We start from the raw sequence: 273,404 nt of genomic DNA, 5'->3' as shown, positions 1-273,404 counted from the left end.
GATAAAAATAGAGTTGAAATGTAAAACAAAGAACTATGAACATCAAAATGTTCCAATATCTAATATATCATCATTCCTATCATATACATACTGGGAGCAAAGCGAAGACATCAGAGCAAAAGAAATGGAAAAGTGTGAAGGAAACAAGAAAGTCTAAATGAAGTGTTCATTTCAATATCGAACCGTTTCACAATTATCCCAGTTTCACTAAAATAGATCATTACAAGCAAGTAGCATTTTCCAGAGGGAAGCTGGTTAGTTTTAAAAAAAGAAAAAAATATTATCAGCTCTTGCTATAAACAATACTTGTCTCTGTGCCCAGATATTTTGCCTTTGGGAGCAAAACAGGTTTTCTCCCCCCATCTGCTGTTCTTGGAGAGATTTTACAGTATTCCTTCTTGGTGCATCCCCACAGTTCCAGTGAAGAACTTGGTGCAGTCTGAGGCTACGGATAGATTGTGATAAATTTTATAGAGAGGAAAAAAGATGACAAATCTGGTTCTAGAAAGTTAACTTTCAGGTCAACTGCTGACAGGTTCCATACTACTGCCGGATTACTGCTTTAATTAAGGTACTGCCTAGGAACATCAGACAGAAGTTAGGAGTCTATTTCTGAACACAACATAGAGATAAATAACACAAATTTCACCACTTCTAATAAGAGAACAAAAAAATGCTAGCCAAATCCTGTGCCCAGCTCAGATAGTTTCATCATGGGAGCTTGTGGTCCAGGAGTTGGTTCTGAGGCAGTGGAGACACCAAACAGAATAGGACAGGGGCAGGCAAGAAAACAGGCAACAAAAAAGTGAATGAAATCTAACAGGAAACCAGCGTTTTGAGGACAAAGCTCCTTATTTGCTCATCCTCTGTTTTCTAAAAGCTGTGATAATGGTCCCAGCAGTACTGTTTGCCATAAGGCCTTTTCATTATTTCTATCTGGTTTTATTTGAGGCGAGTCACTCAAGAGTTAGATAATGGAAAGTAATATCCAAGGTTATGAAAAAACCACAATAGAGTTCAAATTTTAAACAGACTTGCAAGTGAGTCTTTCCCTTACCTCTTCACTAGAGGAGAAAGGTGGAAACTTGTAGTATTGTATGCTGCTGATAAATACTTACTGATGTAATAAGACCTGCACTAAATAAACTCTCAAGTCAACTGCATTTAAGAAGTTGACCAGAATTTTCTGCTGTTCTGTTGAAGGGTCTTCTAACTCACTTCTGCCGTTTATTCGATATGAGATCCTACAGATCTACAGACATTATATAGTCTTCTGTAATTACTGTTAACCACTGCTTCTTCACTATTCATCATTTTTTCATAATCTGGTAGGTTGCTTGTCCTCATTTTAAACAATCAACTCATCCCAGGAGTCAGAATCTGTATAAACGTCAAGTCAATACTTAATTCTGTTAAGGTTGAAATTGAAAACCTTATCTCATAAACCAAACTACATTTTGCAGCCCGGGCTCTGAGTCAAAGTCAGGTGACGTGAGGGAAAGCTCAGAGAATCGGAAGAAATTCCTGGAACATTTTGTAAGTGAGTGACAATAAATTGCGTGTCCCACCAAATTCCACCTCAGGTAGGACCCTGCCACCCTATGCCAGAGTGTACTCTCAAAAGCTTACCATTTCCAGTAAAGATTATTGTATTTTAGTAGGGACTTAAGGAATATTCTGCATCCATTAGTCGCCTGCTCAGTGCGGAAAGGCTTAATGAATTGCTTGAGATAACCAGAATAGTATATTATCACTCACTTATTGGAAAAGTACCAGGCAGATTATCAAATTGTATTTTTTTTATATTTTTTTTTAATTAATAACTAAGGAGACACTGCTTTTAGCTGCAGGAAATTTCAGTAATCATTAAATACACAGAGATCACAAGCCATAGAGAAAAAGAAACATATAAAGGAACCTTCAGACAACAGTAGGTCCTGAATCTACAAAGATTTTCAATTTCAAAGCTTCAAGAGGACAGTATTTTCATGATTTGACAGGAAGAGAAGGGTGGAGGCTTGTGCTGCTGCTCAGATGTTTGCTGGGAACTCAGTCTTCCAGCATGGTGACTTTTTTCTTGATGGTTTAGAAAGATGTACGATTGAATTTACAGCTAAATTAGCTCCATAATATTAGTAAATGAGACTGCATAGCTCTATATTTATAGCCTTCTTGGAAATGTGAGGTTCATCTGCCCTTGCCGAGACAGATAGCAATGAACAGATTAAGAACTCCAAGCCAAATGTTTTCCAGAAAAAATAATTCTGTCTTTTTTTTAGGTTCATATTATTTTACTTATTTTAGGTATAATCAAGTGGAGGCACTAAAACCATGGGATTTTGAGCTGCTGAGTACCCTGCATTTTCTGTGAAATATATGCTTAAATAAGCCATGTAGGATGCATCCTTGGACCTTACCTGTTTAGCCTCCGGGAAGTAAGGAACATCTTATGACTTCTCACGACCCCCTAGGACTGCTTTACAGGCACTAGTAAGGAAAATGCAAACAAAACAAACGCTGAGCTGGGAAACATAATAATTTCTCATTTGAAGAGCTCCTACAGCAGAGCAAGGGCAACCTTTAGAAGCATCACCACTAGATGTGGGCATTCACCTCTCTGCAAAGAGTCCTCTCTTCTTGTGACTTCTGTGACTGGCCACGTAACTTCTAACTCAGGTCATCGATATCTGGGCAAAGATCACAGTTTTGAAAAGTTGCTTATTTTAAACCAAAAGCTAAAACATTAAGACAGATTCATAAACTTATAAAAACCATAAAACACTTTTCTCAGATACAGGTCTTCAGGTTTTAGCATAGACTTCAATAACTGAATTCCTTAGTCTTGTGGTATGACCAGAATGACTTTGGCAATATCTCCCATCCTGAGAAACTGGGCATGAATTTTTACTCCCTCAAACATAAAAAATAAAATCTCAGCTATTGACTAAAACCAAAACCAACTCCTCCCTCATTTTTTACCCGTCACTTACTCAGAGAAATAGGGTGGGGTTAAAGTGTTCTCACAGTAAGGCAAGAGAGATGCAGAGCTAAACAGAAAGGGGACAAACATGATTATTTTTATCCTCCATGCTGGCAATCACATCCTCGTTGCCCACTATCCTGCCTCCAACCCCACATCCCAGACCCTAAAGCACTGCAGAGAACATCTCCAGCTCAGATCAGCATGTGCTGGGGAGACTACAAGCACTCCTCTACATCAGAGCATCATTAGATTATTTTCAGGTTGAAAATGGTTGAAAACACCATTGCCTCTTCTGAGCAGTGAAATTCAGAAGGAATTTTCTTCCTCTAAGTAGGACACTTTAAGAGGATTTGTAAGACCCACTTAGGAAAATGAGGAAGGGTCTCACCGTTCCCCTTTTTCATCTTGCTATCCGGCAAATGAAATACAAATTATCCCTAATCTGTAGCTTTCAGTTTACACCTGGTTTTTTTGATGTGCTTCTCACTGTGGAAAAGTCCAGGGTGCCACCATGCTATGGTTGGTGAGAAGGTCAGACACAGAGCTCTTGCAAACCCGTGCTGCTGTTCTGCCCGCTGCAAACCAGCTGTCAAGCTCAGAGTCATTGAGGGTTAAAGCACGCTCCGGGACACAGGCTTGGCTAACTGCTGTTATCCAAACAAGTTGGCAGCAACTCCCTTTTCCACTGAAAAGAAAGGCTCTTGTGTTAGGTTTGATAACTTCACCTTTCATTTAATAAGTCTCCTCAGTATGAAATGAACTGAAATGAGAATCCTGCATTACAGACTTAAAGCCATCAGCTTTTTCACCTGTTTCAGTGTTTTTTAAATGATACAACAGAGTACTTGGGAAGTACTGGGGTGGAGTACGTTAGGCCTTAGGCAGCACCTAAGAAAGATGGGTTTCTAAGTCAGGCTTTCAGCTTGGTTTGCTTCCTGCTTTGGAGCTGCCATGTTCACTGTTTCTGTTTTGTTTAGCCTTTGCTAAACAAAGTGTGTCCTCGAACAGTGAATTCCTCCACACAGAGGTTGTCTCCTGCTCTGTATATAGGAACTCAGCAAGATAAACATCCATCCAGGTCCTACTGAAATACAAGTAATCAGTTAGTTTGATTGTAGCTGGGGATATACCTCACTAAAACAATGGGATATAAACACTGACCTTTGTCTAAAACGCCTCCAAGAAACGAGTAAATCCCTCTTTGAGAACCAATATTTGAAACAATCTCCAAAATATCACACACAAACACAAGCAGAAACACAAGCCTAGCTAGAAATCTGAGCGTGGCAGGAGATACCTGTCCGAGTCCTGCCTTGGGTAGGGTGGTGTGTCCCTAGGCACTCACACACACCCCTAATGCAAGAGATGGGCACAGAGCAAAGAGGGAGGGAAGCTCACCCCGAACAAGCACAGCAGTGTAATCGTGAAAAACCACCCCGGTGAGCAAAGGAGGGTGTTGGCTGTAAGAGCACGGAGTGACAGTCTCTGCTCCAGTGGTGGTTCTGTGCTCAAGGAGGGACAACTGCCTTCTCAAATAAACAAGGTCTGCTCCTAGCAGTACTTCCCTCTCTCACCAGTTTCTCTTAAGTGAGACAATCAACAAGATCCTGATTTTTTTGGCTAGATATGCACATCGAAGAAGTATCAATATTAACAATGCTTACTAATGTAGCAGAAGAAGAAATGTCAGGACAAATAAGCCAGGAAAGATATATATATGCTGTGTTTGTCGCTGAGTAACAGCAAAAAGCAGGTGTCACGAATCCCAAAACCTCACTATTTGGAAAGTTTTTCTCCCCTGATTTTCCGCTCATTCAGACGAGATCAGTCAAAAAGAAACAATACTGATTCTCTGAATCTATGAACACCAAAAGCTGTCCACGGGCACAAAGGAACAAAGAGCCATGGGTTCTTGCAGCAATCCAGACCCGCAGAGACACCGTGTGATTCTGCTTCCTTTTTTCTCCGAGCAGAACGAAAACCAGACTCACATCCTGAAAGGAAGAGTCACCAAAGGGCATGCTAGGTGACCTAACAGACCTTTTGCATCTCTAACGTCTGATTCAGCACAAAGAATGCAGACCTGTGAATCACGACACTGAGCTGAACAAGCAGTGACACAGCTGGAGCCAAAAGATCTCCAAACATTTCCACTCTACCCGATGCCTTATAATAAGCATATAATGAACAGAAAAATATGTGTTCGAGACAGAAACACAAACCAGAAGGCAGTGTGTCAGCCTGGTTCCTCCAGTAGCATGTTTTCCTACAGAGGTAGCAGTCTTTGGGCTAAAGACTGTGTGGGCAGAGGATGGAAAAGAATCCCAAAGCCGGTACCTCACAGGTAGGCGGAGGATCTGATTCACGTTGCAATCATTTGTAATAGCCTGCAGCCATAAGGCCAAATACTTTCATCTCCTTAGATCTCATAAGCTAAGCTGGATCAATATTTGCAGTGGAAGGTCTCCAAGCAGCACCAGCACAAGCAGGAAGCAATGTTGATGAGAGCTGGGCTCCTGCCCCAACCCAGTGCTGAGCCAGAACCGCAGGACGAGGTTTGGAAGGAGTTACTCCGGCAGCACTACCACTTCTTACGCAGGGCTGTAAAGAGCAACCCTGGCGATGTGTGGTCAATAAAAGCACCAGGCCACTTTCTCTCTCTCAATAGGGCTTCCCAAAACCCTGGACTAAGTCCAGCCTATGCAATTGCATCCTAACCCCTTGCAGCAGCTGCAGCTGCAGCCAACACGGATTATCCCTGCTAGCAAAGCCGCGCGGGTCTCTGGGCTCTCTATGTGCCAATCTAATGCAGTCCAGAACCACGGCAATCCACAGTTCTAATTAACTTTACAAATTTAGCAGGCTAAGGCTGCTAAACTTGGTCTGAAATCTCAGACTGATTTCAGTAAAACCTAAGGATATGCTTAAGGAATGCGTTGGTTTTCTTGAGCCATTGTCTCCAGCTGAAAATAAAGTGCGATAGATAATGCTAAGTTTGAAATGAGGATCTTTGCATATGCTTCAGCCCATTTTGTCTACTTTGGGAATGGCCAAAGAATTCAAGACTGAAAAAATAAGTACAAGCAAAATACAGTTGTCTCCTTGTTACTGAAACAAACACTAAGTCATATATTATCATTGTCATAAAAAAGGCTTCATTGGGACAAAAAGACTCAATGCCACAGCCTGCAGCAAAGATACCATTAATAAAATAAATCACATCATTCACAACTACAAGTGCCTCACTTTAAAGGCAAAAAAAAGGGAGAATAGTACTGTGTGTACTTGGATGAAACAGTACAATCTGTATCAGTGTACTGCACACGTCAACACTGCTCATACAATGAATAAAGAGGAAATGCAACACGGCCGAATAACTTTATTAATCTTCTCCATGATGACCTTCTGCTAAACTCATACAACCAAAGGTCTACATGCTATGTAACCTATCAGATTGCTCTCCCATGAATAAATGAAATTCCACAGGAAAAAAAATGAGAATGAAAGCTCAATTATTGGTATCTTTTAGGGCTAGTGGGCAAATATTTCAATAAAATCTAAGATAACTTGGGGCCAAATAGGAGGACACTGAAGTTTTTCAGCATAAGAAGCAAGCTGATACTCCTTCTATTAAGATTAATTTCAGCCAAATTTCACATACTACTTGAGACACTTTTTTCCTTCATGCACATCAGCAGGATGGAGCAAGTAGCCACACAGAGAGTAAAACTGAATACAACGATGGAGCACCCAGCTAACTAGCAAGGGCATCAATACTGACCTGTCAATCAGCCCATCTGTAACTCTAAATCAGCCCGAATGATGCTACTTGCCTGGAGAAACACAGAAAAGCAACTAATAGTCGTATAAAAGCAGAAAGAAAAGCCGCGTGGATATGAGGAGGTGATGGAGATGCAGAACACAGTATGTAGGAAAGCTACATTAGCTCTGCTGTGAACTTGCTTTTCTCAAGGACTCTATGGTTACGCTTCTCAAACGAGAAACCAACAGGCCAAAACCTTCATCCTGCTAAGGAAATTTGGTGCCAATATAGAGTAAAACACAGTTTTAAATGAAACAGAGGTTCTAGCACAGATTGCTCAGTGTGTGAGGAGACCTTTTGGTGTCAGCCAGGCAGCAGAGTTAAGGGCACACATGATGCACCTACAGACACACGTGTGCGACTCCCACCTGCTCCTCACATGACCCCTTCATCCTAGCACAGACCCTTCGCAGGAGTGTTTAGAATCCCCACTCTAGAGTAAAGGAGCAGCCAGGGGCATCTTTATGGAGCAGAAAAAACCCACCAACCCTCGTACCCTCTCCAACATAGGATAAATGTGGTTTAGCTGCATTGGCTCCAGATGAATTAGGAAAATAAGGAATAATTAAAACTGGCTTTAAATCAGTAAAGCAAAGCACTATGATTACATGAAGACATACAGACAACAGATCTGCGACAAAAAGGCCTGATTCTAAGTCCAAATGGAAAGCTACTTCAAATAGCATTCTTCACAGCAGCATTCCCTTTTACAGCACAGAAGCAATGTGTGGCTGTGTCCAAGCAGAAAGCCCAGAAGCAGAGTAAGAACCAACGAGTTTTTATGTCAACAGAAAGGTATACTTTGTTCTCCTCTCCTTGCTTCTTCTTTGCACAAATACATTATGCAGTGCCCAAAAAAAAAGAGAAGGAAATGAAAAGAAAATGGATCAGTTGAAGCCTCCAGGAAAGATAACCTTCAAAGGAAATTTAGCGGAAAATTGAAGAAAATAGAAACTGAGATTTCTCTTGTACCTCATGGCTACAGAAATAGATAAGTAGGGGAAAAGGCTGCAAGCAGCATTGCTCCTTTTTGTGACAAGAGAGAAAGCCCCAGATACATTCAATCAATTCCAAAGGGAGTGAGATAATGAGAAATTAGAAATACTCATGAATAGGTTTGAAGTTTACTGCTTCTGGACACACATCATTGACAAGAACATGCAATTCCAACACAGATGAGAGAGAGTGAATCAAATGATCCATACATGACACAATTAAAAGCTCACAGAAACACCCAAGCAAACTTTTAGAAGTTACCAATGCTATCAAACCTCCATTAGGCTTCCAGAAACTTTTCCCTATGATTACAGATATATCTATGAATAAGTAAAAAAACTACTACTTCATCTACAACCCAACACTCCTGAGATTGTGGCATCCAAGTATCGCCACACTAACGACCGAAAATTAGCACTTCCTTACATCAACTTGTTGCTGGTTTCATGGAGGAGGGAGAATCTGGAAAAGCAAAAAAACATAGGAAAACCCTGAGACAGAAACATTTAACGTTAATATCTCTGTTTGAAATTAACAGCAATTCCAAGAGACAGGGGTTGTTTTATTTTGGATGGGTTTGGGGTTTGAGTTATTTTGTTTGTTTAGAGGGTTTTCTTAGCAGAATACAGGCTGATCGTGGGGCAAGCAGAGGGCTTGGGGCAAGAACTCTGGTGTTCCCTTGGCTATACCATCTTGATTCAGTGTCAGGGAGGAAGATCAGCATTTTTTTTTACAGTTTCTGAGCTTAATTAACTTGCCTGTTATGGTGTTATGTCCCTGAAGTGGAGGAAGTCTGCTGGAGGGTGAAGAAGGCAAAGAAACATGAGATTGCCTTCTTTAAAATGAGGGAGGAGGAGGAGGGATTAGCAGAGCCCAGAACACAGGCACTGATGGTTTCTGCAAATATCCTGCCCCCACCCCCTGCCTGAGACCAAACCGTCCCACCGCTGGGCATCCTCTGGTACTCATGGAATTAAAGTTGATCCCAACAGCAGGAATTTTATCAAAGGGTAGCCATGGAAACAAGGCACTCCTACAAAAAAAAAAAAAAAGAAAAGGCTTTTCTGCAATATCAAGGGACTTGCTGGTTACACCTCATTTTCTCTCACGTGTTTCCACTGTAGACAACAAAACATGAAAAAACTGCAGTTTTAAGACAACATTTGCAAATGACCTGAATCCTTCAAAACAGTCTCATCACAATAAGGCACCCAGTTGGAGAAGTAGTGGACACTCTTCCAGTTGTCCAGCTTCCTTCCACGGACGCCAGCCTGTGATCAGCGTTGGCAGCAGTCTTGCAAAACAAATAAATCTTTAAACAATAAGCTGCAGATTAAAAGCCTGAGAGACTCCCCTGTGACCCACACAGAAATAAGAGCATTACAGAGAGGGCTGGAGACCGGTGGTGCAGAAAGTTAAGCCACTGAAGACATGAGTTCATATTTGATGCATGGGTAGAGGTGAAACGGGCTTATGGCCCTCAGATACATCAGGGATTTGTTCTTACTGCAGCACTCATGCCATAGCCATTTCCTGATGATTGGAGTCTAAGGACTGGAATAATGGATGAGCTGGAGCAGAAGCAGCTGAGGTTCAACAGCAGTGCTGCGTAGAAACCTGTACTTGGTACCTGCTTTGTCTGTTGTCAAAAGTACCATGAAGTACCTGTCATCTTTGGGTGTAAACGCCAACTACACTAGTGAGATTAGTGTAATACTAAACCTAGAGTGGATCATTTCTGCCGCTGACCGGTGAAAGACGTGTACTTCTTGCTCAGAATCAGACAGTGTCTGCATCTGCTGGTAACCATCCCTGTCAAGGCTGCAGCCGTATGCTCCCAGGGACATCTGGAGGTATACAAGCAGCACACGGACATGTGCTGTAACGGACAGCATGTATGTAAAATAAGGTGTGCTGCCCCTGACTTTGCAAAATGAGAAAGGGGAAAACATGGCCAGTCCATCTCCAGCTGTCGCTGATGGGAAACCAATTCCACACCAGCATGATCAGAAAAGTAGCTATTCCAAAGAATAGAGGAGTCAGTTGTCGTCTTTACGAAGCTGCTGCTTCTACTGACAGCACGGACAGCAAAAAAGAGAAACACAAGTAGTTTTGGCAGCAGCCAAGCCTACGCCATGACCTCGCCCAGTTCAAAGCACGGGAGAGGGAAAAACCAGAGCCAGAGGCCTCCAGCAGCAGTGCTCCCCGTCTCTTTCACAGGCACAGGCAGTCCCATCGCACACAGCGCGGTCCTCAAGGGAACTGACCATTGCGCTCACTGACTCCAGAGCCCAGGACCTCAGGTGTGTTTGCCTGGTGGAATAAGAATGATTTCATTTAAAATGTACTAATATCTCAAATGCAACTGGCTATGAAAAAGGAACACTGCCGCAGGACTCCGACCTTCTATGAGGCATTAGAAAAGTAAAACCAGGTCCCTTTCTATGAAAAACAAAGCAGAAAATAAAGCCAACAATGTGGGTGCGTAAATGGATTTCCCCCTATAGCTGACACTGAATCTAAATTAAGCTAAATTGCTTTCATAATTTGCAACCTCTGGTTTCTCCATAATTACCATGTTGTGAAATGAGCGGGAAGAGCTAGTATATGCCCACAGGGAAGAATTTCATTTAGTGACCCTATAATGATCCAGGATGAAGAAGATGCAATAAAGGAACCCACAGTATTTGTTAATTAATACGATCAGTAAGAAAGGAGGAAGCTGGAGTTAATGGATGTACATAGGATTTAGATGTAGAAGCTGCAGGCAGAAGTAGCCAACAGTTCGCTGCCAGCAATGGTCTTAGCCATAAAACACTTCATTAGAGACAATCATCTTCTGAAAAATCCCCAAACTCTTCCTATCTGGAGAATGCTGGACAAAAAAAAAAAAAAAAAAAATTTAAAATAGTTTGCCTTTAAAATACGATGTGAAGAGATGTTATTAGCTGCTACACATGAAACATTCTGCTAAAAACTAATCTTAACCTCATCTGATTTTAAAGTTGCTGCTTCCATCTGTTTTTCCCTTGCACTGCTGAACTGCCTTTCTGTTGACCATCAAAATGAAAACAATCTCTCAGTGATACTCTGCTCTCCTTTTTTCATCTGCTATTACGCTGGGCCTGTTAAGTGTTTATTAAAAAGAAGTATAAGCAAACCACTAAGAGAGTTGACCATAGAAAATTACGGAGTTACAGAAAGTTAAAAGGAATTTCTTTTCCTACACACAATCTTCCCTTGTTTCTTTCTCACAATCCTTTGCTCCTTGGAGAATGAGAATATACGTAACACTAGGTAAAGCACAGGTAAAAATCATTTGACACTGATTTATGGTATCACTCAGATAACCCAGTCATAACTGATGGCACCGCGTGTCATGGTCCGAACATGCCTGGCACATGTTACATACATACCATCCCTGTCTCCATAGAACTTATCTAACAATGTAGATAAGAATCAAAACACAATTTTACGGTGGGAAGAGCTCATCTAGTTAACACAGTGTTCCGGCTAATGCACAGTTTGAGGGGTACCTTTTGGGAAAGGCAAGTTCCCCTTTGCTGACATAGTTTGCACTAATTAAATTGCAGTCGCACATTTGTGCCTGTGACTGATCTGTACCAAGAAAGATTTTGATTTGTGTTCGTGCTTGGACATGCAGATACAGAAGAAGAGAATAAGCTCTAGCCTGCTCCAGCATCAGTAAAGAATGCAATATTCCACACATGCGACCTCTAGCCTGCCTACTTAACACTCCTACCTTACAGGATTAAATATACACTTGCTTCTAGGGAATAATTACATCTGTTATCAAAACTTGACGGTGCGCTCTAACTGCTTGCTAAAACTTAAGAGAAGGATGAGCACCATCGGTGCCATTTTCTCCCAAGTCCATTGCTGAGCAACTACAGGAGAAACCCTTCTTCTTCCCTCAGAGACTACACATCCAGCAGTGTTCTGACCTGCTAGAAGAGACTAATTATTCAGAAAATAGCATTCTAAAGAATTTTCTAAAAATCCTTATTTTTAGAACATTCTTATTAGAAAATTTGAATTCTTTATTAAAAGTAATCTTCAGTCGTAACAAACAGTATTATAAGCAGCAAACAGCTGGATAAGTAGCATTTTCATTGTGCATTAAAATTCTTCACTGATAATTGAAGAGGGTAAGACTTCCTCTAGAAAAGTTTAAAGCATGTCTTTCTTATATTCAGAGCTACTGACAGAAGTTAATAAATATCTCAGAGACTCATTTCATCTCTCAGCAGTCTGCTAGATGAAGAATTGTAAAGCCATTTATTTTGCAAAATCCCATTAGTTTTTGATAAACTCTTTCAGACGAATGGTAATTTTGAATGATTCACCTGAAGAAAATAACGCACCCACACTTTCAGAATACCATTGGGGTGAGGTCAGGCAGAGAATGAGTCTGCCAGTGTAAGTGACTGCATTTATCTCCTGTCAGTCCTCCACTTTGGGCACAAGAAGTACCTCCGTAAGATTACTGGCTTGATAGAGATCAAGAAAATGGATTTATTTTTAATTTTCAGGAAGTTTTCAAGGAATTTAGAACAATAGATCCCTTTAAAAAGCTTCAGATGCTCTGAGAGTGCATGAGCCTTTGTGTGCGTGGGGAAGTCCACTGTCCTGTGGGTTTTACTGGTGTAGGAGAATCACCCTTCTCTCAGTTATATATTGCTACATTATGTACAGTTGTAAACATTTGTGGAAGTAAACATACAGTATGTGAGTTTCAAAATACAACTCAGTCCTTGGCAGAGACCCTTAATTCCCTTTGTGTGAGGGCTGCAATGGCTTTATCTAGAAGCAGGCTTTCCAGACTAAATCAATACCTTCCTGAAACACGCTCCTGAAACAAATCAAATGCATTCAAATAAAATTCAACCCTGCATTAACACCTCTTTAGCAAACTTGCAAGTGGTACCAAAGGTTGGTTCTAAGGATATCAGCTAAGGCCCTGGCACCAAGACAGCCAGTAATAACTGCTGTTACAACCATGGGTAGCACCTGACCTGCAGATATTATACTGAATGCGTTAAAGGGAAAACCATTTACGACCCTCCCATTGCCCTCAGATCCATTCCTCCTTGTCCTTCTCTTGCATGGAGCAACAGCCCAGCCCCAGCCAGCCCTAGCCTCTCATGCTCCAGGTTTCAAGATTCCATCTTACTTAAGTCTCTAAGAAGTTCTAAGCTAGCTCCGACTGGGACACCAACAAGCTTTCTTGCCACTTCAAGACCAACTGCTAGCCAACGTTAAACTTCCTTGTCTGCCTTATCCATGATCTGATGTACCAGTCCCAAAACTAGCACTGAAGAAGCTTAAATTAACACTTAGTTACTCCACAGCTGACATTTCAGTGTAGCTGGGCATAAGGCTGTGTTTCCCGGGATCCAAACTGCAGGGCAGAGATGATCATCAGTCAGTCATTCTCAAGCTCAGATCCTGTTTTCATCCCATAACTCAAACTCTGCATGGAAAGAGCTAACAGGAGACCTATTTCATAGATTCATAGATTCATAGATTTCTAGGTTGGAAAAGACCTTAGAGATCATCGAGTCCAACCATCCCTAATCCCCATTAAACCATATCCTCAAGTAGATCATCCACCCTATTCTTAAACACATCCAGGGATGGGGACTCAACCACCTCCCTGGGCAGCCTATTCCAGTGGCTGACAACCCTTTCAGAGAAGAAATACTTCCTAACATCCAACCTGAATCTCCCCTGACTAAGCTTATGCCCATTTCCTCTTGTTCTATCACCCGTCACTAATGTAAAGAGCCCTTCCCCTACCTCCCCACCATCTTTTCTCAAGTATTTATAGGCCGTAATCAGGTCTCCCCTCAGCCTCCTCTTCTCCAGGCTAAACAGCCCCAACTCCCTCAGCCGCTCCTCATAAGTTTTATTTTCCAGCCCCTTGACCAGTTTGGTCGCCCTTCTTTGGACTCGCTCCAGGAGCTCAATATCTCTCTTAAAGCGAGGGGCCCAAAACTGGACACAATATTCCAGGTGCGGCCTCACCAGTGCCGAGTACAGGGGCAGGATCACTTCCCTGCTCCTGCTGGTCACACTATTCTTGATACACGCCAGTATCCCATTGGCCTTTTTGGCCACCTGGGCACACTGCTGGCTCATATCAAGCCGGTAGTCAACCAACACCCCCAGGTCCTTCTCCGCCAGGCAGCTCTCCAGCCACTCTTCCCCGAGCCTATAGCGATGCTTGGGGTTTTTATACCCCAAGTGAAGGACTCTGCACGTGGCCTTATTAAAGCTCATGCCATTGGCCTCAGCCCAACGATCCAGTCTGTTCAAATCCCTCTGAAGGGCCTCCCTACCCTCGAGCAGATCGACACAGCCTCCCAGCTTGGTGTCGTCCGCAAATTTACTGAGGGTACATTCAATCCCCTCGTCCAGGTCATTGATAAAGATGTTAAACAGAACTGGATCCAGCACTGAGCCCTGGGGAACCCCACTGGTGACCGGCCTCCAGCCGGATTTAGCCCCATTTACCACCACTCTTTGGGCCCGGCCATCCAGCCAGTTTTTAACCCAAAGGAGGGTGTGCCTATCCAGGCCAGCAGTTACCAGTTTCTCAACCAGAACACTATGAGAAACTGTATCAAAGGCTTTACTGAGGTCAAGGAAAACTACATCCACAGCCCTTCCCTCGTCAACCAGGCGGGTCACCCTGTCATAGAAGGTGATCAGGTTTGATTGGCAAGACCTGCCTTTCATAAACCCATGTTGACTGGGCCTGATCACCCGGTTACCCTGTATGTGCTCGTTAATAGCACTCAAGATAACCTGTTCCATGACTTTGCCTGTCACCGAGGTCAGACTGACAGGCCTGTAGTTCCCCGGATCCTCCTTCCGCCCTTTTTTGTAAATGGGGGTAACATCCGCCAGCCTCCAGTCCAGCGGAACTTCCCCAGTGAGCCAAGACTGCCCAAAGATAATGGACAGGGGTTTGACAATGACATCCGCCAGCTCTCTCAGGACTCTCGGGTGGATACCATCAGGCCCCATAGACTTGTGGGCATCCAGCCGAAGGAGCAGATCCTTGACCCGTTCCTCTTGGATCACAGGAGCTTCGATTTGCTCTCCCTCCCCGCACTCAGACACCAAAGGCCAGCTCACCTGGGAACTGCTGACCTTATTATTAAAGACTGAGGCAAAGAAGGCATTAAGGACCTCAGCCTTGTCTTCATCCCTAGTGACTAACGTACCCCCTGAGTCCAGTAGGGGCTGGAGGTGATCTTTAGCCCTCCTTTTGTTATTAATATATTTATAGAAAGACTTTTTGTTGTCCCTTACGGAGCTGGCTAGTCTAAGTTCCAATTGGGCTTTTGCCTCCCTGATTATCTCCCTACATGCCCTAACTTCCTCCCTGTATTGATTCCTGGATGCCTGCCCATTCTTCCAAGACTTGTAGACATCCCTTTTTCTTTTGAGATGTTCCCAAATCTCCTTTGTCATCCAAGCTGGTTTTCTACCCCGGCGGCTCGACTTCCGGCACACAGGGACAGCTCGCTCCTGTGCCTCCAGAATTTCCTTTTTGAATAGTAACCATCCCTCCTGCGCCCCCTTACCCTTGAGAGCTGTCTCCCATTGGACTTTGTTAACCAGACTTCTAAACAGCCCAAAGTCAGCTCTCCCAAGGTCCAGCTTGGCTGTTTTAGTGTTCCCCCTCCTAACTTCCCCTAGAATTGAGAATTCTATTATCTCGTGGTCACTATGCCCCAGGCGTCCTCCAACCTTCACATCTCCCACAAGACCTTCTCTGTTTCACAATTTCTCTAAGTAGCTGCTTAAATTTCTGAAAGCTGAGGTTTAGTGGAACTTCAAAGAGACAGGTATCTTTTGCCCAGTCATAAGCACTGGAATTAATTTCAGCAACAGGAACATAACATATATACAAGCGGGCAAACACAAATGCATTGGATTGCCATTGGGCAATCTACGCGATTCAGCTGGATTTTGAAATGCTTCCATGGATCTCATCTATGTCAATGGCAGCAATTCAACATACTTTTCAGATGACTCAACTTTATATGATAGTCTGTAATATTAGAGCTATATCACATTCAAGACTGTCATCAAAAAACATGAAGAGACAAGTGATTGTAATACCTGCATCACTTACATCACCCAGGAAAACTTTTGTTACACGATACAGACCCACTCCACAACGTAACTGTTACCACCATCATTCACACTCTCTGTATAGCAGTGTTTTAGGGCAGAAGACTTTGTGAACGAACACTACAAGGAGCGTAGCATATAGCGTCACTTCTTTAGATGCCATTGCATTTCCAAGCTCCCAATTAATTAAATGCAGTTTCAGGTTACTTCAGAATCTATTGTGTCCTGCAAAAGCCACACCTGGAATCCAAATAACTGCGGTGATCAGCCACAACATAGCCGAGGCTAGCAAAGAACATATTCCCTCGCTTTGGTAAGATTTCGGCACTTCAGTAGAGGAGGACAGTGCCACTAAAGGAGTCGTGAACAATTCAGGGATACTAACCTGTTTTACAAAGGTAAGTATCACAGAAAATTGAATAAATTAACTTCCCTCAAAAGCTTATTACAATCCAATCAAGCAGGATCAGCTAAACCTTTCAAAGAGGCATTTAAGGGCTCTTTGGAGGAACACGCAACTCCACTGCTCTTCCCTTTTTCAGTGAATACAAATCCCTTCTGTCTTTCCTTGGGAGAAGTATACGTCAATTTGCAGATTCTCCTTAAGATCGCAAGATCTGGTCCTAGACTTCTCTGAGTCAGCTTGGTGTTCTGCAACCTCAAACAACTGAAGCTTGATGCAGTATACTGAAGCATAGAATCGTAGAATCATAGAGTGGTTTGGGTTGGAAGGGACCTTTAAAGGTTCATCTAGTTCCAAACCCTCTGCAGAGAGTAGGGACATCCTCAACAAGAGCAGGTTGCTCAGAACCCCATCCAACTTGACCTTGAATGTTTCCAGGAGTGGGGCATCTACGACCTCTCTGGGCAACCTGTTCCAGTGTTTCACCACCCTCATTGTAAAATCTTTCTTCCTTACATCTAGTCTGAATCTACCCTCTTTCAGTTTAAAACCATTATCCCCTGTCCTATCACTACACCCTATTAAAGTACAAGAAAGACATAGACATGTTGGAGCAGGTCCAGAGGAAGGCCATGAAAATGATCAGATGGATCAAGTGGAAGTGTTCAAGGCCAGGTTGCATGAAGCTTTGAGCAACCTGGTGTAGTGGAGGGTGTCTCTGCCCATGGCGGGGGGTTGGAACTAGATGATCTTTGAGGTCCCTTCCAACCCTAACCATTCTATGATTCCCTTGTCCACTGGTGTAGTCACTCTACTGAAGAAGGTTACTAGGTTGATCAGGCAAGACTTGCCCTTGGTGAAGCCATGCTGGCTGTCTTGAATCACCTCCCTGTCCTCCATGTGCCATAGCTTCTAAGAGGATCTGTTCCATGGTCTTCCCAGGCACAGAGGTGAGGCTGACAGGTATCTTTCACTAGATCAGATTGCTCAAAGCCCCAGTCAACCTGGCTTTGAACACTTCCAGGAATGGGGCAGCCATAACTTCTCTGGGCAACCTGCTCCAGTGTCTCACCACCCTCATGACCAGAGGCAGTTCCCTCAGCATGCCCTTGTGTGCCATATGCCCCAATCTTTCACCATCTCAAAGGCCCTGGGCTGGGCCCATGCCCCACACATCAGGGTCTTTCCTAGACTGAGGAGACCAGGAGGGGACAGAGGAGTCCAGATGCAGTCACGGAAGTATCAAACAAGAGAGGAGGAATGCCTTTTTAATGTTATTTCCTTGTTCTTTGTTTTGGCTTTTTGTAAATAGGGGGAGGAGATGAAGGATAGGAAAGAAGGGCTCACACCACTGGGGCAATCAACACAATAATTGTTCATGCCAGGAGATGGAATAGGTGAGCCCGCAGGACGGCCAGGTATGGAGGCTGGGCCTCTCAGCTAACGGCAGAGGTGGTGGCTGGGCCGGCCACTCCTGCGTTTCCAGGCACTCCTGCCATGCTGCTGCCATGGCATCATGGAACAGAGTGCAGGTATGGTGTAGTGGTCTCAGGGGAGCCATGCTGGAGATGGACCTGCTTCCATCAGTTCTTCTTTATCTGACCTTGATCATGGAGGTGGGGTGGACCCATCTCCATAGGCTCTGCATCATCAGCTGCATGGTACATGTGGCGGATGGTGCCTCCTGTCTGACACCGCGTCCTTTTCCTCTGTGGCTCCTGCAGCCATGTATCTTCTCTCCTCCACACACAAAGATGGGCAGCCACTCACTTTGCTCTCAGACCTCCTGCTTCCAGGCATCCTTGGAACCCAAGAGCCTCAAAGCTCAGCAAATTGTGGGCCAGCTGCCAGAGTCCCTGTATTCATAAAGCCCAGAACGAACAGCAGTCAGGTGGCTTATGACACCAGGAGGCCACTGTGATGGGGATGTATGGGCCAAATATGGCTGTTCTGGGAGTTGGGCCTGAAAGGTGGCCTCATGTGGGAGAAGGAGGAGGGTTGGGGGACTGAGGATCCCTTTCCTGGTGATTGCTCCCCTGTGCCTTTCTGCTGTCCCTTGGGCACAGAGACTGCCCTCCACCTCCCCTCGTATGCCTGGGCTCACCTGGATGAGATGGTGGCAACGGTGTTGCAGGATGGTCGGGGGTCCCTCGAAGGAATCGAGGTAGGCACTTGATACAGCCTTCTAGAAGTGCATTTGGTCTTCTGCCTCCAGGGATGTACACATGATTTAACATAAACAGTCCTACTAGAAAAGGAGCTTCCAAAACAACTGCCTAGTAGATGATAGCAGGACTATTGCATTTGCCCTCCAAAAGCAGCGGTGCCTGTATCTATTAAAGACAAGACATACCAGAAAACACAGCCTAGAAAATACACTTTCACTGTAACAAACAAGGTGTTCCAGAAGTCTTTTCACTAAAGGCTGCATAGGAGCAGGAGAACAAGCCTGCCAACTCCAGCTTTCAATTATTTATCAATTCCCTTTCCTTGGCTTATGGAAAAGGTCATCTGAAATACACGAGGCTGTCCCTCTTGCAGAGTGGTCCTGCTACTGCTGAACAACACTTCAGGTATCCAACTGTTTATTAGCTTTTGCGCATACCAAAAACTAGTCTGGCTTTGCTGAGTGCTTACTGTCTTCATATTAGACCATGGCGAAGTGTAAATCATAGGATAGAGCTGGCAAAGTCTTTGTTCTTCTGACAGCTAGACACTTACCAGCGCTCCTTTGTAAGACATGCACAGTCATGCAGTTCCCAGTTCTGCCTTGTTGCACTGAGAGTTTCCTCAGAAACCTCACTCAGCTCAGTTACCTGCCCGTTTATTGACTAAGAAGAAAGGGGGAACCGTTGACTAAGTTTTCAGGAGCTGAACAGCAGCCAAGCTTTTCTACAGAACTTTTCACCAACAGATCTCAGAACATTTCACAAAGATGGCAGCATATGTCCACTTCACAGCTATGAAACGGAGGCCCTGCGGTGATTTCCTGGACGTAAAAGAAAAATTGTGAAAATCTGTTTCATTCTCAAGACCTATTCCCATGTGCCATCCATTAAATACTGCTGTAAAAATCAGTTAAAAGCTTTACAAAACATGCTTGCCCCAATTACAAACCCCAATAATTTCCAAGAAAACTAGCAATACAAAAATACACTGGTAAAAAAAAAAGTAGAGGTTAAACAAGATTTGCAGCTTCATTATTCATGTGCTTTAAAATATATAACTTGGGAAGCAGGGACTACTTTATGCTTTCAGAAACACAAGTATACATTTGTTAGGGCTTGTCTCTTCATGCTCTACAGTAACATATGAGGAATTAGTTGGAACGCACACAATTCCTGATTTTTCACTTAATTAACAGATGCATTCCATAGTCTCACATGATCCGTATTTTCCATAAATAATAAGCTTAACTGATTAACTGATAAATGTCTTCATCTGCTTTTAGCATCTGCATGCTGTGAGAACAGGTTTCTTTGGCATTCCATACCTCTCTCAAAGTGACAGTGTTTCTACGGCAACGTTCACATTTATTAAGGCTGGATATAGTGTCACTGCTGAACTTGGGCGCCTGAAGTGTAAGTGAGAACAGGCGTAGGAAAAAAACACCTGTTCTTACTTATGGAATAGGCATACAAACCCTGGAATAATTACATCTCTTGTTAAAGATGCATTAACGTGATTTAAATCATTAACATGATTTAACATATAAGCACTAAAGTATTGACAGGTCAAACATCTTCAGGTTTCAATAGCTTCTTTTCTTCCACATTTACAAAAGAAAGTTTGATATGGCATTAAAAATAAAATTAAAAATCGCATATAGGAATTCCAGGCAATTCCTGCTAATCTGAGTAAAAGGTGAACCTGTTTTCCATGATGGAAACATTTATATTACATAGGTAAACTGTAAGAAACAGAATTTCAGTTTTGTCAATCACCTTGTTGGTCTCTGTAGGTCAGAAAGTCAGGAGAGATATAGCCACTTGTATCACGGGACAGTACAGTATGGCACAGAGAGCCAGCTACCATACTTAGGGTAAAATAGCTCTTTCAGGACGACCTCTACCAAATCTACGTCAGATGAAGCAAGAAAGAAGCAGAATGCTTCAACAATGGGTGCTTTACTGGAAGGTAGATGCTATCTGAGTAGGTAAACACCTGTCTGAATGCAACCTAGAAAACTGGATTTATAGAAATAGGGGGTTTAGGAGCAAGTGCAGTCAGCGGGACTCTCCCTGGACACGTGTAGGAACTTACAGACAGTATGAATCAGCCACCAGTATGTCTTTTGCTGCATGTGCCAGCAGTTACAGATTCAAGTGACCTTTTCTTCATCTCCACCTAGCTGAAACATGGATAAAGGGTAAGCTACAGGATCTTTGAGAATGACCACATTTCAAAGAACCATTGCTACTGTAGAATAAGAATTCACTTTCTCCTTAGGAAAATAATACACGTCAATATGGATCTAATTGCAAGGAGCCAGTGAATACCATCACTTTCTACATGGTGACAACTTCAGCTGTACTAACGCAATCAACTCGGACATTTGCCTTCCAGACTGGTACCAGAGCTGAGCACACAATAAAGTTCAAAGTTGCAGTTTTCAGATTTTAGAATATTGTAAACAAGCAGATGTTGCTTAAAACCTAACAGATCAAGCCTGGAGCATAACTCCCATCTGGTACCAAGAATTGTACATTTGGTTTTTGTGACAAGGTGTCTTAGCATGTAGAGCAGCCTCCTACTGACAGGCACAGAACAGCCTGAAAGATCTTAGAGCATCGGATAATCCCTAGAGTAGGCAGCTATTTCTCTGCCAACAGCCACTGAATGAGGTAGGACTGACATAGATAAATTAACAGTTGAAGCGAAGCTCAGACACCAACTTGGAGATCAGCTATGATTTGGTCTGACCTGTTGCCATTCTGGTACCTCCTGTCCATGCTTAGTCTCAACTACAAATGAAGCTGGCAGCAGGTCCTGGTCCCAGGTGCACATCACACGCACATACAGACCTACTTGCTGGATGGCCTCACAGCCAAATGAGGCACCGAGACAGTGCTCTGGTTCACAATTTCAGACTGGGTCCCACCAGGAGGAAAACTACTTTAAGTTCAAGTGCATATTGCAAGACTACAGCTATAGATGCAGAAGAGATTCACACCTAAAACCATGCACTACATTATTAAAGCAGATGAACCCGGTAGGTTTTCATTGTGACCACAGGTCCCACACTCCTCTGTTTTACAGGTAGAAAAGAGAGCACCCTGCAACAAGCTGGGACACCTCTGAAGTGAAAATGCCACCCCCCAGAGTTTGCAGGGGCTTAGGCATGCCTGCACCATTCATTCACTATTCTTGGCCTCAAAAAATAATTTACTGCTAAATGGTATATGCTTCAGCACACGAATAACCCTTTCATGTGTTTCAGCAGGCATAGCTCAAAGAGCAAACTGGCCCACTAGCACCACTGAATTCAAATCAATATTGGAAAGAATGACAGAATTTCATTTGAAAAACAAAACCAGCAATGCCTATGCAACACATCATGTTAGTTTTGGACAGTATATGAGATCTACAGTTGTCAGTAACATAAATATTTAAAACTAAGGAAGGAAAAAAGGGAAGGTCATGGTGAATCCCATCTACCATGAAGTTTCTACACATCAATAAAATATTTAGTTATTCTCATATAACATATAGCTTTAAGGACAACTCAGCAGAAATAATTCTTTATTCTTGTGTCAGAATATGAGTGACAAAGTTATTCTAAAAGATCAGATTAAAAACTCATTGCTGCGTTTTGAAATTCAAATGATCATTTCTGTAAAAGAAAATGTTTTCTTAACCTTTCTAAATATGGAAGTTAGATGGCATTTCCAAACTTTGGAAATAATTAAAATTAGAAGCATGATAAAATTCTTAAACTTCTTTATGGTATTGTAAGACCTTAGAAAAAGAAAAGACCATATTTTTAATGAAAAGATGCTACTGTGACCACCTGTTGTAAAAGACTAGACCTTTGATCAGATATTACAGGGAAAACATGAAACATCAAACCTGAAAAACACTGTGAATAAGATGTAGGAACAGTGAGACCCACTGGCCCTCTGCTCTTGTGTTTGGGCCAGAATAACAATAGGCATACTTTGCTCTGCTTCCTCTAAATGAAATTCCAGTGAAAGAAAGAGCAAGAGAGAGAACTGTAAGCCACAGAAACTGCAGATTTTATACCTATGTAAAATAACTGGTTTTGACGACATCCAAATTCACAGAACTCAACTATAGAATGTCTACAATCTGTAGCTATAAGAATTATGTTTATCTTTCAAAACAAAAGAAATCATATTTTTGGTAGCAAGTCCATTCTATTCTTAGCAATTGTTGATCATTCTGATGAAATATACTGCACTGATGCAATCACAAAGTGATACACAGTTTGGAAAAGGTCAAAATCACAAGCCACAGAATACACAAAACAATCAGGAGAAATATCTAGTGAAATAAGATGGATATTTATGGCTTTGCTCCAACCAAAAATTGCCTAGATTACTATTACAAATGTACAGGAGGTGAAGTCAGTTAGTATTTCCTGTATTTCACCTATATCCCTCTTTTTTTGTGATCTGATCTAGGTGGTCCTGCTGAGGCAGGGGGATTGGACTAGATGATCCTTTGAGGTCCCTTCCAATCCCTAACACTCTGTGATTCTGTGATTTTAATTAACTCATTATCATGTTTTTCAAAGAGGAGATCCTCCCTAGGCTAGCTGTATACAGCCAAAACTATCTCATTACGCTTTAGAAAAGTAAAATCTCCAGAGAAAAGTCGAACAGATGGACTGTATTAGTAATGTGAGCTGTCAGCATCACTGTGCACTAGTTACACATAGCTAGGCAACCTGAAAATATTCACAAAACAACTGAAAGCGACCCTGAGACCAGGCCAAAACTACCCTTTATGGCTTCTACGACAAAACCTGCAGCACATCCTTTACTTTCTTCTTCTTAACGCTTTTCAAAAAAAATGGTCAAAGTTTCTTATCAGTTGTGAGACAGCACCCCCTGGTGTAGCAACACATGAGAACTTTATAAACTTTACCTTAATCTGTGACAGGGTGCAGGTAAGCGATAGATATTACTATGTGGATTACCCAAGATGTGGATTAACTGGCTGAGTTTTTCCTCAACACTCCAGCTGCAGCTCTGTGCCAAAAAGCGCATGATACAGAGCAAACGTAGCCCTCACACTTCTGAGAGTTGTGTAAGGTGGTCTCTACAGAAACCACTTACAAATCTTTTTAAAGCTCAACACCCAAATGATGTTCCCCTATGGCCTGATTTATTTTTCTTTTACATTACCTACCTACATGTTTTCTTGGGATGACCCCTTCCTCTTCCAGATAACTAAGAGTTGTCTATATCATCACTGTCATCAGTTAAACATTCCTGTTTCTCATGTATCATCTAAGTAGGACAGAACTATAAATCCTCATTGGGCCCAGAATAAAGAAATCTGGCCCTGGCTTGCAGTAGCTCTATGTTAGAAGCAGGGGCGTAGGAGAAACCAACATCCTGCTATGCCAGCATTGCATGAAAACTTTTACTGGAAAAGCACCAAGTTTTCCTGCTCCATTTACACCTACCGGGAATTTATTCCCATTCTTATTCAAGCTTCCAAAATCAGAGATGTGGTATAACACTACCTTATCGAAGCATAATGTACACAACACATACTTACTGCTGCTCAGAAAATAGGTTAGTAACCTCCTTGTACAAAGTTTTGAATAATACAGCATAGCCACAGCTACACACTAGCTTTTACCTAAGTTTTGCTGCAATGAAAAAGCTGTAAGTGGATCCTAAGGTAAGATAGTCTGTCTAAGATACTCCTTTGTATATGCAGAACAATGGTCTAGTATCTAGGAGGTGTTTTGCATCCCATTAATGTTGATCAAACACTTCAATATCAATTACTTAAGAGTTCCCATTTTCCTTAGACCAGCAAATCTTAAAGTGATCAATGGTGCATTTGTGGTCCTCAGGTCTCCTATTTGCTCACAATCACTAATCCTCATGGAAACTACAATGATAATACATCAATTTTCCTCCTATTTCCTTTCCCTGTAAGCAGTTGTGGTAGTTGTGACAAGTACAGTTTCTTTAAGCAGTGACCAGGGAACTGACCACATGAGCTTGCCCAGGAGTGGCTAAACACCAGTGGATCACCACTCTCAAACAACTCTTGAGAATCCTGTCTGTGTACATAGGCAGACACAGAAAATCTCACAGTCAGTCTCTCATTAGGGCACAAAAACTATTTTAGAGAGTGCTCTGAACCAAAATCAGTCTATTATCTGAACTGAGCAAAAGCTCAGCCAAAACACAACAGGATATACATAAAAGAATAGAATTTAATCTCTGAAGTATAGACATGAAACATGCATTTAACTGTTTTGTGTTCAGGCTACTGAAAAAGTGCACGCCATCAATGAAAACTTCTGTACAAGACCAATTCTGCAGGAGAGCTGCTGAAAAGCATGACAGGTGGAAAACGAATCCTGAAGTCATGACAGCTTCTGACAAACAGGTGTTTTCACATCCTTGCATAAAGTTCTGATAGCAAAAGGTATCCTAAACAAAGTTAAACCATGTGCCTCTCCCAGCTGACTAAGAGTCACATGAAACGGACATCTGCACATGCCAGGATGTTTTTCTGTTCCTCAATGAGCATGGCAGATTGTGACTGAAACAGGGCTTGGATAACAGATACTGGAAGTCATTCTCCTTCTCTAAAAACATCCTTTCCTTGGCTGTGGTCAGCAAGCCCATCTCATTCACACCAGTCAGTATACATGCAGCTATGACTCAATCTCTGTTAGTGCCTGGATAATCACAAAGTCTTTGCAGAGATGAAACCATTCACTGGAGTCCTCAGACTTTTCTTTTCTCTTGATTTGGCTTAAAGTTGTTGGAGAATAAAATGCCCCCCACGCACCATAGAATTTCACGAAGGGCACATACAACATATTCCTGTATTTTTCTCCCATCATCCCTCTCAAATCATGAAGTACTAAGCAATTAAGACCACATTCAGGTTATCTCTACCATATCCTTGTGAATCTGGCATAACTTCACAGAAGGCAACAGAGCTGCTGTTGAGATCATGTAGAGACATAATTTCATTATCAAGGCAGACCTGCATATCCAGAGCTTCAGCTCCTACTGGTATCACGTGATGCACAAGTTGGAGTTTTCATTAAAAAGCAAAACGATGGCAGAAACAAAAAGAGATTTCAAAACATGCAAACCCAACAGGTCACTCAGCAAAACCATGTTGCGCTATCTTACTGATTTACTGTCTCTAACATGTATCGGAGTACAAGAGCTGCATACTGCCCACTACAGCAGGTAAAGGTTTTAAAAATCCCATCATCGTAATAGTTAGTGTCAACAATATCTACTGTTTATACCCGAAACATAAACTGTGACCTGTATGTTTCACGACCATATTTGATGCTCACAGAAGTCCACAAGGTAACCAGAGCCTTTGGAAGCTACGTTCAAGTTTTTTTTTTTTTTCTCTGCTCAAACTCATGAAAACAACCTTGCTTATCTAAGATCCTTTCCTTTTTCTTATTGTAATACGCATGAGGTGTGTGTCTATAAGAAAATAGTAAAATAGACACACCATAGCTTCAGAAGTCACATATTTTGAGTCTAGAGTATTTAATAAAAGATACAGCCTTGGCAGGTGTACAGGCTTGTCTGTAAGAGAGGCGTGCACACTAGGGCACAGCAACTTTGGTACTGTTAGATACAGCATGGCTTTGATGGCTAATGGCTTAAAACATAACCACTGCCAGCAGAGTTCTATTGATTTTATGATTTTTATGTATTAAAAATTCAGAACTGTACAGCTGCATCAGTGCAAAGTTTTAGCTGTTGAGAGATTTGCCCTAATTTTCACTGTGGACAAACTATTTCTTCCAGCATCAAAGCTTAAGAACAGGATTGGAAGGAAAAGTGAACTTAATGCTTATAAGAACAGACCAAAGCTAGCTGGCAAAAAGTAGTATTAGGAGGAACAGGTAATTAAATATTTAAATGAATGTCAATTTTTAGCTCAGTTTTTGCATTGTACTTCTAGGGCTACTTCTTTAGCCAGATAAAATACAGCAGTCTAGACTCATTTCAGAATTTACATGTGTGCTTTTTCCTGTGCTTATTCAGAGTGGAAAATAGGTATTTTCACCACTGAGGCCTTAAACGTTTTGGGAATCAGGTACTCAGGATACTCAGTCAGTTCTCTTCTGTCCTACTGCAGCAGGACACAACTGTTCAACTTCACCAGCAGGACTTTCTGCCAACTGGAAGAGTACTGTTGGCTCTGGGGACTCTTCTGTAGAATTTATTGCTTGCAACAATTTATCAAATTCAGAATTAATGCTTAACAGATTCAGCTAAAAGTATTTTCAATCTAATGGTTACACGTTTTAATCTACTGCTAATTTTCATAACATTTAGTAGCCAAATGCTGTTTAACTTGCTTCTGCATCCTGACCTGACCTTCACTCACAATTCTTCCCTTTCTGCAATTCCTCAACATAGTTCAATTCACTGCAAGATCATAATCAGTCTGAATCCTTCGTTCCTGAGCTTACACACGTGGCCAATGGCTGCATTCACTGAAAACACTGCTTACGCTGCTACAGCTTCAACATAGCACTTGGCTGTCTTTTCTGTATTAACTAAAAAATAAGAACATGGCAAGCAATATTATGTTATTCGCAATAACGCTGTTCGGAAAGCAGTTCAGAAACAAAGCTGAAGGTTCTACTACTTGCTGGAAAAAGCTGAATTTCTACAGTCTATTTTCTGATATTACAAGCTTGTCTGTGCCAAGTGATTACATTACTAAATCAACCATTTAGAACATACAGCCTTTGATTTAGCTGTCAAATATATATATTCTCCTACGTGTACCAGAGTATTTTAAGAATCACGATCACGCATTCACACAATTCAAGCCTACTCATTATTGTAAACACTTCAGCTATTATGCACTCCCACTTTCTTAAGAGTATCAAAATACCCCTGCCAGATATTCAATACTGATCAAATAATACAGAGTTTATAATTTACAGACAAAACAGTACTGGCGTAATTTGTTTATTGTACTGTGAGCATCAGTATATATTAGAGACAAAGAAAACAACTTCCAGGGCAAAGAAAAAAGCCTGAAGATTTAAAATTTTCCTCAGTATCAAGTCATGGAGAACCTATAAATTATCTGCTGGAATGCTTTCAGCTCAAAAGCTTGGCTTCTACAATTACAGAACACTGAAGAATATAAGATGTTCTGGATCCCAAAAGCCACATACCTACGGTTAATTGTAAAAGACCTGAAAATACATTAGGTAAAATTTATAAACTTGTTTTCTTCTGAGACAGATTGATCTTATCTCCAAGACTCAGGGCCATTCCCTGTAAGAAAAACAAAGAAGATATTAATGACACAGATACTTAAAAATAACTTTATCTATATTAAAATGGAACTTCCATATACAGAAATCTATGAAGTGGCATAGAAATTAAAATATTTCTAACCATTGATTTATTTACATACATTATAGTGCACACCTTCTTAACACTAGATAAAGGCTAGATCCACATACGTTAATGAAATAATGAAACTCAAATTTGAGCTAGCAACTGCAGAAAAATAAAAAAAAAAGCCTTTTCACCATCCACCAGTTAAAAGTCACTGAAGAAATTACAACTGTCAGTCCAATTACTGACATTCAGCTGCTGAAGGTCTCAGTGCTGATACTAGCACTCAGTGCACTAAAGCTACAGAAAATAATTTAATTACAGGATCGTATTAATATTGCATAGAAACTGAAGAAATCTCAAAAGAAACTGCACAAACAAATCCACCTAATCAACAACAGAATGATCTCAAGATGAAACTAAGCTGGCATATATAACTGAATGCAGTCTGATGTAAAAATGCCACTGTAAACATATTATAAACATTAATTTAAACCACTCTGAAATCTTCACACTGACATCAAAAATGAAACGGTTTTATGTGATGAATGTGAAAATTCTCAGGCAGTCCTTTATTGTACGCTGTTTAAAATACTTTTATTGGTACACTAGCTGTTTTGTTATTAAACAGTTACAAATTTTGTACTTCTTTTAGTCAGGAGGTAGAAGTTCTAAAATCCAAAGCAGGCTCGTAGATGTACCTTTAGAGAAGAATTCTACTGAAAGACTTTGGGCTTTATTTCCTTGTTTTTAAAAAGAACCAGTGAACAGCAGTTACATGCAGAAAATTTCCCTGTTATATAAAATCGAAATGTGTAATTCAGTAGGAAACAGATCATGGAACCTTGGGGAGCATTTGCTCTTTATTTAAAAACAAAGCAAGTATACTATCCTATTTGCAGTGCTATGGCTAAAATAAAAAAATCTTAGCCCAAAGGCCTATTTTATGATAATGCACTAGGAGAGAATACCTGGAACACTTCCATCCCTGGAAGTGTTCCAAGGCCAGGTTAGATGAGGCTTTGAGTAACGTGCTGTAGTGGAGGGTGTCCCTGCCCATGGCAGGGGGGTTAGAACTAGATGATCTTTAAGGTCCCTTCCTTAAGGTCCCTTCCAACCCAAACCATCCTATGATTCTATAACCTACAATGTGGTTTTAGGGTATTATTACACCTAATTAAAAAGCCATTCTTTCTTCAAAAAGATACTTTTTTTTAAAACTAAGGCTGAAATTTCTATATTCATCTTCCCTACAAATTATCTCGTTTATCTAATATTAGAAACCAATGTCCAAAAACTTGCAAGATTTTTTTAGAGTGCTCAGTACGTTTTCTTAAAAACGACAAGGAGGAACAGTGCTCTAAATAAAAGACACATTACCTGACTCTTTGCCCGGATTCGTATGTGACCGGTGACAGGTGCCTCTGGTCCAAGATGAATTGGCTTTTCAATGCTGACGTTTGCAAGTGCATCTTCTCCGAATATGGAACGCGCATAAAGATTGGCAGCCATAAAGCCACAATAGCCAGAAAGTGCCTACAAAAAAGCATATTTGAACATTTGAAAGGCCAAAATCCTTTAAATACATTTTAATTTATCCTATGTTTAGCTAGGCAGATATCAGTATTTAACATTCGAACTTCTTTCTTTGCATACAACATTTTTTAAAACGTGAGAATCATGCAATGGGAAACAGTGGTGGCCTTTTTCTAAAATTAATATTGAAAGACATGCAGTCTACAATATTCATCTAAACAAGGTAGGATGGCATTTTACGATGTGATTTAACGAACAGCAAAATGGTAAAGAAGCTAAACAGTACCAATAGCTACTATACCTATTCTGGCTACTATACATATTAGTTAACAGCTACCTTATATATACATCTTAAAAGTAAATAGCTATTATATATATACATTTTGCTTCACAACAAAAAGGTCGAATTGGCAAAAGAAACGTGAATTTTGACAGAGAAGAAAGGAACTTAGAGCTACCAAAAAAACCACCTGTATAAAAACATATGGTTCTATCAAATCTATACTACAGCTTAGCTATTACAAATTAAAACAGACACACTGATTTTCTAGCTGGTCAAGGAATAGCTAAAGTGATTAAGCAACACAGAATTGTGATAACATTAACTTGCTTTTGCTTATTTCAGAGCACTCATCAAAAGACTTTCAAGTATATGTACTATTTCATATTGTAAACAAGCATCTCTAATAATATTTATAACAAATGCTAAACAAATTAAACAAAGCACACAAACTAAAACAGGTGTCTAAAAGTCTCCAAGCAAACAGCTCACCTTCTCTGGAGTCAGGCATTTCATATTGGTTGACTTCAGTATGTGCTGTAAGTATTCGTTTAGATCAATGATATTGGTATTCACCGTAACCTTCAAGAAGGGGAAAAATGGCAATTACTTTAATTAGCATCTCAGACATTTCTGAAACCATCTTTTCTTCAGGGCTTTATAAGGGAGATTACAGATGCATTTCTGCTTGAGGAACACCACATTCAGTAAGCTAGCTCCGAATCACGTTATGTGGCGGCATCATACAAAGTCTTCACCTCCTTGTGCCATCCACTTGTTAAAGAGTGAGAATTCCATGCTATGACCATGGTTTCTAAAACATATTAGGTGCTGAACACATACACTCCCTACAGCAAATAGCATACTGCTTGTCTGAATATAGTTTATACATGGCCAGCAGAAGAAAAAATGGTATCTAGTCCAAAAGTTTGCTTTTAACCAATGATAAAAATTACTTCATTTTTTACTTCTAGCAACAAAGCTCCCTGGGCTGCGTTGCCTTCCTCATACTGAGTATTGTGGGTCTTGTTTAAATTGCTTTTTAACACATCTTTTAGGAATAGTATACAAACTGCAAAGGTTTCACATACCATGGATTAAAATTTATTGTTTACAAGTTCCCCTTGAGGGAACTTAAATCCACTCTCAAGCGAATACACGTAAATACACGTAGCGAACAAGGCTACAGTTTGTGTAAAATATCTCCCATTCTGTTTTACTGTTTCTCCTCTATTCTTAAATTCTGTTCCTCTGTTGCATGAGATTATCTCCCTTAAACCCTTTTTTAACAGGACTGTTACCAAGTTTGGGCACCCTCTAACATTAAGCGTACCTACCATTTGGTTGGTCTTTTGTAGCATCCATAGCCACTCTGTATGCCACAGCTGTATTGCAAAGCAATAAAGTGAAAAACGTCCCTGGCCATGGCGAGGGCTTTGGACCAAGTGATCTTTAAAAGATCTCTTACAACCCAAAACTTTCTATGATTTTTTTTAAAAAAGACAATGTCATTCAGAACTGGAGGGGCTAAGCAGTATGATTAATTCTGCAGTCTCAGCATGAACTTATGCTTGTTGCTATCTCACCTTTGAGCTGAAATACACAGCAATCACCAAGCCATTTGGACACCTTTCAGACAGGAGATAAGGCTCAATGCACATACCTCTTTTGTAAGAAAAAAATAGTTACTGCATCACTAAACTTGTGAAACAGATAACAATAAGAGAACGAGTTACTTGAGGCCAACATCTAATGCAGATGTTGAATGACGTATATATCACGGGAGATGATGTTGATGTTATGAGCTGATGTAGAAACAAGAAACGGAATTATACCTCATCAATAAAAACCCCAAATAACATACAAGAAATAAAACTAACTTTGTTTTCCCACTCAAATTCCGCCCACATCTGTCTGAACTCCGCATCTGTACAAGAAGCAGGCTGGATGTAATCCATGATGTCAATGTGAATATCACTGAGAACCACACAGTTTCTGTCGCTGGCTGCTCCAGAGACGTCATACACTGCAACATAAAACACAAACCACCTTAATGTTTAAAAAAGTGAACTGGTACTAAATAAGAGAGCTCAGTTACCACCTGCCAGTTAACAACAGTCAACACTCCCTCAATCTCATTGCTGGTATCTGTGCTCTTCAAGTGCTTTACCCTGTTGCTACAGAACTTTGAGTTAAGGGTATTGGTCTTTCAGGCAAAGCTGCCTAGCCCATTTCAAATTCAGAGTCTTGGGCTGAAGTGTCATGCTGACAATCATTCTAAAGGTAGCATGCTCTACCATGATTTTAAGTAGAAGTTACAGAAATTTTTAAAAAATCATCACAAAATATTCATACATTGTAGATAATGTAATTTCCTTTTCCAGTATGAAGTGTTTTAATTATTTTTGAGCTCACTAAGCAGTTGAGAAATGCTACACAAGAACGTAAATTTTGCACACTGAATTGTTTACTTACCAATATTACCGAAAATTATTCCATTTTCTGTTGAAGCGACTTTGACATTAGCTTTAATGTTTGCAAAATCATGTGGAGCAAGTGTCAGAGGAGATGGTTTTTCCACAAGTTTCAAGTCACCTGTGTAAAGAAATGGGGAGACGGGGATCAAGGAACATTAACAGTTCACAGCGAGTTTAGCTTTTGGAATAATTTTTTTTATTTTCTTGTCATTCAATTCTAGTGTCTACAGAGTTGCATTAAACACTACCATAAAGGTATTAGTTGATTTGGATTTTTTTTTTTTTTGGTTGTTTTTTTACAGTTTGCTACCTGTAATACAAAATAATTTACATTACATTAAAAATATCAGACAACCAGACTTTTAACAACCAGGAAATGGTTAATTCTACCTTGTGTTTTAAACACTGACAACATCATAATACCTAATCCTACAGTCAAGTGTCTCAAAACCAAAGTTCAACGTTCACTATTACACGCACTAAGCTATTTATAAACAGGACAAAGTATCACCTTCATTTTGAAGGTAATTGCTCCCAGGAAAGAGTTAGAGATATTTTTCCCTAATCCTTTAGCAAGCAATTGTAAAAGACTCCTTATTTGTATCAAACTGTGCAATTTGAGAACACAGCATGAACAGCATCAGCTTGACACACAGGAGCAATGCATCAAGTCAGTTTTTGCAGTATATCTGAAGACACCAATTGGAAAAATACGGAATTCCACTTTACTGAGCTGATAAATAGCAAATTACAACTTATTAAGTAATAGATTTGTTTTACTTATCTCCATCATTAGTCCGATCAAATGATTTACAGAAGATTAGGAGGAAGGCTATTTACATCAATTACAAGTATATAATGTGCATTGTCCTACTAAGCTGTAAACGCATTTTAACTTCTGACTGTCAAAACAGAAGATAACTAAAAGGAAACTGGGTACTGTTCTTAGATTACCTGCTCCAGCCCCTCCCCTAGAAGAAGTCAACAAAGTCTCAGTATTGTTCAAGCAAGTCTCTGGTACAGCTATTGGTACAGGGAATGGTTTCACCTCAGTAAATGCAGTATTTAAATACTTCAGGCTGAGTGCAAGAACCACCTAGGGCAGATGGCTTTCTGTCGCCTGACATGTCCTCCATATCAGTTTGGATTTTGTCCTCTTGTTCTATGGTAACGGCACAATGAGGAATATGGATATCAAAAAAATCTGTCCGTATTTCATGAAAAAGGGAGAAGGGGAAACGGAATGCTATTTTTCTAGAGAAAAAAAAGCATGAAAAAGTTCAAAATCTGACTACGATTTATATCATCAGGGAGTATTGTCAGTGCCAGTAGACACAAGTCTTCCACCTTTTGGAAGAAAGACGTATTTTTGAAGGCATTCAAAAACATCCTTTCAAAATGGTGAATAGCTGGCATACATTTGTAAGCAATCAGAAGTGTTTCAGACACTCCTCACAGTGCCACACTGCTGCCCAACAGTTGCTTTGTTTCCGCCCGTGCTCCTTACCGAGCGTGGCGAGTTCCAGCGTGCAGTTCTGCAGAGTATCGCTGGTCTGGTTGACGACCAGCACATCCAGCACAATGTCGTACTGGTTGACGTGGACATACGCTTCTGCATAGACGGGGTCCGAGAAACCTGTCAGCTGAGTAACCTGTGAAAGAAAAGAGTTTAAGGTATTTTTCTTCTCATAAACCAGTTTAAAACATGGAACCATGTCAAACACTGACAAAAAGTAAGAATAAAGTACGAGCCTCCAAATTGAGCGGGTGTGCCAAGAGCTTTTAATTTCACAGAACTAACTTACTAATAAGAAAAATAAAATTAGAAAAAAACCTCCAAACAATCACCACAACTTTTGTCTAGAAAATAGTATTTAAAGAAGTTGTGATGTTTAGGAAATCTGAAGTTCATGCATAAGTCTTCCAAAATAAACAGATTTCATCAATTTATAGATAAACACACAGTGACTGTCCATGTTATCCACACAAACAAATGTAACTGCATCCTTCCTTCACATGTCCTTTTGCTCACACACTATAATTACAATACCTTTCCAGGTGAAATGTGTCCTGAACTGAATTCACATAAGTTCCTAAAATACAGACTGCAATGCCGTTTATTCTTAAAAGGATCAGGAAAGAGAAATGCTGACTCAAAATGAGAAGGCAAATTTAAACGGTAAAAAGAATTTATCCAGACTTTTAAAGACTAAAGTCTGCTTTTTTAACCCTAACTAATGAAGGAATAAAGAGATTTCTTCTCTTTGGACCTTCTCTGCAGGTCTTGCTAGCCCGCAGCAAAAAACAGGTATAAAGAACGAAACAAGGATGCACTGCACTTGGCAACAGGATATGGCAGCCAAAGAAAGAAAGGGGTTCTTAATCACCTGTGACATCCCTGTTCTCTTCCCTGTGAACCTTAGTGGGCTCTTCAGGCAGACAAACAATCTTAATTTCTTCTCCATATCCCACCAGCTCAGCGCTCTCCAACTCTCCTCTCTTTATTCTTCCCCTCCCACGGGAAGAATGTAACAACTTTAAGCACAAGGGCTTTTTTATCTCTCTTGATCCTCACCAGGAAATACCTGGGTCTTTCCAATCAACCAGCATAGCCTGGTTCATTGTTCCAGCCTGCAATTCCTAAAGTGGATCCTGTGCATAAGCAGCAAAAAGTGTACGTGATTAAAACACTGACTTGAATATTACCTTATTAAGTTTGGATGCAAGAGGATCAGCAGCCTCTTTCCTCTGTGTGTTTCCCATTGCCGCAAGAAGGCTAAGCTGAAACTGGTCTTCTTTTGAGCTCATTTCATTTTTAGCAGTAAGCTGCATGAAGGAAATGGGATCATCTGGCTGAACTGTCACATTCCTCTTCTCAGATTCCTTCTGCAGCAAGAGAAATATTCAAGAATTCACGATGAAGTCCATTCCTCAGAGCAGAAACACAGTCAAATAATGTCTGACTTACACACAGTCAAATGGTGACATTTCTGGGACCTGCTTCGATGTGAACAGCCGTAAAAGATTGCAAGTGTTTATGGTTACACACTTAAAATAGCCCACCTTCTGGGAAAGTTTCTCCTCTTCTAGCTTGGCTGACAGCATATGAGAGAGGGACTGCCTGCATTCTTTGTTGAAAATATCATTCATGAGAGGAGAACATTCTGACAAAACTTTCAGACACAAGGAAATACGATCTACGTCGTCATCTGTAATTGGCTTCTTGGGAAGAGAGGACTTTCCCAAATGGAGAATAGTGGCCATCAGCAGCATAGCTTCAGCAATAAAGGACTGAGAAGGAGGACAAAGGAAAGAGAATGGAAGGTGGTTATTGCATTTTACACGGCTTTACAGAAACGTTTATTTCTGACTTATTTACAGAAAGGTGCACATAAATCTGTTCAGAGATTTTATTATTTGATTACTTTTTTTTTTTTAGCACTGATTATCTAGAAACTAAGCAGCATGACTCAGAGACTGTCTAGAGTGGCTGGAAAGCAGTAGGCCCTGTTCGTGTCCCAAATTATCATTATTATCCAATCATGTAACTGGCACTTCACTTTGGAGTGAACCCATTTTGCACCTGTTTAAAAGAAAAGAGGCAACAACCAGCTCTTCTTTGCCACTACAGTGAAAACACAATAGATGACTTACATTTTGTTTCTTCTTTTCCTGAACTAGTGACACATATCGTAAAGCAATCTTAGTTAAAGTTGTAGCAAGGGAAGCTGCAACAAAGAAATCACCATCAAGCAGGAATCCTCGTAATGGAGGTCTGCAAAGACAAATGATAATCAGGAAACTAGTTTTGGATGACACTTTAGCCTACTTATCTTCATACCTTAACATCCATACTGTACAAACAAAACAAGCTTGAAAGGTTTCAGAAGTGGGTTTTTTCCCCTCTAGAAGCAATTTTCCAGATATACATATATTCACAAGTCACACATTCGTTTCCACACAGAACAGGAAGTGAAGCGAAAAGCATAATGTATAATAATTTCATTGTAGCTCCGAGATGATGATGACTAGTCAAGATGAAGTAGCCCATCTGCAGTAATTAAGGAAATATAGCAATTGTTCTAGCTACCAATGAAATAAACTATTGCAAGTATTAAATAGTGCAAGATGATATTAAGAAAAAAAAAGTGTTAATCTAAAGGCAACACCTCTTTATTCAATTAAAATTGAGGAGACTTTATGTATGAATTATAAAGAATCAACTAGAATTTAGGATATCATAATTAATAATTTCCCTTTTGATATGCAATAAGCTTTGACTACAAATCCTAAGCAATTAGGCAATTTCCTATCAGATAGCATCTACTTGGGATAATACCTTAAAACAGGTAATCACCTCAACCACTAAACTCTGCATGAGAGGGAATAACACTTTAAAAAAAAACAAAACAAAACCCTAACTAAATCACTCTCGGCCTAGTATGAATCCTTAAATACCTGTCTTCTTCCTTTTTGGCAGGTCGGGAACTACTGAGAGCACTCTGTGTTGCATAGGTGCCCATCTCGGTCACCAATTTTTGGGCTGGACCCACAGAAACCTCTTCTTCAGGTTTTAGCTCACCAGCTTCTTTCTTGATTTCAGATTCCACTATTGGGATCTAGAAACAAACAGGAAACAACTGTTACAACTAATATAAAAAAGATATTTTTGTTCTGCAGAAGGTTTTAATAAAAGTTATCTGCACTGTTATGGTTTTTATAAGTAAAAGGTCAGTTAGAGTGCAACAGTTTTGAGAGAATTTGAGGAGACAGGCAGATGTTGAAATATATACAGAAGCCTCCTACTCATGCGTAAAGCTCACACTGCACAGATTGTCTGAGATGCCTCTCAGAACAACTCAGACTTTAAGCACACTTCCTTTACTAGTGGATATAATTAAATTTTATCTTAAAGCTGCCATAATTCTCTGAAATAGGGAATTTCTCATCTCTGCTCTTAACAGACATCATTTATTCTCAGCATATGTCAGCTTCAGGTAAGCTATTTTAAAAAATAATTTAAAAAAATCAATCACGAATGCAAAACCCTAACAAGTTTTTACTTTATACTTCTTGTGATATGTAAAGGTGTGTGCCCAAGTGCTTAGAACCCTGTTGTGTCTTACCTGACTTCTAAAAAATATCTTTTTCTTAGAAAACGCACTGCATAATAGTAAGTCAAACCACAAAGAGCTGGTCTAACAAAGTAAAACACACCTCTCCGAGTGATCTGCGAACTTCTGTCATTACGCTTTGTATATCTTCCTTTGTGCTGCAATATTCTCCAAGGATCCATAAAGCTCCTCGATAAATCCTAAAACAAGAACAGTAACTTAAGTCATACTTTTACGATATACTCAAACTAGCATCAAGGGAAGTGATTTATGGTCAGGTGGTAAAGGACAGCCTTGACAAATTCAAGAGGACACGACTGGCGGAAAGCAAGTTTGATCAAGAACAATCATCCTCTTCAGCCTTAATAAACCACTAAACAAGTGTATCAGATGAGATATTCTCTGCTACAAATTTGATATTCACAAACTTAAAATGCGTTATGATCATAATGAAATAACTCTACCGTACGTGAATAAAGTCAGCTGTAATTTCTCTAGTTAACTGAGACAAATTAATTTTTCCTTCATACAAAGAGAAAATGAAAAAAACAAGAACATGAATGAAGACTGGGAAAACAGTAGCAAAGCTTCAGAGTTTTTTTTTCCCCACGTAATGAGATGACAATAGAGATAGGACTCAGTTTCCTGTGTATTGGAAGACTGGCAGAGCCGTGTCTTGATAGACAGAAGTTCTCATATGACTTAACCTTTGCAGATCCATCAAAAAATCAAGTTTTAGAGCCTTGAAAGGTACTAAAGAAGCTTTGCAGATTGCAAAGCCCAGTTTATATTAGACTGGGTTTTCTAACAAATGTATAATAAGTATTTCCAGTTGCCTACAAGTGCAAATTCCTGCTGCAATAATTTCTTAGTAACTCTGTTTCAACAAACATACCACTTTAGAGTTGGCCTTCAACAACAACACTGCCCTCTAGCAAGTGGAAATACAATCATCAATGGCATCACAAAAATGAGATTTGAATTTATTTTCTTCATTCAATGCAACAAGCACCCAATATATTTTTTGTACAAGTAGGCAAGAAGGAAGCTGTACCTAGAAATCATCTACCCCCAAAATATCCCAGCTTCAGTTGTTCTTGTGTGCAGGTTGCAAGGACTTTGGTACATATTTAATGACAATATACATTCAATGCAAGTGAACCACATGGTGCTCCCGTGTCTGTTTGATACCATATTCCGGACTCACTTGACAGATTTAATAGCATGAAAGACTTCAAGCATCTTCTCAACAATAAGAGGCCTGAGGTTATCGAATCGCTGGATCGCTTCTCGCACAAACTCCAAGACATCAGCAGCTGCTGCTTCATTATTATCGCTAAGGAACTCCATCAGCTAGCACAAAAGAGCGAGGGGATGAGCACAAATAGCAGCATGGCTAAGTTTGTACAACAGTATTTTCCTTCTATATTCAGAAGAGTAAAACTCCTTATATATATCTCCCGTCAAACAAAGCTGAAGTCAAACAACCTTTAAGCATGTTCCAACCAATTAGCCACTATCATTAACTTCAAGTGGTTTTTCTAATGATACAAATTATTTCACTTTTGAGCAAAGGTACTCTTCAGCTCATGTTCTTCTGAAATATTTAAAAATACAGTCTCAGTAAGACAAGTAACTACAGCGTCAAAAGCCCTACACATTTCTTTAGGGATTAAAAATAGTATTGCTTTGTGTGAGGCCACTATTAGAAACTTCTCAGCTTCAGTTATTCTCTAGGTTTTGGGTATAGCTAGAACATATTTAATGTCAATATAATTAAACATTTGCATACCACTGGAATAACATTTGCAGCCATATCTGGAAACCGAACACTACAGGAATGCAATGTACGAACAAGCAGCTGTCTATACTTGTCTGTATCTTCGTGCTCTGTCACATTATTAGTTTTAATCACTTCCTTCTTCAGAACAATCACAAGCTGCAGAAAAGATCAAATAAAAATGAAGAAAGTCTCATATTTTTCCAAAGAATAAAAATCAGTGTAATGAAACAGAAGTAATATATATTTTACCTCCTCCACGTTTCTTGAAGAGACAAGATCCAGAGCTAGTTGAAGCGTTTTTTTGCGGACTTCTAGATCTGGGGTACTCAACACTCTGAGGATGTCCATAACTAGATCCTGAAACAATAACAAAATAACTACTTTGTTGCTTTAAATTACTTCCTTTTCATACAATTCTAATTTTCAGTCCCTTATGTTATTTTCAAAGACTCTCTGGATACATAATACATAATCTACCGACAAACAAGCAAGCTATCCTAGGCATTAGGAACTTCACAGTGTTCATTTAATACATTCTACATTTACACAAAAGTCTACCACACAAGCTGCATCATTAAGTCTTACAATCAAGACAGTATTTGCCATTGTTGATTCTTACACAGAGAATAAAAGCAGCAAGTCATAAACACGAAAGTCCATCCAATATGTTTTTACTAAAAACACACCAACAGAAGATTTAAACTTCAGAAGTACATTTTTCCACACATCACAACACTCAAAAGTTTTGCTTAGGAAAGAAAAGCCTTCAATAAGCTTGCAGGAAAAGAGACAGCTCACATACCTGTAACACTCGTTCATGGGAGGGATGCTCCTTTAATTCAATCAATCGATCCAAAACAATCAGTTTCACATTATTATCACTTTCTTTAATAATCAAATCTATGTAGCATTGAGCAGCTGCCTAAAATTAGAAGGATCGAAAACATTTTTGAAGTAACGAAGAGGAAAACCTGGCAAATTTCTGAGAGAAATTCAGGAAGAGACATCCTCTACATTACTATTAAAGCAACTACGCAGAGTTGGCACAGAAATGAACCCAAGAACAGTCTTTAAAACTTTCTGGTCTACTGTAAGCATCAATTCCACCACCATATTATAAAAATGACATGGAAAGGTTCACAATGGCATCAAATTCAAATTATTTCAAATTCAAAGAAAATCATAAAGAGATAAGTTTCCTAATGTGCTTTGGGTCAGCTCTTAAGCACACAACATGGAATGAAAACTAATTTAACACAGTTGCCAGCATTAGCCTATCTAGATACGGCTTGAATGACAGCTTCTACCTACAGTATTACTACTCAACAAAAATGACCACGCTAAAGTAAGAATGTTGGAAGTAATACTCCTCTTGATCTTTTGAAACCACTGTTTACAGTGCTTTCACTCTAAATTTAGACTCACATACGCTATTTTTGAAATTTCCATACAAGTTTCCATGCGACAGCAGTTTGCGCAGTATTCACGCTTGTCCCCTGCCAAAGTGACATGAAGCCCATTAGCTGCAGGTCTGCAAAACACAGTCTCAGCCCTTTTTTGTGATCAATTTTAACAGGTATTTTAAGACAGAGTTTCACACGTGAAGTGTTAAACACCCCATATTACTAGAGCCTTCACTCTTTCAAAGTATCAAAATACAGCATACAGTATTCAGTCCAGTCCACTAAAAGCTACTGAAATATCTGAAAACATTACTTTTATACCTTGATTGCTGTTGGTGCACTGGAGAGTGTAACTAGAGTACCTGCAGCTTCATACTTCACTGCAGGACTCGATGACTGCAGTAAGTTGTAGATGCAGCGAATAAATCGAGCTCTCTCGGATGGATTGGCATGACAGACCTAGATAAGGAGAACGATGTACAGTTGGCACTCAAAGAAAAAAGCAAACAGCAATCGTACAGCTTAACTGCTCCATTACCTTACAACGAGGAGAAAATTAAGCAAAAGGTGACCACCTTTTCTGGGGATAAGAAGTATCATTCACAGTTGTAAAAATCTAATTACAAAAGCTATTAAAAAGCTACTATTGACAATTCTATGCAATGCTACAAGGCCTTAAAATCTCAGATCAAAAGGAAGGGCACAGCCTCTACTAACTTCTGTAACAGACGCCCTGCTCATGCCCATGAGGAACAATGTGATAGTACACAGTCCACATCACAGCAAATCAAGTGAGACATATAGCTCTATACTGTGCACACTCAAGTCATTCATTGTTTCAAGAGACAAATCTTATTTAGCTCTACTAACAACGACATATTCCTGACATAGACTAAATGCCAGCTATAACGCCTTCTCCAGCAACATTCTATCGCTTTTAAAAAGTGGTCTAACATGTAAATTTTTTTAAAATATGCCATAACATTTCCCTTTTACCTTATAAATTAGTTCAACAATAACCAACTGCAGTATGTCACCAAATGTCTGGACTTGGTCAATACAGGTACTCAAATAATCCAAAGCTCGATCCTATACAAATAAAAGATAAATTATTCTAAATTATTTTGAGTTTGCTCACTCACCAATCAATTTTAAATCTAAACACATTTTAAAAATCAAAATAAAAACCAGCATGTATTCTACCATTCAGCTTGAAATTTAAAATAATTTACGAAAACATCATAAACCTGAAGAGCAAACTAATCCATTCTGTCTACAGATGGCAAAAAGAGAGACAAAACTAACAGTAATCAGGCACAAAAAGCAATTGCCTGTAGAGCAAATAATCCAAAACGCTAAACAGAAATTGCCATTTCTTTCTCATGTGACTGCAAAAGCTATAAAAGAGTAGGTAATGGAGTACTTCTCAATCTGGTTAAGCTCATTTAGCAAAACTAATTGCAGTTTTCAGCACCACCCTATGCCTTCACCAAATACAGCAATTCTCCTTGAAAATGAAGACAGCACTAAAGACCTACTTTAACTTTTTCAGTTACCAAATATTCCTCAAATAGGTTAATGCTACCATGTATTTTTTTTAAAGCATATAAATAGTTTATACTACCAACAAACTACTGGCTAGTTACCCAGCACATTGTCAACTATTTAAACCAAACCAGTTTGAGGACGAGTATCCTTACCTGGTCTGCATGAATCAGCATCATAAATGCATTTCTTTTGCAGCTTGCATCCTTCTCATTCACCAAGAAATCATGGATCAATTCAGGAGCATCAGGTATAAGATGTTCAAAGTTTCTTTTTAAAAAAAGAAATCATATTTAAAAGAATTACTGGTACAGAGTAGAACCTAACGCCTAAGGGTGTACCCTAAAAACGAGCATTTACAAAAATTCAACAAGCGTAAAACAGTGATATGTACCTTCCTCGAAACTTATTTAAAAGCTTATTTGAAACTGCAAGCAGACTCAAGGAGCTTTAAAAAATTGTTATCATGACAAGATAACAAGACATCATCCCATTAACGATTTCTGTTTAATAGTTAACAGTCAGCCATGCTGTTTAGGTAACAACTGCAATAACGTTTAGTATGCTACTGCAGTAAATGAAGAATGTCTCCCTTCAAAAAAATTTATATATGCATATTCCTGCAAGGATTTTTCCATATTTATGGTTGTAGACAACGATTACTCTCAATAACATTTAGATCATGAAGAAATGCATTTGTCCATACAAAGTAATCTGCAACGTAAGGACCTCGGTCATACTTGCTGCAGTACCTTTTGCTTTTCCAAAGACGACCATTAGATAGAGAAGAAAAAGCGAGCAAATGAACAAATAAAAAGTTCCCCAAACACCACACCAGTGACTGATAAATGGTTTTGACATCTCAAAACACTATCCAGATGACTAAAGCTAGCCTCGGTCTTCTGCACCCACGACTTCAAATGGATTCTGGCATTTACCTGTAAATCGTGTAAATGGCAAGAACCGCGTTTCTGCGCACGTAGCTGTGACGATGTTCTAGACACGCACGGATGGCTGGCATCAAAGGCTCCAACAGCTCTGCTTCCTTCAGCTTACAAAGGAAACGGAGAGTAGAGCCTCGGATAAACTCATTTGGGTGTTGAAGATCCTAAAATCAACAAGAAACATATTTGAGATGCCAGACTCTTCAGCCTAATTGTTAAGCTCAGATGAACGCACTTGCTAGCCTTCTCTCCACACTAAGCTTTCCCATGGTACAAATTCCCAACATCCACAACACCGCTTCACAGTCTTCTCATGATACACCTTAAAACGCTGCTGTCCCACAACATTTAAAAAGGCATATTTCTGTGTAGTAAAACTTACAAAGCCTGGAGCTTTTTTCTGCATTTTATGTGTTTTCTCTGATTACTAGGGCTATGAAAGCTCACTCTGCAGGCATTCCTGCACACTGAATACTAACCTCTAGTGTGTATTAGTTCATCTGCTTCCAACCCATTCCCAAGGAAGCTGAAGAACCTTATTATCTTTGTGAAGGACTGTCCCAGATACACCACAATGAAGTTATTCCAACTATAGTGCCTTTTATGACCCACGGTTTGTCCCAAGGCACTATGAAGATGGTAATTAGGTTATCCTTCATCTTTGAGGTTCACTGACTTGGAAACGAAGAGCACTAAATTTTTGTTAAGTCATAGCAGTAAAAGAACACATTAAAATTCCTCGGTAGTAGGTCAGCTGCTTTTCTACTATTATCCAGCTCAGAAGCACTAGACAAAATGGTTAGGAAGGAAATGCTGAGCACAAACCATTTTTATATTTATTAAATAACACAACATTATATACTTTCTGTAAAGATCCCACATAGGAACATCGCAGTGAAATAAACAATGGGCTACCTTTCTGTAAGCATCACATACAAGGATCATCTCTTGCAAAAGCCTGCCATCAGGAGTGGTCTTTGGCACTATCTCCCAAAAGACAAGCAGCAGTTTTTTGATGGTATGATCTTGGAGAGGCAGTACGAAACGTATAATGGTCATCAGAAGCCCAGGTAGTTTTTCACCATTCAGAATCATAATGATTACTTTCTTCAAGGCCTCCGTCTTCAATTTGACATCTCCTTTTTCTAGAGGAGAAGGAAATGAAATGAGGAAGGCTGGTACGTCACAGTTAGTTTAACAGGAATACTGACCTTCAGTGTCAGAAGATATAAATCCCCTCTGAAGGAGTGCAATACAGCGTGTCAATAAAACTCACACTCTTACTTCTACTAAAAGGATAAAGAGGAAGCAAGAGATATTTAAAGAATAAGTATGGAATTCAGCCTTAATTCTAGGATCAACATATTGGAATCAACCAAGTTCTACAAATCTCACAGCTGTTTCGATGCTTAAACAGCTTTTTATACCAGGATACTCCAATGCACTCTGACGTCACACGTCCACTAACACCGACATTCCTGCCAGCAGGATATAGGAGTGCACTGAACAAGTGATACGACAACTTGTTGCTTATCATCGCATTACTTAAATCTGCCTGAGCCCAAACACGTATTACTTCCAACAGAGAGACAGAAAAAGATTTTAAATTTTTGCACAGACTGAGAGGGGAGAAAAACCTAAAAAAACTCAACCAAAACATGTAGGATAAATATCATGAAGTTTCTCAAAACACACCAAACAGAGGAACATACACATTTCAAAAATCAAAAGAACAAAACAAACATCAAATTGACTTTTCTGAGTTTATAAAATGTAAACAATATTCTAGGAAAGGCACATTGGGAGAATGCGAGAATGATTCAGGTAAGATGGAATATCCTTCAAGTCATTGTCCATTACTTGCCTAGGTCATTTTTTAAGCTGATTTCAGAAGGTGGTTCTGAATCCATCGGAACATTGATTAACGTGTAACACACGTTCTCTGCAGCTGTCATGGTTCTTGGTCACCAAAGTTTTCTCAATGGAAGAATTATTTTGACACAAATATCAGACAACCTAAAAAACAAGCAAACAAAGCCATCCCAAAGTTAACAGATTTTATTAACAAACAACACAAAAACGTTTTCGCAACTGACTTCATGATTTGAAGAGATTGCTGGTTTTCTTGAGAAGCCATATTCAAAAGCCTTCCCAATTTTCTGTTATGCTAAAATATTCCTGTTAGTTCGAAAAAATGAAGAGCATGAAACTTCTCAAAGACAAAAAAGAAAGTATATTAAATAAATCTTTCCAATACTTAGGAACAATCAGAGGTAACTGAAGCATACAGGCACCTGAACAGCTGCAGCAGCTTTTCCCTCACCTACTCACCCCCAGACCCAGGCTACGTATTCCCACTACCTTCCCTGCAGTCCTGTGCCCCTCCAGGTGGACTGACCTCAGCTGCGAAATCAGCTGAAAAACATCACAGCCAAAAAAAGGGAAGAGTCTTTAACTTGTTTAACAAGTTGAATCATCCTGTGAAGGAAGCTTTGAAGATGAGCACGAGATCCAACACAGCAGAAACCAAAAGACAACACAGTGGAGATGGAAGCAGGACTGCCCTTTTATCTGCCAAGGATCCTCAGACCAGCTCAATTCTACTAACTGCTTCTCTAGACACTAATAAGGAAATTCAGTATTTTTATCGTAAAATGTACGAGAAAGTTACAGATCTACCAAAGCTGCTGTGTGGCTGACAGTTCAGATAACAAAATTAGCAAGTAAGATCAATCCACATTCTCATGTTTGTTTCTTGCTTATATAATAGACATGTAGGATCAAATCAAACTTTTTATTCCGTTTCTTAAGTCACAAAAAACACTAAGTTTGAGCTTCCTCAGTTAATGCTATAGTAGTACACTGACAAGCACAGCAAAGAAAAATGCAGCTTTTTAATTACATGAGCAATCTTGTATTTTCAACAGAAAATGTGTCAAAAAAAATCACAGAAAAATTACTTTCTCTGTGCTTTTATTGCTAGTAGTTTTCTCGAAGTCTTAGACTGAGTTTAAGAAACCATTAAAACAAGATGCAACTTTAAATTATGATACTACACATCACTTAAATATGGTATAAAAAGCACACACTTGTTTTATATAATTATTATTACGAACAATAGAGCCAACAGAACCCAACCAAATTATCCTCCCATCAAAGGCTGTGCTTTACATAAAAGATGAAAACACTAAACTCTCCAACTCAACGCTACGCTTTCACTGCGGATCGCTTTTCCTCTAAGTTCAATGATCTTGAGCAGGGCCATGCCTCCATGACATGAAGTTTTCAGTGACATGCCAATTTAAGAAATTATTGTCTGGGGACGCCAGCTCCTACCCCACATGACATCTGTTATCCGCGCAGACAACTTTTGAGATGCAAACCCTGTAAACTCTCCAATCTCACCTTATTTTTGAAGGACTAAGAAAAAAACTTAAAATATCCAACAGACTAACAAACCTCCATTCCCAGCCTGGTTAAAAGCGCCACCCCATAAATAGCCCTCTGAGGAAAGAGAGGGAAGGTGGAGCACAGAGTTGCAGTGTTTGAATGAAAGGCTGAGATGGTACACAAGTTGGTACCAGAAAAATGCCCTTCTCATCAAATGGGCACCTAGAGAACCTCAGGCTGAACAGTGAGCAGGCAAGTTGTGCTGACTCGGGCTGCACCCTCTTTCTATGCCAGAAAACACCACAACTAAAACAGTACGACTACTACACAAAAAAAAAATTGCAATATGATTTTTTTTTTTTTAAAAAGGCCTCTTCCTGTTATGAATTCTACATTTCTAAGGATTAACTCCTTCAAGCTTGTTGCTTACTAACATCTACAGAAAAGACTCCTGCTCATTTTCAGCAATATGACTGTTTCCTTGCCTCAGCCGCAGCTTTCTGCACACTTTTTCCATACTGCTACCTGGAACTCCTGCCTCAAAGCCCTGCAGCTAGCACCTTCACCTCCAATAAAGATCACCTTCATCTCATCACACAGACCATAAAGTAGATCTTTGCAAAAAGCAAACCCCGTATCTTTACTCATACAGTGACCTCAACTGCAGAAATTCTCTCAACAGTCACAGCCAAACAGGTCTCCGAAGCACGGAAACATGGAGTGTATTTTAGGCTCTGAAAAGTAGCAGTGAAAACAAAAAAACAACTTTCCTAAAATGCAGAGTTGGGAGACTTGGCAGTGAGAATCACTACCAAGTCTTCCTCCTTGCAAGGCACTGAGCTTCGGAACCAGTGTAATTTTAGAGAGAATCCCTACAGATACACGGGAGTAGGTGCTACTCGACTTCTTCCGCAGCAAAATTCCTGAGTATCTGTATCAGGAAATAGAAAGTCATACAGTTTATTCAACACAGGAAGACAAAAAGCCACGCCTGCTCTCCAGCTAAATCCTTGGAAAGCCGAATAAACTGGGGTGCCTTAGGAACCAAGACGCTGAGAAAGCATCATTTTACTGATGCACGACCGACACCGCACAACGTAAAACCGCTTTTTAAAAAAACTCGAGTACATTTATAGGCAGATTAGAGAGATTTCTCTCACAATTTTCCACGTGATTAGTTTTTGCCCAAAACACCTGGCATATTTAGCTGTGAGTCAACATTCACAAACACCCAGGTGCCACCGACCTCCCGCCATCCCCCGGGATCATCCAGCCCCGCGACACCAAGGCGCACAACAACGCGAGGCGGCCCTAAACCGCCCCCCCCCCGTTCCCCCCCCGCAAGGCCCGCGGTGCCCCGGGCACAGCCGCGGCCCCCGCTACCCTACGCCGGCGAGGCCGCTGCTCCCCAGGCGCAAGGCTCCGTACCCGGTGGCCGGTCGAGTCGGCCCCGATGCGGAGATGTGCCCGCGGCGATCCCGCTCCGGCGATGGCTGACGTGGAGCCGCTCCCTCCCCGGGCCACATCGATAGTACGGCGGCCCGAACGGGACACGCCTCACGCCCGCACGGCAACGCGAAAGGGGCGGGGCCGCCTCCGGCGGCCCCGCCCCTTTCGCGTTGCCGTGCGGGCGGGGAAAAGGCGCGCGCCGCGTCGCCACGCGGACGGGGCGGAGCTTCTGCCTCTGACGTTTCGGCCCCGTGGGAGGCAACGTCAGCGCTACGGCAGGAGGGTGGTCTCGGGAACCCGCGGGAGCGTTTTCCTTGAAAATAGTGAGAGGAAAACGGGGACCAAAAAAAAAAAAAAATCCGAAAAGGAGAAAAAAAAAAAAAAATAGGAGTGGGGAAAAAAAGAGGAGGGGCGAATAGAAATAGAGGGAAAAAATAGAAAAATAGGAAATAAAATAAACGGAAAACTAATAGGGGAAAACTAATGAAAAAAGGGTAGGGAAAAAAAAAGGGTGGGGGAAAAAAAAGGGCGGGGGGGGAAAGGCAGGAGGGGTAAAAAGGGCGGGGGGGGAGAAAGGGCGAGGGGGGGGGAAAGGGCGAGGGAAAAATAATAATAGAAAAATTAAAAGCAGCTTTGTCTAGCGCTTAAAACCGAATACGCGGCCCTGCCATTGTTATTTTCATAGATTTCATAGATTTCTAGGTTGGAAAAGACCTTAGAGATCATCGAGTCCAACCATCCCTAATCCCCATTAAACCATATCCTCAAGTAGATCATCCACCCTATTCTTAAACACATCCAGGGGTGGGGACTCAACCACCTCCCTGGGCAGCCTATTCCAGTGGCTGACAACCCTTTCAGAGAAGAAATACTTCCTAACATCCAACCTGAATCTCCCCTGACTAAGCTTATGCCCATTTCCCCTTGTCCTATCACCCATCACTAATGTAAAGAGCCCTTCCCCCACCTCCCCACCATCTTTTCTCAAGTATTTGTAGGCTGTAATCAGGTCTCCCCTCAGCCTCCTCTTCTCCAGGCTAAACAGCCCCAACTCCCTCAGCCGCTCCCCATAAGTTTTATTTTCCAGCCCCTTGACCAGTTTAGTTGCCCTTCTTTGGACTCGCTCCAGGAGCTCAATATCTCTCTTAAAGCGAGGGGCCCAAAACTGGACACAATATTCCAGGTGCGGCCTCACCAGTGCCGAGTACAGGGGCAGGATCACTTCCCTGCTCCTGCTGGTCACACTATTCTTGATACACGCCAGTATCCCATTGGCCTTTTTGGCCACCTGGGCACACTGCTGGCTCATATCAAGCCGGTAGTCAACCAACACCCCCAGGTCCTTCTCCGCCAGGCAGCTCTCCAGCCACTCTTCCCCGAGCCTATAGCGATGCTTGGGGTTTTTATACCCCAAGTGAAGGACTCTGCACTTGGCCTTATTAAAGCTCATGCCATTGGCCTCAGCCCAACGATCCGGTCTGTTCAAATCCCTCTGAAGGGCCTCCCTACCCTCGAGCAGATCGACACAGCCTCCCAGCTTGGTGTCGTCCGCAAATTTACTGAGGGTACATTCAATCCCCTCATCCAGGTCATTGATAAAGACGTTAAACAGAACTGGACCCAGCACTGAGCCCTGGGGAACCCCACTGGTGACCGGCCTCCAGCCGGATTTAGCCCCATTTACAAAAAACAAAATATTTTGTTTAAATATTAACAAAATATTTTGTTAATATTTTCACGAGTGAACTACTCAAATAGATTCAGCACAGTATTTAAAACCTGTTCAAAACAGCACCATGCTTTATTAATAAATACAAGATGTAAGTTTTTTCTTTTTTCTTTTATTTTAAAAGTACATCCATCCGGATATCACGCCCCTACGTGAGTTCCCCCCAAAAACTTGTTTCTTACCCTTTTCACTGTATTCACTAGTGAGAATAGTTACAATGGAATGACCTAACAAGGAAAAGGAAAAAAAAATAGCGTCGAACTCGTTTCACTTAAACTAGTGTCACAACCATTTTGCACCTAGAAAGCACCAACTCCCCGGGCTTCCCTGCCAGGCGTCCCCAAAGACGTCACTGCTGGTCTTAAATTTTGTGGCATTCAGCTTGAATCCAGACGGTCAGTAAGCCGCTCTCCGTCAGACCGTGCAGAGCAAGCCGAAGGGACGGAACTCCGGAGAGCCAGTTCGCTCAGCAGCAATGCAGGGACTCCATAGCTCAGGGGACCTGTAATGGGAATTTTATGCGCTTCCCTCATTACTTCAATTTAGGCCCTTAGTGAGCTAAAAGCCCTTCCCTACCCCATGGCTGGCGGGTGGCTCCAAAGAAATAAAATGATTCCTTTCGGTTCCCCGTGAGCTGGGGTTCACTGAAGCAGAGAGCTCAAAAAACCAAAACACAAGCTGGGTGGCAGCTCCACGCTGATTCACGTTTCTGGGAAACGCTCGTAACCAGAAACGTCTCTTCAAGTTGAGTTTGAGACATTGACAAGGCAATACGAGGAAACACGCTGCATCCTATTTGATCCACAACTACTTGATAGTTTTGTAGGCATTTTAAGGTCCTCTCAGTTCAACAGTTTCCAAGAGCACCACGTTTACATACAGTAAGTAAACGTTTGTGTTGACAAATGGTCAAATAGATGATGACACCTTGATATGACAGAAGTATCTGAACAGGTGTTTGTTCAGATTAAAAAAAACAAACCCACAGCAGATTCCAAGAAAGTGATTTATTTCCACTTGTCCTTACATGTTAAAGACAGTATGCTTTTCATTAAAAAACAGTATCATGTACTATTTAGAAAATGATTACACCTTTCTTGTCAAAGAAAATGCACCCAATTATGACCTCCTGTCTACCTTTTAAGGATAGGTGGGTTGGTTTCTTTCTTTTTTAAGAGTAATCCTCAGAATGTATCAGCAGAAAACGCATATAGGTGAGGATAAAGTTACCAGCAAATGGATAAACGTTCCTGTATAATTAGACATACATTAACACGGAGGAACTCATCCACCAACTAGTGCTCCATTGGCTCCTCTGCCTTTTCTGCAGGTTCATCAGCAGGCGGAGCAGGCTTAAAGAGAGGGGAAAAAAAAAGGTCTATTATAGGAAGACAGAAAACTACACTTCACAAATCAGCTTTATCTTGAATTGACCATCAGAGTGGTAAATACAGCTCACATCACCAAACAGCTTACAAAGCAGCGTTACCCAAATTAAGTATGGAGCAGGACAGAGCTAGTAATTAGGAGACTAAGGATGCATCTTGGGACAGGCATGAGAAGCATATGTAGCCACTTCTGTTGCAAAAACGTGACAACCAGTACTTGATTACATATGAGGAAAGATGACATTGGAAAGGTCTGTCACCAGTTCAGCATAAATTGATTTAACAGGCATCTTGGTCTCCAGCTAAGATTGTACAGTTTTCACGTATTAACTTCAGATTTTAAAATTACATTCCTAAAACTCTACTAGAATAGTAGAATTAAACGTCATAAACATAAATGTGATAGGTCATATATCATAAAATGCTGTCTTTCAACAAAGCCTATTTATTCATATCAAAACCACATACCTTTCTCTGTGGTCTCTCCTCAAGACCTTCTAGGAATGGTGCTACGTCATCATCATCATAGATAGTAAACTCCATGTCCTTGCCAACAATTCCAATGGAAACATTCTGTTAAGTAAAGTTTTGAAAGAAGTGAGACGCAGTTTTCTGCAAATAACTCGGTGGCTTCACACTTGTGAAACAGATGAAGTTCTCCTTCTGTGACAGAGAGACTCATTGTGCTGCTTGTGTCTACTTAAGTAAAAAAGGAAATATTGAAACTCCCTCTTCGGTAGATTGTACTAAAAAAGGAAAGGGAGGGAGATTTACTCCCTACAAGAGCTACCATGTTTCAAAATCTTGTAAGTAAAACCACTATTCAAAGGTTTCAATTACTTTCAATTTTTTGTTGCCTTTTTAGTAACAAACACTCGATTTTTCAAGGCGACTTATTTTAATCTTATTTTATATTTTCGTTGTTTTAAGAGTTCAAAAAAACAAGGTGGGCTAAGAATAACAACAATTAAAAATGGAAAAGGGCAGATCAGCCACAAGCAAAACAACTAATGCATATCCTTAGAATTTTCTCGTTCAACTGTTCCTCAATTCATTGTCAGAAGTTTCTGTGGATTTGATGCTGGATACTCAATCTAACTGTTTGCACACTACCTTCTGTCACCTTCCAGGTGAATTACCTGCTGTGCTTACAATGCAAAGTTGTGATTCTAGTTGCACGTAATCTATCTTACACACTGACTGAAGTTTGAAAAAGAATTAAGCAACCAGGGAAATAATGTCTTACTTAGAGAAAGTATCATTTTTGTTAAGGAAATTAGATTTGAGATCATTAAGGAAACTATAGATTTCCTTATATATACCTGCCCTGACATACTATCCCCACTCTGATACGAAAAATATCTGGTGATATGAAATAAAGATTATATTATTTACTAGTACTCAGCTTCCAAATTGCAGTGCCAGCCATACTTTGCACGAAATTTGTCACAGTAACTCCTAGTAACAGTGGCAGTAAAATTTATTGCTAAGAAAACCTAGTATATACCTTAGTGGTCAGATCCTGTTCAGCAGGAAGAGTCTCTCTCAGGGCACGCAGTCCGTGTTTAACTAGCTCATTTAAATTACCTTAAAATGAAATCAAAAGGAAATTTATAAACTATATGTTATTATCTCCTAGACACTCATTTCCCCTTCTTCTCATTCCTAGCTGACAACTAGAAAATCAGCTTGGCTAACTTGACTTCCAGAGCCCATCTCTTTTCTGGTACTGTTCAAAAAGGTGGTTATAAAAGTATACCTTGAGAAACCAGCCCTTATCTACATTTGAAGTTGAATACATCTTGTTTTGACACCTGCTTGCCTCCAGTAAAGCGATAATCAAGTGGGATTTTTTCCCCCCAAGCAGCTATTCAGTACCTTCTTCATCACCATTTCATATAAAAATAAATTTGCCATTTTAAATGCACCACCTAAATACCTGCCCTGACATATTATCCCCGCTCTGATATGAAAAGAATTGTACTTTCCCTGGGTTAAAGAGGCAGAGGACTTCTACTTTTTTTCTCTGCTCTTCTGAGCACAACTTCTCTTTTCGTTACATGTAATAAACATCTTGATGTTAAACAAGAAGATTGTAACATTTTCTCTACAATTTTTGTCTTCATGCAGATTCACACTTATGCCAAACTTGGCTCCAAAAGTTTATCTTCCTGTATTACTAACTGCAAAAAACAGAGCAGTAGCAGAAAATAAACTGCATAACTGATGAACACCATTAGACAGACAGGGTTTCATTACTCACAGTCAGTAAATTCAGTCATGTGTCTCTCCAAATAAGTTCGCGCTGACTGTGAACGAGCACCAATGGACATTGCTTTGCAGTCAAAGTAGTTTGCAGAGGGACAAGTCTGGAAGATGTGAGGTCCCATATCCTACAAAGAGAGGAGAAAACCCCACAGAACATAAAAAAATAAATGCATAAATTCATGTCAACTCTGCTGCTGGAACACCTGGTATTTTCTAAAAGTTTTGTTTCATGGTACATCGAGTAGGTTATATATATGCACATATATATATATTTTATATTGCTTATCGTATCACTGTTCTTATACAATTCCCTCAAAGCTATTGTAAAAAAACTCCAGCAATAATCTACCAAAAAAACCCCACCCACAACTACTAAATCTTTCTTGACGCGTTAATCATTAAAACACAGTTTTTGTGTGGGCAGGATAGCTGGCACCAAAAATCTTTCTTTCTTAGTTCCATAAACTGTACCGTGCCTATGTATGCTTCCTACTCCATGGCTTGCAGGATATATTTTACATGCATTCCGTCTTATCTGCACGAAAGTAAAAATCTGCCGTAGACTTTACCATGCCGTGCAAGATTTCAGGCAAGACGACAATTTCCTTCAGCCCTTCTTATGTCAAAACTTCAGGGCAGATTCTGCGTGTGCTGCATTAAGCAAACTGCTGTTGCTAAACAACAGAGACCAGTGATGATTTCCACATTCTTTTTTTAATAAAAAGTATTTAAAATAAGAGTTTGTAAAGCTTCATAATCAATACTAAAATAATTACTGTCATCGTGGGATCAACATTTTCATCCCTTAAAACGCCAACAAATCTAATTTTTTGCACTATCTCATTTTACACCTTAAAATAATTAGTTTTTCAGTTTTGCAAATGTACACCTCATAAGCACAGGTAGGACTAGCTACTAATTAACATTTTTAAAGGTGTGTTTTAGGGTAAGATAGAGAAAATCATTTCCTTATTCAGAGAATTTTGATGAGCCTGCCCCTTCCTTCTATCTTTCCCTCTGAACACCTACTTGTTGAATAAAATTGCTTTAAGCACATTTTCTTTCAGATCAATAGTAACTAGCGCAGCTGACTTACATCATAACCCGCAATGAGCAGTCCTACGCCGTACGGTCTTCTGCCGTAACGCTGCGTTGGTATCTGGGTTTCTTAAGTAAGTTAAGGAAACAATCTCAAAAAAACATGTTAATTACCCGAAACATTTCCTAAAGCCAAGCAGAGACGCACCAGAATTGTTATGTAGTCTTTGCAAACCCTTTTGCAGCAGTGATCAAAAGAAACAGATCTCGTGACTTTACTTGGAATACCAACTTGTTTTTCACCTACAGAAAATTCATCAATTAGCTTTCCCGAAATAACTGAGCGGTGCATTCAACCAAGTAATACAAACAGTTCACCTAATGCTGCACAGCCTCATTTAACTTCTTATCCCTTTGAGTTTTTCCTAGGTACCAGGTAACAGAATGGAAGGCCTCCGCTGTGTTCCATGCAGAGACAGAAGTTGCCACAGAAAAAAAACAATCTGAGCAAGCAGTTGCAATCCAGTAAACGATCATATTTTGAATAGTGCAGTCATCTCTCCTCCCCCGCTTCCACAGGCATGGGGCTGTGTAACAGAAAACCAGTGCTACGTTAAATGTTGTGTAGCACTTTATTGCTTCTCTATCAGTTCAGTGCGTATTATGGGATATTCTCTGAAGTAATACACAAGCAACACGAATAAAGAAAAATTAACTTTGAATTAACTTTTCCAATTTAATATGGCTTTCAAGCTGTGATATATGAAAATCATTTTATGAACACATATGAACAAGTAAAAAGCTACAGAAGTGTTACAAGTGTAAAAAAATACGAAAAAGGATACTGCTTCCAATTAGCGACACTAGGCGAGAAACTGGAAGAGGTCTATCAAACACGAATCTAGAATCCAGACACTCCTGACGCATGAAATTGCTAGGAGGAAAAAAGAAAAAACAGAAGGAAAAAAGAATAAAATCAAACCAATGCACAGACGAAAGTCACAGTTTTTGTCTCAATGCTAAGCACGTTTTCGTTTCAGCTCTGCTCGTCAAGAAAAAGGGTCAAAGGTATTATGTAATTTCATTTCATCATGACCTATAATTGTTATTTAGAAAGTCGACCACAGGTTTGAAAGAGTATCACAGTATTTCAGCTATACAAATGCAAAGAAGGTAGAAGTTCAGTATCCTCTCAAACTGAGGAACACTCCTCCTTCCATGTATGTTTACCTCATCCAACGACACTACGCGGCCAGCAGGTAAAAGCAATCCCCTGTGAAGCCAACGCTCGCAGCAGTGTATGTTTTTAACAACTTTCTTAAACGTGTGTACATAGAAGCAGCTGCTACAGGGAAGTGAGTGATGCAGTTTCTCAGACTGCTTGGAAACCTCATCACACTAAGCAAATCAGACAGGATTGTCTTACTAGTGACAAAACCAAAGAGTAAAATTTCAGGCCAAACAAATGAGATTTCTGCCAACTAGTTCGAAATCTGCCAGAATTTCACGCTGAGGTCTCTGGCATAGTACAACAGAGCAGTAACTCAAGACTAATCCTTAGCTGATCATAAAATTTTGTTCGCAATAGTCTACAAATGAACTTTCACTCTTTGTTGCAGAACTGTGTATGTCAACAAGTAAGATACTCACCACAAGAGTCTTGCATCAGCAGTAAGTCCAGCAATTGAGATACCAATATGGTTGTCAACGTACAGGATTTTTTTCTGATGAGCTGCCAGCTCAGACTGTGCTCTCTGTGTATAAAAGAAGAAAGCTATGTGGCAGACTGAACAGCTTGCCAAGCACTGTGGAGAAATCTGCTAACATTTATATCAAGAACTGAATATGATCATGAAACAATAATAGGAAAAAAAAAAATTATAAACTTGCAACAGAAGACAAGAAAAAACTAATTCCACTTCAGTAGGAGACTAACAGAACAAAAGAGAGAAGAGATACTCAAGCTTTGGGGAAAGAAATAATTTTACTACTTAATAACTAATGAGGGGAAAAAAAAAGAGAAACAGATCTTTTAAAGGGGAAAATTTTTTTTTTTCACTCATTTCTTTCACTGATTTGTCAATATCTGCTTTGCATAGGTACTGCAAATACTTACAGTTCTATACTGGTACTCAGGCAAAAGGAAACTGGGATTGCATTTACATTACACATAAAAGGTCAGACTGTGCAAAACTAATTTGTCAAACCAAAACTTTTCTTCTAACATTATTATAGTTAGAACTGAAAACACAGTTTTGAAGTTACCTTTAGAGCAACCAGAACAGCATGAGTTTTCGACTTCAGCCCCACAGTAGCCGAGCCTTGTTTCACTGCTTCCATGGCATATTCTATTTGATGAATTCGGCCCTACAGGACAAAACCAAAGGTAAGCATTCTAAAGTTAATCCTCTGTGTCAATTTTCAACAGAATTTGACTTTCAGAGCTTTGATTCCCCCACCTCAACAGGTTCACTGGCTGTGTAACACAGTTTAAACCTACAAGAGGCAGACCTCCTTAATTATCTTCTGCAAAGATAATCTATCTCACCATTAACCCACACAAATCTGGCCATCTCCGAGTCATTTGCTACTGCATACAAAGAAACAGGAAAACTAAAAAGAAAAGGTGAACAATCCTGACACTGTGAGAACCACAAGACTTTTGTTATTGCATTCAGTGGAATCAGTATTGGATCCAATGTGATTCAAAGATGGAATTTTCAGCCGAAGTGGGACGCTTAACTTTTAATCGAGTTTCCTGAAGAAATGAGTCTTATGCAACTGTTGTGTCTCACCATCCATTCCCTAGTAACTTCTGAACAAGTTATTAGTCAACTGCAGTAAAGTCTGAAAGAGGAGTAGAGGTCTCAAAGACAATTAAGTCTCCACAAGTTCTGCAGAGGCAGCCAGGAGCTTTGCAGGAAAATAAGACAACATCCTTTTAATGCAATCACTGAGGGCAAAGTAGCTGATTTTCTGCACTCTAGTTGGCCAGCCCATATCAAATAGTCAGCATGTGCACTGCTACTGTGCAAGTCTTGGAGCTGCTAACCGCAGCATGCAGTTGCATCCTACCAGTTGGGATGGAGTGGAATGCAGTAGCTGTTATAGTGAAGTGTACTGGGGATAATCTACAGGAAATCACCTGTTAGGCTGTTGGCAGTTTTTTTTGGTAAAAGGTTTTTGATTTGATTTGTCTAGAGAAATACAAAGTCCACTAGATGCTTAAAATAATCTAATGTTCCATTTCATCTGCTAAGTTATAAATGGAATTTCAATAACACAGGATATTTCCTGCCCAAGAGCAGTATGGAATTGCTGTGACCTGTCCAACATGTATTTATCAACTTTCATGAATGACTTGCAAGGTTGTAAAAGTATGAAACCCCTTCCAGCCTTTAATCTTGTATTTCCTTTTCTTTTTTACAACAATATTTGAAAACATCTGCCAATAAAATATGATTATTCTTTGCTCCTGTATTAACAATGCCAAGAATTATTATGATATCATATCACTGCCTCACCTACAGGAAGGCATGGAGCAGTAATTGCAGCATAGTAGCAACTTCAAATGTCTTTTTTAAAAAAGATGTCAACACTATTCATATTTTCAAGGCAATTTATGAAGAAAAAAGAATAGAAATTTGTGTTGTTGATGACTTCACGATATCTACTAAAATCCTTGAGAGAACGTTATAGTTTTAGAAGCAATTTTTAAAGTAACAGACAGATAACTAACAAATGTAAAATTACAGTTTCTGATACAGAATCTGCCAGAGAAACACAACCATTAAAAAGCATGAAAACAGTTCAAAGCCATCTACAGCTATCATGGTATTGACTAAAGAACATTCAAATACTCAAGGTTGTCTTCGTACAGGATGGAAAGTACAAAACATGTTCTGTTGTAACATTTGTTGAAAATGTATCTTTTAAACAATATTACTACACGATGAAGATTTTCAGTAGCAATGCAAACCCACAAACTAACAATATATTAACTTTACACTCATAAAATTTGCTATTTGCATTTAAAATAAATCTTTAGTTCTGCTAAATCGAGAAATGAGTCAATTTTCAAGACTCTGATTTTCCACAAGTATCCCGTCTTAAAACGTGCAGACTGAGGGAAGAGGCAATATTTAACACCTGAACCGAGACTTGCTTTTAAAATTCTAGAATACTTATTTTGAAGCCAACACAACCTGTGTAAGTTTTAGAACACACAACATATACATTTTTAATAACAGTACACAATGTGAAACTGATTCAGAAGTAATGAAATTTCACATTCAAGTGCAAACCTCAATTTCATCTTAAGTACAGAAACAGTGTGATGCCTCCCTAATATTCTACGACATGGGAAACTAGGGACACACTGCTGAAGCACACATATTGTGCTTTCAAACTGAAGCACAATGTAAACTGCAATACAAAATGATACGGCATTAAACCACTTACATACTCTGGCTCTCAACGTTATAATTCTAAGCTTTATATGCAGAATTCATTCAACAGGGCTGTTAGTGACCACTTCAATTTAAAAAATTAAGATCTGTGAATTCATACTACAAAAATCAGTGTATCTCGGATTCCATGCTTCGGATTACAGTCATTCAAACAGGGGCTTACAATGCAGCAAAAAATGTGTGCGCAAAAAGAGAAACAGGTGCTGCTGTGCCATACTTGAAGAAGTCAGCATGTTCTCACTTCAGCACTTCTCATAATTTTTGTTCTGTACAATTTGAATACAGTAAAGTTCTAAATAAAAAAAAGAAACCCACATATAAGAAAGTTCTTCTGAATTGTAAACTGAATAGTTCCTTTCCAATATTAGCTACTGAATAAAAAAGAGAATGACCTGGCAGTAGCCTAACATTTGGGAGATTTAAGCTCAGTTTCACGCTTTTTCATACCTACCTTACCAGCTTTTTATTATAGGTCTGTAAGTGGATCATAGAATGGCTTGGGTTGGAAAGGATCTTTAAAGATCATCCACTCCAGCCCCCAACGATGATCTACTCCAGTCCCCAACAATGACAGCATCTATTCGGTACCTCAGGGGTACATTCAGAAAACTGCCTGAAGGCCTGTGAGGTAACAGGGCTCACCTAAGCACCCTTCAGGCTCATACAACAGAAGCTCAGAGATGTGCTGATGGCTTTCTCAAAACCTACAGCCTACAACACAAGAAGGGAGTAGACCACAGTAAGCTTTAGGCACCTGAATACTATCTAGTTATTGTGATACCACTGCTGCAAAAGCGAAGGAAAAACAAAAAGCAAGGAAAAAGCTGGCTGGCGAACTTGTAAAGATTTTACCTGCGGGCTCCAAACTGTGACATCATTGTCATACTGGTTGCGAAACTAGAATGAAGAAAACACGAGACATGAGTATAACTAATAAGCATGCAGAAAGAGCATTCCCAAGTGAAGTTCTGGTCGTTTTCTTTACAGTATTTGTTCCCAGGCCCGAAATAGGAGGCTGTTCTCCCGTCACATTTCTTTTCACGCCCCAGACCGCGCACACACCTAACGGGCAGCACAAGCTCGAGTCGCAGCGCAGCGCGCCCGCCGCCTCGGCCCCCGACACACGGCGGGAAAACCTTACGAGCAGCAGGACGAGACCTCGGTGCCCGCGCAGGGGAGGGCCGCCGCCGGCCCCGCTCAGCGCGTTTCGGGGGCAACCGAGCGGCCATGACCCACCGCTCTGCCGCGTCACGCCGGGCCGGGCCGGGCCGAAGGGGTCGCGCCCCACCGCCACCGCTGCGCCCCGCTCCCTGTCCAGGCCCGGCCTGCTCCGCCGAGGAGAGCGCGGCCGCCCTCGCCCCCGGCAGCCCCGGGCGTCAGCAGCGAGGCCCAGGCCCAGGCTCGGCCCCGGCCCCGGCCCGCGGAGAGCCCGGCCCCGCATGGCCCGGGAACTGCTTACTCACGGGCCCCGCTTCCCCCTTCTCGCCCTCCCCTTTACTCTCCCGCTCGCTCCGCAGCCCGGACAGGGGGTGCTCTGCCCTGCCCCGTCCCGACCCGGTCCGGTCCGCCCGCCCCTCACCATCCTCCTTTCCCCGACACCGGCGCGGACTCCCGGGCAGCGAAGGGGAGACCACTCCGGCAGCGATCACTCTGGACTAGAAGCGGCCAAGCAGCACTAGTCGCACCTCGAGTCATCGATCGAGAGCGCGGCAGCTCGCCCCGCCTCGGGAACGAGCGACGCACTCCGGTCCCGCCCGGCGGCGCATGCGCGGACCGCCCCGGGCCGGCGGGGCTCGCGGGCGGGATCCATGCGCTGGGAGTCGCCTTCTCTGTGTACTGCGGGAAAAGCCCCTCCTTGTTCCTCGTGTTCACGGGATGTCAAGAGGGCACGGGCGCTAACGCGGTGGTTACAGCCGTCGTTACGGATGTGCTTTAGGTTACGTGAAAACCGCAGCTATGGATAGGAGAACGTATAGATAAATTCAATCGCAGTTACTCTTTAAAAAATGATTAAAAAGCTCCAATGTTGCCAACTTCACGAAAACTACCTCCAAAACAGCCGTGAGAATTTGTTCGCTGAACCGTGAGCCCGTGCACTGGTGCACACTCGGGAAGGTACTGCATAACCATCAGTGTTAGGTTTGTGCGGGTTTTCCTCTCGTTTTTCCCACTCCGAGGCAAAATCTATTGCTGTTGGGAAAGGAGTATCCCTGTGTGCCGCACCGATCTTGTGAACACAGCAAGCAGACGAATGGCACCTCTTGCTTCAGGAGGTGACAGCAAACTTTCAGCAAATATTCCCGTAGCCTGTGCTACAATTCCATTGTGTAATAACTTCCTGCCTGTACTGACACCGCTGGCAGAAGGTGTTAAAGCTGTATGTCAGTCCTTGCCCTTTTATCCCAAGAGTCTGGTTTACGAAGTGGCGTGCTTCCCAAAACTGCGCTTAAGTTCTCCTACGGTGTCCAGGCTGACAAATGTTACAAGCTTAAGCAGTTCAGGGTTATAAAAGAAATGAAGGCAGTTTGGTTAATATATCGTTAGTTTGTGGGTTTGCATTGCTACTGAAAATCTTCGTCGTGTAGTAGTATTGATAAAAGATACATTTTTAATGTACATTACAACAGAACGTGTTTCGTACTTTCCGTCCTGTACAAAGACAACCTTGAGTATTTGAATGTTCTTTAGTCAATACCATGATAGCTGTAGATGGCTTTGAACTGTTTTCATCCTTCTTAATGGTTGTGTTTCTCTGGCAGATTCTGTATCAGAAACTGTAATTTTACATTTGTTAGTTATCTGTCTGTTACTTTAAAAATTGCTTAGATATATTAACTTTACACTCGTAAAATTTGCTATTTGCATTTAAAATAAATCTTTAGTTTTGCTAAATTGAGAAATGAGTCAATTTTCAAGACTCTGATTTTCTGTAAGTATCCTGTCTTAAAATGTCCAGACTGAGGGAAGAGGCAATATTTAACACCTGAACTGAGACTTGCTTTTAAAATTCTAGAATACTTATTTTGAAGCCAATACAACCTGTGTAAGTTTTAGAACACACAACATATATGTTTTTAATAATAACACACAATGTGAAACTGATTCAGAGATCATGAAATTTCAAATTCAAACAACAGCCACTGTTAATCAGATGTAGCAGACTGGAAATCCTCTTATATTTCTGTTTTGGAAAACAAGGGTACAGGATGTCAGTAAAATTATATAAAGCTAAATGAGAAGCACTATTATGAATTATATTAGGAAAATAATACTATATCTTTCTTAATTACAGCTAAGATGTGATTAAATTTCTAAATGGGTCTTTTTGCTCTCAAAGGTAAATCCGTAAGTGCTTAACAAAAACGAATTGCTTACTGGAGGTCTTATTTTGGTCGATGTAAAATATTTTTATACAGTTGTAACTGAAAAGTGAGTATAAAATTACTGTAAGAGCTCCTCTGTGAGATTGCATGACTTAGGCATTAAGACAAAAGAGAATAAGTTAATACTGTATTGATATGTTTTAATTTTTTAAATAAGTATCCAGCTGCTGAAGTCGCGGTCATTAAAGTCAAACTAGTATTCTTCACCTTTTGATTATTGCAGGACCAATAACACATTTATTTTACCACTGGAGAATTTTCTTTTTTTCCCTGGAGAGGGCTACAGTGTTGTCTAGGAAAAAAGAATCTAAACAGACTGATTTAAATTATCTAACTTGTTTTGTTATTTTTAAGCTTTCTGGTTACTACAAATTCATTTGATCTGAAATAACTTCCTTTCTTCAGCATTGTTTGGTGTGCAGTGAAACAGGATATATAAACATTTTATTAAGTGAGCTGAACAGCTTTCAAGTTTCACTGAACTTTCTGCAAATATTCCCATAGTCTGTGCTGTAATTCCATTCGGTAATAACTTCCTACAGCAATAAGGGACTCCCTAAAGATACATTTACTTCACCTGCAGTAACAGAACAATAGCCAGACGTTTCCTCTCTTTTGGCAAAAGTGTGTTAGTTTCGATAGAACGCTGAACCGTGCCAAGACTCTCTATTGTTCTGTATACACACAGCAGGTAATGTTAGGAACCACGATTTTAGTGACAAAAAGGCAGGATTTGTAAAACTTCACATAGAAAATTGGTAAAAGCTGTATAAATGAAGAACTTTTGGAAGCTATATGCACTATTGTATAGGTTTATATAAGTATTTTCCTGAGTAATCTTTTTTCCTTTATTACATGGATAGAAAAATATATTCAAAACCAAACTAACCAGATGTCCAGCTATTAAACATTTATTCTAAAGCAAACTGATTCGGGTCATGTGACAGCGGGAAGGGTGGCATGGAACGGAGTTCCAGCTGCTCGCCAGCGCTTCAGGCAGCACAACTGCTACCGAATTCCCAAGGCAGCAGCACAAGAGGATGTCAGAGGCAGGAATAATCTCTAGAAAGGAGAAATGCTTACCGTGGAAGGAAGTCATTCACTTCCTTCCGAATGCTCCTGCTTGCCCTTTAGGCTGAGTATGAGCCCTCCGTAGGCAGGGCTAAAGCCAGTGAGTTTGTCATGCATTCCTGATTACATCTCAGTGTGTTGGTGTTAAAAAGCACCCGACCTGTTACCCATTGATGTATTTGAACAGAGAGTATAATATTTAAATACAAAATGAGGTAAAGGAACGGACAAGGCAAAATCACATAGCTTTTTTTCAGATAACAAAGGCATTAAATCAGAAGGGAAAAGCATTTTACATATATGTTGCCCAAATATGGCAGTCACTGAAATTAGTGAAGTTAGTGGTTTATCGGTCATCCAAAGTTGTTAGAAAATTTGAATCAAGGCCTTAAATGCGAGTTTCAGTAAATTTTAAGTAATGCGTAAGCATTATGTTGCCCTCTGCACCCCAGGAGATGTCACCCTGGTTATATTGAATGGTGGTACAGCGGCCTGCACAAAACGACCTGACAGTTTTAGACAGCTTCGTAGGAGAGAAAAATCCACATGACAAAAGGCTGCGGTGACACTGACGCAGTCAATAGACACAGCAGAAAAAACAGTGCTGAGCGACCAAGATGGTTAAACGGCTGTTTTCTCCAAGCTGTGTTATGAGACGCATCAATGAGGCGATGCGGGACACAACTTCACATTGATTTTTCCGCTGCTGTAGCTGATCCATTATTAACTCTCTGTGCTGTATCGATGCGATGCTTCTCTCTGTCCTCCCCACGCTGGTGTTGGGTGTCATTAAAAGCAGCAGGCTCAAGCAACGATCAGGCAGTAGGTACTTCCTGAGAGGTGTCACACCTGCGCTGTGAAAGCCTTTGCACCGGAACACATCGTGGGCTTTTGGTCACGCGTTGAGAGAGCAACTGGACAAATTCACGGACAAAACAACATTTCAAGCCGCCGTACAACATTGCTGATAGAATGTTGGAGCTAAGTGCAGCAGTGAAAAAATAACTAACCTAAAACATCCATATACAGTCTCAAGAGAAATTAATGATACTATTTTGTTCCGCATTATGTTTCCAGCGTAGTTCTAAACAGCATCTGACATCTGAGCAATGCCAGGCATTGCTCTGCAGAGATTAATATACAGGAACTAAAACGCAAGGCCATTACGCCTCCTCTTCTGCAGATTCGCCAGAGGAAACAACGTTCCACCAAGTCCCCTTTTGGGATACCACTCACAGTCGATTCCTTTGGCCTGTTTCTCATGCAGTACAGCTTCCTGCACTAAGTAGCTGTTTATATATAAGAATAAAAGTGTTATCAATTAATCTCCATTTTCCTCAAATAAAAAAAAAAAAAAAGATCCATTGCTTAGTACCTTGCAATTGTTGGGAGTTTGACTGTTACTACTGGGGGAAAGAAGTGGTCAATATTAGACTCAGCAGACTTGAAGGTACTATTTGTGCCAAAGAAGAAGGATGAAGTAAAGTTCACCAGCCAAGCAGAAGTCAGACTGCTCCTAAAATAGGTGGCATAAGCAAGAACGTGTGGTAACAAAAAGTGAGCTGCATTAGGCAAGTAACTCTCAAAGGTTTTATAACAATCCTATCTCTATTTAAATGAAATGTGGGACCCTGTAAGAAACTAAGGGCAGCAAAATCCTGAGACAGAAAGAATTTAATTTGTGCAGTTAGCTCCCTTTTTTGTATTGTATGGTGAATGTTGCTCAGTCTTCTAGGCCAACATGAGAGAGGGCAGATGTCTTCTGGAACAGAGTACAAGAATCTCTTAAAAATGATAATCAGAAGAATGAACTACAGAAGAAAGACCTTAAAACGGTGGTGTTCTTCCTTCCTCTATTAAAAGAAAAAAATCCCTGAAACACAAAAAAAAAGTCTTGTCTACTGTAGTCTACAAATACTGGAGGGCAAAAATGGCAATCACATTTGTTTCAGAAGACTCATCAATTTGATATGCTGTATTTAGTTGGACTACATTTACACCTAAATTAGTCTCAAGTCTAAAGTGGTCAATAATCACTTCACATGAGTGCCTCTCAAACTTCTGAAATCATTGATTTGTGTCTTTTGATTTTAATGCCACAAACCTGGATCTTAATCTCTAGAATAAAACTGGGTTTAAGTAATGGCCCAAACAGTCTTATCGCAGACTGACATACATACAAACATTTCAATTTCATGTACACGAACTGGTTTCATCAAAATAAGATTACTTAAGATTAGATTAAATTGGATATTGTTATAACACATTCAGGACTGAACATTGTGACTAAGTCTTTTTGAGAGCTGGCTTACTCTCTCAACAATGTGAACAGTCCATATTTGGATTTAATGCAGGTAATAAATTTACTTCATTAATAGAGATTTTATAAGGTGAAAAGACTACTTAATGGTAAGAATTCATGTACGACATTGGTCATATTTGATGACATTTTCAACTAGGTTAATATGGCATCAGATCATTATTACCCAGCTGGACTGAGTTGAGATAATGAACTAATTACTACTCAACTCAAGGTACCGACCCTGCCTACAAGAGGCAGGCCATTTCCTCCTGGCTGCAGAAGATGCAACAGCGTCCTTGGTGCCGCAGCCCAGGCTGGTGAGCAACAACTGGTGACCCTGATGTGATACATCTGAGACCCTGGGAAGCCCCGAGAGCCCGAGCCAAGAGAGCCGGAGCCAGAGCCGGGAGCCCGAGCGAGAGTCCTTCGGTGAAGAAGGTAAAGCCGCAAGCCCCGATGTGGTATTGGTGGGAGGGAAGCGTGCTGGAGTTGGATGAATGGGCCGGGTCTCTGCTCACCTTAAAGCCTTCGTGAAGACAAAAATAGTAAAACAAAAAGGGGGAATTATGGCATCAGATCATTCTTACCCAGCTGGACTGAGTTGAGATAATGAACTAATTACTAATCAACTCAAGGTACCGACCCTGCCTACAAGAGGCAGGCCATTTCCTCCTGGCTGCAGAATATGCAACAGCGTCCTTGGTGCCGCAGCCCAGGCTGGTGAGCAACAGGTTAAGACTGAGGGCAAAAATTTGACAGCTGCTATACACATATGTACTTGTCTTTAGAATCATTTAAAGATGATCTCAGAAGTACTCATAAAGAAAAAAATATTATTTTGTATTTAGTACTGTAAATAGGAAAAAAATAACGTCTCTATAAATGATGCCAACTTCCTTTCCTACTCTTTTGCAAGTTCTCAGCAGAGGTGCAGACATTTATTTCTCTATGATAGCCTTGCATTCATGTCGCAAAAGGCATTTTTTAGCATTTTTTTAAACTACTGACCAATTTAAAACATAGGAATATTTTGTCATGGAAAATCTTAACTACACAAATTTTTAAAGTCGCTTTCTAATTTTTTAAAATCAATAGCTTTTGTGAACTGACATCATTTGTCCCTTTCAGGACAGGCCTTCAGGGCCACTAACCTTGTTTGATCATCAAAGCTGGCTGGGAAAGACCAGGAAATGCTGAAAGCAGGCTAAAATAATCCCTGTGGAAAGAGAACTGGAGAAAAGAGTCTGGTTCTTTCTGTACAGTCCTGGAACAAACAAGGGGCACAAGTTCAACACAGTAGAGCTGTTGTAGCGTATCCTGGTCATGGAAATAGTTTTTATTTTTAAGTTCTTCTTTGAATAAACCAAAAATATATCTAGAGAGAAATTCACATGGATATTATTGCTAGTTATTTCTTAGACCTGAAATATATTTCTTTGTTCTGAGTGAGGAAGGGTTTCTGTATAATAGACATTAATCGTCTATTATACAGAAGAAATATATATTTTGAGCTGTAAATTGCTTGCCAGCCTAGGAGTTATGATTTAAACAGAGTACATGGTATTGTCCAAGTCATCAAAAGATAACTGAAGAACTATTATCATAATTTATGGGAGTATTATGAAATATATTACTGGAGTTTTATGAAAATCTGTTAAGTTTTTTATTTAAATGAAGAAGAATGGCAGTTATTATTTTAAGGTTCTGAGGATAAAAGATCAGTTCAGTGTGCCTATAGCTCCATAAACTCTTTCAAATATCCTAATTGCTACTGTTGACTCATATTGTTGGCTTTATTAGTGACTGAGTATATCTGAATCGAAACCAAAGCATCGTCAAACATTCAGCAGTGGATATGTAACATTTTGAGACTCTATGAATGATGCACAAGTTCGTGTATGAACACTGTATCAGTTATATTACTGATGAAATTTTTCAAAATTTCTACCTATGAAAGAATTTTGTATAATTGGAAGTAACAGATAGAGTGATACAGTAATAAAGCCTTTGTTATCCATGAAAGCACTAATGGATCCCATTTCCTTATGACAGACATTATTGTCATATTAAATTAATGGCTAGACAAAGTATTACCTTCTTAGTTATGCATTTATATTCCATAAATATTTTACAATGAGTACTTATATGTAGATCACACAATAAAACGTTCACAATATTTTTGCCCCACATCTATTATTGCCAAAAGTTTCTGCTTGAAAAATGGAAATACATACAGAAATAAATTTGCCAGAGCGCATTAACCTAAGTAGTTTAAAAAAAAAAAAGAGAGAGAGAGTGATTTACTATTCCTGACAAGACCTTAAGAATTTCTGTGACACTTCTTTCAAGTGGCATTTTCAAGTTCTATGGGAGCGTTAAACTTATTGTAATAGTTACTATTTAGGCAACAATTGTGGTATTTGCGAAGCACACTTTTCAAAAAGTGACTCAGCCTATTCTTAGCATGGATCCAGCTTTTGATTAGGAAAGACTACAATACAGAATTAATATGCAGGAAAAAATAGATGTTCGAGTAAGCTTTAGTCTTAAAAAGTCTTGCTGTCATCAACCAGGTTTTTTCACTCTTTGCCAAGCTCCTAATTTTGCTACATGGATTTTAACAGCTTTGCTGTCGTGCATATCCCTCTTTTGATAGTACAAATTTCATTTGGCACTGCCGTCTTTATTGCATATATACCTAAACTAACAACAATGCAAGCAGAAATCTAAGCCTGTCCTGACAAATGTGAGAGAGCTTCTGGCAGCGTAATGTGCATTGTCTGCAATTGTTCTGACAGATCACCGAGCTCAGACAGTGCATCATACGTGCTTAAATTATGAACAAATTCCATTGATGCAAGGATAATTCTAAATCCAGAGTGTTTGGTGCAACCCTTGGCTTCTAAGCCTGGTCCGTGGAAGGATTCAGTGATGGGCCTGAAGGGCTCTAAATTAATTCCAGACTGCCTCGATATAACCCTGCCTTGAAACTAGCTAGTGAGTATCTAAAAATCTCTGCAGTAGTTATTAGCATATCACTATATAGTCAACACATCTGCACATCTGGTTTTGATTTTAAGAAGTATATATCAAACAAATTTGTGACTACAGATGTCTCATTCACAACAGATTCTGTGGCACCAAAATATTTTTAAGCTCTGTTTATCACATCATTAAATGAACAGGAATAAAAATTCTTCAGACAGAAGGTATTACCAAATGGAAGCTTTCATACTTGGAATAGAGATATTAAAAAAAAAAAAGTAATAAAGAGCGTGAAACTGGAAGACTATCTTTGGATTTGTATAGACCCTTTCGACTGTGTTACAATAATTAATAAAAACAGGAAGGTATTTTCCAGGCTGGAAATTGAATACATACCTTAGGATTTTGAAAAATGACCATTGATAGAGGCTATCAATTTTTCGTTTTGCAACTTGAATTGCATTAAGGCAATACAATTACCAGAAAGCCCTGGGTAGCTCCTTGTTTAATAGTGAGCAGCGAATATGAATGGATTTGTATTTCTTTTCAATATTGTGCAAAATCACATCGGTGAAAGTTACAAAATCAGCTGTTCTCAATCAGAATGCTCCTTTTATCGAATTTTGTATTCTCACTATTAAATTTACACAATACTCAGCACACGTTATTTAGATTAGCTTCAGACAAAAATAGTCTTCTTACCACTAAAGCAAAACATTAAGTTAATTTGTTTAGGATCTTATCCAAAAACCACTCATACAATGCAATTTGAAGTATGCCCTGATACTGCTTCCATATCAATAATTACCAGTCTTCACTCAGGTATATGGCTTGCCCTTTCACAATGTAGCTTTCTACTGAAGTGATATCAATATATATTTCTAATGCAATTCACTCATTAAACATTTCTTCAGAAGGAATTTTAAAATCCAGTTTCTGAGTTACAACCTTTACATCATTATCAATATTTTTTTTTTTTCCACTGACTTCAGTATAGCCACAGTTTTACTTAGATCTTGAACAGGTAGTTGGTACTGTCAAATTTTAAACAAGAAGGCATATAAATCACAGTTTATTTCTGCTTTTATTGGGTGGGTATGTCTGTATATCTCCAAATTTCCTATTATAGCATTTACGTTATGAATTTAAAGGATTAATCTAGATACAGGTTGTCAGCCTGCAGCAACATATTTGTGAATGGGCTTCTGGGTTTTGGCCCAAATCTGATTAGCCACAAAGAAGGAAAGAAATTAAAAAATATAATGGGAATTGACAGAATAACAACTTTATTATGCACATTTGTATTTTTACAAAATGTTTTAATTATACGGTGTTGTGCAACTGTAGCATGCAAGTAAAAAGTACATCAGTACTTCATTGCTTAGGAGTGTTTTACCTCTCCTTTAAGAGACTTTTGAGCATTGGTATCAAATTGACCAACTTTCTCTGGCTTCCAGCCAGGGAAGAACTTGTTATACAATCATTTTTACAAAGTGAAGTGAATGTGAATCTCATAGTATTTTTCCCTGCTCAGGAAATGCCATTTCTGAAATTGCACTGCTGCATGTACACAGATCACCATTTTCAGGTCTTCTCTTTAAATAGTTGATAACAGTTTTAATATATATCTAGCTTTGCATGTGTTCTTCCATACTTTTTCTTTCTTAATGGATACCTATTTCCAAGATGAGTATTTTTTATGAAGGACCTGTGATGAACATTCACAAGCACTTCGAAGCTCAAGTACCACTCAAAAAATGTTCAGAAACAGAGGAAACAACTATGATATTCAGATCCTCCTTGAAAACTAGTACATAAAGGAGAAAAAAATATTAACAGACTCTTTAAGATACAATTACTATAGTACCAACAAAAACAAAGCTACCAGCCTGGAAGTGCAGTGCTGAAACAGCTGTCAAATAGATTGAGCTGATAGAGGAACTCAGAGCCATCCAGGAAAGAGCAGAATTCCAGACAACGAGGCCAAGGAAAGAAAAATTGGCTTTTCTGTGTATCACATGGCAAATTAAGTCTACTTGGCCAAATAAATTTGCCTTTTATTTGTTCTTCTATTAATTAGGATATTTGCCTGAAGGGGAAGGGAATCTCTGAGCATTGAAAAAAACAGGACTTCAATAATGAAGTTGAACAGAGAACTTCAACAGAAAAGTTGAAATTAGGTCAGATCTGCCTTATGCTCATCCTTAGCTATCAGAATGATCATCATTATCCTATTTTATCTTACAAAACAACTCCAAAGATTAAAAACCACATCCATGGTTGACACGAATGCATCTGTCTCCTTCAACAGTTGATTACAAAAGGGTCTGGAAGACATCCTCGAGTAAAAAGGATGGCATTTCCTATTCACACCCATGGGAAGAATAGGCCTTGGTTAACTACATTCTTGTAGAAAAGTCTCCAGAACATTGTCATAGACTTCCTGCTTGTGATATGGATGCTTGAAAAGACCTGTTTCCAGCTCATTCAAGAACACAGGCAGATTAGATACCTGATATACTATACTTCTGGGGAGGACAGCATACCTCCTTCCAATCTCAAGTCACCCAAGGACAACTTCTAGCCAAGACAGCAAGCATCTGTTACAAAGACCTGGAAGAATGGGTAATTAGTAGAACATTCTAATAATAATGTTGCCGAGACTCAGCCACAAAAAGTCTATACTTCTAAAAAAGGGCAAAACTTCATTAAACACCCAGTAGAACACTAAGCTATTTCCTATGGCTTCTGCTTGCTTCTGGTATGATGTTCCAGCTCACACCCCTCTGTGGTCCATAATGCTCCTTTAGAACGGATGCTAAAGAATCTCCTTTATAATTGTTTTATTCTCCCTAGAAACACAGAAGCCAAGAAAATTGCCCAAGAAATAAGGAGGAGGTGAAAGCACAGACTGCTGTCCCTGCTGCGTCAAATGAGGCTTGCAGGATTGTTCCAGATGACATATGACCCTCTATAATTGGATGGTCAAACTTCTGGCAAAAATCTTTGGGCAGTGGTCTGATAAAGGTCACCAGATGGTCAAAGATCTTGTGGATATAGTTTGAGAAGCACACAAGGTAGTTCCAAATGTGGAATTGAAATGAGGCTGAAGAGTCCAGTCTTTTATGGAGCATGAGTAGCTCAGGAGTTCTTAGAAAAGTAGCACTGGAAAGTACTTATGAAGCACTGAGGGAAGGTGAAGATCTAGACCACAGGGAGATCTTTTCCTTAAGAACATGATAATATGTCAAAAGCTTGTGTTAGGGGTCTCTGGAAAACAGGTAGTATGATGCCGCAGGTCTGACAAACTTCTCCATTGCCAAAATGGTCATAGAGCTGACCCACTACTAAGGTCTTGCTCAGGAATCAGAGGGTCCCGGGTATGGGGTTTTGTTTTTGTCTGGAGTACAGCTCTTTCCCATCCTGACTGAAACAGGGTGTTCAGAAACAATTCTCTAGTTGTCTTGATGGGATAATCAGCTATTTTGATGCTACTTCGTCCTCAAAAATCCACAAACCTAATTAACAAATACTCCTGAAGCAAGTGGTAATGATCCCAGTGGGCAAAAAGACAGTTGCCCAGGAATATGGGCTATCAAAGCAATGGGAATGATTATCTGAGATAAAGAAACAATTGCCAAATCAATGCACCTCTCAAAATCCCAAAGCAGAACCTAAACAAAGTGGAATAAAAATACCAGCAGTAGCTAAAAATCTCTTAGCTGTAAAAAAACTGAAAAAGTTTCAAAGTTGAGAGTCAGCTTTCCACATACCACAGGTACTGTATGAAATGAGGAATCATTTCGATTCCGTAGACGTTTAAGAGTAATTGAGTAGAAAGAGGATTGTGCTTATTGTCACATTGACATTACGCAGGGGGTTGATACTGGACATGCTCCTGCTGCTATCAGGAAGGTTGTCTGACCTATAGTGCCGGGTACCGATACACTCTCAGTGTGAAAAGAAACATAGAGCAAGAGAATATTGAATCCTTATGTAATTCAAACAAAGTATATTTAGCTTACTATTAATCATCAAGGAAGCTTTTTAAGAAAGCTAGCCCTTACAGAGTCCCATAGCCTGTCTATATGGAAAAAATGTAAAAGGGGGAAAAAAGGTAGGGAAGGAAGAAAACCAGAAGACATTTCTTATCAGAAGAAACAGCTTTTGACTCTTGGAACATATTGTTTGCATTTCCATGTCTAAAAAATTTATATTTGCATTTGTGAACTGTGTTGAGTGATTAAGTAATTAACAATACATGGCAAGTACCTAATTCTATTGGTTAAGGTTCACATAAGTTAAAATTTCTACAAGTCATTTTGTCACTTAACTTTCCAAGTAACTGGGAAAGCATAGCCTGACTTCACAAAGATCTTACAAGATGTCATGTCCCTTTATAAAAATAGTTTATATATATAAAATCTCTATTAAAATATAGTTACATAAACTATATAAAAAAGTTTAATAGTTTATATCCTTTATAAAATATTATATATGTTTCAGACTAACACAAACAGAAAACAAATGTACTTGTGCATACTGCTCTGGCAACTGGAATCTTGTTATCTTACATATAGTAAAAGAAACTATTATATACTTATTTCATTTATGTCCCAAGTCAATATATTTCTATATCTGTAGCTATAAAAACAAAGACTTTTAGCTAGACCTCTCAGAAGCAAGATGCTGTTTATAGATCATTATTGCCTAAAGCCTCAGTATAAAAAAATGTATATTAAAGCAGCATTCCTGCCTACCGCCTCTAAGGCTCTTTTATTTTGCTGGGTAGCGTACAGAATCGGGCCTCTCAACTCAAAATCCAAAAATTCCTTACTTATTTTAATTTACACGCCAGATTAATATATTTTACAGCAATTCAATGTTTTTCTATTCAGAAGTATGTTAATTGCACCATTAGTTTTGGTACAGACCTATTTGTGTAGGAGACTTGGCTGGGGAGGTAAAAAGGATACATCCCAGGATTTCAGTTAACACCATAACTGCCCCATGTACATTTCGACAATTTCTAAACTGTGAAGTATGCAAGTTGAGTCTGGAAAATGCTTATCTTTTTTTCCCTAATATAGCAGAAAGCATTGAAAGTTTAATGAAACATTTCCTTCAAACTAGAATGCTGTTTTCCTTCTTCCCTCAACCCCTTCAGAACTTGCATGAAAAACACATCAATTGTGCAAAGGGGATGTTAATAAATAAAAGCAAAACTAAATGTATGTGTAAAGGATAGATTCCTCACTTTCAGCATTAAAGAAAGCAAACATGCCAAGTATTGAATATTTTAAGGAATAGGGCTATTTAAGTAACTTCACAGTAAGATCAAGGCCAGAACTGAGGAACATAAAATCTTGTTTAAATCCAACTTTTAACAATACTATCTGACATCTGATGTTCACTTTTTAATATAAAAGAGCCTTGGAATTAACAGCAGCCATATGAATACATGATGTAAGCAACTTCAGTTAAAGTATGTCACGCAGCTTCTTTGGTACTTGGCTAAGCCTCTGGTACAGAGCTTTTTTGTAATTTTTATATATCAGATAATGAAAGCAGTGTGTAGTGTTTTAAATCCAAAAGGTTGCATGCATCTAGGAGACCGACATTTAGGAAACAATACCTTGCAATAAGCCTTAAAATAATTAAGTACTAAAACCCAAAGTGGCCAGGAAGCACAAACTTTTAAACCATTATCAAGCATACATTGGTACTAAGCAGTAATTATTATGAATTTTAGAGTCTTTGTAATTAGCAGCAGTCACAGAGAAACAGATTACAAATGCACAAATTTTACAAATCAGCAAGTAAACAATAATAAAGGGTATTACAGGTACACATTCACTTCATTTACTAATTGTACTTTGTTCACTATGCTTTTTTCTCTAGCAATATATTGGCATAATATTCACATTTAATAAACATTCTAATTCTAGTAAAGAAGACATTTTGAATATAGCTCGACAAATAATCAAGTAAACATAGCACTGCAGTTTGTTGTAGATCAGCACTAGCAAACACTGTATCAGTGACATTTATTATGTGATATCTATTCCTCTTGAAAAAATGATTTGAATGCTAACTAAATAAAAACCTCTGTAACTCACTTCATGGTCAATGTTATGCTAACTGTTATAAGAAAATAAGATACATGCGTTTCATGTAACTTGCAATTAAGAGAATCATAGAATGGTCTGGGTTGGAAGGGACCTTCAAGATCATCTAGTTCCAACCCCCCTGCCATGGGCAGGGACACCTTCCCCTAGATAGATTGCTCAAAGCCTCATCCAACCTGGCCTTGAACAATTCCAGGGATGGGGCATCCACAACTTCTCTGGGCAACCTGTTCCAGTGCTTCACCACCCTCACAGTAAAGAATTTCTTCCTTGGATCTAATCTAAATCTCCCCTCGTTCAGTTTAAAGCCATTATCCCTTTTCTCATCAGTACACACGCCCTTGTAAAAAGTTTCTCTCCGGGTTTCTTGTAGGTCCCCTTTAGGTACTGGAAGGCTGCTAGAAGGTCTCCCTAGAGCCTTCTCTTCTCCAGGCTGAACAGCCCCAACTCTCTCAGCCTGTCTTCATAGCAGAGGTGCTTCAGCCCTCAGATCATATTGTGTCCCTTCTCTGGACCTGTTCCAACAGCTCCATGTTAGGGGCTCCAGAGCTGACCGCACCACTGTAGGTGGGGTCTCACGAGAGCAGAGTAGAGGGGCAGAATCACCTCCCTCAACCTGCTGCCCACGCTGCTTTTGATGCAGCCCAGGATACGGTTGGTTTTCGCTTGTGCTGCCAGCGCACATTGCCGGCTCTTGCTGAGCTTCTCATCAAGCAACACCCCCAGGTCCTTTTCCTCAGGGCTGCTCTCAATCCATTCTCTGCCCAGCCTGTACTTGTGTTTGGGATTGCCCTGACCGATGTGCAGGACTTTGCACTAGGCCGTGTTGAACTTCATGAGGTTCGTACAGGCCCACCTCTCCAGCCTGTCCAGGTCCCTCTGGATGGCATCCCTTCCCTCCAGCGTGTCCAAAACACCACACAGCTTGGTGTCATCTGCAAACTTGCTGAGGGTGCATTTAATTCAAGTGATATCAGTGATACTACATTTGAGGTAACATTTTTACCAAACGTAGTTAAAATTCCATCAAGGTTGAACTAGACAGATTTTCAGGTCTCAAAAACCCTCAAGATTTTTTTCCATGCTTCCATAAACTGTTACATAATTTCAACAATCATAACAGGAATCATCATGGAATGGTATAAATGATATTGCAAATATATGATAAATAATAAACCAGTTAATGATGTAAACTTAAACACAGTAATTCACTGATACAGTGCTTGAGTTTGTTATATTAAGCATCAGTCATTGCTACCTAGTTATTACTAATTGAGCATAAGTACAAAGATACCATAATGTAAACTTCTGGGTTTTATTAATCAGCTCTAGTAAAACCTGTTGCTGTGTCCAGCTCACTCTCTTTCAAGGTCCTTCCGTCTCAGGTTATTGTTAATTCAAACACAAAAACTCCAAAGCAACGAAAGAACCCTTCTAAGTGTGTTGCTTTTGTTATTGCGGGTCAATTATTATTCTTTTGTTGCAAGAAAGATCCAGTAAGTGCACGTGGCTGATTGTTTCTGCATCATTACTTTGTACCCCAGTATGCTGGGGTACATTTAACACATTTAACACATTTTAGCTATAAATAAGCACGTAAAATTGAATCAACAGAAGTTAAATACACTTGCATTATCTAGATTCAGAATTTGTAAAATTTCCATAGCATGTTGCTAACAGTAGAGGAGAGAGGCTTTTCATGATGGACTAGTCTTTGCTGCTTGGGTAAACCCCACAGAGATCAGCAGTGTTTTCTAAAAGATCCTATTTATTCTTACTCATAAAGAATATCACCTGACAAAAATGAACATCTTGGAAATATTTAAATACATTTTTACATCCAACTGTTTTTCTTCCTCCTATTGTAACATCATGCCTAAAGGCAATAAGCAATAGTTTTGAGAACAAGAATAGCTGAGTTAAATGATCAAGCCACTTCCCTGTCACTCGACTTGTGAAGCTGCTGTCTGCTTTACCTACATTTGTTTGCCTTTGACAACTAAATACAATCCCTCCATGTATGTAAATAATCATGATGTATCGTTATACCATACAGAGGAGACAAAAGCAGCAAACTCATCAGAGTTACAAAAACATTTCAAGTCTTTAGCTGGTGTGCAGTTTCTGATGTGGTAAGGTCAGGCTCCGAGTTATCTTAAGCCCAAAGCACTCCATAGGTTCTGCTTCCAAAAAACCGTGAATAGGGAAAGGGAGCAGGAGCTTCAGCCAAGATGCTAAGAATAGGCTGATAAATCACTGCAATTGTACGCAGTATTGATTATGAATTCCAAACAGTCCTATTGCATTATATGAGGAAGAAAAATAACTTTTAGTTAAATAAGTTGACTTAAATAGGAAAAGTTTACTGAGACAAGTTATTTGAAATTGGAACACTGTGTGTCATGACTTCCTGGACAACATAGAAGGCTCAGGTTATGTATGATGAACAACTAGGTCTCAACAATTAATAAAAATAAAATTAACCTAAGAAAGGCTGGTGCCGTGTTAAGGTTTTAGAGGACAGACATAAACCACAGAAATTTATCATTTTAAAACCAGATGAATTCTGTCTCCTACCGCAATTTATTCCTGTCTGCTTTTTTACTCAGATGAATTCCTTCTGTGGTTAGAATGACAAAATACTTCCACATTAATGAGCTAATTAGCTTAATTGAATAATTTTGCTATTTTTTTAATCTCATGTTGAATCTCCAAAATAAATACTTACTAAGTCACAATTACAGGATTCTGTTACACTTCTCGTTTTTTCTGGGGGGCGAGTTACATTTACATGTTTTGTTCTGGAGATTTGCTTACATAGACTGCTAGACCATCATTATTTTGAATGCTAAAACCAAATTAATCCCCAAACATTTTAGAAATCAAGATACTGATACATAATACTTTATGATCATATTTGAATTCTTAATATTCCAGATAATAAATTTTTTTTTATTCAAGAGGTAAGATATTGTACACGTTTCGACATACTTTTCTGTCAAAGCACCATTATTCAGACATCTGCAGCCTGATACTTCAAGTCAAAAGTTTCAGTTTTACTTAATTATGAACAAAAAAATACTGAATGTTACTACTGCTTTCTTTTACTTTTACAATACTTACCATAAGAAAGCATTAAATATGATGAACTTCTGAATAACTAAGGTCTATAAGTGTTTCATACACATAACTGAATGAAATAACACAGCCAAACAAAATAGTTGAGATGATACTCAAGCATGTGCTGAAACACAGGCCAGACCCTGAAAAGGTATAACTTGGCACAGTTTCTTTACTGGGTTGTTTTATCCCTGCTAACAATATAATGCAATTTTACCAATTTAACACAATTTAAATGAATGTTAATTAACAAGGACCTGTCTTAATGATTTAGAGTCAATAAAATGGGTATCTGAAAGACATGGAAATAAGAGAAGCTGACTGCATGATTCAGCTCACTTCCCCCCCCCCCAAAAAAAAAAAAAATGACCTGACTTGGAGTGATCTTGGTCTTTTTCAGAGTATCTTTATGCATCTGATGCTTATGTGTCAAGTCAGACTTCTCTGAAAAACCAAACCAGCTCCCTAGTTAGATTTAATCTTTAGCACTATTAATGAGCAGAGTCCATAAAATGCCTCTATTTCAATTCAAGACAGAAATTTCAATTAGCAAGTTAAGGACTGAATTACCATTGAAATATTAGTATGTATTCTTAAGTTTAATGCTATTTCACCAGAGGTATAGAGTTTGTAATAAAACATGATTCAGCATAAAGTAAACTTTTTATAGAGATGCTACATAAGAAGAAAGTCACCTATTTTCTGTTTTATTATTAATCTTCAATTTTGCTTATACCACAGGATGACAAATTGTACATGGATAATAGGCTTTGAAAAAGTTAATTCTGGCAAAAATTCAACATTTGACAAATTCCTGCATTTTTATTTTAAAAAAATTAACCTATCTTGCTATTCTCCAAATAAGCTTATGTAAAAAAATCAGTACCATATATAATTACACAGTTCCCTAATATCTTAAAACCAGAGTTTTGACAGCTATTTGTTTAACTTAATGGGTTTAACAGCCCATTATGTTTATTTGTGTTAGGAAATAAGCACCCAAATTCATGGTCCGTTGGGGAAAAATGCAGCCAAAGACATCCTCATTTATTTATATGGGTAATTTCTGAACAACTTTTCAAATATTTTTTTTAATTTATACATTATATATTGCATTAAAATGTTTTTAAAAGTTATGCAATTCCACTAAAACTTTCCATAAAGATAATATGAAGTGTTAATGTTACATGAAGGAATATGCAGATTCCTGATATACATGGCCTGACTATTGAAATAACATCAGCATGAAGAGATTCTGCTTGTAAAACATTAAAAATCTTTGTCTATCGACAATTTCACCTTTAAAGTGAGAGCTAGGATATGAGCAAAATACATTTCAGCTGTACAGATGCAAGTCATGACATGCTTTCTGGAGATGCACACGTTGGTCCATTTCAGAAAAGCCCAAGTTTGTTCAGATAAGGAGGCTGATTGCTTAGATTCAAAAAATACAGTAGTAGAAGCATCTGGATACAGTACCAGAAGCCAGCATGCTGCTGTTTTCTTCAGAAAAACAGAAGTATGGACACCAGAAAAAACTTGAGAGACCAGATAAAGATTTGTGTCCTTCTTCTAAAGAGTTAGAGTTTAATTAGGTTGATACAATATTTCTGCTGCTCTCTGATTGTTCCTCAAAGTTTGTCACTGCTGGCTACAGCTTGGATAATTGCACTAATATCTTCCTTTGCCAGAAATGGGAAATCTCATCTAACAATGGCATATCACAGCACTTCTATCTCCCTAGTGCTATCACCCACACTTCTTAAACTGACAAATGCTATATCCTCTAGAGCCATCTCATCATGCAAGGAACAACTTTTTTCCACTACTCCTTTCCAGCTTTCTTTGCCGTGTGCCTGTTTTTGACAAATTAAAAGATGTAATTTGTAGCAACTCGGTCTCTGCTGCCACATGATGAAGGTCAAAATGTTGTGACTTTGAAACGGTCTGCTTTGCTTAATGTGGAATGCAACTGGATCACTCTTTCCCACCCTTAGACATGACAAATACAGTACCACCACCTTATTGCATGTATACTGACATCACGCATAGCGAACACACTTGCACAACAAGCCCCTTTTGCCTGTATTTTTTAAATTCCTTTAGTAACCACATCTCAGTATCCTTCGGTCGTTTGTTTCCGTGATGTGTGGTTGCCTATGAACCACCGCAGGTCTCTCTACGCCTTTAGCGCTGAGGACATACAAACATCTTAGCAGCTGATATCATGGCCTGCTTTTAAAGGACAGCACATTACACACAGGTAAATAAATACGAGATCATCCAAGCAGCTCTAGTTGCTAGCTGCAGCAAGTTTCTACAGTTCACCAAACAGAGCAGCCACAGTGCTTGCCACAACACAAACTTAGAAAGACAATACATAATGCTGCTCTTTCTCCAAACATCCATTCGAGTTTGGTTAAGACTTTCGATTTCTCTAAGCAAACCACACTTGTATGGATTTTCTGGAGATGTAATATTTTGTTTGTTTGTTGGGGTTTTTTTGCTAACTGATTATGGCTATGACATTTCTTTCTCTAGTCAAGCATTTGATGTAAAACTGATAACAAAGTTCAGGTACACACAGTCAGTTACTGCCTGCATCATCTTAACTGTCTTCGTATTAATTTACAAATTCATTTCTCAAACTGTAATAGTCAAAGAAAAAATAACGAGAAAACATTGTATTTAGACATCAGCATGGATATGAATGAAAGAAAAGCAGCAAATGTAGTAACTTATTAACTCAGAGCTCCAACAAAAGAAATGTCTTCTGTTCCCATCTTTTTTTTTTTCCCACATACGCTCTACACCAGTAGTCAGGTAGTAGAATGTTGTTTCCTGAACAAGGCATCAATTTACACATTCTTCAATCACACACAAGAATTTCTACACAAATTATCCCAGATTATGATTAGAAAGCCAAGCTATTTAAACCACATAGCTGGTTTAAATTTCTTTTGTTTCCAATTTCAAAGGATACTTTGTTTAAAGAGCTTGATACATCTAAGTCCATTATTAAAAATGAATCTCAAACAGAACAAATGCATCTTGGCCAAGATAAAGTTCAGTCTTCAAGAACGCTGTCAACCATATCTGAGACAAATTTGTCACAGAAACACACAAAACGGAGAATCTAGAAAGCACTGATGAGTGTCATTATTTCCTGAAATGTTACCCTGTGAAAATTTCCAAGTTAAGCATCATATTGTTAATCTCTTTCCCCATGTAAAAAGTACAAGGATTACAGTCAAGGCACGATTACATGCAGTAATAATTAGATCTAATTATTTTTACTTTGATGAATACAATATGGAAGGCTTGAAGAGAAACTATAAAGACGACTTCCTAGAATTTGATTAACTTTTCTGTGCTGATACGAGAGAAAGCACAAAATGGTTTTCTGAAGTGAAGAGCTGGGCAACTGTGTCCAAAGTTATTAAACAGATGCAAAAGTTGACCACATGGTGAGAAACTGATTGGAATCGCAGGACTAAATTCGGAAGGAATAATCAAATGTTTGGACTTGATGTGTCTGAGGAACAGGAGACAACAAAGCTACTTTGAGGTGAAACCCACAGCAATTTTGAACAGAGCTGATCCCTGTGCACACCAAGATTAGACGGCACACAATAGCCAGGGCTTTGACAAATAAAATTGGGAAGGGCAAACAGAAGGGAATGATTAAAACTTAGAAATATTCAAGTGGATGTGGTAAGATTTAGACGTGTTCTGGATCTGTGGGTCAAAGGAGAGAAACAGGCTAAAGAAGATGCCAAGATTACAGCCTTGAGTGAGGAGTCATGGTTATATTATCTGTTCTTTCTAGTTATTCTGTTTTGGAACACAGAACAGACAATAAAACCAGTAGCTTAGTGTTCTGAAATATTATAGTCTAATTTTCATATAGAAACTTACCAAATAGCAACTGAAGACATTAGTTTGTAGGTGGAGGCCATAGTATCAAGAGCCACTGTTACATAGGTGCAGGTATTCTATCATACAGTACCTTAAGAATCAACCAAAATTACTAAACTATCTATCTTCTTTTGTTAGTGAAACTGGAAGATGACAAAAAAAATTACATTACCCTGAAATTAATTTCTTCATTCCAATTTAAAAGAAACACTTCCTATTTTTCTATATTTATTTAAGGAACAGTAAATGAAAAGGTAACAGTAAATGAAACATACATTTTGTTTTAAAAATTATTCTGTCACAAGGAGAAATTTAGTTAATGCTCTTCTAATTTATGATAGATGCTGAACTACTTAAACCAAATTTTCTTTGTACTGGAATTGTTCATGATTAGATTGTAAACTCCTCAGGACAGGGGCCTGGAATATGCTAGGAAGAGTATTGTTAGGCAACAGAGATGCTACTTGAGAACAACTATACTCCCATTGCGTTTTGGAATGAATTGTGTATATATTTCTTCAGGGTGTTTTCGCACAGACATACCACTGAAGTAAAAGCTAATTAATTCACGATAAATGATCTGAAAAAAAATAAATATTAAGGACATGAAGTATCCTATTGATACTAACTTACTTAGGTAGCAAAACCAGAGCTGGCTGAGGGAATGCACATACAGCCTCACAAGCCTGAGTGCATAGACAGGTGAAATTTAACGCAGATAACCATAACGTAAACAGAGAAAAAAAAATCCTATCCTTATCTATAAAACTATCTAGTGGATGTAGATGTTAACAATCTGAAAATAGATCCTGCAATCTATATAGTTAGTGCTATGAAAACAATGTTCAATGTTTGTTCAGTGTTTAAAAGAACAACATTCAACAATGCTCAGTTTATCTGCTTTCTCACTTCCCTAACAAAGCAAAACAAATAAATGACAGGAATTGTAAGGAAAGAACTGGATAATGACATGAAAACCATTATTTTGGCTGCTCTTGTGTCTTGAATACTGTGTGTAGCTCCTGGTCTCCTCATCTCCAAAAGCATATAGTAGTGCTCAAAAAACAGACACACACAAAAAGAGATTAATAGTAACGTGAAAAAATCAAATAGGCTAAAACTCCAGCTTGGAAAATACAAGACTGAGGAAAGACATATAAAATCTTGAGTTGGAGAGAGGAGGTGACTAGAGAGCAACTGTTCATTGTTTCTACCAAAATGAGAAGAATATCAACTAAGACAGATAGGAAACTTTAAAAAAAACCCAAAACATTTCCCATGATGCATAGACAAGTTGCATTGAGCAGGGATCTCTTCCTGTAGCACACTGCAGATCCTGAAAGCCCACATGGACTTAAATGATTGGGCAAATTTGTGGAATAAAAATCTACTGAGAACTGTTAAAAATAAGACACTTCTGATTCAGAAAGTGCTAAAGCCACAGATGGTTGCATTCAAGGCATTTAGGGATCATATGATGTCCCATCTCTGTACTCTTCCTTAGGCACTTTCTTGTGTCCACTGCTACAGACATATACTCAAGTATGATGTCTGAACGAAGACCACACTATCTGGAATGCACTTATCTATAGCTGAAATCAAGGGAATCGAAAAATAAAGGATATGCATAATAGCAAGATGCATCTCAGGCTTGAAAACATTGACATATACACTTGCTTGTGGTCCAATTGCTAACATTAACATAGGAATATTAGTAAATGTAAGAATATAATCCCAAAAAAACCTTCGCATTTTCTCTTTTGAAACCTTTTTAACGCAGATTCAGTACGATCATACTGGTACTAAGTGTACCATGTCAGGATAGAATTTCTTTTTCTTTTTTTTGGGAGTGTAGGAGTATTTCTAACAGAAGAAGGTGTACAACAGTATTAAAATTCCATCAGTTTGACCTGCTTTTTGAAAAACAAATCACTACTTATTTCCATCTTCTTACGTACAGAAGTGAGTTTGTTTGTCACTGCGTGTTGTATTTTCTGTCAGTAACCACGCTGGACGATTTCTACAAATTGTCAACTTTCAGGCCCGTGTCCTGCGGCGGCACTTCCTGCTACTCCACTGCTTCCCCACAGCAGCCGCTGCTCCAGTGCCATTCCAACGTAGCAAATCACCACCAGTGGCACCGAGTCACGTCAAGAATTCCTTGTTTCAATAAGCAAGCACAGAGCGTGATCACCGACTCACCTGATCTGAGTTCTAAACCAATTTAGGTGAAGCAGCACAGTACTAAGTGGAAACTTGTTTCGAAGGACATTAAGTAATGAGGTAAAGATGCAGAGCTATAATTTCAAAAGTGCTAACCAGTTACTCTTCTAGAAACAAACAGGATGAATGAGCAAAGGCATTACTCAAATTCCCATTAGCTGCCTATTTTCACTTACAGCAGTCTAAATACTTTTAATTGCCTAGTCCGAAATGATTATTTTGATCCATTCCAAAGGAATTAGCTGTGCAGATAATGACACCTGGTCGAGCAATGCGGTCTGATCTGTTAACAAAGACTGAAAAAAAGTGTATAAAAAAGTTCTCTAGTCCACACTTACTTTTCAGTTGCTAAAAAAGAAAAGGAAAAGGAAAAGAGAGGGATGGCCCTTAAAGGAAAAACACTTGGATGCTCTGTGTGCTTTAAAGCCCGTACGAGCAACTTCTCCGCGGAATCCCGAAACAAACAAACAAAAAAAAAAGGTAAGATGAAAAAGAAAGTTAAACCAGCTCAGCGTTTCCGTCCCTAAATCGCTCCAACAGATGTCCCGTCGCGTCCCGCAGCTGCGGCGCGGTGGCGAGGGCGGTGCGCAGGGGCTCGGCCCGCTCCCCGCACGTTCCCCCGGGGGGGCGGCTGACTGTCGCGCAAGACATATATATATATATATACACACACATATATATACATAAATTTAAAACAACAAAAATCGGTGTAATACACACGGAAAGCGCGGTTCCCTGGGGCCCGAGAACCGCGGAATTTCTCCGCTGGCTGCGGCGGGAGCGGCGCCGCGGGCGACCGGGGCCGGATCCCCCCGCCTGTCCCCTCTGGGCCGGCGGCCGCCGGGAAGAAGCCGGCGGCTCGCGCCGGGCGTGGAGCGCGAGCGCGCCACGCCACGCCACGCCACGCCGCCCCCCCCCCCCGCCCTCCCCCGCCCCCGCTACCGTGCGGCCGTTAGCGCGTGGCAGTTAGCGCGCAGCCGCTCCCGGGGCGCGTGCCGCCGCAGCGGCTTCCGCGCGCGCCGTGTGCAGCGGCGCGAGGGAAGGCGGGCGGGCCGCCGGCCGGGGGCTGTTCCTCGCCGCACCCTCACCCCCGCCGGGGCTTTGCCAGCGGCCGCTGCTGCCGGTGAGCGCTGGGCGGCGGCAGCGAGTCCGCGCCGCCGGAGCCGCTCGGGGAAAGCGAGCGAGAGAGACTTTCACCTTTTCTCTCTTTTCCCGTCTTTCCCCACCATGCTGCGGACGCCGCTGCCCGCGGAGGAGAACCCGCGGCTCAGCCCGGCGCCCCTCTCCTGAGGAGATGAGAGAGGCGCGGCCGGGCCGGAGCTAGCGCGACCCGCGCCTCTCCCCTGTCTTCCCCTCTCCCGCGTCCCCGACCACCATGAGGGAAGAGAGAGAAGCCGCGGCCGCCTCCCACCACGGACCCAGCAAAGCCCCGCAGCACTGCCAGCAGCCGGACGGCGGCGGGGCGGCTGCCCCCCTGGCGCTCCCCGGCGGCGGCAGCCCGGAGAGCCTGCGGAACGGCTACGTGAAGGGCTGCGCGACCCCGCTGAGGCAAGACCCCCCGAAGAGCTTCCTCTCTCTGCTGCTGTTCCCTACCGCCGCCGCCGCCGCCTCCTCGTCCTCCTCCTCCCGGGCTCTGCTCAGCCTGGGCGCCCTGGCCGCCGTCGTGCTCTCGCTCCTGGCCTTTCCCGGTCGGGGCAGCGCCGGGGGCCAGCAGGACGGGAGCAGCTGGCGGAGCCCCCGGCCGCTGCACGCCTTGCTGTGCCTGTCCCGCTGCCTCAGCCCCCTCTTCAGCATCGCCTGTGCCTTCTTCTTCCTCACCTGCTACCTGGCTGGCGGCAGGCGCGGGGAGCGCGGCGGCGGCACGACCCGCTGGTGGCTGCTGGCGCTTCCCGTGTGCTGCTACTCGGGGGACTTCGTGGCGCTGCAGTGGCTGCTGCCCGCGGAGGGGCACGAAGAGGAGCTCCAGCCCCCGGCCGAGCCGCGAATGGTCCTAGGGAGGCTCCTGATAATGCTGGCCTCTGTAACGGCTCTGACCCTGCTGCGGAGCTCCCTCAAGTTGCGCCGGAGCCTCCTCGTCTTGGTCTTCTCCATCCTGGTGTGGCTGGTGTCTCTCACCAGCCTTCACTCGCTCCCCCCAGCCCTCAGACCACTGCTGGCCGGCTCGGTCGGAGTGGCAGGCTGCCTCCTGGCACTCTACGGCGGCGAGCACGGCATCTTCTCGGCTCAGAGCCGAGGAGCGCACCACCAGCATCATCACCACCCACGGCTCCCCAGCGTGGAGGAAAAAGTGCCTGTGATCAAACCCAGGAGGCGATCTAGCTGCGTGTCCTTAGGGGAAACTTCAGCCAGCTACTATGGCAGCTGCAAAATGTTTAGGAGACCCTCGTTGCCTTGCATTTCCAGAGAGCAGGTAGGTTTCTCCGAAACCGGAGGAAGAAACTTTCTGAGGAATGAGCGCCGCTCGCTTTTCCTAACTGCTGTCTATGTCTGTGCTGGATGTCTGCTGTCAAACGCCTGTTAGAGGAAAGGAGGAAAATGTTAGTCCCTTAGCGAGTTTCTCAGCTCGGTTCTGCAGAATCAATATAATCCTTTGTGTCTGTATAGAAGCTAAATCATAATAATGTATTTGCTATAGGGCAGAAGGCTCTCTCGCTTTTCATACGGTCTTAAATATTAAAAGGTAGCTCTTACTGATTAAAACAAAACCCCAAACCAAACATCTTCAGCTGTCAGCTGCCTTGTTATTTCGATTGTTTCTTTTCCAAAGCCCACCACCTCCTCCACTCCTGGCAGACTTTGCGAGAGAAAGAAACCGCAGCTTTCTAGCTGCTCGGCGCTTCAGGTTCTCACCGCTTTCTATCGACAAAAGGATTGCCAAGTGCTAAAGAAAAACCAGGTTTTGAGGGATATTATTCATCAGACGTTGGCACTGTTTGAGTGGCAGCTATCCTTCTGCCTTGCAGATTACGGTCTCTTGCTTCTCGCTCTCTCCCTCTCACACTCTTCCTCGCTCCACGTAAGTTAACATGAGGTTTGAGTTGATGTTGATGAGATTTAAGAAACTTCTTTTTACTGAAGAGAGAGCTGTTCAGTAGAGTCTGGAGGGACGCCCGAAACGCTCACTTTTCTTGAATGGAACTCTGTTGGTTTCTGCCTCCCGGAAAACTTTGCGATGAGTCTTGTTTTTTGTCGCGCAAACCCCCGTGGGGGTGAGGGGCGGGAGGGGGAAGATTGTTTATGTTTGGGAACTCGCACGTGAACTGCAGGAACATCGAGTTGTGTTGCCCGTGGGACTGGCCCGAGGCTGCTGCAAGTGGATTATCAGCCCGTTACAGGAGGCAGGAAAGGGGAGTGTGTTTAATAAACGGGCGAGTGAACAGTTTCTGGGAAGTGGCTGTTACTGCAGAATCTCCCATCTACACTGCAGTGGCTGAAATTCATGGATGCTAAATGGGATTTTCTAATTTTGCTTTGACATGTATTCCGTGATGCATTTCTTGTGACCTGACTGTGGAATAGGTCTGAGGAAATACGAGGTGAATCTGAAACGGCGGAGTAGTTTTCGAGCATTTCTTTCCCCGCGTTTGCACAATAGAATAATACAGCGGTAATTGTTTTTGCATAAAAGGTTAAAATGCAAGCATGCTGTGAACAGCCTTCGGAAATAACTCATTCCATAAGGTTCAAATTATGTAATGCATAGTATGAAAAACATTGAAATATTGTACTAGCAGTTAAGATATGTAGGGAATATTGTATAATAATTTACTTTCTCTCTTCCCTTCTGGATAGTAAATGTTCTCTTTTTCTGTCACATTTGTCTGCAGTACAGAAAACTCAGAAAATGCGATAACGTCTTTCATTGACTTTTCTGGATGATAGAAGATATTTGTTCTTATGCAAGTTACTAAATGCTTCCTTTGATATTCGGCTCACTTCCTGAAATCATGCGCATATTTCAAGTTAAGGCATTTATTATTCTTTAAGTAACATCATGAATGTCAGCCACAACTAAATACGTAGAATTTATTGGCAGTACTTAATCATACGTGTTCGTAATAAAACGTAAATGTTTGGTAGACTTCCAGAATTTGATATCTTTATTATCCCTAGAAGTGAAGAGAAACAACAAAGAGATCTGAAGTTCTTTATTTTCCTAGTAGTCTATTCTGCTTTGCAATAAATATTTCTGCTTTATTAAGCACAGTTTAAATGGGTTTCATAGATATATGTTCTGTGCAGTATTTTGTATGTGATTTTTATGAGGATGACACAGGTTAAATCCTCTGATCTCCTGTCTGACCTAGGGAGAGACTAGACATTGCAGAGCTGATAAACCAGCAATTTTAGGGGGGAGAAGTAAGCCTATAATGTGTGACTTTATTTGAATAAACACTATGAGGTTTTTATATTGATTCCTTGAAACAGGAGAATATATGCACTTAACGCTTTTCAGAGAGCATTTGTTATGTGAGTTTTCTTTAAAGACTGATTGCATGTTTTGCAGATCTTTATAAAATATTACAGTGATTCTTTTCCAATATTAGTATTTTAAGATAGTGAATTTAATGAGCATTGTTAGGAAGATCAGTGGAGCACAAGGAATGTGTTGCAGGTCCACTTTGACAGGAATACTTTGATGAATGAGACCTGAGTTGCTATTATGATTCTATTAGATGTATTTTGTACAATTGTTATGAACCTCTCGTATGTAGAGGTCTGTATAAACCTCTATAAGCAGGGGCACATAAGAACAAAAAAAGGCAGGTTTAGATTTTAGTTACTCTCTGAGGAAAACAGGGAATGCTAGTATTGGCCTTAAGTTTTCAGTTACTTGTTGATTTGAAATTATCCCAACTCTCTGTCTAGTTAAATACATGAGAAAATAATTACATTGAGTTGACTGTTTTTTCGTTAATAAGCTAAAGCTAACAATTTTTTTGGATGTGTGCAGGGAGAGTGTGTGCACAGGACGAGGTTTGTGCAATCAGTAATGTGTGCACATTCAAATCAAATGGAGCTGTCACAGTTTCCTGGGGCAGAAGTGGAAAGAGGCCCTGTGAGCAATCTAATTTGAGCAATCCTCATGACAAATATTTAGATTATTGCCTTCTGTACTTGAACAGGTATGGCAACTATAATACTGGAGGGTTTATAAAATTGGATTACCTTTATTCTTACCTTTCATACGAGTATCCATGCCTACTTTAGCCAGCAAAGTCTACAAATTCCTGCCGTGTGTGGCTTTTCTGCGGTACATGTGGCTAGCAATGTAGTTTGAGGTGAGGGGAAGGAGTCTTGAATAGATTATATCTTTAAATTTTTTGTGAGTATACTTAAATGCTATTATCAAAATATAAAAATACACGTAGAAGGAAGCAAAATGACTAAAATTAAGGCTAAGAATTATGCAAATGCAATGTCTTTTCTGAATTCTACTTTATTAACATTTCTCTTGCTCACAGAAATTCATCTGATTTTAGCAGTGAACAGGCTTTTTGTACTCTTACTTCAGTGTTCATCTTGGACCTAGAGAGGAATTGGTTATTAGCAGTATGGTTGCAGTATTGGTCGGTATTACATATTCTGTGTAGGTGATGTTTTGCTTGCATGTGTTAATTGGATGCTAATCTGTTAGCTGCACCTACTGCTGCTGGTGTCTAAGGGTTTATCTTTATTGACTGTTGCATCTTCAGGACTTCCCCCTGGGACCCCCCGTGAAAGCCAAATCAGAATTGGGGATCTAAAAGGTGCTGGTCAGTATTGCAGATCTTGTGGACACTCTGTGTCCTGAAAAATACTGTAGTAAAACTTTTTTGTTCTTTAACGTGATGGTGAAAATGTATATGAGCAAATAACTATGTGTAGGAGCTCATACATTGGAACTTCTCAGAGTCTAGAAAGAATATATGATTTCTAAAATTCATGTTTCCTTGAGTAAAGAATAGACCTTCCTAATTAAATATACAGGATATGTGTCCAAAAGGGTCTGCAAACAGAGCCGATGCTTTTCCTAGCTTCCTGACTAGGTTCAAACACGTAGGAAGGCTGGGGTGTTTCATGGATAAAGACTGCTTTCATCTTGCACTCTGTTAATTACGGGAAGAATTGCCTTGTGGTTAGGTTGTTGGATTGACTGCCACCTCTCCTCAGTTTCTGTTCCAAGCTATCTCATACCTTTGACGCATTACCTACCTTAGGAAGATCAGGACTCAATTTCAAGAGTTTAAAATATTTATGTAACTTGAAATTAATGCAGTTCCTTATTTGCATAGACAATTTATATCAGTGTCTGTTTCCTATTTGTGAAACAAATTATACTTTGTCCATAATTACTCAGGGTATAAACTTAATAGTGCAGAAGCTGTCTTTTAATATGTATTTTACGGTGTCAGAATTGTTAAATTCAGGTACTGTTTGCAGCCTAGAAACACGCAAGCCTTTACCTGTTGGTTGCAGCCAATAACATAGGATGTAACTCTTCTTGCTATGCATTTGACCAACTAACTCTTTAAATATTTAATTTTTCCCCTAATGGTTACAATGACTGTTGCCTTAAGCGCACCTGCATCTCAAGATTTGTTTCTGTTCTTAACAGAAACTTTGTATCTCTTGAGTTGTTATGGTTTGTCTTATGTGGAAAATGAAGGTAGAAATGCGGCTGTGCTGAGCTGTGTGAGCTATGTCTTCGGTTTCAATGGGATGCAACTGAGTGTGAGGAATATACAGAAAGAAGGATTATGTGGTGAAAGTGTGTCTTGGAAAATTGTTTTTGCAACCAGGTTTTGGATGAGTAGGATTATATTATTTCTGTCTGCTTTTCTTTAACCTTGACAAAATGTTTTGTGCTGGATGAAGTGTGAAATAAGAACACTCTTGGTAAGGGTTGCAGCCTTTTTTTTTTTTTTTTTTTTTCATATTTCATATTCTTGAAGTATCATACCAGAAAGAAAGGATGATTTGAGCTTGATCTGCCCACAGAGACCTGTAGAGAGGTCAGAGTTTGAGATGGTACCCTCTGGTAAAGTGACCACCAGAACCATACAGTGGTTCACGGACAATGACAGAGTGCTGTTAGGCAGACTGAATGCAGTTAAGAACTCTGTTTGCCAAGTTTACCTGAAGATGGTTTTTAGATATCCAAGGCTTGGTGGCAGCTCATGTTCTAGACAGAAAAAGTATGCCAAACGCAGGGAAACATGTCTGTAAGTTGTCAGTGTAGAAAAGGGTGTTTCTGCAGGTGTGGTTTCCCATAAGGAAGATGTGAAGGGAGAAAGGAAAGAGATCAAAGACAACTGCTGTGGAAATGCTGCAGAAGTTTGGAGGAAGGTGAGGGTGGTGTATTACAGGAGTGACCAGAGTGCCAGTGGGGAAAAAAGTGGAGGAGGCTGGGAGAAAAGGTTCCAAGAACCACGTGATTGAAAATAACAGGATAAATTGGATAAAATACTAATTTTCATCTTTGACTAGGAAGACATTTTAAACTTATGAAAGAAAATTGTAGAGAAGAGGAACAAAAGGTTCCCAGGAGAGTCTCTAGAATAGCAAAAGAGGGTGGCCTCTGCACTGTGATTTGTGAATAGTATATTCTGTGAGGTTAAATATGAAAGGAAAGAATATTGCAAGGAGTCGGGTATATTTTCCTGAGAAAAAGACCCATCATTTTGTTGGAATCTCACCCATTTTTCCAGGATAAAACTATGTGGAGAGAGAGCTGAATTAATAGCTTCAGATGAGAGTAAAAGGGAGTGAAACGAAACATTGAATTTCAACATGACTTTTTCAGTGGGTGAAAACAATGCTTAGCAAGATGGAACGATACAATAGAGTAAATTTTAGTGGGAAAAAAAATAATGGGACTTCTCTGCAACTCAACAGCAGGAACAAAAATTTATGGTAAAGGTGAGGGCTTGGATTGGTCGGTGCAGACTGTGTGATATATGAGTGACTGTTAGAACCATAAAAAGGATCAATAACTTTCAGGATCCAGTTGAGGTAAAAGAGTACTAGAGCCTTCCAAACAGACAGGAATCATGGATGCTACTAAATTAGAGTTCACAGGGTAACAAGTAAGCTGGCAGACGATGGTATTTGGGAAGGGGAAATGTGACAGAAATACATTGGAGAGATCTGTCCTTAAGGAAGACCAGTCAAGTGTGAATGGACTTATTGGTGAGCATGACAAAACAAAATGTTCTAGGAACTAGAGATGGCATAACAACAAATGACTGCTGAAATAAAATTATAGTTTCTGGAGCATTTTTATATTTGGAAATGGATCATATAGCTTTGGGAAAGGATGTAATTCATATAAATACAGGCAGCTGGTGACCAGGAGTAAGTTTTGATGCATTGGGCCTTCCCTATGTTTTCTCAGCTTTTATATGTAGTATATTTCTTTGAAACAAGCGCAGATTTACTGGGAGAGGAATAGAACAGAGCACGGAGAGCCAAGTAATTTTTTTTTCATCACTCTGTTTGTTTGATAGTTTGGTATTCATGAGAACCAGTGATTCTGTGCAGAACATTCATGACTACCAGTGCTAACCTCACTTTGTACAGGAGGTGTGGAAAAAGCTGACGTATTTCCAATTAAATGACTGATTGAATGGCAATCCTGACAAGTTTTGTTACTCAGTACTGAGTTACTAGCCTTAATTTTCCTTTATGCAAACTCAAATAACTTCACTAAGTTAAAGGCATATTTGCAGCAAATGGTCCATTTATATTTCATTTGATAAATAAAAGTTTGTTTTATGGAATGTTAAAATGATCTTTTTGCTATAAATGTACTATTTTTAAGCTATTCAAGATACCATAGAAAACGTACCATGTGAAGCTGTATTTGGGTGCTTTGGATTTGGTTTTGAGAGATCTTTCCTCTTTTATGAGGAATATTCCAGGATTTTGGTATGAATTAGCAATATGGGTATGTTGGTTTAGCTATATCCATGCTGGTCATAGTAACTGAGAAATATCCATGGGGTTTAATTTGGGGTGAGTACTTTCAGTGCACCCCAACCAGCCAGTGCTGCTCCCCCGCCTCAGAGGAACTGTACGCTGTTAGGTGGTGGTACAGGGAGCTTGGATCACGCCTGTCTGTTTATGTCTGTTGTCAGCACGGTTTTGTCAGAGAGGTTCATAAAGTTCATAATAAACTCTTCTGAAAGTGTGTGAAACTTCAGGTTTGCAGGGGGAAGTTTTATCGGTTTTGTTGAAATAACAGCTTAACTATGACTCCCTGCATAGGCACTATGGTATTGAAGTATCTCTTTTAACCTTCATTATTGGTCATGTTACATTTTCTTCTTGGTTAGATTAAGCCCTTTTAACAGGATAGGAGCTAAACTAAAGGCTAAAAAGGCATTCTCATGCTAGGCTCACTGTCTGCATCTTTAACATGATTTTTGTTCCAGCGTGACCTAAACTTAAAGGCCTGTATTTACATTTGGGGTCCTTTTATTTTTTTGTAGAGTCAGTTTAGTGTTACAGATTCAATCATAACTTATTTTCCAGATTTTTTTAGTGTTTGTTTGTTTTTCCCTAAGCACTGTTGTGTCATACCTGTTTATGGCTATTGCAACTGTGGCTATTGCCCAGCTGGATTGAATTGATTGAATTTATGGCTATTGCAACTGTGGCTATTGCCTGGATTGCCCAGCTGGATTGAATTGATTGAATTTCCTAATTAAGGTTTAGACCCTGCCTACAAAAGGTGGGCCATTTCCTCCTGGTTGTGGAAGATGCAACCACATCCTTGGAGCTGCAGCCTGGGCTGGTGAGCAGCAACTGGTGACCCTGATGTGATATGTCTGAGAGACCCTGAAGACCGTGACTCCCTTGCCGGAGCCAGAGTAGCCAGAGCCAGGGCCGGAGTGAGAGTCCTTCAGTAAAGAAGGTAAAGCTGCAAGCCCAAAAGAGGGAAGCGTGCTGGAGTCGGAATGAATGGACTGGGTCTCTGCTCACCGTAAAGCCTTCACCTTCCTTTAAAAACAAAAACTTGTAAAACAAAAAGGGGGAATTATGACTATTGCAACTGTGGCTATTTCCCAGATTGCCCAGCTGGATTGAATTGATTGAATTTCCTAATTAAGGTTTAGACCCTGCCTACAAAAGGTGGGCCATTTCCTCCTGGCTGTGGGAGATGCAACCACATCCTTGGAGCTGCAGCCTGGGCTGGTGAGCAACACCTGTTTGCCACTCCGGGAATATAGTTTTATTCTTTTTGTCTAGTAGATTGTCCTAAAGGAATTCTAAATTTCTGGGTACTCTAAGTTACTAATACAGTATAAGTAGTACTTTTTTTTAAAAAAAAAAAACAGGTATCAGTGAATTTTTCTAATACTTTAGGCTCATTGGAACTGTTTCTATCCTTTCACACAAACTGCTGATACACCTACTGTTTTTCAGCATTTGATGACTGATAAACACTAATCCTCAGATATCTCACTATCTTCTGTGTGAGAGATGTATGGTGGCCAAGGAAGCTTGCGGTGTGAATGCGTTACAGGAGTGGATGGCCTCTTAGCTGGGCTTGTAACTTTGGAAGGGTTAGATATGAACTGACTTTTTGTGAGCTTTCTTCCAGACAGGGATTGATCTCTGTATTTGTAGGACATTGTTAGTAGCTAATAAAATTCAATGTTGTGCATGTAGTTTAATGATGCTAATTTCAAAAAGAAAGGAATGTATTTGAGAGAAGTCTTAAGTGACTGTTGTCTTGATTAATGTCCACACCAGCCTTCATTTCATTTGGTTTGTCACCTAGACAGTGTAATGTGTAAATGCACTCACAGGGTTTTTGATACTTGCTCTTGCAATTCCATAGTATCCTACACATTCTCGTTCCCTTAGAATTATCCTCATTACATAGTACGAAATTAAATTTCAGTTAATTTAAACTGCATTTTTGTAGATACAAGCAGTTGTGGTCTTATGTGTGAGTGGTAGGGGAGGGAAATGCGTGTTGAAACCTGAAGGTGTGATTAGCAGACTGGAAAAGTTTAGATCCTGCTGTGCCTGTGAAATGCCACCTGCTCTGGCACTGCCCTGAAGGAATTGGCTCAGGCTGGAAGAAGTAAAGGCACACTGGCGTGATTTTCCTTCTGACTAGCTGGATCTGCGAGAAGCAGGCTTTATTTCGCTCAGGGAAAGATGGATGCTGGTCTGAGTTATGCTGTTTCTATCGAGACTGCGCATACGGCAGTGCACTGGAACACAGATGTACCTGCTGTGTGTTGCTGCTGATAGTCTGGGGTAAACTCACACGCATGTTAGTGCTGACAAGGGCTTGGTTCTGCCTAATACGTTAGTGTAGGATGGAGCAGTGTATTTCTTATCTTAACTGGAAAACACAAACAAGCTTGTATTGTCCACCCTGTATGTGTCCTCTTTCTGCCCTTGCTTCAGCTAACTGCATTTTTGGGGCAGCACAGTAGCCATTTGGGGATCACTGAACCATGCTTAAAAAGCAAATTTCAAATGAAACTTGAATTCAATGAGAGAATTTCAATTTACTATGCACACAGATATTCAACTAGGCATCTTCTAGTCTTTTTTTTAAATAGTAAAAAGCTGAGGAATGTTACATCTTTCCAATGATTAAAGAAATGTAGTATGACTATCTGAAGTTAAAATGAGTGATTACTGTGATGTAAATAACAGCTTTGTGCTTTTATTTACAGCCAAGCGCAGTTGAAAGTATTTTGATTACAGGTATCTGTTAACTTATTTTTATGTAGTTACAGAAAAGCATTAATTGGAATCTGTATCAGTTTTTTGCTGCTTTTTATTCACTGTAGCAGAATGTCTCCATCCCAGGGTAGTATTAAAAGTCTTAATTTTTACTTCTATTAGGAGTTTCTGGTTGAGCAAGCTTGATTAAGAAAGAAGAGTTTGGAACAACTTTTGTGTTAATGACCAGTCTTTTTTGTCATTGCTTTTAATTAATTTGTTTTTCATAACTGGAAGCCTGTTTTGTTAGAAGCCAAAGAATTTTAAAAGAAGCTGGAAAATAATAGACTTGTAAGTGATTTCCTATGATGTCAAGATGAAAATAAGAAAATGGGAGTCAATGAGCAGAAGCAGATGCTCGCTATTGCTTTTAAGGGTGACCTGTTTTCAAACCCTCTGAGACGATGACCATCGTATCAGAGATATCTGCAAAATGTTCTGAAGAAGAAAATAGTACTTCAATCTGTGTATGAAGGATAACAATTTTTTATGAAGAGTAAAAATTAAAACTAGTTAAAAGACCCTAAGCTTTAAGCAATCTTGTCAAAATAGTAAAACTTTGTGCTTATGTATGATATTTGCGTAACCCATTATTAAGGTTGTTAAGAATAAGATTTCGGGACAAATTCACTTAGAAACTGATGTTATATCTGTCAATATGAAATTGATATCTTGTTCAGGAAGGTATCTTACAACTTTGAAATACAGTTCGAATCTTTTCTAAATAATAAAGAGATGCTGTTTCAGGATTAACTGCAAAAGTTAATACAGCTTTAATAATGGACCTATAAAGGTATATGGCTAGTCTTACGTCATTTTTCTTGTATGAGACTGGTTGCTGTTAAAGTCTCGTTGCTAAAGGTTTATAAGTCTACTATACTTGCCTTAACACTTACTCTAGTAGGAAGCTCCCTCCAGTCAGCAAAGCACTTAAGCTTTCAGGTGGAAAAGAACATGCGTTTTACAGTGTTCAAGGATTGAGATTATAGTCCTTGTTTAAAAATTCACAGAGTTTAATGTGATTTATAACTTTAGCTCTCTAGTAGCAAGTGTTAACAATCTCAATTGAATACCTTCTTAAAGCTATGTTGCTTTCAGCTCTCCGGTGATGGATAGGATTGGTGTGCCTTTAGAAGGCACACCTATATTTTTAATTATTTGGGCCTTGAAAGTACAAGGAAAATAGTTTCCTGGGGGATAAATGTTCAATAGTACATCGCTTACTTGCTTGTCTTGTCTTTTTTTGGAATGTAATTTTTCTTTCTCTTTCCCTGTCCTTTTCTCTTCTTCATTTTACAATAATTTTAACACCTCTTCCTAGAACACCAGTGTGTTCTTTCTCTTTCTACATGTTACAAGATCAGTAACATAATTTCATCTGAAATTACAAGTATCTTTCAGCAAAGACTTAAAAAGGACTGAAAATATTTTACTTTTTTAGAAGCCTAGCAATCAATTTATTGTTTAAAAAAAAGTGTACAATGTTTGGTAACATAATTTATAAAATAGAATAATTAAATATTTCTTTGCATTTACAGCATAAAAATGTTTCTAGAATCCCTTACTTCAGTACTGTGTAAATGTCTGTAATTGAAAAACAGTATATAAGTACAGTTTATATTATATTATACCAGTATATAAGTTTTCAAATGCAGTCGCATTTGAAAAGATGTATGCATTTATACTTGACATACTCATGCAGACCTTATCCTTTACCTTGATATTATACTATGTTGTAAAGTTCCTTGTTTTTTTCATTTTGTTCTTTTAGTTCTGTAAGTTAGATGCAAGGTGCTTACTCACCTGCTTCATTGTCCCTAAGTGTAACTGCAAATTTATTTGTAAGATCTGAGCTCTTAACATATAGGGTTTTGTAGTTAGGAACTTATTCTTTGCTACCCAAAGAGAATCTGCAGAGGTTTCAAAGCCGAAAACAATCCTCTGTTTGTTTGTTTCCTGGGTAGAGGGGACAAAGGTTTTCAGGTTGGTTTGTTGGGGAGTTTTTGAGAAGATTAAGCCTTTAGCCATCTCGTTTGTGTTTTGCCTAACTCTTTCCTATTGTAAGCTAGTGAGGAGGGAGAAATAGGAGCAGTATTGGCTGACTAATGATAATAGGGAGTGAACTGTGCCTCCAAAAATAAATACTGAGCATCTTACTCCCTTTGCTGCTTCTCCATTCAAAATGGAGGGAAAGAATTAGAGGATTTGTATTTTTCAACGTTTCTTCCTGCAATGTTTGAGAGCTATAAGAAAGCTCTGCCTGATCTTTATAATAGTGGCTTTTGTATACAAATTTAGTTGAAGTGTTTCATTCTGATTACAGCTTGGGTTGTAACAGGGTCAGTAGGAGCAGAGGAATATTTTCTGTCCTGGTGTCTTGAGTTTTATTTGCCTCCACGGGGCAAGCAAATTTAACTGGACTTCTGCAGAACTTTTTTTTTCTTTTTAAGGAGATTTTGAGCTTTATTTCCAATTTCTGAGTAATACCTTGGCTCAGCATGTCTGTTAGATTCCCAGCTGTGTCCCAGGTCTGTCTTTTTCATCCCAGCAGCTTTGCTTCACTTTTTGAGATGTTCTGCTGTGGTACTCCTGCAGATTTCAGGAAGAGGGGTAAGCCAAGAAAAACCAGAATCAGAAAGAACAGTGAGTTCCCTGCGTCTGTCTTGTCATAAGCATCATTTGGGACGTTATCTAGCTTGATGGACAGAGCTGTATTTCTTTTCTTCTCATGTCCCAGTCAGAGCATAGCAGAAGACAGAGCTGGAGAAAAACTACATCTCGTGATGGTTGATTCTGTAGTTTGTGGATTATTAAAGGGCAGATAACAATTCTGAGTATTGCAAATTACTAAATCGTTAGTATTTGGATAGACTTCCAAGACTCATAGAGGGTAACCTTCTATGCAAAATGGTCTTGTTATATGTCAATCACATAACCAAAATGGTTAAGCCATTTGGTGCCTACGTTCATGTTTAGATGTAAGGATTTTTTTAGTGCTCCCTGACAGAACTTGTATGTGGATGTTCCTCCACTTGGTTCTAATCTAGGCATCTAAAAACTCATTTTATCAAAGATGTCCTCAGCAACCATTTTATGTTTTAGTTTTGGAGAACCTGTCTGAACCTTGAATCCCATAACCTATAGCTGTCATATGGCTCATGATTTTTTCCAGAGTTCACTGATCCATTGGAATAAAGTTGGGGTGGGAATCTTTTGTATCCCAGCATAACTTTGCAACAGTCATCTCGCTAGCCTATGCTGGTTTGCTTCCCTCCTTTCCTCCCCTACAAGGATACTTGGGTTCCTTGACATGCCTCGTGTCATCACAGCTTGTCTGCCTATTGTTGCCTCTTCATCCCTGAAACTTCTTGATCTTTCTGAAATTTCTGTAGTCACATACCAGACTAATTCCTTTTTTGTTTTTCCTGAGCTGGCTTTCCATTGAATTAAGAAAAATTTTCTATCAGTGAAGAAAACATTTATTTCTTTTTTTCTTCTGCCTTCTACTTCCTACGTGGGTACTGCAACATCAGAACGAAGAGGAATGCAGGTGTGTGGGAAGAAGCTAAGAAGTGATGCAGAGGAAAACTATACTAACAGAGTAGAAAAGCCTGCTGGCGGAAACATCTGCATTTAGAGAAAAACATCACTGAAATGCTAACAAGTAGTCAATTGCTGACTAAGCCAGACCATTGATCATATCATTGTAAACATGGTAGCCCTTTTTTGTTTCTTATTTTCTAGATAAATACTCTTCTTCGGAGTTTTAGTTCGGGCCACTTGTTTGTCGATGCCCCTGGGCTATTTGGCCTAACACTTTGTATTTTGTTTTTTGAAATATGGATAAGTTGTGATACTAGATCTGAGCAAGAAGGTCTCCCGAGAAACAGGAGAATCCATGTTGTATTTGAAGGAATAAGCCAATTACTGGAAAATTGGGAGTGTTTTAGATCTCCTTTTAGAGTGGTTCTAAGTCGTTATGAACATGGACTCCTGAGTACGCTTTTGTGAAAGAAATAGTGAGAAGTCCCTAAGGTCGCCTCCTCCCTGCACCTTCACGTTTTCAGTACCTAGTTCTCTTTGGCGGTCAGGAAGCTGCTGTGGCAGGTTGATCTGTCTGGCTGTCATCCGTCTATTTCAGAATGCTTTAGGGGATTTCCCACTTGAAATTGCACTGGTAGACCAGTCAGTGAAGGTGGGAGGCTTTTTTTCAGCAGTAAATTCCATGTGCATTTTGTCATGGTGAAGCATCGCCCAGAACTTTTAACTAAAAAATATTACTTTTATCTCACCTTTTTGCTTTCGTCGTGCCCTACGACTATTCCATAGTACAGAAAAACTGTCATGTTTTACACTGCATAAGCACCGATGTCAGCACATAAAAGCTCTGTGCTGGAAATACTTTGTTTCATGTTTATTCATGTCCTGAAATGACCAAATTCACATTTAAAAATAAACCCTAAAATTATCCGTTTGGTGTGGGTTTTTTTTGTGCAATATACTGTTAGAAAGGCAAATGTTTGCATTTTTTGATTAATGTGTTTGATTATTTTCATTTGCTCTAGAACCCGCAGTTCCCCTGAAGGATATCTCACTGATCAGATCCATGCTATCTACATTTTTTTTAGATGAAACTGTGGGTTTTTTTTGTCGTTTTCCTTAGTGCATACACTGTTTTGTGATACGTTTTTTATAACATGCTTCCTACTTATGTATAAATACATTGTTTGAAGGGAAAGTGAAGTAGTTTGATAGATCCTCTTGATGTTTGTATATAGTTTATTTTGAGTATAGTATAAAATCAGGAAACTTCTGGGTCTATAAAGTTCAAATTGGAGATAAAAGATAATTCAGTGTTTTATGTAAAATCTGCAGGTGACCTAATTTTTTTAAACTTCATTTGTGGCAGAAACTTTCAGTAGTGCAAATGCCAATTAAAAGATCTCTTACGTGATTTTTTAGTTTTAGATGATGTTTTCTTTCTCGTGTTTTCCTTCTCAATTACAGCGAAAATGCAGAGTAGGCAGCTACTGCAGAGGCATGAAAAAATTAAGGATGCCCGCAGAGAACACGGCCGTAAAAGTCAGTTTGGAGGGGCGGTCGGTGAACTGCGAAGATGTTAGTCAAGGGTTAAGCTCAGTGTGTTTCGCTGGCTGCCGAGCGAAACAGGATGCAGTGACTACATTGTCAGGCTGCTGGTGTGAGTGCAAACAGATGAGGAAATGCTGGATCAGGCACTTCAGCAACTTGGGCCGTTACCTAGGAGACTGCTTGCGTCATACTTGCCAGCAATTAGCCTACAGTTCTTTTATTTTTGATAGTGTTGCAAGCTGAGCTCGACTGTTACAAAGGAAAAGACTGGCTTCATCTCGGGCTGTTCGGCTGGGACCGCGGCCCTGGCGCTCGGGAGAGTTTGCAATCTGTTACTTCGGATAAATCGGAAAATTATTTAAACTCTCCAGCCCGCTTCTCCAAGGAACATTGTCGTTCTGCTTGATTCTGAAAATTGTTCCATCAAATTTTTGTCATCTGTAGGAAAATTATCTTCTCTAGTTAGCAAAACTACCGTGCAAGTTTCACCAGTGTTTCAGATGTTACCACCTTTTCTACCAATTATACTGACATATTCTTGTGCTTTACATATTAAAGCATGGTTTTCAAAATTAATGTTACCTGAGGTTTAGCCTCTAACGCAGGAGATTCTTTTTCTACATACTTTTTTCCTGCGTTGATTAAAATTCAGTAGCTTCCGGTGGACACCTAGCCACTCCTATAAACTAGTGAGTGTTGAAAGCAGTGTGTGTTTTATCTCGGAAAATCGTCATGTCTTCTCCATTTCACTTAAAAACTGTAAACAATTTCACAGTGACTGGTTTAATATTGATGTATGTTGTTAGGATGGATATTGCCTTATGGCTAGTCATTTTTTTTAGGGAAAAATCATTCGGTGACCAACAGGTTAAACCAAGAGTGTTTGTGGCTTTACTTTTTTTTTTTGCTGGGGGGGGCGGGGGGGGGGGAGGTGTTGTGTAGGCAAACACATGAATAAACTTAGATCTTAAACTACTGGTATTATGGTACATAGTTAAAGGCTAAACTTGTTAAAATATCAAGGTTAATACAGAATACACTTGTATTCCTGTGTTTGTGTGAAGCTTAAAAAGTTAATATATTTTAAATGTTTGAATACTGGGGTTTTCAATTTCTTTCATATAAACCCTCTGCATTTTCTTCCTTGTTAAAAGAATAACTTTGATGGATCATCAGTTAGAGCTCTTGGGAAGCGGGAAACAACAAACGAACCAAACTTCCCCACCTCCCCAGAAAAATCACCTCAAAGAAAAAACCCACCCAACAAAAAAAAAACCCAAGCAACTCTGTTTCTGCACATTTATGATAGATTAACTGGGCTGTAAGAGTCTAGCAGCTCATTTTTAGGGCATTTTTCACACTGTAAGCCAGTGTCATCTATAGTTAGCTGGTCACTAGAGTTACATTCCAAACAGTGATCACTGTCTACCTGGCCTGGGATCTTTGTATGGGATTCTCTTCAATATTATTTTGTTTTATTAAAAACCCTCAAAAACCCAAACAAAAAGATTTTGTGTGTGGGTGCAGGTGGCTAGAGCACTGGGATTCCATTCTAAAGGAAGAGCAACTGTTTTTGCTGCTGGTTCAAAATTGTCTGGCTGACGTATCCAACCCCACTAACGCATGTAGTTGCACGTGGCCGCTGCTTGCTATGTGCTTTGTTCGGTACGTATTCATTTTAGCTGAATTGCAAGTTACGAAGTTTTACCGCTGAAGTCAGTGAGTACTGGGATTTAAATCTGTTGATTAATAAACAGCTAATGTAGATTTAACCAAGTAAGATCTGGAAATCTCGATTTTGAATTGTGAATTTTGTCCTTGATCTTCTTTATCTCTTCAATTCCAGACAGTAAAGTGGAGGTTACGGTATCATCAGATCACCATTGGGTTCCATGAGTATATGTCCAGTACCTTTGTCATTTATTTAGGGCAATGCCTGCAAGTTATACAATACATCAAACATATTGAATGTTTTGGTTTATCCTTGTTTAGTATTTTAGCCCTGTAAGCTTTGTCAGTCTTCCTTCAACGAAGGAGATGGAAGTTACGTGATCACATACTTATTTATCTGCATAACTTTTTTTTTAATTATCTGAATTTAATCTTCATTCTGGCACTTGTTAGCTATTTTCAAAGTGCTTTTATGAGCTGACAGCATTCAGTTGTTGTTTCCTGAATGTCATGTTCTCAGCCAGACTGTTTGGTATACATGCACGTTTCAAAAGATTGGTCTGTAATAACGGATGGAACTGCAGCACAGGAGAACACTACTTGGCTATTTAATCTTGCAGGTGTTACAGTTAGGGACTGCATTTTTTTTTCAGCAAAGTCTTTGAAGTTTTGTACGATTCCTGGCAAAACATTTGGTATATATCTGTCGTAGTGTCCTGACTTTGTAAGTCAACTTGTCTAATACTGTATGTTCTGTAACTTTTAGAAGCAGTCAGATATGTGGGTACTATGAGAGAACAGGGATTAAGGTCTCTTCCATCTTCTTCCAATTGTGATTTTTTACTGAAGAAAGCAGATCACTAATATGTTCTTTGCAACTCTTACAGAATGAAGTATTTTGTAGAAAATTCCACTGAAAACATCAAGAAAGTGACTGACAGTCTGTTGTTTCCTTATGTATATGGCTAAAATGGCCAGCAGCAGGATCACCTTGCAGGTATAGTTTTGTCCATCAGCAATATTTTCATGATTTTCTGAGCAACACGTAGGATTTTTTCCTTTTAGTTTTCTCATCACATGGTTATGTTCCTAAATGGTCATTAGAATCACCTAAGATGAGCAGACCTTTTAAAAATATTATTATTCCCATTTTCTAATTTGAATAGCTTCCAGGTTTTTTTATTTTCAAACCATCCTTCCCAGTAATGTGTCGTGTTTTTTTTTCTGTGTAATCGTTAAGATCAGTAGAAGAAATGATGTAGACTTACTTTTGTTCACCAGCTCCTTTCTCCTGATGCTAAAATCTCCCTCTTTCCTCCGAACTGGAAGTTTCTCTACAGCTTCCCCCTAGGGCATCACAAGCTCAGCCTGCAGTAAACCTGTTACTGGGCTGCTTTGTTTTCTTTGGATTTTCAGTGGATAAAAGCTAGGAGGAATCACAGCGAGGCATGCCTTAGCCATCTCTAAATTTTCCTGGCATGTAACAAGTTTTCCTTTACTATTTCGTGGTGTTCACCATTTATTTATTGTCTGTGTCCAAGTAAGTAACTTGTTTCTAGTTTCTTCAGTGTCAGGCTTTCTCTCAGTGTGTTTGGTATCCACATAGAATTTGAGTCCTTACTTAATCAATAAAATGTAACAGTTCCCTAAAATTTTGTGGAATTTCGTTGCCTTAGATTACAGTTGCAGGTGACTTTTCTCAGTCTTCATATCCCACTACAGTTTTCCTCTGGCATAGTAATTTTATAAACATTTCCAACTTAAAACATTGTCCTCTGTGTACTGTAGCTATTTAGAGGAAACGTTCTTGCTAAAACGCTCATTGGAGGTCGAGACTTCAGAGGCTTTTAAGGTCAAGTGATATAGTGATATCAGTAACTTTTCTGTGCTGCCTTATTTTTTTTGTTTCTGTCGTTTGGTTTTGTGGGTTTTTTTATATATATATTTTGGAATGTTGAACTCTTGTATTTGTCTCTGATATCTTCTATTATTTTTTCCCCCAACTTTCCTCACTGTTCTGTCACATGTTTTTTGGTCTGGCTTTTTTTTTTTTTGCTGATAATACCAGCAGCAGAACTAAAATGCATGGTGCAAGAGCAGCTTTTGTTGGCTGGGAAGTATAATTGCAGTGCAAATGCACTATGTCCAATTTAAAATAATTTTTATATAGTCACAAAAAAGGAATTTTTTTTTTTTCCCCTTCGGATATATTCTTTCTAATCTGAACAGCTCTACTCAAATGTTCCAATTCCATGAAGGGTCTGTGGCGTGCGCACTGAAAGGAATGGTCCATCCCACCACTGTCTGCTTGTTCCTGCCCTGGCACCATCCCCCTTTGTGCTGACACAAGCATTCAAGAGACTATACAGTGAACTAAACTGGGGAACTAACCCACGTTAAAAGTAATCAGTTCTTTTTGTAGTTCCTTGCCGCATGTCTGCATGAATGCTTTTGCTGCTGTAAGAGAGGGAGTGACACAGGGATGGGAATGAGCAGCTGAGGGAGGGCAGGACTGCTCCTTTATTGTGGCAATGCCAAGTTGTGCTGATTTAAGAGAATTAATGGCACTGCAATGTAGAGAATGGATGTGTTAGAACTCCCCAGTAAATCGGTCAAAATAGCATCCCCTCACACCCAAAAGTCTCTACTTTTTCTGAATCTTGAGTGAAGTGTATATTCTGCATTTGTTCACTTGAAGTAAAAGGAAAAGAATACTTCAACATTGGATAGCTGAAATGTGGCAAACAGGTACTTAAAATGTACAGTATTAAGCAATTGCAGTCAGGTTGCACGCTTGCAACAGAGCATTATGCACAAAGTTTTCACAAAGACCTTGAAAAGAAAGGTGCAATTTAGGTATCTGAGTTCGACTTGTACAGAAAATGAGGCAGATGGTTCTTTTGAAAAACAATTTAAGGTTGTGCGGTAACAGACAGCATCATAGCGCGTTCGTATGCGAGAACAGAATGAACTGCTAAAGGACACGTGTGAATCAGATTTTTCCTAATACCTGAGTCTTTGGCACTCATTTAGAACTGTGCTTTAATGCTGTTGTGTTTATGTGAAAATTCTTCAGGATTTTCAGAGCGAAGTAAAATGAAAACATTATAAAACTATAACAAGACTGTTTTGAGTCACCTTGTGAATCTTGGACTCTCATTGGTCCATCATGCTTCCATCTATAGGAATAAATATATAATATGGTAGTGAAGAAAAGTTGCTACCTTAGAATGTAGAAGTGAAGGTCCTCTCACGCTGAGTCAGGAAGTATGACTGTCCCTCTTTGTGAAAACACCTGCAGTCCTGCTGCTCTGAGTTGTTAGCTTTACCCCTTTATGGGGGTAAAGCCCCCAACATAAGAAGGACATGGACCAGTTGGAGAGGGTCCAGAGGAGGGCCACGAAGATGATAAGAGGGCTGGAGCACCTTTCCTATGAGGACAGGCTGAAAGAGTTGGGGCTGTTCAGCCTGGAGAAGAGGAGGCTCCGGGGTGACCTTATAGCGGTCTTCCAGTACCTCAAGGGGGCCTACAGGAAAGATGGGGAGAGGCTGTTCAGGAGGGCCAGTTATGATAGGACAAGGGGTAATGGTTTTAAAATAGAGGGAGGTAGGTTCAGGTTGGATATTAGGAAAAAATTTTTTACTATGAGAGTGGTAGAACACTGGAACAGGTTGCCCAGAGAGGTGGTGGATGCTCCATCCCTGGAGACGTTCAAGGCCAGGTTGGACAAGGCCCTGAGCAACCTGATCTAGTTGGAGATATCCCTGTTCCTTGCAGGGGGGTTGGACTAGATGACCTTTGAAGGTCCCTTCCAGCCCTAACCATTCTATGATTCTAAAATATTAGATTTTGCATTGTGCAACTAATAATGGTTTCCTAATACAGGGACAGTTTCTCATCACCTATTTTTTTTTTTCTAAATAATGTTCAAGAAGACAAAGCAGAAATTTGCCCTTGATTAAGTTCACATTTTTTTTAAACCAAAACATAATCAACATTTTTGTTAATATAGATGGTTGACAAAGATTAAACTCAAACCCAGGAAAAGCGAGAGGAAAGTGAAAGGAATAATAAACTAGAGAGAAACACTTAATCACATAAAGAAGAAACAAGACTATAGAAGCATAAACTTTGTAAGTAAAGTGTTTTATTTAATCAAATTTTGATTTCGTTCAAGTTGAAACATCATGCTGAAGTAATCAGCCTGGTGTCAAGCTGAATTCACTTGGTAATTTTTTTGATTTTCCATACCAGTTATTCCTAGCCAGAAGATGGAGTTAGAACACTTTTTTTTTCTTATTATGTCAAAAGAAGGATTTAGCAATTCTTAGGGCTTTATCTATTTGCTAGTGATTGTACAAGATAATCTGTTCTAGATAATGCTGTGTGAAGTATGAAGGATGTGCAGGGTCCTCTGTCACTGGAATTCCCGGAACACAGTCTGTAAGATCCTTTGTAAGTATGGCTAGTTGGTAGAAATATACTGAAGAGCTAAAACAGTACAAAGACATTATTAGAAATATATTGTAAGAAATAGTTGAGGGGAATTATTCATTGACTGAGGCAGTTTGGAAAGCACTTTTGAAGAGCATAAGAGTGGCCCTTAGCAGTTATCCAGTACAGTGACTGCAAAAAGGTATAATGGCCCTACAACATCTCAAGAAAAGGTATACAGGGACCACCGTTTGTGATGGCTTTGAAACAGCTATATCTAATGCTGCTAACAGTACAGCTGAGATAATTTGCAGCATGCTGTGAAACCTACTCAGGAAATTGGGTGAACGTTGGTGGATATTTTGTGTTGAATTCCATTCTACCATTTATCTTTCTGATTAATTGAACACTTGGAAAAGTAGGCCACAAAGCTTAAATATTTTGCCAAAACTCCTTGTTGTGGCTGATGAACTGTCAAAAGTTGAATGTTCTGTGAAATTTAGCCAATGTTTTCTGCCAATGGTCAATGCTGACCGGGATATAAGCCTAGGCCAGACTAGGTAGTTCTGACCTTATTTCCTTGCCTTATTTTCTATGCTGTGCTATCTGGGGGCCTCCAGTCAAAAATTTATCTATCTTCTATATGAAGGGCTTTATTCTCAATGTAAATGTGCTGATTTAATTAATTCATTACCTTGGTTACAGTCCTGTATGTGTTGAGGAACGTTAAAGTTTACCCTTTTATTTTTTGGTCAGAAACATGCATCAAACGGAAGTGATTTCAGAATCTCTTAAGTGTTTGATTATACTTGTGTTCAATATAGCTTGATCCAAAATAAGATTATAGATTTTGTTGCTATGTTAAAATGCTAAAAAAGCTGTAATGCATTTGTATTTAATAGATTTCATTGTATAAAATAGAGCTTTATTCTCTCTTTTCTTGGAACACTTACAAAGCAAAGGATTCTTATTTTGTTAAAATGCTTAAAGATAGCACTTTTGGAAGATAATATTTTGTTAGAAAATTTCAACAAAATATTCAAAATATTTGAAATTTTCAATATGAAAACTAGGAATATTGAGATTATCATGAATACTGTAGTGAATCGAAGTGGATTTTTTATTTGTTGTTCATTCCATAACTTATTCTAAGTGCTTTGTGTAGCTTTATTGGTTTTATTTGCTTGAAAGATTGCTGCGTTCTGCTGTGCTGATTACTTAGTACATGTTCTCATTACTTCAAAGTTAAAGAAAAACAAAATGAAAAACAAACAAGAAAAAGCAAATCCATCTACTCCAAAATTCCAAAATTTTATAAAAAAAGAAAAGTAGAATGCCTAACATTGATAAAATGTGTATTTTTCCTACCCCATTTTCAGATCTGTGTACTTAATGACTGACTTGTTATATGCCTAAATACTGTAAAATGCCCTGTATGTTCACACTAAAATCTCAGAACTTCAAAGCAGCTATGCTACTTTTATGTTAGCAAAATTTTTGTCAATGTCAAAAATACCATCAAAAAACTTTGAAATTACATTACAGCTTTTGCTTTTGACATTTAAAACATGTTGCTTAGTATTCTGACTAGTTTAATACCCTCTATGAACTGTACAGCATGCTTTTGTTTAAGCAGTTGTAGTCATTTTCAGTAACTATTTATACACACTGAGAAACTGCATTTTCTAGTTTGCAAAGTAGTAGCTAATTTTCTGTGTCCCGAGGCAATTAATTAAAACTGTTTAAGGGTGATAGTGAGAGTTAACATTGTGTAAACATAATAGTGTAAGTCTTATGATGTTTGCAATAACAAGTTTCCACATCACTTTTTTAAGCATTAATGTGATTTTTTTTTATTGAAGAGTAAATTAATTGAACTGTTCCATTCTGCAAATTAATTAGCATTTCTTTTATAAGTAGCTTTTTCTAGTCTTAACCAATTCATTTTTGTGAACTCCAGGTTGAGTTTCCTCTAAACATCTTTCACCGTTAAAGCTTTAGTCCTGAACTTGCACTACTTCTTGAAAGTACAGTCCTTTCAAGAAGCTAAAGCATCTTTCAGCTATGCCTGTGTAAACGTATCCCCAAAGTTTACGTTGCAAGACAAAAAGTGTTTGAGAAATAATCTCCTGTCTCCTATTTCATCTTGTAGTTAAATGCTAATAAAATACACTGTCCGGTGCTGTCAAGTATCTGGACTTGGTGAGGAATTTCTGTGCCATTGCCGCAGACGTCTAATGTTTTCCTGGTCATCTCTAAAGTAGCTATTCTGACCATTTTGTGTGTACTTCTATAGGATATTTTGGGTTTTTATTTTAACCCTGTGTTAAATTATGTCTTTAACACTTTGTAAATGTATCCAGATTTATGTATGTGCATGTACACATGTATGTGTGCACACATCATAGTTTAATTCAAGTACCTTTTTGTCCTGCAATCATCCATCCCTAGTATCTTTGAATTCATTAGCCTATTTCAGTTAAATTTGACAGAGGGTAATCATCTTGAATAATAAATTTCCTGTAAATTTCATGAAAATCAAGCCAGCAAGAGAAGAGAGCCTACTAGCACCCTCATCATGAAAAAGACTGAGGAAGCCGCAAGGCAGATGAAATGAATACTCTAAATAGGGGAAAATAGGGCATTTAGAGGTTGCAACTCCAAGTTGCAAGGTAATCTAGTTGTAAGACAGAAGTTCCAAGGATTTAGAAGTTCCAAGGATTTCGCCGTTTGTGCTCCTCGCAGAGCTACTTACCCCTCTTTCTGAAAAGTGTGTTTACTGTTCTGATATTCCTTGTTGAGATGTTTTATTCAAGTGTTTTTGGGAAGGTAGTCTTCCGTGTAGTGAAATGTGACAGTGTATTTCCTGTCATGTTACAGGACTTAATTTACGGTTCTTCAGTCTGTACCAGTTACAGAAACAAGCTGTCTAGCGATGACAGCTCCAAGATAAGTGAAATGGTGTCTCATTTGTTGGCTGATTTATTTACGCTCCAAGCTTTTCTCACAGTAGACGATAACTTTTTTGTTTGCAACAGATTACTAGGTGGGAATGGCAATGGCCATTCCTTGAAGGAGGTGCTTAAACAGGTTTTGACTTAGCCTGAAGCATGCTTCCCTGCCCTTGCTGGGATGTGAAAGCGAGTTGTCTCGCTGCTATTTTGTTTTGTGTTGTACCTATTCAGAAGTAGAAGAATAGATAACAGTCTATTCTTGTGGAGCCCTGGATAGTAAAATGGACAGCAGATAAAAGGCTGTAGCAAAGAAACTTGCTTTTCGGGGAAAAGATGACCTTTCATAGAATTTATTTTCTCAGAATGACCAGAAAACCTTAAAGTTTCATTACCATTGATTCCCACTCATTTTCCTTACAGTCTTTTCTGATGCTCCAAGTTATTTTTTCCCCACTAAGAAAAGTAACTTGTGTGAGTGAAGTATGTTTCTCAATGTATCTACAAGTTCACATTTTGTTTGCAGATAAGATGGTTTGTATGTTTTTTGTTTATTATATTGTTTATGTGTATGTGTTGTCGATTTCAGCATTGAGGTGATTTTTTTTTTTAATTAACTAGCTAACATTTCTGAAGGCAAGCAATGAAGGAAAAAAGACACTTAAAACTTGTCTGTTTCCAAGACCAGTTATTAGAACAACAGCATTGATCTCCCAGTAAGTCTTACCTCTTTATGGGATGCAAAGCTGGCATTGTAGGAGCATAATTCTAACTGGAATTCTGCAAATGTGTGCTTAGTGCATTTGCGGCATTTTTGGTAACAACTGGACACTTGCTTCCTATCACAAGTTACATTTAAGAGATCCAGGTGGCTTCAGAATGTCTCTGTATGGGAGGTTTACCAGCAGTGAGCCTTGGACAACCATCTCCTGCTGGTGCTGTCCATTGAAGCACAGTTGAACTGTTTTCTAGCCCCTCAAAAATTCTCCAAGTATAGAACAGTTTGAACAGCTAGCTATTCCCTCCTGCACCTTGATCGTTTCCAGATACAGCAGCAGAAAAGTGATGCTTTGTTTCCCAAGGGTATTTGAAAACTGTCAACTCAGTTCTCAGCTGTCATGGTAGGAGGTGTGATGGGAAGTAAATTCAGAATCCTGGAAAACTTGACTTAGAGCCCATATGCAGGAATGTAAATCAGAAAGCAAGCTGAAGCAATTTCTGAACTCTAACAGAATCAATGAAGGAAGGGTTTGCTGAGTTTAATAGAGCCAATTTTTTCTTCAGATTCTCTGCTTGACTTCCAGATAAACTATTTAGACCTTTGGCTGGTGTCAGAATGTTTCAGTTTGGAATCAAATAGCTATTCTTGGCCCAAATTGCTTCTGGACATTGTCCAGAGACAATATTCTTTAGGGGTACATTGAAATCACAGAATTAGCTTTCTCCCACTCCTGGTAGCAGACCAAAAAAATATGATGAGATGAATGAAACCATGCATTATCTGCCTCAGATCAAATTGATGCTACTTGCTTCTTTTCATTGTCTTGATTTTAGATGAACTGTGTAAACTTCTTTCTATGTCCGTAAATTAGTATTTAAAAAATGAGGATTATCCTTATTTACTGTCTTTTATGTAGTTTTCCACATTGCTTATGGATGGTGAGTTTCTTTTGGTGGGGTGAAGGAGCGTGTTCCTCATTTTGATCACTTCCATTTGATACAGCGTACGTTCCAGTTAGCCTTCTCAAATTTGTAGTAATTCTTATGTTAGCTTAAAGGAACAGGCAGATGGTGTTCTCTTTCCGTGCAGTATTTTGATTGGAGATGTGTACAGCAAAAAGCTGTGATAGATGCATACAGCTTCTCGTGGCTGAGTAACTAATTGTAGTTCAGGGGTTGAGAGTGACCGTTGAGCGTGAGGTTTCATATTGGAAATATGTAAAAAGAATATGAAAATAAGCATTCTAGTTTTTGTAGTATTGACTCATATTATTCAATGTTCTTCTCTGCAGTGTCTTTTTTTTTAGCCATTCTGGTTTCAGCTTCTTCCTTCATGTTTTCTCGGAGCCAAGAGGAGGAGTATGAGCACGCAGCTACAGGCTCTCTCTGTTAGGATGTCTAACATTACAGTGCGTTCCTACTGGGCCCAGCTCTGATGAGAAAACTGCTCAATTCCCGTAGCCTGAAGCTGGACAATGCCTACTAGAGGTGCAATACATAAATCTAGCACTCAGCTTGAAATAACATTTTTTTAACTTTTGCAAACTATGCATTTTTTTTCTTCTTCTTCTTCTTCTTTAATAGATTTCTGGAAGTGTAACAAGTGGTTAGAAACTTTATACGTTGTTACAGAATAGAAGGTATCAGGCTACTCAAAATTTGGGATTTATTTGTAAATTACTCTGAACCAATAAATAAACCTGTACCTACAGTTTCCCCACACATTCTTTCTAAATTAAAATTCTGTAACTGTAAAACTTAAGTTTATTTGGGAGGCTGTCAAAAACAGCTTTGCAGCTGTATATTTTTTTTTGTTGTTTATTCTCAAGAGTCTTCAGAATAATTTTTGAATTGAGTTATTTGAAGTAGAGCACTTCTAAGTTCCCTAAATGCTAGACCTTCTAAACATTTTACTATTTGAAAATAGTCATGGGATGATTATTTCTTCTGGTACAGGTTGTTTTGTGAGATCTTTTATTTTCTTGCTGTGGGAACAACAGGGCTTTGTCCCTGTAAACAGTAACCCAATGAAGTTGTTACTGGATGTGAATTTTTGTTTACAGATTAAACAGAAGTGAAAGAAGCTCAAAGCTTGCATTCCAAAACTGATGACTTTTTTTTTGGGGGGGGGGGGGGGGGGAAGGGGGGAGTGGAAATTGTACTATATAAAATATAGAAAAATAAATCTATTGCTCTTGGTACTCACTGCAAGATATTTAAGCAGATAAACATTCTTTGAAAATCCCATGGACTTTTAGAAAAGATCTTTTGTAGTTTTTATTTATAAATTTGTATCTGTTTTCCTGAAGTTATGGTGAGCCCTGCATACTGTCATTCTTTTTCAATTGTAAACATAGTTTCGGTACTACCACTTTTGCACCAAACGCTGTTCCTAAGCGACTGCTGACGTCAGTTAGTGCAGCACAAGAAGGTTTGTGTGTTTATCTGCTGTGGGCAGACTCTTAGAAAAGACGCAAGTATGTAACTAGATTAGGCCAGAGAGATTGCTGCTTTAAATAAGCATATATACTGTTTGCAATGTCACACTTTATTTTTTCTGGATTTTATTTTGACTAGCAGTTGTATCTTCTGTTGCATATGCCACGGTATCTAGTTTGAAGGGGACGATAAGGAGGGGTATATGTTCTCTTTGTTATTGCTTTAAAGGGGTAGCCTTTTTTTCTTTTCTATAGCATAGTTAGAATGAGAATTTAAAAGGAGTATGTGTCGTAAAGTAAAGATTTCACATGCCTGATCTCAAGGTTGGAAACAGGACTATTAGAAATGAAAGCAGGCATACAATTTGCAGTTCAAGCAAAACGTATTTACTTAGACATTTTTGGCCAGAGTCTATACATTTGGAAAAACTGGAATGATACTCTTGGAATATTTTACTGCATGCCTCTATGTCAAACAGAGTTGAAGTGGAGCTGGCTTACTGACCTTTGTGAATTTTTTTTGTCCTTGATTATACTTGTGATACACCCACACTGAATAAAAACTACCTGTAGCAAAAAATCTTTGTACGAAAATCTTTTTATGAAAGTAATGGAAGTAGTAGTGGGACTGCAGTCACGGTAGGCCAAAGAGTGAAGCTAAACAGTTTATAGGAAGTAGTAGTACTGAATGGTTTAAAAGGCAGGAACTAAAATGACAAGCGTAGAATTTCTTCTTCAGTTTGAAGAATAGAAGAAGCAGCACCTTTCAGAACTGAATAAAAGCTGAGAACAATTGCTCCAAATTAACTTAAATTAGATTAAAACTAAGGAAAATGCCTGTGAGACATAGGAGGACATTAGCAAGCATAAAGGTGAAACGGTCAAGCTAAATAAGGTCCACTTTGAATGTGGCTGTTCTGGTGTTCTTACTGTTCTTGAAGTCCACATCAATCTTTTTATTTTTCTTGTACTGTTATATTGTGCTATCCACTCCAGCCTTGAAAACCTTCAAAGATGGAGACTGCACAGCCTCCCTGGGCATTCTGCTTCACCTTGTCCCACTGCTTGGCTGTCCTCATAGTGAGAAATTTTTTCCTTATATCTAATCTGAACTTCTCTTGTTTCAGCATTGTCTCTCATCTTCCCACTACACAAAACTGGGTACAGCTTGGCTTTGTTGTCTTGATGGCCTCCTGTTGGACACTAGCAGGCTGCTGTTATGTCCCTGCAAAAGTCATCACTTCTGCAGACTGGATGAGCCCAGCTCTCCCAGCCTCTCCTCACAGAGCAGATTGTCCAGTCCTGTAGTCGTCTTGGTGGTCCTCTGCTGAACTTGCTCGATTTTATTGATGTCTTTCTTGCACTGGGGAGTCCAAAACTGGATGTACTGTTCTAGGTGTGTGTATGGTCTCCTAGGAGCTGAGCAGAGGGGGCAATCGTTTCCCTTGACCTAATGGCTGTGCTCCTGTGCATGTAGACTAGAATACTGCTGGTCGCCTTTGCTGCCAAGGCACGCTGCAGGCTCATGTTCAGCCCTTTATCCTTTCTAGAAGAGCAGCTCTCAGCCTCTGTCGTTGAAGGGCACTCTTCCTTTCCAGGTGCAGGGCTTCATGTATGCTGCTGTTGAATTTCATGACTCCTGTTCGCTCATTCCTCCAGCCTGTCTAGGTCCCTCTGGATGGCAGCCCTGCCCCAGCATGTACTGTCTGGTTCCCCTAGTTTGGTGTCATGTGTAAACATGTCTTGTAAACATTCATTGTTCAGGAGAACATAGTTGGTTTTAATTCAGATTAATAAAAGTTAAGTAGCTGAAGGTGCTATTACTCATTTGCCTTTACTGCTGCTTCTTCTAGGTCTTTATTGAATTTTCATTCTCTTTAACCATATTTTCTTATTATAAGAATCTTTTCTCCAGCTTTCAATAGCAAAGATACAGTTAGGAAATGACATTTAATTCAGTAAACTGTTCTTAAACAAATGTTGAAGTTACTTGTGAGTTTCATGAGTATAAAAGCATAAAAATGACTCAGGTTAAGAGTTCATTTAGCTTAATATTCGGTCTCTAATCTCTGATCTTTGCCTAAGGTCAAGTTAAACATCTGTTCTTATCAGTTAAATATCTTTTACTTGCTTGACTTGAAGATGTCATGTTAAACAGGTTTTTGAGACCGAAAGATGGGTTAGAACTTTTTCTGTCTATCCTATGCATCTGCCTATTACTGTAATGTCTCCAGAAGCAGCACACGAAGGGAAAAATCAATAAAAACGGTAATCGTTAGGTTGCTGCTTATCATCTTCCTGTCCATTACAAGGGCTAATGTGCAATTAAATGCATTAAAGATCTTGGAGGGAAAAGAAAGTAGCCATAATCAGAGGCTGATGGAGCGATAAAGTGTGATCACATACGATACTCTTTTTCTTTCCTATACCACCTTCCTACACTCTCCCAACTTCCACCTGTTTTCAGCTCAGGGAACTTTCTGATATGGTTTAGCTATTCTATTTAGTTACAAGTGCCTCTTCATTCTCCCCTTCAAGTTCTGGGCACATCCTCCTTTGCCCAGTTTCCCCTTGAGCTTGTTTAAACTTCTTGCATCCACGACTTCCTTTGATAAGGCAGGTTATTTGCTACCTGGTAGTGAAGAACTGCCCCTTTCTGGTTTGGACCTGGCTCATCCTAGCTGTTTCTAATGGCTTTGGGTTCTTGTGCTGTAAAATATTACTCTATTAAGTTTAATTTTTTACTGACTAGTTCCTTGGGCAGAATTTGCGACAATCAGGAGTTCAGTGTAGCAATACACATGACACCTAACAGTGACAATAACAAATTTGTTTTAAAAAGCCCTGAAGGAATTGAATTTGGCAAGGGATATAAAAAGCAATAACAAAGGCTTCTATAGGTATGTAGGGGACAAAAGGAAGTCCAAGGAGAACGTAGGCCCCCTCCGGAAGAATACTGGTGCTCTGGTTACCCAGGACATAGAGAAGGCTGAGGTACTTAATGACTTTTTCGCCTCAGTTTTCACTGATAAAGCCTCTTGTCTTACTGCCCAAGCTGTGGAAAGAACTAGCAGGGACTGTGAGGATGAACCACCACCCACTGTACTTGAAGAGCAGGTTCGGGAACATCTGAGGAACTTGAAGGTGCACAAGTCCATGGGACCTGATGAGATCCATCCGCGGGTCCTGAAGGAACTGGCGGATGAGGTTGCCAAGCCACTGGCTATTGTATTTGAGAAGTCGTGGCGGTCTGGCGAGGTCCCTGATGACTGGAAGAGAGGGAACATAACCCCCAGTTTTAAAAAGGGGAACAAGGAGGACCTGGGCAACTACAGGCCGGTCAGCCTCACCTCTGTGCCTGGCAAGGTCATGGAGCAGATTCTCCTGGGAACCATGCTAAGGCACATGGAGAGCAAGGAGGTGGTGGGTGACAGCCAACATGGCTTCACCAAAGGCAGATCGTGCCTGACCAACTTGGTGGCCTTTTATGATGGGGTGACATCATCGGTGGACAAGGGTCAACCAATGGATATCATCTACCTGGACTTGTGCAAAGCTTTTGACACTGTCCTGCATGACATTCTTCTCTCTAAACTAGAGAGGCATGGGTTTGATGGATGGACCACTCGGTGGATAAGGAATTGGCTCAATGGCCGCACTCAGAGAGTAGTGGTCAACGGCTCGATGTCCAAGTGGAGACCGGTCACGAGTGGCGTCCCTCAGGGGTTCGTGTTGGGCCCGGCCCTCTTCAACATCTTTGTCGGTGACGTGGACAGTGGCATGGAGTGCACCCTCAGCAAGTTCGCCGATGACACCAAGCTGTGTGGTGCCGTCGACACGCTGGAAGGGAGGGATGCCATCCAGAGGGACCTCGACAGGCTGGAGAGGTGGGCCCGTACCAACCTCATGAAGTTCAACATGGCCAAATGCAAGGTCCTACATCTGGGTCGTGGCAATCCCAGGCACAAATACAGACTGGGCGGAGAATGGATCGAGAGCAGCCCTGAGGAGAAGGACTTGGGAGTACTGGTGGACGAGAAGCTCAATATGAGCCGGCAATGTGCTCTTGTGGCCCAGAAGGCTAACCGCGTCCTGGGCTGCATCAAGAGGAGCGTGGCCAGCAGGTCGAGAGAGGTGATTCTTCCCCTCTACTCTGCCCTCGTGAGACCTCACCTGGAGTACTGCGTCCAGTTCTGGAGCCCCCAACATAAGAAGGACATGGACCAGTTGGAGAGGGTCCAGAGGAGGGCCACGAAGATGATAAGAGGGCTGGAGCACCTTTCCTATGAGGACAGGCTGAAAGAGCTGGGGCTCTTCAGCCTGGAGAAGAGGAGGCTCCGGGGTGACCTTATAGCGGTCTTCCAGTACCTCAAGGGGGCCTACAAGAAAGATGGGGAGAGGCTATTCAGGAGGCCCAGTTGTGATAGGACAAGGAGTAATGGTTTTAAAATAGAGGGAGGTAGATTCAGATTGGATATTAGGAAAAAGCTTTTTACCATGAGAGTTGTAGAACACTGGAACAGGTTGCCCAGAGAGGTGGTGGATGCTCCATCCCCGGAGATGTTCAAGACCAGGTTGGACGAGGCCCTGAGCAACCTGATCTAGTTGGAGATATCCCTGTTCCTTGCAGGGGGGTTGGACTAGATGACCTTTGAAGGTCCCTTCCAGCCCTAACCATTCTATGATTCTATGAAAATTATTTCAAGGTGATTTTAGAGACCAGCTTGGTATGTGAAAGTTCATGACTTTGTATACTGTTAGAATGAATATATGGCAGTGATTTATAGTTCTGCTGTTTCCTGGAGGTTGATAACTGTTTGCCATTAGGAATTGTTGTTGCAGGATGATGTCACTCAAAGTTCTGCCCAACGATAACAGATGCCCATACTATTACATTAATTTCCTTTTACAGGGGAAAGTTGTTGATTCTGTGTTGTGTGAGATCAGCTGGAATTACTGCCTTTGCATACTTACAGAGAAATGGCTGCATCTTGGACATGCGTTTTGGATTTCTACAAATATTTGTTCTGCAGGTTCTGCTCTTGTTCACTGAGAGCAAACTTTGTATGTTTTGTAAATAAATGGACTATTTGAAAAATTATCCTTTTGGTGTCACTGATTTCAAAAGAGAGCGATAGCAGAGATCTCAAAATGCAGTTTTATAGACAGAGAAGGTCACTCTTTCCTTATTAGGTCATGTGTTAACAGTAAAAATAATAATGATACTAAAATGATTTTTTTAAAAAGTAACTCATTGTTTATGACTTATGATGTTATAAAAATCTGATTTCAAATTTTAAAAGCTGTTGTTCTGGGATTCTATTAAAAATACATTGAATGTCTGTAATGATTTCTCTAAAAATGAAACTGTTTAATTTGCTAAACAGTTTAAACATTTACTATAATCTCTCCTTGAATTAAGAGTAAATTATTAAAATGAAATTTTCAAGAACACCTGTGGGTTAACCATAATTATCTTAAATTGAGACAAAGCAACAGGCTTTTATTACATTGCCTAATTGCAGTACAACCTGTAACAACCATTCTTGTCTCAGGTTTCTTAGTTACCACCCTGTATGTTCTATTAGTTTGTGAAACTATAACTGAGCTCTAATGCAAAAACTTTTCTCTGTAAATTTATAATAGAGAAACTAAGAAACATTTGTCTCCAGACTTGCACGAAATACCCATACTAGTTCTTTATAACTTTTTGATAAGTTGTTTGCTGGATCATTTTTAGCAATCCGATGTTACTTTTCAAAAAGTTACATTTTCAGTGTAGTATCGTAATATATTAAAGCTGCATTAATGTACAATCTAGGCTTTTTTTCGTAGGTTTTCAATAGCATCTTAAACTGGGAACCACAATTTTAAAATTCTGAAACACTGTGTAGAGTCAAGAGAACTTTTCAGAACTCTTTTCTTTTACATAAGAAAATGAAGTTTTAATAAGGATATTGAATAAACTGGGAAGATGTGTGATGTTAGTATGAGATGCTGGAAATGGAATAATCTTTCACTAATAATTGGCTAATAGTAAGATTTCGTTGTTTTACTCATTATTTATACAAATATTATGAAAAATCTGAATTTTATCTGACTTTGATCCTGTAAATTTCTTCTTCTTACTTTTCATTTGACTTTTGCTTTTATTCCAGATATACAATTAAACTAGTATAAAGCTAATGTCTTCAGAAATATCCTGAAAGGCTATAAGAGACTTCAAAGATACAGCTTGATTATTGGTTAGCATATGTTATACAGTAATTAATGGGAAAGTTGGCTGATAAGGTGCAGTTATAAAGTTACAAATCAAATATATTTGTACATAGGTGGTGAAGATGCTTTTTGTCTCTGTAGCCCAGAATAAACACTTCTATATTCCTATACGGCTGACAAAAAAAAGGGAAAGGTTTGTAGATAAACTAGGCATGATGTCTGAAAGAATGACTTTCAACTCAAATATGGTTGTGCCTCATGTAGTCTTTGGAGGCAATTTGAACACATAGGCTTTACTTTGTTATTTTCTTTTGAGTTGTCCTTTTTTGGAGGCAACCGCATTAACATGTTATTCCTAGAGTGGATTCGTAGCGTATTTTGTGAAATACTAGTTATTCTTTCTGCTCTTGGTAGCTTTGCCTCATTGCCTTATTTCAGAAGCTGACCATTTTTTTGGCCAGCTAGTTGGTTCTCTTGCATGTTGTACAGCAGTGGACCCCAGACTACTTGTGATGGCTAATGGTTACCATCCCACTTTGGATTACAGTAGTTACAAGAGGAATTCTATCCCTGATGTAAAAACTCAACTGCTTGTTCATATTTGGAGTTCTAACCCTAGCAAAAATGAGGCTTGAAATAGAAATGATCACAGCATAGGAAATAAAATTGGTAACGACTCCTTTTGGTATATAGGTAAGACAGGAATACAGGATAGCGTTTATTATTTCAGAGGAAACATCTGCTATTGACATATTATGATTCTGTGACCTGTTGAGGTTCCTTTCAAACGTAATTATCCTAGAAGACTATGTACCTGTTGGTGTGAAATTTTGTGTAGACATAGCTTACTAGTTCAGGTACTGCTGAGGGCATGTTTGCAGTAGCACGTAATTCTTCTCAGGCTGTGAATCCTGGGAAAAGAGCAGAGCAAATATTTAAGTACTGAGTCAATGTTGAACTCCAGCCACTGTGGCTGCTGAGCTAGTACTACTGAAGTTTTGTACCTTGTAGTTCTCTAGGATTTTTTTAACATGCTCCTTGCTAGCTTCTATGAATGAACTGGAAGCATCTCAGTACCTTTGACTGCTACTTGTAACTCTTCTGTCATTGTAGAAATAGGCCATACAGCTTTATATGTCCCATCTTTTCTTGGGATTTAAACTTGCAAAAAACTAGAGAGGTCCTCATTACTTTAACCAGTACCTCAAACAGTCTGTTAGCTTAGTGTAAACTTACCAGCATGTATTAAAACCTACATTTAAAGGTGATGGGAGCAGACTAAATGTTTAATGTTCCGAAACACGCGTTCGAGATGCCTGTAATATGTTCTCGCTGTATAGCCCAGCAGTCATAGCAACTGTGTTTTCAAATCATATTATGCCTTTAAATATCATTGAAAACTGAAAAATTCTGCTAACATGATGTAAATTTTAAGTTGCATTGATGTTTAACTGAGCATTTTGGGTGAATCTTGTGAATTTTGGAGGAAAATTTTGATATGCTATAATGATATGCTGCAATGCTTTCTGGCTGCAGCATTAGTTGCCTTTGATGTCAGTAACTGATCTTTAAAAAAATTAAAACCTCTTGTTGATATTTTTAATTTAATTCTGTTGTCCTCACTGGTATGAAACTTTTGTTGATTTTGGATGCCGTTGTTTAACACTGTTGAAGTGATTGATAATAGAATAAGCTTTGAAGCATATTTGCTTAAATACAGAAGTCTCTATCTTCCTTTAAAGAAGTGTGTTTTGTATGGGAGAATTATCAGAAATTTGCATGCCTTAAACTGGGAAAAGAAGTGATACCATACGACTCTTGGCCTTCATTAATCAGCAAAGTATGTAATATATAATGAATAAACTGCATACATCATTCACGTTAGAATTTTTAAACTGTTTTACTCTGTAAGCACAGAATCTATTGAAAAATTCTCAGTTTGTGAATCATATAGAATTTTTTTGTCTTTTATAAACAGATTACAGGTAGATTGTGAACACAGACATCTTTAGTTTTACTGCTAGTACTTGAGCTAAAGAAATAATTCTGAAATCCCTCTATAGACCTGTTCCTGAAGAAAGATTCGATGCATGTTTACCCAATTAATTAATGAATCTTAGGGTGTTTGTGAGTGAAGAACCATGCAACAAAGGAACTCTGGAGTAGGAAAGGCGCTGGATCAGAGAGCGAGCTGAGATTTCAGTGCTTAAACAGGTTAGCATCTGGTAAGGCCCTGCTAGATGTCACTTGCTTCCATTAGCTTGAGGTGCTACAGTCTCATTTAAGACTTTGATTTTGAAGCTTGTTCATAGCTTCATTAACTCTTGTAAGTTGTAAGTGTTGAAGCAGCTGTTTGATGGACTGGACCACTAAGAAATCATTGCTAAACATTCTGTAACAGAAAAATATGCTTCTAAGGTCTACAAGAATTCCTCGTTTCATCAGTAGTATACTGGACTTATGATATAGGACTTCTTTAAAAAATTGAGTAGTCCCTTACACCAGGCTTTATTCAGGTTAGAAATGAATAGTGATATTATAGGTAGCAATAACACAGTAGAAAAGTTTGCAAAAACTATTTTACAAACCAGTCTGAACGAAACAAAGAACAATGTTGCTGTTTTTCACAAGTTGTCATCTATGTGTTTAATTAAGATTAGCGAAAATCTCACAAGTCTAAAGAATCCAGATAATTGTAAGTTGTTGGATATTGAGTTGTAGTTACTATTGATAGGAATTTTAACTGCTAGATGAAGAATGAGTTACATATAAGGACAGTAAAAAAAAAAATCTTGGAAGCTAGAATGAGTACCTCTTCATGAAGCTGTACTATGCAATGTCGATACCGTCAAGAGTTACTGCTGAATATTGAAGTGGTGGCTTATGTCAGTTAAAACAATAAATGAGTTGTGCAGATAATGTGAATATGTCTTCAGCTGAATATATATATATTTGAATAATGATGGGAACTCTTGCAGGCACTTCCCTATTCCTCTGCTGTCAGCTAAGAAATCGGATAACTAGCTAAGGAATTTTTTTAATGTTTCAACAAGACTTTTTCTCCTTTCAGAGATCTGGCATTTTGTGGCACCTTAAGAATTATAAAACTACGGTAACAAAATATATCTTTATGTGGATTATTTAGGTTTTGCGTGAGCGTGAGGTGCTCAGAATAAATCTTTAGATACCATCAATGTTTGTTTACAGACGTAGCCAATCAGAGAAACCAGAAAACCAAAAGCAACTATCAACTTCTTTGTCAGGAATATTTAGGATCTATTTCAAAATAGCAATCAGAGGGTGTCTCTGTAATGGTGATTGCAATGTCAGTGATCATTCAGAATTCATATTGGAGCAATGGAAACCAAATGATCCTTTACACTTGTGCTCAGAAGAAAGTGTTATAAGAGGAAAGTAAATAAAGTAGAATCCCTGCAGGTAGCGTAGGGACTATTCAAAGACATTATACTGGAAACTTGAGACAAATGCATGCCATTTATCAAAACAGATATCAAGATAAGAAGAAAAATGCCATGATTAAACAGATGGTAAAAAAGGCTCATGGGAAAAAGTAAGCATTTGTGAAAAAAAGTTCAACTTCTATCTGGAACAGACAGGTTAAATGTGATAGTCCAAGGCAGATCAAAAATAATCTCAAGAGCAGGTTTTAGAAAATATAAAAAATTATTAATATTTGTACAAATGCATTAGAATCCTGAATCCTGTCAGAATGCCTGTAGGACTGATAGACTCTGAGAAATAGAAGGAGTGTCGTACAAGATGAGGCCATAGCAGGAAAATAAAGGATTATTTTTAATAATGTTTGCTGCGGGAGAACCTGGAGAAAATTGCTGTGCTGGAAGTTTACAGGCAATGTTTCAGAGGGTTTAAGTCAAACTTAAGTGTTGTAAAAGGAATTTGTTAAAGGAAAGACAGCAAAATGTCAGGACCAGATAAGCTTCTCCAGAAGCTTGGGCGTGCATTAAGGATGAAACAACCAAATTGCTGAATGTAATGTGCAGCTTTTTACTTAAAATTGATTAGGTCCCAGCTGACTGCAAGTTGGCTGATGTCATGTCACTTTATGAAAGTTCCCAGGAGAGCTCTAAAGAACCTTTGGCCAATACTCGTGACTTTGATAGCAGGCAAGTCAAAACAGACATTGACATTACTCATTTCAGAGAAAGATGATGTTTTGGGGAAGAGTCAACACTGCTTCTGTTAGTGAGTCTTGCATCAAATAAACTTCCAAGAATTTTTTTGAAAGAAGATCCATCTGATACAGTCTGCATCTATTTCTAAAAGGCGAGATTGGAAAAAGGAAGAGAAAGAGGTCACGGGGCTAATCAAAGCTATTGGAAACTCTTCCATAGGAGGCACTCTGAGGGCTGCTGTGGAACTCCACCCAGGCAGACCCAATACAATGGGCTCTGACTGCAGCATGGAAAAAGATGGCTATAGAGAGGATATGGTAGTGGTCTGTGAAATCATGAATGGCAGAGAATGCTCTAAGAGGCTAGGGGCATCAATCAGATGTTTGAGCCTTCTTGAAATGGTGTGTATTTTAAGCTAAGAAACTTCTTTTGCTGAGATGTTGCAGATGCCAGAAGTTTTAGGAAGAGAATTCATCGAGAGCTATTAAATACAGGGCCACTTTGAGGAAGTGCTTGAGCTGCAGATTGCTGGATGCTGGGAAGGTTCAGGTGAACGGATTTTTTTTTTTTATCTGTAGGAGTCTTCTGTTGATTTGTCAAAGACAGGATACTGGGAGGTTTGTGGTCTGATCCAATGTAGCCAGTTTATATTCTTGTTTAAACCAGCAGGACAATGTTTGTTACTTCCATAATTTAAGTGGGTATTCTTGATTGCAATTGCATACAGAGGAGGAGGGAAGAAAGCACAGGTAAATGAACAGTTTTAAAGTCATAATCTTTTTTTTTAAATTTAGTCAGAGATTTTGATGTTAATAATTTTGGGTTTTTGGACTTACATAACAGTAGCCAAAAAATAACAGTAGCCAAATTCCCGATATAAACCTACTGTATTTTAACACAATTGTAAAGGATCTTTTGGCTTATCCCTAGTGATTAATAACTAACTTTTCCCTCAGAGCAAACTTGAATTCAGAAGTAGGCTACACAGTTATCTGTTACTGTAAATTTGCTACATAATTCTGTTAATACTTTTACAAAATATTATTCTGTAGATCTGAGTTCTATATATAATGTTTAATTTTGCCAAGTGTTCCCCCTCTCAATATTTAATCATGTTTTTTCTTTTATCCTCATTGGTTTGTAATCTCTGCATAACCCAAACCATGAAGAACTTCTAGGGAAAAAATGAAAGTTACCTTCTTCCAGTTAGAGTTCTCAGAAATTGATTCTGAATATTTATACTGTTTGTGCACCTTCCACTTTGTCACCTGACTTAACAGTTATTAGGAGTTTGAGGAACTGGAAGAATCTGATTTGATTTGAATGCCAAAGGCAGGGCCAGCTGGTGTATGTGACAGCAAGTATTGATACAGGAGTTGCTTTTATTTGATGTATTTTGTTAGCATGAATGCATGGAGTCCCTCTTGAGGAACTCAAATTCTAAGTACATAAAGCTCATTTTTATATAATGCTATGGTCATAAAAATGTAAAACCTGGACTGAATATAGACATATTTGAGTAGAAATTTATGTGGTTTATTTTTTAGCTCTGTACATAGATGGAGAACATGTGTTAGGTTAGATACAGGATTCTAAAGTGAAGTCAAAATTTTGTTAAGCCTGTCTAGCCAACATTGATTAGTAAACTGATTTATAAATTATAATCTAGCTTGTCTTTGCCTCCCTTTTCCAAAATGAAAACTATTAACACATAGATTGAACTTAATTTACTCTTTCTTTCCTTTTTCCTTCATTGATTGAAGACCAATGTTGTCTCCAACTCCTCCATTGTAGGACCAGACTGGAAATTGAAAAAAATGGCCTTTATGGCAAGGATCTGCATGCTGTTAATCTTTGTGAGAATCTGCTCTCAGATCAGCTATGTTGTTTAAAATTTTATTTTGCACATACTCAATACAACTTCTTTTATCTTTATAGCACAGTACCTGCAGATTCCACTATAATGTATATGATCCTATCTGAAGTGGACTTGGCCTATAGTTTCAGCTCTGAGCTTGGGTTGTGCCTCAGAACTGAACAGGAGGATGGTTTCTTCTGTGCTTTGTCTCTCCCTTGCCTCGTCTTGCCTGATTTGATTTCAGTTAGGGATAAGAACTGGATGTGGGTGTGGGGAAGAAAATAAGTTTAAATGTTTTGGTAAGCAGAAGGGAAGATGTTGAGGCTGAAGGAGAGGAGATTCAAATGGTGGTTTGAACTTGGATGAGAATGGGATAATTTTGTCTGGAGTAATGAGATGGACATGCTAGACAAGGGGATTATGATGAGAAGCTTGAGAAGTAAACATAGCTAGAGATACCTGAAGAATGAAACTGGTATAAGGAGGTAAGGGATGGGTCTGGATTAATGCTGCAAGGGATAGGGCTGTAAATCTTGTATTTGAGAGAACAAACAGAAATTTGTGCCTGCTGAGAAGCATTGTGATCAGGAGCCTGGATGATATCATCTCTCTCTGCTGCAATCAAGCACCTGAGAAAGGCTCTTAGTGCTTTCTAATATTCATCTGGATAAAAGATACTAACCTGACTTCTACCACTGCTTGCTCCAATGGGACAGATCTTCAGGTGGCTTGTCACTCCATCAGTATGATAACATATTATCGAATTTGGTAGTTTTGGTTTGCCTACTTGAGAACAATTAGGCAGTAGCAATAAAAAAGCTAAATGGGCTGTGTTTCTGAAAGAATTAAAAAAATAAATTCTGGAAATAAACATGCCTGCAATTTTGCAAGTTCTAATTATATAATTCCATACACCTGTCTCCCCCCTGCCCCTCTAATCCTGAAAGTTGTGCTGCATCGCAGTGAATAATCAGAGATTTTGTTTTGTTTTGTTTTCTCACTGTAGTTCCCAGTTCTCCATGCCCCCAAATAAGTGTAAAGCATGAGTCGAAGGTCAAAAAAAAGGCAGATATGGGCTTAGGCTTGAGGCAGTTGAAGAACTGGAACTCATTGGAAAACTGAGTTTTATTCTTTGACTCTGCCATTGAAATTTCGTGTGTAAGACCCTTGGTGAGTCACTAAAATCTAACTTTTTCCAAGTGGTTACTAATTGTATGTGTGATTTTTGATTTGTTCATTTTTAAATTTTTTTTTCTCCCTGAGACTGTGGATTTGATTTGTAGTAATGGTAACCACTCTTTGCTGTAGCCAGAGAATATCTACCTTACTTTGAATGCCTAAAATCTATGTTAGTGATGAAAAAAACTGAACATTCACTTAGACATCCACATTTAGCAAGATTATTTTTAATTAATTTTTTTAATCTGAGTTACTTGTCAGTAAAGTGCTCCAGTATTTTACAATCATTTGGTAACTAATTTTGTAGGAATCTTTGTGAATATTCGGGTGTTACCATGGTAAGCACTATACTAAAGCCAGCGGAAGTAAAAAAAAAAAAAGCTGGTTTTGAACTGCATTCAGCAAGCATGGGGCCATACACTGGACAATAAAGCTGCGACTACTGTGCTCTTTCTGTGGACCTGATGCATTGTCTTTCAAGTGTGGCAACTCACACTTGCTATATTCCTCGTTGACCCATCTGTAAATCACTTAAAACTAAGTCGTCTTACTATGTTAGTTAGCAATGGGTGTGTTTGCTTCTTTTTCTGTTTATACACACATTAGCATGGTATTTTCTAAACATAATTACTCGTCAAACTTGAGACTACGTTATGAGACTGCGAATTTCAGAAATACGTTTTCTACATTGAATTTTGAAAAATGCTTTCCGTTTGCTTGAATCAGTGGTGAAGAACTGCTTACGTGCATCACCAAAAAGGAATGTGACAGCTAATTAATTGTTCTTCTGCAATAGAACAAGTTCTGTCAGCCATGAATTGAAATTTTTGTTTATACTACATCAGCACGTGGCAGTGGTACTATGATCCTAAAACATTAACTGCAATATTTTTAATGTCTAGAGCACTGTGAGTGCTGCTTATATTCTATATAACTCTGTTACAAGTGTGTGTATATATATGCATATTACACTATACATTACTGTATAGCAGATTTTTATATATTTCAATTCAAATATTCGAGTAGAGTACTGTGATGCTTTTAAGAAAGCTGCATTTATGCTTTGCAGATTTGCCTGAAATATTACAATCCTAATAGCTCTCAATTCACTTCTGGTGTACGTGATTATGATGAAGACTTTCCTTTTCCAGCAATCATTTATCTTTTCTCCAGGTACAGGCTGGATGTGTTCAGAGAAAATAATCAGAGTAGATAATTAGAGATACGCAATAAATTTTATAGTTGATAAGACTTTTTAAAAGCTATGCCTTATTTTGTTTCAGGGATGACAGTATGACGAGAAGGGATCATTTTGTGGTTGTAATAGCTGCATGACAAAGAATCTTTGTCTGATACAGTGTTGTTATGCTGATAACCAGTCTCTTTCAATTGTCTTTCTGTCTTGGTCCATCTTTGAAATCTTTATCATAAGCTTTCATGTATCTTGGAGAAGGAGAAGGTTTTTTTAATAACATTACAGAAAACTCATTTGAAAATTAATCTGTATTCAGTTTGGAAGGTTTACGGTAAAGAACATACAAGGTCACACTAAATGCATGGAATAGAAAGAAATACTGAATTGTTTCCTTACTTAAACCGGTCTAAGTTAACCTTTTATCCCATAATCATTTAGACACATGGGTGGGTATGTCACTATGTTTTGGATAGTTTATGATCAGCTGTTCTGCAGTAATTGCCGATGGGTTTGTATTTATTTCCAGTGGAGTAACACATTCCCACTGTACTTTCTCTGAGGGGTGAAAACAGTAAGAGGCTTCGGGTGGAGTAGCTGAAAAGTAGCAGCTTGCACCACACATTTCCTAATTCGTGGATCTGAGAGGGCCTAATGGTTAGAAAAATACCTTGCTTGGCTGGGTAGATTCAACTCTACCTGAAACTGCAGCAATTGTCATTATCTTGAGTCATGCATTATCAACCTATTTCTGCCAGTTGAGAAACCAGGTAATTCATGTTTCCTGAGGCATATATATTGAAAGCTTTGGATTTATCAGATTGCTTCAAAAGATTATAATAATTTTAGGGCTTTTATTGCTTTATTCATAACTTCCAAGAGTTTACTTTGCGCTGCCTTTACCATACTACAAAAAAATTTGGGCTACCACTTGCACAGAACATGTATGAATGTTAAATGGGTTGATTTAATTTATTACAACATTAATATTAGGAATCTCAGCATTTGTCTTTGGTTTGAGTACAGGTTCGGTTAACATAATTTCTGTCCCCTTGATTTGACCTAATAGTTTCACATGCTGACCGACAGTTTTAAACTGATGATTAAACTCTCTTAAACTGTTTGGTTTTTGTTGTGTTGTTTTTTTGGTTTTTTTTACTTCAGAATATTTCACCATTTTACACTTATTCTGAAGATTTAGGTTAAAATTGCTGAAGTCCAACAAATATCTAGTTGGAGAGCTGTTGCCACTGCTGTGGCAGGCAATTTCTGTCGTTTACTCCAGTGGCATCCAAGTTTTTCTAAACTGGGGGTGAAAAACAGTTTCGCAGCCTTTCACTGCCTATATCGGTGCTGTTCAGAATGACAGATTTTATCTGCTCACCAGGTAGTGTGCTAATTTCTCAGCAGTTTAGATTCCCTTTCTCACCAGCCTGTAGCAATTTGCTTCAAGCATTTGCACGTTAATACTATTAAAAAAAAGTGCAATTTGCATCTTTTACCACCAGTAATCGTTTTCTGTACAGACTGATGATGCAGTAATGAGCTAGTTATGAGAGGACAATCCATGAATATAAATAGTCCCATTTTACAAGTATTTTGCCAAGGTCAGTGGGAGAGAGGAGGGAGGTCAGAAGTAGCTCCTTAGTCACAATCACATCTGGAGCTGAAACAAACTCTTTCTTTGTCTCTAGAAATTTGGCAGTGTTTTAGAGTTGCCAGAATTTAGATGCTAAAATCTGGGACAATGGCAGAGAACTAAACTGCATGTATAGATTAATCGTGCATGGAAAGTACAATTTATCTGCATATAACCACTTTTTCTGGATGCCCTGTAGCCTTGATTTCTGCATGTTTGGAAAAACAACTGTTACCACAGAAATACAGGAAAAGCCATACCCTATATGCTCTTCATAAGGCATTGGATTTGACCACTAGAGCGTAACATCTTAATTATACAGGACATCTGGCAGTCCTGTGAGGTTCAGTCTGCATTTTTCCATCATCACAGAAGAAATACTAATGCATCAGCAGAAGCATTCTTTGGATACAGTGATTATTGTTCAAGACAGCACTACTGGCGCTTGGTTTTGACCTCTAAATTTGTTTCTGCTTGGCAGTGGCTTTTGGTATTGTCCAAGTGCAGACTAGTGTCTTCTCAAAGAAAAAATATTTTTGTTTTCTCTTATCTGTCAATCTGTCCACTTAAGTAGTCTCTGTTGTCATAATCTTATAAAATGCAACTCACAAACTGCCTGAGTGGAGAAAAAAAACCCCACATGTCTGCAAGTTCCAAAAAGGGTGGTGCTTATGTGATTCTCTTTGTAGTTTCTCGGTTTAATACTGGGTTTTAAGGAAACTGTCTTGGGAATGTGAATTCTTCAGGGAAAGAGGACACAGATTTTTCTTAAAAAAATTGGCAACTCGTAAGGACCAGAAGTTTATATTATTGCCACAAAGAACACTACAGCCAAGAATGGCTACTCTGTAGGAAGTATTTTCCAGCCAAAATAGTCTCTTTTTATTTGCGTGTACACAGCAGTTATTTTTCTTCCATATCCAACCCGTCAAACTGACAGAGTATATAAACTTTTTCTATAATTACTGACCAATCTTGTAGTTTCACCGAACAAATATTTTATATTTGACAGTCATAATACATAATCAGTCTAGAACAATGCCATAAAGAGGAATCACTGAATATATGCTTGAGAAATGAGATCATGGGTCCTTAGCTATGAGCTGATGAATAAACCAAGCATTGTGTCCTCATGTCCCCTGAAACATTCCCACAGGTTCGAAGTACTGTTTGGATATGGGATTTACCACTTTCCAAATTCAAGATCTTTTATGTTACAGTTCAGTGTAGAACTGTGGTGCTATGTAGATTCACGAAACTTAAAAGTACTTTTAAATTACCTAATGACCATGGTGATATATGTCTGAAATGACAATTGGGGTAAAGGATTTAAATGTGTTGATTTTTTTTTTTTTTTTTTTTTGCTGCAGCAGATGAGGAATGGTCCATAATCAACCATTATCTGAGCTGGAGTGAAGGCAGCATTAGCTTCCTGTGGGCATCGTCTGTGCCTTGAAGTAGCCTTAGCGTATTCCTGAGGAGTCCAGAGAGAGCATTAAGCTACTTGAGTTATCTGATTTCTGCTGTCTCAGATAGTTTGTCAGAATGGTAGCTCGAAAATAGGATACATCCTTAGACCTTCGGAACAGTTTCAAATGATAACACTGTTTGAATTTAGTGTTCAGCAATTGCAAATAAGATTATGACCAGCATGGATGTTGCAGCAGGGTGCTAGTCTCAGTAATCAAAAGCTCTGACCATTTTGAAGCAGGAAAGCTTTTCAGGAACTTCTTTGGGTTAGGGCATTACTAGCCTGCTTCCAAAAAGATTCACTCAATGATGAGAAAGCCATAGCATGAACCATGTGGCTCAAATAACTGTAAGCCAATGAGTAATTTTTTAAAGAAACTATTTTAGACCAATGCAATGAATAGTGGAACAGGAATGGTGGAAGGAGGTATTGGGGTTTTTTTACTAAAATGAAGAAATTGATGATAGAGAAATCAGCCTGTAGGCTTTTTCTGTATATTTGCATGCCACTGGAAATATCTATTGGTTGCATGTGTTTTGTGTTTTAATTGTGAATATTTATATACTCTCTTTTTAATTTCAAAATGTAAGTCTGGTATAGAAAAGCAAACAAGGCAAAAAGCTTCTATTCAAGCAATGTGTGTGTACATGTATCAGTAGTGTGACCTCCTCAGTGGTGCGTGACTGTCCCCCCAAAAGATCATAACGAAGAAATCAATTTCTATCCTAATTCTCAAGTTACTCAACGTGTTCAGATGTGGGCATACAAACAAATTATAACTTCTCCACAAAACAACATAATGAGGAGAAAAAAAAATATTGGAATTTGCTCAAAATGGTAACAAATCTGTTTGATCTCATCTGGGACTACAGACTTCTTGTGCACCGATCGTAACAGTGCAGTTCATAGAATCAGGCAATGGTTGGGGTTGGATGGGACCTCTGGAGGTCAGCAGTTCCACCTCCCCTGCTCAAGCAGGGCCACTTAGCATCCGTGTCCCAGGACCATGTCCAGGTAGCAAATGATAGCCTGAATTGAATATAGCTTTTTGTCTGGGATGAATAATAATATGATTGCTGTGGATTTTTCTACAATAGACTACAGATTTTATTCTGCTCATTATTTCTTATGAAGATCAAACATAACATAGCTAGAAAAACTAGCAGAATTACTAAATATTTTCAGTCTTTATTTCAAGAATAATAATTTTTGTTGTTGCTCTATTTTAGGAAGATTGTGCAAATCAAAACATACAAAAGATGTAGCTAAACTTGAATATCTTTTAAAATATATTGGCTATTACATTGAAAAACTGTCAGAATTTATTCGGCTGGTTTCTATTGAAATGTGGTAGTGAGGCATACATACAGTGTGTCATTGTAGAATAAAGTTCATTTCTGACGTAATACTTTTGACCTTCCTCAGGTTGTAGCACTTTGATTTTCCTGCAAATGTCTTTGTAATTGTTTTAACTTCTTTAAACACACAAGTACTCATCAAGGCGGGAGCGGTAAAAATAGCTTGGCATTATTATAGATAAAAAATTTGAAAATAATTCTTTAGTCATTTTATATACTTAAGTTATATTGTTACATGTGAATCATGTAACTTTCTTTTCACTTTTCAAGTTAAAATTGATCCTTGCTCAAACAGACTTCATTACAGAAACTGAAATCTTGCCCTTTTTACAGATTATACAAACCACATTTATAGTGCATAAAAATGCATTTTCTTTTCTTTAGTCATTATACAAAATTATTATTTATGAGTTTAAGCTGCCCATAAAATCAGAGGAATTGTGAAGTGGAATGGAAAATTTCATAGCTGTGCCCTAGTATGGCTGACTAAAAGTGTTCATATGGCCCTTCAAGCACTTGTAGTACGTTGATGTTTGACAAATGGCTTCTTGTTTGTTAGATGGTCTAAAACCATCACTTCTCAGCTCATACTTCATGATTCTATTATTGCTGTTACTTTGTTAGGTAAATGGCAGGCCTCAATATGTGCATTTCTGTCCTGTCAGGTTCACTTGCCGTTCCTGGCAAGTGTTTAAACTACCTCTATAAGTAATGAAGTAGTAGCATGCCTATAGGAAGTTTTTCTAAAGTCAGTTATTAGTTAGGTAAATCTTGTGTCATAGAAGTTTGTAGAGTTATTCTCCATCTAAATATTTTTTGAAAGTTTTGATTGTTATTGCTTCATTACTTAAAGACGGCAAATGCATTTGTAAGTGTTGACAGTGCACCTTGTATCAAGATATATTGAGGCTTACAAAGCTAAATTTAGGATGGTACAAGTAACAAAACTGTACTATAGTTGAGGTCAGAAGATAACTATTGTCCTTCTGAATCTGAGGGGTAACTACGTGGCCTCAGCATTTCTGTGTGATATGGGACTGGAAAGATGGTGCAGTGACAGGAGAGAGACTGCAGCTCCTTTACGTTCCTTAAACGGTCCCGGGAAAGTTACCTGACACTTTATCGTGTCGTTCATGATTTTGAAATTCTAGGTTCATGCAATAGATAGATTTAAACTGCTATATTTCACTTTCTAGAAATTAGAGCAGAAAGAACAATTGCTGTAGAGGAAAAAGTATGTTTATTCAGTAAATAGTATTGGAGGTATAATATGTATTTTAGCTGAGTTTGCAAAGGAAGAAAGACTTACATGATTCTGCCTTGCAGGCAGAAAGGCAAGGAGACTGTTTGTGCTATCTGTTTTTGCCTGCACATCTGTCCTCTCTTGCCTGCCCGCTTTTGAACCTATTGCATCACTTGAAAAAAAAGATAGAGGAGTAGTTATTTTACTGATGATCCAGTTCCTATAAGTTTTGAGATTGCAGGTATGAAGAATTTAATTGTAAGCTTCTGTGTGAGCTCTACTACTTGACAGAGATTACCTGTGGGAGAAAGACCTCACAAACATTTTAAGTGCATGGCAATTTCAGTTCCAATTTAAATTTTTGGTACGTTTTTTTGACTCTTCCCTTTTGCTTTTTTACCATTTCATTAAACGAATTTTGGGGCATTCAAACTGAATTTTTAGTTTTTAACTGCCTCACTTTAATAGTGAGCTCTTTCCAAAAGATTTGCTAAAATTATGAGGAGCAGAGTTCCGTTCTGTAAATCTTTAACTACATTGCAGGTACCAGGTAATCAAGCAGGAGCTTCCCTTCTGCCTCGTTATCCTGAGGTATCTAAAGATGTGAAGTTTTTTATGGTTCTGTCTTATTCCAGCTGCCCCTTGTCTGTTCTAAGCGTGTGCTTGTTTGAGTAGCTGTATGACTGTTATGTACTTCTTTAAGTTGTTTACATTGTTGGAATTAAAATTTACCAAACAAAGTTTGATTTAAGATTTCTAATGTACTACTTTATTAGACGTAGTTATAATGAATCTTTTTTCCTTATTTTTGCTACAAGTGCAAACAAATTATTAGGCTTTATGAATAATTTTATCTGATTTGAGGGAGAGGGAGAAAGTAAGAAGGTAAAGAGATGACTGATTAAAGGCATCATCTCAGTTTTTCTAGTTTTGAAACCAAAACATAGCTTTTATACACTTATTTGGGGAAGTAATGTTGGGATAGGGCTTGTAAGAGAGGTATAGTTGTATTCTTCATTTTAGAATGCCTCCTACTGTAGTGACGGCTGCCAAGCAGTGATACTGTAATAATATTTTGGCAAACCAACTATTCCTGCTTTGTTAGGAAACAACACAGAAAACCACCACCAAAGGCGGCATCTTTACATGTTTGATAATGCTTCTGTTTTGGTTGTTCTGTTATAAATGTGGATTAGCGTGCGTTCTCTTTATAAACCTGGAGATAGTCTCCTAATAGACAGTTCTTCGAGTTAATCCGTCAAAATACAAAGTGTGAACTAATGTTTTTAGCTCTAACAGTCTGGCTTTTTCCTGGTGAAGGCCCCTGAGAGATTGAAATATGTGCAGACTTTAATTTTCGTGTGTTCTGACAATTAGTGAAAACTTGCTGTGAACAAAAGAGCATTGAAAAAAATTATTTGATTGATATAACGGTCAAAACTTACTCAGATGTGCTCAGCTTGAATCTTGCCTTCTACCTAACAAAAAAATAACCTTGGCTGCTTTTTAGTTCATGGCTGGAGAGGATTTCTTTATTACATTCTTAAATTATTAATCTTTTTAAGAACAAAACATATGAAACTCAAATGGTAATATTTGAAAGAAGAAAATAGAAATGTTTATTTTAATTCCCTCATGTAAGTAGGGTAAAATAATGGTACTTGTGTAAATAATTATTGACTCTCTTTTCCTGAATAAGTATGGTGTGCTTTTCGAATGAAAGGTAGCATTGCATGAGTCTTGGGCCTTAAGAAATTAGTTAAGATACCTTCCTGCAATTTAAATATTGTCATTTGGTTTCATGTTTTCAAAAAACCTTGCTAGCTTTAGGTGAAATTTTATTTACCACTTTGTCTTGTGTAAAACCTGGTAAGAAGGAAAGATCAAGTGGCGCTGCAGCATCCATACAGTATAGTTCAATGCCGAGAGTTCCTTCAGGCTGTCTCATACTCTCTCAGCCCTGTTCTGAGCCCCAAGATTCAAAACGCTTGCATAATTGGGTACTGTTTTGTGACTTATTAATTGCTCTCTTGGGTATATAGATGCATGTGAGCCAGATTGGCTACTTTCCCAGCTTGCATCACTGGCAGCTGTTTTGCTTGAAGCAGATGGCTTGTAAGAGAAGCACCCATAAATTAGGGCATTGCTACTTTTTTCAAACTGTTCTGTCAGAGAGAACCTGATGAGATGACGTTTCAAAGTGTTTTTGGTACACCCTGCTAAACTTCTCTGTAAGTGCCTAAATAGCACATTTTACTGTCATCTCTATTTTTTTGAAAAAGAATTTTAGGGCATTACAGACACTACAACGTAGTCATTTTCATGCTAAGAACCATTGGTGATGTTTTCTAGATGAAAGAAAGTTCTGAAAAAAAAAAAATTCATATCAGAATGAGGATAGAGCCTTAATACCCTTTATGTAATGAGAGTAAGAGCATTTTTAAAGGCAGTAGCTAGAGAGGAAAAGGAATAGTGTATGATAGGAAAACTTTAATGGTCTACTGAAGTAGGTGTTTTAGACATATTTGTGTTTAACATTTTTCTTCTGGACTTCATACTCACAGTTCTCAAGTAGAAGTTTAATAGCCAGATTTCTAGAAAACTGCTTCTAAGGGGTAGTATGAGACTTGTGCAATTTCCTTGTAGCTAACAATTCTATTATGCTTCTCCATCCGTATGTTCATTCTGTAGGTGTACACATGCTACTGCTTTGGAGACTGGAAAACTTCTTGCATGAGCAGGGTCCATGGACACCCCCCCCCCCACCCTTGCCTTTCTACATGCCTCCACACTGGCATAAACCAAAAATCTCATCCTAAAATTGCCATTTCTTAAAACTACATAGCAATTTTAAGCCAGAGCAATTTACTACTTTTGCTATCTGTTTATTCTTTTGCTCCTGTACTGCTGTACTTTGTTAAAGCAAACTAATTCTGGTCATTTCTAGTTTGTTCCTCAAAGATTCTTCGTTACTGTTGACCATGCCTGTGATCCTCCAGTGGGTTTTAAGAATCACCTTTACTGTAGAGGCTGCTTCTGAATTTCATGTCTCTGTATACATCTTTGCAATAAAGCATGCATTTGAGAAATATGATATTTGGAGTCATACTCCAGGAAATAAAGAGTTATTAGAAGAAACACCAGTAATTTCCTCCAGTGAAGTCCTAAGCTTTTATGTTGTGAAGGCAAGTTGGGAAGTTTTCTAAATCTAACTCAGGCCCAGCTAGGACATTCTATAAAGGAAGGAAAATAGGCTCTGAAAAAGAATTGGTCTCTAACTAAATTTGGCTTAGAGAAAATAGTTTTTCCTTCTTCCCTGGGGAAACAAACTTCTTAAGTTGAATGGTGTCAGAGCTTTTGTTCTGCAGTGTTGGTCCAAGCTGCCTTTGTACGTGGACTACTGTTAAGTTCGTGTTTCATTGACTTCTTGCCTTACTGTGAGGAAGTGCTTGGGAGCAGCCCTGCTCACAAACTGGCCAGAGAACCAAAATCTGTCTGCCTTTATCAGGCTGTTATTTATAAATTGCTTTATAGTTGTTAAAATATTTAAATATTTAAGTTTTGTGGTTATGTCAGGTTGATTTTCCCCCCTCAGTCCCTTCTCCCCCTTCCCCCAACGTTTTTAACTTTCTTGAAATGCCAGATTTGTTCCTTTTACTACTGAGAGGAAATGCTGAAATATGACGATGGTCTTCCTGCTCTGCCAAACTTGTTCTGTAATTCCTCTTTGTATGTGTGAAAGATGGGGTGTCTGTGCTCCCATGTAGCCCGTAGAGATGAGGTGATTTAAAGCGCTCCTAGTTAAGCTGCATATGACATAATCTAGAGCAAATATTTAAAACATTCATTCACACATACTCTCAACTAAAATTAGCTTCTGTGGAAAGACCCAGACATTGTCATAAAAAACAGGGTCTAGAGTAAGCCAGTTGGTAGCTATGGAATGGGTGCAGAAATTACTACAATCTGTTCTGTCGTATGGAAGTAAAGAATAAAAATAGTCTCTTTGGGCCTCATATTTCGTAACTTTGACTGTGTGTATCCTGTTTTATCTTCTGCTGTTAAAGCTTAACTTGGCTGCTCTTACTGCTTCAGTGTTAAAACATACTTTGGGCAATTGGTGGCATAATTGAAGCACAGGAAACACAGGCAACTGCCATCACAGACCTCCGAACTAAGAAGAGTATCCTCCCTGTTTGTATTAATCTGGAGTTAGTAATACATCTTTAATGGGCATTACCATTTCTGATTGGGACCTGCAAAACTGTCTTCACTGACCAAGAAAGCCCCCTGGAAACATTCCAAGTCATCACTCTCTGAAGGAAAGAAGGGGTTGAAATAAAGGCAAACTGTTCTGTGGTGGGCTTTTTCGTTGTAAAAATGGGAAAGCAGGAAAAAAAGAAACAGCAAAGGCTTTTGGCAATTTTTCAAGTGAGTTGGGTTTGTTTATTGGGTTGTGTTGATTTTGTTTTGTTTTTTTAAGTCTGTCTCCTCAAAATTTAAGAGAGATTTTTGGTTGATTTGTTTTTCCTGCCATCTACTTCGTACTGACTGATCGCTGGGTCAGAATCTCTGGCAATACGTACTGCAATTAACCTATGTCTTACTGATCTAATTGTCTTTTGTAAGCCAACTGACTGTCCTTGGCAGAAACAAATACAAAAAAAAGTTAGACAGTATGAACAGATAGATTGAAAAGAGAGGATTTAAAAAAAAAAAAGGAAAGGCAAAAAATAATTCCTTCTTTCCATATATTTCAGATAAGGTTCTGTCAATCTATTTTTGCATTTCTCAGTTTATGGCTACCTGAGTTTAATCTTATTCTTTTATTTGAAATGTTTGATCTGTAAAGTATCTTTATTTTCAATAGCATCCATGACATACAAACTTGCATGTCAGTGATTTTTCTTTCCGATTCCACTAGAGAACGTACTTAAACAACATAATTAGATCTTTTGCTTTATTAAAAAAAATGTGGTTATTTCTGTGTTAACTACAAATTGTTTGCTATAGTATAGTTGGACTGAGGAGAGAAATGTTCTGTATCTACTTACCACTACTTTTCAGGGAAATAAGAAACTGGTTATTTTGGTTATCCTTGCTTCAAAACATTCCCGCTTGAATATGAGAATTAAAGTAGTTTAACCTTATATTATGCTATTTGCAGTTGGGCAAAGAAAATGCTGTACTCATAGACATGAAGAAATCTAGCATGGTTCAAAAGAATAAATACCCTTCACTTGAACATTTGCTGTTCTCCACTTTCCCCATCATATGACCATCTTTATTTAAGAGGACATGAAAACTCATGTTTAAAACCTGCTCTTTCAGGTTATTTGATCCAGTACAGTGGAATGTGCTCGTATGATCACCAGCCATCACAATTGCAAAATAAGCAATTATGTAGATAGATCAGATCATGGAGCTTTGTATGACAATCTGAACAGTCTGGACAATGCTTTTAGAATATTAAATAATCCTTTTGAAAGGAAATAGCAGGTTAGGGCATGGTAATTTATAATCTCCCTAGAATATTAGTCTTTCCTTATTTCTCTTTTCTCCTCCCCTAAGCTGATGCTCATCTAGTTTCTCTCCAAGCAGTAATAGTAAAATTATTGGAGGAGAAAGAATGAGGAGAAGACTGAACTTGTTTTCATTTAGGACTGTAATTAGTAATAAACACCTTTAATTTTAAAATTTCAAATACAGCTTCTGAAAGTCACTAGCTAGTTTTAAGGAAAGTACTAATCTTCCCGAGAATTCTTAGACATCTTTTCTGAATTTGAGTTCTTTTAAGCTGTTCGATGATACAGTGTTCAGTTTAGAGGCATATGACTTTTGCCTTTTAAAGCAGGTGTAGTTAGGGTTGTGACAGTGCTTGTCATCTTCAGATTACACTTGCAATTCACTCTGATCTTCACAAAGTAGGTTCTAATTGGATGTGCTGATAAGAGATCAATCAACGTGTTTGTTTAGTGAAATATAGCTGTAAGCAAGTTCTCGGCTTTATTGGCTTACTATCTGCAGCTTGGTTCAGTTTTGTGTTTATTTTAATATTTGCTGTTGCATTCTATTACTTGGAGATCTGTGCTGCTGGAAGTGCTGCTCTTCTTATTTGTCACGATTGAACCTTCCCCATTATTTTTAGTTACCAGCCTGATAATCACATTTTGATAGTGTAAGGAGAAATAAAGTTGAGGTGCCTTAAAAGAAAATGCAAAAGTTCTATAGCTTAGTTTTTCAGTGGCTTTTCTGAGCAGTATGCAAGTTGATGTTTTAGTGTGTTTCTTGGTTTATTTTGTTGTTTGTTTGCTGATCCTCTACTATGACACATGATAATAGTCTGATGATATGTTTTAAGAAACTTTCATAATGTGATTAGATGCTTTATATACCCATCTCTATAGAGTTTGTGTATATCTATGTATAGATCTGTATATACATATGTATATAAAAATATAAAAAGTCTGAAAAAGAAATGTAATGGAGGTTTTCCAAGCTCTTTGTACCTTCTTAAAAACTTACATACAAGATGAATCATACTTAGTTATTGGTGGAGGAGTGCTAGATCATCAGTGTCAATTATTCTGCAAAATGAACAAACGGATTAAGTCCTATAACTGAGCCATAATAGAAACAAATCTGGTGGACAGTATATATATATTTTTTAATTATATTTATTTTAAAGGGAATGACTAGGTCATGTGGAACTCTCTGGAGGGAACAGGAGACTGCTGCTACCCTTGGGAGCGTATTGGGTGGGGGAGAAGAAGAGCAGCTTTGAAACTACAGGAGTGCAGGAAGAATGAGGTTTACAGAAAGGAGCTGGAGACCTGTGGTTCAAAGACAGAGATGGATGAGAGGAGAAACTCTCAGGCCTCAGAAAGAAACTTCTGAAGGATGTAAAAGCATAGTATGGTTTGCTGCAACTAGGAAAATTGCTAAGATGGATTTTTATAATTACTCATTTTACTTTAGTTGGAGATGGTATCAAACTGGTTCACCCAGCCCAGGCTTTCTATCTTTAATAATAGTCAGTTGTAGCATTTGTTTAGAAGTGTTTTTTTTCCCCCTCTGGGGTTCTCTGGCAAGTTCCGTCAAATTACAGTTTGGGCCATTCTTAGCTGGAGAATAAGTTTGGGCTGTGGTGAGTAGCCATGGATTGATCAGTCTCCGTGAACTTTTTTTAACAGCTTTGGTTACATTGAGTTTCTGTAAAAACCTGCAGCAATAACTGCAATAATTTAATTATGTAGTGTGTGAGAAATACCTCCTTTGGCTTGTTATAAGCCTACTGCCAGAAAATCTAATTACATGGCCCTCATTCATGTGCTTGGGAACAGTGCTGACTGCTCATTTCATATTTACATTCTCCGTAACGTTGGTAACTATAGAGTATTGTTATAACCCTCTGTTTTCCTCACGCTTGAGGGATCCCATTCGGTGTAACTCCTCACAGTAGGAGCTGCTCCAGATCTTTGATTTATTAGCCTCCTTTTTTTCATATCTTCTATACTTCTATATCTACATGCAGCACTCAGATTGTGGGTGTAGTGTGGATTTATGCAGTGACAGTGTTTTTTCTGTATAGTTTGATGCTCCTTTTCTAATATTTCATGTAACATCTTTGAGAATTGGGCTGATGCAAATTACTTCAAGATTTCATTCCTGATTGCTATTGATGTAATATGGGCCCAGTTTTCTATATAAATCGTTTAAATTTATTTTTGTACTCAGCATTTACTCGTTAGTTAGCACTGAATTTCAGCAATGTCTTATTGCCTATTTACTCACTATATTAAGATCTTTTGATGCTTTTTCAGAATCAGCTTTATTTCTGACTATCCTCAGGAATTTTGTGTCATCAGTGCATGTTGACACCTCAGACTTCTACTGCCTTTTCAATTAATTTTGAGTGGGTTGATTAAGATAGATTTCTAGCTTGAATCTTTAAGGAAGTCTCTATGGGCGTGGTTTTTTTTATTTTTTGTGAACTTTCTACTCTGATTCTTTACTTTCTATGTTTCAACAAATTGCTAATCCAGAGGAGAGCCATCCCTTTCTTCCCATGTAAATGTGATTTCTTCAGGACCATTGTTGGGAGACCATGTCAAAGTTTTTTGTTGCTTTTTTAAAAATCAAAGTACACTGGCTGACTGGCTAATTTTTATTGATGTGTGCAGTCTGTTTCAAAGAGTCTAGTAGGTTTCTTGGGCATGGTATCCATGTGTGAAAAGTCCTACTGACTTTTGTCAATGTTTTGTTTAAAGGGAGCATCTATTAATTCATTTTGTGGGCTTTCTTTTTTTTTCTTTCCCCTAGTTTTTTGTCTATTTCCTCTGACAAATTCCCCACATTTTTCTGGATCCCTTTAAAAGCTGGTGTTACAGCTGCTGATTTCTAGTCCTGTGGTACAATACACAACTTGTGATTGGTTATATCACATTGTACAGATTTTGCTCCTTTGAAGGTTACTGTAATAAAACCTTATCTTTCATATGTTGGATCAGGCATGGTTAAATATTTGATTATTTATTTTGGCCAGTGTATCTCCTAGTTTAGTTTGTATGTGCTTTACAAGGGTATTTGATTAATATACCCATTTTGAATGTCATAAGTTAACTGATACATCAAAAATACTCAAATAGAGAAAAAATTAAAATTCCTACATTTCAGTGTGAAGATTGTAATTAAATGCTGTAGAAGATACTTGTTATATATATTAATTTTGGATTGAAATCTATGGTTCCTCTAATAGAAAAACTATTCGTTTTTAAAGCATAAGGTATATAGCTTTCAGGTACTTTTTTTTTAAGAATAACTGTACAACTATTTGCCTTTTTCATAAAGATTATGAGGGTTTTTTTAAATGGGATAGCCAATTACAGTGGTCTATAGGTTTTGTAAAAGCTTTTCTGCTTGCCTCATTGGGACAGTATTTTTCTAGTCAGATATTGCTCGGAATCTTGGCATCCCATAATTTTTCTTTGGTTAGTGTTTATTCTAAATTCTAGGTATTTTCCCCTTTTCTACTTCAAAAAAAAAATAGTCAAAGCATATGCAAATTCTAGGAGATGCTAGTCCAGAGTTGAATTTGTTGATAAGAACATAGAAGTAGTCACCGATGAGCGTAGACCCTTTTTGTTAGGTTCATCTCACTAACAGCTATTTTGAAAACATGGGCTGAAAGAGACTTCCTAGCAAACACATTAAAGGCTATTAGAAAAAGGCTGAGAAATGAAAAAAATTAGTGGTGTTCCCTAAGGAAGAATTACTTTGCATGCATTTATAATATTTGATGGATTTATTGGGCATGCTACACTGCAACTTTATTGTAAATAATGCTTGTCCCAAATGGCGAATGATATTCTCACTGCCAGTGTTGTACTCTGTAGGCATTTGTGTAATTTTCACTATTGTGATGATTTTGCTAAAAATATCTTACAGTTTAAAAGAATATCCCAATACTTTTCTGCTTGTATAGAAAAGGCTGACAAGCTATTCTTACTATCTTACAATCACTGGAAGACACTTGACCCATCTTGACCTCCTTTCATATTAATTTCTCCATCTGAGTCATGCTACCAAAGTGAAAGAAAAAAAATATTGTTAAGTCTGGGTATTTTTAAGAACAACTTAACCTGATATATCACAAAGTTTGATTATTTTTTGGGGGGGAGGGGGTGGTGGTGGTGGTGTAGAGAGTATCAATTTCAATCATCAAAATCTTAGTAAAGCCTGTTACAGAAACAAACGTCAGTAGGTTACTTAGAATAAGGAACAAGTCAACTTCACTATTTTTCACAATTCTCTTATGTGTTAGTTTCACATTGCAAAGATTTCTGAATACAGGAATAAGAATGTTGTACATAACTGTAACTTGTGCTCTGTCAACAGGGTAGCAAAGTGGCTTAGAGAGTAAATCAAAACACTGGAGTGAAAACAGGCTTTTGGATATGATTTCTCATTGCCTTTGAGTATAGTAGGTTATCCAGTTATGTCTTCAAGCGTGGGAGAGTCCTGTGGTAGTTCAAATAGCAGAATGGAACATAATTTATGAAAAGGCTGATGAAGAAAAGAACCTGTAGTTCTGGAGATGTTGATTGTGGACAAATACTTTTTCCTTTCTGGAAGTGTACCTTTAGTTACCATGTTAGTAGTGGGTGAAATTCAGCTTACATCTACATAACGTGAATTAATTTCAGGAGGATGTGCTATTAAACGCTATAAAAACCATAGCGTTTCACAATAACTTCTGGAGTTTTAGGGCATTGGGGATTCTTTTTCCGTCTTGTAACTGAAATCTGAGCTTGTTCGTCCCTCAGTCTTTTCATAGAGAACTTTTTCACAAGATTAGTAACTGGTAACAACTACCAGAGACGTCTGACTGCATACTCTTTTCCTAGATGGATGAGTTTATCACGAGGCAAGGTGGAATGGTGTATGTGGCCTTTCCCATGCTGCTGGTGATGAGTTCTTTTTTCACTTTTCACACGCAAAATAAGCATGACATAAACAGCTACCTGTGCAAGACTTGCTGTTTGGGGGACAAAGTGGATCTCCCCAAGTAGTTTTGTTTAATCTAATAATCACATAATGTTGTAACAAGTGGGAAAGCATCATTGTTCTTTCTTTTTTAAAATAACATCACAACATTACTAGATGGAAAAAAAAATTTCTACGTTCTTTCAAATCTGCTGCTATTTGAGTTTTTCCTCAGCTTCTTACGGAGCTGACAACGAAAGTACTACTTAACATGAATACATTAGAGAAAAGTAAATTGGCACTTTCTGTAGAATGCAGCAATTTGCATTCCTTTGTTTTTCTCTGTTTCTGACAGCAATCTGTATTACATTCTTCAGAGTTTCAATATTTTTTCCCCCAAGAGATCTCATCTTGTGTTTCCTGGCACTTCAACCAGAAACTTGTCCATTAAGATTTTTTTTTTAATATTGATTTAACTTTCGCTAACACAATTGTTCTTGTAATCAGAGTCACAATTGTACTTTCTCATTTGTTTTTTAATTATTGCTTTTAATTCTTTAGCTTGAGCAACAGAGAATGTAGTTAGTTCAATCCTCATGTATAACTTCCAACCACAGCACTGCAGCAATATTTGCTTTCCTTTGTGATTTAATATCTTCTTTGGCTTCTTCACCATTTTTTTTTTTCAGTTTATGTGCCTAACTTCAGTCCCAGAAATGTTTCTTTTTGGGTCATCATCTTCCTTGATTGGATAAGTTACTGAAAGAGAACAACACTGATTTGTGTAAAGCTTGTACCTTGTGGCAATTTTAAGCTTGTACCTTGTGGCAACGTGTCATCCTTAAGATGACAATTAATGCAATCAAATAAAGAAGTGGCGGGGTGAGAATTAGAAGTTTTGTTACTCTGAAGGTGCTGTGTCTCTGAATGAACTAGCCTGGGGGATTTGAAAATACAGCTTCATAGTGTGCAAAAAAATTGTCTTGTGCCTGCAGTTAGCTGGAGAACAAATATAAGCTTTTGTAAAAACAAATCGTTCAGTGGGTGCATGAAGGTCTTGCTGATTGTTTGCTTCCTGACTGTACAAATTCGACGTTGAGAGATTCAGAATGAAAGGGAACTTTGCATAATAAAGTTTGCATAAGCGCATAAGTGTTTGGGTTGTGAAATGCCTTTGTGTATGATACTGGATCTGTCAGAATTTTACATGAGTACTGAAAAGATGATCAGAGAAATGCAAAGGTGAAAAATCTATTGACCTTTATAATACACGAAGGCATACAACATAGGGCTTCTTGAGCTGTGTTGCAGAGGCTGAAAGAATATTCACCACTTGAGAATTAGCACCACTTAAGAATATTCTTATCTTGAGGTAGTTGCTGCTGTCAGTGGCAAGATACTGGACTAGACGATCGTTTTGTCTAATTCATTTGATGTGAACCATTCTCACATTCATGTTAATTTTTGGCTGAGAGAGTTGTACAACTTAATTTTATGCTGCTTCTTTTAGAGGGGGACTTGGGGAGAGAGGAGAAATGTAAGTATTTTTAAAGAGAAATTTGTGATAAAAATCTTTGAAAAATTCAGTATCTCCTTTTCTTCAGCTCAGCACTGGGAAAAAAAAAAAAAAACCTTGTGGTCATATGAAATAGTTTCTCTTTGTTTGCTGGAAAGAAAAAGATCAGAGATTCATTCCTATATCTCTAGTGTAATATGTGGGGAAAAAAATACTTGATTGGAAAATTTAAGTCAATAGAGGGGGAAATAGGTTCATCTCTATTAAGTGTTTTTAGCTACTGCATTGACAATATACCTACATACAGTAAAATGCTCCAGCATAAGATTTATGCACATCCTTCTATTGCAGAAAGATAAAATTTAAGGTTGCTCTCTCTGTCTCTTTCTTCCAAAACGATACGTTAGCAGTGTGTCAACACAGCAGTAAAGGCTTTTACTATGTATAATTGTAAAATAATGCCAATAGGTAAATGTGAAAAGGATGTTTTGGGAGCAATTTCTAGATTTTGCTTTTGTAAAATAAACACAACTTTAAAAAATGGCGTTAGGTTTTGGATGACAATAAAAGTAGTACAGAATGCCAAAACACCGAAGCAACTGTACCATATGAGAGCAGTAACCCACCTAGCACTATTTCTTTTCTTTGATGGTGATTAGAACCACATGCTCTAAAGTAAAATGCTTATAAAGGGCAATTAAAGGATCTGCACATGACAGGCTTTTTTCCTCTGCCCTCCCTCCCCCAGTTGCCATAAATTACTGGTTGGCCTTTACTCTGACGTGCAAGTCTGACAAAACCTAGAAGGAACAGGAAATGACCTAAGTGTGGTTTTAGCTAGTTTTTTTCATTACCTACGTAAGAAGAAAAAAAACCCCTACTTTCCCTTGATAGACAAAACACCTTTTAAAACCGTTTTGAAACATTAGAAGATCTTAAAAAATATTGAAAGGAAGATTGGAGCAAACATAGCAAGCAATGAGAAAACTGAAAACTTTCTGCAGCAGACGAAGTAGAATCTGACCTGCTGATACTCCTGGTTACAAAAGCAGAAGTAGCATGTCTTTTTTTAAAACAAACAAGTGAAACACATAAAAAACAAAAACCCAACCAAACAAAACAATACTTTTCTGCCTGCAGGGAGTGATATTAACTTTAAGAATAAGCCTGCCGAAGGCTTATTTGAAACTTTAGCTAATGGTGGAGCATTTTTGCTCTGGTTTTGTATCTGTGCTGAGGACAAAGTTACTGAAAACAGCAACTAAACATGTGAAGACTCTAAAGTGACTTGTTAAAGTTTACTTAGGTGCAGGTCTTGTGGAAGATTTATATTTGCAGGAAAGATCAGAATACTCTGGAGTCTGGTGAAAACATTATGGTAACCAGACACCTGTATATTCCAGTATTGGTCTTACGTGCCCAGCTAAGTATGTTGCAGGTGCTGTTTAATGTGTAAATTAGTATTTGCTAAAGCAGTTATGTAGAAGCAAGTCTCTTTCCATTGAAGGAAGGTTTTAGACTTCTTAAAGTGAAGAGTTCAGTAGAGTCAATGGCAGAGTCTAGGATAGGGCATATGACTGTTTCCTTCAGTAAAGCTATCCAAACCTCAGAACCATGAAAGCACACTCAGTTTTTGCTCAAAGATTGTGACTCTCTGCAGACTTCACAACCTATTAGCTGTTTTACAATCTTGGATAAATAAATTGTAGAGTCAGGAAGAGATAAGTTTTAGGATTCCAAAAATATACTATTTTTTTCCTGTCCCGTTTACTTTCACGGGAAGGTTTAGTGGGTGGAGAAATATCATCATGACTCTAAATGCCTTCAGTATCATATTGAATGCTTTTCCAAGTGCTGTATTTTGCCTTGATTACAATAATCTGCTCAAGTGGATGTTGTTTTGGCCTGCAAGTTTTCACAACAGAACCTTGTCTGTGTTATCTAAATAATGCTACCTCTACTTTGACGGAGTCATTCTTTGGTTGTGTCAACTTTAGTCTTACATTGAATACAACTTAACTACTTAAAAACGTACTGTTTTTCAAAATCTACCTTTTTAACACAGAGAGGGGGAAAAAATCCTAATAAATAAATAAATAAAACAATACTTCTAGGTTGTATACTGCTGTGTTTGTCTTTGTATCATTAAATTACATGGGTTTAAAAAGCTAATTGATTGTAAGCTGTTACAAAAAGACTAATTTAGAAATAAAAGCCATGAATCTAGCATCAGTCTTGTTTGAAAGGCATGGAAAAAAAAGGATATGTAATGTAACCTTTTTAATACTTTACAATAAATTAGTTTCTCATCTGGTTGTAGAATTTTGCTTTTGAATGAGGTGATTTTTTTCACAGAGTTGATTTCTGAATCAAGTTGCTATGGTGTTGGTTTCATTGTTTAGTTAATTCTATGCTTGGTTGCTATGGAAATACTTATTTACAGAGTTAATGCCTAATGGTGTCAAGCAGATGCTACTAGCAACTAGGAATCTTTTATATTTGATCAATGAAAGACTCGGTCAGAAGTAGAAACTCGTTTTTGTACTCATTTTTTCTCTATTAAAATTTTGGAGCGTGGAATGTGAATGGGTGGCGTCAAATAGGAGAGATTTTCTTTTCTTAACAGGCATTAAAGCACATGACGAATCTTTGAATAGTATCATAATTGAAACTAAAACTTCCCAGTTATCTAGTTTAGGCAATCAAACAGCGATGTTACAAATGTTAACATTCTGTATGGCCTTAGATGGTGTGTGCATTTCAGCTTAGGCTATGGAGCCTATTTACTAGTTATATTCCAGTTTTAAAACTCATTTTCAGATTTTTAAGCTCTGAAAGTTTTTTTTTGTAGCCATGTATTAGAAATCTCTGCATAAATTTATCCTTAGTATAACTTTGCACAAACACAAGTAATTCTTAAGTAGCTAAGATGATACTATATTTTGTAAGTTGAATTATTCTGAAAATACCATTGCACACTTATCTAGCCAAATATAGTTTGAGATAAGCATTAAAGTTTTTTTAAAAAGTTGTTTAAAAATGCGTAGTGTACTTTCATACTAATGTTAGTTGTTTATAACTTGAGAAAAATGAAACCCATAGACTTTTATTGCACTTAAACCTTTAGAAGTCTAAACCACTTCTCAAACATGAGTTTACCCAGATGGAGCTGTGACACTCATACAAAGAAGATCCAAAAGAACTCCACCCTCCATGGGATCAACTAGCTTCTGAAAGACACATCTGTCACAGGCCCTGGAAACACGGCTGCACTGTGATAGGAAAGATAGCTTTTTATACAGAAAAATAATTAAAACCAAAGAAAAACCCCTGAAGCTCTGCTGGCTTTCATTGACTGTCCTCCGCCATTTCTGATCTGGTTTTAGTTTATTTCAATTATAAGCTTCTTAGAGGAGCAATTTTTTCCTTTTTCTTTGTAAACATTAGTATTGCTTTTACCTGTTGCTGTTTGAACTATCAGCTGTGTTAGGGGAGGCTGCATGTTCCTAAGGCTGACTATTACTGTTACCTTGTGTACTTTTTAAACTAATGTTTCTGATGTTGCTAACAACACCTGCTTTGCAAAAGTGCCGTCCTTCAGTTTTGGCAATTCTTGGGTTGATACTCAACAATCAGGGCCTTTGTTGCTTGCTTTCCGCCCGTGCCCCCCCCAGTGAACAGATGGATTACAAATAGCGTCTGATAAGTTGATTATAAAATTCTTGTGTTCAAATTGCATGGTAATTCCTCTGGAGTATATGGAAATACTGTTTTAATTGTTTGAGAAAATATAAACAAAGAGTAATATCTGATGCTTACTGTCGATTGTAAGTTCTCTCTGTTGATACTCCCAGGCTGTTTTGAGTGACATGTTTCAGTTTGGCCTAAACCCATCACTGGCTGATGGCAGCCAAACCGGAAAAGGTCACTTGTACTTAATGTACTTAATGGGTTTTTGTGAGCTGGCTTGTCTTCTGACTGTGTTGAAATTTATTTCATAGGCTCAATAGATTCAGTTATTGTAGTTAAATGTAATACAGTCCCCGACTGTTGAAGAACAAGACATGGTACTGTGTTATGTGTGGGTTTTTTTTGTTTTGTTTGGGTTTGGTTTGGTTTGATTTGTTTTTTATTAACTGCCCTTCAAAACCCTGATCAGGTTGACAGCCTTGTATAAAACCAGGAAAGTGTGATCATTGCTCATTGGATGAGCTGGGAAACTCTGGGGTTAGAGTTCCGATATGAGAACTTTTCCTCCAAGCCAGCTGGTAGTTTGGTACACGTGGTTATGGGGGAAAGGCTATGCATTCTCACCTTGAGAAGTTCATCTGCGATATCGGAGTGAGCCCACTGCAGTTTTATCTTCAGAGGAGCTCTCAAGATGTGTGCTTGCTGTGATGTTGGCACTGACAATGGATGCTTAAAAGCCAAAGTGTGTGAGTTGCTAAGCAGAGGTTTAAGTTGTAGCTTGAAACTTTTGTGACTCAAGTCCCTTCTAGATCAGGTGTTTTTTGTTGGAGGAGGCGAGGAAAAATGTTATGTGCGGTGGATTACAAAATCTTGGCATTACAGAGTACAGATCTTTCTGCAACAAGTCTTATGGTTGCAAAATCAAAATTTGCTGAGGCTCTGCCTAAGGCCTGTTTTAAGGTCTGTTGGTCTGTTCACATTAAGTCAAAATAAACTGTATCCTTTTTACTCCTGTTGTAAGATTAATGGAGCTCTGGGAATACTTTGTAACTTTTGTTGATGATCCACAGTAATTAATCAAAGCTTTGACTGCCAAACTCTCAACTGAAATAATGCCAAAAATGCTGCTCTTTTACTATTCCAGATTTAACTTGCAAGGCGTGGAGTAAGGCTAATTAAACTAAGTCTGGCAGGTAGTGAGAAACGAAGCACAGCTTCCGTACAGTTAGTTTCTGAAGAGAATGGTAAAGAGTAAATTCTTCTTTAAACAGAGAAGTTTTCGTAAAGAAGCAGAATTTATCAGCTGCTGACCTTTAAAACCGTCACACAAACACCCCCTGCCTTGTCTCTCGCGCCATTTCCATTCTGCAGAAGGTCCGTTAAGGAAAATGCTCCCGGTTTCTGTTCCCTTCCCAAATTGCTGTTGTGGGGAGGCCTTCTGGCGCGGAGTGCCATCTGGTGGTGTCTCGTAAGCGCCCGGGGAGAGTAATCACTCTTTCATTGTGGACCTGAGCAGTTTAGAGATGTGCCAAGTTGTATTTACTATGGAAAACTGTTCATAGTGATCTACGTGTGTTCTATTGTGCTTAGTAGAAGCCATTGCTATTTTATGCCTAAAATTTTCGTCAACTCATTTGAACTACTTCGATGTTTTGCACATGGAATGAGCCCTGAACACCTTACAGCTGATAATACAGGCTGTGGTAGCCTGCTAGCTGTGTTAGTACATGACACCTGTCTTCTCTCAGGACATACGACTTCTAATTAATGGTGACGTATACTGAATTTTAAAAAAGAATCTGTTGGCAACATACAGGAAAACTTACGTTCTATTTATTTCAAAACTTTTCAGTTTCTTTACTGTGAAACTGAGATCAGTGGAGAAGCTTAAATGACAACAGGAAATTTTCAGTCATGAATCCTATATGTGAAATTCTTCATCTAAGTAAAATTGTGTATAAAATGATGCTCTGCCATTTAAAATATCAAACCATTATTTGCATTGGAAGTAGATTTTGCATGAGCTGTGCACGTTATTTTACCTTGTGTGTGCTGGGTGAGTACGGGACATGAGATACAGCAGTAACACTTGCCATGGAGTGTTTTCTGCCTCTGCAACTTTTAATCTGTTTCTCTACTTTAGCAGGGTTAAAGCCAAAAGGAAGGTTTTGAACTTTTTTAGTCATGTAGATTGACTCCTGAAATTATAGCAGTATAGCTTATGTGAGTACATCTGTACACCACAGCTCCCAGCAGCTTAAAGGTTGAATAAAGCAGGCTGCGTCAGTAAAAGCAGTTGCAGTTAAAGGTTTGGTACAGAAGTGTTCTGGAGTTAGCAAGAGTATAGGTATTTTATTAAGATCTCATTTCCAACAAATAAATAAAATTAGCTAACATACCACATGTTTAAAAGACAAATAAAATATTAGAAGAGCTGGGGGAAGGGAAACCTTTTGTGTCCCCTAATGGAGGCTGCAAGATTGCAAGCAAGCTGACGCAGCTTCGTGGACCATGAGTATCAAAGGTTGCTAATACAACTAACAAAACTCATGTGGACATCTGATCTTTGTTGCTGGTTGCTTCACTTCAAAACTCAGTGAAGCACATTAACGCAATCTCTGTGTCCAACCTGAGGAGAACAGAATGAAACCAAAAGATATACCTATGTTTTATACAGTAAATAAATGTTGGTCTGAAAAGAGAAACCTGAGAATGAAGAAAAAAAAACAACCAACCCCCTTCCCCCTAAAAAAAAAACTCAAAAAAAAAAAACCCAACAAAAAACCAACCTGCTCAGATAGACAGCTCATTCTGATTTGTTACAGAAGAAAAACCCCATCATGTTTACAGTGATAATGCTAAAACCAAACGCATCACACAAAATGGATATGGCCAGATAGCGTTGGTAGTTATCTTAATGCTTATCACTGACACGCTAACAGTCATCTCATATGTTTAGGTTTGTTTTTTTTTTTTTTTTTAAATGATGAATGAGGAGGTGGTATCTAGATGAATCACTTAAACAAAACCCTCAAATTCTTAAATTCTTAACGCTTGGTTTAGATCTGTGTGCTTTACACAATGAGACCTTCTAATACAGCATCACTTACTACCAGTTTAAGCACATGCTTAATGATAGATCTCTTTACTTTTCATAGCAAGTGGATGTCATGACTATTAATTAACATGGTTTAATGGTATCTCTATGAAGATAACAGAAGAGAAAAAGAGCCTTTGAGTGCTGCCCTTGCCTGGGTACTGCTGACACGTCGGCCTGTGTTTCTTTATCAATGCTTTCTGCACCTTCTGCTGGACAAATGCCAGCCTGGAACATTGTGTTTCCTCCATGAAAGAGCTGTTAGTCTTAGAGGAACAAAACTAAATCTAGTTCTCACCTATAAAAATAAGCAGAAAAACTTACAGGACTACAGAATATGAACTACCAAGTTGGGTATGGGCACTTTGCTTGTGCTCTGTAGCTATGGAAAAGAGGGGAAAAAAAGGGTTGTCTTTATATTTGTTTCATTTGTGAATGCATGTTCTGCAAATCAATTCATTTATCAGGGAATAATTAGAACCTGTCACAGACTGAACACTGTTGAAACATAACCGACATCTGAATTTCATTACTTGAATGTTGTTTATATTTTTTGTCAGTGTAGAAGAAAAATTAAGTGAGTGCTGTTGACGCACTTGAAGCCGATAGCATCTTCAGATTGTGTTGCTGACGTTCTTTTGTGGGTTTGGTGGGTTTTGTGAAGTTATTCAGAACATGTAGATTTGTAACCGTATTCAAGCAAAACCTAACTCCTGCAAGAAAATGGTTTTAAAATTACGGATTTTTAACCTGAGATATTGGGGAGCTTTTTGCCCTTTTAAAAAAATACATTGTAGAAAGTACTACATTAACATAATTTATTTACAAAATTTTAACTGTTTTAATGGTTCTGGAAAGAAAAAAAAATCATAAAATATATTGGAGGTTTTAGGATAGATTTGCTTTTATAAGTTGAGGTGAATAGAAGCAGGAAAGCATTGTCACCACCTAATTTAGTGTACATGTTAAATGATTTATAAACAATCCGGAAATATCGAAATAAGGCCATATAATAATTCTATCAAGACACCTCTGTTGCATGCCATTTCTTTAAACTCTGCTTTGAGACTTTTACTATGTTAGCATTAACTGAGAAAATGTCCTAAGTTACATCTAAAAACATGAAGGGAAGAGCATTTTATTTTACATCACATAATCAAGATTTATTCCATTGTTGTTTTTCAGCATTAATATGTTACCTATTACTGTTCTCTCTTTTTTTTTGTTTTTTTTGTTTTCCTTTACAGATGATACTTTGGGATTGGGATTTGAAGCAATGGTACAAACCCTATTACCAGGTCAGTGTGTTGTGAATCTAATTAATCTTTTGTTAAATGTGATTGAGTACAGAGTTCACTGTAAACGATCAGATTTCGATTTTTATATTGATGTTTTATTTACCTAAGTTGTCCTAGTGCATTCTAGCTCCATGTAGCAGAGACTTGATATTTAGCAGTTCTGGCCAAGTTGACAGGTATCTACTTTCTGTGCTGTATATGAGAACAGTCTCAAACTTAAGATGGGAGTGGTTTGGGTTTTTTTTTAAATATCTACTGGCATGAGATTAGGGAGTGATTCCCCAGCAATGTCACCAAAATCAGGTCTACCAGGTTCTCACTTTTTTTCCTGATTGCTTGTTTTTCTCACTCTCTCTTGTATCAGTGGTGGCATCTAGTCAACTATTGCTGTTCCTGTTCAGAGATTCGTGCCAAATAAATCTAATCACTTTTTTTGACAGAATAGTTAGGATTTGTTTCAGTAGAATCAGCATAAATAAAGGTAATGAGGCTGTGGGACTTGCAACTCTATAAGGGGCTTATAACAGTTTGCCCACCAAAATTTCTGTTGATATTATTGGAGGAGATAGAATACTAAGTTTAATTTTGAGACAAAGTAAGGAAAAATTGAGATTAAAAAATTGGCACCAGATCTTTATTTTAAATAGAGAAAAAGAAACAGAAAGCTATTGTTGAATTCTGAAATATTTTTTGTGTGCCAAAACCCCACAAAAACTGGTGTCTGAATATGTCTATATGTGTGTATTTTCTTTAAAAGAAAAATACATTGCATTGATTTTTTTTTTTTTTAATTTGCGATGTATAAGATGCTTATTTAAAACTTGGAATACTGTGAAATGTTTTGACATGTTAATAGTTTGCAACATTTCCATCTATTCTAGAATGCTGGCAGTGGAAGTGGAGTTGATCTTTCAGTACTAAATGAGGCTCGAAGCATGCTAACAGACCTCCTGACTGACCCATCCCTTCCACCACAAGTGATTTCTTCCCTTCAAAGCATTAATAGTTTGATTGGTGCTTTCTCAGGCACATGCAGGCCAAAGGCTAGTCCGTTCACACCATTTCCTGGTTTCTTCCCCTGTCCTGAAATAGAGGATCCTGCCGAAAAAGGAGATCGAAAGCTGCTCAAGGTCAAATGACTTTAATTTTCATTTATACACGTGTGTTGCAATTTAAAAAAAAAAATATCAGGGAATATTCATCTGGGGAGAATGCTCCTGTATGGACAGCAGCTTCTTCATCGAGTACCTATGAATTAGGTTTAAGGTCAAAAGACAGCAGCTGTGAAAACGCGTTGAATGAAATGTATATAGGTACCAAAACACAAATTCAAGTGGTAGATGGATAGGCAGGTAAAAGCACTGGTCTGCATTCTGAATAGATGATTCCCTGAAATAAACACAGGGTTAAAAAAACTAAAAGCAAGTATGAAATAAAGATGTTATATTCTCATGATAATGCACAAACAGAGCTGTTCTTGATTCTCCCATGTTCTTGATCTAGTAATTACTGTCAGTGTGACTTTTTTCCAAGGAAATTTACTCTTGTGAACATGAAACTAGCCATCAGACAGAAGCAAATCAACTATGTAAAAGGAAAAATATTTCTTCTTCCTGTGCAGCACATCATGTTATGGGACCAGTGTGTAAATCTACTGTTGCTTCTCCGTTATCTAGGGTAAATAAGTGAGTGAAAGCAAGAATGTATTTACTATATGACGTGTTATGGAACGTGGTGGAAAAGCATTCAAATACATAAACTCAGCGGCAGTGCACCAGAACTAATAATTCTAGAGTAGCCCAGTATTGACAGCTTGAGGCTGTTTATTGTGGAGGCTGATCTGGGATGTCTCAGCCCTGTAGTTGATTCCATTTCCAGGCAGTGGGCAGTCTGGCCCAAATGGATCAACTCGTTGGCTTACTTTGAAGCCAGACAAACTACCTCAAGCCAGATTCGGCCTGTGGAATGTCTATTGGGAACCACTGTGAAGACAAATTCTTTTGGGGAAAAGCTCAGTGTCTACAGATTACTCTGGGAAAGATCCTGCAGCATCGTTGCAGTATGTCACATGGACATCTGCAGAAATCACTTGGGTGGGGAGCATAATCATTTGGCGTATATTTTTCTTAGTGGATTTTTTTAAAAAACTGCTAAGGATTGGTATACCAATGTGAAAACTATAATTTACATGAATGCATAACTTATCATTTTTGAAATTTCTATATAGCTAGTCAGAATATTTTTAATTTCATTTTTTGAAATGAAAAATATTCATTGCTGAAGACTGGTTATAAATATTATGGTAGATTGAAATATTATGTTTTTTCACAGCTGTTCTCTTTTCCTCCTTCCTAAAAGTAAAATTTGCTACTCTTCCTTTAAGTTTGGGATTTTTCCTGTATATTAATTCACTTGGTAGATAAAATATCATTCATGTCACCATCATTCAATGAATGTTTGACTTCAGTACATTAGGGGTAAGCCAGAAGATCTCTGTCGATGTATGTTACTCTAAGAAAGAAAAAGATTTCTCTTTCTTTCAGAAACCAAGTAAGTCAGCACAAAATCTAGATTATGACACACCAAAGAAAATCATAAGATAGTTCTTCAAAATGAGATCTCTCAGACTATATTGAAAGGTTCCCATTCTCTCTTTCCCTGATTTGGAATATGAAAGATCTCCTCCGTATTTCAAACAAGTTGTTTCTTTGAGGATTATGACATCTTTATTTCTCTTCCCTGACTGACTTCCAAAGTGCATCCAGTTATAATTTTTTTTTTTCTTTTGATGGGTAACTGACTGTTCTCTTTGGTAGGAAAAAAAAAAAAGAAAAAAAACACAAGGAAAAGAAAGAAACTGAAAGTGGGCTTAAGATATAGGACTAGTAGTAACTGGTTATCTCAGACTAACTCTTCACTCTCAGTTCCTTGGTATTCAGCAACTTGAAAAGCATAAACTGCCCCGTTGGTGCTATTCACTGATCAGTTTCTTTAAATTCCTAAAAAAGAAAAAGGAAATCTCAGGGCTACCCTGCAATAGAAAGACTTTTCACTTCCATCATGGCAGAATTGTCCCCAGATTTCCTAGAGTGTGACACTAGAATGCTTGCCCAGTTGGTGGATTTCTGATGTTATCAACAGTCATGGTTTTAACTGTTTTCACACATTAAGCCAGTAAAAGTTATCTAGGCAGCCACTAGAATATCCACATCCTTTGTCTCCTGGCCTTGTTATTGCTGATAACTGAAAGTCTTTTCATAATAGCTTTTATTTCTGGCACAGAAATAAAATGTTTAATCTTGTTCCCAGAGCAACTTTTCTCCTCTGTGTAGTGACAGAGAAGTTCATTGTAGCCTGAGAGCACTATCACTGCGTGATAGCACACCGAATATGCTCCTCTGGTTCCCTTTCTAGTAGGGTTGGTTAAGGACTACTGCACGTTTCTGTGGGCGATATGGTGGTCGTCTTCTGCCTGTCCGGTTCCACCTTTCTGGCTGTGACTGCAGCTTTGCAGCAAAGCCAACAGAGTCAAGGTACCTCCCATATCAAAGACTCAAATCAGTCTGATTTTTCGGAGTAAGAGACTACTTTTTTATGTCAACACTATTGTAGTTTTTTGAAATATGTAATAGCTTTGTGAGTAAAGTATGATCTTTGACCACCTGAGGAAGATTAAAATTGCAAACTCATTATTTCTGCCAGACTTTGGAAGTGGTAGTATCCAAGGGTCACTTGTCCTCACACATGACCCTGCAGACTTTACTCAATACTGCAAATATTGCTTTGGATTTTTTTTTGTTTTAAACATTTTTTCCAGGCATCCTTTTTACTTCACAAGCTCTGATTACATGCATCTGTATTATGCAGAAGAATCTTCCTCCCCTGCCCCTCGACTTCCTCCATTGAATGGCCAACTCTAGAGATGGATTAAGAAGTGGATTGTGGATTGAATGCAATCGGAGAGGAGATTTTTTTTTTTTAATTTGTTTAAAATACAATTTATAGGTGTGCAATGGTTGCAGATATGCCAGAGCTGGCTTTTGAGTTTCAGTTCAGTGACCCAATCCTTTCTATTAGGTAAATTCTACTACTTGCTGTTTAAACATGGATATACGTCTCTGGGGATATTTCAGTAAGGCAGAGCTAATAAATCCTGAGTTATTTCGCTACAGGACTGTTCGAGTGCTGTTGCCCTGCTTTGCAGAGGACTTTCTTCAAGTACCATGGTGATTCCCAGTTTTTGGGCTGCAGTGTGCCTAAACTAACAGAGCTTCCAGGCTGGGAACGGTGAGGTGCCTGAGAAACTTCCCAGGTGCTGTGAGGCTGGTATGGAATCAGAGAGGGAGCCTTGATGGACCAGAACTGACCCCGTGCATTGTGCATCACCCTTTTGACAAATTCCACATTACTCGCACTGTCAATATTTACTTCTGACTTATCAAAATCTCAGGCTATCCTGAGAGCTGGAATGCTGACACTGCAGTCATATGATTGGGATGTGTAGAAAAAGGATCCGTAATCCTACAGCAACTGACTATCTCTAGAAGATCTCCATTTTTAAAAACTCTGAAGAGTCATTGTTGAACCACATGGATTTCAGAGTACAAGTATCTTGACATATTTTAATTTGGGGAAAGAAAAAAAGAGAAATGAAAAATAATTATTCCTAGTAAGAAAAATAATTTGATTTCATCTTTTTTACGTTCTTGAGCAATAAGAGTGAATGTAAGATACCATACTTACTATTTCACTACAAAAAAATTAACAATAATTAGTCTTCACGAACAATAAATAAAATTTTAATGTCTGTTTTTAATTATATAGGTTTTAACCATGGTTAAATTACTCAACAGGGATTAAATAGCAGGAATAGCCTGCCAACACCACAGCTGAGACGAGCTTCAGGAGTTTCTGGCATTCCACCTTTAGAATCAACATCATCTAGATGGGAACGGAATAACAGCAAGAGATCTCACCAGGAATATAACACATCAAGGTAAGCATTTAACCTCTTGGAACTTGGCAATGGAAGAATTTAATGTAAAATCTTGTGAATTAAATCTTCAAATTCTGCCAGCATAAACAGGAAAATGTTTCAAGTTAATTATAGCCTATACTTTTGTCACTCTGATCTCAATTAGAAATCAGGTCATTTTGAGGTTGAATTGCATGCTCTGGCATCATACGTAAGCCTGTGTATCAGTTTTAGTAGGAAGTGGAAAAAAAAAAGTCCAACATACATGATTGCAAAACAAGCTAGTTTAACCTCTAAACTTTACTGACTTCCTCCTCTTCCTCTTTTTTACCTAAAATATGCATCGCATTCCAACTTCCACATACCCCAAAATTTGTTTTCTATTAAAAAGATGATAGAACTTTCATTCGGTAGCCACTGTTCTGTGTTTTGCAACATTTATGATTCCTACAGTCATCAAGCAAGCGGTAATGTAGATTAAGAAAGAAATCTCTTCGCTACTTGTTAGTCAATATGGTGCAAATAAAGCTTTTATTTCCAGAATTAAGATTACATTTTAAATTAAGATTAAAATAAATTTATTTTTTTATGTTGTGTGTGAGTGAAACTCACTTTGCGCAATACCTTGCAAGAAAAGTACAACAGATGTTTGAAATTATGTTGCAGCTTACATACGTTAAAACGTGTGTGATTTTTTTTTTTAATATACTTGATATCTCTAAAGACTGAGGTCATAAAGTAAGTATAATAGATGCATTTTTTTTAAAGAAAACATGTTACACTGATAACTGATAATTACTAGGTGGATGAAAGTTTATATACACACATCCAACAATTTATTTATCAATATTATTTTTAATTTCAAAGGGAACCATTTAAATAATTTGGCACTTGTCAGTGGCTTTTTCCCCTTGAATAAAATATACTCCTCAAGTTTTTACATAGTGAAACTTCATTGTGGTTTGTGTATGAAATATAATTGAAGGTACTTGTAGCAGTAGTAGTTTAAAGATTATATTTTCATGCTGATTTGGTTATCGGTGTTTGAAAGAATCTCCCCAGTTATAACCACTGGAAATAACTAGAGACCAGAGAAATCGCTTTAAACTTACAAACTGTGGGACTTCAGTTTGGGGCTCAGCACTTTTGGTGCAGACACGGTGTATGATTACAGAGGGTTTCCTTACAGCTTTGGGCTTACTGACCAAAGAACCTACTCAAGCTCACCCAATTAAGAGCAGCAATGTGGAAAACGCCCTCACTCATACTGCATCACCTTTGAATTGTCCCTTGACCCTGATGACTGCCGCTTCTAGTTAGTCATGCTCCCCTGCCCTGCTCCCACCCACCCCCATACAGCCCTAGAATATGTGTTCGGTTTTTGTGGTTTGTGTCCTGCTCTTCAGACTTCTTTCCAGCTCTTGCACTGTCTTTGTCTTCTTGCATCTTCCAGTGATTGTTATTATCAGGTTTCCTTTAACTTCTGATACATAATCATCTCAAAATCCCCCATAGGTGCTTACCTTACAGATAAGGTTAGATGAAATAGATGAATTAGCATAGCTGTTCCTGCTGCCAAAAGAGGCAGCCCTGCATTCCTAGAGCACTTTCTGCCATTGGCTCTGGCTCTTGAGTCAGCCCCTTAAATTGTCAGAAAAATAATAGCAGTAAAAAGAGTTTTTCCTGCTTTGGGGAGCTGATTCAGCCCAATAAAGGACCCAATGAATGTTAGAAGAGAAGCAAGGAGGAGCAGGCTAATAGTACAAAGGGAGAGTGAAACAGCAAACTGCTCACTAGGAGGAAAGCTTATCAAAAATCAAAAGTTTTTTTTACATACAATGACTTCTTTCAACTGAATTCTAGCAGAGTTCAGAAAGATAAGATATTACACAGTGGTACAATAAATTAATATTTTGATTAATATTTTGATTATCAACCACAACATTTGATTTAATGTTCCAGAATCTTTTTCCTTCCATTCATCCATCCAGTGTTCAAAAGCAACTCATGAGAGCTGCTGTTTTATTTGCATGCAAATTCTTGATTTGGTTTCTCGTTCAAACACTGGGTCAAGATGAACTAACCTTGCTGAATATATAGTGTTCTTATATGAAATAGTGATGTAGCATTAATACTGAAAAGTTCAGTCTATCCCAGTCATCAACCCAAACACTTTTTTAAGGTTGCCTAACACGTCAGCATCAGACTTCAGAAGAATGAACATGTGTTTTTTATTTAACTAATTTTTTTAAAAATTTGCCTTTAAAGAAATGATGGGAGATCACGTATTATTTCTGTGTTTGACTTTTGTTTGAAATCTGATTAAACAAGGTTAAATCTGTTTTGGTAGATACTGTTTTCCCATACTGAAATGAAGTAATTAGTTTTACATTTTCACTTTAAAGTACACGTATACAGTTATTTTTAATTGCGTATTGCGTTTTTCTTTACTAAAGGAAATATACGATTGGAATTTTGGAGTGCAATTTCATGCCTAGAACAGCAGATGGCATAATTCAACAATCGAGTTTAACAATGTTGCTACGGAAGTAGGATATGATTTTATGTCAAAACAGCTTTAGTTTTAAGATTATAATAAATAAAATGATTAATTAAAAATGCAAAATTGTTTTGAAAAGCAAGCTGTGACTGTGTAAGATTGTCATGGTATTTCCAAAGTAACCAATCTTTAAATATTCTTGGATCTGTTAGAAAACAACCTGCTTTGTTGAAACATTCAAGAAAAGCAAATACCATGTTAGAAAGTAAAACCTGAATACGCTTACTGTGTCATTTTAGGACTGCATAAACTTTTCTGTTGCTTTCACCCAGTACCCAGCAGTTTTTATTCCATACATTTAACAATATTGTCTAGCTGATCTTGAATTCGACTTCTTTGTAGTATTCTCTTTTTCTTGGATAGTGGTGGACATTTACCAGGGCAATCTGGCTGTTTTATAAGCATTTTATTTAATGAAAATGGAAGACAAGACGGGAAAGAAAAAAAAATCTTACTGTTTTATTTTCAGCCAAGGATCTCATTCAAATGGGTCTTTTGGTGCAAACTTGCTGACAATACCAAAACAAAGATCATCTTCTATGACATTGACTCATCATATAGGTCCCAGACGAGCAGGTAAGATTGTGCAATTTGTATAGTTTAGTGGCAGGATGCTGAGGTAGTAGTTCTACATCATGTATTACAATTGTTTTTTTCTCATGTAAATGTAGTACTAATACAACATCAGCACGTTGCATACTTTAAAAAAATATTTTATTTTTAATCTGCTTCTAAGAATACTCAAAATTACACTTAACATCATTTTTGTAGAAGCCTCAGCTATTCATCAGCTGCTATGTAGGTGCAAAATGTTATGATGTCGATGAGTATGGTTGGTACCTGCTGAAAACTGCGAAGTTCACATACATTAGTAAGGGACTTTGCTTTAGTAATTATGTTTTTCGTAAGGGAACAGTGTCACTTAGACACTCCTAAATACTTGATAGCATCTGAGATGAATATTTAAACAAATTTTGGAAGGAGTTGGAGGAGATTTTGTTCTAACACTATCAGTGTAGTAAGCTTGTAGATTCCGCAACAGCAGTGCTGAATTAATGTTTATATCAGTATTTCAGACATTATAACTGATCTGTTTACCCATATTAATTGAAAACTACTTCTGTTGACATTTCTGTCTATCCATTTTAGCATGATTTTAAAATAACAACCTGTTTAATAATTGTGCTTTATAAAAGTTTAAATATGCAGGTTGGATTGAGAGAGATGAATACACTTTCTAATTTTTTTTTTTAATTTATTTTAAAAAACCCTCAAAACTCACCAGTTTTCCCTGTATTACTTACTGATGGTTTGGTTGTTTGGCTTTGGGTTTTTTTACCTTTCACTCTTCTAACCACCAAGAAACATGCAAACACAAGCCAGATTCGCATGTAAACACATTATCGCACATTCTCAATAGTTCTGTCTTCATAAAAAGCTGGGCTGCCTTCTGTACTTTTCTGCTTTGAATCTTGTGGAAAATACAGAGCACAATGATATTCATTAAGACCTGCTGAATGTGCCCATGTAAAAAGGATGAAATTAAGTAACCAACATCAGAGTATTAATGTATTTTAGTTCTGGAAGGGAGTTTACACATTGCTTATCAGCTTTACAGATCTTTCTTTGCAGCAGTGAAGTGACAGTTGCTTTCTAAAACGTCTGTCTGCACCTAGCAATGTGGTCTTTGACAAATCTTGTCTTCTAGTGTAACAAAATGTAATTAAATACTACTCTTAGGGTGTGTGAGTCAAGTCAGTGTAGCCTGTGACACTGCTGGAAGTGTATGTATAATGTCTACATTCCTTATTTAAGGGCAGTACTGTATATTCTCTTAGTGATTTTTTAGCAGGCCCTGTGCGGTCATAAAACTTATGATGGAGTTTTTGCTTCACAGTTTGCAGCAGAATAAGTGATTAAGCTTTGGAACGTCCCCAGACTACCTCATTAGCTTGCTCATGGGCACTTCATTCTTTTTGATACAAGTATTTTTACAATGGCTATAGCTTACTGTGGGCACTTGTAGATAACTTGTCTTTTGTATATTTTCACAAGGCAAAGAAATTATGTTTTTGCTTAACATAAAATTGTACTGTAAATTCATGTTAGGCCCATGGAGTAGCTGAAGTGCAGATTTACCAGCTTGCTTTCCCAGATTTCACAGACAGAAGCCTGAAGTAAACCTTAGCTTACTGTTTGACCAGGAATGGGGAATTTAATGGACCTAAGGAAGGTGGAGTTGTTGGTTGGTTGGTTTTTATCTCTAATTACCCATGAGCAAACTTTAGATTTTTTTTTTTTCTGCCCAATGGTTTAATAGGTAGATTTGGATAGATGATCATGCCAATTAAAAAAAGTACATCACTGTCAAAAAAGGCGAGTATCCGCCCACTTCAATCTCTTGCTTCAAAAATACATTTACAACATTTTGGGTTTACTCTGTGTTTAAAACTTTCACAAGTGTATTTTTTTCATTATTGCAAAACTATGAGGTAAAAGATTTTTGTCTCAGTCAGTTATCAACACTGAATTGTTTTTGGTTTTGTTTGGTTTTTTTTTAAATTTAAAAAGGAAAGGAATATGGAAAGCTTCAGCTACTGGTTAAATTTTGCCAAAGCTAAAACCAAACCCAAACCTTTGAAAGCCGGATGTCGTAACATGTTACGTAGTTTGCCCATTCAGATGTGTAGCCCAGACTGTGCTGCATAGTTGTAGATCTCAAAACTTGGAATAGATCTAGCTACTTTATATGTGTTTAACAGTGTGACCTATACATCATGTTTTGAAAACTTGCTCGTTCTTTGCAATTTATAAAGGTTCTTGTAGTAAAATTTCAGTCTTTCTAAACAGTGTTTACAATGTTTTTATTATAATCTGAAGCCCATGTAATGTTTGTTTTGGAAGGTGCTTCTCCTGGCCTGAGTCCTGTGGGTTCACCTAGTCACGGATCTGTCTCCAGTGGGGCTTTCAGCAGCTGGTCACCTGTAGAATTTCCTGATACTGCTGATTTTCTAACAAAACCAAGCATTAATATACATAAGCCTCCAGGATACACATTTAGTTTTCCAGATTTTCAGCAGCAAGTTAAAACACCTGTAGGTTATATGTGTAGCAGGTACTGTAAATTCTGTTACATTTTTAAAAACATCATATGCATTGAAAAGAATACAAATAGAATGAAAAAATACAAAAAGACCTATACATCTGTCAGTACTGAAAAAAAGGCATATCACTTCATAATAATCTGTAACTAGATTGTCTGGGGGAGACTAAAGAAAGCGATATGTATGCCATTGGTTTGAAATGGCTCACTGAAAGGAGCAGTTATTGTAGACTAACAATATATTTCCGATTTTTAGAATAGAAGGACTTCATATGTGGGAATTTAATTCTGTATTTCTGAATATGTTCTAAATAATTAGCTCTGCTTTATTAATTCATGGAGATGAGTCCTGGGGAGGTGATGGTTGATAATTTTCTAAGAATAGATTAAATCTGTATGTGCCAAATTTAGGAGAAAATACTAAGGCTGCTTGGTGGAGGAACCTTCAAAAGCATGCCTTTTTAAGAAAAGTATTTTGCAGATATGTTTCAGTACAATACAGCAGTAGCAAAAGAAGAAAATTACTGAATGTTGTCAATATTTTTCATGTATTCTGTAAGTTGTGGACGTCAGATACTCAAGCCTGTTCCAACACCAGAACCAGAGTTTGCAGAATATAAAGAGAGAAAATCAGGTAGGATTTCAAAATAGACAAATATTTGAAATCAATTTGTGGGTGGTTCTTAAGCAAATTAAATTAAAATTTTTGTATTTCTACATGAACTTTTCCCTATAATTTAAGTAACTCATATGCATATATTTTATTTTAGTTTGTAACTTAGGTTAATCAAGATAATCTAAAATATTGTCTGCTTCAGAGTAGGATTTTTATCATAGACATCCACTCACAGCTTTATAATTCTGTACTCCATATAACAAACAAGTTTTCTGCCATCTCAACTAAACTAATCACTGAACCAATTTTTGCAAGTAAAAAGTTATGCTTCTAGCTTTTCCTGATCTTCAAATAAGCTTTGTCTAATAAATCTTGTCCTTTATGTTTTTTTTGTTAAATTTTTAAATAGTAATGTTTTAGAAACGAGCTGTTACTTATATTTCTGTGAAGAATCTGTGTGATCAGTTCAAGAATTATTAGACAGTAGTATTTTACAAACAAATTATTCATGTAGTGTTTATGTATGTATTTTTTTTAAGGTGAAATTGGAAGTGCTAGTGTTTCAAAAGAATCTTTCCATCATACAGAGAAGAAAAGAGATGAAAGGAAGGAAATGATCGATCAAACACAAAATAATCTGCTTGTAAGCATGTAATTGCAAAAAAAACCCTTGCAATAACTTTTATCGATACAGTATTTCTTTATCATTTCTAATATGCCATAAAGAGTTCTTTGCATTGCTAAGAGTTGTGATGTCGGAAGGGAAATGGTGCATTGTTGGAATTCAAATTTTCATTTAACAATTGTGTATTTCCAGCTTGCATGATTTTCACTAGGAAATGACAAGATAGAGATTTGTATTAATTTTTTGTTGATCAAAATTTATTTGTACAGATATAATGTTGATAGTATGCTCAAACACCAATTGACTAGTGTTTTCTTTTGGAAGCTTAGGAAAGATGTGGCAGTTTCAGTGAGACTTACAAATATGTGTTCATACTGTGCCCTATATTGGAAGTACAGGGAGACAAATGGTTTAAGCTATACTAACATTTTGGTTTATACATAATTTTTTTTAAAGCTTGTTCAGTTAATGAACTGTCAAAGCTCAGTAAATGTTTTGTTAGCCTATGCGTATTTTTACTTTGTTTTATTAACTTATCTTGTTTAAAAAGAAATACAAATGAAAATTTAGCACCGTCTCAGAAAGCCCTGGAATCTGCTGCCTCAAAATACGAAAAGTCAAGTCATTAACTTGTGCTATTTGTGCTATGGTACTATTGATTTATGATGTTCTCATAGCCATAGTTACAGCACCATTCAGTAAGTTCAATTATGATTTAGGATTTTCATGGCTTTTTTGCCAATACAACTGACAAATTAGTTTTCATTGTTATTTTAAAGATGATAAAGTATCTTACCCCCTCATACAGGTGGAGCAGAGTCCTGCATTAGAAACAATGTTACTAGACCATGATTCACTAATGGAGAAGATGAACAATTGGAATTTCCAAATTTTTGACCTTGTACAAGAAATGGGAGACCAGTCTGGAAGGATCCTTAGCCAGGTTTGTTGTCTTTTATTGTTTGAGGGAGGGTGTATAAAGCTATTGTTCTTATATATTTTATTTAAACCGTGAAGAAGTTTTGCAGTCTGCAAATAAATGAATGCTAACTTGAAAAGTAGAAATGTCATTTCTCATGTACCCCATCTCATTGTAAACCATAAAAAGTGATTTATCTATAGACAGCTTGCTCCAAATTTTCTGAATTTTATTCTCAATGTAAAAATAGGTTAGATGCACACTTACTACGTTTTGTAGTAATATGCCATTTTCTATGAAAAAAACTGTCTCCTACTTTCAGAATTACTACCTTGTTTGTCAACCATTTCTTTTTTCTTTATTTCAGTAAAATATTTCTGCCAGAGCTACACCTGTGGGGGAAGAGAAGTGATCTTTTAGGCAGTCTTTTGCCTCTTGATCCTACAAACAATGGGATTTTTTTTCCATGCTGCTTTCTGCATGTAGTATCCCTTTTATCTGTTTCTGACTTGTTACTAAGCTCTTCTGTGCAGTTTCATGGTGTGCTGAAGCCAATCTAATGGCAGGTGCAAAAGTATGATCTTGTTGGCTCTTCCCAGCCTCTTCCATTCATCAATGTCATCTGGAAGCTTCTGTCTCTTCCTTTCTTTATACTGGATTTACAAATCACGGAGCTATAGTATGAGCTGGATTTGCTATTTTTATTGCCAGTATGTTAGTTTCCTGCCCTGGAGTAGAAAGCATGTTACTCTTGTTCAAGGGTATTGTTAGGAACAGGCAGCTAGAGGAAAGGACACAAGTGAGAAGTGCTCAGGTGCCGTTGGAAGCGTAGGCCTGCAGCTGTACTGAAGACAAGAAAAAACAATGGGGATAATTTGTCATTAGGCACTGTCTTTTATTTCGTAATACACAGTATTCTGGATATTGTTTTAAATCTTTAGTTAGTCTTGTTGAAATGTTTTCAGGTCTCTTGTCACCTCAGGTAGTGACAGCTGTTAATGTACAGACTAGAGTGCCACAATCCACTTCTGAGCGGTGTCTTTACCGTAGTATGCCAGTACTCTGTGATCCACATTAGCTTACATTTCATTTGTGTGCAATCTAAGGGATAGCTCAAACCTGTAGGTACTTAAGTGTGCAGGTTTCTACTAAAATCTCCCAGATTTTTTCTATCAGTTCTTCCTAATGTTGTGTGTATGTCCTACTTGTCCTTCTCCTCCTCCCACCCCAGTCCTTTTGTCTGTTGTGCTGTGAGCATCTGATACATACCTTACTTAAGAGCCAATTAAAAACTATATTTTACCATCATCAGTTGTAAGGTTCTCAGATTGGGTATGTGTAAGGGGAATGGTTGGGACAAGTGGAAGCAGGGATGTTGCCTCCTTTTGCTCTCATGTTCCTTTTAGTACCTCCCACGCTTCAGAACTTATTCTTTCTCTCAAGCGTCTGAAAAGAGGTGACAAAAATGAGTAGCAGTGACTTGTTTTGGAAAGCTTTCTTAATATTTGCAGTCTTGGAGAGGTTAGGTTTTTGTAGTCACTAAGTTCTACTTGTAAACCATAATATATTTGCACAGTATATACATGTGTAGGTGTTCTGAGTACACTTTTGAAATATTTTCTCATTTACCAGCTACCTTTGTTAAGAATACCCAAGATAAGGCATAATCAATTAAAACAATAGGATTTCTTTGCCAAAGTCTCAGAAATAAATACAATGTTGTTTTCTTTATATAAATGGCTCTGCTACTATAGTTATTTGAATTTTTGAATAATAAGTAAGAACATAGATTTCTTCTTTTTAGGTCACTAATGCAATAAAACATGAGTTCTTTAACATTAGGAAAATTTTGGAGAATATCATTAAAAATAATCAGTTGTGCATAGATTTTATCAGTAAAGAAATACAAGCTTTTATTTTTCTTTCTTTGAAAAGGTGATAAAAATCCACATTTTAATCCACAAATAATTAAACATATCTCTGACAATAGCTTTCAGATAATCTTTGATGGAATTTCAGTGATTTGCCGCTCTATCTGCAACCAAAATTTTAGGAACAGGAATATTTTTAAAGTTGAAAGAGCAGAATATGCTTAGGTATATTTTTCAGTCTAAACTTAATTTTAATATGCATTTAGGTAACTTATACCTTGTTTCAAGACACTGGTTTGTTTGAAATTTTCAAAATCCCAACTCAAGAATTCATGAATTACTTCCATGCACTAGAAAATGGCTACCGAGATATTCCCTGTAAGTAAATTCCAATTACATATGTTTTCTCTTTTATATTAGTGTATCTCCTTTGTTGTGTGTATTAGTTCAATGTTTAATACAGAGGTAGACAATGTCTGAACTTAGTATGTTTTTAATTAATTTGTCAGAATTTAGAACTGATTTAATAAATTGCAGAAAAAAATTGGTGGACTTAAAAACTGAGGTAGAATGTCCTCTTAAAGGATTTGAATGAGTAGTTGAATCAAACATACTGAAGTCAATAGAAGAATATTTACTGATATAACAGAAATTTGGTTTAAGCCCATAATAGAATAATAAGAAAACAAAGAATTTTGATAGTAATTATTCATCTTACTGTTTAGGGCAACCAAATTTACTGGAAAACAAACCAAAACAAAACCTACCCCCCACATCCACCCACCTGTCCCCTGTGTGTCAGATGTTTGCACCAACCCAGATGCTTGTAGGTATCAGATTAGAAGCAATGCTAGTGGCTCACCATCACTGATTTAAAAGGCCCCTCATTCTTTTTCTGACTCTCAAGTAGGATGAAGTATGCTTAGAGGACGTTTGATGTTTATCTAACTTGTTTCTTGAAAAATGTTTGGTGATATAGCCTCTACTAACAATTTAAATTCCATTTTTCCTTTATATTTAATCAAAATCTCCCTCAAAGTTAATTGGATACATTACTGTTTTGTTGTTTCTTTTGATTGTATTTCATAAAAGATTTAATTACATTTTGATAATTTTCAGATCACAATCGTGTACATGCCACAGACGTTCTTCATGCAGTATGGTATCTGACAACACGGCCCATTCCTGGATTTCAGCAAATTCATAATGAGCATATAATGGAAAGTGATATGGGTATGTATTCACATAGGCTATCTTTTTCTTTTGCTGTAAGAATGTTTTACTGAAACTACGATAGGTAAAACAAATTACTCTGGAAGAAAATATCTAATCATTCTTATCACTCAAATATTTTTTTTGTATTCAATACAAGGCAGTAGAAATATCACAATGTTAGTACACACCATTCAGAGATATCATGCAGTAATTTTTAGAAAAATTATTAGATGAGTAGTGGTTAGTTTGTTAGCCAAGAATACAGATTCACTTAATAAATTTTCTGTGCTGAATGAAACCTCTATATACTGCTACAGTCAGCATATTTTTAGCATTTGAAATACATTAGACTAATATTTCTTAACTTTATTGGGAAATTAAATAGACTGAAGAAAAAATACCAAAGTCCAAGTATTTAATTTAATTGAACTTCTCCTTAATGGTTTTAGTGTAAAAATGAGTATTTCAGAATTCTGTATTAGATACCACATGGAGACACTCAGACACTGAAGGGACTACTGTAACAATAACTGCATAAGAGCATCCCTGAAAGAGAAATAAAGACTTCAAAGTCAAATTTTGTATGACATTAGTTCTAACGAAATTTGCTTTTGTATTGTCTGTGACTTCCTGGAATTCACTTTTAAATTTAGATGTGTAGTTTTTACTAAAATATAAATAAATATAACAATTCTAAATATACACATTTATACTAAAATGTATGTAGTTAAGAAAAATAAAACGGGGAAATCCAGCACTCTAAGAACTCTGTTTTATATGTGCAGTAAAAAAAGACAAGATGCAAGTCATGTGGCTTTTAAAGGGCTGTAATTTTACAAAGTAATTTGTGAGCTGTACAGAACATCATACATGCATAGAACACCATAAGTGTATGTTATTTCTTCCTTACTAGTTAGCCCCTCTGCTGTCACCTTTCTCTTTTTTCCAAGTTGGTCCATATCCACTGATTGCACCCTATTGCATTTTCTTTCTCTAAGTGTTACAATGGTTGGGACTGGAGACTTGACTGGAGTAAAGAAAAATTATAAAAATCGTTTTGTTTCCCTCTATAAAAAACTAAAATTAAAATAGGAAATTATAGTCTTATTGCTTTGGAAGTCTTCCGGTATAAATGTTACTTGGATTTTTAATCCTTGCTTATTCTATTAAGTCAAAAGAGCCCCTTTTTATTACGCAAAAGAAGTATTATTGCTTTTTTTTTTTAAGTAGTGACTTTGTCCATGAGAGAGGAGAATAAAACTGTGAGTCTCTTTATCATGTAAATATTTCTAACTCAGTGGGTTTAGTTCCTTTTGCAAGTGTTTCCACTGTCCCCTGAGCTCTTCCTATAGGTCTGCAAGTTCAAGAAATGGGCAAATATACTAAGGAAGATGTTAACTGAGCTTTTCTTGGCCTTATTGAGGTTGGAAAGAAACTGTAGAATGCTCTTTTAGTGTTCTCATTTTAAGAAGGGAGTGAAATTCCAGGTCTGCAGAGCAGCAGGAGGTCTTTAGCAGCATGACAGCAAGGGGAAGGCAAAGAAGTAACAGAAACCTTAACAGTAATGTGTAACCATTGGTATTCACCTGGATTTTTCAACATCTGTGGTTTGGACTCTGAGATGTACATTTTTGTTAGTTTTTCTCCTCTTCATTGCCTTCCCTGGAACTACAAGTGCATTATAGTAATTAAAAGCTGGGATTGTTATGGTTGCTTTCTAAATGGCAACTCTACTGCAGTCAAGAGACCTCGACTAGATAGCCAGTGTCCCTTGTTCCACTAGATTGCCTTCTGTGCTTGCTGAAACGTTCCTCTGAACCAGCCTTCTGCAGCACGAATGAACTGTAGCTGCAAAGAGTGACTTTTCCTCTACGTCTTCTAAGGCACTATACAGTTTCAAGGACCAAGGCAAATCTTTTCTTCCTTCCTCTCTTCTGCTATGAGGGCAGTAAGTGTGGATATATGCCCCACATGTATTGCCAAAAGCGTAAAGTCTACATTTCTTCTAAAATTGTGTGGCAAGATCAAGCTCTGACTGTGGTGAATTAAAAATGTTTCTTTTTCTTGATTATGACTGTTCACAGCTCTTTTGAAAGTCTCCTTTATTTGTGTGAATGGTAGCTATCCCTCAGCATTGTAATGTAAATCTTGTCTGACAAAATGGATCCTGAGGTATATCTGTATGTACTGCTAGGTAAAGAATAGGTTTTAGAACAGGAACATTCTGCTTTCGGGTTTTGCAACACTTCTTACAGGCTCCACAATGTCCTGTAGGATTTTGCCCTCCTTGTGTGATGTCATGAAACAGCTGAAGCTTCTTCTGTATTTGTAAGACTGCATCTATCCTTTTGGACAACTCGTGTGGCCATGACGAATTTAGAACTTACTGGCATTTCAACTTTTCTTCAAAATTGCTGGTTTATCTATAAACAATAGTATGACTTTTTAATTAAAGTATAAGCCTCTCTTTGCCAATTATTGAGCTCCACAATTACAAGAATAACTATATTAAGATTATGTTTGCAATAGTATCTGGCTGAGTCATTTAAAATGTATTTGAAAAATGAATGAAATAATGTTCTAAAATATTTTATTTTTGTAATTTTAATTTACTTAGATGAAGCCAGTGGTATTGCCCCTGTTCAAGTCAGCTACATTTCTTCAAAAAGTTGTTCTATTGCTGATGACAGTTATGGTTGTCTAGCATCAAATATTCCTGCTTTGGAATTGATGGCTTTATATGTAGCAGCTGCCATGCATGACTATGATCATCCTGGTCGTACAAATGCTTTTCTAGTGGCTACAAATGCACCTCAGGTAAGAAGTTCTTTAACCAGAAAATTATTTGTCTGTATCTGAAATAAGAATAATGAAAAGTCTTCTCTTGTATATCCCTACTGTAGCCTGTTTAAGATCGTTTGCCCAATTTAAAAACCGGGAAATTAATTTGTACTTAACTTTTTTTTTCCTGATAAATTCCGATGTAGTTCATATGTATTGGTTGTGTATGTGTGTAAAAATAATTTTCAGTTTACAAAATTGAAAATAACAACTTCAATCAATGCAAGTTAAAGTAAAAGACTACTTCATAGAGAGATGGCCCTAAGACTGTTTAAGCAGCTAATTCATGGATATCTTACATTTTGGGAGTCCTCTGAAATCACAATAGTGCCAGCAGTTGCCATAAAAACACAAGTTCCTCTAATAGCCCATTAACTGCATCACCTAATCTCTGTATTTCAAACTAGTCCTTTATGGTAAATAGCCATTACCTTTAAGGGAGGGAGAGTAAAATAAAAAGAAATCAGCAAGGCATCCTTAGTTTTATCTTCCATGTTCAACTTTGTTGTCAGAACAGGAAGAAAGCAGATGCTATGCTCTTCAGGGTCTAGAAGGCTAAGACAAAAGAGGTAAAGGAGAGTACAGCTAAACAAAATAGCAGATGGGGGAAAAAAAAGGGAAAAAGGAGGGACAGGGGAAAATTGGAAGGAACAGTACTGAAGAAAAGATGCCTAAAATGCATGGCATAATATTTTTATCTAAAGAGTGGAATATTATGTGAGGAAAAATATTTATGATGGCTATTTGGATCTCTCAATAAATCAGAGACAAGAATCTTAATAATAACAACATAACAACAATAATAATAGTAAATCAGAAACCAATACAACTAATCAGGAGATGGAGATTTTAAAAGTGAACTTTTCAGTGAGTTTTCAACAATTCCTTGTTGCAAAAAAAGTTTAGGACTTAGGCATTTGTGTATTTCTGCTGAAAACAGTGTACAAGGAAGAATAACAACAAAGGCGGCAGACATTCATCTCCAATTTTCAAAGACACCACATTCATTTTGTTAATAATCTCTTCCCTTCCTCAAAACAGATTATTTCTGCAGTTTTTCCAAATAATTTTTCAGGTCCTATTTAATATATATTAAATTAATTGTTTTCTAGGATGTTTTGTGTAAACACTTGAGTTGTGAGTAAAATCTGCTACTGTTTTAATATTTTAACTAACTCATTTGTGGTTAAATTGTATTCATCAGCATTAAAGGTAGCGCTTTGAAAACTAGTGATGGTCCACACCATTTTGCATCAACCACAGTTATTACCTGCTTTGGCGTTCTTTTCATGTTTCTTTTTGGTTTTAAACAATACTGAAATTAAGAGGAATTAAAAACATAGATCTATTTTATTTTTTTTTAATGTTAGTATGTCTGCTCCAAACATACTGCCAAGAGTGCAAAGTCTATGTTTTAAGTGGATTATGGATGTGTGCCCACGGTGTGAATGTAGATGTCACTGAGACATCATTAGGGACTTTTAAGGAAATAAAAAACTTCGCTGTTTGTGTTTGGTTTTTTTTTCCTCATCTGCCATTTTTGTTTCACTTGTAACTCTCAAAACTAGAAGGCAAAACATCATTTCCAATAGTTGTTTTGTTTTGTGTTTTTTTTCTTTAATTTAAGACTTGTTTCTGACTAGCCTTTAAGCTTCAGAGTATTTAATTATAAAATTAAATCTTTATCATTTATGACTCTCTTTTTTTCTTTTTTTTTTTGTAGGCTGTTCTCTACAATGACAGATCAGTCTTAGAAAATCACCATGCTGCTTCTGCCTGGAATCTTTTTTTATCACGACCAGAATACAACTTTTTATCAAATCTTGATCATGTAGAGTTCAAGCGTTTTCGTTTCTTAGTGATTGAAGCAATCCTTGCCACAGATCTCAAGAAGCATTTTGATTTCCTTGCAGAATTTAATGCCAAGGTTTGTTACATTTTAGTGTCTGGACTGAGCTGGTCATAATATACTGATGTTAGTGTTGTCACTCAGTAGTTGTTAGTATTAACAACTTGCATTTAAAATTTTACGTTATTTAAATTTAAGTTCCTAAAAAAATGCAAATAGAATATTTTCTTTGTACAAACCAATTGTAGATAGTTTTGTAGATTGTCTAATAAGCCTAGCAGATGTGACACAGGGACTCCACAAAGACCTCAATCATATCTCACATTTCCATCTTCTGAGAGATAATTAAAAAAAAAAGTCATTTACTATATAAGACAAAAAATGTATTAAAAAAAAAAATGCAAGTGTCTGTGTGCAAAGCCTGGAAAAAAATAACATTGATGAATAGTTTTAACTTAATTTTTTAAAATGTATGTGTTCAACCCAGGTCAATGATATGAACAGTCAAGGTATAGAATGGAGCAATGAAAATGATCGCCTACTGGCCTGTCAGATATGCATCAAACTGGCAGATATTAATGGCCCAGCAAAAGTTAGAGAGCTGCATCTGAAATGGACAGAAGGCATTATTAATGAATTTTATGAACAGGTGAGTATGGAAAGGGTAGTTTACTCTTTTTTGATGGCAGACAGATGATCAATTATTTGCATTACCAAATATATAACTAAATTAAACATCATTCCCTGTGTTAAATCTTCAGGTAAGGTATTTCCATCTTCTCTTTCTGAATATTGAACATTTATTTTTATAGGTAGCATACTAACACAGTCTTTTACTTCCTGTCAATTTTGTTAGAAGCTTGAAAACAAGCTCTCTGCGAATGTTGTCTATTTTTCAGATATTAGTTTATTTTCTTTTGGTTTGGTGTGTTGTTTTTTTTCCTTAGAATCATGCTGATAAAATAACATCTTCTACTTTGGGAAGTTAAATTCACTGGAATGTTTCCAGGCCAAATAACATGTATAGAACCCACAAGACTGGAAATGTATATTCAGCTAACTCTTAATGCAAAGACAGAAGATATTGCAAAACTTCCGAAGTTAAATATTAAAAACGCACATTAGTAACTAACAATATTAAAATGTAATAAGATTTTTACAGTGGAACTTTGATAAATAATCCTATCAAGATTAACTGGAAAAGAAGTCTGCTACCTATTTTTACATTTGCAACTTCTGTAAGTTCTTCCAAATATATTCTACGTTTCTACTGTTATTTTTCTCTAGTCAACTTTCCGAGGAGTTAACTATTTATAAGGCAACAAACAAGAATTGAAAAATACTTTTCAAATTAGGAAGATAAAAGTAAACAACAAAATCACTTGGGAGATTTAAGCAATAGCAATAATAATCTGAAGTGCTTAAACTTAACTGTTAGACCTTAGTATTCCAAGTTGCTCCTTTAGGAAAAACTTTTTCATAAAACAATCAGGTCCACAGAAAGGCTGAGATAAGTGATTATAACTCAGAGTTGTGTATAAGCAACTGTTCAATTTTTTCTTCTCCAATTTATAAAATGGAAAAAAAAAAAAAAACCAAACCAAACCACTTTATTCTGGATGTTATAGTTCATTTCATTCTACGACTTTTGGGGGAAGCTGCTTACTCTAGCTGATTACTTTCCCATTTTTTCTGTTCATCAGCAATTGAAGTGAAATCTCTGCCTACTCTGCAGCTGTCTGTAAAGGCAGAACAGGAACTCCAGTAGAACCGAGTCTCCATCCATGCACAAGGGTATCTCACAGCAAAGCTGAAGGGAGGATTATGGGCTATGCAAAGTCCGAGCCATAACATGCTTTATTTTCAACTGGCCTAATTACTCTTTCATTCACTTAGTCTATACTATTATTGCCTTTAGTGAAAAGATACAATCCATGTGACGTTTACTTGGTTGCTTAAAAGTAATCTTTAGAATAAAAAATTGCAGTTAATTTTGCAAGAAGTTCTGATGTTTTTTTCATTTCTTTTTCAGGGTGATGAAGAAGCAAGTCTTGGATTACCTATAAGCCCTTTCATGGACCGTTCTTCTCCACAGCTTGCAAAACTGCAAGAATCTTTCATCACTCACATAGTTGGCCCCCTTTGTAATTCCTATAATGCAGCTGGGTTGCTTCCAGGGCAATGGATTGATGAGGAGGATGCAGAAAGTACTGAAGATGATGATGGAGCACAGTTAGAGAGTGATGATGAAGAAATGGAAGATGATATCATTTTAAGTAAGTTTCTGTTTCAGTTGGTGCTTATGGTTGTAATTTAATAGGTTGAGATTCAAGCAATGATGGTTGAAATTGTGTAGTACAAATATTGTAGATTTTTCAATTATGTTGCTTCATAAATTTTACTCTTTTGATAAATTTTTGTTAATACCAGGAGACTTGCAATTTGAAACAGAAACTCATTGTTATCCTTTGCCATGTCACTATTCGAATATTCTCAATAAGCATCCATGGTTTTTGCTCAAATTTACATCTTTCTTACAACATGCCATTAGTTTTGTATGTGTAAACTATAATTACTTTGAATCTCAAACAAGGAAATATGCTTATAATTTTACAGAAGCTCAAAGAAAAAAAGGTAGACGAGTATTTTGCCAGCTAATACACCATCTCAGTGAAAATCACAAAATATGGAAGAAAGCGATTGAAGAGGAAGAAAAAAAAGCTGAAGGAGCTAAGTTGCTGACTGAGATCTCATCTTTACCTCAAGCAGATGAAATTCAGGTTATTGAGGAAGCTGATGAAGAAGATGAACGACAACTGGAAGACAAGACATGCTAAGAAAACTTCAGTGGTGTCCAGTATGATGATAGCCTATTTTTTTTGTCACTGTGCTGACTGTAGCCTGACACAGTTCACATAAAATTGAAAGGCCTTAATACTGTGAGAGGATTCTTTCTACTCTAGTGGAATCCCACTCCTATGCACTTTCGCCACACAGAATATGAAACTTTATTCAAAGATTGAGTATTGCATACCCTGATGCAAAGTTCTTTATGCCTTAGTTGGTATAAAATATCCTCATATAATGCTGCCTTGCTGAATACAGAACTCATTTTTTTTTTTTCCTTGAGGTACCTGCAATTTTTAAAAACATTCAGTGACTTCAGTTACCAAAGTGGCAAGAACTTTTGCTGACAAGGAAACGTGGGATGAATCCTAATATTATCAATCTCGAGTTGTTTATTTCATGTTGGTTTTGAACATGAATAAGAAAAGGTCTGTGCCTATATGAAAACTCTGTTACTGTTGCAGTGCAAGCCTGTTGTGGGGTGTCTACTTTAATGCAGTAGTGTGCTTAATGTAGTCATCTCAGAGCAACTGTTCAAGGACTGTGACATAAATGCTGAATTCTGATATTTGTGGTTTAAAAAGGAAAAAAAATCCAGGTGCATCTATTTCTGATGCTTTTTATTATTGTGCATAATCTGATGTTTTATTTTTGCAGAAAATATTCAGGTTTGCAGTGGGTGTTCATGATAATTCATTGAGTACAAGGCTATTATCATCTGTTGCCTTGCTGTTTTGTGGTAGAACATTAAAAACCTGTTCAGCTACTTAAATTATTAAGGAATTTTATTCTTTTAGTCATTATACTATATTTCCTGCCCTTACTCAGGTTCCTGTTTAAAACCAAGTCAACCACATAATAGATTTTTATCTTGCACCAATTTCCGGTGTTAAATTTTAAGGAAATAAGATCATATTTCGTTTTTGTATGTAAAACTTTAGGAGAATTAAAGAATTTTTTTTTTTAAAAAAAAGAAGACATAAGCTACTGTTTTAAAATGGGTAGTGTATTTTAATGTGCCTCACATCTTTTCTCCCGTCACAGACATAGCTTATATTGCCTTCAAGTTTGATGTACATCCTGAAATATACATATGGAAAGCAGAACGTGAAAACTTCATGTATAGTTAACAGTAAGATAAACATCACTCTACTATATTACATTTTAGATTGTTGAGTTTTTAAACAAGAAACTTAAACATTCCACATATATATATTTTTAGGAACACTACCATTGTAGGTTTAATTGAGAGGAGGGCAAGCATAGATTAGGCTACAAGTATGTAAGCAAGCCACAAATAAAGCTAGTTTTAGAAATGCTCCTTTTAGTACTAAACATTTATATGCTGTGCACTTGAATTGCATAAAAACAAATGAACACATGCATAAGTTGCTAAATGCTTCTTAGCATGTTTGTGTTTACATTTACATTAGTTGACTTGAGAAAAAGGTAACATTCCTAACATAACCTTGTGTAAATTGTATTACACCATTTTACACAAAGAAATTTTTATTCTGCTCTTTGATTGGCCAGTTTATATAACTGAACAGAATTCTTGGTTTATTTTCCACTAATAAGCTTAATAAGCTTTTTGTTGATCCATTTAGAAGACCACTGAGAAGTGCTTTTGCTATTTTATATATTCAGTGCCAAATCCCCCTTTGCTGCCATTACTATCACTGCATTTTTTTGTAACACGAGCAGTGTTAAAACCAGATATTTCTGTCATTAATAAAATGTTGCACTATTGAAGCTGGCACGTACAGATCATTCACTTGTACTTTACATTTGTTGTTCATATATTTTCCTAACAGATTATTTTAAGACTACAGAAATTATGCTTGTTTCAGTATGCTGTATTCTCAGCATTTTGTGTTTGTACATAAAAAAAAATCACTTTAATATTGTTTATTTTCATTTTTGCTTTGACTGAAAAATGGATGCAAATGAGCTTGTTCATGACAGTTTTCCATTTAGTTTCCTTTTAAAAAAATATTAAAACCTAAAATAAATAATAAGGTAAAAATAACATTTTATCTTTTAATAAAACATTGGCAGCATTTATATCTGGTGATAACATTGCCAGCAACTTTCCGATAGCAGGTTTTCCTTAAACTCCTTAGTAATACTGAAGCAATTTTTAAATTCAGAAAGAAGTAACAAACGTCATTGTTTAATAAACTATAATGCTAATATGTATTTCCAATTAGATCTTTTCAAGTTACAATAGCTTGCTTCAAAAATATGTTTAATTATGAATGTATTCAAAATCCACCTTAAAATGTCTGTTATTAATACATAATATGTGACACTGTTACTCTAAGAGCAAGGGTAAAAAAATGTACAAATGTCCTCAAAGGCTGATTCAGGGCATGTTTGCAGAAGTGGATGTAACTGTAACCGAAGGCATCTTAATCTTTCAAAAACAGAGATGGAGGGTCATGTGAATGTTGACTGAGCTGTTGTCAACAATAATATATCTCCATATAAGGCACATCACTAATTCTGGTCATAACCCACTGAAAAATTACAACCGAATTAAATCTGTGATCACACTTCAATTCACAGCTGCCAAGGGATGCTAAGGAGCACAGAAAAGCACACAAAAGAACACACTTAAAGTACTTTCTAAAGCAACGCTCGCCACTTTTTGTTTTCTTTTGGTCAAGAAGTAGGCCAAATTAGGCTACACTGAAGTTTATGCTGCTACAGTAGATATACCTTTTATGGATAATATTCTTAATTAGTCTTCATTCCCTTTCCTATCAAGAATCTCCCACCTCCTCATTGCCGCCTTTTACAATGTATGTTAGATTACTTGCTCTTATGCATACAATGCATGCAGAACTAGACTACAAGTTTCCTGTAAAGATCCAATTCCCTCCATGCTTCTGGAGACCTCTGGATGTTATGCTAATGCTAAACTAGTCAACAGGTGAGTTCTTCCTCCATGACAAAGTTAGACAATGAGTCTAAGATTCAAAATGAAAGGATTGGTGTAACACTGCTTAAGGTAAGTCCAAATTAACAAAGTTTGTGCAAGACCTGGTTTGCTCCGTGCATGGAACTGTTTCTTCTCTGTACTTCTTGCATTCAATTTTAACCACAACTAGTGGCAGGTGAATCAATAAAAGGAGTTGGCAGAATTCAAGAGCTCACTTTTAGCTCTGGTGCTTCCTCCTGGGCAGGCATAGTTGAGGCTGGGCTTCTGGTTCCTCTAAAAATATACTCAGAATTTGAGGTAATCCAGTGTGTGTGGCACTAACATTCACAGGGCAGTACTTTCGCTTTTGTCCAAAACACATTTCAGAAGGCGAGAGAGGTGCAGAATTGGAAGCATCTTGTATGCTAGTGAGTGTGAGGTCAAGAATCCCAGTTATGAGACTTGTTTTGGAGTAAAAGGATGGAATTAGCTTAAGTGATGAGAATTAGAAAGGAGAAGTAGGAATGGCATACACACATGCATAAAAGATACGTTCTTATTCAGAAAAGAGACACTGTTTATTGTTTCAAGCCAGTTCATTGTCTTCAAATGAATACGGAAATAGGATATCTTTGGTAAATCAGAATATTTGGATTGTTAGAAATGAAATTAAAATAGAAATGAAAACTAAATTTTACTTGTAATAATGATACAATTATCATAAGTTGTGATGCAAGTTTAAGAAAATTTGTTTTTCTGTGGCCAGCAAAGATTAGATGAAAGAAAATAAACGCACAAAGTTGATTCAATGAGGTAAGAAAAGCATGATCAAGGCAGTGTTTTATTTTGCCTTTTTTCCTCCAGCTTTCTTCAGAACTGTGTTTCCGGACAACTTGCTTCTTCATGTCTGTGTTAAGGCAAAGGAGGTAATGAATTGCTTTCATTTTTGCAATGAAGAATTTTCCTTTCAATATCTTCTGAAGTAAGCCTTTAACCTGCTCTAAGAATCACACTGCAGATTCTCAGCGATGAAGCTGGCAAAAGAACACAACTGTTAACTGGTTCCTATCTGATCTTAATTTAATAGGGCCATAAGCAATTAGTACTTTTGTCCTCTGCTAAATGAGAAAGAATAATGTTTTATGTTTCAGAGGAAACAGGAAAGAAAGCTTATGGACTAAGATGCTATAGGATAAATATTCCAGTGCACTTGAGTTTCTAGTTGGCAGTGACCCTCCTGGCATAGTGTACATCTCCCACATCCTAATGTGGGTGAATCCAGCTAATAGATACGTAACTCTTAACTGAGAGCAATCTGTCTCAATGGTTTCGTTGTCCATTTGTTACTCTCATTTCCCAAAGACATTTCTGGCTCAGACTTGAAATACTACTTTTGGTTAGCCTCATTTCTGTTATCTGCAATACTCTAAAACAAAAGAGAGTAAGTAGCAATTGCTTGTTTTGTTAATAATAGCATTAAGATATAGACAGTGGTTCCAGTAAAGAAGAAACTGTTTTCCTTTGGTACTGAGATTGCAACATCTATCCAGAAATTGGCTGACTTTAAATGCTATTGTTGTAATACAGTCAGGATACTGAATGATGGATGTTTAATATATTTAGCTGATGGACATTTATTTGGTTCTGTGTGACACTACAGACACCCTTTAAAAAGGGCACAACAGAATCAGAAATGTTAGACCGGAAGGTTTCTTTTGGAATCTGTACACCGTGAGTCATCTTTTGATTTCTGAACTTCAGAAGATCACAGGTGATAGCAACTGTTGTCTACGATAGGTTGTACCACATAGGCAGTGTTACTGGCAGAATGTTACAGTCTGTGAAATCTAAATAAAGAGAGTAAAACGCTTATACAGAGGAGAAACCTTGTACCTTGGTTTATCTGTGAGGTTTCAGAGAAAAAGAAACATGTAACATTAAACCAATACAGCCTTTAAATGACAGTGAGAGAGCATAGTGTTTCAAATGATTCCTACCATTCACCTTGTAATTTGTCCATGTTCTAAGTATCTTGCCAAAAAACAGGTTATGAGTCACTTCTGACTCATCTTTCCAGATCAGCAGAACCCTTTGCACCTTGAGATCAAAGACTTTTCATTTTACTTGCATATAAAACAAAGACTAATGCTTAGCTTAAAATGTAAGCATTATACCAAAATTCTGAAGGGTAAGCTTGACATTACTTACTGCACATGGGGAGCAGACTGCAGACTTTGTCACTTGTGCCAGTCAGATGTGAAAACTTGCTTCTATATGTGGTCCTTCAAATGGACTTGGTATACCCCTTTTTCTTTTATCATTCTATTCATCCTACCAGAATTTATTAATCTCTGTGGTATTGCCCATTTATCTGACTTGTGTATTAACTAAGCTTTCTCTCAGTCAGAGAAGTGAATGAAGAAGCCCTCCCATTTATCTTTGAGAATGGGTTTGTAATCATTTTCTTCTATTCATCATAAATAAGGCATTATGAAAATACTGTTTCTTATTGCAGATGTCACACCCCAGGAAACATATCTGTCCATTAGACAGATTGCAGAATTCCAGTACAGGCCAGCGAGACTGACCAGAAATATGGAAGACAATCTAGAGAGAAGGAGAAACATTAAATTAATTCAAGAGATTTTTCTGAGTCTAGAGAAAATGAGACTGAAGTGAGATATTCTAAGGTTTTAAATACTTAATAAGGCTGCTTCAAAGAGCAAAGTAATCAGAATAATGTTATCAGTGTTCATAGTGTTTAGGATAAGAAGTAACTGCTTTAGATTGCAAGAAGGAAGATTCAGGCTCAACATGGCTAACTCTACGTATCGAGAGGGTTGTGACCCACTGAAATAGATTGTCTTGGAGTATTAAGGAAGTCTTTAAAAAAAAAAAGAAAAACAGCTTTCAGAAAAACGTATTACTGGGTCAGAGGAGTGAACGGCGTAACTTACTGAGATCCTTTCTGGACCTATTTTTTAAAATACTAGGACTAGAGATGAGATCTGATATGGATCACTTTAAATACCAATAAGAAAATGTGCACTATGATAGAAAATAGTCAAATAATAACACTCAAAGAACAGGAATTCGATGTTTCAAGTGAATCTCTATTTCAGTGAATATTAAAAGCTTTTCATTTACTGAGTATTTAACTGGTAATGCATCTCCCACCAGTAACAGTCTTTTTATCTATTGAGGGAGAGATCTAGAATCCTTTTGAAAAAACAGACAAGGTTTGAAGCTCAGTCAGAGCTAAGATTCTGTCTAGTTGTCAGTTTAGGAATAAATAGAAATGCAGCAGCTAAAATGTTTAAAAAAAAATATGATTGTCTAAAGTTAGTTTGCTAAAGCTTACTGTATTTTAAGTATTTGTCAAGCTATATGGTCTTCTCTAGATCTTAAAATGTATACTTAAGATACTGGGAGGTGCTGGATGCTTTTGAAGATGATGTAATTCATATACTTACAAAGAGGATCGATTTAAGTAAGTGGGGATTTTTTAGATAAATTTTAGCCCTCAGCACTGAGTTTTATTGCAATCAACAATGAATTGTTCTTACAGTCTCTTTTCAAATATATAATCATGACATTCATTATGACATGAAGAACTTGAGTATTTTATAGACTATATGTACAACTTGTGATGAAATAAAAGTGATACTAAGATATGTTGCATTTCCCTCTATACTGTGACAGTTTAGACTGTACATTCTTAGAGAAAGAAACACTATGTCTTTATGCAACATAAAATACAATGGAACAAGATCTGAAGATGCCTTGAAGAGACTTTAAAAAGCAACTTCTGTGCTTCCAAAAAAGAGCAATTAAATTAACTTCCTAACCTGTATAGGCACAAGAAGAGTCCTAAGTACCTATGCCTTTCCTCGAAAAATTAGGCTTTTAAAATTCTGCTGTGGTACATGCACCGGCTTTATTATTTTAACTGAGCTTATTGTGCAAGTTGAAGAGAACCAAAAAGGCATTTGGACTCCTTAAACAGGGATGCCTATGGAGAAAGGAAACTGAATTACCTGAGAATAACTAGAATTCTTTAATTCTTTAATAGTGATTCCAATACCTAACTTTCATTCCTTATTGATATGAAACCCTACCTGGATTACCTATATTAGTGAAGGACCTGAACAACAGTTCAGCCATCCTTTATTCCCTCGTTTTAGTGAGGGTGTAAGAGTGCCCGTGGGACATACAGTGTGGACCCTGTTGTCCAGATGCTAGTGGTGGGACTAATGTGGTTAAGCATCCTAACAAATTGATTGTAATGTAAAAAGCTCATCTTTTTTTTAGATGTAATATTTTTTCGTGCTTCTGATAAGTCACAGTTTATACAAATTATAAAAAAATATTTCTTTTAAGATTTTCTGCACGAGTGTAGAAAAGGAAGTCAGCACTTGAAAACAGCAAGGGAATAAATAATAAGTTTATCCTGTTTTCTGGTATATTACTATAGGCTGGTACATATCACATGTAAAAATTTTAGGCAAGCAGCCATCTGCTGCAGTAATTGTAAGCTATTGGATTAGATTGCACATTCCTGATATGCTCCATTATTTTAATGGATTTAATCTATTTGGAATGTTACTTATTCAGAAGAATGTAACAAACGTAATGTCTTCTGAAGTCTGGCAGTCTTCCTAAGAAATAACCACTCTGAGTATGGGTTCTGCCTAATTCTAATCACATTGAGATAGTTGACAGCCTTCAAAAATATCTAAAGGCATAATCTAGAAATAGAAAAATCTGCTGATCCTCAAATCGTATTGTATGAAAGGACAAAATAAGCCATAATATTTCTAGAACAGAAGTTTAATTTGATCTTGATTAGACAAAGGGTTTGAATTATAAGTCCCAAAGCCAAAAAAACACCTCAGACATCTAGCAGCTATGAAAATGCATGTCTGTGCCTCCATAGACCAATTTATACTGAGAGTTTACCTTTCAAACTCTTATTGAATAGTCCACTGTACTTGGCTGTGTTATCTTGTGTTTTCATCATTCCACCTATCTCACCCAAAGATAAATTCTAATCTGGCATCTTCACTATTATGTTTTTTTTTCCTCCTGTTAATTGTTAATCCTTATATTTTCCCATTCAACACACTGTAAAATTTACATAATATTATTTTCACTCCTTTTTCAAAGTGATTTTACTATCTTATTGTATTCTCCCTGAACTTGCTACTTTCCAGGTGAGTGTGCTATCTTAATGACAGCATAATCTTCCTCATTTACTCACTAGTGCTTGTATAAATCCTTAGGCTCAATTGAAGCTAAAAAAAAAAAGGCAGATTAAGTTTATTTTCACTATTTGAACAGCCTGAATCAGAATTAGATTCAGAATCTAATTGTGTAGCAGAACAACATACTAAATCAAGAAAAGACCCACTTGCTTTGTAAGCTCAAGCTGCTTTAACACTTGAATAGCTAGCAGAGGTTCAGAGTTCAACGAGAACAGTAAATTTTATAAGCTGATGATTGAGACAGGAGAGACTACTGTAACCTTATGTAGTTTATTTATCATGCTGAAGACAGTACAAATTAGAGCCAGAGCCAGGAGAACGGTCTGATAACTGATCTTAAAATTTCTGAAACAATCTAGGAATAACTATCCTTACTGCTAGTTATATACCTGATTCTTCATCTAAAATCATTCAGAGTATTCACCTGGTTCCTAGTTTAAACATATTTCACCTTAACTTCTATTTATATTCTTGTCTACTGACTGAAGAGATCTTTTATCCACTTTTTGTTCTCTATTTAGACAGCTGTAGACTGTAATCAAGTCACTTAATCATGTGTTTGGTAAATCACGCAAATGAATTGTCTGGAATGTGTCACTGGCCAGTATGTCCTACAGTACATTTCTGTGGTGTATGTTCTGGAGACATGCTTGAGCCTCCAACTTAGCCAAAAACTTTCTAATAGTGCCACTGTATCACGATGTCTGAAATAATAAATCATTCTGAAATGGAAGCATATTAGCTGGGACATGGTCCTGCCCTGATATAATCACATACTATTTGTCAGCTCAGAAAGCAGCAGGAGTACCTTGCAGCAATCCAGAACAGAAAGCATAAACGCATTCTTAGCAATTTTTGCAGGTTTATAGGAACACTGCCAATGTTTTTAAATGCTCCTTCAGTTATAGACAACAAAACAGGACACAGTGTTCAATGAATGCTTGTGCCAGCACCAAATAAATATATAGCTTCTGTATCTTCACCCAATATTCTATCAACACAAGATTTTTTAGCTGCACAATTAGTTCATGTTTAACTAACAACCCACTACGAATCCCAAGCTCTTCTAGAATTACAGCTTTTCAGTATAGATTTCCCTCATCCTATGCCTCTTTTCTGTGTCATTCGCTCATAGACATCTGAATTTATATTTGGACGCTTTCAAAAAGGCCAGAGTCCAGAAGGGAAGACCTTCCTTCTATCGATATTGGATCTGGCCCACAGGAGGTCAGAAACATACTCTGTGAAATGAAAAGATTGTAGTGTGAATGTAGGAAATGAATGTAAATCAACTGAATTCTTTTCAGGATTACAGTTTTATAATTTCTGCAACATTATGTCCTGGTTTTAGCTGGGACAGTGTTAGCTCTTCTTTTTAGCAGCTAGAAGAGCTCTGTGTTTTGGTTTTACTCAGAGGCTCGCTCTGAGAAGAATGTTGATAGCAAGCTGATGTTTGTGGTTGGACGTGAGACTCCAAGGACTTTTCAGTGTGCCGGAGTGCAGAAGCACGGCGGGATAAGGGGGGAGCATAGCTGGGACAAGGGGGACACGATTCCCCTTGTGATTTGTGGTGGAACTTAAGATTGAGGGCCAAACTGGCCAATTAGTATTCCATATCATGCAGTGTCATGCCCAGTATAAAGGTGAGGGTCAGCCGGACAGGAGGGCTTTTGCGCTTTGGCTCTTTCGCCACTTCTGTTCTTTTGCGCTTGCTGCGCTTTTGCTCTATTGCCTTTTTTTTTTTTCTCTCTCTCCAAGTACTCCCACTCTCGGAGTACTATCTCTCTCTCTCTCTGCCCCTCTCTATTTCGGGGCCTTGCGTTCGTCCAGGATTGCAGCTTCGGGACGAGACAGGCTGCGGATAAGAGGGGGTGGTGAGCATCTACACTGTGTATTAAATCATCTGTATTAAATTGTTCTTATCTCAACCCACGGGTTTCCTGTTTCTCCTTTAATTCTCTCCCTCATTCCTGGGGGTGGGGGAGGGTGAGTGACCGGCTGTGTGGGGGGGTCTGGTTGCTGGAGTGGCCCTATGGCATCCAATCATTATTACCCAGCTGGACTGAGTTGAATATAATGAACTAATTAACTAATTAACTCAAGGTACAGACCCTGCCTACAAGAGGCAGGCCATTTCCTCCTGGCTGCGGAAGATGCAACAGTGTCCTTGGTGCTGCAGCCCAGGCTGGTGAGCAACAACTGGTAACCCTGACGTGATACATCCGTGAGACCCTGAGAAGCCCCGACTCCCTCGCTGGAGCCGAGAGCCAGAGCCGGGAGCCTGAGCGAGAGTCCTTTGGCGAAGAAGGTAAAGCCGCAAGCCCCGATGTGGTATTGGCGGGAGGGAAGCGTGCTGGAGTTGGATGAATGGACCGGGTTTCTGCTCACCTTAAAGCCTTCTTGAAAAAACCTTTGAAAACAAAAAATTGTAAAACAAAAAGGGGGAATTATGGCATCCAATCATTATTACCCAGCTGGACTGAGTTGAATATAATGAACTAATTAACTCAAGGTACAGACCCTGCCAACAAGAGGCAGGCCATTTCCTCCTGGCTGCAGAAGATGCAACAGCGTCCTTGGTGCCGCAGCCAGGCTGGTGAGCAACATGGCCCAACCCACGACACATTACTAGAAAACAGAGTGATCTCTTATTGGAAACTAACGTGCATGATGATGATGCTTAAGGAGGGATAACCAGAATGAATGCAGAAAGATCCATGACTTCACCTCAAGCTCTAGTCGAGCCTAGTTATGGGCAAGGAATGTTTGGAGAGAGATGCTGAATACCACTGTATAGAGACTATGCTAAATTGCTGCAGCATAAAGTCAGTGCACATCAGATCATCCTGTGCAGTGTTGGAATACTAGTTATCAACACTGCCTACACTGTGGATACAGAATTATTCTCCCACTTGGAGTACATGGAAGTTTCCTTTGCAAGAAAACCTGGTACAGGGCAAAGGGAGATGTGCACATCTGTTCATCAGTTTTAGATTCAGCAAATTTGTGTCAGGAGGAAGAAGAAAGGGGAATGAGTCCATAAGTTAAGGGTAAGTTGGGTTAATAAGCAGAGAAACTGCATTAGTGTGATGGCTGTTACGCAGCAGGTATCAATTGGGCTTCTTTTCCCTTGCAGTCTAATATGTGCAGTTCTGCAAGAGCCTGTACATCTCTAAAGCTAACCCCAGTATCTCACCTTGGACACTACTAGCAGCTGATCCAATATCCTACCCAGACCATTTGCCTCAACAGTCCTTCTTGAACATGATCTGCAAAGAAATGAGCTCACCTTAAGCATCTTCATGCAAAAGTGTCTAGTTTGTCCTTGGTGTGCTGAGTAACTTTGGAGGTTTGCGCCAACCAGTAACACGTTATTTTGAACGACTTGTCTATTCTCTCAACGTACACAGGAATTACATAGGGAGATATTTCTGTCCCTGTGATGACAGCTATCCTCAACAAAACACCTGAAAATTTACCAGCTATTGTCCAGCCAGCTACAGGCTAAAGATGGCATCGCCATGGATCTCCAGGGCTACTTAAGCAAGGTCCCTCAGCTAATGCCAGATCATGGTCTCACATAACTTAAATTATTCTGGGTCTACAGACAGCATATTCACTTTGCTCTCTTTAGAGATGTCTAGGGCTGCTGGGCATCACGCTTCCCTTTACCCATAATATTGTGACATATCCCCATAGCAGAACTTTTGTTTCTGCCCAAAGAAAAGGCGATTTTCCTTACAGGTTCAGTTCACGTTTCCTGCAGTGATACTCAAACCATGAACAAGGGAGATCACATCTTCCAGGCATATTTTAGCTCTGAAGTCACTACAGATCTTAAAAATGAGCAAGTTTTACTCCTTTTCAACCCCGATTCTCTACAGAATTTAGTATTACCACAGTTCTATGACACACTTCGTTTAAGGATGAAAGAGGCAGGCTCTTTGTAAATTCCAGTCTGAAAATACTTTGGCTGCTACACATACAGTGCTTTCTGGTACTTAGTCTGAAAAATTCTGCCAATTCAATCCAGATGTGTCATCAAAAGAACTGTAGTTATTTTTGCAGATAAACCACTCATGCTGCATGATTTGTAAATAATGCTAAAATTAGAACACATTGTCTTTTTGCTTTCAGTCTACTTTTCTTCCCTATTTATATTTTTTCTCTTTAACTTCTCCCCTTTTCCAGATGATATGACCAATTCTCTGTACAGTTATTAGTTCCCAGTTAAAACATTACACGCTTGACAGTGTGTACATAACACTAACATGCTATATTATAAACACCAGTTATAATGTTCTCCTTTTCCCATTTCTATTTCATCATTCCCTTATTAAAAGAAATTGATAGCAAAGACTTTTGAAAGTCTGAAAAAGCTGAAAAACACGTAGCTACATCCTCACATATAGTTCAAGTTAGCTGAACTATTTCTAGTATGTACTGGCAAACTAACAAAAAAGCATTATTATGAATCTCTACATCTTTCACAATATATCTGGATACATACAAAGGATATATCACAATAAATTTGAACTACTTACTTTCAGAGAAGCAGTAATGTTCCTTGAGCTTTTATGAAATCTCACTTTTTATAGTTAATTTCTGAAGGAATAAATTAATGAACCTTCCTGCATTTATTAGGTTCACACTAAGCTTATGTTCACCAGTATCACAGAAACTGCTGGAAGTTCAGGAAATTAGGTGCTAAAGAGCAAGATTTTCTTCGGCATTCTTTCAGTGTCATAAATAACATGCTTGCAGTGTTTCCTTTTTAGTTTCTGGGGAGGCTGGCATGGCCAAGGTTAACCCAAAAACTTAGGTTCAAGAATAGAGTTTTAGAAAAGAAGATTTAAGATGCTATAGTGGTACTGGCTGCAGCTCTTGCATCACTGTTAAGAAGGAAATCTGCTGGTAGATGGCACAATATGTTGCCCTGGGCCTGGACTGATGTCTAGAAGTAGATAGAAGAATAGACTGCGTCTGAGAAATAGGGCAGCAAGCACTCATTCTTGTGGTACAGAAACGGCATGAAAGAGCCAATGGCCCGGGACCACTTCTAGAGTTTCTGGTTTAAGGCAAGTATACAAAACCAGAGCCAAGATGGAGAAAACAGATGTAGGAGAAACATACAGCAGCTCATAATCTTCCTACTGGTGTTACACTGTTGTTGGCTGTGGAGACCTTTGAATGGGACATAGTACAATGGCGAGTTGACTATTCTCCAATTAGCAGAATTTCTGTGATTATATTCAGAAAAGACAACAGTTATTGCTCAAGGAGAAATTAAGTAAACAATATGAAATCAAGTCTTAATCCTAAAATTCCTGTTTCTTAAGAAAGACTCCTGAATCTAGTCTACGTTTACAAATACTGAAGAAGACGCAAAAATAGCGCCAAGAACATTGCAATAATCTCACAGGAAAGGAAAAAAGCTGAAGTGGATTTTTTCCTGGACAAACTAGAAAAAAGAATGATTCAAAGCTGTACAGGGATTGAGAGCAGCAAAGGCAAGCTGAATATACATTTTTAGCTATGTTTACAGCAAAAGGCCCTTTACTGCCTTTGGGAATGGCAGTGGAGTTACAGAGAAGGTACAAGAAAGTTTCTTCTTCTGGTTGTGATACACCTCTATAAGGAAACAGTGCTTCCAGTTCTAAACTATCATCAGGAGTTCAGAGAGCTAACTCTGCAAAAGACAAAAATAAGAAGGCTATAAAAACTAGAGGGAATAAAACTTAGAAAAATGGTGAAAAAAGACAAAAATGAGAAGGCTATAAAAACTAGAGGGAATAAAACTTAGAAGAATGGTGAAACCAAGAGCACAATACATGGTATTAATATACAGAAACAGAGAGGCTACAACCTAAATTTAAGAAATCTTTCCATCAGTATCTGGACATATTGTTCTAATCCAAAACATTAGGGCATTTAAAGACAGATAGGAAAAACTTCTGCAAATGGTAACAATCTTACCTCAACACAGTACTTAATGTCTTTTTTCATCTTTAAGTTCTACAACCAGAAAATATAATATATCAAACTTTAATCCCAAAACAATGTTAAATAGCAGCCAGCTATGATAGATATTTCAGCTGTAGAAAACCCTCACCAGAAAATTCTGGACATTTGGCTGGCTACTTATGTTCTTTACTAATCAATCTCGATACAATGGAGAAATTCCAGAGGACTGGAAAAACTATTATGTCAGTATTTCAAATTATTAAATTGGATCATTAAGATAACTCTAAGTCAGAGGGAAAATAATGAAAAAGTTAATACAGAATGAAACATGTAAGTATAACTAATACTGATACAGATTTGTAGAAAAGACAGTTCGTCAAATGTATTTGATTGCTTAAACAAGACCTTAAGTTGGCGGATAATGGTAAAAGTTTGGATTGATATTCTGAGGCTTTTATAAAGCGTTTTGATTTAGAAACCAGAATGACATATAATCAATATGGTTCTTATTAAATGGATTAAAGACTAGCCAGGAGTTAGATCTCAAAATACCTCGGCTAAAGGGAATTGTCACTAGCCAGCTGGATTTTGAGCATAGCCTCTGCAAGAACTGGTTCTTGATTTTTTTTTTTTTTTTTATTTTAATCCTCCCCTCACTTCAATTAGGATTATTTGAATCATATTTTAACCAAAGAATGTCCTGGAGTTCCTGCAACCCAGAAGGCATGCCTAGATGCTAATAAAACTCTGGCTGTCTGATCTAAGAGTTCAGGGTGAGAACAACCTGGTCTAGTGGAAGGTGTCCTGGCCTATGGCAAGGGGGTTGGAACTAGATGATCTTTAAGGTCTTTTCCAACCCAACCTGTTCTATGGTATCGGAAGAATTACCATGAGTCTAGACCTGTAGCACTGAAATCATCTGTTTGGTATGGCTTCATACTGAAGACACCTAAATACAGTAGATTCCACAATTTTTACTACAGCATTTCACAAGCACCCAACATTTACTTATGCAGGTATTAGGAAAAGCCTCCATATTGACTCCTAAGCCCCACTGTTTGCCAATGTTAGGAGTGGTTTATTTGCAGCTTTCATGGTGTGCCCAATGCACAGCAATCGGGCTCGCCTCCTTCCTCTCCTTTTTGAATCTTAATTCTTCTCTGCAGAAAGGCAGTTATTCAGCAAGAGGAGTAGCCTGCCCACCCTCTTCAGAGCACCAGGAGCTTGTGTTTCAGATGCTCTCTGTGGGACACGCAGGCCCGACTACCCTCAGACAGAGTGAGTAATTTAATCTGGACCTGCTGCATCTTAAGTCAATAAGCTATTCTATAAGTGGACTAGTATTAGCTCTGTTTGATCCTTCTCTTTTGACATTTCAGTATAAGCTGAAAACTTCAGGTCAGCAGAAAAACACCGATTCCTGCCATTGAACTTTCCTGGAGCTCCAAGTTGAAGCATAAACTGTATAAAGTGCAAGGTCTAATATTCAGCCCTGTCCTTAAATAGCCACTTGCTCAGTGTGTGTTTTGTCCTGAACCCTATTCTGATGCCCCACTTCTCCCCACATGGTGGGGACTGAGCATACCATATTGAGAGAGTCCGGTTCTCCTGTAGGGCCTGAATGCATAAATCTATCAATAACCATAAGGCAATAGCTGTCAAGAATAAAAAATGAAGCTGGCAGAAGTCAAGAGGAGCTGTTATGCCTAAAACTTGTGCTTAAAATCTATTTAAAATCTGTTTCTCCCCACCCTATTCCACTCCCGCTCCCAAAAAGGTCTCTTCTCTGGTCAGATTCACAAGCAGCTTATTTTCTTGACTTGTACTATAGTTGCCTGTGACTCTGGTAACACAAACACTGTTTTTTCCAGACTACTTAGTCAGAGATTAATCATTACATAATGCTTTGCATTGGGAGGCAATGGAGGACGTGTCTGGAAATGCAATAAACTGGCAAAAAAGATTGCTGTAATTGTCAGGAGTAGGCAATAATTGAACACTTTGTATATGTTACTGAATGAGAAGCAAGCCATAAAAGATCTTAAAAGTTAATTCACACAGTTATCTAATTGACTAGAAAATTATGACCAACTGGGAAGACAGAGCAAGGAGAAGGATGAATTAAAATGCTTTACTAGAAAATTTGTTTGTCAAGGCTGGAAAAGATAGTTTATTCTGACTTACATAAATTTAAATAGATACCTTTAAAACCTTGTTAGCTGTGTAAATTTAATGGAGAATAACAAAGAACAGCTTAGCTGGAATAAGGTAAATGAGATTTCCACATCCGAATATGAACACTCTGAGCCATACTATCTATGCTTATAAAAATGTCCTCTCAAAGTAAAACAGCCTGCTAAGCAATTAAATATATTAGACCTGAATCTGAAGCTAGATTCAAAACAGACTTCTGGAGTGAAAACATTAAGTGAGGGTTTAATTTTTGTGTAAACCAAGTAAAAAGAAATTATTAACTTGTGCAGAAATAGTCAGAATTTATCCGCAAGCCCTTTAAATTTTGGTTTTTCTGATATGAACACATTGAGAAATAGAAGGCAAAGTGGATCCTCCGCTGCAACTTGGAGTATTGTGCCCCACCTGACAATCTAGACCCTTCTCTTCACCGTCTTTCCGCACAGATGAGGTATGGCTGTGGTTGTAATGTCATGCCTAATCTTGGTTTGAGATCTGGAATCACACCATGAGGAAAACGCAGGTGAAATCGTTGCAGTAATGAAGTGAAAAACAAAAACATTTCCATTCGAGCTAGTTGTTCTCCAAGACAATGTCTTCTTCCTGGATTGGAAAGAAGGGTTTGAAAAGACTTCAAATGTGTTCAATTACATTTTCATTCTTATTATGAATAAGAATGGTTATTTCTGTATGAAGTTGATGGTTGTATTCTGTAAGACAGGATAGGTGATAATTTACAGCAAGAAATGCATTTTAGAGAATTTGTTCCTCTCACTACACAAATGCCATTGTAACTAATTCTGTCAAATTTAGATAAACTGTTAGCTACTTTATCTTGTCTTGAAGTGTCAATCTAGACAGAAGATGTTTAAAAAAAATTATACTGTGAATTTCAGCCTTTCTCCCCTACTATTTTCTTAGTTACATCTACTGCCAGGCATTATTACCTGGCAATTATTATAACTTGGTAAGTAGAAAGACATGAAACAGGTCTGGATAATGCCTTTAAATATTAGTTCCCATTCCGTGTATGACTAGTTACAGGAAGTAAATGTGGCTGTGAAAGACACAGATGAATGGATAACAACATCTAGAAGCTGGTAAAATCAAACAGGCAAAAAGAAACATAATAGAATACACAATAAAGATTGACTTCCATCAAATCTAACTTTGGCCATTTAGATGTGCATCTATTCCAAAGGAATTGTCTTGTCTCCTTCCTTTTTTTTGAGAAAAAGTGTCCCAGATAAGTAAAATAAGTCACTCTCTACACAAGGCTACGTCTTTCTATGGGCTGCAGAGGTAGCCCTGGCAGTCAGCTTATACGAGACACCTGATTTTTAGGTTGATAATCTTATGTAAGGTAAGTTATCCACTCCTATAGGCATCAAAAGACAGATCCATAATGATTCAGGACTGCCAGAATATTTCCTCAGGACAGAATGCAGTGCTACATGCTGACCCCCAAGCTAGTTCTGAATAAAATCTGCAATTTTTGGTGCTGATAGAAGTGCTGAAATTTGAAAGCTGGTTGTGAAAAATCACCTATATGAAATGATTTTAGCAGCAAATGACTATTAATTGTGAGACAAGTAACACATGTACTGCAACGACACAAAATGTATAGACTCCTCAGATAAGATGATACTGTGCTGTCGTCTTTGTTAGTTTATATGTAACAGTGAGCTCCTCTATATAAAAGATACTATGCTAAAAAGTGTTATGTCCAGAGTGCGTTATATTGAATATCTTCCATCATCTTATCATTATCTGTTTCATCAGAGCTGCTGATATTTTATATCATTTTGTCTATTCCTGATTTATTGCTATTACTTGTATGTTATACATCTCTAGATTTATGAAAAGGAACAGTGGAAGGAATCACTCTTACCTAGTGAAAAAGGAATAAATGCATCTTTCTTGACAAACTGCCCACTGCTGTCCAAAAATCTCTCAGGAAAAAACACTTCTGGATTGCTCCAGTATTTTTCATCAAAATGAACAGAGTAGAGGTTTGTAATGACTGTAGTGCCTTCAGGAATAGAGTAACCACGCACAACAGTATCTTTGGAAGTCGCGTGAAAAATGCCTAGTGGAGCTATATTACAGAATCTTAGAACTTCATGCAGAACAGCCTCGGTGTATGGCATTTTGGATTTCTCTTCTAAGGCAGGCATTTTGTTTGGGCCGATGACTAAATCGATTTCTTTTTGAACTTGCCCTGTTAGGAACAGGAATACAAGCTGATCCTTTATTTTTTTTAATTCAAGCTATAAAATACATACTTTTAAAAGCATACTGAAACATGAAATATCATATATAAAATACAGTCGCTTATAAGCTTTTAAATTTAGACTCTGTATTCCTTATACTGCTAGTAGGAATTATTACTAACATATATACCAGTAATCTTTGTTTCAAAAGTAATTATTCTCAGTAAAATTGTGTTTGAACATACTTTTCTTTGCTTGTGTATATTTTTATTTCTGGAGTTCTTCAAAACTAAAGAAACAAGCAAAAGACTGCAAAGATAAAGTACATTAAATACTTGAGTGAACACAGATAACGCTGAAATTACCCATTTGAACTTTCCTCTAATTTTGCTACGATTCTAAAGAAATTGTCACAGTGTAAAATCATTCACTTGTAAACTGAAAATATCTGATACAACACCATGAGAGCTGAGAGGGACCAGAGTCTGAATTTAACTGAAAAGGAACAAATTCAATCACTTTTTAAGCTATTTTAAAAATTAAGTTCACAGGTTATGTAAATAATCTCAAAAGTATTCGAACTGCCTCTTCTTTTTCCTGATACACTTTCTTTGTTGAAACTCCCAAACTGCTCCTAACTAAAACAAAGTTGGACTTTCACAATTCATATTTTGGAACCAATAACGAAAATCTGGGCAATGGTTGAAAAATTCTACCAGAATCACCATGTTTTTCAACCTGAAGTGACGTCTCACATCAAAATAAAGAGGTGAAAAGCAGCTTAGTGAAAATACATTCTGTGATGTAGTGGTGTATTAGTTCATATTGTAATACTCGGACAGAGAAAATCTAAATAAATGAAAGGTAACCGTAATTATTTTTTTTCAGATCAACTGATTTTGAATCCAAATTCAGAAACTATATCGCAAGATCTGAGACCAGATTATTTTAGGTGAGTAGATCTCTAGAAAATCGACCAATGCATGGGAGACACAAAACTACAAAGTTTTCTTGATCTTTATTGAAAAACAGTACCTTGGTCAGATCTTCATAGAGAAGGAATAAGGATGTTCTTGTTTTAAGATATGAATAGTTTGTAAGCCAGGACAGACTGATCAGAAACCTTCACTTAAGTGGATCCTTTTGCATTTGGGCTTCTTATATAATGTAAAGCATAAAAATATCCTATTGAATAATTATGGCACTTAATACATTTTTAACTAAAACATGGACAATGTATATATGCATCCTAAAACTTACGTACCTATAAAATCAGATTCTGTATATTTCATTTTATTAAATGTTTTTCTTTTTTGGTAGATTTTCTTATTATACTGTGTAAAGCATACAGATGAATCAGTGGAACTCAAAAGCATAAAAGCAATGCTTAACTTTTTCAAACTAGTTTGTTTTAAATCATCTAAAATGTGCTGACTGGCTAAAAATAGCAATCACAGTTTTAAGCTTCCACAAAAAAATTATGAGCTGTACTCAGCAAGCTGAAGCTACATATTTCTTTTAAGTATGTCCTTCAAAAGTTTTTAAAATTATCAACTCAAATCCTGTTAGATCTTGCTTTTAATCCTAGGCTAGAAGAAAATTTTCCTATTTTTTTAATCTTTAATCAGTTTTCCTTGTTCAGTTCATTAATCAACTAACTAAAATAGCTGAGTAACTAAGGAAACATGTAAGAGCTTATGGCTCTCAGGAGATATCTGAGCAAACTTTGGTTCTACTTGCTTAGCCAGATATCTTAACCAGCTCAGTGAATAGGAGACTTAAAATAATGATAATAGCAGCAATAAAAGAGCTTTGGCATTAGCGTCTTTATTTAATCTGAATGATTTTCACTGTTTACAGCATGTCAGCTATACATAATCATCATATTTTAATTTTCCTTTTTTTCACGTAAAGCTGTATTTACCTTAAACGTAAATATAACATTTGATCTCTAATTTTAAAATAATAATTTCATTTTGTCCACCCAATTTAAATTAAAAATTATTCTAGCTGAGAAAATCAGAAGGTACAGAGTCATGCACCTACAACTATAAGAAGAAAATACAATCTTTCATACATAAAGATATCTGGTTCCTATTCAGAACTTCAAATCTGAAGAACCTTATAGCCTACAGGTAGTGTTGCTATCCCCATTCTGAAATGATGATGACGGTGAGATTGATGTTAGAGCAATATTCTTTGGTCAAAGTACCAGCAGTAACTTTGCAAGTTATCTAGACTGCTCTTTCTCCAAATACTGAAAGTCCTTAGTTGAACTAAGTACTGCCAAAGTTTTAATAGGAAAAGCGAAGTGGGGCAGTGAAACAAGAAACGTGGCTGTTCACTTCTAAAATCCAAACTTGTAGACAAAATGTCCTGGCTGACATTCAAACATCTATTGTGTCTTTCTTCAGAATGACTATAACACATCTTTTTATTTTTATATGCTATCTTTGTTCTTTCAAAAGTATAACTATATATGTCTGTAATACGTAAATCTATTGTGAATTAAGACATTTAAGGATAAAAAGAAATTGTACCTAAACTGTTAACCACAACCTGATTTACATTTTTGCTGATGTTTTTAAATTTTTGATGATGTTTTTAGATTTTTAATTTAGTTTTTTAGTTTCATGTTTAAATGGATTTGCTTATTATTTAACTACATAGATTAGTACCTCTGCCAATCAGTATTATGCATCACAACACTAAAATATATTAGAAATACTTTATTAAAAATATTAAAGCTCCATTAAAATGTATTCACAAAATATGCTAAAATTTTTTCATCATACTTGACTTTCGACATCCACTTCATCTGCACATAAAATAAGCTTTTCACATCTGTCCACAGTATATTTGGTAAATGATAAAATCGAATAATATATACAAACCTTCCTTTTTGGCTACGGATCACTGCACCACTTTGAAATAGCATTTTAAATTTGCAATAGGAAAGTGTATCAGTTCCTCAAAACGTCAAAAGTTCTTACCTTGAATGTTTGGATAAAGAGCCATAAATAACACTGCCCATCTTAAAACATTTGTTGTGGTTTCTGTCCCAGCTATGATGAGTTCTCCAACAGAGAAAATTAAGTTTTCTCTTGAATATGTAGATTCTGGATCATTTTCATTGCAATCCATCTCATCTAAATATGCATCTACAAAATGTCGAGGTGACTGAGGCTTCCTATTTTCAGAGACACGTTCAATAAGCTCATGAAGAAAGTCATAGACTTCAGCTGCATTTTTAAACAGCTGCTGGTGTTTCCCAAATGGCAAGATACCAATCCAAGGAAAAGCATTATATAAAAATACAGAAGCACTAGCAGCTAATTCAATATTTTCACTAAAAATCTCAATCATGTGCTGAAATTCAGTATCTTCATATGTAAAACGTTCTCCAAAAATAATCAGATTAGTAATGTTTGAAACAGCATTTGTTATCAAGTGCTTAAGATCAAATGGTCTGCCTTTGTATGTATCAATGGCATCAAGAAAAAACATAGATTCTTCCGAAATTTTGTGTTCAAAGGACCTTTGACCATATCCAAAAGTTCGAAAGGTATTTACAGCTAATTTGCGATGTTCTGTCCATCCTCTGCCATATTTACTGTTCAGTAAGCCTGAAAAAATATTTTGACACAGTATTTTATGCAACGCTTTATTTTTTCCCCCATAACATAATAAAATTTTTTAACAAGACAAAAGAGGAGACAAAAAATTACACACATCTTGCTACGGAACATAGTCCAAGATTGACAATCCTTTCCAAATAATATCTTTAAAGAAGCATCAAGTATTTTATGAAAGGAGATAAAGAAGTACAGAAAATAGCTAAAGCAAGTATTTCATGTGATCACAAACCCATCTATTGGACAAAAATTACATTTTTACTTAAAAGACATTAGCACGTACCTCCCATATTAGTCAGCTTCTTAAACAAGGGAAGAGATGGTCTATCTGCAAAAATTTCACTTTGATGAACAAGGCATTCTTTTACTGCATCATAGCCATTCAGTACAATAGCAGATATACCTCCGAGATCGAGACTGAAGATCTTTGGGGGGAAAAAAAAAACAGTAAAAATTGTAAAATGCTATTATAACCAAATCTTAAGAACAAATAAGGAAAACAAGTAAAAAGAAGTAATGAAAAAGTGAAACAACATTAAACATCAATGCAAAATACAGACTTGAATAAACTTCAGTAGGGCACACAGGTAACCAGAAGTGGTACAACCGTGGCATTACACAGTAGAGTCTGTTGTGAGCTAACTCACTGTCAGAAGACAGAGTAAATTAGCCCACTCAACATTCTGTGCTTTGCTGTGCACCCAAAGTAACCTGCTGTCCAAAGTAAGGACTGGGGATGCTTTCATATAGTCATTTAAAAAATGTGAATTTGGTACAATGCATATTTTTCAGAAAAAGATGTAGTGTCCTTTAACATTAGTAGATACCAGTAGCTGTAAGTATACACTTATAAGTATATAATAAAATATAAATAGATATTATTAGATATAAAATCTAATTACAAGATTAGATTCCCATATTACAAGATAAGGTTTCTAAGATTACAAGAAAGCTGGAGAGGGACTTTTTACAAAGGCATATAGTGACAGGACAGGGGGAAATGGCTTTAAACTGAAAGAGGGGAGATTTAGATTACATGTAAGGAAGAAATTTTTTACAACGAGGGTGGTGAAACACTGGAACAGGTTGCCCAGAGAACCTGTGGATGCCCCATCCCTGGAAGTGTTCAAGGCCAGGTTGGATGAGGCTTTGAGCAACCTGATCTAGGGGAAGGTGTCCCTGCCCATTCCAGGGGCCTTGAAACTAGATGACCTTTAAGGTCCCTTCCAACCCAAACCATTGTACGTTTCTATGATATAAGGTATAGTTGTTATATGAGAACTAGAAGCAAAGTACATATATTGTCTACTTTCCTAATTTGCTGAGACTATTTCCACAGGAGGGAGGAAAGCTTTACTACTGCATCCGCTCCTCCTCCCTGCCTTAGTAAAGGTAAATTCCGATAGCTTAATTTGGTTAAGGGCACTATGACTGAAGTTACAAGTTCATACCACGAACACTTCCAACATCTCCCTTAGTAATGGCAGACACGGAAGCAGTGTCAGTTGTGGAAACAACCATGCTGCACCCAGTCCTTTCAATCTCTGAAACTGGACAACAGCTTACTTCGCACAGGCTCCCAAAGAACCATCAGATGATAGAAGTGAGACAGCCAACAAATGATAGCATAGCCCAGCTAGTCCCATCTCCTGTTTCCAGAAGTGGTCAGCACTAGATGCTTTGGAGAAAGATGCAATACATCCTGCAGAAGGCACATACAGGATAAACAAAATGAAAATCTTAACCTAAGTTTTAAAAATTAAAACCAAGGCTAAACTAAAGATTGAAATCCTATATCCCTTTCCATACTTTTCTTAGCATTATAAATTTGTATTTTTACCTATACAAATCTCTAGTTTTTCATCTCAGAGCTTTTGACTTCCACAATGTGAAATAATGTTAGCCTAATTATGCATTCTGTGGTAACTGGGTTGTCACCAAAAGGGTTCTCAAGCATTGGAACAGGCTGCCCAGGGAAGTGGTTGAGTCACTATCCCTGGAGGTATTTAAAAGACGGGTTTAGTGGTGGAGTTGCGAGCATTAGGTTAACGGTTGGACTCAATGATCTTAAGGGTCTTTTCCCGCCTAAATGATTCTATGACTATTTTGTTTTACCAAACTTGGTATTTTCACTGTTATAATGGCTCTTCTTTTTTTATGTGACAAGAAAACACCCCTGATGTATTTCTGCAAACCATTTGTAAGTTTTGTATACTTTGATCGTAGCTTATTTCTCTTTCTTCCTGTGTCATACGTAACTAAAAAAATAATTCCTTTCATTGTATTTTTCCAGAGTGGAACCAAATCCTGATCTGTCATCTTCAAGCTCCCTCAAATTCTGCAGGACCTTTTCTGACAGCAGGTGACTAGAACTACATATAGCATTCCAGGCAAGTAGAAAGCTGTTTCTTTGATGACACTCCTGTTTCCATTCTATTTGTCCTAGTATTTTGCTTGAAATGCATTCACTTTTTCTGTTGCCCAAATAAGTGAAACAAGAGAGAATCCTGTCCTTTTAGCATGCTTTTCATTCATGCAGTTTGCTTGGCTGTAGCTTTTGTAAATGACCTGGACAAAAGCTTTTGACAGGCTCAAGTTCTATTTGCTTCTTAGGGGTGTTATACTTAAAACACTTCCAGCAGTTTGAAGGATGTGGTTTTCCAGACAAACTATTGTTTCTTGGACACAAAGCTCTGTCCTTCACAGACCTGCAAGTGACAATCCTGCTAAGTAAAACACCACAGGTGTTAGAAATAGTTTAGAGATGTACAGACACGCCGAACAGCTGGCCAGGGCGTGCGCACTGACTGGCCAGCTGCTACCAGGATGCGTGTGTGTGTTTATGTGCGTGCACACATACATGCTTACAAACGCTAACGCCTGCCTCTCCCTGCTACATCTAGTTTGGGATTAATTTTTACGAAGCTGCTAAGAATAGATCAATTGCTTGAAACTAGTTAATGAAAAGAAATACTTGATAGATAAGACAGTACAAAAAAAAAAAAATCTATTCTTGCACAGTTACACTAATTGTAAGTAAATATTCCAAATACCCACTGAAGGTATTTTCAGTGAAAATGTTGCATTATCCAAGTGTCTTCTATTTGGTTGTCATAATTTTGATACTTTTAAGCCCTTTTGGCATGTCCAAGGCTTGTGGGTATGAGACAAGCGAGTTACTTCCATTTGCAGCAGGACACCAGTTTGAGCCTTGTACCCACAAAGGCAAAGCCGAGGCACAGCCAGGCAGCACACAGTCCCGACGAGGGAGCTCTGCCGTGGGAGAGGTGAAAAACGCGGCTCCTCTGCCACGGCTCTGGCCCTGCTCCCCCGGGAAGGGCTGACCGGAGCACCGGTTTTGCCAAAACGCTTCAGCCCCAGAGCCTTGTGCTCCGGACCCCGCCACCGACGGGATACCGGGCCCTTTCCCCTGCTCCCGTTAGCCGGCGGGGATGCTCCGCCCACGATGCCGCTGCCTCTTTCCCCGGGCGCCGTGACCCGGGGCGGCCGCCTCCGCGGTGCCGCTCGTTCCCCGCCGGGGCGCGGGCACCGAGAGCCGCTCCGGGCCGGGGCCAGGCGGCGGGACGGCTCCTCCCGCCGGACGCGCCGTGCTGCCGGTGCGGATCTGGGCTCCGCGGCAGTCCCGGGACCGCTGGGACGGGGAGAGCCCGCCCGACTCCCTCTTCCCCCGGCGCTGCCGCCGGCAGCTCTGCCCGCCCCGCCCCGCTCCCGCTCCCGCTCCGGGGGGTCCCGGGGAGGCGGCAGACGCCGCTGGAGCGGCGGTACCTGCCCGTGGATCTGGCTCTGCCGCCGCATGTAGACGTGCGGCAGCTCCGCGCCCAGGGCGTGGATGTTGCCGATGAGGGGCAGCCCCGCGGGGCCGGGCGGGAAGCCGGGCGGCCGCCGCTGCTTCAGCAGCTGCCGCACCACCAGCGCCAGCACCGCCGCCGCCGCCAGCAGCGGGAGGAGGAGGAGGCAGACGCCGCTCCCCGCCGCCGCGCCCGGGTCGCCCGCCGCCGGCCACATCGCCCCGCGCCGCCGCCGCGCCGCTTCCTCTTGCCACCGCCCCCGGCCCGCCGCCCTCATTGGGCGGGGGCGGCACCGCCTCGCGCTGATTGGCCCGGGAGGGCTCCGCCCCTTCGCGTCAGGCGGGAACGGGACGGGACGGGACGGGACGGGACGGGACGGGGCTGTGCGAACCCGGGGCGGCATCGGCGGGCGCGGTGGTTGCGGCGCGTCCTGCGGGAGTCACCGCCTGTGGTGCGTGCCGGGCTCACGGCCCGTCCCGGCCGGACACAGAGCTGGGAAGCGTTGGGAGCGGGCTGTTCTCCTGTGGGCTGCGGGAGCGCGGAAAACCGGTCTCGGTCCCCAGGTGGTTGTTTTTTTTTTCTTTTACTGGACTAAAGCAGAAGTTGCACGCTTCGGGTTCGCGAATTGCGGAAAAATCACTACTGGCTGTGTGCTTGAAAATACCTTCATTTGACCATGACAACTGAGAAAAGTAGCAAGCAATTATTTGCTCATTGTTATGTCTCTGCGGAAGCAAAAATCCACAGTTTTGAGATGTCTTTGCCAGAGCCTTTTCGGGTCTGGAGAGCCTCGAAACATTACATCTCACAGTGCTTCCCTCTGCTCTTTCCAACCACAACATCTGCATATCTGACAGGTTTCTGCTAGTAGCTGGGTGGATGCCAGCTTCACACGTCGTGCCTGTAATTCCCTGTATTGCGCCGCCTCTCCTCGGGTCATTTGGCTCTGCTACAGCAACACTACAACGCTGCACCGAGCAGGGAAAATGGGCCTAGCGTCCTGATGCTCGCAGGCAGCTGAGCACAGAACAAAACGTCCCTGGTGTTACCAAACAGCAGGAAATCACATGCATAACGTGTAAGGACTATTGTTACTCAGCGGGATGATGCCTCACGAAAGAGGGCTTGAGTAGCTGAAGAGACAGAGATCATTTATTGCAGATCTGAGAAAGCAATGCTGCTATGCAACGCGACATCTTGCTAAAACACTTTATAAAAAACTCCACTTTGTTTCTACTAGTACTGTTTTTCCTATTCCGTTACTGTTTTACAAGCGATTTTAGGCATAACAGAAGCATTCCTGCTTTGTTAAAATTTCTATGCTTTTTGTTTCCAACTTGAGATATTTTCTGTTGTTGAACTGAACTCAGTATCTCTACGTAGATTCATAAGAAAGTTGTTAAGATCTAAACTGATAATTTATGCTGATGAACTTTATTAATAACCTGACTGATCAAAATGCACTACGTACTTGATAATCTAACCATTGAATGCTTAATTCTCGGTACGTTCCTGTGATGGGACATTCTGCTTTGAATGTGGCGATACTGACTTGAGAGTACATGGCACAGAAGCTGAGGAGGGCCCCAGCTGTTGCTCAGAAGTCAGGTAGTCCAAAAAACTAAACACAGCAAAGGCCGTTGCTTTGAGAGTACACAGATGAGAGCTGTGCGTACAACAGGGGAACAAGGAAGGGAGCTGGGAAGTGACAAAGTGTAGCTTTTTTTGCTGGCAATCTGGCTGCAAGGCATCTGCGAGGCTTCAGGGCAATCAAACTGGCTGTCTGGGTACTTTGCTGAACAGGGCATGAGGCTGTGAAGCATAAAAAGAACAGAATTCACACAGTGTACTCGCTCACGTTTGCCCGGGACGGGCAGATAGAGAAGGAAAGATAAATGTCACATGTATATTACAGAATGGTACACCAGTAACTTTTAATGAAGGCAAGTGCAACAATGCTGACCCAGTTTTCTCCGCCGGAGTTGTTGATGCCTGTGTGTTGTCATGCACTGAAGGCTGGTTGAGCTGGCTGGTTGGACCAGAGTCTGCTGGTTTCTGTGGGTCAGTGCAGTGAGAGACTGATTTTCAGGTGAATCTTCATGCAATGAGTAGTTAGTTTTATTTGCCTCAGGATCTTTCCTTGTCCTAGCTGCGAAATGCCTGTAAAGCATGTGTCAATGCCATCGTCTTGTATCAAAATCTTACTCAGTGAGTCAGAATACAAAGAAGTGGCTTGAGCACTGCTGGAGGTTTATTTTTTTCGTTCTTCTAACAAGTTATTTCTTCATCCTTTCTTCCAGTATGATACTGCCTGGTGTCTTGACTGAATTACTTGGGCCATACCCACAAAAAATGTCAGTTATTTCAATGTCAGTGCCTTAAGATTTCTCACCAGAGCCTACAAGAGATTCAGGACCTCAGCTTGGCTCCAGCCAGAGGCAGAATGAGGAGAAACAGCCAAAGATTAAAACAAGACGTGCAATGTGCTTAATCAGTTGTGCTGAACTATGCAAACTCAGACAGATTTAAACCTAATTGCTTACACATATTTAAACAAAGAGGGGGTCTCCAAACACTTTAGCTCAGCATAGTTATAGGTGAATAGAGGTACACAGACTGGCTGTTCAGAAAACAGTGTGAAAAAGACTAATTCACAGCCTACAGACAATTACACAGAATTAACTTGCAAGATGAAACTGCTGTTGATTATAGTGGGAGTAGAAATGTTAAATGTGCCAGGTTACATCATGCAATTATATGGTGTACAGTACGGAGTATATGCATATGGTTCTTATTGCAGTCTCAGAAGGATGTAAACCATTTATGTACATAAGCTTCTGTCTTTGGAAAAAAGAGGTTGGTACTTTTCTCCCCTCACCCTCCTCTCAGTAACATAACACTTGAATAGTTCTCAAAGTGTCTGAGGAAACATAGGAACTATTGCTTTGATTGATTGATTTTTACTGCTTATCCTTAATGTTCTGTTATTTAAGTCTGTAATACTTCACATACATCTGAAGTTTTAGATGATCATGATTTCCACTGCATCTGTGTAAGAAAAGAAAGGTGATTGACAGTTTGGCAGATAGCATTTTGAAGGGGAAAAACAGGGAAAAAATAGCATAGGAAAGACACAGGAAGAGAAAACAAGATAAGAAAAGTCCAAATGTTTAGCTAAAAAGGAAGGAATCAACTTGTATGGGGGAAAAAAAGCAGACAATATTTGACAATTGCCTTCAAGCAGAGAAGTGAATGGTCAAAACTGACCTCACCGTAATGTTTGAGCCTTGGGGAAGAGATGGTGGTGTTAGCCACTGTAGCAGAGGAAGAGAAACTGAAGAGCATGATTGCAGAACAGTAAAATCCATTTTGGTCAAGCCAAATGTGAAAAGGTGGTGAATCAGCCAAGATTAAAGATCCGAGAACCTCTAAAGGATGCATGATTAAATGGAGGAAAAAAGGACCAGCATGGATAAAGATGACTGAAAGTTGTCAGAAGTAAGTGATAAATAAACCCTTGTGGACAGAAGAAATCACTTAAGAACGAAGGTTTAGGGATGCAAGACTCCAACGGCTATCCAAGGGCAGGATTCCTTGCCAGTTTCTGACTGATCCTTTTTTTTTTTTTTTTTTTCCTTCAGAAGTGTGGGGGCAGCTTGTGCTGAATTGCTTCTTTGGAAAGGTTTTACTCAATCATGGACAAAAAAATGAGCAAACTCACAGGATGAGTAAAGGCTTTTTGATTTCAACTATAAAAAATAAGGCTGAGTAAAGAAAGCCAGTAAAGTATGTATCTTTATTAAATCCTAAAACATTCCAGTCATCAAGATTTGCAATTACTTTGCATTGTAAATTCTGTAAGGAGAAGTTGGAGATAATCAAGTAACAGGGAATGATTGTGTTCCTGTCTTCTTGAGAAAAGCAGAAAGCCATTCTTTGACAGGGAGTGCCTACACACACATATACATAGCTTTGACTTTTGGAGAAATATACTGACAGAGGTGGATGTTCTTTTAGTAACAATATGAAGATCCTGATGATAACTCTATTACACTGTTGGGAGAAAAATTTAGTAGTGCTTTTAGTCCAAGTCCAATTAAAATGGGACTTGGACTTTTAGTCCAAGTCCCATTAAATATCTCACAAACTTGTATTCAGCTACAGTTTGAAAACAGGCTTTGGCTTTCTTATTCTTTAGCATTGGCATTGGCATTGTTGCTGCACTTCTAGAAAACAAGGTAAACCTTTCTCAGGCTGAAGTGCTTTCCATTCCTGTAACAATATCTCTTGCCCAGTGAAGTCATGCCATTATTTATAAAATGTCATACAAGAAAATAACTTCTTTATAGCCAGAAATGTAAAGATTTTGCTCATTTTCTTTGAGAGTGGGGCAGGGAAAAGAAAGAGATCTGTGTAGATGTATGTAAAATAGGCATGCTTCTCCCTGGAGAATCGAATGTCATAAGCCCACTGACAAGTCGAGAGTCGCGTGCAGATGTTACCGGTTACAATCACATAGCTCTTTTTAACACACCTATGTCCTCATAGTGAATGATCAAATTCTAAACTACAATTATCTCCTTAGCTAAGCCTATAATGATGTTGGTGCTTTATAGAATTGCTACAACAGAATAACACATCTAATGTTTTCCCTTGTGAATTAGGTGTTCTGTTGCTGAAAAAAAAACCCACGTTTCCTTAATCACTGTCCTACTGCGCTGAAACGTTTTGTTTGTCAGGCAGACTCAGAAAAATATGACACTGGCTTGAAGACTGTAGCTTCAAAATAGTTTTGGCATATTTTATTTTCTGGCTCTTTCAGAGCATACTTAGGTTAATTTTATGCATAAATTTAGAAATTTATCTTTTTAATTGATAGTTTCATATGACTATTGGTTCCCAGAATTCTGCTGTAAATAGATTAGGAAATATTATGTTGTAATAGCCTTTGCCTTCACGTACTGTTCAGCAGGACCGAAAGGAGAGACATCTTTTCGGTCCCCAATCTAAGTGAAGGTACAGACTAAATCATCACCCTTGGGCAAGTTCCTTCTGTCAAGAGTCAAACAACTAAACAGCCAGCTGAGAAACAATTGCACCCGATCCTCCTCACCCAGAGGGCAGTACTGGAAACAGCAGGGATGTATAGCTGTAGTACCTAACAATGCCAGGGCAACTGAATGATCCTGGAAGGGACTGAGAAAAATACTAAGTTATACTGTGACTTAATCAGACCTCAGTACTATCAAGACAAAGAATGAAATTATGACATGAGATCCTCTCTCCTTCTTATATCCTGTAAAGCACAAGCATGGGATTAACTTCAGGTTTAGGACATAGTTTCTCACCAGTTTTTTGCTGATGTGCTCTGATGACATGTAAGATAGTAGCACAGCACTTGTGCAAGCAATCAAATCAAAGTTTTATAACTACACTATTGCTTAACTTTCTGTTCTGAGGTTGTTTTCCAGATAAGGAGTTTGTTCAACTCTTTATCTTACCTGGAGAATACATAAAACTGAAGTGGAAGGAGGTGCTAATTTTGAAGTATTTTCAGAGTGAGATTTTCCTCCGTAGTTCATCCTCTTTTGCTACCCTGGTCACGCTGCAAGCCTGACCCTGGCTGTGTTTGGTGAGCTGTGAGTTCCTCTTGAGGGATTCCCCTTGTCAGTCTATTCGAGGTGCAGCCTGGGACAGAACTGGATCTGGCTGGAGCTTGGCTGAATTGTGCCAGTTGTCAGAGGGTGGGAGTGTGTTGCCAGGTAGCAGCATGAGATAGGGATGGAGCCTCTGTGAACCTGCTGAGAGGCTGAGCTGTGGTAATGCAGGACAGAACATGACAGAGCCATAGCCAGCTTCCTTGTGGTTTGCCCCTTCTGCCTTGCCAAGCAAACCTCAGTGCAGGACAGTGTGGCCCACTCTATTTTAAAAGATTATTCCGCACTGGATTTTGAATATATGCAGGGAAACTGCTGCAAAACCTACTGAGAAAAAAGGCTCAGTAGGAATGTTTCAAGGAGATTAAAACAATACAACACTGATCTTCTGTTTAAAATGTCTTCCATACGTCAGTCTGGAAGCTTTTCTATGGCATTTTGGAGGAGAATTTGCTTCCAGACTGATTCATAGATTTGTCAGTAATTAGTTCAACGGCAGTTCCACTTTCTCAAAAGTAGTCACTGAAGCAGCCTAAATTCAGATTTAATATCCATTAAAAAGGAAACGCTTTAGTGTTGGGATCTGTATCAGTGTTCTGGTTCTCAGCAAAGTACTGTATTTTCATAAAAAAGAGGCTCTCATTTTGGGGCCAAATTCAAACTGAGCTACAAGATGGACAGGTAAAATATTATTTGTGTGGGTAAGCTTGACAAGAGGTTATTCTAAACCTGATTATGGCCTTTTGGAGACTATGGAAACAGAATTGAGTGAAAGATTAGACCAATTAGGGATGCAAGTTTTGCAAAAGCAAATGCTAACAGTTTGGATGATTGGTAAGGTGTTCAGTTTCAGAGTTTAAGCCAGTCTCTAGCTATTAAAATTACAGAATCACATAAATTGGAGGTGAAAGATACGAAGGGAACATATTTTGTTGATGATGTTCCTTCCCAGGGCATATCAACTATGCGTGTCATTCCTGACAGATGTTAGGCTGCCATGCCGTAAACCACTCCAGTGATAGATATGCCATAACTGCAATGCAACCTATTCTTTATATAATTAATATATATATATTCTTATGTATCCTTAATCTCAAATGTAGAAAGCTCTCTATAATGTGTGGTGTCTTCCTTGTTCCCTTTTAAGCCCATATATATTTGTTGATTTGAATATAGTACCAGATTGTAGATTATTACTGCTTCATGGCAAGTATTTATATTTTTGTTACTGCATTTCTCCATAATCTTTCCTTCTGTTAGCTGTTTCCCCAGTCTTCGAGTTTGTTCTCCTAAGTCATGTTATGGGATCTCTGATAACTCTTAGTAGTATTTTTCAGGACTTTCTGCAACTTGCCTAAGTCTTTTTGAGGTATGGCGTGCTGTCCTGAACAGAGTACACTAGCAGATCTAGATCTTAGCAGCAGTAAGTTGGGCGTAAGGATTACCTCTCAGGCCTTAAACACGATACTCCTGTTAATATACAGCTTGCTTTTACAACAGCATGATGTTGCTACCTCTGACTTAGCTTCTGTCATTTTCTGCAGAACAGAAAGAGGCTTTCACAGGAGCTTAACAGTGGTCACTTTCCCCCGCATGGCTTGTGGAGTCTTCTTAGCTGGCAGTGTTTTCTGGCTGTGTGTGGAAACAGGTTCCTGAATGAGATAGACTAGGTGTAGGCATCCACCAGAAAAACAGATAAGTAACTCCTCAGCTTCAGTTTGTAAAGAAACATCATGTGATGTTTAGAGCTGGTTTTATCATTAAATGTCCTTGTCTGCAAAAGGCTCAATTAGGTGGTATGAAGAACAAGCTTAGAGACATCAGGGACTGAATCATGCTCACTTCCCTCATGAAGAACTTACTGTGTCTGCGGATTGAGGCACTGTTGCTGTCTACCATTTCCTTTTTGTCAGGTCCTCTCTTGTTAGATATGAACCATTCTTGGGAATGGAAATTGTGTCTGTGCAGCTCACAGTCTTGCCTATCTTAAAAATTATGGTTTACTACTGGACAAAAATCTCAACACAGTATATAAATGTGATGGTTTTGTTTAACAGCATGTTGGATGGTAACACTTAAGAACCTCACTGCAGTGTCTACGACTTGTTGACATGATGGCAATATTGACAATAGAAAAAATGCACTTTAAAATGTATTGGTTAAATAATATCAAATAGTAGAATATTGTAAGAAGTTCTATCTAGTGTAGAGACAGACAGTCATTTTATAATAGGGCAGATTTTTCTTATTCCCTACAAATTTAGATAAATTTCTTTGAAGAGGAAATTCCTTTTACTTGGAGCTACAGGTTGCATTAGAACATCTGATTTCTTTATGAAAAAAATCTAGTCATTCTGTAAGTCTTCAGTTCATCTGCTTTGAACCTATACCCATTGATTATTTTACCTGATATATTATCAGGCACTGAAAAAGGCAGAACAAGTTCCTTGGAACAGATTGTTTCAGTAAATGTCTTCCTTTCCTAGTGCTCGCAGGTACCCCTCTGTGCTAGTTCTTCCATGAATATGTAAGCTCTAGTTTTGGATTTATGTAGCAACAGGAGACCATTATCCTGCAGAAAACCTGTAGCTTTTTGACAGCTTCCACAAATGGACAAACTGGTGTTTGGAGTTCGTTGTACTGGGTAAACTGTCTTTCTTCTCTGTCTCACATATTTGACAAGAGAGGTTTGCAAAAAGCAAATGTATCTGGTGAGACCAGATGACGTATAGTTCAGGGGAAAAAATGGGACCAGCGTTCCAGCTGGGAGTCCCTCCATTAGCTCTGGCAAGGAGCAGCCAAAGCACTTGCCAACATCCAAGTACTATTTCATCTATACATGCACAAAAGTAGATCTATTGGCATTCATACCTGTTGCTTTAAATTTCTTCCTGTGAAAGCTTAAAGTAGCAACGTTGGCATCTGAAATCCTGTAATCACTGCATCCTACGGGCTCCAGCCAGAGGCTGAGTCGCACCGGCGGCAGAAGGACTTGAACTGACTGGAATCAACCACAAGACAAAATACAACTTTTTCCTCTCTGAAGAACTGATTCCAACAGAGTCCTCTGGGTTTTTTAAGGTTAAACCAGGAATATTTACAAGGAGTAAACAAATCCCCTAAAGAAATGTGAACGATTAACTGTTAACATAGGAACAGGAATGGAACAGTGGAGTTGGGGGGAGAAATGTGTGACTGGGAGCCCAGTCGTTTAAGTTCCTACACTTTATTTCTGTGGTGTACCTGTACAAGCCACGTTAAAACAGCAAAAGCGATGCTCAGCCGTTTCTTTAGGTGCCACCTCATGTTTGTAAACGCAACCTCAGAAAAACTAGCTTAAAAATCAGCATAGGAGTTGTGGAAACGGAAGAGATTTAAAATCAAATACTCCTCCTCCCGAGAGGATTCCCGCCATGCGCATACCTGGGATGGACCTGCTATTTAAAACGAAATTTTAAATTTGCCTGTGCCGAGGGGAGGAGGAAGCGTCCCAGAGAGGGCGGGCGAGCGGTGCCCGTAACGCGAGCTAAGGGAGCGGGCAGGAGGAAGCCCCGGGGGACGGCCCGCGGCCGGGCGCAGCAGCGCCGGTGCGGGGACCCCTCACCCCCGCTCCACCTGCGCCTGCGGCGGGGAGAGCCCAGATCTCTGCGGGCGCTTTATTCGGAACCTCCAAATCGTGCTTGTGGGCACGGAGCAAGCGCGGACCCGTCGCAGCCCCACACGCCGTGCACTTCACCTCCCCCCGCTCCCTGCCGTGCGCCTCCGCGCTCGTTTCCCTCCCATCACCGCGGGCCGCAGGTGGGCTCGGCAGGTCGGAGCGCCCGGCCTTCCCGACCCCCGAGGGCTGTAACTCAGGAAAAGCTACGAAGGCGTGTTACAAAAACACCAAAACCAAACACTACTTGTCATCTGATAAAAAAAAAAAAAAAATCAGAACCCAAACTCCCAAAAATTAAACGGCTTTGCAACCGTCGTCCTGCAAAACGACCGCGCAGAAGTTGCGCAGCGCCCGCCGCACCGGGGCTGGGAGGCGAGGGGGAACGGGTGGCTGCGCGGGTGCTGGCGCCCCGAGAGGCTGACAGCCGGGGGAAGAAGAAGAAACCCGCCCCGCATGATCAGCGACTCGCGTGTGGTTTTCTGAATGTTCGTGTTGCTCTTTAAACGTCAAAGCTAAAGGCGCTTCAACAAAACAGTTCCCGCCCCGCGGTTCTCCCCAACTTTATTCGCCTCCCGGTGAAACACACGATTCCTGCCGACGGGAGCGACCCGTGTCATCGGCTTCTGCAAAAACATAAACGAAGGAACGCCGTGGGGTCCCCCTGGAAAGCTCCCTCATCCGTTTCAAGTAGCGAAACGAGCGACCTAGCCGCGCTCGGCACCCGTCCCGCCGTGCGGCCCGCCGCGGCCGCGCAAAGTGCGCGGGGCTCCGCTCGGTGCGGTGTCACTGCCGGGGCTCGGCGGCGGCGGCCGCAGCAGCGCCGCACAGGCGTTACTCACTGCCGGGAACGATGAAGGGACACGGCGACGCAGGGGAGCGCGGGCAGGGGCGGGAACAGGCGGAACCGCGCCGGGCCGGGGGTTCTGGGGACGGTCAGCAGCACTCCGCCGCCTCCGGCCGCGGTCCCTGGGCGCCTCGTCGCCCGCTGCCGGTGGCTGGTGGGGCTCGGGACAGCGCCTGGCCATGCCCTGTGCCTGCCGGTGCCGCCGTCCTCGGCAAACGCCCTGCGACTAACGGCGGGCAGGAAAGGCGCTCCCAGCCCCCGGCTCTCGGGGGGCAGCGGAAGGGCTTTCCGCAGTCGGCCTGGCCCGCTTCTCCCCGCGTCCCCGCGCCCGCTCCGGCGGGCAGCAGTTTTCTCACAGTCCCGCGTCGCATCTCCCCGTGGCCGCCCCGGGGCGCAGGCAGGGCGGCGGCCCCCGCCGGGCTGGTACTTGCCGCGCCTGGGCAAACACGCCACCTGGGCAAACATTCTGCGCGGGCAGGTGCTGCGCCGCCGCGCCGTGACAAAGGGCCCTCCGCGGGTGATGTATGGGGCGGCGGGCAGCTGCCCGGTAATCCGGCCGGCGGGGCTCAGCGTTACAGCGGGGGGAGGCGACTCTCCTTGCCCGGTGCCTCTTCCGCGCGCGGAAAGACGCGTGCGGAAAGGCGCTGCACCTGCCCGTGGAGAGATGTGTTGTTATGGTGGTGATGATGATGGTGATGGTTTCCTCGATGACCGCGGAGGTACGCCGCGGACCAGCCCCGGGGCAGGCGGCTCAGGCGCCCGGCAAGGCACAACGCGGAGAGCGGCTGGCTGCCGCCGCGGGGCTGCTCGTAGGTGCCACGAGTTCCCCGCTTCGGCGAGGAGCGGCCGGGTGCCGGCCGAAAGCGCCTCCTCCTCTGGTGGGGAGGCGAGGGGGTCCGGGGAGACCCGCCTCAGGCAGGGGTGGGCAGGGGTCGGTACTGCCCCGCCCGCTCCGCCGGGAGGGTGCGGCGCCCGGGGAGGCGGCGGCAGCGGGCACTTCCGTACGTGGTGCCCCCTCCTCGCTTCACATCCCTCCCGTGCGGGACCCCCGCCCGCCCAAACGCAGCTGTCGGGGCACCGGGAGGGCGGCGGGGTAAAACCGGGCTCCCTGCTGAAGCCGCGGCGGCTGCCGGGCGGGGCGGGGGAAATCCCGGGGAGGGAGCGGCCCCGCTCTGCAATGCGGTCCCTCTGCTGCAGAGGTCGCCACGCGTGAGCGATCCCGCGGGGGAGCGGGGCCGGGCCGCTGCCGAGCGGCGTCACTGCCCGCCGCCCCCCCTTCCCCCGCGGCGCCGCACCCCCGCCGGATTTTTGTGAATGGGACGCTCACGGAGCGGGCCATGACGTCACCGCCGAACCGGGCTTTGGCGCCCAATGACGGGCCGGGCGGCCGAGGCGGCGATTGGCTGGCGGGCCCGCGCGGGCGCCCACGCAGGCGGCCGCGGCGGCAGGTATAAAGGGGAGCGGCGGGCGGTGCGGGGTACCGCGGCTCGGCGGCGGCACCGGCGTCCCGCTCTGCGCAGCGCAGCTCCGCTCCGCACCGCCGGTAAGCACCGCGCCGGCTCTGCCCACGGCTCCCTGCGCGAGCCCCCTTTCTCTCCCGGGGTGCGGAGCTTTGCGCGGGGTCGCAACGCCTTCGTTTGTGTGTATGTGCGTGTGTACGCGTGTGCCCACGCGTGTGCGAGGATGCGAGCCAAGGAAGGTGGGATAAAGTTGGTCCTCGGTCTCGCTCTTGCTTTCCCCTCCGCGGACACGACGTGCGAAGCCCCCCTGCCGGCGCCGGGCTGGGTGCTCTGCCGGTGCGGGGCGCCCCCGGGGAGCCGTGGGGAAGCGGGGCGTCCTGCGGAAGGTGCCTCCTTGTTCTGGTGAGCCGCATCGAGAACTGGGAGCTAACGAATATGAAGCTGATGTGGTAGTTGATGATGTGCTCCTTTGAGTTACTGATGCTATGAGAATGAGTGGTGTATCTCAAAGCAAATACTTTAAATCATATATTATATTTTTTTTTTTCATAGATTTTGTTCTAATGACTAATTTTTACCTTATCCTTTTTCTGGTTTCAGAGTAGAAATATCTGTTGAAATTAAACTACTTAATTCTTATAGTGTAATCTGAACTGGGATATTAGTGTGCTAACTGCCAAGAAGCAAGCAGTTTCAGGTAAAGTGTTAACAGTGGCACTTCATTCTTAAAAATATTAAACACTAAACATTTTTTTTCTTGTAGCTCTTATCCCATAACTGCGCCTGTTCATGTTGGACACACTGACTGTGACATTCTGTGCAGTAGTTAGAGGAGTGTGTTTTCTACCAGTTTGAGGGAAAGTCTGCATTAAGTCGAGTGCAGCTAGCTGTACAGAACTGCGGCTCTGAAAAACTGCATTTTATCCCCAGTAGTAGTGCCTTAAAATTTTGAGAAAAAGCAAAATAGCGACAATAAAAAAAATTGGAAGGTAATACTAAAAAAGAATAAAAAAAGCTCTTAGTACTTGTGCTACTTGTGGCTAGGAAATGATGACCTCTTTAGTAGATCTTATAGGATTGAGAGGATTGGAAAAAAGCCATTGCTTGATGTACTTCTTTGTTGTAGAGAGGAAATCATGGTTATGCTGAAGATTTCATCTTTCCTTGCTGTTTATGCCTTGGTTGTGTGCCAGATGGACAGCTTCCAGGCAGCCCCAGTCAGGTAAGAGGCTGGTCCTGTTGCTGAGTGCTGTGTCTGAATGGTATGAAAAGACCGAATATCCTTTAGAGATGCAGGAGGGAAACAGCCCGCAGTGAATGAGAAAGCTGGCTGCTTTTGGTGCTATCTTTGCCATTGTGGCTTTTGATTAAAACGCCTAACGCTGTGCATGAGGATGGTTTACCTATTCGCAGCAGTGACAGACGCTGTCAATGACACACAGTAATGCAGGACAAACCCCCCTCTCCTGTGCGTGGCTCTCTGCAGCGGTTGGGGTTTTACTCATCCTGGTTTGCTTGCCTCTGCTTAGACCTGGCTTGGAGTCCATAACAGATCGAGTGACGCTCAGTGATTATGAAGCTCGGAGGTTATTAAACGCGCTGGTGAAAGAGTTCATACAGATGACCGCAGAAGAGCTGGAGCAAGCCTCTGAGGGGAACAGGTAAGGACTGCAGTCCTGGGGTGGGAGAAGGGCAATGAAGGAGTGTTATGTGTTTGATATTTAGCAAAAGCCATCTGAGCAGACCCTCTGCAGGTCAAGTTTTTTCTCTTCTTGGGGTTATGGCTAACTGTAGTCACCTAACTGGTAAAGGATGATACTGCAGAAACATCCTAATGTTGGTTTCAGGAGAATGGCTTCCACCTAGTTAACCTGCTTCTGTCTGTCTTTTACAACTGAAAGTGGAGGGCAATTTGAGCTTGAATGAGGGGGTTGTGTTAAAATATGGCAGCAAAAGGTATGTCTTCCTAGTGGGAGTGTTAGGGGCCATTCAGTCACTCTTGGATTCTCTGTCGTGAAAGTGCATGCTGTTGTAAGGCATGGAAAGCCCCTGGCAGAGGGGACGTGTTCCTCCTAATGCACGAAGCGCCACTCTCCCCCGTAGACCAAAGGCATGCAAGAGCATTTGCATTATCCTAACAGGATTTGTATTGCAAAGCATGGCGGTGATGTATGAGAGACTGAACAGCATGCTGAGTACGTGGAAAGTGAAACTTCCTGACCCCTGACCATGAGCATCTAAAAGGCTAATGAACTTGCTTTTTCAACAAAGTTGAATTCATTGAAAAACTGTGTCTTTCTTCTGACTGCATTTGTATGAACTGTCCTTGCATGAGATGTGATGTGGAGGGGTTATCTTTTTATTATTTTTTTTTAAGTTTCCTAACTGTAAATATTTATCTAGGGAAGAAATGCATGAACATGCATGTTTGAGATTACTCTTCCTTTGGGCATGTTTTTTTTTTTCCCCTCTGCAGCCTGGATAGACCTATTTCCAAACGCTGTGCCAGCCTGAGTACTTGTGTGCTGGGCAAACTGTCTCAAGAATTGCACAAATTGCAAACTTACCCTCGCACTGACGTCGGGGCTGGAACTCCTGGCAAGAAACGAAATGTGCTGAGTGACCTGGAACACGAACGCTATGCAAACTATGGGGATCCCCTAGGAAACAACTAGACATGCTTATTTCTCCCCTTCTCCCTTTTTTTAACCTGATGCATGTGGATCTAACTTTGATTGCTAACTTTGCTGTGTTCTTTTGATTCTGTTTTCGACAGAGAATGTTTGAGATGGACCTAATGTTAGGAGGACAGAGAACGTAACATGCATACCCAGCTAGGGGAAAAAATAAATAAATACAAATGAACAGCACTGCCTTGAGATTTCAAATGATTTTCTTAGACTCTGATTAAAAAAAAAATAATTCTAAACAAAGCTCTTCATTTCTGGCTGTTAAATGTATAAGTAGACTCATCTTTTGTGCCTGCCCATGCACTTGTTCAATAAACCTATTTTTCTATAAGGATTAGATCTGCTTGGTTTAATAACTTGTTTTAGAATGTGAGATTTCTAGATATGGCTAGAAAAATTCTACAAGTTGTCTTAATGCTTGAGAGGCAATACCAGTAATTCTGGAAAAGTTGAAAGACAACTTAGAAATCGAAATTATACACATACATTCATAGGTACTAATGTAATCAGGCGTGTATGAGATCCTGTTAGTAAGGGTCCTGAGAAGCAAAGGAATCAGGACAGACTCATACAGATTTGTTCAAACAAACCAGAAATGTGATCCTGTTTAAAACTGGGTACTGAACACTTCCAGGTAAGAATTTTGTGTTCTTTTCTTTCTTACTTTACAATGGGTCTTTGCACTAGTATATTCAAAACTCGAGTATCTTTAAAATAAAGATCTTGTTAATTCAAGACAATATGATGTAGGTGAATCGTGAATTGAGACAAAACCAGATTTCTTTACAGTTCTTCTGTTGCAGCACTTCATCTATCTTGTTATCAGAGGCCTGTTCCAAAAAACTGAAGTTACAAACAGTATTTGTTGTTAACATTGATAAGCTGTCTTGTAATGCCTATCTGAGAAAAATCCCTCCTACTGCAAGAAAAAGTCATTGCTTTAGTTGAAAATTCTTCAAGCAAGGACTGTATGAATCCATATGCCTTGAAGTCCCCCAGATAGCGAAATTATTAGCTGTAGGCTGAACTCTGAGCGCAGAACTACTCCTGTTGAAGCCTGTGAACTGTTCCCATGGTGAAGTGCAGTAATTGATGGAGGTCTTACTCCAGGAAAGAGAGGTTCCCACATTCCCATTAAATACATGGAAGCAGTATGTTTGTGTGTTTCAGCTGCTGTGTGGGTACGGCCCTACTAGGGTCACTAACATAGCTCCTGTTGTTGTCAATGATGCTAGAATTTCATATTTTCTGGGAGTTACGGAGCGTAGGTGTTGAAGTGGGAAGTTAAAAAGATTAGCTTCTGCTACTGTCCTTCGGCAGCACTACAAACAAACTGCAGATCTAAGCGTTTGGAGAAAGTGGAGATTAGTTAAATGCTCCTGACCTGGACCTCCTTCAGCACTTCTCTGTTGGTCATAATGGCTTGCTGGAGTCAGGCAACAGCTCAGGTGTTGCTGAAAATCTGGCTTGGCTTAGTCTTCAGTCTGATTGCCCAAGAAAGAAAGGCTCAGACGCCTTTTGTAAACTGAGCCTGACACTTAGAAAAACATAAAGATGCATCTTTAAAAGTTGCAAATGTCTGCTGCACAGCAAGCCTGCTTTTTCTCCTACAGAAAAGTCTTTCCTAGGTGTAGCATCCCTTACTGACACTTCATGGTATGCAGGGTAGATGCTTTGGCAACTAACTCTCTATCTTCCTTTTGAAAAGCAGTGTAACAGCACAGAAGAGGGCATGCAACACAGCAACCTGCGTCACCCACCGTCTGGCGGACTTCCTAAGCAGGTCAGGAGGAGTGGGCAAGAACAACTTCGTACCAACCAACGTGGGATCCAAGGCCTTCGGCAGGCGAAGAAGAAGCGTTCAAATATAAAAAGCCGAATGATAACGTGAATATGGTAAACACATTGCAATAGACAGAATCTGCAATGTAGGCAGCCTGTGGGATTATTAGAATTTTGGTTTTGCTGGGTGAATAACAGACCTACAGTGATAAACTCTGGGAAGGCAGGGCAAGTAATGGTATAAAGATGTTGCAAATAAAACAGTAGCATGTGTAGACTGCGAAGAAGAGCTTTTGTGGATGTTCTGCTTAGGCTAACTAGCTTCATAGTGTATTAACTGAATGCAACAGTTTTGATTGGGATTATTTGCTTATTTTACCGGTAACATTTTGCTGTCAACGTATCAGTAACTCTGGATTTGTTTCTTTCAGGTTGCCATGAAACTGAAAATTCAACTGTAATTTCTAACAAAAGCAACTCTCCTCCATAAATCAAGACAGCCAAAAAGAAGATTAATTTTGCATCCTAATATTGAAAATGTTTTATTTAATACAAATGAAAACACTCCTGTTATGTATAGTACAAGAGAATCTAGTTATTAAAGCTAAATTATTGTATATTCTTTTTATATGCAACTCTATTTAAAATAAAATGTAATAGCATCTACTATTTATTTATCTTCTAGCTTATATGTGATCCATGCTACTTAACCTGGCACTACTGCCAAAACTCGGGGATTGTACTAAACTGCTGCCTGGCAAGGCATGTGTGTATTATAGGGTGTGCTGTGCCTTGATGTAAACACTTAACCTGATTGTACAGAATGTTTAAAAAAAAAAACAAAACAAAACACTTCAATATTGTATCATTTGTGAATTTACGCAAAATTAAAAAAAATATTTTAGATACACTTGGATTCAGAAACTGATTTTTTTTTTTTATTTGAACATGCCTATGGAAACATTTGGTGCTATCTCAACATCATTGCAGATCAGATGGGCCATAAATCTGCTACAGCCTTATTAACCATAAATACTACGATATGAGTTTAAAGTTCAGAACAGAAAGAATAGCTGCCTTTCACATATTCATAAAGCGGTAACTCAAAAAAGACACCACTTAGTGAGACTCTGCTAGGAAAATAAGAAGCAGCCACAGTTATGTTTAATAAAACCATAGAGACAAACTTTATCATGTGTGGGTTAAGACTAAATGTTTTTATGCAGGATGTAGTTCAGATGAAATGGCCTAATATGCTTTGTGGATTTTTGTCTAAGGTTGGAGAAGTGAATTAGGAAGGGAGAGAAAAAGCAGCTGCGGAAATGTACATTTCTTTTAGGCAATCCTGAGACAGTCTATTTAGGGATCAGGATAAATAATTAGCGTGAGTGGAGAAGAGGGTAGCTGGAAGCAATCCACGGACTCCTAAGTGGTGCTGCCAACTTCCTCCTCAAAGCTGCTGCTTTTTCAGTTTAGTAGCTGAGTCAGATACTTGTTTAGATTTGCTTTGTGTTCCACAGCCGGACTCTAAATCTGCTTCATCAGTTCAGACGAAGATCACCTCACCGTGCGAAGCAGAGGTTAAGGCTCTCATGATATCTCTGTCTGTCTCCGCTGCAGGTGTAATAGCAAAAAGAGAAGCAGGATCAACCAGATGTAGACATAACCAGTAAGGCCGTCCAGTGACGACGCTTCTATGCCGCGCTCGTTCGTGGCTATCGTTTTACTCGTTGGGGAACGTTTCAGCCCGGGTAAGTCAGCATACAAAGCAGACCTTGTAGAAGATACAGGCCAGTTTACAGGCAAAATTTCCAGTGCTTTAACAGGCAAAGGAAGGATGTTCAGACTGGGTGGTCTCTTCTTGGCTTGTAAATCTGCTGCCCTGAGATAGTCTAGTGCTTTTTCCATTTTCCTGTGAAGTATCTGAGATTGGCTGCAACTGAGCGTATTACACCTGCAAGGTGAATCACTGCCCAGTATTTGTGCATCTAGTTGAGTCGTGTGGAAGACTCAACTGTCCATTTTGGAGCCTGGAAGTGTTCTTCACCAGGTTTCAGGTATTTTTCCCCAGTTCCCTTTGCACAAAGTAGGGGTCACATGCCAAGATCACCTGGCTACCTCAGCAACACCTTTTCCTGCCATTGCAGAGCCTCTGGGCACAAGTGATGCGTTGTTTCTTTTGTTCCCTACTGCAGCACACAACAGCTTAATCTTCTCCAAGATAAAATGCCTAAGCGCCATTAATGGGATGAATACATGTAATTTAATGATTCACATTCAGTAAGAAGCCAGGCAATGCTCATGGGCCCCTTCTGGCTTTAAAGACTAAATGCTCAGGCAGTTGGTTTTTTTTTTCCATTTACAGCCCTCCTCTGCTGAGAGACATCTAAGGCTGCTTCATGTAACTGTGTGACAGTCGTAGTGTCCATCCCTTCTAAAACCTATTAATCCTTCTTTTCAGTTAAACAAAGTTATGCATTTTTTCTTTCAGCCAAAAAGTTTCTCCTCAGACTAATATTTTATACCAATCACAAACCTAACACGTAAAACAGATTCTAGTAACCCTGGTGCTGGTTTTCACGTTTTCCTGGTTGGAGAAATGTTGTATCTTCTCTCTCTTTTCTTATCAAGATCTCTATCTGCACAGCGATGCAATAAATATATTTTTACATCACCAAATAAATATGCCTGTGAAAGACCTAGGGCCATAGTACTATGAAAGCAAGGGCAAATGGGGAAAAAGGTGAGGACTCTTACATCCTTTTCCATGATGTGAGGACATAGAAACCCTTCACCACAAAACTCAGTTGCTCAGAGCTTTAGAAGCAGCAGGTTATTATTGAAACAAGGCCAAACTAGAGGTGTAAACACTAATCTGTTAATTTTAAAAATTTTAAGGCAGTGAATATAGTAAAAGAAATTGCAGAGCCACTAGAAGCTTGTCAATTGCTTTGACTGACTGTGAACAAGTCGAAGAAATTGCTTCCGTTTTTTGAAAGTGCTGCTCTTGATGATATTACCCAAACTTGTCAGCTCTTAAATAAACTCCAAACTTCTACCCTAGGAGAAAATCTATTTTGAAATTAGTATTTAATAAGAGAAAGTATGGTTTCTAATGTACTTACCTTTCCATTTTAATTACATTGCCATTCTAAGCATGCTGAAAGCTGGTGGAAAATAGAAGGTTGGTGCAGTATGTGTGAGTGACATCAAACCCAAGTTACTTAGTATTCAGTCAGCCAAGACTATACAGATCAGTCATGCAGAAGTGTTTGTACTCTTGTTTACGAGGCAGTATCATCATGATTATAGTTTGCTTCTGATGCTTTTAGATGTTTGGCATTGTGTGTTTTCTTTAACAATCAGGATTTTTTTTTTTTAAGCTGTGTGCAAGTGAAGGCTTTGGGAGTGTACTTGCAAATAAAGGCAAAAGGGGAAGAAATTTCTGAGAAAGAAATATCTGAGAATAATTTATTGTAGACTGTCTTCATGTCATTATAGAGTTTTAAGGCTCTAATTTTGCAGTTTATTTTCTAGTGGTTTGGTTTTCCAGTACAAATATGGACACAAGCACCATGTGGGCCCAGGAAAGGTTATGAATTTTGTCCAGTCCTTGGCTCTGAGCTGATGGGAAGTAAAAATCCACCATCTTGTGGCCAGTGAATAGGCACAGTGAGGTCATACAGGGATCCCTCTCGGATGAGGTAATTACCCACCTGCTCCTGCTTTTGTCTTGCTGGTGGGTGCAGCTTCCAACTGGACATGGGGTGGTTGAGCAAGGGTGGCTGCTTGGGCTGGTGCCACGAGGCAAACTCCTCTGCTCACCTGCTGGAGCAGGGTGTGGGGATGGGGACATGTAGGAGGGTGTTGTGGGCGCGCCGAGGTGTCACAGGTCCCCAGAGCCACTGTGCAGGACTGTGGCACCACGCAGGGTATCAGGCAGGCATGGGCCAGCTGGTGCAGTACCAGGTGATGGATAACAGAGGAGCTAATATCGACATATGTCCCCATGGACCTTTGCAGCTGCCAAAACAGAGATGCAGGAGCAGTTCAGCTGTGTGCTTTTTGCCAAGGGGCAGGTGGCCTCCTGCTCCTAGATCTGACTGAGTTTTTGGTTCAGGATCATGCACCAGGACATCACTGCATGTATTCATAGAGCAACGTTCTGAAATAACCCAAGTGGACTTTCACTGTGGCTCTCTCCGGATATTTAGATCCCTTTTTTCTCCTTCTGTTAGTGGAATTTAATTCATCTTCCTGAAAGCTTCCATCATCTGCAGTGTGAGAAAGGAGCAGAGCTAATGCTATTGCTTCTGACACTGAACACTGCCAAAAGCAACTTATAACAGGCAGTAGTAAATTTTAGTATTGGTTATCTAATCCAGCATTGTCATGTCTAATTAGCAGATTGAACGTCTCTACAAGGTGAAGAGTTTAAAACATGCTGCAGAATCTGAGTCTGTGCATTTTTTGAGAGTGAACTATCTCAGAACAGGAGAATACCTGTTGGAGATTAACTGGGCATTTCAAGCCTAATTTCATCCATGTTGAGTGCTGGCAACTTCATTCCAAGCTGATTGTGCTCACAGCTTCTGACAATCAGGTGAAGCCTGTGCTGGCTGCTGGAAGGCGTCCACATGGTGCATGCATTGGCCAAGGTGGCTAAAAGGCACCACATTCTTCTCCTGTTCTGCCCAGAATTGTCCTCTACTTTGGATGTTCCTTATACTTTTAAAGTTGTTCTCTTCTGCAGAAAATGTCTAAGGAGTAGAGTAACTTTTATTTTTTTTTCCAGAAAGTAAATAATTCCTGTTTCTAAATTATGCTGAATATTGCAATATTTTCTCAAGGAGATTTCCGATCCATCCTTGGAGTAAATAAAAATCATCGCAACATTTCTCTTTTCCTTCTATTTTTGGCTTTGTCACAATTCTGGTTTGCACCAATTACTCTTTTGGCTGGGGCTGAGGTGTGATCCCAGCTAAATTATTAGTGTCACCTCCACAAAAGTAAATGTTGCCTTTAAAACTCTGAATGTGTATGTACCTCTGGGCAGGCTTTCCCCAACGTGTGAGAAAATACTCATAGATCCCACTTGGTACTTCATTGCACTCACATTGGCTGTCTACAAAAGATGGTCACACTCTTGCTGGTTTGGCTTTTCTATTTACTTCTGGTATTGTGCCATGTTTCTTCTTATTTTCAATGACTTTTCCTGGTAGCATCTTGTCACATCAACACATGAGGCAATGTGATGTTGCATTCGTCTCTCCACTGTCCATGAAGTAGAGCATATATCATATATGCAAGAAATCCATTTGATTTTCCAATTGATCTTTGAGAGTCTGCAAGCCAGTGTTCTCTGAGGAGACCACATGGCAAGGAGTGTGGTCGTCTGCAGGTGACAGTCATGTATGGTAGAAACATAAGAACAACAGTCTTGACTAACCCCTACCAAAGTAGCTGCTCCCAAGATTGCCAGCGAACATAAGTGCTTGGGATGCTGGCAGCTATGCTATAGAAAGGGAGTTGCCTCAGGGTGAAGCAAAGGAGAGGAAGTGATGAAGGCTTTAAACACTAACCAATTTGTGTAATGAGGAGGTGCTGGGTACGGTAAGCAGGGGTGTCTGTGAGCTGCCTGCCAGACACCCTAGGCAGTTCCCTGAGAGGCCACAGCTCACATTTGGTGGAGAGGACAGTCAGATTAGTGTTCTCAGTGCATTACCTTGTTTTTCTTAACAGGGTATCTTGTCTCTAGTGGAGCGTTGCTGGTGTTCTCTTGTCTCCGAGTCCCCTCTGTCAGTGGGGTCAGAAGGGTTGGATCTGGGTGCTCGGGGCTGACAGGTTGCTTCAGGGCAGGTTGCTCTAGGGCTGGCAGGTGCCCCAGAGGCAGGCTGTGCCCCAGCCCCTCCACAGCGAAGGAAGGGGGATTGATAACTTCTGCCCCTCTGGACTGGAGCTCCAGCCTTGCCCCATGCCTGAGGTGTTTCCTTTTGGCCCCCAGTGCATTGTGGCTGCTTCCCACTGCATGGCCTGCCCATCTCCTGAGGTGCAAACGCTGTCAGAGCAGGAGGAGGAGTGTAGCTCCGTGCTGCTTGGCTGCCTCTCACCAGCTCCCGTCCCCTCTGCGGCAGCAGTGGCCCAGGGTGCTGGGCATGCTGGGGGCTGCCACTTCCTCCTCTCCCAAGGCCAATGGAGACAGCCCATGGACCCCAAGTGTCCCCATCCTGGTAGGTTCCACTGACCTGTGTTTGATGCACGGTCAGCTGTCTCCCAGTATAGGTTTGCTGCAAGTAATAAATCATAACCGTAAGGAACATTTGTTTTTTTGCTGTTTAGAGAATCAGGTATTTTGCTTACTTTTTGTTAATTCCCTCTCAGGCCATTTCTGCTCCATGAAAGAACTTCATCCTATGGCTATTTGGAGTTGTTATAGCTTCTTCATAGCTTTGCAAACCTTTGGAAGTCCAAATCAATTATATCAGCCACATTAATTTGCCCATTATTCTGCTGACATGCTTGAAAGGCTCTTAGAGGTCTTCACTGTCTCCTATTGTGGAGGGAGTCAATTATTCTAATTAGCATATGTTCCTAAAATAGTTATATAGATAGTTTATACTTCCATTTTTAGCTCATGATATAACCATGTTTTATATTGAACAACATCATAGTTGTTATTACTAGTGGGTAGGAATTGCCTGTTACTGCAAATGAATCCCAGGCAAGTGCATCAGCGGGGAGGATGACAGTACCAGTGCAGTGACTTTCATATGGACAGGCAGATTTTATCTATGGAAGAGGCTCGGTAGCTCAGAGGTGCTTTTCAGCATGTCAGTTCTAGAGAGACTGAAAAAGACAACGCTGCCAGTTACATTTTTGAATGTGTGTGTATTTTCCAAGCAAGGTTTTTACTCTTCGTTAGTGCAGTCCTTTTCTTCTAGGCTGGAAGATTCTTCTTTATCATTCTATAGTTAAAGATACTAGCTAAGAGTTAAATTAGTTATGAAAATTAATATTGATTTGTGTTCTTAATGTAATAGAAGCAGAAAATTAAGTGGAAAAAGGAAATAGACCTGACCTTCAAATGCTGGAATTGCAGAGTTTAAATGAAAACTGCCTTAGTTTTTGTTTAAAAGACTTACAAATAAGCAGATCAGAGACCAAGCCATTTGAATCACTTTGCATACATTGACAGTGAAGTCAAAGAATTTTTCATAAACTTTATGCATTGGCTACTTCTAGTTCAAGCTTATTCCTGGTAAAGTTACACACTTCAATGTGCAAAAGGTTTGTTTGCATTATGTGAAGCCACATTTCGCTTCTCTTTCCTAACTAAAGTTCTCAGAAGAGGCCAAAAGTCTACATTGTACCTTTTTCCAGCTAGACAATGGCAGAGCTGTGTATTACTTTGCACCTCAGCTGTCGAAGCACTGGTGTTATACTGTGTATTTTAAAACCACGTGCATTTAGTATTTATCTAACTGAAATGTCTTTGTGACTGAAGTTCTTGAAAGGATTAGTGTCCTTATTCAGTTATTCCAGTGAGTTTCTGGAAGATGATGGAATACCAGTTTATAACAACAGCATCTACAGCTGCAGCGCAGGTAACTAAAAGCCTTAGCACTGTGTCCTGTCCCTTGGTAGCGCAGGTTGACAAAGTGTCCCAGTTGCAGAAGGAGGAACAGCCCAAGTAGCCTCAGGCTCCCTGACACCTTTCTCTCACTGTAATCACCGCTTCTCCTCACCAAAAGTTTTATTACTTCTTTAAGTATTCCTTGCAACATATGCAGAAGCTATGCTTTATAGGATGCTACTGGTGCCACTTGAATGGTATGGCAGGTAGGATTTGAGGTAAAGTCCCTACTTTTACGAATGTTAGCAATTTGGCAGGTAAAAAGCACCTCTAGTTCAGGAGCTCTTGATGATAGGTCAAGACAAAAGTTAACCTGAGTTGTCTCTCACAGCCAGCCAACTTTATCTGATCATGCTCCTTTCGCCCTCTTAAACTGTGCAAGAAACCTCCTTTCTCCTGCAGACTGCAGGATCTCTAGCTATGGGCAAGATTTACAAAAGGTCTCATCCTGCAGAGTGCCGTACGCTCTCCACTCCTGCTGATGCCAGTATAGGTGAGCTTAAGGCACCAGGGATTCGACTATGACACCTGGCTTATCCTATTTTATGGGCACACTCTTTCCCCTCAGGTTTTACTCTCTAATCAGAAATGGAACTTGATGTGGCTTCACAAAGTACAGCCTCCGGAACACTAATTAGAAAATACTGCCATTTGTACATCAGCTGCTTTTTGCTGCGTGCCGTTTAATGACCTTATTTAACTTTGTAAATAAGTCTGACTGAGAAGTAACATCACATATGTCTCACGACTCACTTTTTTTTCTCAAAATTGGTATTATTCAGAATTGGATAATTCCTGGAATTCAGGTAGCGTTTCTCAGGTGAGCTGAAGTTCCTTTACAGCACCCATGGAGGTCTCTAAATTGATATAAATATATAACGTGTACCTATAAGACCCATTTATATTGCTGCAGAAGTATGAAGTGCCTTTAATGTAAATAAGAATCTAGACTAACATTTTCATGCCTCCGTTCCAGTCTCAGGTAAAAATTACATCTGAGAAGCAGAGAGAGGAAGGCACCTCGCTTTCTGTTTTAGCAAGTTTTTAGTGACTACATGGAGATTAGAACTATATAAACGTGCTCAAGAGTGATTGGTAAATACATCTTCTGGAAGCTAGAGGGCATAGGAGACACAGAAAATCTCTGGTGTAACTCGACTGTCACGAGGTGCGAGTGAGTCATTTAGAGCAACTTTCTCTTGCTTTCGCATGAAATGGCACTTGCTGCTCAAGTTCAAACTGATTTTCTTCTCTTTCTGAAGAGAAGAGACTGAAAAGCAGAAACATCTTTCCGGATTTTTATTAGTTTTGCAGATGGTCTAAAGGAAAATCAGTTATTTGTAGAGCCTTACTTTGTCTGCATTTTGAGAATAAAGTTCACAGGCCTTACCCTAAATGTGTGAGAGGAACAGAGCGTCCTGAGCTGCTCTTTGGAAGATCTCCCCAAACTCCACTGTGATTTTTTTTCAATTCAAAGTAATCCAATGAGAGAACCGAACTTCGCCACAGTCTGTAAAGGAGACAAGATGTACATATTGATAAGTTTATGCTGAGTTTCTCAGGTCAGTTGACTTTTTCTCTCGATCAGAAAATCAAAAATACTGTGCGTTTGTAGGACTCCAGCATGTACGAAAAGATTCTCTCCAGCCTTTTTGAACTGCTATACTTTCCACAGCTTTTATGCCTGAGGTCAGATGGATGCTGAACCACAGGGTGATATTCCAGTAAACAAAACAGGACTGATAGAGTAATGAAACTCCACTCAATTATTCATTGGGTCCTGAATGATGTTACTCTAGCAAACACCCCCGAAGACAAGAGCGGTGCAAAGCACAGCCCTGCCTGTGAAGTACACCTGACCTGTTTCCCAGGGAGGCAACTGCAAGAATGAATACCTTGTATAAATGAACTGGAACTGCCATGTTTGGTAGCTGTTCATTACTCATCTAGAAATAGTCAACCTAATTCCAAAAAACAGTTAAGTGCATGCTTCAGTGCCATGGACATAAAATTAAAAGTACATCCAAGTGCTTTGCTGAAAAGCAATGGACTTCTACACATCTTTAAAGAGAAGCCCATCTTCAGACTTGCTGGCTCAATCTGATGATACCTCCTAATAAATGTCACAGATAAATACAGGAACACAGAATACACCGACACAGAGCTGGTTCCGAAAAACAGCGCATACCAATAACGTAATTTTAGGCCATGAAGCGTTCTCCCAGCTGGCCTTTCGAAGTCGAGGAACTGTACAGTCTCGTCAGAAATGTAGGTATCTTGAGGTGTGGTACTCCTACCATTGTCACGGTTTAATAATGATCAGCGACGTGTTAATGTACGGAGTGTGTCCAGCAGAGACAGAGAAGCTGGGGTGGAGAAAGTTATGGTGGTGGGCCCAACAGTGTCTATGAAGCTGAACTCGCCTTTCAGATAAAGAATCATAGAATCATAGAATGGTTTGGGTTGGAAGGGACCTCAAAGATCATCTAGTTCCAACCCCCCTGCCATGGGCAGGGAAACCCTCCGCATAGAATCATAGCAATAAAGAATATTTGGAGGTTTATTTTCGGATGGTGCTGGGAGGGAGTTTCTGCTGAAGCCTGTTAATAGTGGTGGTGAGTGAATCGGTGTTTTAATCTACAGCACTGGAGGGAGGGGGAATTAATTTGAAATCAAACACTCCCCCTTCCCAAAAGAAAGCTTCTTCTTTGAAACACCATTACAGATTTTGGTGGAAGCAATAAAACATTCAAAATTACTACATAATAGTCTGGTTGCTGATATCCACTCATGACGGAGCAGCACTGGTAGGGAGAATCATGCTGTTGTTTCAGATTTGTGCTGGGCTTGAATGTGACAGTGACGAGTGCTTTAAGAAAATCCAACAGCAAAATAGTGGGTGATACCACCTATCTTCATGTCTTAAATAATGTCTTTTTAAGTCTGCACAATTTAAAATTGAAGTATATAGATTAATTTAACTCAACTGATACCGCATTTTAGATGTCTGGCTTCCTTCTGATGGTGTTTGTACTGAGAGCTGTCACACTACTTGAAATTCCCTGAGAACAAGGTACACATGTTGCTTCACCATCAAATGTCACAGAATATTTAATTTTTTAATCTTCTGATGTTTAAAAAGAAATCATTTAAATTTATTACAATATTTTTCCTGTTCATAAAAGGGAAAGTAAAACTTATTAGGATGCCTTGTAATCCTAGAGTAAAATTTAGCAAAATAATCTGATCATTTGTCATAAGAAGCCAAAAGATTATTTGCTTTGCTCCTGGATATCTAAGCATATGGCTATTGGAGTATGTGACTCTGCTTAAAGGCATTTTTCTTCCTGATAGTAATTTGCAGAAGACTGATACGTGGTTAGTCCTAAAAAGGCAGGTTTTGATTTAGTACAATATTATTAACTTCACGTGGTAGAAGTCTGCTGTCTTTGCATTGTCTATAGCAGATGCGCATGCCACCTTTGCCGGCTCCGTTTGGTGAGACCGTGTTGCTAGGCAGAGGCATGGAAAAGTTCTAATGTTGTTTTCTTGACATCATACGTACTTATGTCTTGCCATTGTCACAAGCCTCCTCCTTCCTGCCTAATGACTGGAGCTATCTACAGTACCGGGGTTTGCAACTGTGTTTTCTGAGCTGGAGTTCTGAGAGATCGTAATTTATAGGGAGCTTCACTGGGAAACCATTTATTCTAAAAAGTTATATACTTATACTTCTCCAGCACAACAGGCTTGTGATTTTTGACTTGATTTTTTGTGATATCTTTGTCTATAGGCCTGAAATAAGATGATGTTTAGTTACTGCTGAACTTTTGACATTCACTGGCTCTTTTCTGTGTGTTATTCCCTATCCAGTCCAGATGTTTATGCACATGAGCGGCCCAGCCATTCAGCTTATTTTTTTTGGATGGCAAACGCTTAATTTTTTCTTGTGATGGGGGACTTTTAAATGTGGAGGCTACCATTTTTTTGTGGAAGGACTCCAGCAGCTCTGGCATTCTTGCACAATTGCATGTGGTTACTGAGACCCACGACGTTCAACTGTAGCATTAGAACTGACCTCGGCAGAGTTTACAAGATTTCTGCAGCGTTTCTCCAAGCTGCTTTGGGCGCACTGTTATGTGTTGTTGAGGGACTGTAATTCAAGCTGATGGAAATCCCACATGAGTTGCCCTTGAGATTACTGGCGCTCCTCTCAGCATCTGCTTGACTGATGCTGCCTGCAGCCTGCACTCCCAAGGGGCCCTGAGGTTTGAAACCCAGATTAGGATCTGTTCTTCCCTTGAGATGTATGTTATAATCTATTTAAGTCTGACTGGTAGTATTTCTAAAGAAGAACATGTTACAAACTGGGATCACTGGGATTCAGCCTGGAGAAGAGAAGGCTCCGGGGTGATCTTATAGCAGCTTTCCAGCACCTGAAGGGGGCCTACAGGAAGGCTGGAGAGGGACTTTTTACAAGGGTGTGTAGTGATAGGACAAGGGGCAATGGATTTAAACTGAAAGAGGGCAGATTTAGGTTAGATATAAGAAAGAAATTTTTCACTCTGAGGGTGGTGAGGCACTGGAACAGGTTGCCCAGAGAAGTTGTGGATGCCCCATCCCTGGAAGTGTTCAAGGCCAGGTTGGATGAGGCTTTGGGCAACCTGGTGTAGTGGAGGGTTTCCCTGCCCATGGCAGGGGGATTGGAACTGGATGATCTTGAAGATCCCTTCCAACCCTAACCATTCTATGATTCTATGATCACTCTTCAGGTCAGATTTCCAAACAAGCTCTGCACCCAGCAGGTCTCACTAGGACGAGGGAGCCAGGCTAGGCTCTGCAGCTACGAACAAGACAAAATGGGAAGATTCTTCAGAAAAGCTGACTTTGGGCTATCGTGGCAAAACCTTTGTTAAACTCGTTGTTTTGGGCCACTGTGCTTGTACGGCTGGGAGGAGCGTGCAAAAACCTGGCCGGGTCCTCAGAGCTGTTGGGATAGGTCAGCCTGTCTGAGAAGTGAAAAGTTGGATTTCCTCTCACAGTGGTGGCTTTCTCCATTGCTTGTACAACACACTTGTCGTTATTAAGTTGCTAGAATAAATATGTGAAGAAGGCAGAGAAGGAGAAAGGGAGCTCATGTTTTGTAGTCATTAAGAGCGAACTAAAGTGGCAATCGTGCAAGGACTTTGGTGTGTGCCTTACTGTAGGCACTGCCAATAGTCCCATCGCTGAGGGGACGGGACAGACCAAGGCTGAGCAGGGATGGAGAATGCATATAAATGAGAGTACATCAAAAGCAAAATAGGAAGAGATAAGACAAGCCCCCATAAGAAAGGGCTAAAATCCAAACCTTAAATTCAAAGACGGAAGATTATTCTGCTTCTCCCCCCTTCCAAGTGTTTTGGAGGCCAGTTCTGACTATGCTGTATGGAGCAAGAAACATGCCCTAATCTTATCAGAAATCAGGGTGCTTTTTAATTTGCATTGGATGAAACGAGAAAGAGAAAAAAGGGAATCCAGGCTCAGCAGAAAGGATAAGTTTTGTTGTGTGAATCCATTTGCAGGACATAACGACATCCAGTATCCAGGAAAAAAAACCCAAGCATGTTAGTGGTACCATTAGGAGTGCTAAGGAGTGCTGGTGTTGATGCCACTGTGTACTGACCAGTCTGAGTGCTTACAATGAGAACAATTAACACCAGATTCCTGAGAAGATGGTGGAATTTGCCAAGCATCCAAAAAACAACCAGACCATTTTCAGGTCCTGATTGTTTCCTAATGAACTGCTTGACCCCAAGGCCCTATAGCAGCCATGAAAGTCTGCCTTTGCAAAGCCTCTTAGAATAGTTTCATTCAAATACAGACGTAATTACACCTCTCCTCACAATATTACATTTCAAATATCCTCCCAGTAATCAGAATCACTGCAGTGTGTGAGGAGTGAAGAGCTCCTTTATCCTTACAGCAGAAAGCATCTGAACTGTTAGAGCTAAAGAAGGTTTATAATGGGAAAGGCTAATAGAAAAGGCTTTGAGGCATCATCACGGTCACGAAAAAGGCATGAGCAAATCTGAGTCTGAGAGCCAGCAACAATGCTGTCCCTTTACTGGAAAAAGCTCATATAGAGAGTGAGAACAAGAATCTCCTGCCTCCCCTGCAGCAAATCACAGCTACAGAAAAGTTATTGTATATTTCAGTTTGTTTCCATGGTTTTAATCTTTTAACTTACTCTAATTATTCTTATTCCAGGCTGATTTATGTTTGGCAACTTTACATTAAAATAAATGTTCCTGCTTACAGATTTGCGAATGTGAAGCAGATAGAACACCTCTCATGCTTGCAGGAAGGACTGGGGGAATACGACATGTTCAGATGCGATGTCAACCAGTCATTTGGTCAAACTTTCCATGAAAATATCTCGGACACTGGCTGTGCCTACCGATTTTTCCTTATTTGCAGCAGGCCTTCGGTTTTCTGTCTCCCCTTGATGAAGAGCAGAAACGTTGACCTCATAAAGAATTTCTTCCAGTTTGTTTCCCAGGGTTTTTTTTTTTTGTACTAATACATAGTTTATTTAACAACTGCGTGTTTTTTACATGAGCAGTATGTAGCACAACAGTAAGTCCGTAAGAAGTTTCAACCAGCCGTACTGTATTACTCCACGATGCTCAGAGCTCTGCTTTCTGGAATGGAGTAGGAGTCTTTGTCAGCCATACTCAGTATCCTTACATTGGGATCACTTCGCAGGTAGGAGTAGGACACATCCAACAGCTATGTAACTAAGAAAGTCTGTAAAATCCCAACATCTCGTAGATATTGAGTTCCTACAAGTTTTAACAAAATCAGCATTCAGTGGAGTGAGACCCCGGGTGGTTTCCTACTAAGGGAAAGGTGAGGAATTAGGTGCCCTCTTTTACAGAAACTGCCAGTCACTGTGATCTGGAGATGAGCTTGAGGGGTCTGGCAGAAGGAAACAGTGGAGCCACGATGGGTGTAATATGGCACATAGTAAGGAACTGAGATTAGGAAGTATAATAAACAGCATGGAAATTTATTGGAGACCAACCTTTCCTCGTTCTGCTGCTCCTACAGAGATACAGCCTTTCCAGGTTCTCTTCAATGGGTATGGATGCGCATTCACAACACAGAGGTGGGTCATCTGGGGAGGTGACCATTTTTTCACATAAAAAGCAACTGCTAGTGGTGATTTGATGATGGGACAGAAAGTGAGAGCACAGAAAAAAGGAGTAGCTGAGCTAGAAGAGGAGCCTGAAGTTATAGCCAACTGACTGCAAAGGTATTGCTTTGCATTGCAGAAGGTGACTGATGTGCCTGTTATCACCTACCCACAAAGAAAGACACACAAGCTGTGAGTAAATTGTACTTTAAATGGAGGAAGAATTACTAATGAGCGAGCTACACACTCATGAGTGTTACTGCAAGAAGCTTTACTGAAACGGCCTGCAAAGTTTGAGGACTGTAACCATACATGGAAACAAACTGGGCTGGTTTGACTAGAAGCGTGTAATTTACTAGATTAACAGTTTGCAGAGTTTGCATGGTTTAGTACTAAGTGAGGGTTGCTAACTGAAAAAAGAAAAATATTGTTCAATAGATATCGATTAGCCTGATTATATGCAGGATTTATTTAAAGCGGACACTAGTCTGCTTTCAAAAAAATGGTAGTGGGTGTGTCTGAGTGCATTTGCTGTTGGAAGCATTGGATTCCCACAAGAGGTATCATTTAGTTGTTTTTAAAATATATAAGAAGGAACACATTTCTTGATACTAAATTGTCTTATCTTTCATAAAGTATAGGTGATCCCAGGTTATGTCTATGGTGCTGCCAAAGTAGTATTTGACATAATGAGGGGAATTTTATATGCCCCATGGTCTTTAGTGTTTCTGAGGGGAATAATGAGAATGGACTGAATATCAAGAACTTTGTCTGATGGTTACTCTATGGAAAGGGCTCTGGATCTGCATGGCAAAGTGGGTGAGCTGGAGCCATAGCCCAGGGTTATTTTCCTGGTCTCACTTGGTCTTCATGAGTCATCGTGACTGTGGGAATTTGGTTTCTTATGAACCTGCTAATGAAGAGTGGCGGATGACAAACTCCTGCTGGAGTTTTTCCCCAGTTTTCATTAACCTCTGTATAGATATTATTTTAATTAAAATAATCTTGACAGCACCTATGAAAAAGATATAGGGGTTGCAACAGCAATTAAATGTGTTGTCAAAAATGATAAGCAGCCTGGTATCGCAGGAAGGAAATTAACACTCTGACCAATAATGGAACAGTAATCTTAATCCAGAGATTTTGTCTCTCAGGAGCTCCTTAAAATGAATGGATTTTGGCAATTTTAGAACAAGACGGTTAAGCCGTAGGTGCCATAAAGTATCTCCATTTTAAAAGTCAGCGTCATACTGGTCTAATAGTGGCTGATAGCCAGCCAGCAAGAAATGTTATGTTAATTAGACATTAATAATGGTGTATGTGCAAAGCCTTGACTGTTTTCCTAAATTTTGGATATCGGAAAGTTTGGAAATTGTTTTCAGTATTAGGGCCTGGCAGTGGAGTTTAACAACAATATGCATCAGTGCTGGTTGTCTGTTTTGGGTTGTTTGCTGCAGAGAGAAGGCATGGAAATTCTGGCAGGCTATTCACTCTTGTGAGCAATACAGGGCTTAAGAGCCTTGGTTTCTAGATTATGTCACTCTAGGTCTTTCATTACTTGGGAGCTGCACTGAGCGCGTAAACAGATAGGTCTTTTGGTAAATGACAAACTCTCTACATCGTGGTATTTTGCTCATCTTAAAGGCACCATTCATTCTTTTAGAACTGGCACCGTGTTTGGGCAGGCACGAGAAAAATCAAACCCTCTCTGCTGGCTCAGGTTGGAAGATGCTGTCGTCTCCCCAGTCGCACCAGGCTCAAGAGGTGCAGATGGAGCTGCGATGGGTGCAAGGACTGGGCCAGTCTGCCCAGCACACTCATAGAAGGACTGGTGAGAAAGGCCACCCAGGAAGGAGCAAACTGTAAAAACAGCCACAGTTTTACTATGGGAGAGGGTGCCAGGTGATTGAACTAAAAGTTGGACTCAAATGGTGAATAGAAAAGAAATGGGAATAGCCCATCAGTAGGCACCAGGCAGGGCAGATATAGGCAGGCTTGTAGGACCTGGGAGTGGATGAAAGTGTCATTATTCAGAAACTCTAAGTGAAAAGTGATACTGAAGGAAGACTATAGTTCCCTGGGTAACCCTGTGACATTACCTGAGATAAAATACTTGTCTACTTGTTGCAAGGGCAAGGGGTGAAGGATTACCAGAGATCCTCGTAACTAGAAGTTAAATAGAGAAATTAAACTTCTGTGTCCTTCTCTTCTCTTCTCTTCTCTTCTCTTCTCTTCTCTTCTCTTCTCTTCTCTTCTCTTCTCTTCTCTTCTCTTCTCTTCTCTTCTCTTCTCTTCTCTTCTCTTCTCTTCTCTTCTCTTCTCTTCTCTTCTCTTCTCTTCTCTTCTCTTCTCTTCTCTTCTCTTCTCTTCTCTTCTCTTCTCTTCTCTTCTCTTCTCTTCTCTTCTCTCTTCTCTCTCTTCATGTCGGTAGGAAAGGGGCTGACAAGTTTAATAGAGATAATCCTGCCTTATCCTTATCCTGCTTCTCCAAATACAGTTTAAGCAGAGCTACACCTTGGCAGTTAGGGCTTCCTTTTGCCCTTCTGCCCCACCCCTGCACCCCAGCTTGTGCTTCTCTCCTTCACATTGTCTTATCCCACTCTCAGCAAACAGGAGAATTAAAGGGTGGAATGATAGCATGTCATGTTCCTGGTTAGGGAAAGCTGCACAGTAAGGCGCCTGAGATGTCTCGAAAGGAAACAAGTTTCTTGCCCTGCTGAAGCTTTAATAGCCTGTTGTCTTTTCTGGTAATGTGTGTGCACCCATCTACACAGAGTATTTTTTCTCTTGCTTTTTCATCCCTAAAATTAAAATTAATCTCTTCATTCATTTGAAGCTACATCTCGCAAGAGCGGTGGTTTGAGGAAGAAGATAATAAGTAGCAAAATGTTAAAGAAAGAGCTTATTTCTTGCTTGCTTTGTGATAATACCCAGTGGTATTAAAAGATTGGATCCTGTTATACTAGAGACAAATACAAAATGTAGTAAGAGATATTTCCTACCCCAAGAACATTCACACTGTAAGGAAACTTGAAACATCAGAGCAAAAAAGCAAGGTGTAAGTATGGAGAACCAGGGAACAGGGAGACAGCAAGTGCCTTGCTGCTTCTCTGTTAAAGCAGGCACTGCTTGTTCCTCACAACCCTCCAACTTACTGTTACAATTGACTAATGTCTTCTAGAGCATTTGGATGAAGGCTCTGACCTGAAGGATGATGATGGCCAGGACCAGCTTACTTCGTGAACTAGTTCAGAAGAGAGCTTTCTGCACTTAAGGAGTAACTTGGAAGGTAGCCCAGCAGGCAGTGGTGGCTGGAGAAGCCCTAAGACTGACTGGCAGGGTAGGATGTTCGCTTGGTGGGCAGGACCAGGAGACAGCGACTTAGAGCTGTTAAGAGGCCTAAAAAGAGATATCAGTACATAATGGAAAAGGGCAGCAATGGAGGGCGTTGAAAAGGGGTTTGATGGGAGCAGAATAACAAGCAAGCATGAAAGGGGCAGTGGGTGAGGAAGTTGGAGCAGAGAGCAGAAGGCAGTGGGGACAAAAGTTCAGCCTCCTTGATGATGACAGAGTTTTGGGGAATTGAACTAAAAGCTTCCCTTGTGAGGAAAGTCTCACATCTGGAGAGCTCCAGGGATCAGTAAAAATGTACACTGAGTTTCAGTGTCAGCTTCCAGACTGAATGTACACAGGGAACGACCATACTTTCTTATTGATACAATAAGAGTGAAAATTAAATGCATCAGAAGTGAAACACATGATTTCCAAGGTGTTTTCACACTTTACAAAGTCAGAGGTTTAGAAGGTTTATTTTATAAGTCAGCAATAGGCAAAATGTGGAACACTTCTAAGGAAACACCTGTGTTGAATAAAAACAGTAACATACCAGACATAACATGGGTGGTAAAAAAAATGTTTAGCTCTCCACCTAAAATAATTTTTTTTTTTGACTAAAATTATTTCATTAGAAAAGATAAGCTTACATTTGTTAAAAATGTGTTGTTGTCCCACTACTCCTGACAACGATGCTGTTTAAAAACCCTTTTTTTTACAACTTTCTTCCAGTAAAGCACATCTGGATTTCTAACCTCGTTGAAAGTTTTTATTGTGCTTTTATATCAGACTGTATTGGAATAGAATTGTTATTTATCTCCAAATTTATCTAGTTCCTCCTTTGTGGATAGTCTTACGTTTTGCAGAGTCTTTAATTACATTCCTCTACTGGCTGACCACTACAAAAATTGAAATCCTCACCACAAATCTGTAAAAATGTTTCCACTTGCACTGGGAGACAAAAATAGAATAATTCCATGTCTTTTTGGACGGATGCCTAGCTGAAACTATGCAGGGTTTGACTGACAAGAGGATGTAGCCTTTGCTGAGAGCACTTTCTTTAAGGTCCTTTTTAGTCTTCAGGAACATTTAAGCAGATGAATGAAGAGAGGATTTATGCTAGTTTCCCTTCATTTTTCTTAACTTTGCCTGCTTTTTTGTAACTTTTGTCTTCTGCAACAAAATCTTTTTGGCTCGTCGGGCTTGCTGAATATATAATCACAAGCTGGTAAGTAGTAACTTCAGGAGTTTTGATTTGAAATGTCACTCTCTTCTTTTGTGTACAGCTGTGGTAGAAGAATAAAACCCCTTTGTGCAGCTAAACAAAAGTAGAGTTATTTAAATGCTCAGTGTTCGCCGGGGTTATAACTGTAAAGCATAGTCTTTTGGTGGTGAATAAATACAGTTAACACATAGCTCAGCCTGTGAATGCAGCGGAGAGACTTTACTCGAGTAAGTTCAGAATTATTTTGTATCCGAGTGAGGTCTCCTCACTGTGCTGCACGGCACGTTATCCATTTCCTGGGGAGTGTGGATGGGAGCTTTCAAAGCACAGCAGGTAATTGGCTGCTTCAGCTGAAAACGCAGAAAAAGCATATTTGTCGATATATACAGACGGAAAATGAGAACAAATGGTTATTGTTATCAGGCGATAGTAATTGTCCATAGTCTTCTGAGTTATGTGTGAGATTAAATCCATACTGACACTCTGGAAGAGCAGTGAGTGTGTTAAATGTGATGTTTAGGTGGTTGAGCAACTTTTTTTGTCAATGCATTTTGGACTGAAACTTTCGTGTGCTTCGAATGTAAAAAAGGAGGTGAACGTGTATGTGATAACACAGCTTTTCAGAATGCTTCCTTCTGCTGTTCAAGACTCGTGTTTCTGTATTTTAGTGTATATTTTTATATCATTACTTTATTTTGAACCACATCTTCGTTTTATTTGAACAGTCCTGTCTCTGAAGTCAGTGGAAAGTGAACACAGCTCAGCCTTTAAGCACTTATTTCTGTATTTCTAAAACTTGCTTACACTGCTGCAAATATTTCCCCTTGGAAAGGGAAAGCCATTACTGGATTAGATACTTTTTCTCAGTTGCACGTGTGTCAGTTTCTACAGATGGACTGAAAAAAGCTATAATGGTATATCTATGCATTTTGTTCAAGGTGTTTTACATCCAGATGAGGTGTGGAAGTGTGTTGACAGCATGAAGACAGTTGTACCAGGTTCCTTCTAAAATAGGGCCATTTTCATGAAAATCTTTTTATTCACTGCTTTTTCTTTCTTTACTCCCTTTAACTAAATGAAGCATGAAGTCAAAGCTGATAGGTGCTAGAATAACATAAAATCTATTTTAATTTTCATGATATAAATGAGGTAAAAATAGCCTCATCTGTTGTTTCATATTTTAAAGATTTATGCATACATGCAAATATGTATGATGAATCTCACTGGAATTGATTGACACAGGAGTATGATATTCACTTGGAGAATCTTTGCAGTTTCCTGTTGCACTCCAGTCTTTGGATGGTTTGGTTTTAATTTTGCTGAAAATCTCACCAAGAAACCTGTACACTGTGTTGGAGGCTGAGATTGTGCTGTACCTGTAGGAGGAGACAAAATTAAATATTTCATGGTTTTGGTCAGTCTGAATGACTGTATGGAGGGAGGATACTTGGAAGACTGAAAAATAGATTATGCGTCTTTAATGCTTTATTATCCTCACTAATTTGTTTCGTTCTCTTTGGTAAAGAGGAAATAAGTATGTTTCTTTGCTTCTTTTATACACCCTTGAACTCTTTGAGGTGACTTTAAATCAGTGTCGTACGAGGTAAAATGTGTAATAAAGCATTAAGGGAAATGGGGTTAAGACGTGCAATGTCTAGTAAAAGGTATTAATATTTATTGGCAGTCATCCTTTGGTCTATGTAAATTTTTTTCCAAAGGGCACTGACATTGCTCTTGCTCTCTTTACAACCCTCACTCTGTGTGCAGGTGTGTTTTTTCCCCATTCACTCTTTTTTTTTTTTCATTTTTTGAATGTCAAATACTTAATGTGTCATTTCTGGCAGAAAGTTCTCATGGTGAAAGAGGAAATAAAATGGGCTTGACTCAAGTTTCTGGAGAGGCACATACAGAATGGCACGGCCATGGAAAGCTCTTTCATTTTGTGCAGGAGTTGTGTACCAATCTTCATACCAACTTAATGAACACAGGAGGAAGCACATATTTTTCTTGGGCCTGGAAGGCAAATGTGGTCTCGGAGTGCAAGGTTTACTACCAGGGTAATCAGCTAGAGTAGCGTGAGCAGCCATGTGCCAACTTTCTTTCGCCTCCTGTGTACCTGGCCCAATTAACTCCATTCTTCATTCTTCAGTCATCTCCCCAGGTGGCAATGTGGTCTTAATGGGCCATAAAAGGGATGGCACTGGTCCATATGGAAATGCTTTGTAGGGTAGGGGGTCTTGTAGCCTTTCGTAGAGGTCCTCAAGTGTCAGAAGTGGCAGTGCTGTCTAAAAGGAAATTCAGAGGATGCGTATCGGTGCTTTCTTCCTGATTGCTGAAAGAGTCTCTTTGAGTAACATAGGTCATCAGATGAAAGCTAGGCTGGTTTGGGAGAACCCATCAGAGTGAACTTCTCTTAGGCACAAAGGGAAAAACTTCAGCTGGGATTAGATACTGTTGTCTTTATCTCTTAAGCAAGAAGATTTCTTGCTTCTTCCCTCCTTCCCTCTCTCCCTCCTTCCTTCCTTCCTTCCCTCCCTCCCTCCCTCCCTCCCTCCCTCCCTCTCTCCCAAGTAGTGATTAGCCATAACTTTTCTAATTATACTTCTAAACAGATTGTGCTTAGTTGCAAGTCAAGTGGCTCAGCTGTTTCCCTGCTATCCCCCTATGTTTTTTTGACTCTTAACTCTCCATCTGGAGATGTTGATGGGGTGGGAGGTTGCAGCGAGCAGACCATCTGGTGCAAGAGGCTCACTCTGCAGCCATCAGAGGCCAAAGAAAAAGCCCTGGGAAGACCTGTAATTCTGCAGGTGAAGCTCTGCAGGGAGGGTGAGCACCTCGTGCTGGGAACCCAGCAGAAGGAAAGAGATCCACAGGTTGTGGGTAGGCTCATACTTGAAAATGCATTGAAAACATTTGTAGCAGGCTTGTGACCTTTAAAACAGATTAAAACTAGTTATTAGTTCATTTCTACCTCAGCACGGTTATTTGAGTAGGTGCTCTGTATTAAGTGTGAATAGTATGCAAGTGGCTTTCTTCAGTATTTCATAGAAATTGTGTAGAGCCAGGTCATGTATTTAATTACATATACCTATTCCTCGGGGTCTTCCATGAAGATGTGCTGAAGCTCAGGATATTATCCAGAGCGTCAGGATTGAAACTGGAGTGGGTCAGATGAGAAGATCTGGGACTCTGCAAAACTTTATGGATAACCCAAACTTCTCAGATCCTGTCTTATGTGCATATTTCTGAGAGTACCTCTGACATCCAGGCACTCCTGTATTGATCTTTTTGAATAACAAAGGGCTGTTGCCAAACAAAAAACTACGAGACTGGCAAACTGACTCAAATCTACTAGGAGTGGTTTGAAGGAGGACTGAGAATCAGAAAGCTGAATTTCTGTCTCTAATTTTGCTCGGGCAGTCATGACACATGAGGGTAATACACCTGCTCCATGTTACTTTTAATGATCTAGCAAATTTAGAACATTTTGTGAAAGTAAACCTGCCCAGCTCTCCTGTCATATGGGAAAAACATGTGGCACAGCCGTAGAAGGTTGGGAACCATTCCTGTGTGAGCTCCCATGGGGACGCAGGGCCACCAGTGCCATGTCTGGTGGCCTGAATGGGCATCATTTCCCTCATGATTGCAGAGGAACCTGGCAATAACCCACTTCACTTCCTTCTCTTGTGTTTAGGAGAAAAAGAGTCAAGTTCTGCTCTGTATGCCTATGCCTAACTCTGAAAAGACCAAATTGTTCACCTGATGCATTTCAGGAATCAAAAACTTATTCTCATTCTTATTATTGGACCTTGATCCCCAGATAGATCAAGTGACACCCATCTGGTTTCTGTGGTCCTGATTGCTCTCTCACATGGAGACACACATGATTATTTGCGATACCAAAATGCCAACTCATCAAAATTGCAATAAATCAGAGTTTCCAAGAAAATTTTTTGGTCAGACCTAATAGACACTCATCAAAAGCTACTTCTAGAGAAATGATGTTGGTTTTATAGGCTTACATCCCCAGGCTGTATACCCTGGCAGAGCCTTAGTGTAGTCAGTGGAGCCACATTGGTTTGTCTCTGTCCAGGATAGGCCCTCATAGTTTTAAGTAAGTGATATCTGCATGATGGAAGAATAAAATCTGTGACCTTGTGTCATACAAGTGTACCTAGAGAGTGCTGAGATTAAAACCAGAGATGCCGATACCCATCAGATTTAATTTAGCAACCTGTCCCTGCAAACCCAAATGCACCTCACTGACTTCAAGAATTGTTAGGGCAATCTAAAACGCCCAGATGGTGATGGGTCAAGGATAGCCAGAAACTGCTTACTCTGGTGCTTTTTGGGTTCTTGGTAAGGAAGCAGTTAAAACCAGTGCTGGAAGGGAGCTGATATATTCAGAGTAAGAGGTTTCCAGAGGGGACCGAGCTGTCCTAGGTTGGGTTTAGCACTTTCAGCTGCTCTTCTGCTCTCTTAACATGTGAAAGTTGTAACAAACACCTGGTCCCAGGGGCTCCCAAGGCGCAGCTCACACCAAAGTCATCTGGTATTTGCCCAGTTAAAGCATCCACAAATTTGAGAAGTCAAACCTGGCTTGCCCTGGAGTTGGGGCACAGCACGAGGTGGCCAAGAGCTGTCCTGCGTTGCCTGTGCCAGGCTGCCGAGCTGCCCAGGTCGGGTGTGTGTGCACCAGCACCCGTGTCCTCAGTTTGATTACACACATTAGCTGGGACACAGATATGCTGCTCTTCTCAGTACAGTGGAGACAGGGTTAAAAACGTGTTGCTTTATTTTCACTACTATAATTTCAGCAGAGCAAACAAGAAAAGGAAGAAAAATCAGACCACCTGGGCAGTGCGGGCTCCATCTCCCATTGGAGGTTTGCCGCACCAAAGTGGTGCACCTCGCCTGAGGCAGACCTTTGTATTCTGCCAGGGCTCAGATCCCGATTTCTTTCCAGAGCCACGCACCAGACCTACACCCCCCGTCACCAGCTCTGCATCTGCCCTCGTGGGGATGCAAACTTCCTTCTCCAGCTTTCGCTGCCGGGGCAGCGGCTGCCAAGGTCCTGGCTGGGCCCGGGGAGGTAAAAGCAGGTGTTAAACAAACCTTGGTGGAAACTGATCATCCCTTGGCCAGGCTCTTAATTCCTCTGGGGTGCTGAAAGTCTGGCGAGGGCAGCCAGGCGACTCGCTCAGCTGCCTCCAGCCAGCTGCGCGGGGCTGGCAGGGGAGAGGAAGCTCGCTGAGGCAGTACGGCTGTGTTTGGCTTATTATTCACTTTAAGAAGTGGGTCATCCCATGTTAATTACCCTTCTTGCATAAGTCAAAAGTGATGTATGATTCACAAGTAAGAATATTGCGTGTGTTGCCTTCGATGCTGCGTAAGTCAGGCAGCGACATGGCACGAACTGCGGTCCTGCAGGCGAGAGCTGCCCTGGGGCCGTGTCTGCGCGTGGAGCGGGTGACCAGGGCTGAAAAACCTAAATTCAAAAAATGTCTTGGAAGCTTTTCTCGAGAACAGAGCGTTTTGCAAATGCTGTATTTCCAACCAACTGGGGCCGCTTTAGGAATAGCTGTTTTGTTAGCTAATTTCTGTCTGTAAGAGGAAGCCGCTTCCTTCCTCTCTTCCTTTAATTCTTTTGCTACTTTGACCTTCACCTGTGCGACTCGCTTACTGAAATCCTCTCGGGAGGATCAGTGTCAGCTCTAATAAGCCAGCTGTCACTTTACACCAAACAGAAAGTAAATGTTTCATTTGTTAAATGGGCTGGTAGAATACATTGCCTTTTTCTATCATCCTTGGTTTTCTTCTAGAGGAAAATGTTTTACTTTTATGTGACTGAAGGTGCCTAAAGTGGATTTGAAGCAGCCGATTTAGGTGTCTTGAATGAAGACCGTTATGTAAGGCTTTTCTTTATTTGTCAGTTTTGGCGAAGTACGATCGGTGTTACAGCACAGGGCCCGGTCGCAATGAATTTTATTCTGTTTCCAGTAAGAAGATAAGGGATATGCTGTGTCAGGAAGGCACTGAGGATATCTTTTCTTTAGAAAGCTACAAAGAAAGGCACAGGGAAAGTAGGATTATTGCACAGAGCTCTCAGCTGCTGATGCAGGGTACAGCACCACTTCTTACTGGGACTTTTGCCATGGACTTGATTGCGAGCAGGACAGCTTTTCTCTGTCATTGCTTCTGTTGTGTTTATTTATTGCTCTCCTTGCACTGCTCTTTCGTGCTGACAAGCACAGCCTGTGCTTCTCTACCAACTTGCACAGGTGGGTTAGTTTTACTCTAATGAGCTTTGAAAGTACTTAAGAGTGGGCATTGAGAGGTTTGCTTTTTTTGTACTTTTCATGCAAAAGCTGGTATTTGGGGTTTGAGTTCAGCAGCATATGGAGCACTATTTTTAAGTGATGTTTGACAAACATAAAATCAGTGCGTGTTACTGACTAAACACCTCTGTGGAGAGCAATTCGAGAGAAGAGAAGAAGGTGGAAGCTTCGATATGTGAGAGGAAGGCTATGGCTTATTTTCTGTGAACCTGGAGTTAGTGTAAGTATGTTTGCTTCTGTGGATTAGACACTGTGGTTCTGATTTTTTTTTAGCTTGAAACCAACCCCGTATGTGGAGCTAGAATAGGTGCCACAACTGGCTATAAGCCACTTGTGCACCTTCATCCCCTGGCTTTGCGGTGAAACTGTGTGAAACCAGACCCTCTTCTCCTGTAGAGTATGGGTCTTTAGTGATGCTGTTGGGGGCACTGGCTGCTGAGCTCTCAGGGCACCTGAGACTCTTCTTGCTCCATATTGTTTGGAGGTATCTCCACAGTGGTGCAGCAGTATCCTGTGGGCTCTCTCCTACCCACGGGCAATCCCCCATGAGCTCTTCAAACTTCTGAGTCACTGCTGTACCATGGGAGCCTTTGCCAGCAGAGGCTAAGGGACTAAGCAAGCTGCTTAGTGCATGTTACAGGAGGCTGCTCTAGCTTTACCCTGGAGATCAGCTTTTCACCCCACTGGCCACAGGAGTGGGGAGGGTACTTTGTCTCTTGTTTCTCTGGGTGGTTGGTTTGTCCTTGTCTTGTGATCTGCATAGGCTGGAGACTCAGGGCCAGAATCCCTCTTTGTTAGCACCCTAATTTACGCTCTAAACTATGCGTTTGCAGAAACTGAAGTATCTGAAATTACTGTCCGTGCCCATGGCAGGGGGGTTGGAACTAGGTGATCTTTAAGATCCTTTCCAACCCAAACTATTCTGTGATTCTATGATCTATGAGAATGATTTAAGTATTTCCCTGCCCATGGCAGGGGGGTTGGAACTGGATGATCTTTGAGGTCCCTTCCAACCCTAACCATTCTATGATTATATGAAATATATTTAAATCTAGTTAAGTCTCCAATATATTGTCCATCAGTCTGACTGAGCTTTGAAACTGCATGTATATGACAAATATATGTCTGTCCTCTATGCAAGTATCGGTCAACATGTCAGGAAAGGCCTTGAAAACCTCAAATCCAGAACCTTGCGCTTGGCTCTGCTCCACACTGAGCATCCCCTAGCAGCGAAGAAGTGGTTTGGATTTTGTTGATTTAGTTTTCTAGATTTTGTGTTGAAATTTTTCTTGGACGTGTCTGATGAAGGTGTTTCTAAGGCTGTGACTTGCATAAACGGATGAATCTGATATTTAGTAATAGGGTGATTTTTTTATTCCACTTCAAACTTCCAAAACAACAAAAAAAATTACCCTCAAAAAGAGGGTCCCTAATAATTAGAAAAAAATCCAACCACTAAAACTTCTGGCTGTGGCTGAACTATACCCTAAGCAAAGCATTCTGTGGCTATTAAGCTGCACAACTTTGAATAATTGACTTTCTCAGCACTAGTTTAAGTTTGTGGCTTTTCAAGTGAATAGAGCTGGAGCCCACAGAATAATTGTCTGTTAAAGCTGCTGCCCAGGTGGGAAGCACAGCTGGGCTAATGAGCCAAAACTTTTTATAAAAAAGGAAAAATGGATAGCTACATTTTCAAGAGAACTAGGATTGCATTTATTTAAACAAAAGTGTGTATTTAAGTGTATGACTGTACAAAGTTATATAAAGAAACAACAACAGATAATCAGCCTGTAAAATGTGTAAACAATAGATATCTTTCAGCATATACTTTACTTGCAAGTAAACCTAGAGAAATAAAGAAGATTCTGTCATGGTTGGATTCCATTTTGGGAAAGAAGTCAAGTAATTGGTAGGCTTGCTGTAATTCCTTTCTGTTATATTTAGCAAGTAGGCAACACATAATTCAAAAGACAGTTCAAACTTTATCTTCAGTAAAACTTGGTCTACATCACTCCCTGGGGATGTGAACACAGCTACTAGTTAGGAAAATGCAATGTTCCCTTGTGTTGGTACAAGGAACAAGGCTTGCAGACAGTTTATTCAGTGTGCTCCGAGAGTACTGAAACTGAGCACCTGAACGCTTGTTAAAGCTAACATAAATTGTAATTTATGAACTCAAACTTTTATCTAAGCTTTGTGTTACTTAGAACCTTTTGTGGCAGTCTCTGCCCTAGAGCAAGAAGCTGTAGCATGATATAGCATATTTTGAGTACAGTGAGTCTTTCACAGAGTTTTGCCCTAGATACAGGAGTTTTGCTACTTATAGTCTTCATACATGAATTGATAAAAACACAGATCTCCTTCTTAGCACCTCATGATCTAGATCTGGATTTAGAACCTTGTCTTGGACTTTACAAAAATACCCTGGAGGAACAGATGTAAAACATCAGCATCCTCAAATTATGTCATTTAAACATTTGCAACTTTCTTGGCTGGAACACCACCGTACTTTCATCATTCAAATTAGGCTTTTTACAATCTGTTTTGAGAAAGCTTTCCTGGCCAGAGAAGTGCCTTTCTCAGGTCCATGTGTTAAGGATTAACTGGTTTAGTAACTTTAAGACTGCATTTTCCTCCCCTAGCTGTGTTCCTCAGAAAAGTAATGTTGGTGGGCACCCACAGCAGTCACTAAATGTGACGGTCCTGAGTGCGCTGCTACAGAGGCACCACCTATGCAAAGAGGTAGGACTGCTGAGGAATTAGTTACCACAAGAAAACGAACAGAACCAAACTACAACTTGAAGGACAGTCAACATCAGGCAATTTGGCAAAGAAATGTAAATCACTGCTTTTTCAATTGAAAGTATAATTTTGGAATTACTGATATCTCTGAAACGGGACTAAATCTTAAGTGTTCTTCCTGGTAAAGTGTCCTCTACGATTTCATAGCTATTTTGTTGTCCTCCACAAATGGAGAAGCAAATAACTGGCTCTGAAATTTAGAATTTGGAGAGAAAATTTTGCGCCTTCTGAATTCATTTAACTTTGGAAGTTAAACTGTCAATGTGTGGTTGTGATTACAGTACTACATGTGTGAACCTACATTTGGTCTGACAAGCTATTGCTGAGGTTTTATAGCTAAGGATGCAAATTTGTGTGGATTCTTACTTAGAGGGTGGTTTTCTATGCTTTGGAAGATGGGATAACTTTTTGATTTTTTTTTTTTTTTTGTTCTGCTCATCTAGGCACAGGTGTACATGTTTGCTTCTCCCCTGCAAAACCAGCAGACACAGATAGCATTTTTTTTAAAAAAAAAGGAGCTTGGCTTGTAATTGCCACCTGAGTGGAAAATGTGTTCCTAAGTGTGTGTTGGGATTAATACAGCCAATACCTGTGAGAGCTTGTTTCAGTCAAACAGCAGATGCTCTAAGTTCCTTAGTAAGTACTTTGGACTTTCTATTCTTCTCTGAGTGTATAAATCTGTCATCTCCCTGACTTTTTTTCAAAGCCTCCCCAAATCTGCTTGCCCTTTCTGCCCCTAAAATGCTCCCAAGCCACTGCTGTCTGGCAATCCAGAAAAAATGTACAGTTTCCCATTGAGACCTTCAGAATAGCTGTGTACGGTGAAGATTATCTCACGCTGGATCTGTTTGGTTCCAGCAAAAGTTAGGATTTACACGATTATTTTCATAATAACCTGTGGGACCCAGCTCATGTTGCAGAAAGGTCAACAATGAAATAGGCCTGGGTACTATGAACAGGTCCAAAATGATGTAGCAGTAAATTGTAGTGCTAGTAAGTGTCTTTTTGGTGTTGAAGGGCAGCAATGTGACAAAAATAGTGTCTTTGTTTTGGTCCGAGTGTCATGGTGATTGTTTTGTATGGATGTGAAAACGAAGAGAGGGATGTGCTGTAAATTACCAGGACTACTATGAAGCCCTTTGCCAGCCTTAATGTTACTTGTTCATAATAAAGCATAAAAGTGGCAAAATGGTTTGGCTGTAGTTATGAACGTGCCACTGCTACATTTCATTTTTAAACAAAAATAGGACAAATGTGCAAAACAAGGAGGACAGAGACGTCGCTTCTCTCAATTTGTTCTTTTAAGTTTCTAATGCTTGTAGATCCTTCACGCTCCCTTTGTGATGATGGGTGGAAATCTAACCACCATCTTGATTTTTGGTGCTGATCTGAGCACAGTAACGATCCAGATGGGGTTCAATGAAGACTGGCAGAAACGTGCTTGTTGTCACATTGGAGACTGTTATCAAAGCACAATTCCTTGTCCAAACTGAAACCAAAGGTGGAAGGATGCTCTCTGGGGGCTAAGGACTGTGTACTTTGTTACTATGCTAATAGACAAAAGAGAGGAGTTTACTTTCTTTGTAAAAAGTAGCTTATTTGTCTTTAGGAAATTTGGTTTTCAGCTTCGCTTTAAAATAAAGCCCAGTTTTAGAGATAGAAGAAAACGCTAGGACTTCAAACTTCTACAAATCCTGTTCTTAAAAATGATCCTATTCATAAACTGCGTGAAGTAAACACAATTTTTGTCTCTTTAATTGTAGCTTTTTATGGGAATGGCGGGTACCCACACTGTAGTGCTCAAGAGCAGCACCAGAGCTCCTGGACTAGTGCTCTGTTGTTCTATCTCCGATCAAAAGCCCTCACGAGCAGGAAGATGACCTTGTGATAGGACGTGATCCAGATACTATTGTTTGATTTAAGAATATACTTTTCCTTCTCTTAGTTCCTTGGGGGTTTCCATGGATAAACACACTGCCTAAACAAGGTGCTTATAAAACGTGCCTTTTCTTAGAGGGAAGTTATTTCACAAACACCTGGTGGCAGACTTTGGAGCTATTTCCATGGAGAGGCTGGCAATTATGCCTAAAGGACAGACAGGAGAATAGCTTGGGATTAATCAGTTTCCCTGTACCTTGAGTAGTTCTTCATGGTTTCTGCCTTTATGATACTGGTCGGCAGCTCTTGCACCTATGGGTACATCATATGAGAACTTCATTTTTTTGCTTGATTCTTGCATTTTCTGGACACAGTTAGGAAGATTAAATTATTTGTGTCAACCTTGTTATTTGTTTCTATTTTCAGCAGAGTTTTATTTGCCATCATCAAAACCTGAGCACAAGAAGCTACATCACAAAATAATAGTAAATAAAACTTATTATAAACAAAACAAACACGTCGTTGAGCGCTGTGAATCTCTATACCATTTGCCAAAGGCAGACTACAGTTTAAAAGACTTTGAAAATAGAAACATTAAATTAATCAGATCTATTTCTATGGAAAATAAATGAGGCAGTTCTTATCACATGAATAAATTGTTCCTTTAGAATATTGTTTTGCACTATTATTGCTTCAAGTACCATTTATGTAATCTCCTAATGAAAGGCCTCTGTAACAGCCAGCACACCGGGTACGGAAAAGGCTCAAAATTTCCGACTCCCTTCAAAAGCGTGTCAGAAAGGAGAGGAGAACGGGGGAAAAAGATTAAGGAGCTAGAACTCATTTCTTTGAACAATAAGAACAATGAACTAGCAAGGGGAGAAAAATCTTATAAAAGGATAATATGTAAAGTTTTTCACACTGCCTCGAGTTTTCTTTGTTGAAAATGTATTCAAGTTGTCTAGAGATTTTTTCAATTTAAAATACTTTCTGCTTTTCTGCCCTCTTCCCCCCTCCTCTTCCCTGGCACCTCCAAACTAAAATTGAGGGAAATAGGCACAGGGGTAATTGAAGAAGATGAGATGGGGATGCAAAGAGGGAATAATGCTCCTCAAAGGAGGGAACTGACCCATCACAGTGCTCTAAAAATATTCTTTTAGCTTTCAGGTTGTATTAACTCAATTGCTTTATTAGTTATTGCACGTACTAAATATAAGTAACTATAACTCTAGATTTTGGAGAAATAATGAAGTGCAACTTTATGTGCCAAATCAATCTGTTCATTACTTGTTATGGATTTGATTCCATAAACAAAGTGCCCATCAGTGGAGATGAGATCATATCTTAAATGCCAGACAAACTCTGTAATGGCTCCAGATTTCTGTAAAGCAATGCCTGCCTCCTTTTGACCTGGCTGCTACTTTTGGAAAGAAAATTTCGAGTTGGTGCCCATTTCTCTCCTCCTTTTTTTTTTTTTCTCTCCTCCCTCTCGCCTTGGCCTTTCTTCTCAGAAAGTGCCAGCTGTCCAGAGAAAGCACAAAGGGTGCAGACCAGAATCTTTGTGGAGGGGAGACCTGTGGTTTATCTCAATCTCTGATTCATTGAGGCTGAGCTGCTTCATAATTTCCAGTAAAAACAAAAAAGTACATTTGTGACAAAGACTTTTTTAAAAAAATTTGATTGCTGTGGAGTTTAATTGCCTCAAACTGAGGCCAGCCTTTGTTCTGTCTTGCAGTTAGTAATTCTGGCACTTAGGACAGCTTGCCAGTACTGTGCAAACTATCATTTTTCCGTTTCAAAAGTTACCATTTCTCTGTGCTCACTGCTTTATCTAAGTAACCACAATTATGCACATCTTCAGAAAGGGGAAATGGCTGTGGCACATCACATACTGTGAAGTGATGAGTGTAGGAAAATGTATTTTGGGGGTTTCTGTGATAAATGTTCTTATGGAGCTAAAGTTTCCTAAGTGTCTGAGGAGAAAATTTGTTTCATTGCATTTACTGTAATGCTTTTCCTAGGAAGATGTTGGATCACCCATTCATTTTTCAGTGATTTATACGTACATGTAAGAAGGTAAATATGAGGCAAATTGTAGCAAAAATAAGTTAGTGAATACCCAAAGTCTCATTTAGTCATAGGCACACAGGAGAACAGGATCCAGGAGTCAAGAAGGACCAGTACCTTTTTCTAAGTAGGTGATAGTCTCAAACACTGAAATTAAACAGATGTTCAAAGAGACCACTTCCTACAGGAACTGCTAGAACAGCAGATTGACGGAGCCAGACCTGGGAAAACTGTGTTGTGTTGGTATTTGTTTGTTCTGATTTGCTCTTTGACTTCCTGGAATTTGTAGTTTTTAAACTCAAATACGTGGTGCCTAAAAGCAAAGCAAGAATAAATCCCTATCTTACCTTTTTTTCAGGGGTTTGCTATTTATTTTTTCAGGCAATATGCAATCTGCATATGACACATCACCAGTGGGAAGACAGAGGTTTCGTCATTGTCTGATATGCTGGGCTCCTGATAGCTTCAGTGTTGTGGAAACTGAGGGATATTTACAGATGGATTTGGATGTGTAAGATCTGCTGCAAAAATAGATGCAATTTTAACATAACCTTATGTAAGAGGCACATAAATTCTTCTGTCTTTTGCCAGTGAATTAACTAGGGATGTTGAAAAGTTATGTCAATCTCTCTTTTTGCCAAAAGCTGTAGAGGAGAACTATGGTACAGTCTTTCAAATTTGACAACTTTCTACTCTTGTAGAGCTAATCTGTCAAGCTCTCTTCTTTTTTTTTTAAGATACAAGCCTTGCATAGCGTTGTTGATTAAGAGGTTATCACACAAATGTAGTACAAGATCACCGTTTGTTGGTTTATATGTTCATGTTAACGGAGATGTAACAGTAACCATGTTCAAACACTTTGATAACTTGATGTGCTGGGATGGTCAAAAACTTCAACTTTTCTTTATGTTCTTTTATGACAGAGCCTTTCATGGCTTGGAGACAGCTGGTAAACACTTGCTTCATTCCGCATAAAGGGTGGAATCAGCTGTGTTTATTGTTGAACAATATAATGTCGATTTGGGGAAGAGATTAAAAGCCATAGGGAAACGAAATCCTGAAGCCTGCCTGTGACCATTGTTTGGCAGCCCATCTAATATAGGAAGTCTTGTCTCCTCCTCAAAGTCTTCTGGAGTTCGGGACATGCCTGTCTTGGGTTCAATCTACTTCCCCATGTCCGTAACGTTTTAATGATCTATTTATGCTTGTCCTGGTCTGTTCTGTGGCTGTGTTCATGCTTGTGTCTTGCCTGGTGTAGGGGAGACTGCAGCTCCTGCCTGCAGCAGCACTGCTTCCAAGGACCTCCTCTCCCAAAAATCACACATGGTGTTTTATGTGGCTTCTGCTGTAATAAATCAAATAGGGCAGCCACCCAGGTAGGACTCGTAAGAGCTGACTTTTTATTGTCTCACTGGTGGTTTTAATAGTGTGTTAGTACTCTGTATGCTGTCTAATATTAATGAGACAAAACCAGGATGCAATTTAAATCTCGTATTTTATAAGGGCTTTAGTGTTTCTTTGAAAGGTGGGAGAGATTGAAATTAACTGCTCTGCAAATTAATTTATACAGTTAATGATATATATGCTTAAATGAAAAGCAGTTAAACTTGTAGTGGTTTCTTAATATGTTTATAAAAGTTCAGTGGATGGGCAGTTAATAGGTAAATTATTGGTAAAATGATGAAAAGGTTGCGTAGTAGAAATCTGTTAACTATGAGTGAAAGAAGATTCAATCCTGTGGAAATGTCCGTTATCTCTTTAATCTCTTGGATACTTAAAAGCTCTCTTAGAGCCATCTGAAAGGTTTTATACTCAATAAACTTAGCACAAGTGTCTGGTGTATCAGTTTTACGGTAAGCTTGCTTGTCTGCGAAGAAGAGCGTGGTACCAGGGAGGCTGGAAAGCTCCAAGGTGTTACTAATAAAAGTTATTGCCTTTCTGTACAAGCACACAGTGTGCATGGGATGAACAGAGCACCCCTCTGCCTCCTACTCTCTGTTTATGAAGTCTGCTAAGCAAGAGAGGGAATTATGTTTATCTAACCAAAGAAGTAGCTTCCCATTCTCGTACCTCTTCGAAACAAAAAGAAGTTAGGCATGGCTTGGATCGGAGCTCTGATTCACTGTGCAGTCTCTCCTTGGACTGTGAGCACCATTTTGTAATATTACCCCCAAATACTGCACAAATGTATCGAACCCACTACGTGAATCCATTAAAATACAAGCAAACAGTGAGAGAACTCTTGAAATGTTTATGGTTTGTCCATAATAAAATATTCTGAATTGACAAAAGTGGTCTATCTTAGAATAGAACTGCAGTGAAATGTTTTGAATGCTGAGCATCTGACAAAACTTCAGTGCAAGTCAGCTCTGCTGACAGGAATCCATCAAAATTTAGTGCTGATCAATATTGGTATACTGCAGTCCTTGTTTATGGCATGAAAAAAACAAAGGTATTGGGAAAAAAAAAAAGCTTAACATACTGCTATAAAAACTGTTAGGCCTCACTGTATGTAGCTGTGATTTATTATAGTACTGCTGGAGAAAAGTGAAGTGCCACTAGAAATTGTATGCAATAGTATAATTAGATCAAATGTAAGATATGTGGGTTTTTTTTAAAGTTGCAGTATCAAAATTATATTCTACGGTCTGGCAAACCTTCGGTCATGAAAAGTGCTTGTGCTGACAAGAAGTTAGAGGTTCACTTAAATAAGGTTCACAATAGTGGACCATTGTATTTCTTCTGCAGAACCCTTATTGCTCCTTCGGATGTGAGTGTGAGGCAAAGTTCTTTTTGAGTATTGCAGTGCTGGTTGCTGCAGTGGAAACAGCATCCCTCATTTGAGGGATTTGTGCTTTCTAGTGATATGAAAGAAGACATTTCTTGTTCACAGAATCATAGAATGTTAGGGATTGGAAGGGACCTCAAAGGATCATCTAGCTCAATCCCCCTGCTGGAGCAGGACCACAAAGATCAGATCACACAAGAACGCATCCAGGCGGGTTTTGAACATCTCCAGAGAAGGAGACTCCATAACCTCTCTGGGCAGCCTGTTCCAGTCTTCTGTTACCTTTACTGGGAAGAAGTTCTTCCTCATGTTTAAGTGGAACCTCCTATGTTCCAGCTTATATCCATTTCCCCTTGTCCTATCATTGGATGTCCCTGAGAAGAGCCTGACTCCATCCTCATGACAGTCACCCTTTACATAGTTGTAAACATTAATGAGATCCCCCCTCAGTCTCCTCTTCTCCAAGCTAAAGAGACCCAGCTCCCTCAGCCTTTTCTCATAAGGGAGATGCTCTGCTCCCTTAATCATCTTTGTGGCCCTGCGCTGGACTCTCTCAAGCAGTTCCTTGTCCTTCTTGAACTGAGGGGCCCAGAACTGGACACAATATTCCAGATGTGGCCTCACCAGGGCAGAGTAGAGGGGGAGGAGAACCTCTCTTGACCTACTAACCTCACCCCTTCTAATACACCCCAGGATGCCATTGGCCTTCTTGGCCACAAGGGCACATTGCTGGCTCATGGTCATCCTGCTGTTCACCAGGACCCCCAGGTCCCTTTCCCCTGTGCTGTTCCCTGTTGTTGGGTAGATAAATGAATTTAATATATGACCATCAAGGATTTCATGGCTAAATACGTGTACTCATGCTGTTCTGTGCACTTGCAGTAAGTTTGAAGCTCCCAGGAAGCATTGCACTAGTGCATTTCAAGTACTGTGACTGTATCTCTGCAGGAAGTGTGGTTCACTTCCAAAGTGTCAAAGCTACTGTATGTCTGTTAGAGCTATGCTTGGATTTCCGGCATTACTGGTACATGACATGTGACCAACAATATGGGACTGTTTTGTATATTAATAGACTTATTGTGTGTTAGAGAATCCCAGATTAACAGAAAGATTTCTCAAAAGTTCTGAGCACAATGAATTCCTGCTTTATACAGGGGGAACTCTAGTCCTGCGTGGGTTTTGGATTTTTGTTACAAGGTGAAGATGAGTAGGTGTGGTGGGTTGGTATTAGAACCTGGGAATTTTTAGTGGTGTCTCTGTGACTTGATGTCACAGAGACATATGGGTGTATGCAGGCAAGGCTTATGATAACCTGACTTATTTATTTATTTATTTTTAAATTGAAAGGGAGGGAGGCGATCTTATTTACTTCCATATGTTTGTTAGTTTCTTTCCTAGTAACCTGGCTTTCTCAGATAGTGTGAGTTTTCATTTTTGATGTTCAAAATACCCCTGTTTGTGCAAATAATTTTTGTGTAGGACATTTCAGGGGATCAGAGGCTGAATGATGAAAAGGCAGATGCTTGTCAGCCACCATGCTGTCTCATCCTCACAGTGTGCTGGCACCATGTTCATGTGTTAAAACATTGTCCTCCTGACAGACGGGTAGATTTTGCATTGTCCCTTGATACCGAAAAGGATGGTATGTGGAGGGACTCATTGGGGTATTGGTAAAGAATGAGATAGAGTTGTGTATAAGCAAAAGCAGCCTCAATTTGCCATCCCTTGTTTTTCTTTTTTTTTTTTTCTAAGTGAAAAACTAATTTTTATCCAAGTTTGTGAGTTGTGATATCGTTGTCCCATATTCAACTTTTGATTCACAAGATCCTCTCCACTCATTTGCTACTTTTTCTACATGAATCTATATGGTCATTTGTAAGACCATTGCTTGCTTACAGCTATGTATTTTTGGTACTATTTCTTCATTGTGACACACATCTAGACTCGGTAGCTACTCATTGTGTTTCTAGTATGAAAGCTGTGTAAGTCTGTACAGCATATCGCTGTGTCTCATATTTTATCATTTGAAATAGATTGCCAACTATAATCTGTGTATGTTTAATTTGTCAAAAAAAAAGTGTTGGCTAAATTTTCACATCTTAGAGTTATTCAATTTACCCTAATGGTCTTTAACTGAGAATTATGTTCACACAATGAAGGATAAAATAGACTCAAAATTTTTCTCAGAGCTATTAAGTTTTTGAACTTGATGAGTTCCCATCCAGTCCAGAAAATACAGGTTTCCAAGTGTATCCCGTATACCTGACAAATCTGCAACCAGAAGCTAGATTTGTTAAGGCTACTGGAAGAAGAAGGTTTAGTATAGTAAAAAGCAAGAAACGACGTGAGGAATTATTGTTTCTAATCTAGAGTGATTGGAGGGCTGGACGACCAGCTTGTGTCCAAGGGACATCATGTCAAAAGCACAGCTGTGCTGAGGCAGCTCAGGGGAAGCAGACTGCTGCATCTGCTCAGCAACAACACCTTGCTAGACACACACTGCAAATATTTCCCTCTTGGAGCTTGAGGGGAACCCAAACCTTTCAGATGCTGTAGTTTTGTTCTTGACTGCTGTACACAAAAAAACCCTACTGCAACCCCCACTCACTCAAAAAACAAACCCCCAAGCCCTACTGTGTTTAAGAACATACTTCATAACTAAGCACTACTAAAGAGCCTAATGCATACATTCAGTGTGAAGGTGGACCTCATAACAGCACTGAGAAACCCGTATTAAAAACCGTTCCTCTGTGCTAAATATGAAGGGGCAACCCAAGGAGCTTTCATTTCCGTATAACTTATCGACTAAATAGGTAGCACAGAAAGGCAAGGGAAATGGAAGAATAGCCCTCTGCTGTTTGCTTTTTTTTTTTTTGGTAGAAAGTAACACAAGCCAACCAAGTCCAACAAAGCAGAAACTTGCTTTATTTGACAAAGAACATGCTCAAATCTTAGTGAAACAAATTAGCTTATGCATTTTAATGGAAAAACAGCAACTGTGCTGAGGCAAGCCTCAGGTGGCTCATGCTCCAAACCCCACGGGGTGTTTGGAGAGGTTAAAGGCAAGCGCCAGAGGACAATGCAACTCATTTCAGTGAAGATTCAGAAGCAGCATAGCTGAGAAGTGCTGAGGTTGCTGGCCCTAATGTAGCAAAGGTCAGGTTTTAAACATGTGAGGCTTTTCATTTTGGTTCCTATGAACATCCTTAAGTGCTTTGCTGGATTGGGATGCTGGCAGGACAGAAACCCTGGATATCTTTGCACATTAAGCAGTGTAAGTTTAAAGCAAGAATTTCTTTGGATTTGCAGCTTTCCTTTAGACTATATAACATAGGTATGCTATTTCCCTTTTGGTTGTTCTTGCTTCTTTCCGTGCTTGAAAGAGTTTACTCTTTTTTGCAATATTTAAGATGCTACATTCTCTTGCTATTAGATATGCAAACATGTTTAAAGAGCTTGGGGGGGGGGGGGGGGGGGGGGGGAAATCCTAACAGAAACCACAAAACTAAAACCAACAGAAAATATTCCCCTTCCAGAGCTTTGAGGTTGTCCGTAGAGAGAATTGCAATTTTGTCAAATAAGTCATTGCAGAGAAGGAATTATTTGTATTCTGGCCTGCAAAAAAGAGGTGAGTTTGAGAGCTGTATTTGTACTTAGCATGAAGCCAAAGATAAAGAACATTTAGCAACAGCTGAGCTTATGCTTTTCCTTTGAAACAAAACGTGTTCAGGTAAGAACTTACAGCTAACAGCAAACCATCATAAATGATGTATTAGTTATACTAGAAAAGGAGTGCTGTTGAGCTTGATTCTGCTTATGTTTCATGATTGCATTACACGCCCCTCTGTATCTCTTCAGTGATGATACCTTTCTCTTTTGTAAAGTTTCTTCTTGCTGTTTTTATATGTTATTGAAGAAGGGATTGGGAGGCTGGATGGCAAATACTGTATGCAATGAATTTTTCAAAAGGTGTTAGTTGTTAGCATAAACTAGTTGAATTAAATGCTAATAACCACCCAATGACTTTTCAGCATAGAGCAACATATGTTGCTTCTGGCTAATGAGAAGAGAGCTGAACCAAGGCTGGAAGAGCTGTCATGATTCAGGAAGCAGGAGCTGGACTGTACTTGCCCAGTTTGCGCTGTTGTAGCTTGCAGGCTTCCTGTTGTTCTTCTAAAACAGATTTTTACACATTGATTGAGGGTCTCCTTTGGCCTGAAGGGAGGGAGAATGCAGCAGTTTTTCAGTGCATAGGGAAACTACTCAGACAGAGGGGTCTTGTTCCAACTTTAGATACTCTGTCTTCCCAGCTAATGAGTCAGTCCAAGATAGATGGACTTCAGCAATTTCCAGTACTGAAAACTGGGCCAAGGAAGAAACCAAAGAGGATATGATTTCAGAAATAATTTTACTTAATGAAAAAAAAATCTTTTTAACAATTAAATGCTGATCTTTTGGAAATGACCACTCTTACTGCTGTTCCTGCAGCCGGCTGGATGTAGACTTGTAATTCCAAAAGCATACCCAATAAGTCATCCCCAAAATGTGATACTAGTTGCCTTAATCACACAGACCTGACTATTATTTTGAGGTTACGTAGATTTTCAAAAGGGCTGAATTGGCCCCTTTGTTTTTCTTCTAAAAATTCCATTTTGGTAACAAAACACGATCTCAGTTTTTATTCCTTGCTCCAGTGGAAGTAAAAGGAATAGAGTCTGCTTTCAGCGTTATGTCAACTGCTGGTGAAAGTTTCAGTTTGATAATATCTGATATTCCAGTGTTATCCAAACTGGTAGGTAGACTAACGTTAACAGGAACCATAAGATAAGTAGAGCCATGCTCTGTTCGTCCCCTTCCTGGTAAGCCTATTAATTCAATGATAGTAAATGTCTCTTGGAGCAATTCTTTTACCTTAGTTCTGCTAGCTTGTCTTTGTACAGGTTACTGAAGAGGGACGATGTGGAAATGTAGCAATCTCCTACTCGTGCAGGTTTTTGTTTTTCTTTCAGGATAAATGCCTGTGCTTGGTGCAGTATAGAGATGCAACGTGCCCACGCAGGGCTAAAGCATTTGCTACTCTCCTGCTTTCCGCTCTGCAAGCCCACAGTGGGCAGGAATGCATTCAACAGTCCTACAGATAGCTTGGCAAAGTGGCTTGTAGGATAAATGTCTGCTTGTTTATTAGGATGGATTAAAAGACAGAAAAGTAAATGCCATGTCTAAGTACTAAGCTGCGCTACTATGCTGTGAAAAACAAATTGAACTTTACATCTATATCGTGTTAGTATGCTGGCTTCTTTGTTGTTCTTGATTTATAGTTTTGAAAACTACTTCTAAGCCTTATTGTGAACATTTTTGTGTCACATAATCTGAAGGAACATTTTATAGTTTCAAAGAGATGGATTTCTTATTGACTTTTTGGATCATCACTTTTAAATTTAATGGACTTAAACATGCTTGTAACTGTTACAGGACGAGGTGAACCAAAATCTCTGTCTCTGACTGGAAATGAACATTGCCTTCATTCAGTGATAGGGATATCTCCTTTTTCATTTGCTTTAAGTCAGATTAATTTAATTATGGTAGTGATTAATATGGTGTTTTAATAATTATGAAATGTTAATTGATTTATTGGTTGGATGTTTTGTGTGATCAAAATCCTTTGTAGCATGCAGCTCATAGTAAATAGTTCCTAAAATGTGGATAAAGAAGAGCAGCTAAATATTTTCTGCTTTACATGGCATCTCTTCAAATTATTTCGACTTTAAAATTGTTCTTCATATACCTTAGTGCATAATAGTGACAACACAAATGATTTTTTTGAAATGACTCAATGCTGATAAGTTCTTATATTTACAAAATTTAACTTAGATATCCTGAAGAGGACTTTCTGTAGCATACAGTTCAGCCTGTGCTCTGATCTTACAGAAAAACAGCTTTTTGTTTCCTCTTACTGGCCGTACGCTGCAAGATAAGACCAGTGTGCGAGGGAAAGGAACCAGAGCATTTAGAACTGAATTTTCTGTGTAGGGAAGTGATACCCAGAGATGCTGCATTTCCTCAGGAATGGTTTGTTGCATTGCTTATGCTGAATCTAGTTCGCTGCCTACTTCAGGACAGAGTACAAAAATTTCAGAGAAAGTACAATAGCTGGAAATGCACCTTCATAAACCTGGGCCATAGCATAGTATTCTTAGATTCTAGCTCTCTATGGCAAGGGGAGAAAGCCATATTTTCAGTTGGTGTGAGCTGGCACTGCTCCATGATTGCCATCTCTTGTTGGCATCCATGCTGTCCTCCAGTAAAACAGAAGTTGTTGAGTTCACCGTAGGTTGTGTTCCTAATTAATGTCTGTTACAACATTATATTTTGCTTCAAAAAAGCAATTTTCCGATTCATACATCAGATATGTACTTTGTGTTATCCTGGAAGCCATATATTTGACCCAGAAAACGAGCGTTCATCAAATTTAGAAAAGATGTCTGATTCTTTTTGCTGTGTTTTCTCTATTGGAAAATCTGATGCCTTTAGTCTGACCTGATTCCTTCAGACAGTTTGTTCTTCAAGATTTGCTTTGTGAGATCTACTTTTATTTGGAGAAAAAAAAAAAAGAAAACTTGTTCACTGGGATCAAATGATCTGTTGATCATTACCTATCTTCAGAACACAGCTAGAGACCCAATGGCAGATTAAGCAAGTAGAAAATATATGTGCAGGAACTTTACTGTTATCAGAAAGAAACCCCTAGAATATATTGTAGAGAGCAATCTTTGAGGGCTGGCTGGGTTATATGCTTTCCCAGGCATTGCAGCTGGGAAAGCAAACCTATTCAAAAAGGCAAGCACAAGAATAATTAAACCTAGGTGAACTTTTTCTCAAAGATCAAGATCTGAGTAATTGGCAAATGTCAACTTTCTTTGTATAAAGGAACTATACTGTCAAGCATACACTGCATATGGGTTTTAAACATGTCTTTTCAGCCCAAATGCAAGGGAGTTTGAAGGCATATTGACTGTACCAATAGTGGACTGACCTTTGGGTATTTCACTTTTTCTGACTCTTGTTTGTTATAGGCTGGGTGAGACGTTTCAGGATGGGTGGCTGGTTGTGTTTTGATGGCAGTATTTATTATGTGTCAAAAAAATCATTCTGATATGGTGTGATGGAGCAAGCAGCTCCAATTGTTGATGTCAATCCTTGCCACAGCAGTGGCAGACTGAAACACACGCTCTTGAGTTTCTTAGACTTGCGTCTCTATCAGTATTAGTTTAATGCATTGACCTGTGAACTGTCAGGATAGGCAAAAGCTCGCTTCTGGGAGACTGTAGCCTCTAATATCAAGTCAAGCTGAGGACTGAGGTTCTATTTTCTTTAAAAGCCCTGGTATTTTGTGCCTGTCTTTGTCTCGGAGCCTGAGGTGTTTACATATACTGGATTCTGGAACTGCTGTTTCAAAACTTCGTACTGAAATGATAAGTTTACTCCTCTGCCTGTTGGAAGAGGCTTTAGTTTTGTTTTGTTTCTAAGCTGTTTAGAACAGAAAGAAAACGAAGAGAGAGGAATACCCAACCCGTGCTGAAGACTGGTTTCCTTTGCTGCTTCTGTCAGCTAGCCACCACCATATACTACATCAAGGTGTAGATGTGCTAGAGATTGCACTTACATAAATGTTTGGAGTTTTCTACTGATGTTGTGATGGTTGTGTCACATCCAAGATGGCGCAGGTAAGCAAAGTCACTGTTAGCTCCAGGGCACTGTGCTCCCCGGGAACACAGAGCTGGATGCATCTAAGCAAATAGCAGTGGTGAAGATGTTCTGGCTGCTTTAGTTCCTCTACAGACAATGTTTACATATTCACATGATATCCCACCAGAAAAGATCTGAACAGTTGTGACAGCTGTACAGAGAAAATAAAGGCAGAAAGTGAGCTTCCAACATAATTTCCTAGTGATTTTTGCATATTTGATCTATTGTGTCTTCAAGAAACATGCTTACCTTTGTTTTTTCTAAGTCTGATTTCTATTCCTTTCAGACTTTCCTTCCCTTCTCCCACACTTATTCTACCAAATCCAGAATAACATGAAAATAAGAAAATATACTAACTGTGTCTATAGTAAGGAAGTGGTTTCCTTTAGAAATGGTAACCATATGGAAGCTATAAATGCTGATACCAAAACTATAGTTGAATATACGGATGTGGGCCCTGGAAAAAAGGGAAATGGGATCTGTTTGCTAGCTAAAGGGAAAAATCTTGTTGCTGCCTAGGCTTTTTGCCAAAGCGCAGCTGAAGTAAGATTACTTTAGGTGTGTGTTGTGTGGCAGCTTTTCCTCTCTAGCTTTTATATAAAGTGCTTGTAGGAATGTGGTATGAACCAAAGGAAGTCTGGTTTGATTTCTTGTTTTCATGAACTCCTAACTGAAACGATGGGTGTATGCTTTGATAATCGTTGTCCCCCATGCACAGGACAGGGCTCCCAGTGCTGCCTTTGGCTGTGACTCGGTACTGCTCCCTGACACACCTGCTGTGGTGTCTCAGCAGACACAAGCTGGATGCTGCTCTTGCCAGTCCCATTGCAGCGCTGGCGAGGGAGCTTGACAGCTAGAAGAGATCACAGGAGCAATTGCTGACAGCAGAGTGGGGGACAAAAACCAGGAGACCGAGGAGTGTTGTTACATGTAGAGCTCCGTTGTCGCTGCTTTCTCAAACGACACCAAGTTTTTGCGGATGACACCAAGCTGCGAGGCTGTGTCGATCTGCTCGAGGGTAGGGAGGCCCTTCAGAGGGATTTGAACAGACGGGATCGTTGGGCTGAGGCCAATGGCATGAGCTTTAATAAGGCCAAGTGCAGAGTCCTTCACTTGGGGTATAAAAACCCCAAGCATCGCTATAGGCTCGGGGAAGAGTGGCTGGAGAGCTGCCTGGCGGAGAAGGACCTGGGGGTGTTGGTTGACTACCGGCTTGATATGAGCCAGCAGTGTGCCCAGGTGGCCAAAAAGGCCAATGGGATACTGGTGTGTGTCAAGAATAGTGTGACCAGCAGGAATAGGGAAGTGATCCTGCCCCTGTACTCGGCACTGGTGAGGCCGCACCTGGAATATTGTGTCCAGTTTTGGGCCCCTCGCTTTCAGAGAGATATTGAGCTCCTGGAGCGAGTCCAAAGAAGGGCGACTAAACTGGTCAAGGGGCTGGAAAATAAAACTTATGGGGAGCGGCTGAGGGAGTTGGGGCTGTTTAGCCTGGAGAAGAGGAGGCTGAGGGGAGACCTGATTACGGCCTATAAATACTTGAGAAGGGATGGTGGGGAGGTGGGGGAAGGGCTCTTTACATTAGCGATGGGTGATAGGACAAGAGGAAATGGGTATAAGCTTGGTCAGGGGAGGTTCAGGTTGGATGTTTGAAAGAATTTCTTCTCTGAAAGTGCTGTCAGCAACTGGAATAGGCTGCCCAGGGAGGTGGTTGAGTCCCCATCCCTGGATGTGTTTAAGAAAAGGGTGGATGAACTACTTAGGGATATGGTTTAATGGGAGATTAGGGACGGTTGGACTGGATGATCTCTAAGGTCTTTTTCAACCTAGAAAATCTATGAAATCTATGAAACTGTCCGTGCTAACCAGCAAAGAGACCTTCCGGCCAGCCCTGAGCTACAGTAGCAAGTTAATGTAAACATGGTATTGGTTCTCATTCTGAGAAAATGTAGAGTGTCATGAACGTGAGGTAGATAAAAAGTTGGAGCTGGATTTCTCTAGAAATGTTAGAATGCGGCCGTGCTGTGAAGCACTGTTAGGCACCAATGCATTGTCAGTGAGGTGCAGAGCTTTACGCTCGTTTCTCAAGTAGAAAGATTTGCTATTGAAATTCTAGTGCTCTTCTACCTTATAAAGTGTAAAATTTGATACCTTTATATTCACTTTATTTTTTTCTCCTGGGATCTGCACATTGATGTGAGTTACAAAGTCAGTCAATCAATAGGTTTCCTTTAAAGGAAAAAGCAGGAATGAATATTCAGGGGTCATAAAAATGCTCTGGAGATTGCCTTCTAATAGGGATGAAATAAAAAGCAGAAGCTGATTAGAATTCCAGAAAATGGGATATTAATCTATTTATAGGAATTTGAGTCTTCATATGCCAGACTTTGTAATTTAGTTCTCAAAATGTCCTCGATTTGAAGCACTTCTGGAAAAATCATTAAATGAAGGAAAAGTAAGAGGAATTTTAAAAGAGCCAAATTATCATGTTGATTTACAAAAGAAGAATGTAGCCAACATGGATTGTCTGGTTGAAGGATGCGTGAGTAAAATATAACACATTATACTGTGCCTGAAATGTGTTCTCATCATTGCTGGAGCGTCGTCCCATGCCAGGGACTTACTGTCTCCAACATAGACTGATGTGCTAAGCTAGAAGCATAGGATGCAGTGACACTTTTTCCATGGTGCAACTTCTTTGCTTGTTTTTCAGACCAGATCATAGTCCTCTTCCATGCAAGTGCCTCCCTAGAGTAAATTTTTCTTTTGTATCTATCTTCTTATATCCTTTGTGTGTTTGAGTGCTCTTGCTTCTGTCATCCCATTTCCAGCTCCTAAGTATATAACTTAGGAGACCATTCATAGGACTTGTGAGAAGAAGGTGACCTTTGGCTGCTGAGAAAGAAAATGTAAAAAAAAAATTTCTGGACTTCCACTTCTACAGAGAGGTATTAAACAGCTGCTGACATTGTGGGAGACCTGGAAGGCCTCAGGGAATCATTCTACCTTGTGCTCAGTTAATTAGAAATACTCCGTGTGTTTTTTAAATCTAAACATGTATGAATTATGAAATTAGGGAGAGGGGCCATGATAGGGTGGCATACTCAATATCTCATGTGGAAATGTTGCCTGTTCTTTAATTTACCTAACTATTACCATAGCTGGAAAACAATGTCAAGGGTGTTGAGGAAAAAAAGCCTCAAGAAAACCCCACCTAAGCAAAGCTTGATGTTATGTGAGCAAGGTTGGGCTAAATAATCATTATGCCATTTTCTAGCTGACGTGTGCACCTGAACCATAATGTCTATTAATTGTAATATCATAGAATCATCGAATCATAGAATGGCATAGGCTGGAAAGGACCTCAGAGATCATCTAATCCAACCTCCCTGTCATGGGCAGGGACACCTCTCAACTAGATCAGGCTACTCAAGGCTCTGTTCAACCTGGCCTTGAACACCTCCAGGGAGGGGGCATCCACAACCTCTCTGGGCAATTTATTCCAAAGTCTTACCACCCTCGTACTGAAAAATTTCTTCCTAAAATCTAATCTAAATCTGTTGTCCTTCAACTTAAACCCATTTTCCCTTGTCCTATCAGTGGATACTCTTGTCAAAAGTCCCTCCCCAGCCTTCCTGTAGGTTCCCTTCAGGTATTGGAAGGCAGCTATTAGGTCCCCCGAAGGCTGAACAATCCCAGCTCCTGCAACCTGTCCTTGTAGCAGAGGTGCTCCAGCCCTTGGATCATCTTTGTGGCCCTCCTCTGAACAGGCTCCAACAAATCTATGTCTCTCTTATGGCAGGGACACCAGAACTGGACGCAGTATTCGAGGTGGGGGTCTCACAAGAGCAGAGTAGAGGGGGAGAATCACCTCTCTTGACCTGCTGACCATGCTTCTCTTGATACATCCCAAGATGCGATTGGCCTTCTGGGCTGCATGAGCGCACTGCCGGCTCATGTTGAGCTTCTCATTTATAAACACCCCCAAATCCTTCTCTTCAGGGCTACTCTCAACCCACTCTGTGCCCAGTTTGTATTTGTGCCTAGGATTGGCCTGACCCAAGTGAAGGACCTTGGATTTTGACTTGTTGAAGCTCATGCAGTTTGCACTGGCCCATTTCTCAAGCCTATCAAGGTCCCTCTGGATGGCATCTCTTCCCTCAAGTGAATCCATGGCACCACGCAACTTGGTGTCATCAGCAAACTTACTGAGTGTGCACTCAGTGACGTCATCCCTGTCGCTGACAAAGATGTTGAACAGCACTGGACCCAGAACAGACCCCTGTTGTTATTATTTCATTCATATTCATTAATATGAATGAAAACGCAGTGCACCTACATAAAGCAGAGGGAAATGATACTATATTTTGGTATAATTTTGCTGTGGTGTATCTCTTGGAGAGGGGTGATTGGGTGCTTTGTAAATACTGCTTGTAAATCAAGTCCGTTTGGAGCAGGTAATGTCCTTGTTTTGGAGAAACTTGTGCACAATAGGAGCAGGGCTCTTGCTCGGGACAGTAGGGATTGGCAGTAAATGGGGACAAGGACATGGAAGCTGTGAGTCCCTGGGCCTTGTCATTCCATCTATACCATCTGAAAGGAGATGATGTCAAGTGACTCATCCTAGGCCAAGTTGTTCCTTCCAATAGTTGCTCTTATATTTTCTTGGCAACGATATTAGCCACATTCTAAGGCCAGCTTGGCCATGCTGTCACTGCTGGTGTGAGTGGTCCACTGAGCTGTGCTCCCACTGCGTGGGCAGCTAATGCACCCACCATAGCCCAGCCTTGTGAAAGGAAGGACTTCTCTGTGAGAGCTTAGGGAAAACATTGACTTCTCCTGCCTCCTTCACTTCGGTGTCTTCTAACTTTAGCCACTCCGAGCAGCCTATTCTGGACAGCTGTTCAGAAATATGTATGCTATTTTGTACACTCAATATTTCATTTTTAATACCACTCAGTGTAGCTATGATGTGTAGCAGATTTACTGGCAAAGTCCCTTGAATGTCTCAGTTGCTCTCAACTTTCCTGTTTGGCTGGCTGGGGGATTTCAGAACTAGAAAAATATAAATATTAATTATTTGATGTAGAGAAATCCACTGTCATGAATTAAATTATTAAAAATATGGATCCAAATTCACATCCCTGTTTTTTTCCCATCTGTGATGATTTTTTTGTTTATATATAGTTTGGAATTCCTGGGTGATTTCAAGTGCCATACAAAGGATTTTCACTACTCTTGACTTCTTATTAGATGAAGGATTGGCTTGCAATCTGGTTTAACTCAGTGCCTTTCAGACAGATAATTTTTCAGTGGAAATTAGCTGTGGACCGTTTCAGACGATCGTTGTGCGTTTAAAGAATGTAAGTCCAAGCCACTTCCTTGTGCACCAAAGGGAATGTCATTAGATATAAGTATGTTTAGTCTGAGAGCAGAAGGGCAGACAAGGAAGACATTGTATGAAGAGGTGTGGGTCAAGCAAAGATAAGAGCCTGAAAGACCAAATATTGCTTGCTAAGGTCTAGAACTGTTAGTACTATTGTTTTACTGTAGGTATTTTGAAGGGAGGGGATTTTTGAGTTTCTGCAAATAATAATGGAGTAATTTTTGCCCAGTAAAAATTGACATAGCAGCCATAGCTTAAAGCCACTGAGAACCTGGACTAAAATTAACAAATCAGGTTCTGGTAGAGCTAGAAATGAAAATACAATAAATCTTTCATAAGAGGGGGGGGAAGGTAGCTAACAAGATAAGCAAGTAGTATGGAATTGCAGAAAACAGGCTCTGGAGCCATTGAAATGCAGATCTTCCTTAGGAATTCATGAGCCATGTATGTAGGAGGTCTTCTGAACAATCTGGCCAGAACTTTTGGGTGTATGGGTACCAAATAACAGTGAAATTCATAGTAGCCTAGTTGCGGTAAGCTGGTCTCATAACTAAATGCATCGTTACAAACAGCCAGTCTGGAATCCTTGCTCATGGAAGTGAGTGATTGCATACAAAGAGTAGGAGGGGTTGCATTGTGCCAGCAGCTTTAGGAGAAGTGAAACAGTAAGAAAACAAATGGCTATTCCCATTCTGTATCCTTTGAACACAGATGCTGGCTACAGTTGTATTTTCTGTAGTGTGTTGCTTGCAGTTCCCCAGCAATCTTCACTTTCTGGCATTGGCAAGTGCAGCTCCCATTAAACTTAGCAGGAGCTGTGCTTGCTGAACTTGGCCCTCTGCCTGCAGAAAATTAAATGCGTTGGCAGGTTAGCCAGAGGAAAGTGTTCTTCTATTTGGGGCTCTCTGCACGTGTTCTGAGGCACTCTGGGCTAGCGGAAGAAGTTCTCCAAAATCAGGGCTAGCCAGGAGGGCTTGGACAAATTGTTTTTTCCTTCCCCTCTGTATTGAATGCTGAGAGGCCTGAGAACTGTGCAAAGCGTGGTCACGGGAAGGCTCAGAATGTGTAGTAGTCTTACCTGCACCTTAGACTTTGTGTTCATACCCATAATAAGGAAAATTTCTCCTTTATTTTCTCTTTTATGAGGCAGGGGTTTGACAGGGGACATCAAAGTTGTGGCTTCAGCCTTTTTCCAGGTGCAGTGGCCATAGTAGTGTATGCAGTGGGGATTGTAACGGATGCTCATGCATGCAAGCACGCCCTTCAGTGCTTGGAAAATAATAGAAGAATATGTGAAAAGGTCTTCAAATCCAAGACTATTTTTGAGTTATTGCGGTGTGATCATTCTCCCTTGTTCTAGGCTGTGTTTTAGCCCCAACTTGCACTCCTCTAGCTTCTCCTTTATTTCATTATTTTTCTGAATCCTCATCTTAATTTGTGAGGGCAGCTGAGCTGCCCTTTCCTGGGATTTAATGAATTAAAAATACCCCACTATCCAAATGTCTTGGGAGATTCAGTCTTGTTTCTGAAAGTGAGGTAGGCACTTAGTAGTATAAATCCTATTACAAATAAATAGGATTCAGAATTGCTCATGCCTAATTTTTTTTTTTTAATGGAAATTTGGTCTCCTGCTAGCATGTGTGTGTTTTTTTTGTGGGTGGTGGTGTTGTTTTTTTAAAGTCACTTTGTTACTTGAAATTGTGCTTAAAATAAATCAGTCCTATAAGATGCTGGTTACTAGCATTTCTTGCATTGTATGATGACTTACTTCTGAAGTGGACAGAATTATATTATCTGAAGTTGCAACACTTCAGTCTCTCTTAGAATGTTTACAATAAAAGTCTGACGCTGACGAGTATTGTGGAGTATATTTATTCTCTTGCTGTGGATTAAACAATTGATTCTGAAAGATTAAAATGCCCCACCTGCCTTCTTGCACACTTCTGTTTTGCCGTGTCAAACAATATAAAATGAATACTGCACTTCCCTCTATCTAATTGAATAATTTACTGTAAATAGCTGTCATTTACTTTAGAGCAGTAGAGGATCATTAGCCAAATGGATGTGAGTAAGTCATGCCTTTAATGCGTTAGCGGGGCCTAAAATGGAATCATCTAAATGGGACCATCAATACAGCATGCTGAATTAAGTCAGAGGCACTTAAAGCTTTAAGTCCTCTTTCTTGTAAATTACATGCTCCCTCGGCAGAAAGGTAATCAAGAACTCGCATAAAATATGGCATCTTTGCTTCAGAACTTTATTTTTAATGAATAAAATAGTACAATTTAGATGACATGATTGGTAGGTATAACTGTGTTTTGGATTTCCCTCATTTTAATTACCTCCCTTCCTTACTGTTTGAAGCCTTCTTGCTTGCAAGCAGCTACTTTTGCTGACTAATATTGGCTCTATTCTGTAAATAAGATGAGCAGGTAATAAAATATCTTTTCTTGACTTTTATGGGTGTATGACCCGATAATTATTTGCAGAAGCTGTTTTTCTGTATGTGTAATTTTAGAAAAGTCCCAGTCAATCTTAACTCCTAAACGTACAAAATATTTTTGTCTTATTTCACCACTGAAGTCAGTGGCAGGGCTGTTGGGTGCTTTAAAGTCTGTCCTTCTCATTGACTCCTCCTGGCCTCATCCGGTTCTTTAGTTTAGCTCCCTGTTATCCTGGAAAAGATTGATCTTCAGTTAAAATCAGAAGCCAAATGTTCAATGACATCCTAAGGCAGGGATGCAATACCAGTAGCAACAGTTTTGAGGTGTGAGACTTGATTTTAAAATTGGTTTAATTAATTGTAACTTTGGTAGCTTGTATTAGCCATAAGAATGTTCTTTTTTTGAAGTTTGCTGAGGTCTTTGAACCTCCACTATTCTGTGATTACGTGATACTAGCTTCTCGGTCGTAGTGACTTAGTGGGAACAAGTGGCACATGTTTTACAAAAAGCCATTTCCTTTCTGAACTTTAACTTTGCTCTATTTTATTCTTCTAATCTTTTAGGGGATCTAGGACACTAAGATTCCTGACCTATTTCTCCATGTTTATTCCCTACAGAATTCCGCTTTTAGTCATCTCTTGTTAGTGGTCAACAATTCCCCATTTTTTAAAAAACCTTTTTTTGTGCACTAGCCATTCCACTCTCGCACCTATGAACTCTGCAATTCTTGGAACTAGATTTGGACAGATAGTTTAAAATCAACTTGATCTTCAAGGGCTGTAAATAAGCAAAAAAGTCTCCCCCCAAATAACATTATTGCAAACCTAATCTGTCACTGCACTGAAGAGAGCAGAATTTGATACATCATTACGTCAGAATATGGAGAGGTTAGATAAATTACTATGTAGCTGGGAAGAAGTTGGTGACAAACCTTGTTGTGGAAAGCAGGATGGTTTCCTTATTTTCATTCCCTAGCTGTAACCACTGCCCTATTTTCCTGTAACTGATTTTTTTTCTTCCCCTTCTTACTGAAATGTGGGTTTTCTTAAAAGGTAAATTCATCTTGAGCTTTGAAACTTTTCAGAATCTGCTTATGAACTGCTTTCACTTTTATTGGATGAGTCATGAGTAGAAAGCTCTGTCCTGTAGTTCCACTATGAGTAATGCTTAGTATTTTCTTGGGTTCTCTTTTAGGACTGCTAAATTAAAAGGAGAATTTTTTTTTTTGATATCTTAATGGACAATTAGGTGGCTAGGTCTCAGAACTGATTTACATTTACCACTGCAGTAATTGAAATTTTTTCCTCCAACTTAAGGATGTCACTTTTTTTTCCCTTGTATGTACATGTTGCTGGTCATAGCTCTCAATCTTTAAATAAATAAAAACATTTCAGTGTTTGGGACTGCTTTTGACCCAGGCCTGTATTGACAGTAGCCACCAAAGCTTGCCCATGTGCACAAGCTTCAAGTTACCTACATGATATTCAAGTCGTGGTAATGACTGTAGATAGCATGTGGCTTCAGGAATCCTCTTTTTTTGCTTGAGCACTGACTGAGGGAGGTTATGGGCTGTTCTCCTGAAACCTCTCTCCTGAGTCAATCATAAAATCATAGAATGGCATAGGCTGGAAGGGACACTAGAGATCATCTAATCCAACCACCCTGTCATGGGCAGGGACGCCTCTCAACTAGATCAGGCTACTCAAGGCTCTGTCCAACTTAGCCTTGAACACCTCCAGGGAGGGGGCATCCACAACTTCTCTGGGCAATTTATTCCAGAGTCTTGTCCAAATAACCTGTATCTAAAGGAAAACTTACATGTGCAGTGTCTGCTGGGGGGGGGCAGGCTGTCTCCCTGACCGCTCAGATGGCTGATTCTTCCTCCTCTTGGATGTCAAGGCATTGACACATCAGTAGAGAGGCATTAACAGTACCTAGAAAGTTACTTAATGGACCTGGCCTTCAAGTATTTACTGGTATAACACAAGTGTGATTGGCACAGGCAGCTCTTTGGATCCAGCTAATGTAAATGTCGGATTATTGATAGAATCTCTAAGCCTAGACATCCTGAAAATAATGAAAGCCATACTTGCAGGCGGAATATACACTTTGCTGCCATGAGGGGTTAGGGACATGACTGTTTTCTTGCTGAGGCCAATTATTTGCTTTAGTTGCATCAACAATATTGGGAGACAATCGGCGTTTGGAGATGAGCAGAGTTTTCTGAGGCTGATCATGAAAAATTGAGATATGCGAAACTCTTAAACATGAAATCGGTCTTTGCTCACTGAGTACGAGGCAAGGAAGCCTACTATTCCTGCCTAACAAGGGGGCAACTGCTGCTGCTTACAGCTCGTTGGACAGGATTTGAAGTGCTTCACTTTATCAAGGAGTCATGGTGGCATCTTGGAGGAGGAGAATTGTGCTTTCAGCACCCACTCAAAGGGATATCGTGTTCAGGTCACAGGCTGTGAGGAATGTCATAGCTTTTGCCTGGTAGCTGGGAGCAATCCTGAGGATGGCTGTGTGAGGTGCGAGCAGGTTGATGACCTGCTAAGCCGGGTGGTGCAGCTCCAGGATGAAGTGCTGGAGCTCAGAGAGGAGGTGAGTAGGTTAAGAATAATTAGGGAAAGTGAGAGGGAAATTGACAGCTTCCATAATCTGGTTGTGGCAGAGCTGAAAGAAGAAGTGGAGAGGTTAAAGGGGATCAGGGAATGTGAAGAATTAGGGGACAGGGGGCAATGGCACAAGGTCCCTGTTCCGCGTGGCAAGCGCAACTGCCTGGCAATTCCTCCGCCCCCCCAGGTGTCCTTGCATAACAGGTACAGTGCTCTGCAAGGGGAACTGGAAAACAGTGGGGATATTGGTTCTCCCTGCTTGGAGGTGTCACCAAAGCCTAGTCAGACTGCTGTCGGCATTAAAACCTCATCAGTAAGGAATAAAAGACGGGTCATTGTCATTGGTGACTCAGTGCTTAAGGGAACAGAAGGCTCGATATGCAGACCGGACCCGCTGCACAGGGAGGTCTGTTGCTTCCCAGGGGTCAGAGTTGAAGATGTCAGGAAGAAGCTTCCTTCCCTAGTACGGCCCTCAGACTATTACTCCCTTTTGTTGTTTCAGGTAGGCAGTGAGGAATTAGGAAGAACCACTCCAAGGACAATGAAGAAGGACTTCAGAGCCTTGGGGCACCAGGTCAAGGGATCAGGAACACAGGTCATGTTCTCCTCTATCCCTCCAGTTGTGGGCAAAGATGAGGGATTAGGCAGGAAGTACCAGCAGATTAATACCTGGCTCTGAGCCTGGTGTGTCCAGCAGGGGTTTGGTTTTTTTGACAGTGGCTGGATCTACAAGAGGCCAGGTCTGTTAGAAATGCATGGTAATAGCCTGTCCCACAGAGGGACAGGAGTTTTGGGAAGGGAGTTGGCAGGGCTCATAGAGCTTTAAACTAGGTATGAAAGAGGGTGGGGGTGAAATCAGGATCACTGGAAGGGAGCCGGAATGCAGTATGCCAGTGCTTGTGGGGGAGGAATGCACTAGCAAGATCACGCAGTCTTGTGAATTAGCAAGGGATCAAGGTGTCATGCCGGGTTGTGGACAGAGCACAGGGGTTGTTGAGGGGTTAGTTACTGTGGAAACATCTGAGCATCATCAGGGGGCTCCAGGTACCTCATCAGGGACCCAACTCAAATGTCTCTATATGAATGCCTGCAGCTTGGGCAATAAGAGCAGCTGGAGATGCTTGTGAGCCTGCAGCACTA

The 273,404-nt window shown here is 39.4% G+C and overlaps 5 protein-coding genes and 1 non-coding gene across 9 annotated transcripts; 3 read left to right on the top strand and 3 right to left on the bottom strand.

Moving 5' to 3' along the window:
- Positions 1-27,162: 27,162 nt before the first annotated feature.
- COPB1 (coat protein complex I subunit beta 1) lies at positions 27,163-47,913 on the bottom strand. Its single transcript, XM_086614002.1, has 22 exons — positions 47,836-47,913; positions 44,882-45,033; positions 43,933-44,162; positions 43,012-43,181; positions 42,229-42,343; positions 41,525-41,617; positions 40,850-40,987; positions 39,928-40,047; positions 39,375-39,482; positions 39,135-39,281; positions 38,550-38,695; positions 37,446-37,542; positions 36,687-36,847; positions 35,883-36,003; positions 35,292-35,519; positions 34,935-35,114; positions 33,736-33,880; positions 32,227-32,346; positions 31,632-31,777; positions 30,244-30,333; positions 29,316-29,471; positions 27,163-27,869 (listed from the first exon to the last, which is right to left on the bottom strand). The coding sequence occupies exons 2-22, from the start codon at positions 44,970-44,972 to the stop codon at positions 27,810-27,812; spliced, it is 2,862 nt and encodes a 953-aa protein (XP_086470128.1). The 5' UTR covers positions 44,973-45,033; positions 47,836-47,913; the 3' UTR covers positions 27,163-27,809.
- A 1,900-nt stretch (positions 47,914-49,813) lies between these two features.
- On the bottom strand, positions 49,814-60,416 carry PSMA1 (proteasome 20S subunit alpha 1). 2 transcript variants are annotated; one of them, XM_086614005.1, is made up of 11 exons: positions 60,328-60,416; positions 59,601-59,645; positions 56,545-56,646; positions 55,930-56,033; positions 55,125-55,213; positions 54,338-54,408; positions 53,237-53,366; positions 52,481-52,560; positions 51,442-51,546; positions 50,854-50,937; positions 49,814-50,087 (listed from the first exon to the last, which is right to left on the bottom strand). In XM_086614005.1, the coding sequence occupies exons 1-10, from the start codon at positions 60,328-60,330 to the stop codon at positions 50,881-50,883; spliced, it is 786 nt and encodes a 261-aa protein (XP_086470131.1). In that variant the 5' UTR covers positions 60,331-60,416; the 3' UTR covers positions 49,814-50,087; positions 50,854-50,880. The 2 variants fall into 2 exon arrangements, with proteins under 2 accessions (XP_086470131.1, XP_086470130.1); XM_086614004.1 differs by lacking the exon at positions 49,814-50,087 and having other exon boundaries at positions 50,724-50,937.
- Positions 60,417-85,147: 24,731 nt separating this feature from the next.
- Positions 85,148-177,645, top strand: PDE3B (phosphodiesterase 3B). Its single transcript, XM_086614174.1, has 16 exons — positions 85,148-86,288; positions 153,266-153,316; positions 154,198-154,446; positions 158,170-158,312; positions 161,321-161,427; positions 163,756-163,966; positions 164,515-164,588; positions 165,110-165,213; positions 166,004-166,138; positions 168,252-168,363; positions 169,105-169,218; positions 171,818-172,017; positions 173,765-173,968; positions 174,378-174,539; positions 175,923-176,166; positions 176,507-177,645. The coding sequence occupies exons 1-16, from the start codon at positions 85,254-85,256 to the stop codon at positions 176,725-176,727; spliced, it is 3,366 nt and encodes a 1,121-aa protein (XP_086470300.1). The 5' UTR covers positions 85,148-85,253; the 3' UTR covers positions 176,728-177,645.
- LOC147528521 (U2 spliceosomal RNA) lies at positions 114,978-115,162 on the top strand. Its single transcript, XR_015222246.1, has one exon. It is a non-coding gene; the product is annotated as a U2 spliceosomal RNA (small nuclear RNA).
- Positions 177,646-193,454: 15,809 nt separating the features above from the next.
- On the bottom strand, positions 193,455-202,955 carry CYP2R1 (cytochrome P450 family 2 subfamily R member 1). Its single transcript, XM_086612726.1, has 5 exons — positions 202,716-202,955; positions 199,213-199,354; positions 198,288-198,920; positions 194,973-195,302; positions 193,455-193,684 (listed from the first exon to the last, which is right to left on the bottom strand). Exons 1-5 carry the CDS (start codon positions 202,953-202,955, stop codon positions 193,509-193,511), a joined length of 1,521 nt encoding a protein of 506 aa, XP_086468852.1. The 3' UTR covers positions 193,455-193,508.
- A 12,532-nt stretch (positions 202,956-215,487) lies between these two features.
- Positions 215,488-218,796, top strand: LOC104371216 (calcitonin). Of its 3 annotated transcripts, none has more exons than XR_015222203.1 (4): positions 215,488-215,579; positions 215,887-216,018; positions 216,834-217,681; positions 218,756-218,796. XR_015222203.1 is itself a non-coding variant. In XM_009990526.2 (3 exons), exons 1-3 carry the CDS (start codon positions 215,494-215,496, stop codon positions 217,030-217,032), a joined length of 417 nt encoding a protein of 138 aa, XP_009988828.1. In that variant the 5' UTR covers positions 215,488-215,493; the 3' UTR covers positions 217,033-217,980. The 3 variants fall into 3 exon arrangements, 1 of the variants encoding a protein (XP_009988828.1); XR_015222204.1 differs by having other exon boundaries at positions 218,759-218,791; XM_009990526.2 differs by lacking the exon at positions 218,756-218,796 and having other exon boundaries at positions 216,834-217,980.
- The last annotated feature ends 54,608 nt before the right edge of the window (positions 218,797-273,404 follow it).

This window comes from Tauraco erythrolophus, chromosome 6 (genome assembly GCF_009769465.1).
Source record: "Tauraco erythrolophus isolate bTauEry1 chromosome 6, bTauEry1.pri, whole genome shotgun sequence".
NCBI classification, from domain to species: domain Eukaryota; kingdom Metazoa; phylum Chordata; class Aves; order Musophagiformes; family Musophagidae; genus Tauraco; species Tauraco erythrolophus.
This window is presented reverse-complemented; position numbering and strand designations above follow the sequence as displayed.

Coding starts and splice junctions, on each gene's coding strand:
- COPB1 (XM_086614002.1), bottom strand. CDS start 44,972: ATGACAGCTGCAGAGAACGTGTGTTACACGTTAATCAATGTTCCGATG. Junction 39,483..39,927: donor CCCATGAACGAGTGTTACAG/GTATGTGAGCTG, acceptor TTATTGTTTCAG/GATCTAGTTATGGACATCCT. Junction 29,472..30,243: donor AATGCCTGACTCCAGAGAAG/GTGAGCTGTTTG, acceptor GCTTTTTTGTAG/GCACTTTCTGGCTATTGTGG.
- PSMA1 (XM_086614005.1), bottom strand. Junction 56,034..56,544: donor CTGTTCTGGTTGCTCTAAAG/GTAACTTCAAAA, acceptor TTTTATACACAG/AGAGCACAGTCTGAGCTGGC. Junction 51,547..52,480: donor AACAGGATCTGACCACTAAG/GTATATACTAGG, acceptor TTTACTTAACAG/AATGTTTCCATTGGAATTGT.
- PDE3B (XM_086614174.1), top strand. CDS start 85,254: ATGAGGGAAGAGAGAGAAGCCGCGGCCGCCTCCCACCACGGACCCAGC. Junction 154,447..158,169: donor GAGATCGAAAGCTGCTCAAG/GTCAAATGACTT, acceptor ATTACTCAACAG/GGATTAAATAGCAGGAATAG. Junction 172,018..173,764: donor TGGCTACAAATGCACCTCAG/GTAAGAAGTTCT, acceptor TTTTTTTTGTAG/GCTGTTCTCTACAATGACAG.
- CYP2R1 (XM_086612726.1), bottom strand. CDS start 202,955: ATGTGGCCGGCGGCGGGCGACCCGGGCGCGGCGGCGGGGAGCGGCGTC. Junction 198,921..199,212: donor GAAGCTGACTAATATGGGAG/GTACGTGCTAAT, acceptor ATATTTTTTCAG/GCTTACTGAACAGTAAATAT. Junction 195,303..198,287: donor TCTTTATCCAAACATTCAAG/GTAAGAACTTTT, acceptor TGTTCCTAACAG/GGCAAGTTCAAAAAGAAATC.
- LOC104371216 (XM_009990526.2), top strand. CDS start 215,494: ATGGTTATGCTGAAGATTTCATCTTTCCTTGCTGTTTATGCCTTGGTT. Junction 215,580..215,886: donor TTCCAGGCAGCCCCAGTCAG/GTAAGAGGCTGG, acceptor GCCTCTGCTTAG/ACCTGGCTTGGAGTCCATAA. Junction 216,019..216,833: donor CAAGCCTCTGAGGGGAACAG/GTAAGGACTGCA, acceptor TCCCCTCTGCAG/CCTGGATAGACCTATTTCCA.